Here is a 249,973-nt window from a genome sequence, read left to right as displayed (position 1 = left end):
TGAAGGGTCTTTCATCTCTACAGTTGTTTCAAATTCCCACCAATGTCTTCCTAAAATTTGGTGTCTCAGTTCTATTTAACCACGACAGTCAGATTAGTATTTTTTTAAATAAAGGAACAATTACTTCAAAGACATAGAACAAATTTACAAACATTTTTCCAAACCCTCAGAATTTATCTGTATTTCTGTATTCCATCATTATCTCTGGAGAATTGAGGAGGATTACATTCACAGTTTGACCCAGTTTCTATGTAGCATTAATTCCATCAAGTTTAAGACCAAAAGTGCCCCCAGGAATTGCATCCCTAAACACTGGCATCTCAGAGGTTCCTTGCCGAACTGACTAAAATATCCAACCTGGAACTGGTAAATTCAAATCTCCATGCATTAATCATTGAGACCAGGTACTCTATTCCCTGCACCTACAACTAAAAACAAAACAAGACAAAACACCAAGTTTATTTTTTGGAGCCTCAGAGCCTAAAGAGAAGGAAAGGGGACTCTTGGGTACTTTCCCCCAAATATCTGCATGGTGCCCTTGTTTTAAGGGAATGAGTCCTTCACCATAGACTCTGCCTGAAAGAGCAAACAACTGTTACTGAACCAGGTAAATTTAAAGACAGAAACAGCTGCACCTTCTCAGTCAATGGCCCAAGTCTATTCTCACATATTAGACTAGTGTGGAATGTCCATGCAAAGGCCAGTTCTCCTAGAGATCTCTGGTATCTTCCAGGTGGGTACCTCTATTTTAGGTAGTCTAGACATACACTAGACTCCCACTACAAAACATATTTACCATGGTAGCCTCAAAGTTGTTGCACTTCACTGTTTTACTTTCTGACGCTCCTTCCAGTCATTTTATTCATGAGATAGAAGAGGTAGGTGGTAGGTGATAGAAAAGAGGAAATATTGTGGGAGGGGTTAGTCAGATGCAAAATGTGGTGGGGGGAGGGGAATAGAATGGAGGAAAATACAGTATGCATGGAAAAAATATTGAAACCAGTTTCTCCGATAAAGACCTCATTTCTCAAACATAGAGAACTGAATCAAATTTATAAAAAATAAGAGCCATTCCCTAAATGATCAAAACATAAGAATTGTTTGCAGATGAGGTTATCAATGGTGTCTTAAATTATTTTTTAAAAAAATGTTCTAACTCACTATTGACATGAGAAATATAAGTTGGAACATTCCTGAAGTACCTTAAAACTCATGGATTGGTTAATAGGACAGAAAGAGAAAATTATAAGTGTTTGAGAGAATGTAAGAAAAATGAGATTAATGTACTATTGGAGGAGCTGTGAAAGGATTCAACAGTTTTGTAGAGCAATTTGGAACTATGCCCAAAAGCCTATGTTTTAACCTAGCAAAGTCATTATCAGGTCTAGATTCCAGAAAAGATGAAAAAGAGCAAAGAAAAGGACACACACACACACACACACACATGCATACATGCATACATACATACATTCATATATGAATATTTGTAGCTGCTCCCTTGCTCCCTTCTGGAGGCAAGGAACTGGAAATTGAGGGAATGCCCATCAGTTGGGGAAAGACTGAACAAATTGTGATATATGATTAAGATGAAATGCTTTTTTTTATAAGAAATGATGAACAGGATGCTCTCAGTAAAAAATGTGCATGAGCAGATGCAATGGGAAATGTTCTATGCACAAAGTAACAGCAATGTTGCAGTATGATCAGCTGTGAATGATTTACCTTTACTGAGCAATAAATTGACCCAAAGTACTGTGAAGGATTTTTTGTTAAAAAATATTATCAATCCCAAGGATAGAGATAATGATGTCTGAATATAGATTGAAGCATATTTTTTTACTTTATTTTTCTTGAGGGTTTTTTTTTTTTGGCAGGGGGGAGAGTTTACTTTTATAACATAACTATTGTGGCAATATTTTTCATAATTACACAGTTTTTACCTATATCAAATTACTTGCTTTCTCAATGTGGGGGGATTAGCGTGGGAGGAAGGGAAAGAATTCAGAATTCAAGTTTTTAAAAGTGAATGTTGAAACTTGTTTTTTCTAACCGGGGAAAAATAAAATGCCAGATTTTTCCAAAAAAAAAAAAAAGAAACATATTTAAATGAAACAAGACCACAAATTGACCATGTCTAGACATGTATATCTCATTCTATATCTGTAGTCCATATTCTCTCTTTCAAGATGGTGAAAGTTTGTTCCATCATTCATTGTCTGGGGCCATATAGTTGCTCATTGCATTTCTTTTTCTTCACACTTAGTCATCATATAAACTGTTTTCCTAATTTTGCTCAACATCAGTTTATACATATCTTCTCAGATTTCTCTGAATTCACCCTTTCGTTTACCATTCCCCAATTGATGGGGGCATAATTTTTAATTCCAATTCTTTGTGAGATCAAAAAAGTGTTTCTAGGAATATTTTTGGAAAGATTAGTCCTCTCAATCTTGTTTCATCTCTTTGGAATATATAGGTAGTGTAAATCCTATGGTGATTTGATTGAATATGGCATTGAATAAAGTAAATTATTTTACTTAATGATTTCATTATTATCATTATATCGGCATTATCTGTGAGCAATTAATTTAGATCTGCCTTTCTTTATGGAAGGAATGTTTTGTAGTCATAGTCATATAATTCCTCTATAACAATACTAGAATTTAGATAATGGCACTTTAAAGTTTGCAAAGGACTTTACATATATTATCTTATTTGATGCAACAATCATGTGGGTTACAAAGCTCCCAAATATTTTATATATCTTAATAGTTATTTTGAGTATAATTTATTATTCAGCCTTTTACTTCTGGATTTTGTTTATAATTACAGAAAGGTTAATGATTTGTGTGGGCTCCTTTTATGTCCTGATACTTTATTGAAGTGCTTAATGGTTTAAATTAATTTTAGTAGAATCTTCAGGGTTCTCTAAATAGACTATCATACCATCTGCCAAAAGATTTTTTTTGTCTATGCTTATTTCTTTGATTTCTTTTTCTTGTTTTATTGCTATAGATAACATTTCTAGCATTCTATAAAAATGGTGATATTAGATAATCTTGCTTTCTCCCTTACTTTATTAGAGAGACTAGCAGTTCTCTATTACATATTTTCACTATTTCTTCATTTCAGATATACATTATTCATTATATTATGGAAAGGTCCATATATTTTCACTATTTCTTCATTTTATATTAAGTAAAGGTGCTTTTATATTTTTAAAAAAGAAAAAACCTGAAGATATTTTTTAAAAATGGGTATTGCATATTGTCAAGCAATATTTGATACCATTTTTATAGCTTTTGTAGTTAATATGGGTTAGTTAGGTGGTTTCAGGGTATATAGTAAATTAGAATTTGAATTTGAATTAGAAAAACCTTAGTTCAAATTTGTTCTCTATCCCTGACAGTTGTGTGAACCTTGGCAAATCACTTAACCCTATTTCCCTCAATTTTCTCAGCTGTAAAATGAACTGGAGAAGGGAGTGACAAACCACTCTGGTATCTTTGGCTAGAAAAACATGGAGAGTCAGACTTGTTTGAAATGATGCAACTACAACAATTATGTTCCATAGTTTTCCTAATCATATTTTGATTATTTTTTCTTTAAGTACTTCAGTGATACAACACTGCCTGCATATATATATTGTGTTGAAATTGTTTCATTGCCTATGTACCTTTAAACATAGCATAATCTGCCTGCTTATCTCTTTTAATCATGTCTATTTTTATATTAACATAACTGAGATCAGAATTGTTTCACTAGTTTTTTCTATTCACTTCTCTTCCTATTTTGACTGCTTATAAATATAAGTGGTTGCTTTTTTATAACACTTCATTTAAATTGTGTCAATTTTTAATGTTTCAAGTATATTTTGTAATCAACATATTCTGTATTTTTGCTTTTTATTGGTGATTTCATTCATTCCATTCATATTCATGCTCTAAATTCTATATTTCACTACATCATCTTTTTCTTTCTCTGCCCATATCCCAAAGACATTAAAAAGAATATAGTCATGAAAGAAGATTGTGAATATTAGTAATCTGTAATTAAAGAGTTCTCCTTCAACTTCATCTGCCCTTTATATCTTCCTTTCATCCAGACCCTGTACAATGGATCATATATTTCTCTTTCTTTCCTTTAAAATCTACCCTCCTAGAAATCAAAGCTAGTTATTCATATTGCTCTAAATCATTACTAATAAGAGAAATGAAAATTAAAGCATCCCTTCAAGCATCCCTTCACTCCCTTCAAATTGGCCAATATGACCAGAAAGAATAATGATCAATGTTGGAGGGGATGTGGGAAATCTGGGACACTAATGCTTTGTTGGTGGGGCTGTGAACTCATCCAACCTTTCTGGAGAGAAATTTGGAATTATGCCCAAAGGGCAATAATAATGTGCATACCCTTTGATCCAACAATCCCACAACTGGTTCTGTATCCTGAAGAGATTATGAAAAAGGGTTAAAAACCCCACATGTACAGAAATATTTATGGCAGCTCTATTTGTAGTGGTAAAAAAATTGGAAATGAATTGAGGAATGGCTGAACAAATTATGGTATATGTATGTCTTGAAACACTATGGTTCTGTCAGAAACCAGGAGGGATGGGATTTCAGAGAAACATGTAAAAGCTTGCATGAATTGATTCTGAGTGAGATGAGCAGCACCAAAACAATATTATACACCCTCACAACAACATGGGGTGATGATCAACCTTGATGGACTTACTCATTCCATCAGTGCAATAATCAGGGACAATTTTAGGGATCTGTGATGGAGGATACCATCTGTATCCAGAGAAAGACTGTGGAGTTTAAATGAAGACAAAGATCATTATCTTCAATTTTTAAAAAAGTCATCTTATGTATTACATAATTTTGCTATGTCTAATATTTTCTTCCTTCCTTAAGGATATTTTTTTTCTTTCAACACATTCAATTTTGATATATATGCATATCATGGAAACTAATGTAAAGGCTATCAGACTGCCTTCTGTCTGGGAAGGAGGGAGGGAAAAGAAGGAGGGGGAAATTATAAAATTCAAAACTTTGCCAAAAAAGATTGGTAGAAACTATTTATAGAATTGGAAAATAAATAAAATATTTATATTAAAAATAAAATAAATTAGTCTATCCTCCTATATGGAAGGGTTTTTTTTTGGTGTTTATTCCCTCCTTAACTCTATCCCCACCCCCACCCCCCACCCCCGGCTTAAACCCTTCATTCTTCTTTGCCTGTATTCTCTTGTTTCATTGTTAATTTTATTACATTCAATGCTTTACTACACAAAAGTGTGTGTCAGTGTGTGTTTTTGTGTGAGTGTATATATGTGTGTTATATAACTCTCCTACATCTGATTCAGAAGAAAAGTGAGCTTTTTTTTTTGAGTGCCTGTTTTCCCTAACCTCTTCATCCATGGTTGTATATTCATATTCTGGTACACACCAAGTTTGTGAAACAGTAGTTTCTACCCTATTCTTCCTCATTTCTTTCCTAGGTTATTCCTTGTTACTCCCCTATCTTTTCTCTCATGATTCCATCAAATGGAATTAAAAACACTTTACAGACTCTGTTTGCCATCTGTATGCCATGAAAACAGTAGGATTCTGAAGGGACATTTTTTTTCTTCCCCATCTATGAGAATATACTTTATTTAGTCCCATTAACTTGTTCAAATAAATTCACTTTTGTGAGCTTCTCTTGACTCCTGCATTTTACTTCAAAGTTTCTACTCAGTCTATTTTTTTTAAAATTAGGGTTGCTTTATAGTCCTTTATTCCATTAAATGTTCATTATCACCCTCAACTTAATTTTTCCTGGACAAGGTAAAACCTTTCACCTTTAGATTTTTTGGAATATTGTATTCCAAAATTTATCTCCTTCAGAGTAGTTGCTATTAGGTTTCACATGGCACTGGTTGTGGTTCCTTGTTAGGTAATTGAATGCTTGCATACTTTTTAATTTTAACTGGAAGCTATAGATCTCACCTATGGCATTGCTGGGAGTTTTTACTTGGAATTTCTTGCAGGAGGTAACTAGGGGATTCTTTTTTTATTTTTTTTTTCATTTTTTGCAAGGCAATGGAGTTAAGTGACTTGCCCATGGCCACACAGCTAGGTAATTATTAAGTATCTGAGGTTGGATTTGAACCCAGCTACTCCTGACTCCAGTGCCGGTGGGTGCTCTATCCACTTCATCACCTAGCTGCCCCTAGGGGATTCTTTTTACTTGTCACTTTGCACTCCAGTCCTAATAAATGTCAACAACTTTCACTTATGATTTCTTTTAATATAGTATTTGAGCTTTTGCATTGTTTTTGGTTGCAATTTTCAACCATCTTTTTTTTTCAAAAACTATTTTTTTTTCCTAGAGCATCCAATCTTTTCGCTCTTCTGGGCCATTTTGTCCAACAAAAATTTGTCAAGGAACACATATAAAATGTAATATTTATTGATATTTATTCAATGTTATTTATAAATAAATATTACATTTTATATGTGACTTTGACAACTTTTCTTGGGCAATGCAGTCCAGAGAGCTAAAAAGTTGGACACCCCATGTTTTATTCTATTTATAGTTGCCTCATGAAGACATTTGTTCCAGTATGATTTTTAGAGTCCACTATTTGAGAAAACTTTTCCACTCTATTTTGCTATTCCCCTTCATATTTTTTCCTAGAGAGTTCTTATTTCACTTTGAATTCTATTTTTATTTATTTCTTCTTTTCTTCTAGGAATTCTGGCCATCCTTTGTCAAACTAACTTTTTTTGCTGAGCTTGCTTATAATTTTTCTGGAGTTATGCTCCTCTCCTCGATTTATCTCCTGTGCATCTCTTAATGTAAAAGTATTTCATAATATTGGTATCTTCTTTTTTATTTTTTACTTACTTTTCAGCCTAAGGTCCTCATTTTGGTTTTTATGTAAAGGTTATCTCTTCTATATGCATGAATGGGATGGTCAAGCCCTCTTTGATCATGACCTTAATTTTTTGGCCTCCAGTCATTGACTTTCATCTCTCTTGTTGTGTCTATGCTTGGAATTTGGATAGGTTTCAGTGTCTCCAAGTGTTTTTTGGTCTTTGCCTTCCACTTCCCCTACACCCGTTACTTTGATCTTCCAGTCTTTCCAGAATGCCCCTGGTAAAGGGCTATTGGAACTACTGGTCCCCTTAAGACATTCCCAGTAAGAGTTCTGTAGCTGTCTTCCATTCCTCTCGGATAATCCCAATTATTGTGCTACCATGGACTTATATATATATAACCCTGTATAAAGGGGTTTATTGCTGATCTTGGATTTCTTAATGATTGTATGATTTGGTACCCTTTTGGATTCTTCTTGGAGATATTGTTGGACAGATGGGTTCTTCTATGACCTTCCATAAAATATGGAAAACCCTCTATTAAAAAAAATTGAAGTAAATGGAACAACAGGGTCAAAGCAGCAACCAACTACAAGTATTAATTATTAATTTTGTTTCCCTATCTCCATTTAATTGTATTATTTTGTTGAAAGACACTGTGTCTTCTTCCTGACTTGTTGGCTTTTTCTTTTGATCTTATTATATATATTGACATTTAGTAAATAGGAATTAGTAAAACAATACATACTGATTGCTTGGCTGGGCTATGTTTTTGTTTTAAGAAATGTGATACTATTCAAATAGTGATGTTTTCCTATATTAACTTGTTCTTCTAATTGCACCCCAGGGGTAATTCTTGGTATTTGTTTAACCCATCTCCTACAAAACAGAGAATGAAGCTTTTGTTATGCTACAAATACTTTAAATGTTTGTAATGTTCTGTGAAAAAGTCTAAGTAATATGTTGAATAAGCAATGGATGGTCAAATCCTGCTATATCCTTGTACACTAGTAGTAGTAATAATAACAACTTTAAAACAAAATATTTTTTAAGTCCAGGCTGATGACTCAATTCTTTTGAATGATATTTTATGTAGGAAAATTCCATTAGTACAAAAGAATTTGGATAGTACCTTAGAGGTTACTATTGTAGGATTTTATCTATATTTTCAAAGAAATAGGATGATATATGTAGTTTTTTCAAAATAATTAATAAAACAAAAATATTACTGAATATTGCATTATTACTTGAATATTGCATTATTTTCGTATCTCTGAATACATATTATTATTATTATTATTATTATTTTATTGTTATTATCATAATTCTGAGGCAGTTAGGCAACCTATGTGCCCAAAATGTTAGTGATTCCTTCAGCATGATGTGAATACTTATAGAACAAACCCTATAGCAACCTATATCTTCAAACTCAAAGATTAAAAGGATCAAAGGAGTAAAGAAAGGGAATGGAGGAATTTGGTTCTTCTTTCCACATGAGTATCAACCTAGTATTTCTCTATTGTTATGCATTCTTTTTGGATATTAAGTTAAACCTAGGATCAGGAAGGAATGAGTTCTGATCCTCCCTTTTGAGTGTCCCCATCTATATGACCTTGGGCAAGTCACTTAATATAGTTGAGTCTCAGTCTCTTCATCTGTGAGAAAAGGATAACATTAACTATAGTACTTACCCTCAAAAGGTTGTTGTCAAGTTCAAGACAACCTCTTTAGTTGAATTGAATTAATATGAGAGAATGACACTGATATAATCTATTATTACTGTGCTGACATTAGCATGCCAAAGGGAAGTTCTATTTAAAATCTATTTTTCATGTTACCCTTCTTAAAATATGTCTATTTTTGGCAGCAAAAAAGTATTATGAGAATTAAATACATGTAGTCATTTCTGAGTTGAAGCTGAGAAAAATTTTCTTCTTTTGCTACATAAGTATTTTTCCAGAAAATTCAAATATAGGTAAAACCTTCTTATACAATGCATGCCTTCTTGAAAAACTGTGTATTAATTGAATCATAGTTTAAGTTGCAATAGAAGAGTTTTCTATAAATAATTCCATGATGAATCTTTTTTAAGTGAATAATTCTTTTGAAAATGAACAATTAGTGCTGACCTGATTTTTTAATATTTTACTTAAACTGGTTATACTATTAGCTAACATAATAAATGATAATGTCAATTTAGATTTAATGATTAGTCCTTTTTAAAGTTCTAGTTATTGCAAAATGATAACAAATATAGCCAAGAATAAGTGCTTCAAAGTACTTTTGAGTGCTTCAAAAACTTTTCATTAATTTAAAAGTAGATTTTGGGATCACATTGTAGAAACTTTATCAATGAATCTATCAAAAAGCAATTTTTAAGCCCTTACTATATTCCAGGCACTGGCATACTATATTGGGAATATAAATACTAAAGTAAGACAGTACCTGTCCTTGAAAAGCTTAGATTCATTTTTTTTTTTAGTTTTTGTAAGGCAATGAGATTAGGTGGCTTGCCCAAGGCCACACAGCTAGGCAATTAAGTGTCTGAGGCCCCATTTGAACTCAGGGACTCCTGACTCCATGGCTGGTGCTCTATCCACTGCGCCACCTAGCCGCCCCTTAGATTCATTTTTTAAAGCATTTTTAATTGACATTTTATTTTATTGTTCCAATTACCTGTTTTGGTAGTTTTTCAACATTCATCCATTTGCAAATTTATAATTTATACATTTTTCTATCACTCTCCCTTTCCTCCCTCTTCCCCTTGGCAACAAACACTATAGTAAAAGTTGTACATTTACATTTCTATTTTACATATTTGCATATTAATCATTTTATATATAAGAGGAATTAGGACTAAGAGGAAAGAAAGTCATAGGATAGGAAGGAAAAACATAAGAGAAGTCTTTTTTTAAAGTGCATATAGTAAACATTCAGATTCCATGTGTTTCTTTTTTTTCCCCTCTGAATGGATGACACTGTCCATAAAAAGGTCTCTTAGGATTGCCCTTGATCTCTGACTTGCTGAGAGGACAACATCCATCATAGTTGTTCAACTCACAATGTTGTTGTTAATGTGTACAATATTCCTTTTGTTCTGCTCCCTTCACTCAGCATCAATTCATCAATTCATTTAATTCTTTCCATATTTATCTAAAGTCCAACCTCTCATGTTTTTTTTTTTTTGTTTTTTTTTTTTTTAGTTTTTGCAAGGCAATGGGGTTAAGTGGCTTGCCCAAGGCCACACAGCTAGGTACTTATTAAGTATCTGAGACCGGATTTGAACCCAGGTACTCCTGACTCCAGGGCTGGTGCTTTATCCACTGCGCCACCTAGCTGACCCTCTCTCATGGTTTCTTATAGAAAAATAGTACTTTGTAACATACATTTATCAAAACTTGTTCAGCTATTCCTCAATTGATGGGTATTCCCTCAATTTCCAATTCTTTGCTGCTACAAAAAGATCTGCTATAAATATTTTTGAATGTGGTACTTTTCTCATTTCTTGTGATTTGTTTTGGGTGGGGCCAGTATTGATTTTGCTGGGTCTAATACATCAGTATTACTGCTCTTTGCTCACCAGAATGGCTGTATCAAAAAAAGCTTAGATTCTTAACCTGGGGCAACTTTTTATCTATCATATTTATCCATGTATAAGATGCACCTTGATTTTAGTGACTGAAACTTGAAAAAAAATGTATTGCATAAAGTTATTGAACTCAAGTTTTATTCATCATGAAATTCAAGGACCTTCTGCTCATAGCTTTCAGGCATCTTTTGGTATGTGGATGCATTCTTAGTCCATTCGATTCATGAGCGAAGCACCAATTGTGTCCTTCTTTGAAATCAGTAACTTCTTTTTCATCAGCAGTTCTTCTTGTCTCATGCTGAACCATCTTTGTGGACACAGGAATTCCATTTGCCCTTTGCTCTTCAATCCATACCTTCAATTCCCTCTCTAAATCAGGCCATTTTGCCTCTCATGGTCTTCTGCAGAGGTATGTTCAATAGGGTTTCTTCTTCCTGTAGCCAGGCTGAAATTGTTCTCACAGTTGGAAGAGGACCAAACATACATTCAGCAGCACGATTTCCATTCACTTTTGCAAACTGGGTCAATTTGAACTTGAAATCAGCACTGTAAGAAAATCTTTTCTGAGCCATTTCTGGGCAGAATGTGGCAAAATGTGACCTAATATACTGGCAGCAAATGTAAAACAATGAGCACAAACTCAAGAAGTGTGAAAAGTGAGAAATGTAAGTAAAAAAATCTACAACTCCTGAATAAGACGCAACCCAAATTTTTTTGAAAAAGGGTGTGCCTTATACATGGAGAAATATGGTATGATTGTTTCCTTTTGTAACTTTACATATATATGTATATATATAATTTTATATATTTAACAGTATTATTATGAAAAAACAGTTTATAGACCACTAAACTATCAAGTGGGTCCATGGTACCAAAAAGATTAAGAATTTGTGGACTAAGGGGTTGTTCTTAGATAAACAAATACAGATTATATACCAAAGAAATATAGGACCAAGGACACTATTGAGTGTGAGAATCCCAAGGATAAGAATCTCACCTCTTAAAAGAGGTAGCACTTGAAATAAGCCTTAATGGGAGGTGTTAACTTTGAGAGACTGAGGAGAAAAAGGAGAATATTTCATAGTTGGTAAATGTTTGCAAAGGCACCCAAATTGCAAGAAGAAGCAAGTAGGGCAGCCTGGTATGTGGAGTATTATATGTACAGTGTATAAAAAAGAATAACTCATAATAGCTGTATAAAAATAATAGCTAGAGCCAGAACAAATGTTTTAAAATGTCAAATTAAAGTTTGTATTTTGTCCTCTAGGTAATAGGGAACCACTGAAGTTTCCTGAGCAGAAGAGGGACATGGTCAGAGCTGAAATAATTAGACAATTATGAGGATCAATAGTATAGGGAGACTATAATTTGCTAAGATTAAAGATTTCTTTTTCATTGTCGTTCTTCATAATTCCTCTTAAAAAAAAAGCTGGAGGGGGTGGCTAGGTGGCGCAGTGGATAGAGCACCAGCCCTGGAGTCAGGAGTACCTAAGTTTAAATCTGACCTCAGACACTTAATAATTACTCAGCTGTCTGGCCTTGGGCAACCACTTAACCCCATTGCCTTGTAAAAAACATAAAAAAAAAAAAACTGGAGAAGGGGCTGGCTAGGTGGTGCAGTGGATAGAGCCTTGTCCCTGGAGTCAGGAGTACCTGAGTTCAAATTTGGCCTCAGGCACTTAATAATTACCTAGCTGTGTGGCCTTGGGCAAGCCACTTAACCCTATTGTCTTACAAAAAAAAATAACAACAAAACCTGGAGAGCTAAAGTACCTCAAGAAAACTAAAAAATTCTTTTTTAAAAAAAGCTTATATTGAGAAACATAAAATTAGAAAGTGCAAAAGCTGCTCATAATAACCACGGTCACCAGGCAGAGGGCAGATGACCAATTGTGGTGCCTTATTCTGAAGGTCTGAGGAAGACACCCTTGTCCCCTTTTCTTTCCTTCACATGACTCCAGTTGCTTCCTCTTTCCTTGATGAAATAAAGAATCCTTTGTGGAGTTCAAAGCCTTTCAAAACCTGACTCCTTTATACCTTTCCATTCTTTTTACATCTTAATCCCTACCCCATCACCCACCCCCTAATCTGAGACCCAGTGACTGCTCTCTGCAATTTCTAGATCCAGACACTCTTATTTCAGGGCACATTCACTTCCTGTCAGCTTTCTTGGAATGTTCTCTCCTCCTCATCCATGCCTCCTGGCTTAGTTCAAGTCCTAACCTTTCTACAGCAAAACCTTTCCCTCTGTTGATTGTTTCCAGTCTTATTTGGAGATGGATGTTTGCATTTTGTCTCTCCTATTAGACTGTGCCTCCTTGAGCATCAGGGGCCGTTTTCAATCTTTCTTTTGTATTCCCAGCGTTTAGCAAAATCCGTGGCACATAGTAGGTGTTCTATAAATTGTTAATTTGCCGAGTGGTTAATCGGATTGATTGCACCGGGCAAGTCAGCCCGTTTCACCTTCTGTCTTTGCTGCCGGTGGTGTTTGTGTGTCCGGGGGGGTGAGTTCTGAGCTCCCCATGGTCCTGCTCGGAAAGGAAGAGCCAGAAGGCTGCAGCTGGACCACAGAGCGCACACACAAGCCGCCACACGCCGCGGCCCCAACTCCAAACTAAGTTCCCTCCCTCAACTGCCCTGTTAAACATCCCTTAAGCCCTCCCACTTCGGTGCGGACCAAACCATTGCCTCCTCCGGCTCAGGCGGCCATAAAAGCGACGTCGCTGCCTCTGGGAGCCGCGGCTCTGCCCGCTCGCAGGGGCCGCCCGGAGCCTCCCGTGTCTCGCCCCGCTGGCCGGGGGCGCCCCCCCCCAGTTGGGGCGCAGGGCCAAGGCGGGGGCCCGCGGGAGCGGCCAGCCGCGCTCCCCCGCCGCGGCGGGGGCCGGTGGGCAGGGCCCGGTTTGCCGAGCGCTTCTCCCCTCGGCCGGCGGAGGCTCCAGCTCCGGGGAGTTCCATTCAGGGTCTGGACTCTGGAAGCGGTTCCTGCGGCGGCCGCGGCGGCGGCGGCTCCCCGAGCACTCGCGCTTCACCGGCCGAGGCAGGAGGTGAGGCTTGGCGGGGGGACCCCGGCGGGGGGCCTGGGGATGCGCCCGGCGCCCTGCGCCTGCCCCGCCGCTCGGGGTGCGCGGGCCCCCTCCCCCCGGTCCTGGCCCTCCGCCCCGTCGTTCTCCGGCCCCGGCTCCCGGGAGCATCCGGACCCGGTCTGCCGCGGGCAGCCAGGCGGCCCCGCCGCGGGTCTCTCCCTGGGCTGCGGTGGCCCCGCGCTCCCTCTGGGCTTTGCGCCTCTAGCCCCTCTTTATTGGTTCTGCTTGGTTGAATTAGGAGGAAGGGGGAGCAGTTACTAGGTCAGGCAGCTGAAGTTTCCAGCTTGCAGTGAGGAGCGGGAGGAAACTGCTGCTTTGTGAAGGGTCTGTGTGTGTGTGTGTGTGTGTGTGTGTGTGTGTGTGTGTGTGTGTGTGTGTGTGTGATACATAACGAACCCCCAGATCTGGAAGTTGCAGCTTCAGAAGTTAATCCGAGAGCGGGGGAAGGGATCGTCATGGAGCTAGGGCTTCAGACCTACTTTCCTTGTCTGGTTCCTGCGGTTGTTCCTTAAAAGAAAAGCCAATGCTTCATGCTAAATACTTCGGGGGGGGGAACTATATCAGCGATAAGGAGCTTGCTTTGTCTTCCCACCCCTCTTTCGGGAGGTTGCTGGGACTCTGGAAGTTGTCCCCCTTCCTCCTCCCGCGATGGTCTCGAATGTCTATGCTTTCTTTGAAAGCACACACATTTGAAGAATTAAATTATCTTTGGTTCACTAGTGCCCCAGATCGCTCGGTAGAGTTCAGTAACTAGGCAATAAAACATAGCCATACTGTGGGAAGAAGCCCCCGATGTTTGCTGCCCGAGCTTTGGGTTTCTGTCCTGTTATTGTTATTATTACAGACGTGGATAGTGCGAAAGAATGGGGACGCCGTCCACCCACCCCTCCCTTTTCCCCCTCCCCTTTTAAGCGGCTTTAGGGGGAAGGAAGAGATCTTTGGAGTGTCCTTTAATTCCTTAGTTAAGTGGAGAAAAAACACCTGGTACAAGGGAGCATCTGAGTACTGTGCTGTTTAACCCCTTCAGTTTGTTACCCAGATTGAGTAAGTGGCTCCTTTTCTAATTCTGCCTGTGATGTAGGCATGCTCTGGGTTTTTCCTTGGGGCCAAACTTATGTCCTTTAAAATCTGGCACACATCTGTCACAACATTACATGAGACTCTAACTCTTTCAATGGTTGACTTTGAAAGGGCTACTGACTAGTCTCTTTTCAAAAGGGACTTTGACATTAAGATTAAAGAATCTTCAATTCTAAAGATATTTCCTTGATTCCCCTCTGTTGATATCAAAGATATTTTAAGGGGTTTTTTTTCTATTCAATTCTTTTTTTCTTCACTTTTATGATTCTGTTCATTGTGTTTAACATCTGATATCACAACCTGTGGTCAGCCAAATATATTAAACAGTATTAATTTTATTACCAAGTTTTATCTAATTAACAGCTAGATTTCTGCATTGATGCTATCTCAGTATTTTATTGTAGCTGATAAATGGCTTGAATCAAACATGATACACCAGGATGAAATTAGAAGTAAAAATGGTTTTGATAGGAGTAATTTTTTTAATTTCTTGGTAATCAATGAATATTGAATAAACTTTAGCTGGTAAAATATATTTTGAGCTATTTGGAAATTTGTTATTTGTGCCAAACCCATTTAGCTGTGCCCCCAAATACATTTGTGGTCTAACTCTACATCAAAATTAATGATACTTGGGGTTTCTTTTTTTTTTAGACCCAAGTATTGATTTGTAAATTTTTACTGCCTGGCAAAGCTGGATCAACTGCCCATATCTAAAGGTATATTATTGTAGCAGTACACTGCCCTGGTTACTAAGTGCAGCATCCTGGGAGAGTTAATAGACAAAGCCTTCCTAGGCACCTAGCAGTATAAAGGATCCTAGAAAGTGTAAAGAATCTAGCTAGAGTGTATTTCTCCTTTGGTGAGTTGCATTATGGTTTATAAGATTAAACTGATCTCAGAACTTTTTTCTTATGTCAGTTGATATCAGTAGACCAGTGAAAAAGAATTTAATACTATAAGACTATTACTTGACTTACCTAAAGTGTTACACCATATGTAAGAGAATAAAAAGTAAAGCCATAGTATCTTTATTCTACCCTTTATATTTAAATTGATAGAATGAAGTAACTGTCTAGTAATTATATGGGTAGTGAAGAAGTCTTTCCTTCTAATATTCTTGATTAAAGAAAAACTTTACTAGTTTTGTCTCAGTTTCCAATTTAAATTTTTTTCAAAATAGTGATTTTTTTTAACTTTTAGAATCATTTTCCACTCTTGAAAAGTACATCTTTAATAACTTAATAGCAAAGAAAAGTACATTATTGGATCTTGGAAACAAAGACAGAACAGTGGCTGTAGATGGTGCTGTGTGGAGTTTCAGATTGGGCCAAGTTTATTGGAAAAATTGGATTTCACAATTTGTGGTGGGAAGAACATTGAATTGATCACTTCACTTCTTTCAATACTTCCCTTATTAGTGATCAGAGTGCATTAGACTAGTTGGTTTACCTTGCCTCAATAATAATGATAAAAATAATAGTAATAGCTATTAATTATATAGCACCTCCCATGTGTCAGGCACTATGCTAAGTAATTGACCATTATAATTTCATTTTGATCCTTACAGTAACCCTGGGAGCTAGGGGCTATCATCATCCCTGTTTTCTCAGATGAGGAAACTAAGGCAAAGAGAGCTTAAGTTACTTGCCCAGAGTCACACAGCTAGTACTTGATTAAGGCTAATTTGAACTCAGGTTTTCATGGCTCCAGTTCCAGGGGCTCAAGCCACTGTACTATCTAGCTGCCTTAACTCAATTTCCAAAGATGTAGTGAGCAAACAGCATGGAATCTTCTATTAATCTATCATGCTTTTGGACTTTGCGCTAGGCCAAGTTTTCACTGGAAAAACCAAGGTGTTAGACAAATGTTTCATGTGATTATCAAGTATAATTAAATGAAAGGACTCTTCTCTCTTTTTTTTCCCTTAATACAGTAGAGCATTTATTTGTGAAACCCAAATAAAAGAAACCTTCAATCAATTTGAATTGTCTTTGCTACTTTTAGGGGAAAGAGAGAAATAGCAGGAAAACAAATTCTTAATGGGAATGTAAATTTAAAATAAACCCTCAATTTTCAGAGTTCAACCTGAGGTTAGTATACAATCAGCCCATTTCCCCCCCTATTCTCTCTCATTCTTTCTTTTTTGTTGTTGTTTTTTTTAGGTTTTTGCAAGGCAAATGGGGTTAAGCGGCTTGCCCAAGGCCACATAGCTAGGTAATTATTAAATGTCTGAGATCGGATTTGAACCCAGGTCTCCTGACTCCAGGGCCGGTGCTTTATCTACTACACCACCTAGCTGCCCCTCATTCTTTCTTTAGCTAAAGTGCTATACATGGTGAATGAATATGAATATATAATCGATTGAAATAAAGCAATTCAAGTTTCTTTAAGAAATGTTTATATTTCTAATTAATCTGTAAGGCAGCTAGATGGTGAAATGAATAGAATGTTGGCCTGAAGTCAAGAAGACCTGAATTCAAATAGCTCTCACACTTAGCTGTGTGACCCTGGGCAAGTCACTTAACACTGTTTGCCTCAGTTTCCTCATCTGTAAAAATGAGCTGGAGTAGGAAATGACAATCCACTCCAGTGTCTTTGCCAAGAAAACCCAAATGGGGTCATTGAAAGTTGGACATGATTGAAACGCCTTGGCAACGACAAAATCAATTTGTAGGTATATTTTGGCATATGCAGTAATACTAAAAATTTAATGGATATTTTAAGAATGGAGTTCTATCAAAAGAAAAATTTCCTGATAAAGTCTTACTTAATCAGAAAACTTTCCTAAGTAAAAGAACTTACATATTCCAAACAATTTGGTTAACTATGATTTTTGCTCTACTCTTATCTTTCTTTGATTCTGGAGACAAGGTTATTCTCTTTGTAGTGACTTGGATTGAAGTTGTTGCAGATCATTTGAACCCTAAAGATTCTGAGAGGGGAACAATTGAAATGCTATTGAATTTCTAAGGAAATCATTTAATCCATAAGAATTAATATTGCCCTTTTTGTTACTGTTTTGTCTTTTTCTTTTACTATTAAGAACTTTTACTATTAAGGCCTCTAAAGATTCTTCCAGTTTTTAAATATATGATCTTATGAATTCTGTGTAGAAAAATAAAAGCATGACTATCTAGAATCATCAATTATTTGAGTTAGAGAAAGTCTTATCCTTTTCTTTGGGGGGGGGAGGAATCCCTTGATTTTCTTTGTATAAAATGATACCTTTAACTGTAATCATCTTTCCATTTTACAGAAAACTTTCCTTGTGCATTCATTATCATAACTGTGTAACTTATAGGACCAAATTAGTGTTAAAAGTGTGGTGAAATTTTTGAATATCACAAATAGTTTGAAGCAAAATTTTATAAAAAATTGAGAGATCATTTTGGACTTTTTTTCAAATAAGATTATAATTCTTTTATCAGGAAACCTTAATATTAATCCCTTAAAAGTGCCAGGAATGAATCAAAAATTTGATGAAGTGGACTTTTAAGGATTATTAACCCTAGTTTAGAGAAAGATAATTCCAAATTCAATAATATCCTTTTCCAGTCAACATTTAGACCACATGGAGGAGATTCTGAAATACTATTTTGCCCTCTTCAGTGATTTTCTTCCTTGAGATAGGAAATTAACTGAGGTTAAAACATGAATGATTTCTTTCTAGCACCTTACATTTTCTTCCTTCTGATTATGAGAAGGATCTAAAAAACAGTTGATTTAGCAACCCAGGTTGTTAATCTGATCATTTTTTTTTTAATCTGTAAAAAGCACTTGGGTGATTGTTGTTGTAAGGGAAAAAAAAATGTTTTGGTTTTGTTAGGAAAATCACACAAGAATTAAAAATTTTCAAGACATGATCTTTTTCTATTGATAAGTTTCAATAAGTAAAACAAATTACTTCCTTTTTTCTAGCCTGTTTGGTGGTAAAATAAGGAACATGTGGACAATTAAACAATTTGAAGCTGACATCAAGCTGTGATTCTAAAATTGTAAATACTTTAGAGGAAAGTTCAAAGGTGACTACCTTAGCCAGAGGAAATGATAAGTTATTTAGGCCGACAGCTTTTTGGAAGAATTAGTAAGAATCTCTCAGTATGTTTTATGCATCAAGCAAAGATCAATGGATTTCAAAATTGGGCTATTCCAGATAAGGCTTTAAAAATTACACAGGCATATGGGAACTCTTTAAAGAGGTTATGTAGTAATGCAGACCATTTTGTTTCAGATATCATACAAAAATTTATGTTTCATATGTTTTATAGTTTTTTTTTCAGGAAAAATTATAGTATGCCTCAAGATCTATTATTCTTGGTGACAGGTTTACTAAGTTGATTGGAGGTTATTTAAAGAGGGTGATGATCAAAAAACAAACAGTTCATCTTATCTTTTTGTTGTGATTTTACTTATCCAATAATAATTAGATCAAAAATTCAATTTAGTCAAATCATCTTGTCAAAAAAAGAAAAGGAATTAGACAAACCAAAAAGAGTCTACTGAATTTACTTTAAAAATGTTTTTGGGAAAAAAAATGTCTAAACATAGTATCACACATCCAGATTCATTGTTCTAGAAGGTACTTCAAAGACCATCTGATAACAGCAACTTCATTTTAGAGGAAACTGAAGTTCTAAAAGAATAATTAATTTGCTCAAAGTTGTCTATATAATAAGTTGAAGTGTTATAACTAAAATCTAAGACCTCTGACTTCGAGCTCTTCCTCTTCATTTTACCACATCATTTTCCCATGCCACATACTGTTTTCTCTAGTACAGCTCCCCACATAGACATTTTGGTATGCCCCTAACTGCATGGTACCACTCTTCCCAAACCATACTTGTTGTTTTTGGTCTTCCTATAGCTGAAGGAGCTCAAGTAATGCTTTCTTAATCCATATTCCATTTTTCTTCTGTGATTATAAGGAAGGCGGGTGCTTAGGGAAGGAAGGCACTGTGTTAGTCCTCACAGTTGGCAAGCAGATGGTTAAGCAGGCTGCTCTGATTCTTACTCTGCTCTTTGAGATTTTACAACATCCCTAAGGGTACCAGGAAAATAATGGAGAAGGCCAGTGGCCAGAGGCAGAGCTGAGTTTCTTCAACTTAAGGGTCAAACAGAACAAAAACAGATTGGAGCTATCAGTGTTTGTAAACAAAGTTCATTTACCTTAGGTCTGACAGACAAGATGCAGATTGCATAGCATTTACTATTAAGAAAATTATGGAATAATGGGAAATTACAGTTTCTTTAGGATATTATAACTTTCCTGTTGTTTTGATCATATATTTCAGGTAGCTTTTCCATGTTTTATGTTTCATTTTATCTTGAGCCTATTTTATGGATATAGATATCCACTTTTCCTCTGCCCAAGAGGGTGGAGACTATATCTTCTACCACTTAGCCTAGAATCGTTCATTTTTAAAAGATACCTAAATGGATCTATGATCTCAATCAATGTTGCTATTCTCCCCACAGGTATAGATTGAAATCCCTCCAGGTTTTCTGGGCATATGCCCCCTTGTATTTACTTTAGTGTACTGAATACCCTAACAGTACTGTAGAAGCTGTCTATCTGTTATATCTTAGGCTTGCCACGTGACCAGCTACTTTCTTTTCTAAGGATATATAACTTCTAGTTTCTTTTATAACAAAAATGTCAATATGAATAGAATTTTTGAGTATTTCCAGAAGTGTCAGCCTGTGGGCTGTTGGGGAAAAAAGGATCATATACAGATTGGATTCCCAGCAGTTAAATTAGTATTTATAGAAAGCTTCCAAAGTATGAAGTTCTTAACATTCTTTGCCTAAGTTTCTCCTACTCTACCACTCTGCAAAAGAAGGGAACAATATAAGATTTAGGGTTATTTTGTATTTTTTTTCCAGTTTCATGGTCACCAATTCAAATATTTTAATATATATGAAAATATTTATTGCATATGAAACAGGCCAGTTGAATGTATCTTAAGCAATTTCAATTTTGTTGGCAAGATTCAAAACATCTTAGTTTGAAGCAGGTGGGATATAGGTTTCTTTTTCTTAGTTCTGAGCAATATGTTGACCTTGATCTCATCAGTGTCATTCAGTTTCTCTGCAGTCCTTCGATGTTTATTGACTTTGCTATGCACATGGATATCAGGATGACGTCTTCAGTCTTTTTCATCACAGACTCAGTTGTAAGGAAAAACAATGATGGCATAAGTGATCAAACTTGTTCTTCCTAAGGATGCTTTCCTTAAGCATCTTGAGCTGCAATTGGATTTTGTTTGTGCTTTTTTCTTACATATACCCTTCAACAAAATTCTCTTGGTCTTTGATTTGGTTTTTTTTTTTTTTTAAATGTTCCCTTTGCTGCCTTTGGTGGCATCTTGGGGATGGACCTTCAAAGTTTTGTCAACTTTAGATGGCGAATCTAGTGGTCAACCTTGGAATGATAGATTTCTCTATTCTTAAAATAGTCTAGTTCCTGGACAGTAGAGTAAAATGTCCAGTTTGCTATCTGGACTAACTTGGAATATTTTTAAAACCATGAAATCACCTCTGGACATTTATGAAGGTTGCAATAGGGCATTTGTAGAGGTCACATAGTAAGGGTTTAATAAATTTTGCTTGTCTGAATTGAATGAATTAATGTTTGTTTGAACTGAATTAACAGTGTGAGACACTGTTGTTTGGAATTGCTCAGTCATAACTAACTTGATAACGAATACTTTGGACTATATAAACAAGGCTCTAAATGCAACTAATGATTTTAAGCTTTGTGCACCCCAGATGATAAAGGCAATATGTTCTGCCAAATGTTGGCCTGGATATAGGACATTGTTGGCAGCCCAACAGAACTTCACTGCTGGATGAAGCCTGACTGGGCAGAGCACTGGAAATTATTTTGGGATCTGTCTTTCTCTTTAATTTGTACTGAATTGTATTTTCTGATACCTTCTTAATATATTATATATATTAGCTATATGCCATTTATCTCCTAGAGTCCTTATGAGGAACCCAAAAGATAAAAATTGTAAAGTGCTTAGAATAGTGCCTGACCCAGAGTAGGTACTATATAAATAATAGTTATCCTTATCTTCACCATCCTCATCATCATCACTATATGATCATAGGCAAATTACTACTTGTAACAACATACTAGTGGATCTGCCCTCCCGAAGTCTCTTCATTCCAATTCATTTTGAATGACCCCCAGCCAGAATGTTGAAGTCTGATTTTCCTGATTCCAAGACCAAATCACTGTCTCTTAAACTAGGCTGCTTCTCAAGCAACAATGTAATTGATGGATAAAGATAAATACAAATAACCATACAGAAACAGAAATGTGTTTACTATCCTCCCTTGATATCCATAATCTCTTGGTACAATCAGTGAAATAGGAGATAGTAGGAGGGCATGATATCAAGGAGTGTCATGACAATTTATTTGGGAAATGATGAATTAGGCATACTTTGATATGACAAAAATGCTAATTTTGGTGTCAAAGAATCTGACTTCATGTCCTGACTTTTTTATTTGTCCCCATGTGACCTTGGGCAAATTGCAACCTTTCTAGACCTCTGCTTCCTCATCTGTAAAGTGAGGGAATGCATTTGATCATCTACAATATCTCTTCCAGCTCCAAATCTAGAATGTTTTGAATCTATAATGTTTTACATCAAACTTTTCTGTTACTTGAGGATATTTGATTCTTTTGATCTTCACCCTACAGATCATTAGAATGTTCATGATTGGAATGCTTATTAGACTGTTCAATGATTGGAATGCTGAAATTATTAAGTATGAGACATGTTTTTCTTTCCATCAAGATCTCTTCTTATTCAGTGACTATATGCAGAGAGAAGAAATGATTTCCAGTGACTATATGCAGAGAGAAGAAATGATTTTTTGTTGTTAATATGAGATCACAGTTTCTCTTTGCTGCCTTTTGGCCTAGGAAAGTAGATTGTAAGAAGGCATGAGACACTGACTAGAGAAATTAACCCTTTTTAGCATCAAATATTGGCACTTTTTGAGTGTATGTTCCAGATAATTTAATGAGTTAACCTCTGTATTCTTTGTATAATAGCTTTAAAGTGTCTATTAAAGGAAGTCACAGTTATAATTTATAATTATAACTATTATTTGAAGAAAAGTTAGAATCTAAGAGGTACTATAGTTCAAACTACAAACTACAAACTACAACAAAGAATTCAGACACACTTCATTTAATTGTGCTTTGTAAATATTGCATTTCTTTTCTCTCTCTCTTTAATAAATTGAAGATTTATGGCAAGTCCAACATCATAAGATGTTGAAAAGTCTATATAACAGTTTGGTAATTCTCAAAGTATTTTCGACTTTAAGCTATTATCATATCTGTTATGGTTATCTGTGATCTTTGATGTTACTTTGGTAGTTGTTTGTGGGTACCATGAACCACACATGTATGAGACAGCAAACTTAAAAAACAAACGTTATGTATGTTCTGACTACTCCACTTACCAATCATTCCATGTCTCCCTCTCCTCAAGTTCCCTGTTCCTTGTGATAAAACACTATTGAAATTAGGCCAGCTACTAATCCTGCAATGATCTTTAAGTGTTCAAATGAAAGGAAGAGTCATTCTATGAAGTTGTCCTATTTTAACTAATTGCCACAGGTAGCCCAACCTTTACCCCATCACCATACTGATCAGTCAGGAGCCATCAACCCCTCAAACAGTAAAAAGATTAAGACTCACTGAAGGCTCAGTTAGCATTTTCTAGCAATAAATTATTTTTTAAATTAAGATATGTACATTTTGTTTAACATATGATTGCACACTTAATAGACCATAGTACAGTGTAAACATAACACATATACTCTGGAAGACTAAAAATTTTAAGTGAATTGATTTATTGTGATACTTGCTTTTTTGTTGTGGTCTGGACTGGAACTGGCAGCATGCGTTTGGTTGGCTGGTACTTAATTGGTGTTGTATCAATCAGTCAATCAATAAGCACTTATTAAGCACCTATCAGATGTTTGGCACTCTGCTAAATATAGGCTTATTTGAGACATTTATATTCATTTTAATTAATTTTACTTTGAAAATATGAATTAAGTGGAAAATAATGTAAATATATCAAGTAATTTGTATGTTTAGTTAAGGCTCATTGTATTCAGTATCAGTAAATAACTGCATTTTCTCAGTTAGAAATTATTTTAAGTATGCATTTCTGTTAAATCAGTGGCTACTTAGAGAAGATGATGCCTTGTAGCTATATATTGTACCTTTTTCCTTTTTGAACTCACCTGACCTGAAGCAAACAGCCTAGGCTAATAATCGCTTCTTGATATTTATTTCCAAATGATTTTTTTCAAAGTTATTGTAATGTTTAGAATATTGAAAGCAAAGCCTCGGTTCAAAACTGATAATGTGATGAGAAGACTGTCATTTCCTACACTGCTATCAGACCCTGTGGATTAAAGATAAAACAGCTCAAAAAGTTTTTAAGGTTCCATAATCTCAACAGTCTTTCACTATTTTGTGGCCATCCTTTTATTTGTCCCTAAATGACTATCACACTTCCCATAGTATCTATTCTAAAACTTCTCTTCTCAAACATCCTACAACCTTCCTAATTCTCAGCAGAGGGCTATTGCTTGATTTGTTGAGGAAAAAGAGGGTATACCTCAGAATTGGTATCATTCATTATTCTTTATTCCATTCCCTGACAAAGAGGTAGCCCTTCTTGTCATTCTAGGACCCATTTCCTGGAGATTGTCCCTTGGTAACACCTTTTCTTTGACATTAAAAACATCTTCTCATTCTTAAAGAATCTTCATTTGACTCTATTGTGCATCCAGTTAAACTATTGTCCAATATCACTTCTCGATCATCTCTAATGCCTAATGACTTGTCAAGTCTTATTGATTTTACCCTTATGATTTATGTTTGCTTGTCACTTTCCCTCCATCCACATGGCCACCACCTTAATTCTCACCCTCATTACCGCTTGGCTGCAATATTAAAACAGCTTCCTAATTGATTGTCTGATTGTCTTTCTCTGCTCCAATCAATCTTCTACAAAGTTATCACAATTTTTCTATAATACAAATCTGACTATGTCATTTCCTGACTCAAGCTTCAGTGCTTCCATATTGCTTTCATGATAGAATTCAAATACCTGGGCTTGTATATTCTTCATACTCCTTCTCTGGCTTACTTTTCCATGCTAATTTTACATAATAGCACTTTAGAGGTATTCTGCATTCCATCCAAACTGGTCCAACTGCTGTTCCCTGAACTCAGCATTCCATTTCCTTTCACCTTGTCTTTTCAAAGATTGCCCCCCCCCAATTCCTGGAATGTTTGCAGCCCTCACTTACCTCAATTTACTAAATCCCTAGCCTCATTCAAAGTTCATCTCTTGGGCCAACTCTCAGGAGCAGTCTCCTTCCTCAAATTATACATTTATTTACCTCTAAATGTTATTTCCCCTAGTGGAATTTTGGCATCTTGAAGGTAGAGACCTTTTTTCATTTTTGTCCTTGTATCACTAGTGTCTAGCACATTCCAAAACAATCAGATCCCAAAGGTATTTAAATAATTGAATACTTTTAGGATCTGATTGTGTTGGAATCCTGCCCATGATACTTAGTAACTGCATTACTTTGGCCAGATTGCTTAATCTGGGACTTTGTTTCCTAATCTGTTAAAATGGGAATACCAATAGCAATAGAACCTAACTGGCAGGTTGACTGAAAGTATCAAATGAGATACAGCCCTTGATAAACTTAAAGCATTATATAAATGTCAGTTGTTATTATTAGTGCCTTTTCTTCTTATAAACTGTACCTCCCTGAAAAGAAAAAAAAAAACTTAAAGCACTAGATTGTTGTTATTGCCTTTTGCCCTCATGCTCTTTCAGGGAATGACTGTTCTGTGTTCCTGATTGCTTTGCTGATTATGACATTTTGAAGTGCTGTGAATTTTCAGAACATTAAACATGCCTATAATTGAAAGTAGTCATCTGTAAGAGGCAGTCATTAATTCATTCATCATACATTTATATAGCATCTACTTTATGCCAGATGCTGTTCTAAGTTCTAAGGATACAAGAAAAGGGAAAATACAGTCCCTGCCCTCAAAGAGTTTACCATCTTATCCAAACCAATACATATATGAATCCTTCTCCTCAAGAAGTTTGCATTTAATGGGGAAAGAGAAGCTAGAAAGGGACAGAGTCCATTTGGGGTAGAATGGTTTGGAAATGTCTAGGAAATGATGTGGAGGCTTGGATTCCCTATTATTTTGGTGAAAGGGGGAATGAAGAAGTTGAAGGTGATGGCAAGAGGGTAGGCTCTAAAAACTGGAAAGTTGGGCTTTATATGTCCAACTGGACTCTAAAGAGGGGAGAAAAGTGCAGTAAGTATGGTTGAGGCCATCTCTAATGGACTGTTTAGACAGCCTTTGTTATAAACCATTGAATAATTCTGGCAGGAAACTTCCTCTTGAAGTCAACCAGACTGAGCTGGAATGTCTTCCCAGAACAGCTTACTTTTCCTATTGGGTTACTGCTACCATGAGTGAGTGATTTGGTCTTTTCTGCCTAGAAAAATCTGTCTTGGATTTTGTGTCTTCTGATATGAACTGTGATGAACAGCCCACCACAGTCCTGACTTCACTTTCCTCCTGACACTGCTGCCACGTGTCTCTCTGCATGCTCCCCCACCCCACCTCTGTGAACAAAAGGATTAGGACCACATGCCTACAAGTCAACTCTCTAGTTGTCCAGTGGTCCCAACTGCATCCCTCTTTTGCGTATATTAACAGGCTGCTGATGGTGTAAGTGTATCATGAACACTAAACTGTACTGATTGTTCTCTGAAATGACATTTACTGTGTGTAGATGTGGCCTCTAAGTGCTGTCTCCATTGTGCACATTCTCTGTGTAGCTTGTTAACATGAAGGATATACGGCTCAGTATTTTCTATTTGAGATCAGTGGCGCAATGTTAATGTAACAGAGAATGCCTATTAAAGGGAGAAAAAAGAGGCTTTGCTAGCTTTTGTTTTGCTAGATGGTGGGATTTTCAGTGTCATTTTCCCTATTTTTTCTCTTGCCCCCTTTTTTTTTGGTTAATAAAATGATAAAAGTTTCTTTGTTTTCTTGCATTTGTTATGTAAAATCATAAAAGTCCTTTGGGAAAAACTGTTCTTTGTCAGAAAGAGGCTTAATTCCAAAGCTTCAAACAGCAACCTCTTAACAGACAAGACAACTTTTATCTCTGCTAATAGATTTTTAAAATAGATAATTTGTCACCTTATAGTCTCATGAAAGAAAACTGAGAATCATGAAAAGCTTACTGGCACAGGAATGATTTATTCCTGCACCACCTAAGGTAAGACTAACACCTAGTTTAATCTCATTAAAAAGAAATGATGCCTCAATATTGACCAGCATTTTTTTAAGGCAGTAAGAGAGTGGTGTATTATAGATAGAGTTTGAATTCCGTTTTCAGATGCCAACAGGGAATTTGTTGAGCAACTCCCAAGTATACCACATAAGATAATGAACTCAAGTGAAAAGAGAAATTGCTCCATTTTTTTTTTTTTGGAGCTAAGTCCTTTTTACTAATATTAGATCTGTCTAAGGCCAATAGAGACTGTTAACCCATGAACTACCCAATTCATTAGATAGTGAACTTCTTGATGGCAGAGACTTTTCTTTTGCCTCTTTATTTTTATCTCTAGTTTTTTGCCTGGCATATAGTAGGAACTTAATAAATGCTGTTGACTAACTAATCTCAAAAAAATGAAAATATAAAAGTCAGTTAGTGTTGGCTGGTCTATTTCCAATGCTCCGAGGTTCAAGTTTCCCTTTCCCTTACTGCCTCATTGAATCAATGTTCCAAAATGTTAGTTAGTAGGAAATTCAGATATCTTTTAGATCATTCTTGCCTTTCTAACTTTCCTTGAGGTAGTATTTGTTCCTCTAACCTCTCCTTGAAGATCTCGAGAAAAGGGGAATCTCCTTCCTTAGAAGTCATCTGTGCTGGTTGGGTTATCTTGAATCATTAGGAAGTTTACCCTTTTTGAAGTCTAAATTTACTTCTCTGTATCTTCTACCCATTGATTTCTGAGTCCAAAAAATAAAAAAAGTCTAATTCTTTTGTCATGAGACAATTCTTAAAATATTATCAGAGAAAAGCTATTGGGTTTCCCTGCCCCCTACCCCAAGTCTTCTTTTATATAGGTTAAATATGCCCACATCTCCACCAATATTATCATTGCCTGCCTTCCATTCCTCCCATACTACTCTTAGTTCTGGATGCTATTCCTTTATTAATGTAGCTTAAAAATGTATTAAAATGACTTTCTAGTGTTGCATATCTATGTTGTGTAATTCTGTATTCAACAAATCCTACCATGGGGATGGGAGGGATTGGGTAGAAGAATATATTTCAATCCCCCAATATTGTTTTCTTTTCAAATAGCTAAATACTGAGCAATGTGGATTAGTATGTATTTATCTAATTTGGGCCTAGTACAACAATGATAACATCCCATTTGTATTGTACTTTAAGGTTTATAAAGCTCTTATCACTAACACATAGCCCAGAGACAGATTTTGACTCATTACATTGTACAAATACCATTAAATTATGATATAATCAGCCTTCCAGACAAATTTTAAAAGTTTTCTTGGAACCTTTATTACTCCTTCTAACCAATAGCTTTGTACTAGTGTATTTGATTTCATGGATTACCAGTGAACTGATTATATAGTATCAATGCTTTGCATTTTTGTGGACATCTCATAGTTGATTATTTTTTTACCTAATTTCTCGTTTTTTCTGGGATTCTTCATTTTCTAAGTTCTAGAATTACAAATTTTTGCCAGAACACCGACTATCTTATTTAAATGAATTAAATAAAGGTCAACTTGGATTGATAGTAAACAGGACTAACAGGAATTATATAGGTTTTCTTGATTTTTTTCATAAATTCATAGATTCATGCAATCTCAAGACTGGAAGGAACCCTAGAGATCATCTTTGCCAGCATTTTACCTTTGGTATGTCACCTCCTCCGTTACATCCAATAAGTGATCATTCAGCCTGTTTGAAAACTTTAATTCCTCTCAAGGCAGCTTTTTGATGGGTTTTTCCACTGTATTCATTGTTACAAAGTTGTTGTTTCTTTCTTTTATTTGAGCCAAAGTCTCTATTATTGAACATGCCAGGCTATTACTGTCATGAACTTTGACTGGTTTGTAAGTTGAGTGTTCATCATATTCCTGATATTGGCAAGTCTTAAAGGTTTCCATGATATTAAAACTCAAAATAGTGTGTTTGTGTTTGTGTGTGTGTGTGTGTGTGTGTGTGTGTATGTGTATGTAGAGAGAGAGAAAGAAATGAGACATATTGATATACAAATACATATTATTATGATAGATGTGTATTTTTATTGTTTGTGATAAAGGCAACAACAATTGCTTTTTTAAGAGGTTCATCAGCTTTAAATAGCTAAGTCTGTAATACCTAGTAGAATATAGTATAATAATTGACTCTTATGTAATACTTTAATGTTTACAAGCACTTTATGTAAAAAATAATTTTATCCTCATGCCCACCCTATGAGGTAGATACCATAGTACCCCAGCTATCTTGCCCACCCTTGAGATTCTACCTCCCTGGAACCTGCTTTTTTAATTGGTGAGTTCCTGAGTAGGATTGTTGCTCCAGGCATGATTACTTAACTCCTGGCTTAACTCACCCTCCAGACTGCCCCACCTCTTCACCAGAAGCATAATTCTCACTTCTCCCTGCTTCCATTTTCTAACTTTCCTTTATCAGTCATCTTGCCCATTAGAATATATAAGGTCCTTGACTGTACAGACTATATCTAGTGTTTAGCAAATGTCTGGCACCTTGATGATGATGTTTGTCTGTTGATCTCAAAGAAAACCATGGCATTGGGGAGGTGTCATGATAAGCACATGAATTGGATTTGAGTGAGGGGGTGCTATGCTAAGTCACTAGCTTCACTTTCTCCTTCAGACCCATCTGTGTCCAATAACTGATATGAATCAGAACAACTGGAGGTGGTTCTGGAATATTAATAGAGAAAGCAATTATTAAATGTTTTCAATCTAAAGTTAAGTGAATTGTTTATGATGATATGTATGCATATATACATACATGTGTATATATACATATACACATATATGCATATATGTGTGTGTGTGTGTGTATATATATATATATATATATATATATATATAGTTAATAAAGTACAAAATGGGGATTTGACTTCAGTGTCTTTTAACTCCAAAATCATGGTTCATACTGTTTGATAACCTACTGTATGTAGCAATGTAAGCCTATATGAATCTTCATTTTCATCTTCCTATTTAGCTCTGGGTCTAACTCACTGTCCATTAAAATAAATATGTCTAAGATATATTCTGATGGATAAGTTTTATAAGCTTCCTGTTTAATTGCCTGTCAGAGTATAAACAATAAACATTCTTCATCTGTTGGGTTTTTTTTTTTATTTTTTCTGTGTGAATGTTTATTCTGAACTTTTTTTTTGAGATATTATGATTTTTTTATTAGAGGATGTACTAAGATGTTTTTGGGACATGATACAATCAGCACAGTGTCATCTGAAAACACCAACATCTGGAGAGCCTCACCATTTTTATGTAATTGAATTCTCTTGTATCTCCTATCAATGGTAAACACCTTTGAACCTCTAATACTATGCCATCCTTGATATTTATTATTGGGGCAGTGTCTTTGAACAAAGTTATTACTGTTACATACTTTAAGGGGTTTTTTTATATGTTTGACATATACACACAGGACACAGACATCATCAAGTAATAAATTTAGTGAGCTCTTGTATTCTTTACATCTTTCTGGACAATTTTGTAATTGTTGAAAAATGGTCTCCTGTGGAATTTTATATTTGAAAGTCTGTTTCCTTCTCATAACCCTCATCAAGAATGTTCCTAGATGTAAATGTTAGATTATTCATGCTTATAAGCATTTTTTATATAGATGGAAAAGTAGAATTAGGAGACTATTAATTATTGATATGTTTTCAGTCAACTTGTTGGTGATAAGGTGCAAGAGACTAAGATCACTTTTGAAAAAATATGAAATTCCAAGCTTCTCTCTGAAAGAAAGGCCCATTTCCCTCAAGTGAAAGTATCATTATAATTATGCTATGTAGTTTCATGTTCTGAAACTATGGTCTCTTTAAAAAAATGAAACTGAATGGTATCCAAAGGGCCATTGAGAAACCGAATAAGCTGCTGCACATTTCATTTCAAATACTGGAAGAGAAAGAGGATACCCAAGGTTGAGTTTACATAGTCCATGGGTATCCTGAGGATATCCAGAGAGTGGAAGGTACTTGGCATATTAGGTGAACTCTCTGTGGCAAAATTATAGGAAGAAAAGGACAAGAATACAGTAGATAAACGGGCCCCAGGATGAGCAGGAAGGAACATCTGCAATGTTGGAGAGACTACATAGATGCAATCATAGACAATTTGAATATGAATGATGCAGTTTGGGAAGGGGTCCAATTTAAAATTAGGTCACAGATTCTCTCTCTCTCTCTCTCTCTCTCTCTCTCCCTCCCTCCCTCCCTCTCCCCCTCCCTCTCCCCTCTCTCCCCTCTCTCCCCCCTCTCCCTCACTCTCTCCCACCTCTCTCTCCTATTCTCCCCTTCCCTTCCCCTTTCCCCTTCCTCTTTTTCTCTGTGCCACTTTCTTTTTCATTCTGTCTTAAAGATTTTTCAAAGTGGTATTTGTCTCAATTATATGGAGATTTCTAGTTTATTTCTTTTTACATATTTCATTTTTATCTCTTCACTTTGCAGTGAGGTAGAGTATAAAGGGTACAGGTCTTGGAGTTAGGTTGGATTTGTTTTAGAATCTTAGCTTCCTTATTGTTTTTTGAGACCTTGACCAAATCACTTCAGATGTCAATTTTCTCTTGCTCAAAATGACAAGGTTTATAGATAGGTCAGAAGGCTGAAAATGAACCAATGTACTTTTTTCAATAAAAAAATAGATTGTAGAATATAGAGTTAGAGCATATTTTATAGACCACCAATTCTAACCTGCCTGTGTTATAGAAAAGGGACTTTAGGTTCAAAGGTTCAGTGATTTGCTCAAGGTCAAACAGCTAGTAAAAATTCAAAACAATGTCCTCCAACTTCACATGCAGTTTGCCTTTTCCTACACCATAGCATACAGTTCAAGGAGATACAAAATATTTAAAATGGATCATTAATTATTGCATTATGAGCATTTATAAAATAAAGTGGTGATCTATAGGAGCTAGTATGGGTTCACAAAGAATATTCCATACTAAGGTTCCTTTTTTATGATAACTTACTAGATAAGTAGGTAAAATTTTATGCTTATGTCATATTCCTATCTTATTTCAACAAAACATTTTTAGGCTATTCTAAACTAGATAAAAAATGTTACTAACATGCTATAATTATAGGGATTTATAGCTGGTTAAGTCAATCCAACATTAATCAATTAATACATTGCATAATATATTAATATTAGCTTGGAGGATACTTCTTGCTGTTATGTTCTTTTGAGTTCTATACTTTCAATTCAGCTCTTTTTTGTTTTGGTTTTTTGGTTGTGTTTTAATTGTTTCATGAATAAGTCATTGATGGCATATGAGAATAATATGAAACAGATGACAGACCTGACATATAGATTACAGAATCAGTTACTAATAGATCTTGATAAGCTGGGTTTTTTTTTGGGGGGGTTGGGAGATGAGACAATTGAAGTTGTGCCTTGCCTGTGTTCATATATCTAGCAAGTGTCAAGCATCTGAGGTCAAATCTGAACTCAGGACCAGTGTTCTATCCTCTGTGTCACCTAACTGTAATATGAAATTTAAGAACAATAATTAAGAAGTTCAGTCCAAATGGGTTCAGAAAATCAAGTCCAAAAATACTGTTCTGGGAAACTATAGATAAAGAGTATTCCATATGAAAAAATATTGCTAGCTTTTGCTTGACTGTCTAGTAATGTGCTTTAGTTTCCTTGGATTATATTAATATAGTATACTGATCAAGGAAGTTGTCATGCTGTACTTGGCAATGATCAACTTATATCTGGAGTACTGTTTTAAGAAGAACATTGATATCCTGGAATAAAACCAGAATGACACTTGACATGAGGAATTGTTGAAGGAACTGGAATGGAATAGACTGAAGAAGAGAAAATTTCGATTGAAGAAAGGGAGAAGTAAGAGGATGAAAGTTCTTACATTTATTTAAAAGGTTTTCATAGGAAAAACTTTTATTTGCTGTGTAGCTTCAGATCATGGGTAGTCTTTACCAGGCAGTAGATGGTATCAGAGGGTCTTGACTCTATCTAAAGAATAACCTAACAATTAGAACTGACTAATAATGAAAGTATTACTTTTTAAGTATTGAGTTCCCTATCATCTATAGAATTCAAGCAAAGATGGAACTTGTCTTGCTTCAATCTACTATATAACCTTAATATATGTAATAGGAATTTGTGATCTAAAGAAATATGTGGGGGCAGAACCAAGAGGGTGAAAGGATCGAGTGTTAGGCACTCTCTGATAAAACTTATAAACTAAGGATTCTAACTAAACTTTCGAGAGACAGAACCCACAAAGGGACCCAGTGAGGCAGTTCTCCTACTCAAGGTAACTTGGAAAAGAGCAGAAAGGCTCTGCTCCCCGGGGTTGCAGGGCCAGCCACCAGAGGGGTGGCCCACCAGAGCAAAAAGAACTTCAGCCTCCCGGAGGCAGCTCAGGGTGCTGGGAGCCTTGGCTCACAGCAGTGGCGGAGTCTCCTGAGCTATACCCCGGGGAGCACCGGGCACAAAGTGAGGGAACAGCAGAGGGACCTCTGCCAGAGCCAGCAAGAGCACATGGAGCCCAACCCTCAGGGCACACAGCAAGCAGTGGTCTTTAGGCAGCCCAGATCCTGGAACAGAAGCAGGCGGAGCCAGTAAGCAGGAGCCCCCAGGGCATGAGCCCATTGAGCTGAGGGAGGGGAGTGAAGAGAGACTGCAGAGCTCTGTCCTCTGCCCTTGGAACAGGACTCTGGGGCTCTGACCACATTCAGATCCTGATTGTAGTCTAGGACCCCCATAGAACAGCAGGGCCCCTTCCACCTCAGCCCCATGGCAGAGGTGGGGCACATATGGTCATTCACAGACCAGGAGGGAGGACAGAGCCTCACACACTGAGACCCTTGTGGGAGTATCCCAAAAGCTCAGGAAGCACCCCCAAACCAGGCTCAGGCTGGGAAAATGAGCAAGCAGAGAAACAAGAGGAACACCATTGAGAAATATTTTGCAAATGAGCCCAAGAAGTATCAAACACTCAGTCTGAAGATGAGCAAGCACAAGCTCCTGCATCTAAAGACTCCAAGAAAAACAGAAATTGGGATCAGGCTATGACAGAGCTCAGAAAAGACTTTGAAAATCAAATGAGGGAGTTAGAAGAAAAACTGGGAAAAGAAAGGAGAGAGATGCAGGAAAAACATGAAAATGAAATCAGCAGCTTAGTCAAGGAAATTCAAAAAAAATGCTGAAGAAAATGCTAACAACCAGTTTAGGTCAAATGGATAAAACAGTTCAAAAAGTTATTGAGGAGAAGAATGCTTTAAAAAGCAAAATTGGCCAGATGGAAAAAGAGATAAGAAAACTCTCTGAGGAGAACAAATCCTTCAGACAAAGAATAGAATTCAGGGAGATTGATGAATTTACCAGAAATCAGGAATCAATACTTCAAAACCAAAAAAATGAAAAATTAGAAGAAAATATGAAATATCTCATTGAAAAAACAACAGATATGGAAAACAAGTTTAGGAAAGATAATTTAAAAATTATTGGAATACCTGAAAGTCATGATCAGGAAAAGAGCCTTGTCATTATTTTCAAAGAATTACTACAGGAAAATTGCCCTGATATTCTGGAAGCAGAGGGCAAACTAGAAATGGAGAGAATCCACCGATCCCCCCGAGAAAGAGATCCCAAAAAATCAACCCTTAGGAATATTATAGCCAAGTTCCAGAGCTCCCAAGTCAAAGAGAAAATATTACAAGCAGCCAGAAGGACACAGGTCAAATACCATGGACCTGCAGCCAGGATCACACAGGACTTAGCAGCAACTACATTGGAAGCTCGTAGGGCTTGGAATACAATATACCAGAAGGCAAAAGAGCTTAGAATGCAGCCGAGAATGAACTACCCAGAAAGGCTGAATGTCCTCTTCCAGGGAAAAAGAAGGACTTTCAATGAACCAGGGGAATTTAAAATGTTTCTTTTGGAATGGCCAGAGCTGAACAGAAGGTTTGATCTTCAATACAAGGACTCAGGTGAAGCATAGAGAGTAGAGGAGAAGGGGAAAATATGAGGGACTTAATGATGATGAACCGCATGTATTCCTGCATAGAAAAATGGCACTGATAATATTCATATGAACCTTCTCAGTTAATAGAGCAGGTAGAGGGAGCTTTTATAGTTGAAGCACAGGAGAAAGCTGAATTCAAAGATAAAATATGGTGCAAAAATGGAGTCAAAAGAAAAAAGGAGAAATGTAATGGGAGAAAGTAAAAGGAGAGGGGGAATAGGCCAAGATATTTCATATAATAAGATTTTTCTTTATTACAATGAGCTATTGCAATGATATGGAAGGGGGAGGCAAGGGGGAATGAGGGAACCTTTGCTCTCAGAGGTGGCTAGGAGAGGAAACAGCAAATATACTCAATGGGGTATAGACATCTGGAGTAAGAAGGAGGGGGGAGCAGGGGGAAGGAGTGGGGATGTGAATAAAGGAGGAGAGGATGGACCATGCGGGGAGAGTGGTCAGATATAACACATTTTCTTTTTTACTTCTTGCAAGGGGCTGGGATTGGAAGGCCTGTCCAGGACCATAGGGCCAGGTGGATGCTAGGCCTAAGGGGTAGTATGGGGGCTCAGGGCCTCTTGGCCCCAGGACCAGGAATCTGTTTGCTGTGCCACTCAGCTACCCTACAGCCGAGTCAGAGTGAAAGGAGAGAGAAAATATAGTACATGGTAGTGGAGAAATAAGAAAGGAGGGAGTTGCAATTAGCAATGGCAACGTTGGAAAAAATATGGAAGTAACTTTTGTGATGGAATTACCATAAAGAATGTGAGCTACCCATGACAGAGTTGTTGGTGTTGGAACAAAGACCGAAGCATATTTTTTTATTATTATTATTATTTTGGGGAGGGTGCAGGGTAAATGTGGCTGGGTGGCCTGCCTGGAGATGAATAGCAGGGAGAACGTTGGTTGTCTGAGGCCAGATTTGGACCCGGGTGCTCCTGGCTCAAGGGCCAATGCTCTGTCCACCACCCAGCCACCCCTACTATTATTACTATTTTATTTTGGGTCTTTTTTTTCTTCTTTTTGGTTTTTGCAGGACAGTGGGGATCGGGTGGCTTGCATGTCACATGGCTGGGTGATTGTTGGGTCTATGGGGCTGGATATGGGCTCCGGTGCTCTTGGCTCCAGGGTTGGTGCTTTGTCCATTGCGCCACCTGGCCATACCTATAATTATTACTATTATTTTTTTAATTTTAATTTTTTTCTCTCCCCTTTACTTTATCGCTCAAGCAAGTCTATTTATGGGGGGAGGGGGTATTTTGTTTACTACTAAACAAGAATATTTTATTAATGTAAAAAAAAACCATTTGTATGAATAGGAAAGGTACAACCTTACAGGACAATTGATATTCAAGTACAGTCGCATTCTTTCTCTCTGTGAATCGATAATGTATCATACATCTTAGTATTCCAAGTTGGCTTCTAATCACAGATGATGAAGTAAAGATTTGGTTGACCCCAAATATTAAGTATAAAAAAAAAGAAATATATGATTGAAAAGAATGTGTGTTAAGATTGAGGAATAATTGACAGAAGATCTATGTTCCATGGGTATCATCTTAATGTCAAAAGAAAATAAGAAAGGCACCTAACATTTTGATGGGACCCCTGAAGAATTTAAGGGGAAGGCATAGTAACAGAATGAGCATGCATGGTGGGGTGGGGAGATGTTGTATTATTGGAAGGAGCATTTTCACAAAGGCCAACTTGAATATTTGAAGGAAGAAGATAAACAAACATTTATTAAGGGCTTATAAGCAAAAAAAAAAAAGACAGTGTCTGTGCTCAAGAAGTTTACAATCCAATAGCACATAAAAGGGGATAAGAAATAAAGGCATTCAGCTTGGAGACTTGGTGTTGAAGTCCAAAAATCAAGATCAGAGGCAAGGGGGGACTAAAGGCTCCTTCACACAATGGAGGTTCCAGGAGGAACTCACCAGGGACAAGAGGGTTTGTCCTGGTGAAAGGATATTCCAGAGAAGGATGCAGGAATGGTTGGATATTCGAACCCAAAGAGTACTCAAAGGGAAGAAATTCCAAGATGAAATAGCAACTCTAGAAGTCAAGATTAGAGCTGGGAAGGAAAGTTCATATTAAATATGTCCACATTGTTCATCATTTTGTTGGTTTATATTTTGAAAATAAAATAATCTTTGGGGGTGCTGGTAGATTATTGCCACTGCCTCAGTTTAACTAAATGACCTCCTAAGTTTCCTTCTTCCGGCAGCAAGGTCACTGAGTAGATAGAGCACTGACCTGGGAGTCAGGAGGACTTGAGTGCAAATGTGACCTGAGAGACTTATTAGCTATGTGACTTTGGACAAGTCAACTTAATCCTGTTGTCTCAGTTTACACATCAATAAAATAGAGAAGGGAATATCAAACTAATTTAGTATCTTTGTCAAGAAAACCCCAAATAGGATCATGAAGAATCAGAAACTACTGAAACCACTCAATCAAAAAAAGTTTCCTTCTTAAATGAGAATGCTGTAATTTCATTATGTGGCAAATAGTTTTCCACTATTGTCACTGAAATCTCCTCCTTTGTGAACCAGATCTAAGACTTCATTGGCATGGGAACACCCCCTTCAGTACAGATGTTCATCTGTTCTGAGTACTTTATGATCAGTTTTCTGAGGTCATTGAGTATTTAACTTACCTAGGGTCACACAGCAAATTTGTATTAGGGATAGAACTTTTGAAACCAGGTCTTGCCAAATCTGAGGACTACTTTTTATCCACTCTCCTTCATTTCTAACATTAAATATCTTTTTTTCTCCCTATTGTGAAACCAGTTCCCTGTACCTTAGAAACTCTGAGGCTTTGTTTCATGGAAGACTTAACAACCTATTCAGGGCAATTTCTTAGGGACAAAGGGTTTGAAAATAAGGTCAACTCCCTTCAGCAGGGGAACAGCCTGATAAAAGCTTGCTAGCAAAGTGCCAAATACAAGCAGGAGGATTTCTTCTTCTTTTTTTTATCTTCAACACTACAGCATTTGTTACAATATATTAAATATGTTTGGGAGGGAGGAGGATGGATCTATCTTAAGTAAATTTATTTTCCAGAAATTAACTTTTACAAACTGAAGTGATTTTCAGACTGGAAAAAATAATGTATTGGATTCTTTCTAGTGAATTATGTTAATTTGAGGAAAAAGTTGGACTTGGAGTCAGGAGAACAGAATTTGAATTCCATTTTTGACATTTATTAATAAGCTAGCTCATTGTGATTCACTTAACCTCTCTGAAACACAGTTTTCTCCTCAAGAAAATGGTGATGATAACTCTCACTTCACAAAGCTGTTGTTGAGAAATGTATTCAGTAAGCTTGAAAGCTCTATTTGAAGTGAGTTGTTACAGTGTAGGTATTGTGACTATTTAGCCTTAATACTTGAGGTGTACCTATCTAGGTCCTCTTTCATGACCACAATCTCTCTATGACTTAGATGATGTTTGAGAATTATGCCGACTGAAAAATTCACAGCTCTCCAGTCAACCTGGTATTTCTCTTACCTTCGCTAGAATGGTCCTTGGACAAAACATAGTCAAGTTACCAAGTTACCAAGTCTAGCTTGAGAGAGGACCTTCCAGAACTTTTTGCTTACCAGGAATAGCCTTTTTGGAACTCAGTTAGCCTTTATAACATTGTTTGTCTTTTTTTTTTTGGACAAGTTAGGCAGATTCATTGGAAAGGGCAACTCTCAGGAAGTACCCAAACCAACTTAGAGGTCAAATGGATCATTGTACAAGTGGGACAGTGGTGGAGTCATCACATTTTTATTGTGACTATCATGTGCTAAGAGATGGGATACAAAGAAAAGCAGAACCCTAACCATAGGGAACTGAGTGGGAGGGGCAACACACACACACACACACACACACACACACACACACACACAGAAACACAAAGAAACACAATAAATTGGAGATAGCCCAAAAGAAAGACATTATGATTAAAGTTGCTTACTTTAATGATGGGGGGAGAGACTTCTAGACATAAGGGACAGCTTCTGGACATGTAATATTGTGTGTGCAAAAAAACCAGCAAGAAAGCCAGTGTCATAATATCAATGACTACTAAGAGGGAGAAAGACGAGAGTAGTCTAGAAAGGTAGGAAGGGATCTGGGTTTAAAGAGCTTTTAGATAGAACACTGGCCCTGGAGTCAGGAGTACCTGAGTTAAAATCCAGCCTCAGACACTTTCTAATTACCTAGTTGTGTGGTCTTGGGCAAGCCACTTAACCCCATTGCCTTGCAAAAAATAAATAAATAAAAACCTTAAAAAAAAAAAAGAATGAAAGAAGATGACTGGTGATGCCCCCACATGCAGTGGGAGAAATTGACCTTTAAGCAAAGTCTTTCCCAGATCTCAGTTTGTTTGATGCAACCAAGTTGAAGTTGAAGAAGTTCATTAAATATATGGTGAGAGGGATACCAGGGTTGACTACCCAAATCCCTGAAGCTGATGGCTAGGTTTTGGATGAGTTTGGTGTAAAAGTCAGTGAGAAAGCTGGGAGAGTAATTAGATGGTGAGATAAGGATATAAATGGGAAGAGGATGGCATCAAAGATTTTTCTATAACTAAAAGAAGAAATGGTCATGCATTATAGGATCTTGGTACCAGGAGAATCCTTAGAGATAATTAAAATTTCTTCATTTTTACAGAGGAGGAAATTAGATGCTCAGCTCAGGATCACAATGCTCATAAGTGGTAGAATTGATATTTGAGTCCAATTAATTATTTTCTAAATTCAGTGTTGTGAGTGGTCTGAAAATGGCATGGAATGGTAGAAGCATCCCACTTCCTGAACCTGACTATCTGAGTGGGAATAGGAATTGCTTTCAATGGAAAGTCTTGCAAGGAATAGCATCAGGAGGAAGGAAGTTAAAATGAGTTAGTTGTTCAGTGGAATTTAGAAGAAAAGTTTGAGAATTTACAGGAATTTGTTAAACATCACTTAGAGTCTAAAGGGCAGAGTAGAATGGACAAGAATGAAAGCCAAACCCAGGGTAGAATGAACTTGAGGGAGAATAGGAATGACCTCAATAGGGATGAAATTTTCAGAGATAGTAATGAATGTGCAATAGTATAATGGGAAATAGACTGGAGAAGCATTTTAAATTTGGTGCATAACCTGAATTTTCAGAACTGTATAGACTTTGTTTAATTGAGAGTGACAGGATTTTGAAAAGAAGAACTGGGTTCAACTTTTGCCTTTGGTCCATATTAGTTGTGGGATTGTAGAAACCAGTTCTCCAACAAATTTTCAGAAATTACAAATTACAGATGAATTAATGATCTGTGTTGGTGAAGTGAATTTCTACACTATAACTACTCCCTATTCCTACAATTACATGTTCAGACCTGCCCATCTCTTCCTCCTTTTTCTCTCCTTCCCCCCATTAAAACAATAGAGAAATGGATATTTAATACTACATGGGAATTATATTACCTTAATTAAGGTGGGGAAAATGCCAGTTAATTATTAAGAGCCTTTGTTAACCTTTTACTTTAAGCCTTGAAAAGATGTGGGGTATTTTATTTATTTAAGATTTAGTTTCTTAAAAACATGGTTTCATTTGCACTATTTACTTTTGTTTTTTTTTTTTTTTTTTTAGGAATCTTAGGTTATCCTCAGTCTTTAATTCCAGCAGTGTTATTGAATTCTCAAGTAGCTTTGCTCTTTTTTGTTGCCAAGACACACAAAATTTATATTATAAAAGGTAAACATTTTAAATTGAAGAAAACAGATGTGATTACTATTATCATGATTGAATTTGGAAGAAGATAATGAAAATAATAATTTCTAAAACCAATTCAGTCTTAGATCACAAACTAAATAATAACTGTTAAGTGAATTGATCACAACTCTAATGAAAAGATAGGAGGAAGGGGTTAGTGAAATCTAGTAAAATCTGCAAGTGATGGGGCAGCTAGGTGGTGCAGTGGATACAGCACAGGCCCTGGAGTCAGGCGTACCTAAGTTCAAATCTGGCCTCAGACACATAATAATTACCCAGCTGTGTGGCCTTGGTCAAGCCACTTAACACCATTTGCCTTGCAAAAAATAAAAAATAAAAAAATCTACAAGTGAATCTATTAAAATCCATTTTTCTAGAAGGAAATGTTAGTATTTTTATGGGACATTGAACTTGTATTATATATAAAGTTGTTTTATTTAAGGACCAATAAAACTCATATGGAAATTTAAGCTTCTTAAAAATCCTTGAATTCTTGTGTTTTGTTTTTTCTCTTAAGGGTAGAGATTTAATCTCATTTTAGGTGAGCAAGACTAGAGAGAACTAGGATACATATTCTTTGTGTCCTTTTAAAAGAAATATCTGAAGTTTGTGTCACTTGATCTTAAATATTATCCTGCGAAGTCAATATTGTAGGTATTATTCCTGTTATATAGATTTGGAAACTGAGGTTCAGATTCACAGGGGCTAAGTGACTTGTAACTAATAAGTGTGAAAGCTGGAAACTGAACCCAAGTCTCTTCTCCTTCATAGTTCAGTACTGTTTACATTTCACCTATGCTTCCTCATGTAGTGATTTGAGGGTGATGACTTTAAGAAGAAACCTGGCCTCCCACTGAAGATACATTTTTGTCACCTTCTCCAATACTAGCAACTCTTCTCAAACTTTCATATTAGAATTTCTTACCTCCTTCCACTTCATACCCCCAATCACACCTCAGAGAAGTCCCCATCATTCTTAATTCCCTTCTAGATATCACTCAATAACCTTTCCTTCTTTGAAGTTTAAACAATTTGATTATATCCCTTGTCTGGATCCCTCTAGCTGCCATTTTCCAACCTTCAGGTCACATTCCAACCTTCCTTAATGATTTCAGCACCTGATTAAATTCCTTACCCTTTATTCCAACCCCTGTCATTCTCCTAGTTAACTTTAATATTTACATTGATAATCCTCCAAGTTCCTCAACCCCCCCCCACCTCCAGACCCCTCCCAACTCCTATGATTTTCTATTACTTTAGCCCAGCTTCCTGCAGGGGATGTCATACTTAGACTTAGTTGCACTGAGAAATTTCCCTCTATGCTCATTCTCTTGTCCTGTCAGCTCTCCCACACTTTCTCAGACTTTGAAACTTCCCCTTCATTCTTTGGTGTGCCTTCAATACTAGTTGTCCTAGTAAATCACTAAGATTTATTCAATCCTTGTCCTGTTTTGCCTTATTACCCCCTCCCTTTCTTCTTTACTTAGCTATTTGGAGAAAGCCTAGATTATCTTCTCAGTTTGAGAGAAAGGATAAGTGTTTCTCAGTTTATTGTGGATAATTAATATCAGTTGATTTGTTAGAATGTATGATAGTTAAATTGAACAAACCTTTATCTCCTACTTGCTTTGAATTGTCCATTCTCCTGTGCCTTTAGAGAAATACAGAACTATAAAGAAATGGTTCTTATGTTCAAGATACTTACAATGATATATTGTTATGTTTTAGTCATGTCCAATTTTTCATGACCCCCCCCCCCATTTATAGCTGTCTTGGTAAAGATATTTGCCATTTCCTTCTCCAGCTCATTTTACAGATAAGGAAACTGAGGCAAATAGTTAAATGGCTTTCTCAGGATCTTACAGCTAGTATCTGAGACTGAATTAGCTAAAAATAAACATTATATCATACAGAATATAATTGCCTAAGGAGAAAATAATGAGTTGAAATTCCATAGATATGTAGGTGGGTAGTGGGCTATCTCTCATCAGTATCAGTCTGCCCAAACTGTCCCTCTTTGCTTCCATAAATATCAGCAGATAGAAAGAATACATATACAAATGGTTAAGCCAGAAGAACTGTTATTTAAATATATACATATAGCAGCATTCTCTGATTTTTTTTGTACTGTGAAATATTTCCAGTAAATCTTGTTTTTAAACTCTTACTGAGCTTATTGTGTGTGTGTGTGTGTGTGTACACTCTGTGAGTTTGAAAATATTAATTGAAAATAATTAATTGATTAATTGTGTTTAGCTTAAGCTGAGAGATGTTTTTTAAAGCTTATATTTTATCTTTTTTGTAGAGAAGCCATGAACCATTAAAATTTTCAGAGATTTTAGTTGTTTAATCAAGATCTTATCATCATCTTAAAGATGTAGAGTGATTTCAAACTCAAAATTGAGGGCTACTAAACTGAACTGACTTAGAAAACCACATATTAACATTGTCTGTGTTTTGTTAGAATTTTGTTAAATATTTCCTGTTTACTTTTATTCTGGTTCAGGATCTCTGGAATATCAAGGACCACATGTTGACTGTTTGAGACCTTTAAACTAGTACTTTCTGGGGTTGGAGGTATTGAGTCATTTAAGCCAGTATGGTTTCATTATTTTGTTTACAATATATGTTGTCAGTTTCTTGAAGGTTACCCTGGTTTAATATTAAAAACATTGTTTTTATATTAAGTTTAAGGAAGGAAAGGGGGTATTTTTTTAAAATAAAAAGTACAAGTCATATCACCTTCCAGTGTTTAGGAAATCAAGTACAGTAAGGCTGAAATTACCTCCTCTTAAAAGGAAATTTAATAACTCTGAGAGATCAAATTCTGACTTAGAAAAAACTTTTAGAAGATATAGTTGATGGAGGAACAACTCTAGGGAGTCTTTGAGCTCTCATTATAAATGGATTTTACATATTTTAAAATGACTTGTGACCATCAATTGTGGGAGAAAAAAGAACAAGTCATTGTTTTAAAGAAAGCTAGTGTCACTAGTGACAATTACAAGAACGTTTAACTTTGTTTAAATAACTTTTTAAATACCATGCCCATGGGTGGCTAGGTGGTGCCTGAGTTCTACTCTGGCCTCAGACACTTACCTAGCTGTGTGGCCTTGGGCAAGCCACTTAACCCCATTGCCTTGCAAAAAATCTACCACCCCCCATAAATACCATGCCCATTCAAATCCTTCACAATAACATCTTCTGTGAAAGAAAAAAATTATTATTTCTTTTTTTTTGTGCTCACTGCTTACTCATTCTATAAGTGCTTGACTTTCAGGGGGCACCATTGGTGGAGGGATTGTGAAAGTGATGAAGACAAAAGAAATCAAAGACATGGTTCTTTCAAATAGGGAGTTTCCAAATCTAGAGACACAGTTTAAGAAATGAACAATAAATTCTAACTACTCTAGTATAGTCTGGCTAGAACTTGCTATGTTTAATATTCTCAAAGATTGAAAGGGGAAAAAAAGGGGGAATCTGCAATCTATGTTGTCTTAGCTTTATCTGATATGATTGACAGGGAGTTTCTCCACTGATGAAGGCCAAGAAATATAATAGAAAAGACTCTAAAAGTAAAAAGTAGATAGGAGTGGAGGTGTATGTTCAGAATCTTTAGTATTGTAAACCTCTTGCTTTTAGGAACAGTGAAATATAAATTAAGAATATAGATTCACCAGGGCATTAGTAATGAAAAACATCTGACTACTTTTTTTCCCTTTGCTTTGAAAGCTAAGATATTATATGAAATGAATCATAAGAAGGGTCCACAGATTTGCAGTATATTTTGTGACCATCCTGCTAAAACATTTTTCTGTTAAGCATGAAAAATGAATCTTGTGGATGTTTATTGTTGTAAATTCAGTATGTCTTTCTGTTTATCAGAGAAATGAAAATCCTTTTTTAGGGGGGATTAAACACTTGTCTGGAGAATTCACTTGAAATGAAGTCTAGAGACCCTTTTACCCTCAGAAAAGATGGTTCTATGATCTTAGTGGTTGATGGGTAATTGACTAGGGTTTTCTTGAGAAATTGGAAGAGTGAAAAGAGGCTATTTTAATTTGGTTTGCAATGTGCATACTCATCTTTCAAATGGTTTAAACAATACATTCTTTCAAATGGTTTAATCTCTCAGTTTTTTGTGGTGACTTCTCTTGGGAGAGATCAATCTTGGTGATCAATCTCTCCTTTCTTGTTTGGTACTAAGAAATACCTGAAGTGATAAGGGCAGAAAACTGTCAGTTTACAATGGATGTACCAAATAGAGCATAGCGAAGCAATATGCCAGGTTTTTACTTTTCTTGGCATTATGTCATAAAGTTATATGATTTCTGTTTTTAGTTTTCTTTTTAATTAATTTTTAAATTAAATTAAACTTTAATTTATAGTTTTGTTATATTTCATTTCATTACATTTTAAGTTCCAAATTTCTCCTCCCTTCCTGAATTAGAGGTCAGCATTTGACACAGATTTGTGGATATATGTGTTTATGTATATTTATAAAACCATATTGTGTATGCTGGCACACTTGACACTTGCTAGCTGTATGACCTTGGGAAAGTCACTTAACCCTTTTTGCCTCACATTCAGGACCAATTCTAGTCATCCTGATTCATATCTGACCAATAGCATAGCATTCCCTCACTCAAATACAATTCATGTGTTTGGCATGTCATCACCTTCCCTGGTGTCATGGTCTTCTTTGAGAATGAGGACATATCATTTTGCATACCTCCTTTCATCAGGTTTTTTTTTTCCCTTTAGTTTGTTCAGCATTTTCCTTCACAGGTCCTTTGTAGTTGATCTGAATATTGATAATACTCAGAATAGCTTATTTCATCACAATTAAATCTCCTAACAAAATTGCTGTTACTGTATACAATGTTTTCTTAGCTCTCATTTCACTCTTCCATATTTAATGCAGGTCTTTCTGTTTTTCTAAAATCAACCTGCTCAACATTTCTTATAGCACTGCAGTATTCCCTCCCAATAATAAACTACAACTTGTTTTTCCATCCCCCAACTGATAAGCATGCCCTAAATTTCCAGTTCTTTGCTACCAGAGAGGTCCTATAAATATTTTAAAACATACAAGTTCTTTTCCTTTTTTCCCTTGATCACATTAGGAAAGACTTAATAGTGGTACTGCTGAGTTAAAGAGTATCCACGATTTTATAACTTTATAAGTTGGGCATAGTTCCAGATTGGTCAAAAAATGGTTGGATCATTTCACAGTTCTACTATCAAGGTATTATTGTCCCGGTTTTTTTTCCATATTTCCTCCAACATTTGTCATTTTTCCCTTTATCATTTTCCATTTAAAAAAAAAATTCTTTGATGTCCATTTACTTTCTCCCCCTTAAATTAACCACAAGAATAAGAAGTTAAAAATGAATGTAATTATTTTCATGGCCCAGGACCAATTGATTTTGGTGACTTCCCTATGCCAGTTTTTTTGTAAAGAAGGATTTTCCATAAAGTAATAATAATAGAGCATTTAGCATGTAAAAATTTTAGGTAATTATAAAACTCATATGTTTTCTGTAAAAGTTTTTGCTGATTTAAACTAGAAAAATATATTCTCTCTTATGGATTCTGTTTTTTTTTTCCTTCAGTCACATTCTACCTCAGACAAAGAACTTCATTTATTTAGAGAAGCAGATTGTTGAAGGGAAATCTTTTACTAAATACAATGTAGACTTAAGGCATCTTTGTATTCTTTCTTAAGATAACCTTTCTCAAGAAAGACAGCCTCACTAGCCCTTTCTCTCAAATAACAGTCTTGGCAAATTTGCTATTATATTTTAGAAACCATTTTTGATTGTTTTATTCATGGAAACAAGAGGCATTAGACAGTCTATTTCTGAGCAATGGCTTTATTATCAAATTTTATGCTTTTTTTTAACCTTTACAATCTTTCTAAATTTGTCTTGTATAGGTAACTGATAAGTCATTTTATTCTTCTTTGTTTATTTAATAATCATTAACCTCTAACAATTATTTTAGAAGTTCTTCCTGAGTCCTTGCTTTTTTTAGAGCTTTGCTTTAAAGCTTTTTAATCTAGGTAAATCTTCAGCTGGTTCCTTGAAATGTAAATATATTTGCAGAACATAATGTTTCTCTAACAGCATAATTTATGACTCTCTTATAGATTCATAATTCAATCAATAAGCACTTATTAAGTGACTACTGTGTTCTAGCTATGATGCTGATATGTTGGAGATGCAAAAAAAAAATTCCCTGACCTCAAGGAGCTTACCTTGAGGAGAAGTTCACAAGGAAGACAACATACAAACATATACACACATATGTACAGGAATAGGAATAGGAATAGGAAATAATAAACAGTGGAAATTAGAATTAAGAAGGGTGGGGAAAAGCTTCTAGTAAAAAATGGGATTTTAATTAAGATTTTAAGGAAGCCCGAAAGTCATTCCAAAAGGGGAGCATTCTAAATATGGAAGACAGCTACAGAAAATGGATGGAGCTGAGAGATGGAGTATCTTGTTTGTGGAACAGTCAGAAGGTCTGTGTCACTGGATCTAAGAGTATATGATGGGATTTAGAGGTGAGAAGCCTTAAAAAGTAGGAGGAAACTAGTTTATGAAGGGTGCCAAACAGAGCATTTTGCATTTGCTGCTGGAAGGCAATAATGTCATTGGAGTTTAGGGGATGGGAGAAGCAGTAAGTATGTGACATGACCAGACTTATGCTTTAGTAAAATCACTTTATAACTGAATAGAGGATGAATTGAAGTGGGGAGAGACTTTTGAGGCAAGTAGACTTCCAGCAGCTATAGCAGTCATTGAGGTGTGAGGTGATTAGGGCTTGCTCTGGAGTGTTGGCCATATCAGGGGAAAGAAGGGTATGTATTGTAGATATGCCCTTGCCTTTATAAAATAATACTAATAACCCACATTTAAATGGCACTCTAAGATCCACAAAGTGCTTTCTGGACAACAATCCTGTGAGTTAAGGAGGTCTAAAAATTATTATTCCCCTTTTTAAAAATGAAAGCACAATTCAGAGAATAATTGTCTTGGCCATCCATGGTTGCACAGCTAGTGAATTCAAAACTTTTGTCTCAAATTCTAGTATTCTTTCTACTATAATACAATGTCATTGTTCAGTTTTTTATCAGTGACTTGATAAAGCTAATGTATCTAATACCTATTGAGGTAACTTATGACATAGTGGGTAGACTTAATTCAAATCCTATCTGAGACCCTTACTGTCTGGGTGATCCTGTCCAATTCACTTCTTTGTTTGTCTCAGTTTTCTCATCTCTAAAATGGGGATAATAATAGCACTTGAACTAAAGAGTTGTTGTGAGGATTAAATAAGATAATATTTGTAAAAAAGCTCTTAGGACAGTGACTGGAAATTAGTAGGTAATATATAAAGTTTATTCCCTCATGCCCTGGGCAAAGCAAGAGGCTAAATGATTTTGAAAATCCTTTCCAGCTCTAAATTGTGTGCTTCTTTGACAGTGTGACAATTTAGAATCACTGCCTTTCATTCACTCTATTCAAAAATTTTACTGTGTTTTCATAGTGCTCATTTTTTGTTTAAATCTTGGAAATAACTTTTCATTGAAAAGTAGCTTAGGAGAAATATTATTTAATATAGCTAAGAGATGAGAACCACTAAATGGAAGCTGTACAGCTCTGCTTTGCAGATAAACATGCCATACATGTTGGTTTTCAGGTCAGAACAGAGACAAAGATAATAGAATATTCTTTTTAAATATTGAGTTCTTTCTTCAGTTTGGTATCAGTCAGTACTGATATTAATCAATCATTATTGCTTTGATCTAGTGAGTGAACTAACTCTAGTTCTAGCAAACTTTGGTAAATGCATCTTCTCTCATGCTTTGACATATGTCTTTCTTTTTTGAAGTAAAAAAAAATCAAACAATTTATTTTTTAATCAAACCACTAGGAAAATAGGACATAGCCTTGAAACACTGAACAGGAAGGCTATGATAATTGCATTCAGTAAAAAGTTGGTATAAAAAGGACAAGATCTTTGTCAACACAATGCCTGGTACTAACATGTTGCTCAAAGTTTTAACCAACAGTGACAACTTAATAATTGGTGCTAGCTGCCTCCTGTACTCTCTGGGGTATTAAAAAAGCTCTTGTAACTTGCTCAGACCCTTTCCTGTCCTAAGAGCGTTCTCACAACAAATTGTTTCTGTTGAAGAGGGCAAATCATCAGGTTCAGGGTCAGGAATCACCCTTTTTCTGTTTTGGGGAAAACTTTCCCTTAAACTAGTCATCTGTCATTCTATTAAGCAAAGAAGCTTAAAATTGCTCTGCAAACATAGGCTTTTCAGCTTTAACTCAAAATTGTTTCACATTAGTCTCAAAAAACACTTTAAAGTGTTACCCTTGCAGTATCTTTCAGAAGGGCAAGAAAACATAACCTCAGTAGCAGTCCTAGAGACAACAAAGTAAAGGAACCAAAAGTTCACAAGCCAGGTGGTAAGTTTCCCTTTTATCCTCTTGTTTGGTGTCCCAATTGAAAGCTGGTATGAGCACTATCTTATTCAAAAGATAGATCAGCACTCTACCCAAGCAACCCTCTCCCCACACTTCCCTCTGAATACTGAGTTCTTATATTGGGGAGAAAAGCACAACTGAGTTTCTCTTTCCCAATCACTTATAAACTCATGGCTGTTGCTTATGATCTATGGGAAATGGTTCCATCAGGTGACTATGAAGTTGACACCAAACAGTGAACTCGGGGATTTATGTCAGATGGAAGGTAGGTTGGGGAGAACTACTAATACCTAAAAACCCAAAGGATTATTCCAGCTTCTAAGAATGAACACCTCTGAACCAGCTGAAAGCCATTAAGGACTCCAACCAACAGAATAGGGATCATCTTCGCTGAAGGGATGGACTTGGGCACTTATTAGCCTCCACACTACCTCCAGTTCAAATCTAAGCACCAGTTTCTTCCATTTCTTCACCTATGGGCTAAAACACATAATGGACCCAAACAATACACAGGCAGATGCAAAATTCCCAAAATTCAATTTATTCATTCATAAATTTTCTCAGATTAAAATTTCCATCCATTTTTACATGTAGACCCATTCTCCCATCCCAGATGAACAATGAAAATGACTATTTTGTAATAGATGCTAGAGAATCCTTCATCTTCTTGGTCATAGTGGAGATGAGGTGCATGTGGTCATCAACACATTTGGTCACATAGGACTCTAGCTGCCTCTTCACCTGCTGCTCCTTGCTCCCAGCATCCATCAAGTCTTTGGCTTTGTCATTGCAGTGCATGGTACATCGAGCCAGACAGTCCTGGAATTTCTCCAGTTCACTGGTCACAAGGGCCTAGGGAGCGTGGCAGTGCTCAATGCACTGATGAACCTGCTGCATAGAGGCCTGGGTATCTTCACAGCAGCTAGTGCTGCACCGGAACATGGTACCCTGCATCTTGTGGATATTGTCCCGTTCCAGCCCCTTCACCATGGTGTCCACTGCCTCCTACACCTGCAGCTGCTGCAACTCCGCCATGGTGCCCCTGGCCCACAGCCCCGCAGCCCCGCGCCCGGCCCCGATATATGTCCTTTTGCAAGACCCTAAGTCCATCCCTCTGTGGCTTTCCATCTGTTCTGCATTTGCATCCTGGTACAAGTATTGTTTCCATGTATTAGAATATGAACATCTGTAAAGCAGGTACTCTCTTACTTTTCTGTATGTCCTTAGTACTTAGCATAATACTTTACATATAAATTACTAAATGTATTTATACATGTTGATCACCCTTTCTCATCATAGCCTAATGTTTATCCTCTTAGCATCATATTTTAGAAATTTGCCAGAAATCTATCAAAACAATTATCTTGTGGGTTTGAAATATTTACCTTCTTTCCAGTTTTTAAAACTGGTGGGTTTATCATCATCATCATCATCATTATTATATAATGTGATATAGTATGATTTCTGGTATAATAGCAATAGCAAGGTAAATATGCTGTATTTAGGTTGACTGAAGAAACTATTTCTAATTCTGTATTTATGACTGTGTGGGAGGGTAGGAGTGACAGGGATTAGTTGTCCTCAGTTGGGAAAAGAAAAAAGCAAAATCAGAAATAGTTCTTTTTTTACCATTATACTTTATTATCTTCTCATCCTTGATAATTGGAGATCCTAACATCAAACTGTCCTTAGTAACTAAAGATGCCCTTTTTCTTTAGCATTGATTGAAAGTTACAGGCTCTTACCTTTCTTGTTATATGCCATTAAAAGGCTTCACATCCATGTCTTGTATGTCTTCTTTTGAAATCTTAGTTGATCCAAGAAAGTAACATCTAGTTCAGGGAACATAAGTTTTTAAATATACCTCCCTACATTAGTAATCTGAATCACTTGCAAATGTTACCAGAATTTTGTTCTTCAAATTCACCACTTCTCCTTTCATGTCTTAGCCCAGGGGATCTTACCTCACTTATCTCTAAACTCTTTGAAATCTATTTTTGTAAAGTGGAGTGATGCACATTCATGAACCTGGGAGGAGAGGCTCAGAGTATTTGGATGCAGATCAAAAGAAGGAGAAACAAGGTGGGAGTGTTCTGGTATTGCCTATCACATTGATTGTGAATTCTAAAATGGTGTGGTCACTGCCTCCCAAAGTTCCTGTCATTTTTTCCTTTACCAACCTTTATACTTTTTGGTGCTTCTTCTACCTTATAAAAGTTTAAATTATCTTCAAGATAAGTCAGGAATTTCTCTGTTGCTTTCCTTTGTATAGAAAGAGAAATTCAGCAGATGTTCAAATAGGCAGAATCTCCCAACAAAACCTTATTCTATATGGGCATGGTTCACATATTTATGATCCCCTACTCCTGGAGAGGCTGAGGCTGAAAGTTTTCTTAATTTGTTCTGAGCAGTGGTAGTTAGGGCTAAAGCTAATTGGATGTTCATACTAAGTCTGTCAACAATAGGCTGTCAGGAGCAGAGGACTACCAGACAACCTAAGAAGGAGCGAATGAAATAAGTATTAGTTTCCAAACTGATCGGAAATAATGTTGCCAGTGGGTGGCCACTATACTTTCACCTTTGGCAAGGTATTGAGATCCAGTCTCATGAAAAACAAAAACAAAACAATCTGCCTTTTTGTTCCTTATATGGACTTTGTCCATTTGTCTCAGCTGACTTTGAACCCTATAGTAAATTACCACCTATCATTGTTTTCCCCAAATACTTCCCATCTTCCTTCTCCTTCCCTCTCAGATTAATGTGTTTCTAAACTGCTGAATATCTTTTTAATATTCTCTGTATGAGAATGTACATTTACATAGCCTTTGAATCTTAAAAATCAAGTTCTTAATTATTTATGTGAATTTAAAGGATTCAATTAATTTTTTTAGGATATTTTCACTTTGATCAAGCAATATTACAAAGAGATAGCAAATTTTGTGGTTGGTAGGATAACTTCATCCTGATCATAATACTATATTATGGCTTTCGTATTTTTATATTTCTAGTCCTTGCAAGTAAAAAGTTATTTTAATAGATTAAGTAGATAAAAGAAGTGAGAGAAATAGAATGATAATATATTTTTTAAAAGCTTGCCAGGAAAATCTAAGTACAAAGTAAATGCAGGATTCTGATTTTTGGATTATCTTAAAAGGCCAACATAACTTAAAATACCGTGAACAATTTTTCAAGAAAGCATTTTTGCCTAAGTTTATTAAATCACATTTATTGATTTAAATACCTGTGTAGTCTTCAGCAATTATCTCAGCAGGCAAATTATCCCAGCTTGGAATTTATGTTTCTATTTTAATCAAGTATTATTAGTTTGGACTTTATGGTCCTCTCATCTCAGGCCAAGTTTGGTGAAGAAAGAGTAGGTTGTTTTGAAAGTTTTAAATGCAAGAGTGGAAAGTATCAATTCTAGTTCATATTTAAATAGAACAATTCCAAATTCCTGTTCTGAAGTATTGTATAATCTAGATTAAGATTTGTAACCCTATTTTATTAATAACATTTAAGATTTTGTTTACGACTCATAGACACAAAAACAATTGAGGAAAATGTTGGAGAAATTGTCACCAAAAGTAATGAACTGGTTCTTAGCCATCATCTTCTAAAGTCCCAACGGTTTTCTTAAAGCATTTTACCATTGACTATTCTTATAACAATGTAAAATACATTGCAAATCCCCTATGACAAATATCCATTTTAGTCAGAACATTTTTCTTCCACTGCCTGCCACCTCCTACTTCCAAGTAAACAAAGATGCAGTTATCTCGATTTATGGTATTAGGGTTTAAAACAGATGCTTGAGTAGAAGATTGTTCATTTTACCATTTATAGTATTTTTGCTTTTTATTGCCAGATGTCCAGATGACATTTATGTTCAGCTTTTATCCAAGAGCTTTACACTCTTTCCTCCCCCAATTCCCCCCACCAGTGGTACAGTAGGTACTAAGAATCTGGGGGGAGTCTGAGCTTTGGGTTTTTTTTTTTTTACTAATTTTTGTTACTGAACTAGAACAATCCTAACAAATTTAAGCCTCCTAGATAGAATATTTCACATTGCCCCTCCAGTTCTTTCCCTTTATTCCTATGTAACCTTTGGCAAGTAAACAAACCTCTCTGGGTCTTTCAGGTTTTAAATTAAGGGTTTTTACCAGATGAGCTCTTGAATTCTTTGCATCTTTAAATCTGTTATCCAGTGATCTCCTTTTGGGGATATTTTGCACATGTGGAATTGAAAGAAGACCTTGAAAGAGCTAGGTAAATTGAAGTGACTATTATGAAATGTTTTTTCTTCACACTTTGGAACATACACAAAAAAGTTTTTGAATTATGTCATAGGAATTTATTTTACATTTGTCCTGATTCCTTATCCTATTATCCAATTATAACCCAGCATGATGCATTGATACTGCTGTCTGTGGTATTTATATTCTATCAGAGTTTGTTCAGTAGTTGATTTCAGCAACCCTGAAGAGACCATAGACAGAAAGTGAAGAAGATAAGTATTTGAAACCCTCCAAAGAGATTTTTCTGAAGGCAGTGGAAGATAACCCATTTAGTGAAGTTTAGTATTTGGCTGCTATTTCAGTATTTCCTTGTAAAGCAACACAATATGTTCTTGCCCTACCCTCATTATATTAGGAAAGGTTTTCAGTCTTACAAATTTCAAACAAAAGCTGGTTTGTTTTTTATTAAGGATTTTGCTTTTTAATTATTAAGGTAAAAGTTGAACTAGATGACTTTACAAGTTTCCTTACAGTTCTTTAAGAATCTATGAATTTTTGCCTATAGAACAAAACATCTCCCAATGAACACTGTTAGCTTGTTAGTAATTTTTCCTGAACTCCCTTTATATTGGTTATTATTTAGGTGTGTGTCTATATATGCATGTATATATATATATATATATATATGTATATACATGTATGTATGTATGTATTTGGTAGTTTATTGATGTTTATAAAATTAGGAAGTTAGACAAGGTCTTTTCATTGTCTGTACCACTGGTTATAAAAGTTGATCTCTTAAGATCCTTTAATATTTTGTGGAATCTATAATGGATTCACATAGGACATGGAAACTAATTAGTTTGTGTTTTTCACTATTTTGTTGTTAGATATTAAATTGATTTTTTAAAATGAAATTCATGCATTTAATGATGATCATAGTCCAAAACATACTCCTTTTTTCCATTAGATTCCACATGAAGTTTAACTCAGGATGACATCATACCTCAACTTAAATTAGTTCTTCCTAGGAGGGCCTCAGCTACCCCTGAGAAAAGTGGTGGTCAGGTGTTATTGCTGATGGAGAGGTTTTCTTGTCATTGCTACTGCTTCTTTGGCAGGGCTGATTCTGTAACTAGATGTTGGTTCTTCAATCTTTCCTTCTTAGGAAGTCATAGTCTTTCAATAGATTCGCTTTACATGGTAGTCCTGCATTGGTAGTATTTTATATATTCAAAAATTGAGAAGTGATCCATCAGTTTCCCAGACTGTTAAAGGAATTTGTCACATAAAAAAATGGCAACAAGCTTGTCATATCACAATCACCATTTGCCTGAGTTCACCAAACTAAGTGCCCTAGAGACATGTCAAATTCAGCACTTCCAAAACTAAAGTCATTTATCTTTTTCTCTAAATTCTTCCTTCTTCTATTCTTCCCCATTTTTGTCATAGGAATTATCACACTTCTAGTTTTTGCCACTAAAGTGCAAACTATATGGGGCAGCTTGAATTTTTTCCACAACTTTCAATAAAATTGGCTAGATTTATGTCTCCACGTTTTTTTCTTTATTTGTTTTACCTTTTTGGTTTTAGGTTTGGAAAAAATATTTAGGGATCGAAAATTCTGCTTTACTTTTACTCATCTATATTTGTCTGTTTTTTTTTTTTTAGGTTTTTGCAAGGCAAATGGGGTTAAGTGGCTTGCCCAAGGCCACACAGCTAGGTAATTATTAAGTGTCTGAGACTGAATTTGAACTCAAGTCCTCCTGATCCAGGGCTGGTGCTCTAACCACTGTACCACCTAGCTACCCCTAAGTCATAACTCTTAATGAATGAGTCAAGGACCTCACTATTTAGTATTTACTCATTAAAAATAAAACTCCTTGTTGGTGTAGTTCTCCATTAAAATGTCAGAAGAATAATGGACTTCTGCAGTATAGTTGTCAAAGCTGCTTAATAACTCGTCTTTCATTACTATCATTCTTTAACAACCATGTATTTATCCTGCATATAAACACATATGCCTTGAGTTCTATAGATACATGTCTCCCCAGATAGAATATAAGATTCTTGAGAGTAGGTATTGTTTTAGTTTTTGTATTTATATCCCCAATGCCTAACATAATATCAGCATACATAGTAGGCATTTAATAAATGTTTGTTGATTGATGGGTTTAACCTGTCAGTAAGCAGTAGTCTTGGAGTTTCTAATAATATAATGATGTGTTTCTTACTAATCACATTTTAATATAAGTATGGTTTCCATAATATATAATTTTTATCAAATATAAGCAAATATGTGTTTAGACAAATGAGAAGCAACAGGATGTAATGGGTAGAAAGCCAGCATTGAAATCAGGAAGCCCTGGCTTCAAGTATTGTTAATGCCATTTTCTCTTTGTGATTTCTTTTACCAATGAAATCATATGGTTAGTCCCCCCCCCAACAAAAAATATTGTAAGCTATTTAGATACTAGGAAAAATGAAAATATCTTGGAATCTGTATAATTATATGTAATGAGAAAATATACTTGAAGTTATAAATGCTGAGGTTTTTATATTTATCAGATATCTTTAAAACATTAGTCCTGTCAAATTAGTTCCATTGATAATATGTTTGAAATGTTTATTCCAGTTTCAATGACATTATTAATGCCTGCCAGATCTAAGAGCTAGCATTGAATTCAGTGCTTTCAGATTTATAAGGTACTTTACAGGGAGTCAGAGCCAAGCAATTGGCACCTCTGACTACCCAGGTTTGGGTCACACATCCAAGGTGGACTGCAAGGGACCTTGAACTGAGGGGCAGTGCTCCAGAGTGAGGAGGAATTGTGGGTTCTAGGCTATATACTGAGCAAAGAGGAAGTTCAGAATCAAGCAGTGTGACTTGATGATTCTCGGTTCAGCTTGGGGCCTTATCAGAGACCTGGAGCAATAACCAGGACAAGAATCCTAAACTGAAGGGAAGCCTAGAATTTGTCACTTTGAACCAGTGATATTTTCCACTGGACTGATAAGTGACTGAGTTCAGTAGATGTCTATTGAAATACATATGCCTATTGTTCAGTTTAAACCCAGGAAATTTTTGAGATCAGGAGGACAGAAGTCAGACTTGATTCTGGATCAGTCCACTTTGGAAGCTCTGAAAGTCTGTATGTTTCCAACCTAAGTTGTCCTTGAGATCTTGGAATTTCAAAATATTGAGTATTCCAAGAAAGCAGTAAAGAGACTAACCCTAAATCTTCCTTCCAAAAGTGTTCAGAACCTAACCTTTATATCAAGAACAAAATTATGAAGTAGGCTGGATGAACGATCAAACAAAAAAAGAATCCTATCATAAAAAGTTATTATGGTGATAAGGTACTCAAGACATAAATCTACAATCAAAGAATGATTCCAAAATATCTAGAAGCAAAACCTCAAAAGAAAAACACAACTGGGGCACAAATTAAACTAAAATTTTCAGAAGTGATGAAGCAAGAGTTAAAAAAATTAAAACTGTTTTTATGAATAAAATAAATGGGTAAAGAAATGAAAGCTATAGAAGAAACAATTGGGGGGAAGAAAAACAACTAGCCACCAGAGGGTCAAACTTTTTCTCAAACAACAAACTCCCTGAAAATTATAATATGCAAATAGCAAATAGAAACTAATGATTACTTGGGCAGACTTTCTCTGTGTCTTTCTGTGTCTCTGTCTCTCTGCATATATGTGTGTGTGTGTGTGTATGTGTGTATGTTGTGTACATATATATATATATATATACACACATACATATCTATCTATCTCTCTCTCTCTCTCTCTCTCCATATATGTATATATATATATATATATGGAGAGAGAGAGAGAGAGAGAGAGAGAGAGAGAGAGAGAGAGAGAGAGAGAAGGGAAAAAATTAAGATATTTCTTTGCAGAAATGAGTTACCTGGGAAACAAATTGAGAAGAAAAAAATTAAGAATTCATGAAAGCCATGACCAAAAAAAAAAAAAGAGCCTAGATGTAGTTTGAGGAATTATAAAACTTACCCAACGTCTCCTAGAACCAAAGTGCAAAGTGGGAATATAAAAAAATCTGGCATTCACTCCAAGAAAGAACCTCTCCTGAATGAAAACTCCCAGGAACTTATAGTCAAAATCCAGAGATTCCAGATAAAAAAAAAAAAAAACAAACAAAAAAGCCCCCAAAACTAGAAAGATCCAAGTACTGAGGACCAACCCAGTCAGGATCATAAACAGTTTAGCCGCCCCTACTATAAAGTAGCTGAGAGCTTGGAATATAATTTGCCAGAAGGTAAAAGATATAGAATTACAGTCAAGAATAACTTACTCAACAATGCTAAATGTAATCAAACTGATGGAAAAATGAATCTTTAATGAAATAAGGAACTTCTGTGGATTCTTGATGAAAAGACCAGAGAACTTTTGAAGTTTTGAAAAACTTTTTGAACTCGGGAGTCAGGAGAAACATTAAAAAAGTGAGCAAATAATCATAAGGAACTAAACAAGACAATTTACATTTCAATGCAGGGAAATGATGCGTATGTTCCCCTGACTCTTATTATCAGGGTCATGGAGTTTGATGAGACAGAAGCACTAGACTAGACTGACGTGTTATAATCTTAAAAGAATAATGGTAAGGGAAAGGACAAGGAATACTCTGGGAGAAATAAAAAGGGAGAAGAAGGTTAAAGGAAATTATATCTTATAATTATGTTGTACATGTTAAAGTCTATTTCAACAAGAAGAAAGAAGTTAGGAGGGGAAAAGTATTGCCATTTGAATCTCATTAATCTGAATTGGTCAAAGGCAGAAAGAACACACATGCATGAAATTGAGTACAGAAATACTTCAACAGGGAAATAGGAGGAAAAGGGAAGAAGGAAGAAAGGGAAATTAGAGCAAAAGTGAATTAAGTGAAGGATTAGTTCCAAAAAAAATTTTAATTAAGGATGTATAAAAATATTTAATTTTTATTTTTTGAAACTAAATAAATAGAAACTGAAGAAATGCTTATCATTTGGCTAAACAATAGCTGAATAAATCTGGTATCTGATAGTGATGGAAAACTTGTGCTCCAAGAAATGATGAAGGCAAGAGTTTCAAAGAAAGCTTGAAATCACTCCTATGAACTGATGTAAAGTGAAGTGAGCAGAACAAGGAGAAAGATTTATGAATGACAACCAATATTATAAAAGTAACTTTGAAATATTTAGGAACTTTGGTGTGATAACAAAGGAAAATTGATGAAACTTGCTAGCGCATCTTCTGGTAAAAAGGCAACAAAACCTTTAATTGACCTGGATGGTGCAGACATTGTTTTCTTTGACTATTCCTGTTGTAAGGAGGCGGGGTGGGGTTGGGTTTTTTTTTTTTTCATTTCTTTTACCATCTACTTGAGGTCCAATGCTTCAGAAGTAACTAGGTGGCTGAATGGATCACATAGTCATAAAGACCTCACTATTTGTATGACCCTGCGCAAGTCATTTAATCTCTATCTGCCTTAGTTTCCTCAACTGTAATATGAAGATAGTAATAAATAACACCCATTTCACAGGATTTTTTTTTTAAGGCTCAAATGATCTTTACATCCTTACACTGTTAGCACAGTGTCTGACATATAGTATATATTTAATAAATGACTGCTCCTTCCCCTTTTCATTAGGGGAGGAAAAATGAAGGAGAAAATTTGGATTTTTTTGCAGATAAAAAAAACTTATTTAAGCAAAAAAAAAATATGCAGAGAGCAAAAATAAGGCTGTCAAGAACCACAGAAAAGCAGGGCAACTTTGAAATATACAACTATTACATGTTAAATGTACCATATATTTTCTTTCTTTTTTTTTTTTTTTTTAGTTTTTTTTTTTTTTTTGCAAGGCAATGGGGTTAAGTGGCTTGCCTAAGGCCACACAGCTAAGTAATTATTAAGTGTCTGTGGCCGGATTTGAATTCAGGTACTCCTGACTCCAGAACCGGTGCTCTATCCACTGTGCCACCTAGCTGCCCCTTGTACCATACATTTTAAAACAAAATCTAGCTTTATAATAGACATTTAAAAATCTCATGTACAATCAATTCCATTTCTGTTCTGTGAATAAAGAAATCTTCATTTTATTTGGTATTAAATTCAGAATAAAATTTAAAAACAAAAAAAATGCTTTACAAATGTAATCTCAATTCATTCTCACAGCAACACTGTAAGGTAAATTCTTTTTTATTCCAATGTAAAAATGAAGAAATTGAAGTGGTCAGATGTTCTTACTTGCTCTATGCTAGTTAAGTGTAGAGGCTAGATTTAAACTCTTGTCTTCTTTTCAAGATTTTCTATCCACTGAAACTACCTACCTACCTCAAAAGTAATATTTGAATTTCCCATAATTAAGTTTATAATGTGCCAAAAAGAATGATTTAGTCATTTTTATGTACTTTTTGTAATTGAGCATAATTTTGCTTAATCTGGCAAGCTATTGTCTTTTATAGTAGATGTCTAAATCAAATATTGATTTATAAATATGTTAACTGTCCTTTATTGTTTTAGATATTAGCTTCTAGGCAGTCTTTAGTTTTAACATAAATTTATCAAGTTTACCTATATCCATATGTTACATAATTAGTAATTTTAAGAGATTTCCACTAAAACTGTGGTTTTATCTATAGTATAATGCTATTAACCAAGGATTAGAGAAATTAAATGAAAATGAGAGTTAGGGTAAGTCATAGAAAAAATCCATGTGGCCTATTTTTGTTTGTTTAAAACAGAGGATTTGTAGGTGTTATAATATTTTTCAGAGTGATTACTTGTATTTATGCATTTTCTAAGGAAAACTGCAAGTCATATTGGGCCTTGAGAATAAGTATAAATTATATAAAAATCAGGCTTTAGGTTTTAAATGTTTACCATTTTTTCCTTATGTTTGCTTTTAGTTTATGGTTTCTTCTTGAGATCAAACAAATATACATATCAAGCCTGGACATTTCTAAATTATTGCACCAGGAATAAATTCACAGAGTTCAGGTAGCACTGTACAGTATCCAATCGGCAAGTGTTTTAGTGATGTCCTAGTGTGACCTTTGATTTGCACACTCTCTTTTTTGACTAATTAGCTTTCAGTATTGATCTAAACTGAGCTTAGAGCAGCAAAACACTTTTTAAGCAAGAGGTTAGTTTTTTTTAAATATGGAATCATTGTGTCTGGTTTAGTAGTTCTTTAACCCCTCTCAAGAATTTGGATTTCTTCTTTTAAAAGTATTGTACAATGAATTCTTGTAATTATTAAAATCATTAAACTCTTCATTAAGGATAAGGAGTTACTTATCTAAGTTATTTTAAAATCTAACTGTATTTTTCTTTAACAAAAAAATCTACCTGCCTCTTTTGCAGACCTTCGTCAAGACCTGTTCTTTGAAATTATGTTATGATTTATAAGATGCTTACTAACATGCATTTTTATACTTTGGGAAAATATTTAAGTCAGTGAACATCTATTAAAGGTCTATAGTCTTGCAAGATACTGTGCTACACTGTGAAGTTAGAGAGACACTAATAGGGCTGGCTAGGTGGCAACAGTGCATAGAGCACCTACCCTGGAGTCAGGAGTACCTGAGTTCAAATCCAACCTCAGACACTTACTAATTACCTAGCTGTGTGGCCTTGGGCAAGCCACTTAACCCCATTTGCCTTACAAAATCCTAAAAAAAAAAAGACACTAATCCTCATCAGAATTATAATAATAATGAGTTAGCTAGCATTTATATAGCACCTTCCAGCACTATTCTAAACACTTTAGAATTATTTCATTTGATTATCACAACAACACAAAAAAGGTAGGTGCTGTTATTATCTCCATGAGGAAACTGAGGGAAACAGGTTAACTGACTTGCTTATGGTCACACAGTTGGTAAATGTCTGAAACTAAATTTGAACTTAGGTCTTCCTGATTTCAGTCTTGAATTCTCTGTCTACTGTGCCACCTAACTGCCTTTAAATTAGACCTTGCCCTCAAGATGATTACATTCTTTTGGGAGAATGCAGTAAATACAAAGACAAGTAAATTTAGAATCATTTAAGAAGGAGAGAGCAGTAATAACTCAAGGAAACACTTAAGAGTTGACTTCTGAATTGAGTATTGAATTAAGCTAAGAATTTTTGTATTTTTTGGTAGACATTTTTTACTTTGTCAGATACACTTTTCTTAATAAACTTTTTCTAGATTTCTCCCTGTATCTTTCCTCCTACTCCAAACAATCCTTTAAATCTGCAGGTTAATAATAAAAATAGACATATAGGTCTTTATAGTTTATAGTACTTGACATAGATTTTCCCCTCTTGTTTCCCATTTGTTTATCCCTCATTCTCTTCTCCTTTGCTCCAGTCTCTGAGGAGCACATTTTTTTCTTATCGAGGTTAGCCCCTGAACTTGTGCCCTTGATACATTACTTACTGTCTCCTCTGGGAGCTTACCCTTTGAATCATCCCCTCTCTTTCTAATCTTTCATCTTTCTTATCTTTCACTGGCTTCTTTCTTGCTCTTTATAAACATATTCGGGTCCCCCCATTCTTCAAAACCTTTGCTTGATCAGCCAGTTCCTCAAACTATCAACTTGAATTCTCTCTTTCACTTAGTGTCTGTACTTTCCCATATCTACTTGCTTTTTAACCCCATGTAGTTTTGTCTCAACCACGTATGCCTCCAACTAATATGTTAGCCAGAACTCTGGAGGCTCTGGAAGATGGGAGCTGAATCTTGCCTTAACTGTGTAGGCTTAGGCAAGTCAATTAAACACTTTGAACCTTTGTTTTTTCAACTGTAAAATGAGATAGTTGATCTAAATCTCTAAAGTGTCTTTTGGTTATAAATATAAGAACTCATATTTGCCAAATCCACTGTCCTCATCCTTATCCTTCTTGACTATTTCAATCATGAACAGCCCCTCTTCCTGGATGCTCCTCCCTTGATCCTAGGTTTTTGTGTCAATACTCTCTCCTGGTTCTCCTGCATTTTAATTCCTTCTTAGTTTCCTTTGCTGTATTCAGGGATTTGTCCTAGACTCTCTTTTTTATGTTTTTGCCTGCTTCGGCTCCCTCAACTGAATTATCTTGAAGCAGATGATTTTCAATCCACTCATCTAGTACATATCACAGCTACTAATCACACATGTCCAGCTACATGGTCCATAGGCATCCCAAATTCAGCATTTTCAAAAATAACTCATTTTCTGACATCTGAAAATTATCCATATCCCCAACTTCCCTGTTTCTGCCACTGATACTACCATCCTTTTAGACACTCTGGATTGCAGAGTCAATCTCCCTTATCTCTTTTATCTAATGATTTGCTTAGTCTTATTAATTACTGAATTTTATCAATTCCGCCTCAGTCTTCTCTCTTATATGGCCACCACCCTCGTTCAGGCTCCCATTACTTCCTAAATTAATGAATTAGTCTTTTAGTTTTGAATCTCTCCCCATGTTTATTTTTTCCTCCTTACAGTTGCCAAATTGATATTCTTCGAAGCACAAATTTGATCACATCATTCCCCTCCCTAGAAACTTCAGTGACTCATACTTACCTCCAGGAAAAAAATACAGGCTGCCTATAGTCTGCCAGTTAAACATTTATGAAGATCCAAAAGACAGTCCATATCCTCAAGGGACTTAAAATTTAATAGGAGACCACTATATATGTATATGTATATGTATATATATATATATATATATATACACAAAAAAAAAAGTATATACAGGATAAATAGCAAAAAATTTAAGAAAGGGGAGGCACACTAGGGTTCAGAGATTAGGAAAGCCTTCTTTTAAAAGATGTGATTTTAGTCAAAACTTAAAGGAAGCCAGGGAATACAGCAGGTGGGCATGAGGTGGAAGAACATTCTGGACATGAGGAACAGCCAAAGAAAATACCCAGAGTCAAGAGTATCTTGTTCATGGAACAGCAAGGAGATTAATGTCCCTGAATCAAAGAAAAGGTGATGAGGAATAAGGTGTATAAAGATTGGAAAGGTAGGAGGGGGATTAGATTATAAAAGGCTTTGATGCCAAACAGAGGATTTTGTATTTGATCCTGAAGGGAACAGAAAGCCACTAGAGTTTATTGAGGAGGAAGGGGCTGTGATTGAGTCTTCACTGTAGTTTCTGAATGGAGGATGGATTGGAGTGATGAAAGACTCGAGACAAGCAGACTCTCTGATTAACTATTAGGATCTCCGCTAGGATGGTGGAGGAGGAAAGGAGGCATTCAAGAAAGGTTGTAAAGGTGAAATCAACAGACCTTGACCATAGATGAGATGGAAAAGTGAGAGAGGAAGAGGAGAGGAGAGAGAGATAGCCCTTTAAAATATGACTCCAGCCTATCTTTCTAGACTTTCATTCTCCCCTTCACATACTCTACATTTCAGTAAAACTAGGCATCTTGATATTCCCCAAATACATTCGATATCCCATTTCTATGACTTAACAGTGGCCCTCCCCCATGCCTGTAATTCACTCTTTCCTATCTCAACCTCTTGGAATCCCTGGCTTCCCTCAAGACTCAGCTAGAGGGCTACCTCTTACATCAGCCCTTTCTATATGCAATCCTCCCTTTTATCTCTTATCATTCCTAAATTTCTGTGTGTGTGTGTGTGTGTGTGTGTGTGTGTGTGTGTGTGTGTGTATTTACAAGTCACTTAACCACTCATTTTATAAGATGTGGATAACAACAAAGCTTTTATATCACTCTTGGGAGAATCATCTGAGGTGGTATAGAAAGGCACTTTGCAAACCTTATGTGCTATATAAATTTCAGCCTATTAATTGTCATTATTATAAATATAAAAAATTATGAATTCATTTTTATTAAGTCACATTTATTTCTTGCTATTTTCTTATTTCCTTGTCTCTCTCCTATTCTTTCTTTTGTGATCATAGATCTGAAATGGGAAGAACATCAGGTAGTTCATCCCCCCCTTTTTTTTAATAGATGAAGAAATAGAACAAGAGAAGTTTAATGGATGACTGAAATCTCACACAGGAATTATAGTCCCATATGTGGGTCAGCTCTGGTAACAACATGAGAAAGCAATTTAGCAAAACCTGCCAAAACATCAGTTGTTTCTTGTGTTATATAAAATATTTCACAACCATAGTCTTTTACCTTTGTAATGAAGAAAGGAAGGGTTCATTTTCTCAACCTTTCAGGTACCAAATTTGGTCATTAAAATTACACAGGATGGGGCAGGTAACCTGTAAGAAAAAGGAAATAAAAATGAATTAAATACATACTTAATGTATTTTATTAGATGGTTTGAAATAATATTGCATTTAATCTTGATAATAACACTGTGATATGTATTTTTATTATTGTTATTTGACTGTTGAGAAAACTGAAGCAAATATATGTTAAGTGACTTGCCTATTCAGAGTCAAGGAGTATGGGAGAGCAGATTTGAATTCGGGCCTTCTTTATTCCAGATCTGGCTCTCAATTTGTTGTATTACCATCTGCCTCTCTCAACCTTTCAGTATTTAGTTTCAATTGACTGTTCTTTTTCTTTACAATGATATTTAGTGCATTTTTTTTGCTTGTTCTGTCCATTTCATTTTGCATCTGTTCATTTTATTTTTTAAAGTTCTGCATGGATTTTAATGACTTAATCACGTACTTGTTTTTCTTTAGAGTGAATACCTCTTTAGAGGGCACAGACTTGCATCTTTGGCTTTTTTAATCTCAGTACCTGGAAAAAAGATTTGTTCATCTGGTTTTCTAGAATGAAATTTCATTTCATCTTTATGGCATGTGTGACTAAGAATAAGGGCTGTATCTATGATTGCATTGATTTAGGGAATTCCCAAGTGAAGACATTCTTTATACAATTGAAGGTCTCAAAAGAGTTGTCCAAAGGATATGGAAGTTAAGTGCCCAGGGTCATGGTCCCATAAGCAGTATGTGTCAGATGCAGGATCTGAATTCATTTCTTCCTGATTTCAAGACCAGTTTCCTAATAATTATGACACAGGGTATTAACATATGTATCATTATTTTATACACAAGGAAAGGGAGGGTTTGGAGGATCTGAGAGATTTGCACATTATATCATATCTGAAATTCCAATTTATTTCTTCTTGACTCCAAGTCAGTACATTAGCCCTTGTAATCTGCCTGTCTGTTTCTTTGACAAAGACACCTTTCTTTTCAGAAGTATCTGGTAGCTTAGTGGAGAGAGTAATGGGTCTAAGAGTCAGGAAGATCTGGGTTCAAATACAGCCTCAGGTACTTCAAATTTATATGATCCTGGGAAAGTTACTTAACCTCTGATTGTCTGACAGAAGGATTCACCAGAGAAGAAAATGTTAAACTACTCCAACATCTTTACCAAAGAAAGACCATGAACGATTATGATCTATGAGGTCACAAAGAGTTGGACACAATTGTACAATAATCCCACTCTTACATATTTTGAAGTAGTTCTTCACACTGTATTGCTCATTGATCTTTACTATTTGGCACATAATTGATTAGTCCAGTCCCTCCAGTTCTTAATAGACTGTGAGCTATTTGGAAGTAGAGATTGCCTTTTTTTTACCTTTCTTTGAACTTAGCACATACATGACATTTAATAAATAAATGCTCATTGATTGATCCTAATGGAATTCTTATTTGTCATCTTTGATCCTCTTTATTATCACTTTGATTGTTCTTTAAGAATCTATCATTCTAACACAAAACTTTACAAAAATGTTGAAAACTTTATTTGAATGTAGTTGGAAAAATAAACTAAATTTTTTTAAAAGTATTCTTTTTGTTCTTCTTTAAAATAAAACTTCTTAATTTTTAAAATTTTGCACACAGTACACATTTGTAAATTTGCTCATTATCAAATATTTTTCTGACTTAAATACCAAGCTAGCAAGAATCCAAGAACAATATTAACTCCAATATTCATGATTTTTGAATTTTAATGAGTATGTACTATATTACATTCCCTTTTTATCTTTTTAGTGTTGGCTCTTTGTAATAGCCTACTGTCCTTGGCACTGTTCTCTGACTTGTTTTGTGAGTTAGTTAGAACTGGATAATACAGGAAGTTTTTCCCCCCCTTTCCCTTTGTTGTTCAGACCTTGCTATCTTGATTCTTCTTCTCTCCCTCCACCCACTGCAATTACCATTTCATTTCAGAGACTACTTTTCTCTCTTTGGAGTCTGTCAACTGACAGATTGGCATCACTATACAGTGACACAAGCTGGAGACTGTCTGGATTGGCAATGCAGCTTGTAGTGGACACAATGAATTCAAGATTGTTCTGACCCAGCAGCTAGGCCCATTTTTTGTTTTTCTTAATTTAGTTTTGCATGTGTTGAAAAAGGATCTCCTCTTTCTCAGTAATTTTATGATTTAATCCATGGTTTATGGCTTAATACATGAATGTATATAAAGATTCATTTAAAAATTGAGTTTAATACATTTAGAACTTTAAAAAGGCAATGAAAAGTTTGGGCTTCTGTATTCTTAATAAGTTAACATTGTGGCATTGTCTCTCTTCCATTCCCTCCTCTTGCTCTAATTATTTACTCCCAAATTCTATGTCCCTCAGAACTTACCTATTGAGCATTATGGAATACTGGAAAGGAAGTGGATTTGGAGTTAAAGGTTCTGTGTTCAAGGCCAGACTGTTACTTGTTATTTCACCTCCATGTACCACACTCTCTTATCTGTAAAATTATGGGGTGAAGTAGATGATCTGTAAAGGCTCTTCTTTTTTCAATCAATCATACACTAAGCATTTGCTGTTTACTATTTCCCTGACTCTACTATATATATACACATGTATTTGAAAGTATATACCCTTGTAAATGCAGTAGAATAGAGGGATGGCAATTAAAGGTAAATTCCTAGTGAGCCTCTTTATGTTAATTGTGTATTTAATGTTGATGTGTTCTATAATTTCTCTAGAGTTGCCTCATTTACCCTATTTTTTCCTGTCTTTACTGGATTATAAATCTCTTAAAAGTTTTTTTTTGTATGACTCTATTCCCATACCTTTCATTAAACAATAGCAGTATTCATTGAAATTAAACTTAACAAATATTCATTAAGTACCTTCTGTGAGTAGGTTACTGTCAGTTAGTCAGTAAACATTTATTAAGTGATAGTCAGTGTGCTGTAGATACAAATAAATATTAAAAAAAATAAAAACCCACAGTGCTGTCCAGAAGCTTGCGATCTAAAGAGAAAAAACCCCATCAAAGTTGGAAAAGGTTGAGGGAAGGAAGGAAATGTGAGGGAAGGAAGAACATGATGGAAAAGTCCAAAAATTTGCAGGCAGGTGAGAAATGTAGAGATTACTGACCTGGGAGCCCTCTTAAATGGAGGTTTTGGGATAAGCTCAAATGAGTTTCTGGAGCAGAGGATACTAAAGAGATGTGAGTACCAGAGCTGATGTGTTCTTATGGTATGATGATGATGTTTCTGGGAGCATGATGGAGAGGAAATCAAGAATCTGCTGTGGTAGAGCTTTGAAAAGTGGTCTGTAAATCAAATCCTCTTTAAAATGCTAACGGAGTTTGGGATAGAGTCCAATTTTTGTTTAAAAAAATTCCTTTAACAAATTTAAGAATATCCCTCTAAATAGTTCTTTAAAGTAGACATTTTCTTATGTCAGTTTTGATTAAAATGGAGCACACCTGAACTGTGCTTTGTGTTCTTGATTTAATGAGGCAGCAGAAGAGAGTACCAAGTATAATGAAAGAAGAAACATTTAAATTGCCCTACTTTGTAGGCTCTTCTAGGTTTTGTCCAATTAAATTATCAAGAATTTATTAAGAATCTTTACTCTGTGTTTACTTTGTATATGTTTGGGGGTAGGGAGAAAAATAAATGATCAATGAATGTAGAAAGGGCAGATCCTGTGGATAGAACTAGAAGGGATATTAGAGACCTCTTATTAGTCCATGGGTTATCTATGTCTATATCCATATATATTTCTATATCTATATATCTATCTCATGTCACTAGTTACTTCACCCCCAAATTGTCTTCAGACCATTTTTCAGTACAGTGTACATCTAATGATTCAGTCAATTTTGAAACCACCTCATTTGTATACTGTCTTATTCATAACCTTCCACCTTATTCAATTTTTGTCAAAAGCTTTACTGAAATCCAGATGTACTATGCCTTTCCTCTTGAGCTATCAGTCCATTTACCTTATATAAAAAGAGAATCAGGTTGGTTTTAATGACATTCTAAGTAAAGCTATACTGATGCTTAGTAATCACAGCTTCCCTTTCATTGACGATTTTTGAGTTGAGGGTTAGTAGGAGAGGGTTTAGAAGAAAGGAGAGGTGAAGGTGGGAAGAACAGATAGAAATTAATAAAATGACTTGGATAAGAACTTGGTGAAAGCCTAAACTGACAAATTGGCACTATTAGTAGAGTTATTTAGAATCAATAGGAACTAGAAACTGATTGGCTATGCAGTTCATCTCTGATACAAGCATTGAGAATCATAGGCACTAAAAGGTAAGGCATCAAATCAGAAACATTATAGGGAGGTATTGAGGCTAGTTGTGAGGGTAGGGTTATGGATAGGAATAGTTAATCAATTAACTTCTTGGTTTGGTCAGTGGTACTAAGAACAGATGCAAAATTGTTCAAAGAAAATGTGCTAATTTTCTTGTTTATTTAAATTCTTCAAGTTTCTCCTGTCATCAGCATTTATTTTTAATGTGTATTTTGCCTCTTCTGACTGGGAAATTTAGAGAAACCTCATTTATAAAATGATTAGATATAGATATATTTCATACCATATTCACACACATGTAGAACTTAAAAGTGTTCTTTTATGTTGTCTTTATTTTCCACCATTCTACTTTCAGGAACTTCCTGTTTATACACCTCTGTTGGTATAGAAAGTTAATGGTAAAATAAATGAAAACTACTATTGCATAAATACTCTCTCGCAGGAGAATAAATCATTGCAAAGTTATAAATTGCTGGGGTAGACTACACTAAGGTTACCTTGTGAGTAAGCATTGAATAGAATAATTTATTCCAACAAGAAATTGAACCCAGATCCTTTCTTCTAAAGGTCAGTGAAGTCTTATTTTTTCTAGTACTGCCTCCTTTTATACCCCTGTAAGTATCCTATTATAAGATTATGCCTTTCTTGTTCAATAAATATTGATGATTATTTTCTAGTTGGTGTCAGACATTTAAAATATTATTTCATTGATGCTTTTTTTATTTTTATACCACAGTAATTTCTAAATATATTCCTTTTCTTTTTTAGAAAGATTTTATTTTTGAGTTTTTACAATTTTTCCCCACATTCTTTCTTCCCTCCCCCCAGAATTGTTTCCATGGTATACATTGATCTCAGTGGAATGTGATGAGAGAAATCATATCCTTAAGGAAGTATGAGATAGCAAATAAAGTATGAGAAAGCAAAATTACATAATAAGGGTTTTTTTTCTAAATTGAAAGTAGTAGTCTTTGGTCTTTGTTCAAAGCCCACAATTCTTTCTCTGAATATAGATGGAATTCTCCTTCGAAGATACCCCCAAATTGTCCCTGGTTGTTGCACTGATTGAATGAACAAGTCCATCAAGGTTGATCATCACCCCCCATGTTGCTGTTAAGGTGTATAATGTTTTTCTGGTTCTGCTCATCTCACTCAGCATCAGTTCATACAAATCCTTCCAGGCTTCCCTGAATTCCCATCCCTCCTGGTTTCTAATATAACAATAGTGTTCCATGACAAACATATACCACAGTTGGTTAAGCCATTCCCCAATTGAAAGACATTCACTTAATTTCCAATTCTTTGACACCACAAACAGGGACACTATGAATATTTTTGTACAAGTGATATTTTTACCCTTTTTTTTGTAATCTCTTCAGGGTATAGACCCAGTAGTGGTATTGTTGGATCAAAGGGTATGCACATTTTTGTTATCCTTTGGGCATAATTCCTAATTGCTCTCCAGAAAGGTTGGATGAGTTCACAGGTCCACCAACAATGTATTATTGTCCCAGATTTCCCACATCCCTTCCAACACTGATCATTTTTCTTTTTGGTCATATTGGCCAGTCTGAGAGTTATGAGGTGTATGCTTTAATTTGCATTTCTCTAATGATGATTTGGAGCAGTTTTTCATCTGACTATGGATTGCTTTGATTTCCTCAGCTGTACATTGCTTTTATATATCCTTTGACCATTTGTCAATAGGGAAATGGCTTTTTTTTTTGAAGATTTGACTCAGTTCTCTATATATTTTAGAAATGAGTCCTTTGTCAGAAATACTAGTTGTAAAAATTGTTTCCCAATTTACAACATTTCTTTTGATCTTGGCTACAATGGTTTTGTCTGTGCAAAAACTTTGTAATTTAATGTAATCCAAATTGTCTAGTTTGTTTTTAATGATGTTCTCCATCTCTTCCTTGGTCATAAACTGCTTCCCTTTCCATAGATCTGACAGGAAAACTACTCCTTGATCTTCTAGTTTGCTTATAATATTGTTTTTTATGACTAACTCCTATACCCATTTTGATCTTATCTTGGTATAGAGTGTGAAATGTTGGTCAAATATAAGTTTCTTCCATACTAACTTCTAATTTTCCCAACAGCTTTTATTGGAGAGAGAGTTTTTATCCCAATAGCTGAACTCTTTGGGTATATCAAACAGCAGATTACTATAATCATTTCCTGCTATTGCACCTAGTCTATTCCACTGATCCATGACTCTATTCCTTAGCAAATGCTGGACAATTTTGATGACTGATGTTTTATAATATAATTTTAGATCTGGTAAGGCTAAGCCACCTTCTTTTGTACTTTTTTTTATTGAATCCTTGGAAATTCTTGACTTTTTATTTCTCTATGTGAAATTTACTAACAACTTTTCCTAACTCATTAAATAATTGTTTGGAATTTTGATTGGTAGGGCACTAAGCAAGTAGTTCAGTTCTGGTAGCATTGTCATTTTTATTATATTAGCTTGACCTATGCATGAACAGTTGATGTTTGGCCAGTTATTTAAATATGATTTTATTTGTGTAAGAAGTGTTTTGTAATTGGTCTCAAAAAGTTTTTGAGTCTACCTTGGCAGGTAGACATTTTGTCTGAAGTTACTTTGAATAAGTTTTCTCTTTCTAGCTCTTTCTGCTGTATCTTGCTAGTCATATATAGAAATGCTGAGGATTTATGAGGGTTTATTTTATATTCTTATACTTTGTTAAAGTCGCTAATTATTTTTAGTAGTTTTTTTTAGATGATTTTTTGAGATTCTCTAGGTATACCATCATGTGATCTGCAAAGAGTGAGAGTTCTGTCTCTTCCTTCCCAATTCTAATTTCTTCAATTTCTTTTTCTTATCTTATTGCTGAAGGTAACATTTCTGATACAATATTGAATAGTCGTGATGATAATAGGCATCCTTGCTTCACCCCTGATCCTATCGGGAATGCTTCTAGCCTATCCCCATTTCATATTATGCTTGTTGATGGTTTCAGGTAGATACTGCTTATTATTCTGAGGAACAGTCCATTTATCCCTACACTCTCTAGTGTTTTTAGTACAAATGGGTGCTGTATATTGTCAAAAGCTTTTTTCAGCATCTAATGATATGATCATATGATTTCTTATAGGTTATGTTATTGATATAATTAATTATACTAGCAGTTTTCTAATATTGAACCAACCCTACATTCCTGGGATAAATTCTACTTGATCATAAAGTATTATCCTAAAGATAACTTGTTGGAATTGGTTTGCTAAGATTTTATTTAAGATTTTTACATCTTTATTCATCAGGAAGATAGGTCTATTATTTTCTTTCTCTGTTTTAACTCTTCCTGTTTTAGGTATCAGCACAATATTGGCGTTATAGAAAGAGTTAGGCAGAGTTCTGTCTTCACCTATTTTTTCCAAAGACTTTCTATAGGGGCAGCTAGGTGGTGCAGTGGATAGAGCACTTGCCCTGGAGTCAGGAGTACCTGAGTTCAAATCCGACCTCAGACACTTAATAATTAAGCCACTTAACCCCATTGCCTTGCAAAACCCCAATCCAAAAAAAAAATACCCAACAAAAAATGTGTTTATATAGAATTTGAACCAATTGTTCCTTAAGTGTTTGAGAGAATTGACTTGTGAATCCATCTGGTCCTGGATTTTTTTTCTTAGGGAGTTCAGTAATGGCTTGTCTTTTTCTAAGATAGGGTTGTTTAGGTATTTAATTTCCTCTTCATTTAACCTGAGCAACTTATATTTTTATAAATGTTCATCCACTTCACTTAGATTGTCAAATTTATTGGCATAGAGTTGGGCAAAATAATTCAAAATTACTACTTTAATTTACTTCTCATTGGTGGGGAGTTTACCTTTTTTCATTTTATGATACTAGCAATTTGGTTTTCTTCTTTTTTTAAAAAAAAATCAAATTGACCAGGGGCAGCTAGGTGGTGCAGTGGATAGAGCACTTGCCCTGGAGTCAGGAGTACCTGAGTTCAAATCTGGCCTCAGACACGTAATAATTACCTAGCTATGTGTCCTTGGGCAAGCCATTTAACCCCATTGCCTTGGAAAAAAAACTAAAAAAAAAATAAAATTGACCAGAAGTTTATCAATTTTATTGTTTTTTTTTTCATAAAATCAGCTCTTGGTTTTATTTATTAATTCAATAGTTTTTTTTTTGGTTTTCAATTTTACTAATTTCTCATTTAATTTTTAGAATTTCTAATTTGATATTTAACTGAGAGTTTTTAATTTCTTTCTCTGATTTTTGTAGTTGTATATTTAGTTCATTGATTTCTTCTTTCTCTAATTAATTCATGTAAGCATTTAAAGATATAATATATCCTCTGACAGCCGCATTGAGTGTTTCCCATAGGTTTTGGTATGTAGTTTCATTATTGTCATTATCTGGGATAAAACAATTCTTTCTATAATAATTTGTTGCTTGATACTCTCATTCTTTGAAATGAGGTTATTTAGTTTCCAATTAGTTCTGGGTCTATATCTCCCTGGCCCAGTATTGCATGTGATTTTTATTGCATTATGATCTGAGAAAGATGTATTCACTATTTCTGCTCTTCTGTAATCGATTATTGGTTTTTATGCCCTAGTACATGGTCAATCTTTGTGTAAGTGCCAGGTACTACAGAAAAAAATGTATTCCTTTCTATCCCCATTCAGTTTCCTCCATAAGTCTATCATATCGAGTTTTCTAACAGTTTATTTACCTCCTTAACTTCCTTCTTGTTCATTTTATGATTAGATTTATCTAAATTTGAGAACAGGAGGTTGAGGTCTCCCACTAGTAGAGTTTTGCTGTCTATGTCTTCTTGTAATTCTTTCAACTTCTCCTCTAAGAATCTGGATGCTATATCATTGGGTGCATACATATTTAGTATTGAAATTTCTTTATTGTCTATGGTACCTTTTAAGGGAATATAGTGTCCTTCCTTATCTCTTTTAAAGCTATCTATTTTTGCAGCTGCTTTGTCTGAGATAAGGATTGCTACCCCTGCTTTTTTCTCTTCAGCTGAACCAAAATATATTTTGCTCCAATCTTTTACCTTTACTCTATATGTATCTCTCTGTTTCAAATGAGTTTCTTGTAAGCAGCATATTGTAGGATTCTGGTTTTTAATCCATTCTGCTATTTGCTTACATTTTAAGGGAGAGTTCATCCCATTCATATTCAGTTATAATTACTAACTCTATATTGCCCTTCATGCTATCTTCCTTCTGTTTGTATTTTCCTCCTTTTTCCCCCTTTATCCATATTCCCCATTGTTTTGTTTATCAATGCCACCACCTTCAGTGTGTTTGCCCTCTTATATCAACCCCCCCTCCCCTTTCTTTCTCCTTTCCCTTTTCCCCTTCTTCCCTTTCTTCTGTTAGTTCCCCTTTCCTCCCCCTCATTGTCTCCATTCCCCTCTTGGCTTTTCCCCTTTTAGTGCTTGAAAAGTAAGGTAAGTTTCTTAACTGAGTGTGTCTAAGTTAACTTTAAGCCAAGTCTGGTGAGATGAAGATACAGGTGGTTCTCATCTCCTCCCTTCTTCCCCTCAATTACAGTAGGTCTCTTTTACCTCTTGATGTAATGAGATTTACCCCATTCAGTCTCTTCTGTCCTCCCATTTCCTTACTATCCCCCTTTTAAATGAGGTATTGTTTTTAAATCATTCTGAGTCACAGAAAAGCTTTGAGTGTCCATCACATTTGACTAAGTATATTATCACTAATAGAGTTTTAATTCTCAAGAGTTATGAGACTCTTTCTCCCAAGTCAGTATATAGCCAGTTTCATCTTATTGGATAACAGTTTATTTCTTCATCCCCCCACCCCTTTTTTTTTACCTTTTCCTTTATCTCTTGACCTTCCTGTTTGATGTCCAAATTTTCTATTTAGCTATGGTCTTTTCATCATGAAATTCTGGAAGTCTCTGATTTCATTAGATGTCCATCTTTTCCCCTGGAAGAGAAGGCTCAGCTTTGCTAGGTAGTGGATTCTTGGTTACATTCTAAGCTCCCTTGCTCTTTGGAATATCTCATTCCAAGCCCTTTGATCCTTTATTGTTGCTGCAGCCAGGTCCTGTAAGGCTCCTTGGTATTTAATTTTTTTTTTCTTTCTGGTTGTTTGCAGGATTTTTTCTTTTATCTGATAGTTTTGGTGTTTCCTTGGTGTTTTCATTTTAGGATCTCTTTCAGGAGGGGATTGATGTATTCTTTCAGTAACTCTTTTGCTTTCTGGTTCCATGATATCAGGGGACTTTTCCATCACTAAGCACTGTAATATTAAGTCCAAGTTTGTTTTTTTTTATTTTCGGGAATGCCTATAATTCTCACATTTTCCCTTCTTGATTTGTTCTTGAGGTCAGTGGTTTTGCTGATAAGGTATTTTACATTTTCTTTCCTTTTTTCTCAATCTTTTGGTTTTGTTTTAACATAATTTTGTTGTCTCATGAAGTCATTAGTTTCCACCAATTCCAATCTTTTTTTTTAAGAGAAGATTTTTTCTTCAATTATCTTTTTGAAACTCCTTTTCCAGTTGGTCAGTTCTATTTTTGAAGGAGTTTTCCATTTGCCCAAGTATAGTTTTGTGAGAATCGTTTTCTTTTTGTATTTGCCCAATTCAGAATTTGAGAGAATCATTTTATTTTTGCCTTTGCCCAATTGAAGATCTGAGAGAGTTATTCTCATTTTATATATGTCCAATTTTATTTTCCAAGGTCTTGTTTTCTTGTTGCAAGATGTTAATTTTCTCTTGCAATGTGTTATTTTTCTCTTGAGTTTTTCCCAATTTTTCCAGTTGATTTTTATCTCCTTCCTGATTTCTTCAAGGAAGCCTTTCTGGGATGGAGACCAATTCATATTCCCCTCAGTGCTAGATCTCTCTCTGGTTTAGAATCTTTTTCTCTCAGTATTTCTCCATGGATCTCCCTTTTTTCTATGGCCATTCTTCATCTTTCTAGGATCTTGTGTTGGAGCAATCTGGCTCTCAGAATTTTCCTTTTGAAGATCCTAGAGGCTTTGTTTACTTGGCTTTAGTAGTTCCAAGGGCGAACCAGTAGGGAGCACTGGTTGCTTTCTCTGGAGTGTTTGGGGTCCTCAGAAGCAGGGTCTGAGTTGACCTTGAACACTAGGCTGGGCCCTGGGGGAGGGAGTTAATCTCATTCAGTTGAGTGAACTCTGTTGACCATGACTCCACCTGAAGGGGTGGTGGGGTGGTTTGTTGTTTATTGTTTGTTCCTGGCAAAGAGCTCCACTGAAAGTATGGGCCCAGCTGGTTGTTCTCCAGGCCTGCTCTGAAACTCTGTGCTAGAACTCACCCTACCATAGCTTCTCTCCCGCAGCCAAAGACTCTACAGCTAAAGTTGGATCTTGGATCTGCCACTCACCCAAGTCTCTATGGCTGAGGCCCTGTGAATTCCCCCAGCTGCCCCCCCCCCCCCCGCCAGCTGACCCTCCACTCTCATCTCCCAGTCCATCTATGATGCCCTGCAACAGACCTTTCTTGGTAGGTGTTCTTCTCCCAGCTTTTCTTTCTGGGTTTTGACAATCAAATTTCTGTTAAGCGGTTTCTTTCATGTTATTTCTGAGGGGAAAGAGGAGCACTTAACACAGATCCTGTCCACCATCTTGGCCAGAAATCTCTAACTGTACATATCCCTTTTCTACCCCTTATACTGCTTGAGCCCAGACATTTTATAATAATATCTGAAGTTTGCGGCAGCTAGGTGGTATAGTGGCACTGGCCCTGGAGTCAGGAGTACCTGAGTTCAAATCCAGTCTCAGACACTTAATAATTACCTAGATGTGTGGCCTTGGGCAAGCCACCTTTGCTTGCAAAAACTAAAAAAAATAATATTAATATCTGAAGGTATCTTTCTATACTTTAGTGTGTTTATCTATATTTGTGTACACATACTTTTACAACTTTCTTAATTTATTGATCGTGAGATTGCCAAATAATTCTTAGAATATTTAAAAGTCTTTTATATCTGTATTCTTTTCTTTCATTTTTTATCTACTCTCTAGCTTCAACTTTTTTTTTATGCCTCCTTAAATCTTTATTTTAAGATTAAACATTTAACCCTTTCCTAAACTGGAGATTTACCTAGCCATTTTTCTGCTGAATATTTTTATTGTGCTGCAGGAAAAATAATGTATTCTTGATACCATTCAGTCAATAGATGATCCACTTGGGGGGGCGGTGGAAGTGGGTTAGAACATGGGGCAGTGGATAGACTGCCAGATCTGGAGTCAGGAAGACCTGAGCTCAAATCTATGTGTGTTACCTTGGGCAAATCATTTAACATCTCTTTGCTTCAATTTCCTATTCTGCCAAATGGGAATAATGCCCCCCCCTTCTCAAGGTAACTGTGAAAATCAAATGAGATAACAACTATAAGCATTTAGTACAGTGTCTTTAATAAAGTAAATATTATTGTTATTATATCAAACAAGGTTTGAAGTAATGGTTTCAGATCCATGCTCTGTGACTTTGTATGTCAGCTAGATATTTCACCTGCACTCAAGTTTATTTTGACTAAAATTAAACTCATGTTTCTCCCAAATGTCCTTTCTCCTCTTGTATTCCCAATTTCTTTTAATGCCATTACAATTTTTCTAGTAACACAGGCTTGAACTTTGGAGTACCCTCTCTTCTTCCTTCTCCCTTTGAATCCCATTGAATCTCACTGACACCAATCCAGTTCAAGCTATCCTTGTATTTTCCCTAAAGTACTGCATTAGTTCACTATCCCTAATCTCATTCTAGTCCATCCTATATATTATTGGCATATCATCTTCCTGTTGCCCAAGTGGACTCATATTATTCATCTGGTCAAAAACACTCAAGGACTTTGTCTTTCCAATAAGATTAAACCAACTTATTTAGACATTCAAGGTTGTTGATTCTCTGGCTCCAATCTTATTCCATTACTTATCCAAACCAGATAGTTTTTCATAATCTAATCACATCCTGTCCTTTCTTGTTTTTATAGATTTGAATCCCTGTATTTGGAATAATTTGGAGAGGGGGGAGTCAAGTGACATTGAACAGAGGGCTGGGTCTGGAATAAGGAAAAATGTGTTCAAATCTGCTTCAGACACTGTGTAATCACTTAATCTCTGTTTACCTCATTTTCTCAGCTGTAAAATTGGAATAATACTTTCCTCCTATGGTTGTTGTGGTAATAAAATGAAATCATATTTGGGGGAAAAAAAACAGCATAGTGCCTAAGTAAATAGAAGATACCTCCTTCCCATTTGATCTTTTACTTGGGCCTTCTCCCCAAAACTATCATGCATCTTGCATAGTATCTTATTCATGTCTCAATCAATAGATATTTATTGAATTGAATTCTCATTAGTCCAACATATTAATTATACCAAAATGGGAGAGGTTTGGGGTTTAAGTTGAATACCTCTTTATAGTCATAATGGTTCCATTTTCTTCATTGGGCATCTGTTCCTTTAAAAACTCTCTTTGACTACTTGGTATAATAAAAGAAGAATAAGACTTATTAAGACCTACACTTTAAAGGCATCATCCTAGATAATAGGTAGGTCTAGAACTTTAAGGGACCTCAGAGAATATAGTCTACCTCCCCCATTTTAGATTAATTAGAAAACTGGAACCCAGGGAGGTTGTCACTTGCTTAAGGTCATATTACGAAGTGATGGTGCTGGGAGTTGACCTTGGGTCCTCAGACTCCAAAGGTAATGTTCTTCCTAATGTACCATGATGACATGCAACCATATATGTGTAATCATCTACACACATTGACAAAATGCACTTATGTATAATTTAATATTTTAGTTGTCGACTGAAATTTCTCTCTTTTCTCCCACAAGCAAGCTACAAGCTTTAGGAACGAAGGGATCAGTTCTTATTTAAAATTTCTCTCTGCCCTGTTATTTCACACAGTGTTAAAGAAAGTGCTTTTATAAGTTGAATGAATGGAATAAACTGAAATTGCTGCTGTTATGCTCTAAATGGTAGAGGTAAATTGGAAGTTTGAACATTATCCTGATTATGAATCTGGATAAGTCTCTTCCCTAACTATACTAACACACTGCTGATACCACTGCTTTTCCCTTCTCTTACTCCTATTCTCTTTCCTGCCCACTCACAGGAAACTCAGTAATTAAGTGATGAATCTGGTGACATTCCATTTCCTATGCCTAGACTTTAGGCTGACCCCTCCTTTCCTTCTGCCTCTAAGAACCCCAGATTTCTTTTAAAGCTCTTCTAAATGTGAACCTCCCTCTTCAGATCTTTCATTATTCCTTTCCCTGAACCACTGTCCTCCCCACAGTAGTTAGCTATAGTAATGATAACAATTGTTCGATCATGTCTAACTCTTCTTGGGATTCTCTTGGCCAAGATACTAGAGTGGTTTGTTATTTCCTTCTCTAGCTTATTTTACAGATGAGAATACTAAGGTAAGCATAGTTAAGTGACTTGCTCAGGGTCAGTAAGTCAGTAAGAGGAGTCTTCCCTACTCCAGACCTGGTAGTTTATCCACTGTGTCACCTAGCTGCCCTACAATAGCTAGCATTTATGTAGCAATTTATATTGTATTTGCTGTGGCATCAAGACAACCGAAGATAGTCGATAGAGCAATGAATTTGGAATTATGGAGAACTGAATTGGAACTGCATTTCAGAAACATTATTAGTTTTGGGACCCTAGCACAAAATACTTAATCTCTGTCAGTCAAAGTTTCCCCATCTGCAAAATAGGCACAATCACCAGTATTTCCCTCCTAGGGTTGTTGTGAGGTACACATGAGATGATTTCATATAAATCACTTTTAAAAATCTCAAGCACTATACAAGATGTTTAAAAATTCTTAAAAAATTTTAAGTTATTAAAGCTTAGCACTATACTAAGACTTTTGGAATCCCCTGTTGAAATATTTGTTACTATTATTTGTTACGTTGGAAATGAAATAGTTTGGTGCAGTGGATAGAATTGTCCTTGAAAAACTCTAACAAAGTAGTTTTCAGTGTTCACGAGATTAAAATTTTTCTTAACACTAAAATTTTATCTATTAAAATATCCTTCCCTTTTTCAGATATATATATATATATATATATATATACACACACACATACACACATCAGGCCTAGTTCCTATCCCTCACTTTGTATGTAATTTGTATTTACTTATACTACCCATATATATTGTTTCCCCTAATAGAATGTGACTTCCAATGGGTAGGGTCTGTTTCATTTTTGTTTTATAATCCCAAGGCCCCAAACAAAGTAGTTCCTCTCCCATTTTTGAAATATTGGGTTAGGTAATGAGAAATTTGAGGTTCAGATAGTTTTTAAGAAACTGATAATTAAGGATATAATGGCAGGGGGGAGACCAGGACTTTTCCTATAGATATCTAGAGATAAAAATGACACTAGTGGTGATAATAGCCTGCATTTATACAATGCTTTTAACATTACAAAGCATATTTCACAGATGAATGAAATGAGGCTTAGAAAGATTAAGTGACCACTAGCTACTTAAGGACCCATAGCTGGTAAATGTCAAAGCTGAGATTTAAACACCAAGTTTCCTTACTCCAAGTTCAGCATTTGTGCAGAACCTCCAAGCACCTCCAAGTTAGCATTGTGCAAGGTTGATTTTAGGTTTTTTTTCCTAATTCAGATTGGACAATACCTTCTTGTAACCCATTCTGAAAGATTGATACATCTCTGGTTTGTCCAGATCTTTAAAATACAAACTTTCAGTTCATATAATGCAATCTCTCTGACCTGTCTTCTGGGAAAGGGGCTGTTGAAAAGCATAATAAGGAAAGGGTCAGAGACACATCCTTGGACACTCTTGGTTTTATCCAGCCCCACATTGTATGTGGTACAGATTTTCCCTTGTGTGCCCAGGATTTTGCTACATTGTCATATTTTAAGCTTTTCTAGTTTAGGAATGGGTGTTACTGAAAGTTGAATTAAAATGACCAGTAATAGTAATTAAATATTCTCTGCTCATTATTTATAAATCAAGAGAACATTGCCTTCTGTATAGGGAACAATTTGTACATGCTGTTCGATTATTCTCGATTTCTTCCTGTAGAAAAAGAATGAAGAAAACTAAAATTCACAATAACTCACAAGCTGCAACCTTTTTGATACTTCCACAAGCAATCCAGGACTTTTTAAAGGTAAAGTACCATATATTTACTGTGCTTCTTCTAGTTGTAATAGGCGCTATGGGAGGAGGAGGGCTGGTCCACAATCCTCATACTGTCTCCCCCCCCCCCCCCATTCCAACTTAAATCATGGCCTCCAAGTCTGAGGCCTAACTTTCAGATAGTGGGAGTCCAGTGTCCATGGCAACTGAGATGAAGGCCAAGCAGCAGCTTGAGTCACTATTTGTTATAGAATTCATATATTTCCTAATCATTTAACAATTTAAAAATTATGCTACCATTTTTATTAGGTTCCTGTCTTTGTTATATAGCATTGATAAAGTTTTTGAATATTAAGCTACTAACCCTGTTTTCTCCATAAGTCCTGTGGTTTTTATCTTGAGATTCTTCAAGGCAAAGTGCTTTTGGGGAAGGAATATGTTTAGTTTCTGCAGAACTGACTGTACGGTCATTAAAAAGTTTTTGCTTTCTTTGCTCTCTAAAAACTTCAATCTATGACAAAACCAGTTTTGCCTTTAAAAAAAATCTTCTGTGTTAAAACTAGGATCCAAGAATAAATGAAAAGACATCATCAGATAGCATTCCAAGGACTGTGTTTATTCTGATCTTTAGATATAGCACTTCAAATTCTGTGGATGAAACTGGACCCCTTAGTTTGTCATGTCTTCACAGCATGACATTTATAGTTCCCTAAAATATGCTTCTCTCTCTGGGCCAAGTACCTTGGACCTTGCTTGAACCCAAGAGAATGAAATCTTCTTTTCAGGTAAGAGAATAGGGTTCTAGAGATAAACTGATATTTTAAAATTAAATCAAAAGTACACAGGCTTTATGAAGGCAACACTCATAAATATTTCAAGCATTGTTTTCTCTCAGATTTAATGTCAGTTGTTCAGTAGAGTTGTTCTGAGCAGTGGACATGCACCTTTGGCAGAGAGGGGACAGGTCTCCAGTACCACCATAGGCAATCAGAACGGGACAGGCAATCTGAAAAGTCCTGGCACTGTTATTCAAAATGTTTGATTCAGCTCATATTCGTTAAGAAAGTTCTGTGTGAAAGGGATTGGAGATAACAAGTAATGATGAAAATAAAAAGAAAATTATCCCTTAATAGGGCATTATTGTAATATATTGTGTATCATAATAATGAAAGCACATTAGAAAATTATAAAATATAAAATTTTCAATTAATTTAAAGTGAGGCAACTGAGTGAATTGAGCACTGAATTTTGAGTCAGGAAGACTTGAGTTCAAATTCTGCCTCAGGTTTTTTGACAACTCACTTAATTGAGCTCAGTCTCAGTTTACTTATTTGTAAAATAGAGGAATTGCATTTGATGGCCTCTATGGTTCATTCTAATTGTATAGTCCTTTGAAATAGTTTGAAGTCCTAAAGATAGTGTGACTGAATTTTAACAATACCAGACTGAAAATCATTTTTTTTCCTTCTCTTGAACCTAGAACAAATTGTTTATGTTTTTAGGCATTAGATTTTCCAGTTGAAAAATCGGGTAAGTGATCCCTATTGCCTATTTGTTTATTTGTATAAAGAAGGGAAAATCATGCTAGCATTTTTCTCCCTTAATTACCAGTGTCACTTCCTACATTCCTGATTACTTTTCTCTCCTCATCCCTATACCCAGTCACTACCACTCCCTCCTATCCCTCAGTATTTTTCAGATCCCCAAAATTCCCTATATATCTATATCTATCGATAAATATATTTATGTGTGTGTGTGTGTGTGTGTGTGTGTATGTGTGTTTCCCACAGTAGAATGCAAGCTCCTTAAGTTTAGGAACTGCTTCTTTTGGGGGGGAGTGACTTCAGTGCCTGTTATGTCCTTATTGTTTGCTAATATTTGTTGTTTGATTAAGTTAGCACTGTCTTGCAGGGAGAATAAGAAAGATGTAGTGGATAGAATGCTGCACTTGAATTTGCTGAATAGGAAGACCTAGGTTCAAATTCTACTACTGGATATTTATTAGCTACATGTTCCCTATCAAGTCACTTAACTTCTCTGAGTCTGAGTTTCTTCAACTATAAATAAGGGGTTTGGGGGCTTAATGGTTTCTAATTCCCCAGCTCTAAATCTAAGATTCCATGAGAACTTCCAATAGTCATAAGAACTTTAATGTAACATTTGTTCCTGTTTAATCCTCAACTAAGTATTAATTACAGAAAATTGAATAGAGGTGTTCTTTGCTTTTAATGAATTTGTTATTTAAAATTGCACAAATTTAAATCTATGTAAATTTGTACCATGGCCTTAAGCCTATGAACTAGTGAATGTCCTTAAATATGTCACAGAATAATATAAATTATGGTTGACAGGCCATTACCAAAATATACATGGAATAACTTTTTCTTTTTTTCATTTAAAAAAATTCACTTTTTTTCCAATTACATGTTATATAGTTTTAAATACTCGTTATTTTTGTAAGATTTTGAGTTTGACATTTTTCTACCTTTCTTCCTTCCCTACTCCCTCCTCTTGACAATGAACAATCTGATATAGGTTAAACATGTACAATTATGTTAAGCATTTTTCATATTAGTCCCACTGTGAAAAAAGAATCTGAGCAAGAGAGGAAAAACCATAAGAAAAGAGTATAAAACATTTTAAAATGTCTGCATTCAGACTTCATAGTTCTTTCTCTAGATGTAGAGGGTACTTTGCAATGCAAGTCTTTTAGAATTATCTTTGATCATTGAACTGCTAAGAATTGATCATCATAAAATATTACTGTTAATGTACACAAGGTTGTCCTAGTTCTTCTCATGTCACTCAGCATTAGTTTTTGTAAATCTTTCCAGGTTTTTCTAAAATCTGCCTGCTTGTGATTTCTTAAGGAACAACAGTATTCTATTCCATTCATATATCACAATGTGTTGAGCCATTTTATGATTACAATATTCTGTAAAAATAGTTTAGGAGCCCCCAGTGCTGGATATGGGAAAGAACTACTTCTTACAAACCTAAAATCTTACATAATAGTTAGTTCTGGGCACTTTCCTTGGGGCATCATTTTCAAACTTTGTTCTTCTATCATAGTGAACCATTCTATGTGAATATGGCCTCTCTGAGAACATTTTTATGTCATTACTTTTCTTTCTTTAATGTTACATGTGAAATTATATTACACAATAAAGCCATATCAGTCATTCACATTCTCTTATACCGCTGATTGCAAGAGTTTAAATTATTTTATCCATGTGGTTACTCCTTCCCCTGGCACAGATTGCAATCTTGCTTGAGTCTTACCGGGATAAGAAACCTGGGTGAAAAAAAATCCTTCCCAAATAAATTAGCCAATGTGGAACCTTAGATGTCTTAATTGCTTTAATTTACAGATGAGGATACTAAGATTAATGGAGATGAAGTGAGTTACACAAGATTACAAATGTGGGCATCAGAGTATTTATTTGAACCCAGATCCTCTGACTATAGTGCTAGTATTCTTTTCACTGAACCTGAAAATCTCCTACCATGGGGTTCATCTGGTTCAACCCCTCATTTTATAGATGAGGAAACTGAAGTTTAGAGAGTTACAGCAACTTCCTTAAGATCAAAGACATTAAGTAGTCAGCAGCCTTTCTGATAGATAGTTATGATTTAGCTTCATACTCATTTCTCTTTCCACTCTTATCATATTATTGAAACTTTTCCCCCAAGTTCTATTCATGGCCTCCTTTCTTTTTCCTCTATACTAGCTCACTTGTTGATCTTAGCCCGATATGTTCAGTTATTATATATATATGGAAATGATTCCTGGATATGTTTATCCAGCCAAAATCTCTCTTCCATACTCCAATATTGTGTCACCAACTTCTTGATGGACATCTTGAACTGAATATCTCATAAATATCTCAGACTCCAAATATCTCCAAAACAGAATCTTTTATATTTCCTGTCAAGCCCTCCTATTTTTCTACTTTTCTTATTACTATTGAAATCATTATCTTCCTCCCAATCATCTAGGCTCACAACCTAGGAATCATTCTTGACTCATCATGTGTACTTAACAGAACTTCCTCCTCCAAATTTAATCAGATGCCAAGTGTTCTTCTTTTTTTTAACTTAACATCTCTCATATACATCTCCTTTTCTCCTCTTTCCTGGATGCCTCCCTAGAGAAGACCCTTAATCACCTCTTACACCTAATCTCCTTGCTTCAGGTCTTTTTTTTGGGGGGGGTTGTAAGGCAATGTGGTTAAGTGACTTGCCCAAGGTCACACAGTTAGGTAATTATCAAGTGTCTGAGGATGGATTTGAACTCAGGTCCTCCTGACTCCAGGGATGCTGTGCCACCTAGCTACACCACCTCATCTTTTCCCACCCTAGTCTAACCTCCTTAGCTGCTAAAGGGATATTCTTAAGTTATACCCAATCATGTTACCCTCTTCCTCTACTAAATAAAATTCTGGTGACTCCCTATTGCTTTAGAATAAGATGTAGTATTCTTTTTATAGTTTTTAAAGCTTTTCACTATTCAACATGACTGGATCAGATGATATGTGTTGTTGATACTGAATTGGATAGTTCTGGTGAGTTGTTAATACTGAATTGGATAGTTCTGGTGAGTAAATTAGTGAACCTAAACAAAAGAATATAAGATTGAAGTAATAGCCATCATTCCTGGACTCTACCCATCCTTTTCCTTTTTTAATATATGAGGAAACTAATCAATTGAGTGAGATAAGGGGTTATTTAGGAAGATCAAGGACTGCTTGGTCTTTCAGGTCCCTTCCAGTTTTGATCTGATAGCTATATATGTAAATTGGGTCTTTGAAAAGGGAAGGAAAAAAGTAAAAAAAAAATCAGTTAAATAGTTCAAGTTTGAATGCCAATCTGTAGAAAAGGTTGGTGGTGGGATAATAGACATTATGGTCATTGGTCTTAAAATATCCAATGTCGAGCAAGTCAGCCTTCAACATCTATTATTTTAAGTTACTGTATGAAAATCAAGTTACAGAAATTAATGCAGCATCATGGTAAATTCCTTTCCTGGACTTTCTCTTACATCTATAGTTCCATTGTAAAATAAAACAATAAAAAAGAGTTATCAATAATATTATAAAAGTCAGCATCAAGAATAGGTGACAGCTTCTAGGAAAAATGTATTGTGTAAGGATGCATGAGATGAATAACAGTAGCATTTATTATAGCACTCTAAGATTTATACTCTAAGATATACTATCTGTCTATATAATCTCATAAAAACCATAAATAGTGTTTTTATTTTCCCTTTGTAATAGTTAAGAAAAGTGAGGCAAACAGAGGTTGTCTATTAATTGTCTACTAATAAGAATCTTAGAATTTGAACTTAGTTCTAATTGATTCCTAGGTGTTACCCTCTCCTAGCTGTCTATGTGTTCTACTTTTGACTTTGCTATGTAATCACTATTTGGTTTTCTACTGAGTGGGAAAGTTTGCCTGAATGAATTCTTCTTTAAAAGTTTTAAATTTACATTAATTTTGTTTCAATACATTAATTTTCTTGTATATTTCTTTTCTTACAATATTCAGAGAATCATTTCCTATAACTAAGAAAAAAGGGGAGGGGAAACTATTCAGTAAAATTAACTCATCAACTGAATCTGTTAGTATATGTAATATTGCAAATCCAGAATGCCTCACTTCTGTCAAGAAGGGAGAGAAGTTATTTTCTCATTTCTCAGGGCCCAAACTTGGCCAGTATGACTAAATAGCATTCTCTCTTTCATTCTTTATATCTTTCCTTCTTTCTTTCCTTTTTTCCTTCCTTTTCTTCTTTCCATCTTTCCTCTTTCCATTTACATTGTTATTATATTTCACATTCTTGCATAAAATCATGTCCTCCCAAACTTCTCTGAATTCTTCATGTCTTAGCATGTAATAATATTCCATTAATTCATATACCACAATTTAGTGATTTATTCCCTAATCTACTTTGTTTCCAACTGACATCTTTTTCTCTAGTTCTTTGCTGTGATGAATAGTACTGATATAAGTAATTTGAGACATACAAAGAAAATAACTTTAAAATGACTCTTTTTTAAGAATTCTTCCCCTATGTGTGTTTATGTGTACAGAGAGAGAGAGAGAGAGAGAGAGAGAGAGAGAGAGAGAGAGAGAGAGAGAGAATGAATGATGGAATTGCTTTTACCCTTTATTTATGGGCTGCTTTTAGGAATTCTTTTTTTAATTTTTTTTTATTTTCATCCTTTTGTACATGCATATTTCCAAGTACAAAATTTCCCTCTACCCTTCCTTCCCACCCCTTCTCCCCTCAGTAGGAAAATTCAGGTTGGCATTTTACATACATATTTTGTTAAACATATTTACAAATTGATAATTTTTGTCATGAGGAATTAGGATTAAGGGAAAGAAATACAGAAGAGATACTTTTTAGAAAGTGTTCATCAGATTAGGTAGGGTGTTTTTTTTTTCCTATGTGTTTTGTTTTGATTTCTTCCTCTGGTTGGGGATAGTATAGACCATTTTAATACAGTTATCCTGGCTCTCTGGACTGTCAAGAGGAGTTGCTTTCATCAAGTTTGTCCATATCATAATGTTGTTGATGTGTACCTTGTTCTCTTGACTCTACTCCCTTCACTCAGCATCAGATCCCATAAGTCATTCCATGCTTCTCTAATATATGATTTCTTATAGAACAATATTATTCCTTAGTATTCATGTACCATAACTTGTTTAGCCATTCCCCAATTGATGGGCATCCTGTCAATTTCCAATTCTTTGCTAATACAAAAAGAGCTGCTATGAATATTTTGGAACATGTAGGACTTTTCCCATTTTTTTTACAGTTTCTTCTGGATATAGTCCTAGAATTGGAATTGCTAGGCCAAAGTGTATGAACAGTTTTATTGCTCTTTGGACATAGTTCCATATTGCTCTCCAGAAAGGTTGAATCTGTTCACAACTCCACCAGCAATGCATCAGTGTCCCAATCCACCTACATTCTCTCCAACATTGATCATCTTCCCTTTTTCTCATCTGGGCTGATCTAATAGGTGTGAGATGATGGGAAATCTTATAGTGGTAGATAGGATAGGTTTCAGGATATGTTAAAAGAGTAAATTTGAAACCAACAATAAGTTAAATAATGAAGAATTTTCATTTTAATATGAATGTAATTTTAATTAAAAAATCATTTGGTTTTCATGGTTAAAATTATCCAACTAGAAGCACATTAGATAAAATGATTGTCAAATATATAGATTTTTACATATTTTACTAATGATATGAGACTTGTGTTCCTTACTACTGTTACTGCAGCATTTGCTTTAAATGGGATAAATAAAAAAAAATTTGTTTATTAATTGTTTCCACTGATATTTGTGGCTTCCTATGATATTCTACTCACAGCTTGCAAATATCATGATTTTATCTTTGTTTTAATTGCTGTGCTACTCACAAGTTCATTATTATCCTGGAGCCTCTATCCCCAAAGGGAGTTCTGGCTTTTACTTCCTATTTCTTCTACAGTGTGACTGAAGAGTTTTAGAAATAAAAAAAAAACCAAAACAAAACACAGAAATCATCTGTAAGCCTTGGAACTGCAAAGTGGACACATCTGTTTTTGCATAAGTATAAATTGCTGCCTTCCAAATATTAAACATAGAATTCTTGCCACATAGTTGAATAAAGTTTTCCATCCTTGAAATCCTACTTGAAATGAAAACAAAACTGTATAGTTCCTTTACCATGGAAGGGGAAAACATTTAATTTATCTTCTACCACTAACCAAAACATGATGCAATGCTATTGCAACAGATTGAAGTTCATTTTTCTTTATAGAAATTCCAAGCTAACAGTGGCATTATAGAAGTTGCTTGAAATTTTCTATTGTAAACAGCTGCACAATAACATAAGAGAGCACCTCTTTTTTTGGTTTGTCCTTTACCAGGGAGTTGCATTAGAAGCTTTTATTCAATACTTGATTTCTACATTAAATTATTTATCTTCTTTTTCAAACTAAATTGATTGAGGTTATTTGAAAATATAAACAGATCATTTTAGAAGTCTTCGTGAGTATTTCAGTTGAAGTGTGAAAATGAGGAACCAAAGATCATGAAAAATAATTTTTGCACAGTAGAGAGACATCATTGGAGCTAATACTTCATCTGTGTTTGAAGGGAATTAAAGAACCATTTGCCTCATTCTCATTTTAAGTTTTGACTATATTTCCTCAGATGTAAATGCTATTTTGGGAAAAGCTCTGGACTAGAAATCAGATAATGCCTGGCTCACAGGACTACCTCCCTTTAGTAGCTAAACTGGGTTACTATCAGTTTTCTCATCTTTGAAATGGGGGTGATAATACTTCTAAAACCTGATTTTACATGTATAACTATATCAAATTGCTTACTGATTTAGAAAGAGAAGAGGTAGAGAGGGAGAAACATTTGGAACACAAAATTTTGTAAAATGAATGCTAAACATGTATTTAAATATAATTGATAAAAATATTATCAAACTTAAAAAAGACACCTAAAAACATACCTCTTGAAGTTTTAGTGATGATTAAAGGAGATAATATATTAGAAGTGCTCTGTAAGCCTTAATACTGCATACATTTCAGTTACTGTTATTAATTACTAACTGACCATTATAATTTCTTCCTTCTTCCATTTAAATCTTTAACTTAAAAATACATATACACACATACTCACAAAATTATGTTCCTTGAGGAACTATTGTCAGGTTCAGTGATTATTTTTGAACCAACATTTTACTTTTTCCTGCTTTCAAAGATCTTGGAAGAAACCAATGCTCACTTGGACCAAAATCAAACAAATAGGAAAGATGTCTGGAGTTCTCATTCACATTATTTTATAATGAGTATGATAGTCATTTTAAACTATTTTACTTTGTAATTTAGGGTGGAATTTTCTTAGTTATTATGGGTCTCATCTTGAAGTCCTTCAATGCTCTGTGATTTGTTGGAAATTTTTTCAGCATTATTGACAGAAAGGAACATTTTGAGGTCCTTGGCATCAATAGAAAACTCCTTTTTTTTTTTTATCATTTGAACCCTTTGCTTGCCATTCTTCATGAAATTGGTTTTCACCTTTAACAGTCCTAGAGTTCTGTTTTCTGTTTTGTTTGAATTCAATCCTCAGAGAAGATGGAGCTGATTAAGTAGACTTGAGAATCAACAACAGAGACATAATTGAATCTAAGAAGTTACCTCAAAAGCAAAAGTTTGGAATTATGGAAGATGAGTTACAAAATCCTTTGTTTTAGCTATTATTGCATATAAATCTTAATTATATCAAAGGTAGAACAAAAGGACCAATAAATGCATATCAAGAAATTCACAGCATTGGCATCTTTTATGGTAGCAAAAAAATAAGAAATAAAACCTATTAAAATCATGGCAGTGCTTATCATATAATATGATTGTGCACCAAGAAATCATGAATATGAAAAATTTATAAAAATATAGAAGATATATGTGCAATCATAGAGTAAAATAAGCAGAAATGAGAAAGCAACATTTAAAATAAACATCTTATTGTTGCTCACATGTTTCAATTGTACCCAACTCTTTGTGTCCCCATTTCTGATGGTTTTGTTGGCACAGATACTGGAATGGGTTTCCATTTCCTTCTCCAGTTGATTTTACAAGTGAGGAAACTGAGGCAAACTGGTCCAAGTGACTTGTCTAGGGTCACATAGCTAATAAGTGACTGAAGTCAGATTTGAATTCATGAAAATGAGTCTTTCTAATTCCAAGCCCAGTTTTCAGTGTACCACACCACAGTTTAAAAAAGATCACTAAAAGATTCTGTTAGTACCTTAGCAGTAGATCATGAAATCTATTTCTCCCATCATGGTAGCAAGATTAGTTTTTACTAGCACTATTATATACATTGTCAAATGTGTCATCATATTGAATATTTTTGCTTAATTATTTTTCCTGTGATATCCAGATATCCATAAAATATTTAAAGGCTTCCATAAAACATTTAAAATAAAATTTAATTGTATTCCATATCTTATTTTTAACTTTTTTCTTTTTTTCTTTGATATTATTTCATTCTTGGTTCTAATTCTAGCAACCTATTGGTATGCCTATATGATAATGATTCTCATACGAATTTAATTTAGTAAACCTTTAGTGTCTACTCTTGTGCAAAGAACTATGCTGAATTGAGTAACCAATTCTTTCCTCTTGAAGGGATAATATTAATATCTTAAAATACCTTATATTATTTTGTTTGAAATGTCCATATTTAATAGGAATAAGGCTTCTGTTTATTTTATAAGTCTTTGTCAGCTCTCATTTCTTAATCATGAACCATATTTTTATTCTTTTACTAGCCTCCCCTATGGCTACCCTTTACATTAAACTCTCAAACACTAAAATATGTTGCTTTAATTTGGATAGTCTTGCCCATTTTTCATAGAATTATTTACCCTTTCATCCTCTGTAGCAGATGGCACTTAAGCTGTATTTATTTTCATGGTATTTTTATAAAAACTCATCAAAAATGCTTCAATGTGAAATAACCAAGTATCCTGGTTAATAATGTTTCATTTTTGTCTTTGAATGCTTGATTAAACCAGCCAACCCACACCATGGAGAACTATCTTCACCCTTGTATTTTCCAGTTTCATTTAGAGTGAGGATGTCAATTTTTATGTGATTCAGTTCCATCAGTAGCATATGATGTCTTGGGCATTAGTCAAGACCCTCATATTTAAAGTACCAAGAGCCAAGTTAATGTTTAATAGACTGATTAAAAATGATATGATTACTTATGTTTTCTCCCACATTTTTCTGCCACTCAATAATTGTAGAAGTGAAAGTGAGTTACAAAGGATTGAGGGCCAATTTGTATTTTTTTTTCTTTCTTCCAACTGTTGCCATGACTAAAGAATTCATCACCTAGTAATTAGCACTAATGACCCTACCTAGTATTACGCTTAGTAATGACCCTGTCCATCCTTAACCAAGGCTGATCTTTGACTAGTAGACTGTGTTTTCAGGTTTAACTTGTACTTCAAAACCTAGCACTTCAAAAACTGATTAACATTAATCTACTCTTGGGAATCTATAGTCACCTCTGTGCCATTATATGGTATCTAAGTAGAACTACTAAGATAGTATTTAATTGAATTAGTGAGGTAGTGTCCTAGATAGAGCCCTACACTTGGAGTCAGGAAAATCTGAATTCAAATTTTACCTCATATAGTACCATTTGTGACCTTGGGCAAGTCTTCTAACCTATCTCAGCCTCAGTTTTCTCATCTACAAAATGGGCATGATAATAATAGCACCTACCTCATAGGATTTTTGGGAATCAAATGAGATAATATATGCAAAGCATTTGTAAACCTTAAGGTACTATTTGCATATATTATCAGTCATGCTAGTATTTTTATTTCAGCAGACAATTAAGAATTTACTGGAATGATCTACAACTGATCCAAGAGTTGACTCTGACTCTCTCTCTCTCTCTCTCTCTCTCTCTCTCTCTCTCTCTCTCTCTCTATATATATATATATATATATATATATATATATATATATATATACATATACACACACATATAGCTACAACCATGGAACAAATAAACACATCTTCAACCTCAGGAAGATTGCTTGATTGCTGATCAGATGATCTCTGTGTGACGCCACCCTTGGGCATTTTGGCTACATTGATGGCTTTCTTGAGAATTGTCTTTTGTACTAGATGCCTCTTATCCCAGAATCTTGATATAGTATCATTGTCCTTGGCTCTGGCTTTACTAGGGAAAGGGTTCCTGGCTAACATGCAGTTTTGGGGTAGAAAAAGTAACTTATTGTTTCTTATTGAATTTCTTGAATGTTAAGTCCAGTGTGAACTTCATTTTTTTCTGCTAGAATAAGTATCTGAGAGCTGAATGATCCAGGAAATTTATTCAGGTAGCCATCTTTACTAGAAATAGATTTTCTGACCCATTCTAGTTTATTTTTTTTCCCTCTCAGTCAGTGGATCAGTAATCACTTACTGTGTTCCAAGCTCTAGGCCAAATACTAAGGATAAAAAGAAAGACCAAGAAAGGGATAAAAAAGAACACAAACTCAAAACAGTATTTCTACCCTCAAGCTCACATTCTCATGTAGGAGACAACATGCAAACAACTAAATACATATAGGGTATAAGCAGTATAAATGGGAAGTAATCTGAGGAGGGGAGGCAAATAGAAAAATGTTGTTTAAAAAAAAGATTTTTTGCTGAGTGTTTTGGGAAGTCAGAAATTGGAAATAAAATAGAATAGCATTTCATGTGGAGGGCCAGCCAGTGAAATGCCATAGTGCTGTTGATAGAATATCTTGAGCAAAAACAAGACCGGTATTACTGGATCACATTGGAGGGGTAATCAAGTAAAAGACAATAGGAAGGGTCTGGTTGGAAGGGCTTTAAGAAAAACAAGTAGAGGATTTTAAATTTGATCCTTGAAGTAATTGGGAGCTACCAGAGCTCATGGAGCAGATGGGGTGACATGGTCAAACCTGCGCTTTAGAAAAATCACCTTGGCAACTGAGAAGACCGAGGATTAGCATGGAGAAAGACTGATGAGAAAGCTTAAGCAGTAGTTCTGCTGCTGATCTAGGATGGTAGTTGAGTGAATTGGAAGAAGGGGGACATAGAGCAGAGATATTGTGAATACAGAAATACCATTTGATAATAGATTCAGTATGTAGGGTGACAGTGAGTAGTTGAGGATGACACCAAGTTGTTGTGGTCTTGGATAACTAGCCATACAGTGGCACATCCAAGAATAATAGGGAAGGTCAGAATGCCAGAGGTTTGGGGAGAAAAGAAAATTAATTCCATTTTTGACAATTCAGTTGAGTTTGAGATGACTTTGGGTTAGCCATTTAGAAACATCCAAAAAGCAAATGGTAATGCACCACAGTAGTTCAGGACAGTTACTAGAACTGGAGGGATGGTTCTGGGAATCATCTTCAAAAAGTTGATATTTGAACCTATGAAATCAAATGAGAGCTAATTTGAATAGGTATACCATTTGTTATTATTGTTATTGTTTTATTTTATTTACTCCTTTTTCTTATTGGAAAGATTGCATTTTATTTTATATTTAAGAATCCATGCTCCTCATGCAAACATGAAAAATGAAGGTATATATTCTGGCATTTCACCCTCTGTATTGACATTTTTTAAAACAGAATATGACATTTTCTACTGCCCTTCTGAAATGAAAGGCATCTACTGTGTTCTTAAGTGATTTTTGAAAAGATATCTTTTGGACCTATTGAGATGCTGGCCAAATGAAAGACTCTAAAAGTAGAGCATTGCATCTGGCTATTGTCAAACCAAACATAAGCCATGCTCATGTTTCTAGATTTATCAGCATTAACACCTGTTATTGCAAGTGAGGATAAACACTGTCACATCTCAGGTTTGGGGACAGAAACTTCACAAGGGGAATTTTCTTACATTTCAGCAATATACAATGGACTATTTATATAGTTCTGTCTTATTAAAAAGCATCAGTATGCTAGTGATTTTATTCTGATTTTATTTGGATTTATGAATCTTACAGTTTGAGCTACAATTTAGAGGCTGAAATAATCTTTATTTTGAACCTCTCAATCTAAGCTTCTAAATTACAGGGAATCAGAGAAGGAAGGAAATAAGCATTTCTCTATCATGTTCTTGAAACCTTGCAAACATAATCTCATTTTATCCTCATAACAATCCTGGCAAGTAGGTACTCTTATTATTCTCATTTTACAGTTGAAGAAACTAGGGCAAACAGAGGTTAAGTGTCCTGCAGAGGGTCATATAGCTAAGAAGAATGTCTGAGACTAAATCTGAACTCATGTCTCCTTGACTACAGGCTCAGTGTTCTATCCACTGTGCTACTAAACTAATCTGTATGGGAAGAGCTTCCTCATTTGAGAGCTATTTGTCTACCCATGATATCATGTGCTCAGCACCAATTCTATATTATTAAATGTTATTTACTTATAGTTTTTAAAAGATGGTCTAAGGTAGATTAATAGCAATTTTCTTGTAGTTATTTTTTACTTGACACATATGTGTGTATATATATATATATGTATATACATATACATATACATATATAAATGTATTTGTATAAATTTCCATGGGTTATCCATGGTTCTTAGTTTGTTTAGAAAAGTTTAGAAAAGAGAAGTATAAATTAAGGTTAACTATCAGCAAATTCCAAAAAGTGTCTTTCCAATTTTTCAGTTTTAATAGAACTTTCTGGAAATTAAAATAACAACTAATTCCATTACAAATATTAATGTAGATTCTTGAAACCTAAATAATTTTTATTTTATTTTCATCTAGGAGAGAAATTCTGAAGTGAATGATATAATAAGATTTATATAATATTGAATACCTATGGATAAGAGAATGAAAATGAGGAAAATGGCAATATAGTTTTTCTGAGGTTTGTAGCAGAAGATTTCTTATTTTTTGCCCTTTTGACAAGTAATCAAATTTATTATTCTAGAGCTGTGAGCAAAGTGCTTTATGGATTTTTAAAGTACTATGATAGATTGTGGCATTATTATTATTATTGTTGTTGTTATTATAGTAAATATTAATTTGTTATCCACTTCCCCACTGACTTCTTGTTTTACATTACTAATATTAGTTTTAATAATCCCCCTACATTTTCTTTGACATTTTAATAGATAGTTGTATGGTATCTTTAAATAATCTAGGATCCACAGCTAGGTGAATAGAGCAGCTATCTTTCAAACCCCGGATTTAACTATATATATATATGTATACGTTGCAGGCTTAAGGTAGACCAGAATGCTTAAAAATGAAGCATAATAATTGGGATGGAGGGATAGAAATACAGTGCCTTTATTTCCTGTCTTGGGCTTAGAAAGAAAAGTAACAGAGGAGTTTTGTTAAGTGCTGCAAAATCTAATTACAGTTTGATTTAAAGCCACATTTATACAATGGCTGAAGGGTGAGTTCACTTCCATGAAAACAAACCCAGCTCCTTGTTATGTCCTGGGAACCTTAGACCAACTATCTACCAGAGGAGAGCAGCCATCGCCCTCTGCCGGCCCTGAGCTTCACTACATTTAAATTTCCACTGAAGAGGGAAAGATCAAACAAGCCCCCAGAGACCAGATGGTACTTGATGTATAGAACCATTTCCAAAGAGAAAAATAAAATCAACTGAATCAGCCAAGTGGGAGTGAGCAGGGAGAACTGATAATGGACATCATTGTGTTGCAAGAGAAAGCAGCCGTTAGTTTGACTGATACCTAGTGAGTTGGTAGTATTTCTGCAATTTTGTTTTTGTTCATTGTCATTTTGTCCTATGAATGAGACTCCCACCAGATTAAGCACCATGGAGGAGCAAGAACTGGTTGGCACCCTTGCTTCTCTCTTGGAGTATGGAGGCAGAGCAATTAAGCCTCATCTTCCTTGTATTTTTTTCTAATTGCAGAGCATCAGCTCTGGGTCTTGAGTCAAGAAGACCTTAGTTCAAATCCAGTCTCAGACATTTTTACTGTCTGTGTGATCCTTGGCAAGTTATTTAATCTCTAGCTTCTTCAGTTTCCTCATCTGTAAAATGGGCTATTGTGAGGATTAAATGAGATAATAATCTAATAATGCCTGTCACTTAGTAAATATATGTTATTGTTGCTATTGTTATGAAAGATAGCATGGGCCCTAGCCCTTCTAGTTTTGAAGCTTCTTTCACAGCTGAAAACCAAGCATAAGGAACACAACTGTCCACCAAAGTAAATTTTAAATAAATTTCCCCTTACTCAGCAACAACAATAATAAAAATAATGGAATTTATATAATGCTTAAAATTTACAAAATGCTTTATAAATATTATCTCATTTTCAACTTTTACAACCTTGGGTCATAGGTAATGTTACCATCCTCATAATCACAATGCAAAAAGCTGAATAAATTTCAGGAAACCTTGAGCAACAGCCAATCAACCAAAAACCATTTATTAAGTGCCCAATGTGTCAGACAATGAGCTAAGTTCTAGAGATACAAAAAGAGGCAAAAACACAGCTTCTACCCTCAAGGAGCTCACAGTCTAATAGGGGAGAGAGCATGCAAACAAATATATAGAAAGCAAAATATATTCAGGATTAAATAGAAATAATTAATAGAGGAAAGGCCCTAATGAATTACCATTTTTCTCCCCACTCCTTTTACTTCATCAACAAATACATACCATTTTGCATGTTCTTCTTATTGAAGATCCACATACAGTATTTTGCTGCTTTGCTAGAACCCATATTTTCTTCCTCTTCTTGCCTCCTTTCCCCCCCATCGTCATCCTAAAATTTAGTCTTCTCATCCATGCTCTTAGGTTTGAAAATTCTTTTCCTTATATGGATAGATTATCAGCAATTGATTTCTGAAAAGTCACTTATGATTTGGAAAGGCAAAAATAAGAAGGAAAATCATCTATACTGATGAAAAATGCTTGAAATAAAATTTGTAGTAATTTTCCAAGGTAATGACTTAGAGCTTGTATGCTTGATAGTAAAGTACAGACATTAACTTATATTATCTTAAAGCAAAGCTTGAACTAATTCATAGCTACATAGCTAGCATTAATGATTTATATATTTAAAGTTTATAAAGGACTTTATATATATTATCTCATTTAATCCTATGAACTGTGTAAGGCAAATGCTATTCTTACACCAATTTTACACATAAGGAAATTAAAACTAAGGTAGAATATGACTTGCTGATTCAAGTCCTACATAATACTCATTGCTATTGTGGGTTTGGTAAGCTTAGATGGACTATCTTTGGCCCATCCGAAAGCAATGCTAAAATTTTAATTATTTAAAATATCACAGTCAACCAAACATTATTTAGTTAAATTTTTCACTCCCATATTTTAAGAGGGAAAGAAAGGCGTTTTTACACTGGAATGTCAGCAGCAGTTTGCCCTGACTAATAAAACATACAAGTCATTTAACATCTCAACTTCATTTTTCTTATCTGTAAAATGAGGGTATTGGACTAAACGATGGCAAAGGCAAATTGTCTGATCAAAGTAAGCCATTTTCACTCCCACTTCTGAAAGAAGTTGATTGCATAATATGAAGTGATCATTCTTGACTTCATCCTCACAGTAGGCAAGATGATTTCCCCATAACAAAAGGCAGAGCCCTAGGGCAAGTGGGTGGCACAGTGGATAGATAGAAGACTTATTCTGGGTCAAGAGGACCAGACTTCAAATCCAGCCACAGGCACTTACTAACTGCATAATCCTGCACAAGTCACACTTAACCCCAGTTGCCTCATTTTTTTTTAAGATGCATAGTCTATATGAATGAGGAATATTTTAAGCTATAGTAAAATGGAGGAGCTCTATGGAGGCAAATTGCATCAGACATAATGATCTTTCACTAACCTTCTGATAGATAACCTCCTGATCTACAGACCTTCCTGATTTGAAATCCCTCCATTCCTGGCAGTTTCCTCCCAGGTTCTTCTTGTTGGATGTGACTTCCTGCTTTCTTTTATTTATTCTTATGTTTTAGATCCTCCTATATTTCCCTACCAGAGTTGTTTTTTTTTTAAGATCTACTCTGATGTTAACCTCAATCATTTGCATGTATAGGGAAGATTTGGATCGATTGCAATTCTTTTGAAAATGTCCTCAGGGTTTTAGTGGATTACAAATTCACTATATCAGCTGTGTGTTTTGGCAGTCAAAGATGTCTTAGCCTGCATCCAAAAAAGTCTGACATCCAGAATAAGGGAAATGAGATTTTTTGATGTCTTTGGCTTAACATTTTAAGGGCAGTGACAAATTGGAGCATATTTGTGGAGGATTACAATTTATATGTTCATAGATTTAGAGCTAGAATGAACTTTAGAATCTATTTCCTCTGACCCTCTCCATCTTACAGTTAAGAATTTGGGGCAACTGTTGATTTAATGGAAAGAGCACTTTACCTAGATTCAGGAAGACCTCCATTAAATTAGCCGTGTGACCTTGGACAAGTCACTTAGCCTCTGGTTGCCCCAGGTTGCTGCACTATAAAATGTGGATAATATCAGCAACTACTTCTCAGGGTTGTTGTGAAGATCAAATGAAATATTTGTTTAAAAAACTATAAGTGCCTGGTTATATAAATGCTTATTTTCTTCTTAGGGAGGTTAAATGACTGGTGAGGGGGCCCTTGGTAAGGCATGGCAAATGAGAATAGTTTAAAGGAACTAGAGGTTATATATCCTGGAGAAGAGGTTAAGGGAAATGTCTTTAGGAAGTTGTCCTTTTTGAAAATGGAGGATAAACAACAATAGTACATTATAGTATGGAAGAGGCATTAGATTTATTCTGCCTCAGAGGCCAAGAACTAGGAACAAAATGTGAAAGATGCATTCAATTGGAATTCATTTCCAACTGGGCAAAAGTGGAATGGGAAGTCTTGGTGGGAGAAAATAGCATTCCCATTGCTAGAGTTTTTTCAAGAGGCAGGCAGATGATTGCCTCTCAGAGAAATTATAACGGGGTGGCACTACTTAGATTTGGGTGACCTCTGAAGTTACTTCCATGGGAGAGATTCTGAGACTCAAAGGTTCTACCTGGAGAAAAATTATGCTCTGAGCTTCTTCTGTCATCATAGCATTTGATCTTGGGGTAGACTATTGTCTTTTTATATTTGTTCTTATATAATAGGCAATACAGGCACATACATATTATTCTTATCTTAGTGAATGAGTGAATGAATTTTTTTATTTAAATACAAAATATCACTATCCTATAAATGGATTAGAAATTTAAAATTGTTTAAATGTTACATTTAGGTCATGAACTTGCTAAGTTTCACAGGACTAGGACATTATCATTATTAACCTTTTGTGGAATTCACTTTGAAGAATTGTTTTGTAAACAAGTCACCTAGCTCCTCAATAACCTGGACCCCAGTCTACCACTATGAATTGCAGATTAGTTGCATTAGGGTGATGTTTCCTATGCCAATAAAATTATAGGTTCAGTCCCCCTTCTTTTCCTCTCCCTACAAAAAACTCTTGCCATTCTGTAAAGTACATAATTATTAGGACAATTGAAACATGCTTTGTTACTTGTACTCATTGATCATATGATAACTTTATTTTAAAAGCATTTTAATTGTCATAAAAGAAAAAGAAATACTTTTATCTACCCTAAAATATCTAGGCAAATACCAATTTAGAATTTCATTGAATTATCTATCCTGTTAATTTGTTATCCTTTAAAAAATAATTTGACAGTGTTCTCCCACTTCTTTTACTATATCAAATCTCAATTAAAGCTAAGAACTAGGTCCTTTATTTTTATCTGGCATATAATACACCCCTACATGCTTGTGGATTGATTAAAGAAGTATTATTTCAGTTCAATCCAACAAGAATTAAGCACCTGTTAAGTGTTGTCAAAGAGGAAAAAGATGCTACCATACTCTGCCCTGAAACAGTTTTTTATTTTATTTTATCTATCTATCTATCTATCTATCTATCTATTTATTTATTTATTTTTGGGTTTTTTGCAAGGCAAATGGGGTTAAGTGGCTTGCCCAAGGCCACACAGCTAGGTAATTATTAAGTGTCTGAGACCAGATTTGAACCCAGGTACACCTGACTCCAAGGCCGGTGCCTTATCCACTACGCCACCTAGCCGTCCCATGAAAAAGTTTTTTATTAATTCAACATAGGCATGTTTAGAAGAACCATGTCCAAAATGACATAGTTACTCCATATTCTTTCATATCTCACTACTCCAGGATAATTTGAATCATATTTGTTGGACTCTTAAAAAAAAAAGAAAAGCTTTATCTTGAGTTGAATATTTCATAATAGTCACTTAATGTTCAACTCATGACCTTTCCTGACCATTTCTCTCAGAGATCAAGAAGAAATTATTATCTACTGAAACAAGGGTCACTTCTGGAAAAAAGAGGCAGGCCACTTTCTGCAGGTAAATCACAGGCCAGTCACTTCTGGAGAGTGAGAGAGGCCATGTTCTTTCTCAGTCCAGGGATATTTTTCTTCTAAATTTTGATTTCCAAGGGGGCATGGCTAGGTGGTACAGTGGATAGAGCACTGGCCCTGGAGTCAGGAGTCTGTGAGTTCAAATCTGGCCTCAGAAACTTAATAATTACCTAGATGTGTGGCCTTGGGTAAGCCACTTAACCCCATTGCCTTGCAAAAACCTAAAAGAAATAATAAATAAATTTTGATTTCCAACCTTAATCTAAGTTTGTTACTTTTTTACACTTAACATATCATATTACATATGGTAGTTTATCATTCTCAGATATTTAAATGAATATGTGATCTCAGGGATTCATGAATTTTCCTCCAACAGCAGTATATTTGCTCATACTGGGAGTATGAGTCCATTTTCTCCTCTCTCTCTCTCTCTCCATATATATATATATATATATATATATATATATATATATATATATATAATATACACATATACTCTCATATTTTCTAGAAGCACCTGGGTGTGCACAGTTGATAAAGTACACAGCCTCTGGTCACGAAGGCTTCAATTCAAATCCAGCCTCAGACATTAGCTGTGTGACTCTATAGAAGTCACTTAGCTTCAGATAGACTCAGTTTCTTCAATAATTAAATGGGGTTGATTACAGAACTTATCTGAAAGAGTTGCTATAAGGATCAAATGAAATAACATTTGTACATCATTTAGCACTACATTTTATAAATGCTTATTCCTTAACCCACTCCCTACCAAGGCTGCCTACTCTATAGTCCTATTCCCCCTTATTTCCCCATCTCTTCTAATATCCCTACAAATATGCCCCCATCATTTAAAAAAGGGAATAAAAGGAAACAAACAAAAGGTATTCTCATTTGATCCTGCTCTTCCACTAGCCATTATCTTATATCTCTTGCCCCTTAGGAATAAATCTGCTCTCTGTATCTCTTCTACTCACTCTCTTCTGAAGTCTACTATCTACCTTTCAACTTCATCTTTCAATTGAAATTACCTTCTCCAGAGGTACCAGAGATTTTTTTTACTTGCCAGATCTAATAACCTTTTTCAACATTCACTCTTCCTGCCCTTTCTTCATCATTTGTTTCTCTTAATCACCTCCTTAATTCACTTTCCTATGGCTTCATGACATTGTTCTTTCCTGATTCTCCTCCTACCTGTCAAAGAAACACTCATCAAAGGAGCATCATCCTCTCAATCATCCAGACTCCCAGTCACCAAGACTTATAATTTAGGTGACATCCTTGATAAGTATAATCAAGACTTTTTGATTGACTGGATTCTTCACCAGTCTTTTTTGTTCTCCTTTATGGTTTCTTTATCCATTTCATTCCCATTAGCAATGGATGTTTCTCAGAGCCTTTTCATGGGCCTTTTGTTTTTTTGCTCCAGACTATCCCACATAATGTCCTCATCAACCTCCATGGGTTCCATATCATATGCATACAGATGACTTCTTAGATGTATTACAGACAACCATAGTCTCTCAGCCAAATTATATAGTACCAAATAACTAGTTGCTTTCTATAAGTTCTATAGGCATCTCAATCTTATCATATTCTCATTATCTTTCTCCCCAAAACCTTTCCTCTTCAAACTTCCCTATCCTTCTGAGAGTACCACCATCTTCCTTTATTTATAGATTCTCTATCTCAATGTCAACAACTTCCTCAGTATTTTATTCTTTGCCAGATCTTGTCATTTCCATCTTCACAACATGTCTAATATATTTACTTCTCTCACTCTCATTCAGACCCTAATCACTGCTCATCTCGACAGCAGCCTTCTAACTATTCTTCTCACCTCAAGACTCTTCCCCACTTTAGTTCATCTTCCACTAAATTTCTGTGTTGATTTTTTATAAATTGTAAGTGTCAGTCTATGCCTGTTCTTGCTAAATGAATTCCAATGGCTCCTATTTATCATTGTCAGGAACTCAGTGAATATTTATTAAATGCTTACTGTTTACTAAGTACTGCTTATTAAATAGGGAGATAAAGAAAAACAAATAATGCTGACGAGGAAACTAGTGAATATAGACTGGTACTGTGAGCCAGAAAGGCTCACAAATGATTGATACATCCTTTCTAAGAACAAAGGCTGAATTGATTTGGTCATAATTCCAGAACCAGAAAGGATAGGGTGCAAGGGAAAAATAGGATACAACTGCTACATCTGGTGAGATTGCTAAGGAATAGAGAGCAATGTGAAATATGTCTAGAATTTTCCAGGAATAATGAATCAGATGGTACAGTGACGATTAGAATATTGGGAATACAAGGCAGATGTTCTGAAAATGAAATCCAGTGGAGAAACTTAAATATTATAAGCAAAAATATTATAGTCTGATGTTTTTAAAGTTATTGATAAGAAAGATGAACAGTTATACATATAGGATGAAAGGGAAGGAGTCCTAGAGAAGGGAATCAGTTGTTAAATTGTTAGGTTAGGATAGACCACAATGAGAATGAAAGAGATGGGAAGGACTAAGGATTATAAATATTATCTCATTAGATCCTCATAAAAATCCTGCCAGATAGGTGTTATTATCCCCATTTTACAGTTGAGGAAACCAAGGTAGTGACTATTTAGAGTCACCCATCTAGTATGATGCTGAATTGGAATTTAGGTCTTCCTAACTAGGATCTCAATTCTCTATCCACTGTGCCACCTAATTGAAGAGAAGTTAAGAAATAGGAGAGATTATCCAGAAGCAGAATAAACCAGCCTTGAAAATTTATTGAATGAGGCTGAAGGGTAGGGAGAGTTGGGAGAATAGTGAATTTTGTTGTTATTGTTGTTTTGTGAGATTCAAAATTATGTTCCAAATGGAAGATGTGATGTTGTTATATTTATAATTGATGAAGGTATGAAAGTTTCAGTATTTCTTCTCCACAACAAAAACCATGTTACTAAAAAGTTTTCTATCCTCAGTGGAACAAGGAACTAAGACTCTGAAAACAAATATATCGGAAGAGTTTTAAGATATAAAATAAATTTCCATCTTTTATCAACAGTTTTATTTGAATTTAACATTTTCTTTTTATGAACCTGTGATTTCATTGGTTTAAGGAACTCTTAGTGAGCAGCATCTACTAGTCCCATTGATAGTATATCTGCTTAGAGAGTTGTCTGGGACACTAAGAGGTTGGATGTCTTGCTCTTGGTCATACAGTCAGCCTAGTTAATAGACAGACCTTGAATCCAGATCTTCTGATTCTTAGGCTGGCTTTCTCATCCATTAAGCCCCTCTGCCTCTCCATAACCATTTTCCTCCAACAAAGTAATACAGTTGCAGGATCAGTGTTGTAAATGAATCACAGTTGATTGTCCTTAAAAACGGTCTCAAGAATGTTCTAGAAGTCTCTTTGTTAATATTTGAAGATCATTTTTGTAGATGTTTACTTTTTATAGGGCATTTTCCCACTCTAAATAAAAGCTGAATGATAACAAACATTTTCTCTTGGGGAAAATTCCTGATTTCACTTTGATCTTATGCATTAGGTTTTTTTAATCATTTCTTTTTAAAAATTATTTTATTTATTTTTCCAACTACTTGTAATGATATGATACTTTTCAACAATCAAATCTTTTGCAGGACTTTGAATTTTTCTTCTTCCATCCCTTCCCTTCCCTCTCTCCCTGAAAGAAAGATTGTCATATAACCTATATGTGCTTAACTGTAATAAACATAGATCTATATTAATTATGTTGTGAAAGAAGCTTCAAACAGAAATTGAAAAACTATTAGAGGAAAAAATATAATACCTAAGAAACTTTTAAAAATAACTGATCTGTATTTAAACTCCACAGTTCCTTTTCTGGATATGGATGGTATTTTCCATCAATAGTCTTTTAAAATTGTCTTTGATTATTGTGCAGTTGAAACGAACAAGTTCATCACAGTTATCATCACCGAGTGTTGCTGTTAGTGTGTACAATGTTCTTCTGATTCTGGTCACTTCATTCTGCTTTAGTTCATGCAAATTTTTCAAGGCTGTTCTGAAATCCTGTCCCTCATAATTTCATATATAACAATAGTGTTCTATCATATTCATATACCACAGTTTAAGTCATTCTCCAATTGATGAGCATCTCCTCAATTTCCAATTCTTTGCCACTATGAAAAAAGCTACTATAAATATTTTTGTACACATGGGTTTTTTAATTTTTTCCTGATCTCTTTGGGATACAGACCTAGTAGTGGTATTGCTGGATCAGAGGGTATGTTGTATATTGGTATTAAAGTATTAAAGTCGAAAGGGAATTTGAAGAACATTAATTCACCTTGATGAATCTTCCTGAGTCATTTCACTGTGTTATTTAAATCTCAGATGTCAGAGCTGAATGGTTGGTTGGTTGTGCTTCATTCTGAAAGATGACCAAAATGATATCACTATGTTCGAGTCATGTTACAGTGTGACCAACTGTGACTGATCATACCAATATAAGCTCAGATTGCTCTAGCAAAGGTCAGGCACAAAGAGTCCACATAAACCTTTGTGATAGATTCTCTAAATTTATCCATTTTGCAATAATTTTGTGCAACTACAATTCTACTTTGCTTGTAAGAGCACAGTACCTTGTTTGATGAGGGCATACCATGCTGAGTGGTCCTGTGCTAATGTCTCCTATGTCACACAATCAGTTCCCAAGTTCTTAGGTGTAAATGGCTCTTATGATCTCTGCCGTGTCAATTCTTTCATTTGGTTAATGATATTTTAATTCCATTGCAGATAAGCTTACTCTTCTTTTTCTCCTCCTCCTCAGGGAATAGGGAGGGGATTGTAGTCAAGTGACTTGTCCAGAGCTGCATGTAAGTGAATTCAGATCTTCCTTACTCCAGGTTCAGTGCACTATCCACTGTACTGAGCTGTTGCCAAACAGACTTCTTAATGAAGATTTAAATTCCTTTTATAAGGGACAGAACATGATGTGCGTTTTGTTTTTGTTGTTTTTTTTTCCCTAAAATTTAAATCTAACCCACACACCTTTTGTGGGTTGGATATTATGGAAGGCTTTTAAATTAATGTCACTGAAATATTCTGTAATAGGAGTAAATGACACTAAGTAGCATTAGTGAAAAAAGTACTCACTACCCAACCCTTGGTAGTCTAGGGGGTGGGAGCATGCATTGTATACCTGACATCTTGATTACATCCTTACATTTTGGATCATTAAAGAAGCTTTTTAAAAGGTTTAATCTGTTTCCCTGAGAAGTAAAGAGTAGTTGTCAAAACTGTTGCTATGACCAAGAAAGTTCTCTATACCAGACTATATTTTGTGAATTTTGAAGTGTCTGAAGCTGAAGTTGCTAAATTGGAATGATAGAGAGTTTGTCTTATTTTCTTGAGGGACTTTCTTAGTGGAGAGAAAGTTTGGCTTAAAATAAGAAAGACCTGGATTTAAATCCTGCTTTTGATACTTAGAGGCTTTAGAAACTATGGAACTAAGTATGGATCCTTGACTATCTTTGATGCTCAGTTTCCTTTCTGTAAAATGGGAATGATACCTAAAATATTGATCTCACAAGATTGATATGAGTTTCTAATGAATTTATGTATATGTGCTTTGCAAACTTTAAAATTGCAGAAACCTAATTTTTAGCAATTTTATTAGCAATGGATAAATTTTCTTTTTCGGGAGAAATTAGATTTTTGGAGCAAAGAATTACATAGGAAATCTCTAGATTTTTCCAGCAACTGATTTAAGATGTCTATTTTTCATTCATAGTTTTCAGGCTTATTGAACCCAAATATGAGAGAGTCAAGGAACTGGTAAGTGAGCCATGGAGATACTGATATATTAGCTAGCATGGAAAGAAGATCCTTTTTTTTTTTTTTGTGAGGCAATGGTGTTAACTGACTTGCCCAAGGTCACGTAGTAAATATCAAATGTCCTGAGGCTGGATTTGAATTCAGGTCCTTCTGACTCTAGTGTTAGTCCATGAAACCACCCAACTACCCCCAACTACCCCTAGAAAGTGCTTTTTAACTAGGACTGTTTTTAGAAATTTCCTTTTTGTGTACTTTGGATTATCCAAGGTTTCTTTCTTGTTCTCATATAGTTTTTATTTTCCTACTATGCTGTATACCAAGTGCTACTTCTTCCATTTTTAGGAAAATAAAAGCAAGTAAACTAAAGCAAAACAAAACTTTTAAGTGATGCAGTGTATCTCTTATATTCTCCCTCTCTCTCTCTCTCTCTCTCTCTCTCTCTCTCTCTCTCTCTCTCTCTCTCTCATTCATCTGAGATCACATTTGAATTCTGCTGCTTTTGACTCCAGGCCCAATATTCTAACCACCTACCACCTAGCTGCTCCAATAGAGCTCATTTCTCAAAAACATTATTTAATTGGATCTCACTCATTTTAATTGGATCTCTCTCACTTTTTATTTACAATTAATTTGCCTTTTGAATTTATTAAATATTATCTTCTTTCTAATCTTTACTTATATGTGCTTTCATTAATTTCTCCATTATCATCCTTTGATTCCATGTTTATAAAATGAAAAAAATGATGTCAAATTCATCTTCATTGAAATAGCTTTTTAAGTCATGTTTCCTGTTAAACCTTCTGATTAAAAAAAAAAAATCTGTTCTAAATATTTTACTTGCAGCTAATTGTATTTCTTGGAAATAGGTGCCTAACTGAGAGTCTACTGATCCTCACCTGCTCCTTATGGCCCTTTAGTAAGGCACTAACTTTGTTCTGAAGATGCATTGGCCAACCAATTCTTGTTTCAACATGAAAGTGCTTTCTCTTGAAGATTTGGATTTATTTATTTTATTTTTGTTAGCCAAAAGGCAGTTAGGTTGCACAATGGAGAAAATAATATTTTTACAGCCAGAAAGACTTATTTAGTATTCAGATACCTAGTATCTGGCCTTAGGAAAGACATTAGCTATTGCCTGCCTCAGTTTCCTCATCTGAAAATGAAGGTAATAGTACTTACAACTTGGAATGAAAACCAGACATTTTTCAGGTATTTAAAATTAAGTTCTTTGATGAAGATTTAAGTTCTAATTTCTGAAGTGCTAAAATTAAGATTTTTGGCTAATTTAAAAAAATTATTTAGTATTGCTTTTGTTTTTACTAAGTTTGTAGGACTGTAAATTAATGACATCTCTAAGACTCCAAATTAACTAATGAAAACTCCAAACACATTCCTCCACATATGTATAAAATCTTCCAAAACTCCTCAGGAATAAAAAGATCTAATTTAAAAATAAACTTTCAATTGAAAATAAGTCAATTATGCTATTTGATGGCAAAAAAGGACAAAGGACTGTTTAAAACTATAGTAATAACTTATAATTAATGAACAGTAATTAACTGAAACATTTCTAGTATTCCAGTTGGGAAAACAGATGCAAGTAGTCTCATATCTGGATTTCATATTAATGTAAATATGTCATATAATTGTTATAAATATATTTTGTACGTATAAGTATAAATATATTATAAAATATTTCCCCTATCTTGATCTATGTCTAATCTTAATCTTAATTCAAAGGCCAAATTATATAGCACATTAGATAGGAATTTTGAAAATTTTATGCTGCTTCTAACATATATATTTATAAATATGTCCCTACATTATGGTTACTGAGCCTCTGCCTCCATACTCCTAGTGATGAACTTGCTACTTTCCAAAACTCTCCATTCTAGTTTTGGACCACTGTGTTACACATTGATCTAAGCATCTAGCTTCCTGAAATTTCTAGCCATTCCTTCGGCTGCTCTTAAATACTACTAATAGACCTCCAAGGATATAAGATCTCTAGCATTTTCTTTTTTTCCCTCCAGTCCTTCATCAAGTCTTTTCTCAGGGCTATCCTCAGTTCATTCACCTGATCTTCATACTGTATAAGTTTATGAATCTTCTTAACATCTTGGTTGCTCTCCTGTGGTTTCTCTCTGGCTAGTCACTGACCTGTATAAAATGTGATGCTCAGTATTCCAAATGTATTAAAACTAATGGAGTACACAGGAGAACAATTTCTCCTCTTGTGTATAGATACTATAATTTTCTTAATCAGTCATAACTAACTTTGGGCTTTGACAAGGAAGACAAAGGGAATAGTGTAATATATGGGTCTTAGAAAACTTGCCTAGCATATGATCATAAGAGGGAGGAAGCATATTGCAATATACCCCAAAATTGGTATGCTACTGAGAATTAGCCAAAATAAGGATGTGGATGCTAGGGCACCTGTAGCCAAGGTAAAGGTACTATGAAAAGGCTGTTGTCATCAAGGGTGGGACCAGTTGGAGAAGATATCATCAAGAGTGAAGCTGCTGGAAACAGGAGGAGAAAGCATGTTATCTCTACCTTTTAACCTTTTGTTCCCTAGTGAAAGAACCTACTTGCCCCTACCCTAGTTATAGGTTTTGCTATTAATACCACAGCATGCTTCTTTCTGTTTTGTTGATTTTTTTTACCACCTGGATACATAATTTTCCATTTATCTCTGTAAAATTTCATCATATTAGATTTACCCCATTGTTCTACATCCCTTTTTGGACTCTGAATTCTCTCCTCCAGTCTACTATTTCTTTTTCATTTTTGTGCCATCTTTTCTCATCTGCAAAATTGATAAGCCTATCAGCTATAGTTTTCATCTAAGTTATTGCTTAACATTTTAATCATGCTTAGATGAAACAATTTCTTCTTTTAGCATCTTTTAGATACAAAGATTGTAAACAAAGTTTTATCTCTTTGTTCTAATTCTATCTCCCTCTGTTAGAGACAGAGCAGTAACAAAGTTTTGTGATAAAGTTCTTCCACAGTTTTTTTTGGTTTCAAAATTCTTTTTCTTCTTGGTCTTGATCTTTTACTTATTCTACCAGGTGATACATCTTGTGTTCACTATTGCCCCATCAGTATGGAGAAGTACAAGATTGAGTATGTGAAACATGTTAAGTCTAGGTAGTTTCATCTCTAATTAAGAATAGAAAGAATTATGCTCAGCATGGCATCCCCAGACCATGAAAACAAAAGTCCTTGGTGACTCCCAGTCCAACATGGTTAATCCCAAACTAGATGATGGGTTTTCTAGGCATAGTTCAAATATGTATAGATAAGCAGACACTTGTGAAATTTGCCTAAATAAACCAAATTATATGAATAAGGCTAGCTGATTGTCAGAAGAACATATCTCCCAATGTGTGAGAGAAAAACTTTTTTAAATTCAGTTAACACTTCCAGATTTACATAGAGTGTTTATGTTAAATATCTATGAAAGGTTATTTAGCTTTGCAGTGAAAAAACTTTGTTCTTTGAATAAAATTGAGATTCCTTGGAGGACAAATGAATCAAAAAGATTCTTTTCTAAAGACAGCAATGTGTGCATTTCTAAATTGTATCCCTGAGAGGTTGAATTAAGCCAATTATTTTAAGGAATGATTTACTTGGAGTGGCTAGGTGGTGCAGTGGATAGAGCGTCGGCCCTGGAGTCAGGAGTACCTGAGTTCAAATGTGGTCTCAGACACTTAATAATTACCTAGCTGTGTGATCTTGGACAAGCCACTTAACCCCATTGCCTTGCAAAAAAACACCCTAAAAAAAGTAATAATTTACTTGATATGAAGGATTCATTACACTTTTAAAAGTGAAATGAAGTAAACCATTTTCTTCACAAATCTTTGCATCAAAATCTCAAATTATTTGTACAGTCATTTGGTTAATAAAGTAATATATTCTTCTTGTTACATGATCTTTCTTTTCCATTTCACTATTAATCTTAATCTTTATGCTCAACCCCCAAGCTCTCCTCTTGAGATCTAGTCCAGAACTCATCCAGGAAGGAGGGTAGAGTGTGGTTATCTGTCTTGCCTTGCTATTTCTTTAACCCCTACTTCCTATAACCCATCAAGGGTGATGGGCAGTTTATATAACTTGAAATGGATATGTGAAAGACTACCAGATCCTGACATCTTCCCTGCCACTGTGATTTTCTAGGCCTTACTATTTGGACTGACTCTGTACCATTTGGACCCTTGCTACCTGCTATCTGACCTACTGGTACACTCTAAAGATCATTGAGTTTTGTCATCTGTCCCCCTACTGAATCCTTTGACTTTCTGTGACTTTCTATCTGTAGTCCTGCTCTTTTCTTTTACTCATTGCCCCCCCCCCCCCCCCCCCCGCAAAAGGTATGGATTTGTTGACAGTGGGCTTTGTCTGTTTTCTTTTTCTACTTTTCTCCTCAGTGCTGGGCCTAGTATGTGATACAAAATAAGCTCCTAATAAATTTCTTTTCATTTTATCCAGAAGGATGAAATTATAGATTATTTTCATATAGAATTATTATTATATATCAGATAAGAAATAAATCAGTATATTTCATTGTAGAGAAGTGCATTTAGAGTCATTAGACCTAGATTAGAGTTCCAACTCTATCTTCCTGACTGTATTACCCTGCCCCCACTCATAGGAAAAGAATAAAACTATTTGCCCTATTCCTCACAGGGTCCTTGTGAGGAAAATAGAAAAAAAAATCTTTGCAAATTATAAATGTAAGATATAAGAATAGACCAAGTTAGAATAGAAATAAACTTGAACTGAAGAATTCATTATACCCACAAGGAAATTCCAGTATATAGAAATTTAAATTCCTCAGAAAGAATCCTCTAGTTCTTTCTTCTAAATTTCTTTTGACATGGGAGCAAATATATTGGTATTATCACTTGTTTCCAATAGTTGAGCAGTCCTCCTCATTTTCCAATTATATATTTATGAGAAGCTATCTTTTATGATACCTCCTTTTGTGTTTTGTTAATACACTACAACCTATTCTCATTATACACATATCCACTGTTGTTGGATTATCTACAATTTTCAGACTTCAGAGGTAATGTTACCTGATTCAGATAATGCCAAATTACCCAGAAAAAAAAAATCCTGGTATTGAATTTTTGACTTAGGAACATATTGGAATCATTGAAAATGCTGTTCAGTTTCTGAAATGCAGTGAAATTTATTCTCCTTATTATTCAGTTCTAGACTTTGATCATTATCCATTGATGATATCTCTTTAAGATGTATGTATAGATGGATTAATTCAGTAACCTCTCCAACTACTTGTTGTACAATGTACAATAAACATTTTTCATCCAGTTGGTTTTTTTCTATGTTAATTGTTAAGCGAAACTTAAATTTCATTAAAGAAGCTAGGAGTTGCTACACTCAGATCATGTTATCAACTAATATATGCATTTGGAAAAGGAATACCATTAATATTCAGTCTCTTTCCCTTTTTCTAACCTGCCATAGTCACAAAAAAATGGCATACTGGTTTTTGATTTGTTTTAAGCCTTTATTTTTTTCCTCTAGTCATATTTAAATCCTTGAATGCAGGGACTATTTTTTTTAAATTTCTAGTGTTTACCACAGTGCCTGGCACTTAATAAATGTGTTTAATAAATTCTTATTGAATTGAATTGATAATAAAATCAATGAAAAAATTATCTGTTATGTGAATGAATGCTGCATGATCTTTATATATACCTGAGTGAGGTATCTTTATTAAAGATCTTATTTTCTCATAAAATATTTTAAAATGACCATTATTATAGAGTTAGATATTCCCTTTACTCTGTTTCAGCCATTTAGTTTTCTATCAATTGCGAATCCTTTTTTGCAAAACTGATAATATAGTAGATCTTGCTAGACTTTTGTAGATAAGAAAAAGTTAGCGTATGGGTTGATAATTTTAGAAATGATTTAATTTTTAGAATTTAGAAATAATTTAATGTTTTCTCTAGCCTCACTCACCTTGATATTCCCCCCCCATTTACCTCTTTCAGAAATCTTAAAAATTAAACTATCAGTAGTTTCAAAACTATGGAATTTCTAGCATAGATTTTTTTTTCCCCCTATGTATTTTTGGTCTGTTCCAGCTGCACTTTACAGATTGCTTTTCTGCATTACTAGTTCTACTTCTCCAAGTAAAAGATGTCAGAGTCTAAATGTAATAACCCCAATGTGATTAATAATGGAATAGTTTGTAAGATAAATGCTGATAGATTTGTAATATTTTTGAGTGCTTCTTTGCTTCTGGTTTCCTTCTTGGGTGGATTTTTAAAAAATGGTTTGGCATAATTAATTGCACCTTGCACCAGCCTTTTTCAATCCTTCTTTTTGATTTTTTTTAATCAGGTGAAAATATCAATATCTACTATCTTCTGCTGTTGTGCCATATAAATAAATATTATATTGCATATTATGCATATTAAATATATATATATATTATATACTAATCATCCCTTTGTCTTCTGTCTGTCTCTTGGTACAGTAATCAAGTATTTGTAAATTGAGGCAATTTTGGAGCTCTTTTGGTATCTTTTTATGATCTTTCTTTAACATTCTAAGGATTAATTCTACGTTGATGTATTTCCTAGTGATCCTTTTCAGGATCACTACAGTGTGCCTCCCTATATAAAATCTGAGCTTCTTGAAAGGCAGGGAGAGTTACATTTGTCTTTGAACCCTTCCTTCCTGTGCCTAGTATATAATAGGCACTTAATAAATGTTTGATGAGTGTTCCTTCAGTCTCTTGCTCCCCAGGTATAATTTGGATTAAATGAGGCTTTTAGAGACAATCTCAAAATTGTCTTTAAAGACAGGATTTACTTTATTCTGACTAGGATTGCTTGGTGACCCTAACAAGGGATGAGAATAGATGAAAGAATGTAACAGCTAATTGCTTAGTACACAGTGGGTTGATATTGTTGCCATTATTAGTCATTTGTTGTACCCCATTAAGTACTGTGCTAGAGGCTATAAATTGAACTAAGCAAATATAGTCTTTGCCCTGTGGAACTTAGTCTTCAAACTGATGAATTATTTATACTTGCATCAATAAATAAAAAATAAAAATAACTAAATTGCACATTTGCATGGTTTTTAGTTTGTTCTCTCATTCATCAAGCATTTAGTGAATTACTGTGTTGTCTAGGTCACTGAACTGGGCACTATATGGGTGATAAAGGAAGTGAAAGATAAGCTCCCTACTCAGGGAACTTACAGTACAGAAAGAGATAGAAGAAATAAATAATAAATAGTAATTCTTCAAACTGTGCTGGATGTCAGTGTGTGAAATGTTATCTGTATTGTTTGGGAAGGGGGGGGAAGGGGAGAGGGAGGGAGGGAGGGAGAGAGAGAGAGAGAGAGAGAGAATGAATATTAAAACAGCAGAAGATGGTGAGATTATGTTCACTGAAGGAATTTTTATGGTTAGACTCATTTACCTGCTATTTGAATCACTTGTTGATCTCTCTTATTCCTCCTATAATATCTTTTTTTTGTTTCATTTTGGTTTTGTGATTTCATCTTTGTAAAGCAACTTTCTCTGTTGAAACTCCCTCTACTGATAGAGATCTCTTATAAATTAAATCTTTTGAACTTAGAATTCATTTCCTAACTAAAACAGTGTAGTTCAGTTTTGAAGCTGCCTCTAAAAGCTTTATTTAACCCAAAATATACCTGAACAGGGGACTTTGGGAACAATCATCAACAATTTATTGTGTCTATTAAATGCCAAACACTGTGTTAGGAAATGAGAATTCAAAGACAAAAAAAGGGAATTGCCCCTGCTTTCAAGAAGCTTGCATTCTACAAGGGGAGGCAATATTAAATCTATAAGTATATATGAAATATGTTCAAAATATGTGCAAAATAATTTATGGTCTGGGTGGTAGCAGTGATGCAAAGTTCATGGTTCATAGAACTTATATTCTTTTATCTGAAATTCCTAACTTGGAGTTCATAAACTTGGTAGTTTTTAATATAATTTAATAACCTCATTTCAATTAATTATTTTATTTTGTAAGCCTATATATTTCATTCTATGCATTTAAAAACTTTATGTAAGGTGAGTTTTTCATAGGCTTCACTAAATTGCCAAAAGGATGAGTGGCCAAAAAAGATTAAGAATCCTGCTCTTTGTTATGGCTAATTATATAGGAAAACTTTATATTTATTTATAAACATATATTTATAGATAATTTTATATTTATATAAGAAAAATAATTCTAAGTTCTAAACAAAGCACTGATTTTGGAGATAAAGCACTTGGGTTCAAATGTTGCCTTCATTACTTATTACCTCAGTTATCTTGTGTGAACACCTTATTACCTTATTGCCAAATATACACATTGAAGTGTTTGCTGATTTGGATGCAAAGAGAATGAATTAGAGAAAATTATGTTTGTCCTTAATTTTCAAAGAAGACCATGATATCAGAAATGTGATATCATGACAAGCATGAATTGGATTTGAGTGAGGGGATGGTGTGCTAAGTCACCAGCCTCATTTTTTCTTCTTCAGAGATATCTGGGTCCAGTGGCCAGATATGAGTCAGGTTAACTGGAGACAGTCCTGGATGTGGGGCAATCAGGGTTTAGTGACTTGCCCATACAGCTAACAAGTGGTAAGTGTCTGAGGTCAGATTCAGTATCCTGTCCTCCTGAATCTAAGGCCAGTAATCTATCCATTATGCCACCTAGCTTTCCCTTAGAGAGAATTAAATGGAATGGAAAGAGAAACAGCAGTTAAAGTCCTCCAGGACCTTATAGGCAAAATTTTAGGATGGACTTTTAGTTTAAATTATAAGGCATTTGAGGTCATTTACAACTAGAGACTTGTGATCCTATGATTAGTTGATAAAAGTTAAAGGAGAACTATAGGAACCTAAAGAGTATGAGGACAGAGTGGATGGAGGCAGAGACAGATAAAAGCATGGTGAGAGTATTTATTTTTAAACAAAAGTTGATAATCTTGGCAGGTTTAAAGATTTGGTCTAAGCACAGACTGCTCTTTTGGAAAGTTGCTTCAGAGTTATTCATGGAATATAAACTTGACATATTTGTCAAGGTAGCTTTTATGATATCTTTACAAGTTGGCATTTTTTTAACTGAATGGAAAAATGTTTTCAACATGAATGCCTAGAAGTTTTACTAATCTATATTCTGGCAGCCTTGATTTGGTTGTGCCTTAGGCCAAAATTACTGAAGCCAATCCCTCTTGGAATTTCTCCTTCTGATGACTGCTCTTTGAAAATTTTCATAGATGATTGATCCATAGTAACAGAATAGTAATTTTCTTTTATAGATTTGTCTCAATTATATGTTCTAGTTTGGTTGCCTGAATTTTTAGACATTTTTATTCTTGAATTTATAGCTGTATGGTTTATGTTTTTTCACAAAATTCAGAGGCCATGTTTTCCCTGTCATTGATTTTTCCAGAATAGCTTTAATGTACAAAAGATTGAAGGGAGGGGTGAAATGCAGCAAAGTCAGCATTTTCTTCATTATTAGAGTCTATAACTCTAGTCATAAAAGAAGGAAAACTAAGAATTTTTTTTACTTTCCTCATTCCCTCATTTCATATCTAGTCAGTTACCAACTCTGTTGATTGTTCCTCCATGACATTTCTTATATAATCTCCTCTTTAGTTTGTCTACTTGGCTTTAGTCTCTCCTCTCCAGTTCATCCATCACACGGATGTCAAAGTGATTTTTCCAAAATATGTTCAGTAAACACCAAGTAGAATCAAGTACAAAATTCTATATTTGACTTTTGCTACCTTTCAAAAGCTGAATCCAGCTTCTCTAGGATTATCAGTTATTAGTCCCTATTGCTCTGACCCACTCACAATGACCTTTTTGCCATTTCTACCAATCATTTCTTGTCTCTGAATGTTTGTGTTGTCCCCCATTTTTGGAATGCATACTTGCTTCATCTTTGTCTTTGAGAATTCCTATTTTCTTCCAAGTTTTTACTCAAGAAACCTTTTCTGCATGAAGTTTCTTTTGATTCCTCCAGCAACTCGTATCTCCTTCCTCACGTCCCCAAAAGGGGAAAATTACTTTGTATATATTTTGAATATATTTATAGGTTCTTATTGTCTCTCCCTATGGAATATAAACTTCTTGAGAGTTAGGACTCTGATTGGATTTATATCCTTACTTAGTGGTATTTCATGGCACATAATAAGGGTTTAATAAATGCTCCTTAGTTTGATGATAGATTATTCTATAGAACAAATAATGCCCCTTTGAACATGAAAGCTCTAAGTTTAGTAAGAAAAGTAAAAAAAAAAAGTTCTAGTGCTTAGAAATTCTAATTTTATGTGACCAAGACTTAAAAGGAATAACAAATTGATTGGTATTGTCAATGAAAAAGTGGTGTGGAATAAGAAATGTTAATTTTATAGGTGACTTTTGATAATCAAGAAAAAAGTACAATTATACTTGGTAATCTTAGTTTAAGATATTTCTTACTTGCCCCAGGTACTCTGATCTCAGATCATTAATTTGGTAGGCTTGGGGGGGTACATGTAGAATATAGTAAAAATAATTGGATATTTTTTATAATAAAAGAATTGTTTTTAAAATAATTTACTTTAAAATTTTTCATTAATTAAAAAAAAACTTTCTGGGAAGGCTAGGTGGCATAGTGGATAGAGCACTGACCCTGGAGTCAGGAGTACCCAAGTTCAAATCCAGCCTCAGATACTTAATAATTACCATGTTGTATGGCCGGGCAAGCCACTTAACCCCATTGCCTTGCAAAAAACCTAAAGAAAAAAACTTTCTGTCATCAGTTAATCAATTAAGTAATACAAAGAAAGAGTCCAATATTGGAATATTGTGTAATTGCTCTATCGAATGAAAAAAGTGCTTTGATTTTATCTTAACTCCTAATATATTTTTGTTAGCTTATGTTTGTTAGACAAATGTTTTGTTACAGAATTGTACAAGCAGAATCACTCTTGTTGTAGTAGAAAAAGTATCATACTTTCATAGAATAGATGCTTAATAAATAGTGATAGAAGGAATTATATTTAAGACTGAAAAGACCTGGAGTTTGAGTTATTTGTAGTTATTTCACTTCCCTATATCTCAATTTCATCATCATCTATAAGATGAATTGGATGATCTCCAAGGGCCTACCCATCTAAAACTGTCTGAAATAATATAAAAGTCCATGATTTAAGTTTCAGAAATGTTTACAACTTTTCCAATGTGACAGAAATTTACTTGGCATTCAAACAATATAGAAAGAAGATTGATTTGTTGTTGTACAAGTGAGCATCAAATTGCTAATTGAGGTAAATCAATCCTGAATATAATTTTATTGTGTTAATAATTAAAGGTATACAACATGCATTTTATATTTGAGCTTCAACACTAGAATAAATTAAATTTGTACAAGCTGGTGTTGAATTGCATGTGATTTAGTCACTTTGTTTTTTTGGGTTGGAATGAAAAACACCTTTTAAAGCACTTATAGATTGTAAGGTGAGACAGCCACACAAATGACAAAATCATGATTGTTTTGTCTGTGAGGTTTAATTTATTAAAATTTAATTTGCTCATGTGCTTTGCTCCAATAGCACTGTGCTAGCAAATGGCTATAATTAGATTACCAGGCTGCTAAGCAGTGGTGACAGTATCTGAGCCTCAGAGAGCATGTGCTAGATTCTACATGTGCCTTTTTCCCATTGGCTGTTGACATTACTGCTTGCCAGTTTGATAGGTTTCCACAGTAATCTTTATGCTGCATTAGAGACATAGATACAGAGGTACTGTACTGTGTTCTTGCAACGGTAGAGGTGCTTAGCTTGTAGCATAAAAGAAAGAGAAAGCCACTGATGGAAGAAAGGCATTGGTCTTTGTTGTAAAACATCACTAGTGAACGGCTGCTAGCAGCAAGCAGGGTCAGTGGAGGAGTTTCAGTTCATGGTAATTACTTTCAGTCTTTATCGATGCCATAAAGCACAGCCGTGCATGAAATGAATACTGTTAATCATGTCATCTGTTTAATTTGATCTTGCTTTTGTTAATAGCATTTGTAGTACAGCTTCTGATATTAAACATGTTCTCCCAGAAAAAATTAATTGGGAAAATTTTAAGTATGTTCATGTGGGAGCATTGTTTTTAGATGGATTCTAGGGTGCATGTGCATGTGAGGAATTCTTATTGGTCCTCTTTTGTTTTGGTAATCCTAGTAATTTCATGGATTCAGATATCATTGCTTCTTCGTGTCCATCCCTGGTTGCTTCTGTTTATATTGAGATAAAATTACTCTGAATAATGAGGGGTAAGATGGAATTTTGTGAAATGTATTCTAATAAGACATAGGACAGTAATTATCCTGAGACAGAAGAACGGGAAGTAATGTGCTGTTGTTATGTTTTCAGAGATGCTCTCAGCCTTCATTTTGGATGGGTTTCTTTGTTTCACCTGTCTGTATTTTCCATTAAGAGATTGTTTTGAAAAAAAAAAATAAGTAGTAAGTTATTGCATATGCCAGACTAGGGGAGAAAAGCTTCATTGTGTATATTATTTCCAAGAGTCAAATTTTGACTCGTGGGCTTGTTTTGGTATGGACAAGCATTGCCTTTAGAGTTTGAATGAGAGAATAGGAAGGTGGGGTTCCTAACACTCACTTTGAATAATGTTTCAAACATTTTCTGTATCGGTTTATTTAAATGTGCTATTATATTGCAATTCTTGTTTTTAGCTTACATTTTTAAATGGCCTTAACTCTTAAGATTAGAAATGACTTATTTATAGGCAATATATTTGATATGCAATATTGAAGGGAATAGAAAATTGATAAAATGTACATTTTTCTGAAGCTATAACTAGGTGTTTGCCAGTTTTATATAAAAATAGATTACAGCTCCAGCTGGCTGTCACAACTTAAAATTGATGCCCTTGTCTTTATCAGACTGTGGAGTCCACAGAAACTTGTGTATTGAGTCACCAGTCATTCAGCTGGCTGTCTGCCACCATGCGTCTGGTAACGGTGAAAAGCTTTGCTGAAATTCAGAAGGTGTAAGGAATTATTTTTTTTCCTTTTTTTTTTGCAGAGACAAACTAGTTTAGCAGGCCATCTTTCTAAATAATTGTTTATTAATTAACTGAATTTGTTTTAAACATATATACTTTCTGAAATGGTATATCTTTTGCTATATTTAAAAACTCCATGCTAACATTCTCTGTGTTGCTTTCCTTCCCCAAACATTCATTTTCTTTGAAGTCCATATCTATGTCCAATGGATTATCCATGGGCTTTGGTTTTTTCCATAAATAACTTATTTGCGAAAAAGATATTAGAAAGAATTATTAATAAGTTTCACTGAAAATTGCTATAATTAAACATTTTATATGACCTTAAATACGTATTATTTTATTTGTTTCAATGTGCCAGGTGCAAGCAGTGTAAAAATAAGAATTATAATTCTGATAATGACACCTGGTTAACATTTTAGCATAATTGATTAAAAGGCTGTGATTTGCTGTGATTTAACAAGATTACATGGCTGCATCAATGATGGCAACAGGAATTCTGATGATAGTTGCTGCCCTGTGTTTGTATATTTTTTTGTGTCTTTTGTTCTTTTCATGAAATTCTTTACTCCTTTATACTTGACTGGCAAACTTTCTATGTATCAACAGTTTGGAATGGATAGTGATGATGAGAACAGTACGTAGGCACCTCAGTCATCTTTTTCTATTTTCTTTGTATACTAAATTCTCTATTAAATCATTCAGCTCTCTTACTTACTATCAAAAGTAATCTGATTTAAAAGAAAATTGTCAATAATTTCCCTACCTGTTGAACAATATCAAATGTAAGCTTAAAACATACAGAATACTTATGCAAAAGAAAATTGCTTTTGAAAGCATATTGATATTGAACTCTGTATGATTGAGATTCCTAAATCAGTACTAATTAATATGGAAATTCTCATGCATTTTATTTAGGGTATTTTTCTATGTCATAAAGTTTTTATCATTTAAAACTGTAAAATTAAGTTCATGGTGGGGTGATTTAGTAGTATAATGCACAGAACTACCTTTAAAACTAAGTAGCCTCACTTAAAGGAACATAATTCTACTGAATGGTCACTGGTAAAATGCTATCTGTAAAGGTAACAAAGATGCACATTTTGGTTACTCTTACCTGAAAAAGGATTAGAATGTAATGTATGCAATATATATTTTTTCTTTATTGAAATCTTTTTTTGCATTCAATAAAAGTGCTATAGAAAATAAATGTATTGTACACAGTGAATCGTTCATGCTTCATGTTATTCATACAAGATAAAACTGTATTTGTAAAACGAAAACATTTCAAGCAAATATGACAAAATTAGTGGGCATTTGAATAAAAACTAAAATGTATATTAAACTTAAAAAAGATGAGATCAAATAATAAACAGTATGATTGAGTTTATTCCCAATAGTCATTGAATAACTAGTGAATAACTGACATTAATGTCAATTCATAACAGTTTAGAGACAGAGACAGAGCAAGTACTCTCAGGGATCTGTCCGTGGTCCTGGGCTATTCAGAATTTTTAATAGTGACAGGTGAAAGATAGATGATTAAAAAGCTTGGAAGAGAACTAACATGTGAAATAAATAAAGTCAAAATGCAAAAAAGTCTTGATAGGCTATTGTCATTAGCTAAATAATATGAAGGTTAATTATTTATAAATTTAAAGTACTATACTTGATTTAATATCAACTATGTGAGCATTTGAACAAGTTGGGGGGTTGGAGATACGATGGATAGAAGTTCATTTGAAAAAGAGAAGATTGAAGTAGTTAACTGTGAGCTCAAAACAGTGGTATGGCAGCTTTAAAAGCTAATGTCATCTAATAACTATTTTTTTTAAAAAAGTAGACCTCTGTTCAAATCCAGTCTAAACCACTTACTAGCTGCATGACCTTGGGCAATTCATTTAAATTATGTATTAATTTCTATAATTATAAAATGGAAATAATTTTTAAAAGGTTGTTGTGAGATATTTGTAAAAACCCTTTTCAAGACAACTAGATTGTACACTGAATACAATATCAACCCCTGAAGTCAGGAAGATCTGAGTTCAAAGGCAGCCTCAGAAAGGAAATTTAGCTTGTGTGACTGGGCAAGTCACAACTCAGATAAGTATTATATAAATGATAACTTATTATTTTTGCTCTTACTGTTTTTCTTCTTGTTGATTTCAGCTCCTCTACAACTCTAATATTTATCCATTTTACTCTGCTTGTGCAACCTTTATCCTAAATAAGGTCTTCATCACCTTTCAACTGACCAACTATAATAACCTTTTAATTGATCTTCCTAGATCTACTCTCTCACTTCTCAAATATATCTTCCTTCTGTATTGCTTCCAAATCTCAAGTCCTGAAATTCTAAATGTGACTCTGTCACTTCTGCTCTAGAAGCTTCATTAGCTCCCCACTGCTTTTAATGGATAAACTTCTGGAATTCCTCATTTGGTATTTAAAGACCTTCACCATCTGGCTTTATCCTTCCATTCTGATTACTCATTTCTCCCCTTTATGTGGGCTATAACTACCGCAAGACTGGCCTACTCACTGTTCCCTGTAAATAACATTTCTTCTCTTTGCGTCTCTTTGGGGCTTTGCATAGGCTGACTCTAATGCCTGGAATGCTCTCCCTTCTTTCCACTAGTTCTTAGAATCTTTGTTTCATTCACAGTAAGCTTTCATAGTTCAAGTGCCATCTTCAAGGGAATTTTCAGGAATCCTACAGTGCCTCGACTTGCCTTTCCCATAATTGTATGTCTGTCTGCTTCTGTCTCTCTCTCTCTGTTTCTCTCTCTCTCTCTCTCTCTCTTTCTCTCATACACACATAAAATAATAATAATAATAATAATAGTAATAATTATAATATATTAATTTCTAAATGTGTTGTATCTTTCCAGGAAAATATAAATTCCTTTAAGAGTTTAAGATTGTAAGTCTCATTTTGATATAGGCCTCCATCTCAAATGCTTATATGATGTCTATATGCAGTAGGTGCTTAATAAATGCTTTTCAATTGATTTGTGTTCTTGCTCCATTGATTTTGGTCCTAGAAAATCTTGAAAATTGTATGTTTTCTTATATACAATAATATCTGATTTTTATATAATATTTTTAGATTTACAAAGTTCTTTACATATTTTTGCTCAAAACCCACCTCATGAGTTAAAAGTGCTCCAACTATTATCTCCATTTTACAGATAAAGAAACAGAAGTTTTGCAAAGTTAAAGTTGTTCCAGGTAGGATGTCAGCCCTGGGATCTATTGACTCCAGTGTTCAGTAGCCTATCTCTGATTTCCTACATTTCTCTGTATAAAGCAAATGTTGTTCATGCAAATCCTTCCCAGAACACAATGAATAAGGATAATTTCAGCACTGTTAGAGTGAAATTGAAAAGATGGCAGTACATGGAAAATGGAGATATTTTCATTATCCATCAGTTGAAATGAATCTCTGACAAAGGGAACGCAAAGCATTTTTTAAAATATTGATTGCATTGAAGATGTTTCCTTGTATACTTAATCTTTTTGAAACTACTCAAATTTCCTGAATTAACATTTAAATTATGGTTCTTTTTTTTATTTTTTTATGTCCTGTTTTATAGCATCTCATTAAAGGTCTAATAAGACTTGGGAAATCAGTAGGAAGATTCTAACAATACAACTAAACTTTGATTAAGATAGTCTGTTTTGGTAGCTATTAATTGAATTTAGACATATTTTAAATTTTCAGATTTAAAGTAGCAATTAATTTTAGAACTAATACATCAGTTGGCTTGGCATGTGCTAACACTGAAAGATCTTATTAAAAAATAGAGAATTGTACAGAATTGTTTTATTATGGGATATGAACTATCAGTGTCTGTGGTATATTATAATCAAATAATGCAAAGAAATTAGTATAATTCCTCACTTTTGATATGATTCAGACTAGATGCTCATACCAAGACCAAATATACATATAATGATTTAATGTACATAACAATGCATATGAAATCATTTATATGTATATTGTCTATACAAATTTGTCTCCAATCGGGGGGGGGGGTAGAAAAAAGACATTTACATGAAAACTTTATTATATATTTAAAAGTAATAGCAAATTGTACATATTAGATTTGCACATTGCAGTTATCTTTTTTATTATAATATGCTTTAGAAATGCATTATTTCATAAATTAAAAGTAAAATAAACTTAAATATATACATATAAATATAATTACATAGGAGTTCTCAGACCCCAGATAAGAATTCCTGAAACTGATACCTTTATTTTACTGATAAGCAAATTGAGACTCAAAATGGTTATGACTTGTCAAAGACCATATAATTTTAACAAGTAACAGAAGTCAGCATTAGAATTTAGTTCTTTAAAAGTCATTAGTGCTGTTTCCATTTCATGCCTATCAATCTCTAAGGTAAATGCAACTAAATACATTTTCTAAAGCAAGGATCTGAACTGGTTCTTTAACTGCTAAGAACAGCATCAACTTCAAGAACAAAAAACAAATCATTATGATTCCCTTTTGTCACTAGGATATAATATAGGAACTCATGAAGGTGTTGTAGTCTTGTTCTTTCTAATCTTTTCCACTTTATGTCACTCTTCTTCAGACACTGCATTCCTTTCAAACTTTTCCACAAACTCTTTCTGATTCTTGACATTACATTTCTTCTTACAGAGTTTACCTTAGGGCATTATGCTATTGGATTACTAAGAGTTTAATGACTTGCTGAAGGTCACACCTCTAGAATGTAAGAAAGATGATTGTGAACTCCAGTTCTCCTGGATTACTCAACCCATTGAATGCACTCAGTCTATCAAATTTTCTTGTATTCATTTGTATGTGTCATATCCTCCCTTGAAGGCAGGCATTGTTTCATTTATGTCATATGCAGGACCTAGCTTGGTCAGTACTTTGCCCATAGTAGTAAACATTTGTCTAATTTAATGAAATATTTTGTATATATTTAATACAAATTTGATTTATTAAGTATAAAAGGTTAATCTTACTTTCCTGCCAAACTTAATTATATGATCTAATAATTTTATATCTGTCAATGAGATGTACTTCTTTCCCCCTTATTTTTTTTATGTGAAGAAGCTCAAAAGAGGTTAAATTTGACTTTGCAAAAGGAAGAAATATTTATGTATGTATTCTGCTCCTTGAACATTGTACCTGAGTTTAGCAATAATAATAATCATGATTATTACAAATAACCTTTAAGGTTTGCAAAATGCTTTATGGTTTGTAAAGTTTTTTTTTTTTCTTGCAACAACCCTGAAGGTAGTTGCTATTATTATTCCTGTTTCATAGATGAGAAGTTGAGGCATACATGGGGTTATATGACTTAGTGTGTAAGGCTGGATTTGAACTAATTCCAGATTCTAGATTCTAGTTACTTTAATATAGACTTGCAAATTTTGTTCTATTCATGTCTCTACCTCTCTCTCCCTCTTCCCTTAATTGAACTGCCTTTTACTCTAAAATGTATTTCATTGAACAATAAAGGATAGTAATAATTATTAGAAGATGCCAGGGTTTATTTTTCTTTTTAAAAGTAGCCAAGGGTATCCTAGTCATTAAGAGAGTTATACTGTCTAGTAAACACTACAATAGCTCCATAATAAGCCATTACTGTTTGTTGATGCTTTCATTAAGATAGCATTGTGCTGTCACATGGATGGGAGATCATAGTAATGAACCCAGACTTATCAGTTAATTGTGGGTCAGTTACAAAGATAGGCACCTGAACTAGCATTTTTGAATTGTGATGTACAAGATAACTACTTTGAAAATACCTAGGCTCCTTTTCTCTGTTAGAGAAGGATATATTTAGATGCTTATCTATTCTAACTGAATGAAGTAAAATCAACTACTGATAAAGTATGGAAAAGTATTGTTTTGTTGTTTTCTACTTCTGTTTAGTTTTTAATATCTGGGGGAAAATATATTACTCATAACCAGTGGCCACCTTTAGCATTATTGTTAATATGTAAAAAACCATTCTTCCAGTACATATCTCACATTTAGCCTCCTGCTCCACTCCTACCCCCTTTAAAAAGCTTAATCAGCTTGTTCAATTCCATTTAACAAGATCAAGATTGGGGCAGCTCGGTGGCACAGTGGATGGGGCACCGGCCCTGGAGTCGGTGGAGGGGGTGCCTAGATTCAAATCCGGTCTCAGACGCTGAATGGTTGCCTAGCTGTGTGGCCTTGGGCAAGCCACTTGGTCCTGTTTGCCTTGCAAAAACCTAAAAAAAAAAAGATCAAGATTGAAAGGTTCTCCTTCCAACCCACCCCCACCACCATTGGTAATCCAGAACAGAATTCTCTTCTACTTTTTAACCACTAAACATGTTATATTTTCTTTCTCTTTCTATCATTGATTCACATGTTTGTTTGTATCTTTGGTCCAATTCTTTTTTATTATATTACATTTCATTCTGAACATACGTATATATATATTTGTATGTATATATCTTCTTCCTTAATTGCCCAGTGAGTTATCACTTATAAAAAAAGAATTAAAAAAAATCAAAGTTTGGTGGGAAAAGAAGCAGGTCAGCATAATTAACCAGCTTATTAGCTAAGTTGAATGTATATATATAATGTTTCACACCAATATTTTTCCCATTTAAGGAGGGGAAGGTGATACATTTTCTCATCTCTTTTCCTGAGTCTATCTTGGTCATTATTTTTAAATAGCATTCAGTTTTGAAATGTTTTTTATTTTGATTTTTTCCATTTACATTATTGTAGACATTATCTTCCCCATCCCTTGTACTGTGTATTTCACACTAATTCTTAAAAATCTTGTTTTCCATGCCTTCTTACCTCATCCTGTCTTTGCCAACCAAAACACATAGGCCTGCTTAAATGCTTCAATGAGTGGATTCACCAGCTCTTCTCCTTTTTTTGAGTCAGATGACCATTGGGCCCTATCTATCTTGCCTACCTCTCCCTTTTAAGGTCCTTCAGATTTATCATCTCTCTTGCCTCTTTCCCCATGAACCCTCCTAACACTATCATAGGACTTATTGATGTTATCTAAGGATCAGTGAGCCTTGCTATCTGACCCATTGTTGAGCAATCATTCAGATTTGGGGGTCTTTACATGTGTCCTTGAACTGAATTTTCTTTTATGTATTGTTTCCCCCTCTTAGAGAGTGTGAATTCTTTGAGAAAGGGGACTACCTGTTATTGTTTTCTTTTTTTTTAATTGTCATCTTTTTGGTTCTTTTCTTTTTTTGACCTTAGTACTTAGCACTGTATTTGGTACTTGGTAAACACTTACAGAATGATTCCCTGAATTCTATATATTTGGTCTCTTATGTTACTGAATTTCCAAGTACTACAATTTAGTTTATTTTTTTTAGTTGAAGGACATTTACTTTGTTTCCAATTCTCTGTTACTATACACATGCTGTTCTACATATTGTAGTGTTTGTGGAAGCTTTCTTTTCATCATGGATCTCCTTGTAGTCTAGTCCTAACAGTAAAACCTCTGTGTCAATGAATCTGGACATTTTAGTCACTTTCAGAATGATTGGATTAATTCCTAACTTCAACAGTGAAAATGTACATCTGGGATTTTGTTTAGGTTTGGGTTTTTTATTTGTTTGCATGGTTTTATGTTGTTACTTATGCTTTTAGCCTCCCTCCATTATTAACTAGTCACATCATTTCTACTCTTTGCCAATTTTCTGAGCCTGAGGTGAAACTTTAGATTTGTTTTGATTTGAATTTCACTTATGAATGATTGGTAACAAACTTCCAGATGACTGTTTATTGTTTGCAGTTCTTTTGAGAATTGTTTGTTTGTGTCTTTTAACCATTTATTTAATGCTTAATAGTTTTAGTTTAACATATTCAATCGATATTTTATTAACAGGTTTTTATTAGGCTTCTACTATGTGCCAGATTCTAAGTTAAGCTTTGTGGATACAAAGACAAGTTAAATGGCTTGCACTCTCAAAAAGTTTACATTGCAAAAGGAGAGACTACATGTGTATATACAGGATATTTAAAATGTATACTTATAAGTCCTTGATGAATAGAAGAGAGTTTGGATACAAGTAGCTGGGGGGGATTGTATGAGATTTGTATAGAAAATCACTAAGACTTTAATATTAGTAATAATAGCTAGCAGTTAAAAAGCACTTTTAATAATAGCTAGCAACTATAGAGCACTTAAGATTTGAAAAGTGCTTTACAAATATTCTATCTTTACAATATTTAAGGAAACTGAGACAGAAGCTATATAAGTGTCTGAAACTGGATTTGAGCTCAGAGTTTCATAATTTCAGATCCAGCACTTTTTCTGCTATACCACCAGTTGTATCCTTTTTTGAAGGAAATTGGGGATTCTCACAAGTGACAAGAGAATGCATTCCAAGACTGGGAGATATCTACTTTAAAAATCCCAGAAAGTAAAATGTCATGTGTTGGAAACTGCTAGTAGAACAGTTTGACTGAAACAGTAAGGTGCATGAAGACAGAGTAAAAGAAATAGACCTGAATTGATGTGGACCTCTATGCCTATCCATGTATCAGTATATATCATTTGTTCCTTTCTCTGTACTAAGCAGAACAGCCCTGGGATGACCCTGCCTCATCCCACTTGTCCTTGATGAACTTTCCCTCTTATCACTTAGCAACTACTTCTAATTTTTTCTGTTTTAACCTTCAGTCTCTTATCTTTCACATTAACAGTTAAAGATATAAAGTTTATATAATATGACCTCTCCCTCAGGGAGCTTATGATCTGAGAGGAATCTTGGCTTAAATACAAAGAACCAAATTGAATTTTAAGAACACACATAGGTAGATGTAGATATTAGTATTACTAAGTTGTATATATTTGCATTAAATTGTTGTATTATATATATATATATATATATATATATATATATATAATGCAAGTGTTATTTGTATGATATTATTGTCAGATAGTTGGTTTCCCCTGCATTTTAGGGTGTGTGTTTTTATTGAGTCATTTTTACCAGTTTGGAAAAGGTCTAAAATGTCAGGCATTTCACATTGACTTTTCTCATTAAATTCAGCAAAAAAAAAAATTATTAAGTATCTACTAGCTACAAGGTGCTGTTCTAGTTGCTTAGGGATACTAGAGAAAAGTGAAGGGATCTGTGACTATTAACAAAAGTATATATAGTGAAGGGAGTGAAAGCCCTCCTCCATTGGTTAGCCCACCAATGGAGTCCATTTCTAAAGGTGTGACACTGATGTGTTAGAATGAATCTGGAGAAGGGTAATCAGGATAGTGAAGGAAATTTAGGCAATGTCACGTGTGGTTTGGCTAAAGGAATTGGCTATGTTCAGCCTTGGGAAAACTTACAGAGAGCATGGTAGTCTTCAAATTCTCTGTTACTTTAGTGGGCCTGTGATCTCATCTTTGTGGGAGAGTACAATAGTACCATAGTATTGGCATTTCATCCAGGCCTTCTCATCTCTTGTTTCAGAGCGCACTGGGTTTGCTGCCTCCTTCTACACCTTCTAACATTGGAATGAATGAGCTATATCCATATGTTATCCTTTCATTTTGCTACATGACCATCCAGTCTACTTTTCTATTAATGTATTTAATCATCTTTTATAACCCTTACGGGTAATTTTTCATCAATCATCTTAGTGAAGAGAGATAAGACTTGCTTGACTCCAAATGGCAGAATTAGGGCCCATTGGTAAAAAATTGACTGCTGAAGCATGAGAATGGAAAGTTAAACAATAAAGAAGAAAAATTACTGACAAATTGTTATTTTTCTGACAAATTTTTTAAATATTAGTTTATTTTGCCAAATATTTATATACTTTATTTAATGAAAAGTAGTAACTTTTTGTTTCTTTGTTTCAGGTACAGTACTCAAGAGCATATTTCAAAGAGAAGAACTTCCATTTATATCTGGCTGCCATTCACCTTTTCATTGCAGGTAATTCGTGTTGTATATTTATTTTAAGATTTTTCTCTCTTTCTTTAAACAAAAAATATTGTTTTTTTTACAACCCTGGCATTGTTAATACTTAAAAATAATAGAGTGCGAATTCCTTGAGAGAGGGGACTACATGTTATTATTTTCTTTTCTTTTGTTTTTTAATTGTCAGCTTTTAGGTTCCTTTCTTTTTTTGATCTTAGTACTTAGCACAGTATTTGGTACTTGGTACTAAATCATGTTTCCCTTTTATATTTAAACAATATACATCCTTCTCCCCTTCCTTAAATGATCTGGTTATTGTTGGTAATGTTCATCATTTTAGTGTGCATATTTCTTGTATCTCTTTCTAGACTTTTACAGCTGTCAAGTTATAAAATCTCAGCGTTTAAGGAGAATCCTTTTCTTAAAATGTATAAATCAGTAAAATACTGCCACTTATTTTGTGTGTATGTATGTTATAGGTATCTATTATATATATTATATATGTGTGTGTTAAAAGCTCAAATACTCATGCTTGTCTCAACCAGTTATAAATTTGTAGGAGAGATGAAATTTATAATTAAGGAATAATAAGGCATATTATGCTGTTGTGAAGCTATGCCATGTAGATAGTGTAATAAGAGTTTTTGTGAGCTGCATTTGTCAGGGAAGCCTTCATAAAACATGTGGTACTTGAACAAGAACTTAAGGGATTCAGATAGACTGAGAGGAGAGAGAGAATTGTTTTCTAGGTAGGATGAAATTCTTGAACAATAGTTCCCTCTCTTTTACTCCACATGCTTTGTGTGTTTGTGTGTGTGTGTGTGTGTGTGTGTGTGTGTGTGTGTTTCCCTGAGGTTGAACCATTGTTCAAGGATTTCATCCTACCTAGAATATGAATTTTCCCAAGCTTTAGGTCAAAATGTGATTGAGCTACATCAAGATAATGCAGAAGGCAAAAAATTGCCATTTCACAACTGAATCCTGTTTGTACCTAGAGTGGGAAGAGTGATCGGGACTATGGTCCAGAGGCCATATATCTGTGATTTCTGCAGCTCAGCTATTACCTTTTGTGGGCGTTTTAACTCACTGTCATATAACCAAAAGATGTTAGGCTGTGTTGTTGGTAGCTTTAGAGGAGGATATGGGGAAAAAAGTGCTTTGCTCAGATCCAATTCCTTGTTCCCAGCCACTTGTCAGTTGCAATTGACTACAGAATATTCAATTTGAATGGCAGCCTTCCTCAAAATTTTACTGAGCCCTGCTTTAGTATACTTTCATACCATGCCTGTATTTAATGTGTATATACTTTGTATATATTTGCATTATATTTTTGTATTATTATTAATGTCAGTATCATTTGCTTATATTGCTGTCAGATTGTTGGCTTCCCTTGCTTAGTGATTTTACAATCTGCAACTTAGCACACTCACTGTCCAGCATATGGTAAGAATTGAAAAAATGTTTATTGAGTGACTATGGACTTACTATACTTAAGCATCATATAAGAAATAAAAATGTAGGGGCAGCTGGGTGGTGCAGTAGATAGAACATCGGCCCTGGAGTCAAAATGACCTGAGTTCAAATATGACCTCAGACACTTAATAATTATCTAGCTGTGTGACCTTAGGCAAGTCACTTAACCCCTATGCCTTGCAAAAAACAAAACAAAAAGAAAAAAGATAACAAAAATGTACTAAAGAAGCAAGTGGAAAAACTATCCCCATACAGTTAGGCTCAAAAGAATTCCTCTCATCTTAAGTTGTCCTGGGCTGCATTGAAGGTAGACAGACTAAAAATAGATTACCCAAGACTCATGAATTGATTTAGAGGGAAGTGAGTACAACCAGGAAACAATTTATGCAATGATAGCAACACTGTAAAAATAAATAATTTTGAAAGGCTAAAACTTTGATCAATGCAATGACCAACCCTGATACCAAGGGCTCAATGACAAAGCATGCTTTCAAGTCCTGAGAAAGAGATGATAGAGTGACAGTACAGGAGACCTTTTTTGGACATGATCAATGTAACAGTTTGTTTTGTTTGAATATACAAATGTATTACAAAGGTCTCTCTTTTTCTCTCTTCCTATCCCCAAATAATGATCAGAGAAAGGGAGAAAATTGGAAAAATAAATTGAATAAATTGAAAAAATAAAATTTAATTTAAAAAATAGATTTCCAGGGCAGCTAGGTGGCATAGTGGATAGAGCATCAGCTCTAGGTGGCATAGTGGATAGAGCATCAGCTCTGGAGTCAGGAGGACCTAAGTCCAAATCCTTAATACTTTACTTAGCTTTATGACCTTAAGCAAGTCACTTAACCCAATTGCCTTGCAAAACAACAACAAAAAATTTAAACAAAATAAAATTAAATTAAAAAACCAGAATTTCCAGAATTTGCTAACTATAGATGAAAAATATATATCATGAAAGAAAGTAAAATTCATGGATATGATTTCTCATTTAAGTGCTAGATTAGAAAATCGGCTGATAATTATGTCACATTCATAAAACCACCTGCCTCCCTCATTTCCTCCATGTCTGATGGTAGGCTTACGTGTAAAATGGGGAGAATAGTACCTGTAGTATCTCACAGACTTGTTGTGATGGTCATATGATATAATATATTTAAAGAGTCTTGGGCAACTGAAAGAGCCATGTAAATCCATTTATAAATATAAATGTAAATATAATTTATAAATAAATTACCTTTAGAGCTTAAAAAGAGACTGACTCCTATCTGTGCATTTTTAGAGACTGTTCCCCATGCCTGGAATTCTCATCCCTCTCTTCACCTCCTGCTTTTATTGAGTTTCTTCAGATATGACTTTCTTTCTTGTCTCTGTTAAAATCCTTTCTCTGGGAAATACTTCCTGGTTCCCCTTCATTTAGTGCCTTTGCCTCTGTAGATTATCTCCAACTTATCCTGTACATCTTTTATAACTGATTCTAGAGTTATTCTTTGCACTGAACCACACTCCTTCCTTCTTATTATCCTTATTATTGAATAGATTTCTGTCATTACAGTAATTCAATTTAATTTTTTCCTTCCTCTTGAAGGTATGTCTGATAGCAATGATTTGTGTTTTGCTTACATAGTACTATGATCTACACAGTCAGTGATTAAAAATATAAAGATTTGAATGTGTTTTTTTAGCAAAATTTTAACGACCTTCTGTTTACAATTGACATTGAATCTGAGTATTTTTTCACTTGATATAGACTGCTTTTGAAAAGACCTAAGCATTTATAGCATTATATGTTTTGTGTGTGTGTGTGTATACATACAAAAGGGATAACAATAGAAGAAATTTTAACAGAATAAAGTAATCCACAATGAATCTAGAATTGAGTACCACCTCTATAGCACAGAAGTGTTGAGTAATTGGAAAACTACTTGGTACCTTGCACACATTTTTGCCCTCATATTTAAGATGGAAATAAGAATGTTGTGTATGTAATCTCAAAAGGATACTATGAAAATTCATGAGGTTTGTTTCTCCCAGTGTTTCTTTTAACTTTTCTTAGTCAATTAGACATTTTAGGAACATGTATTACCTCCTTTAAGGCTGTTAGTATACATACCACTTAGTATATCATAACTTTGCTACTTCCATAGGTGTCTAAATTATTTTCTGATACTGCCGAGAATAGAATCCAGTAAGGGTATATACACACACAGATACATAATAAATACACAGATGTGTATGTGTGTGATGTATCCATCTGTGTATATATATATATATATATGTACAAACACATAACTGGTGTTAAGTGTTATATATGGTTAATATTCTTTCTATTAGATAGCCGATGATTTAGTGGATTGAACATTAGGTCTAGAGACAAGAAGACCCAAGTTCAAATCTTTTCTCATATCATTTGTAAGTTTTTTCACTCACTGGGTTTTCTTGGCAAAGATATTGGTATAGTTTGTCATTTTCTTTCCTAAGTCATTTTATATGAAAAAATGGAAACAAAGAATGTCAAGCCACTTGTCCAGGGTGACACAGCTAGTGTGTGAGGTCAGATTTGAACTCAGGAAGATGAGTCTGACTGACTTCAGGCCTAGCACTCTGTCCACAGCTACCTAGCTTTCCCTTGTCTCTCACACATAATTATTTATTAACTATAGACAACTACTTAATTAGGATACATCTACCAAAACTTAGGTGAGTTGAGATCTACTTTGGTGGAGGAAGTTCTCCACATTGATTGAATTTAAGTTCAAATTTCCTTTACTTTTCAAGAGGGCTGTGTGACCCTATCTATATAAATACCTAATACCTAATTGTCCTAGACAGCTATCTGAGGTGCTTGCAGAAAAGGTGCCCATCTCCATTAGTAAAGGGATTCTTTTCATTCAAAGTTTCCTTCACCAGTGAATCACACGTTGAGGGGGAGAGAAAAAAAGAGCTATTCCTAATATGCTTCTTATTTTTAGAAGCATCTGAAAGGACATTTCTGAATTAAAACTAACTTGAAGAACCTGAAAAACAAAATGACATCTTTAATGAAATTGTATCTATTGCTTTTGTATCTGGCTGTAAAAAATGCCTACCTTTCCTGTATATGCAATTATATAGGTCATCTTTTAAAGATATTATTGGTATGAACATCCTTCTTTTTTATATTCTTCATTCATTCATTCAGTAAATTTAAAGGTTTTCTTTAAGCATTTTATTCATTTGTAAGCTTAGTCAAACTCTAAATAGGTACAGTATTTTTTCTTTTGAGAAACTCAGGGACAGATTTAATATTTTATGTAGTATGTGCTAGTTCCCTAGGAAACTTCCAGGAAAGAACAGCATTTGTAGATTTTCTTGTGTTTAAATGGTTTTGGCCAAAAATAAATTGTGGTTTCCCTGGGATACTTTTTTTTTTCTATATCTTACTTTGCTTGAAGCTGGTCCTTCCCTCTCTCAGGGTCCCTTAATGACTGCCAAAGGCCATCTGTACCCCAAGTAATATGGCTGTGACTCATCTACCTCTCCCTCCTAGCAGCTGGGACTTGCTTCTTCCCTAATCAGCTGTTTGGCAGGGGAGTGATTCAAAGCTGAGTCTCCATCAGGTACAGGCTCCCCCACAGTGCTCACAGTTGGCTCTGACTAGGGGAGTTCCCTGAAAGAAAGGAAAGTTGGCCATTCTAATGAGAGATTCCTGCTGAGCCAGGCATTTTTCTCTGTTTGTTTTTATAGAAAAGGGAGAAAATTCTGGTGGGGCAGGTTTGGGGGTAGGAAACAAAAATTTTAGGGGCTTTGTTCTCTAGCTAAAAAAGACACATTTTTAAAATTTCTATCAGAATAGATGGCAATTAGAGAATAAAGACAATGAATACTCACAAAAACTACTCAGAGCAAAACACTGTTAAAAACTTATTATTGAGTGGAATGAGGTCAATATTGATTATATTTATCCACCATTTTTAAATTACTAAATTCACCAATGTTACTTAGCACACTTAAAGTGGTTTTTATTAATAGCTTCAAAAGATATTTCTATAATCCATGGTTTTGGGGAAAGCAAATGAAAAAAATTGAAATCTATCAATAACTTTTTAATCATTGATTTTAGTTATTTCAATCTTCTAAATAATTTCATGTAAGTAATAGGAGCAGAATTGGAATGGAATGTGGGTAGTGAAAGAAAAGAAGCAGTGAATGGGAAAGGTGACATTCCAGCAATTTTGGACATGTGGGTTGTAAGGGGAGATTATTAGCTTGGTGAGATATCAGACCCAACAGATGGGAGCTATAATGCAATTCAATTAGACCTTCCAAGGAGACAAGTCAAAAGAAATAGTTAAATAACCAAGGAGAGCAATTAGATGAGCAAGAAAAATAAGAGAAGTAGAAGAGAAACAAGAGATGAAAATATAGATCCAAAACCCATAAAGGAGATTAATATTTTAAATTGTATTAATAATCTACAGTTTTTGACCCAGGCTGTTATCATACAGATTTGAATACCTGGGTAAATTTAGACCAGCACAAATGATAATCCATCACAGTAGACTCGTCAATCTAAACCTTACAAATAAAGTGGAAAAGAATCCTGGGAAATGTTTACTGTTATTATGTTCTATTTTTTTTTTGTATGATTCTTCTCAAGGATGCCCTGTGAAACCTAAAACTCTAAACTAGACCACTTCTGATCCTTTAGAAAATTCATGAAATTAATGGGTCTTGTGCCTCTTTTCTTTTCACTCTCACTGAAAGCTTATCTAATTTTGTATAGTTAGCTACTCTTTCTGCAGATAACCTCTAAATCTTTCTCTGCTAGCTTTCATTGAATCCCTTGTCTTCAAAATGTCCTTAAAATAGTTCAACAACTTAACTTAACCTCATCCCTCTTTATTAATAAGGTATTATTTCTCAACTTTATCAGTGTCAATCACGATATCTTTCTGGCTTTCTCATCTCTAAGTAAAAGTTATCTTTTACTTCTTCTTTGTTCTCAGTCTTTCTTTACTCCTTTTTCCCTAATTTCCAGTCATTTATTTAATTATGCAAATTTTTCCTGTTCATTGTCTCTCAGATTGCACATTTCTTCTCCATTTCCACAATCACTATCCATATTGCTCAGTCCCTGACTTAGCTCAGTGGCTTATAAAGTGGTCCACTTGCCTCTAGTTCATCTAGCTTTCAAACTAGTGTATCTCAAGCACAATTTTTATATAAAATTCTGTCTAAAAAGTCAAGCAATCAAGGCCTTTCATTATACATTCTGATCATTTTATGAGTCATCATATTATTCAACTATTGAGTGTATTTTCCATTTCACACCATCCTTCCTACTGTCCTCTGTATGGGTATTGTTCATTTCCACCCCTGGATCTTAATGATGCTGTTCTTGTGTGTAAAGTTCTGTCAATGTTCATTACTTGCTTTAAGACTAAGTTTGAAACTCCATTGCTGAAATAAAACAAAACTTTTTTTCTGATAATTCCCTTGTTATGTTTCCTTTCTAATTGTCAGTATGCCCTGAAATAACTAATTAGGTGGTTCAGTGGAAAGAGTATGAGACCTGGAGGCTGGAAGATCTAAGATCAAATTTGGGCTTAGACACTTACTAGCTGTGTGACCCTGGACAAGTAATTGCCTCAATTTCCTCATCTGTAAAATTATTATTATATATAATATATTGCCATGAGATCAAATGAGAAATACTTATTAAGAATTTCATAAATCTTAAAGTACTATAGAAATGCTAATTCTTACTGTAGTTGTTACCTATCTATTGGTGAATGACAATATGCTTTGCCTCCCCATATGGATTGTAAGTACCTTTTAGGGCAAGGATTGTGTTGTTCTCTTTTTCATTTCTTCATTATTTATAGAATTGTGAAATACTCAAATTTTTAGCAATGCTTATTGAAAAGGAAGAATTGTATTGTTATGTAATCCAGGAATCTCTTTATCCTGACATATATTCTATAAGGAAATGTTCTGTTCTGGGGAATATGAAAACAAATGATCACAATCATAATATACTTAGTGTCAGCACAGTTGTATGAACTGAGCATACTTTACCTGAAAAGAAGTGAAATTATTATACCAAAAAGGGTAACTTACTATGCAAGTAAGTTTTAAGTAAGTTTTAGTTTATTGAATTGTAAGTCATTGTTAAATCCTGGTACTTTAGCAAAAAGACATGTGGATAGACAAGTAGAAAACCAAATCAAAAAATTCAGCATGAAGACTGAAATGCTGGCAATGAGACATTATTTAGCCTTAGATAAAACCAAGATTCTAGTGAACAAACTTTGACAAGACTATGATTCTTTACTTGGATCCACCATAAACATCATGTTCATGTATGTCCTTTTTAAAGCAGTTTCAGTATGCAGGCATACTTGATAACTGTAACATCTTATAAAAATGCATCATTGAGGTACTAGAATAGGTAGATTTACCAACAGAGAGGTCATACTTACTGTAATACAGCCACTCCCCCCCCCCAGTAAGAGGAATGAAGTATGGACAAAAAACTAACTACCTAAGCAGCTAGCATATAATGCCCTGATATAGTATGAATGCAAGAAGGTTGGGCAGGATGTCAGGTAGTCGAGGTTTGGACCTCTTGGGAACAGAAATATACCAAATAAAATCATTTGTGCTGTACCAAGATATGAATGTCATCTTTGAGAGAAAATATTAGGTAGATGACTGAATATAACCCATAAGAAAGAGGAAGTAAGTTAATCACTCAACATTAATATACTGAGTATCTGCTACATATATGGAAGAGACAATTGAAATGAATGAATTTCATTTTTTTCTTTTAAATGCTAAAACTTAGAAGTTATGCAAATTTCCCGACACTTTTGATGTCAGATCAAGGTGCAAAGGGAAAAATTAAATTGAGCTGACTCTGAAAAAACTCATGTTCTATTTTATAAATCCCAGTAAGCAATAACTATAACTGTAAACCAAAAGGATTGTGTTTTTGAAGATGAAGTATGGAATGGGCAAATGGTTACTCAGGCTTTCAGTGAACACTAATATATATATATATATATATATATATATATATATATATATATATATATATATATATGGAAAATATCACTTTAGGAAGCAGAAGCCTCTTTAGATTTGAAATCAATGACATTGGTGTTGAGAGCTAGTATGGTTGTTTCAATGAAAAGTAGGTAAGAGTATAGAATTTATGAAAGTAAAAATAGTCACAAAAGGATAAGCAGAATTATATTAAGGAAAAATTGAATTGGATCCTTTATATTCTGTGAAAATAAATATGGCAGTTTAATAGTACTTAGGGAATTATATCTCAATCTAATAAAGCTCTTTTATTTCCTAAATATGAATTTAAAGAGTAATTCTTTTAAGAAAAGATTATTCATTTCAACAAATTATTCTTCTACTCTAAATTTTGAGCTTCCATGCCACCTTTTTAAACTAAGATAAGACTTGCTCCTTTCAAAAAGGTAGTGAATTTATATACAGTTTTTCAGGTACATATCTGTTTTTTTTAAAAAATAGATGTTTGTTCAATGAAATTGAAGTGCCCTTTTTTAATACACACACACACATATAAAACAAAAAGTTATTATATTGTGGAACTGAAATGGAAACAATGCCCTCTCTAGATTGACAGTTTATCTAAATTTGTTTGCTTCAATTAATAAATCAAATATTCAGGTCAGTCAGTGGCAGAGACCAACCCTAAAAGTGTTTGTTTTTCTCTTGAAATGATTTTTTTTTGAGTGAAAGAAATGCTTTTCAAGTTTCATCTTCAATTGCATCCACTTGTTTCAGAATTTCCCGATTCTCAATCATTTCAAAGCTCAGAAATAATTGAAATGAATGAATTTCATTTTTTTCCTTTTAAATGCTAAAACTTAGAAGTTATGCAAATTTCCAGACACTTTTGATGTCAGATCATCTCTACTTTTTTGTTGTTGTTGAGTCATTTCAGTCATGTCTGACTCTTCTTGATCCTATCTGGGGTTTTCTTGGCAAAGATACTAGAATGGTTTGTCATTTTCTTTTCTAGCTCATTTTGTATATGAGGAGACAGAAACAACAGAATTAAATTATTTAACCAGATCACAGAATAGGTCAATAGATGAGGAAGGATTTGAACTCATGAGGCTGAGTTTTCCTGATTCCAAATCCAGTACTTTATCCATTGTACCATCTAGCTGTCCCCTTATCTAGGAGTTATTTATCCAACATGTCTCTTTATTTTCCATGATTCAGTACATCTTAATTTAGTACCTTGTTGTACATGATGTTCTTGTTGTCTTCACAAGAACATCTGCACAGGTGAAATTCTGGATTTCAGTACAGTGAAACTTCATTATTTGAGATTATACTTATTCATAGTTTGTGAGTATTTGGCCATAAAGTCAGAAGCATGTTCTTCGTATGTATGAGTATGTGTGCTGTGCAAGAAGCTGGGGTTGGAGACTAGGTAGATAATGAGTCAGATAGCTTTACTAATGCTTACACAATAGAACTATTTACTCTGATAAAAGATCAACAGATTTTTCAAACATGACTTTATACTGTAATGAATTTTCAATGTTAATTAAGCACTTAAAAGAGTATCTAAAGCCATCAAGCTTGTCCCAATACTGTTACTAATGTGCTTTTGCATAGTTTTTTTTAATAATTATAATTTTCCTTCTCTGATTGACCTTTCCCCCTTGTCCATTTCCCTGGTAATCCCATTTCTCCCCTATAAACTCCCACCTTAGTCTCCAATTAAGCTAAATTATCAGAGCTTTTGTGTTCTCTCATTAATGTGAATCTTTTCAAGGAACATCGGCTTGAGCTCACTAGAGAATACCTGAACCACTGCTGAGGTAATTTAAAATGGCATTCAATTTCTGAGTAATCCAGCTTTTATTCAGTCAAGGGTAGTCAAGCCCCTATTTCTTCCAGTAGGACATAAACATAAATTTTCCAAGAGTTGTTTATACTACAGTATTGTGATAAAGAGTGTCAGCATCATTACTGAGCCTCACAGAGTGGTCCCTATTAAAAGAGTTGGAAATTGAGTCATTATCCCAGCTTTCCCTTCAGCACACTGCATCCTGTGCTTAATTCCACTAGAAGTATTCTTTTAATGTAACATGTCAGCATAAAGGATCAAGAAAGCACCACTTGCTTCATCCTCTTTATTACTCCCTTAGATTTACTTGTATTTTAACATTCTGTGTGCTGTTTTTTAAGAACAATTCAATATTTCCTTCAGGTAATGATTCCTTCTGAGGAACTGGTAACTTTTTTTGACCAAATGTAGGTATACTTATTCAGTTTTGTCTGAGTTCTTTTCAAAGCTGTGTGAGCTAAGCTCTGTTCCTGTTAAGCAACAGATCAGAGATAAGCAGTTCACATGTAAAGGTGGTTGGGACAGTGCTGTTTTTATTTTATTCCCCCATTTTGATTCCCTGTGTAAAAATACTACATTTCTGACCCTGGAAATCTAAGTATCTTGCTAATGTGGAATTTTGACTACCTGTGCTTGAAATGTGTTTTCAAGCAAAGATCCTTTTGCCCTCCTATGGGCAAATCCTTAGACCAAAGATCAGTGTTTTCAAATGTGTAGGTTGACTGGTAAATCTAAATTCTATGAGATATATGGAGAAAGTTGATTAGCATGCAAGTTCAGTCCTTTTAGGAAGAATTATTACTGATAGTTTGTCTCCAAAGGAGGAGGCAATGCTATATTCTCAGGCAAAACAAAATATTCTCAGGACTAAAAGTTTTCCACTGTGAGCCAAGAAGACTCACAATGGCTCATTTCTAAATTGAAATAATCAGACCTGTAAAAATAAAAATATTTTGCAAAGTATTTTGTAAACTCTGGATGAAAAACTGATATGTATCATATTAAATAAACATTAAGATGCTATGTCTCCTGTTGATAGATTTATTTTTTAAGACTATTGAATCCTAGTTTTGACAAGGACCCTTGTACTTCTTAAACTAATAAGTTGCCCCTTTAATAGCAATTACCGTAATAGATAAGTAGGTAAAGAATAAGAATCTTGTGATGTTTCTCAGAGGAGACATATTCCTGACTTAAATGGTTGTATAATAATACTATTATACTATTTGAGGAGCTGCCACACTTTGTTTTAAGATGAGTTTTGATAATGGTGATGCATTTCCAAACTGTATTTGCCTTTACTTGTGCAAGTCCCATCAAAAATGTATTTTTGTTTTGCTTTTAGAGAAATAGTAAAGTCATTAAGGGTCAGTTTTGGTAGATTGCTGAAATCTTTGGGAGAATTTGAGACTTAGCAACCATTCATTAGGAACCATAATATATAGTGAATTTTCTGGCTATTGAAGGAGATACAAATCATGGTCCCTCCAAGTGATAGGTAGCAAATGTTCCATCTCTAATAGTAAAGATCCTGATATTGAGGCATAAATGTGCTCACAAAACTTGAAAAATTTGATCATTTGCTTTGCAAATTCATTTTTCTTCACAAAATTATATGTTCTGGGATTCCTTTAGGAAGGATCACTTAAATTATGTTTAAGAAACCTATAGAGGTTGAAGATGTACAGGTCTAGGAGCCGGGATAGCTAGATTTCAAATGAGGCTGTGCTTATTATTAACTAAGTCCTGATCAAAATAAAAAACAAAGGCATGAGATGGCAAAGTGGATTGAGTTTCTGGACTCAGAATTGAGAAGACCTGAGTTCATACTGGCCTCAGATGGTTACTAGCCAGTGAGTCACTTAACTTTTATATGCTTCAGATTACTCACCTGTAAAGAGAGGGAATTAGATACAGTGACCTCCAAGATGTGATCTCTTTTTAAGACTATACTATGAATTTCAGTATAGAGTTTATGAGTACAGTTCTCAAAGATGATTCTCAAAGTGATTCCCTTGAAACCATTACCAACAGAAACCAACTTAGAACAAGGTGAATATCACTGAAGATAATAGTGAAAAACAGATTTTTTTTAAAAAAAATTAAAATTTGCATATTTTCATTATCCCATATGAAGTGTATATGAGAGGCAAAATGAAGATAGCATAGGTAGAGAACCAGTCAAGAGATAGGAAGATAGTGGCTCAACAGCATTCAACAGTTATCAAGGATAATCCATAAGGCATATTAAGAACTAAGTATACAAAAGAACATTTCCATGTAGAACTTTCTATCCTTTGAACTTGAGCTTCCATTGAATGCAGAGTTCCATTCCCCTTTACTACAACAAGATTTCTATTTTGGCAGTCTTGAATAGCTTGTCAAAATGAAATGATTTATATATATGGGTTGTTATATTTTACGGGATCCTGTAGATAAGAATATTTTTTAACAAACCAAATTATATTTTCTCACTTTCTAAACTTCAGAGAGGTTTATGGCACAATATTGATTGAATGCACTAGAATTTTTTTATGGCGGTTACTAGAAAACTGAACAACAGTTCAAAATTATGCCTTCATCCTTGATGCAGTAATGTCCTTGGAGTGGGAAAGAAGGGTGAAGGAGTTATGAGTGCTATGGCAAGGTGAAATAATATTTTTTCCAAAAGCCATCAAGATCTTTTTTCCTCCTTTAGCACTACCTTTTTTTTTAATCAGAGGGCTTACAAGGTGATGCCAGTATGCATCAACTTTGTTCCCTTATAAATCTGATCCCTTATAAATTTGTGACACTTTACCTTGTTTGAAGACTTTTAAATTTACATGTATATAAATATTGCTTTTGACAAGATAAGGGAACAGGACTTGAATATTCTTTCAGGTAACTGGTGAAAAGTCTGCAGTAAAATTCTCAAGTTTTATTAAAGATGGCAATCAGATGAGCTAACTATGGACGTAGGGCAGATAGAGATTAAAATTATTTATCTATTTCAAATGATGGATTTTCCTTTAAATAAAAAAAAAGAATATTCATTCCTAACAATAGAACACCTGATGCTCCTATATACAGTATACCAATGAATTGAAGATTCTGAAAAGATTAGGATTTGTAGATAATTCCTTTTGATAAACCTGCTGATTTTGAACTGGAGCCTTCCCATTCTGAGCAAAGTCATATCATAAATTCCTATTATGCAGATATTTGATCTACAATATAAATCTATTTTTAGAATACATTGCTATTTGAAATGAATTATATTATACAGTTTGAACATTTAAAACAGTGTATTAGCTGGCCATTATTTAGTTGGGAAATTATTTCCCTTTTAGTGCCTTGGTTTGACAGCTGTTATTTTTCTAGTAGAAAACTTAGTAACAGAAACTTAGTAGAAAACTTAGTAACAGAATGATTTGTGTTATTCTATATGTATATTTTCCTTTTTTTAAAAACCTCTTATTAAGACTCAGATGCCAACTCTTTGAGATTGGTTTTTTTCTGCTCCCGTAATTTGTATTAATCACAATATAAGATAAATAGATTTAGAACTGGAAGGGACTTTGAAGGAAATCTACTCCAAATCCCCCTCTCATGATCATTTTACACATGAGGTATCTGAGTTCCAAAGAGAATAAGCAATTTATCCAAGGTCCTTCAGAGAGTAAATGACAGAGATAGGACTCAAAGCTGGATCCTCTAATTTCAGATCTCTTGTTCTTTCCAGTATATCACACTGCCTGATATGATAATAACAATTAAAATTGTTTAGAAGGAAACTGATTTCCCTATTTTGAGGATTGCATATGTACTATAAGAAGTTTATTATAATTTTAGAACTCTAATAGAGTAAACTCAGCTGTTAACACACATGGATATTTTTTAATTCTTATGAAGATTACAGCAAAGTTTTATTGTTAATTATTATTAGAATGAAGAAAAATTTACCAAATTGTAGGAAAGTGGTTAATTATCCAAGGAAGATGAAGATTATGGTAACAATCTAAGAAATTTATAGGCAGTTGAGTGAAGTTCTTTCACGAAAAATGTTTTTCCATAAGGACTATAAATTATGCATGCTGTTGAATAAAATCAATCTCTAGCAAGCACAATTACTTGTTAATAATAAAGTTTCTTTGTGTTATGAAATATTTCAGATTTTGATTTTAATTTAGGGAATTCAAATTATTGAGATATAAAAAATTAATATTTTATTTGAGAAGTACCTTGGGAGGTAGAATAAGAACTAACTAAACTTGGAGTTAGAAGACTCAAATTTTGATTCTTATACTTGTTCTTCATATGATCCTGAATTAGTAAGACATTTAGTCTTTCTAAGTTCTAGTGTTCTCATTTGGTAAATGAGTAAAAATAAAAGAGTCAGGAAGACTTGAGTTTAAATCATATGTTTACTAGCTGTGTGACTCAGGCTAAATTATTTGATCTCTGGCTGCCTCAATTTACTTCTCTGTAAAAATGGGAATTGTCATAGTACCTATCTTTCAGGATTAGTGTGAGAATCAAAATAAGCTAATATTTGTAAAGTGCTTTGTAAAACCTAAAGTGCTTTACAAATGTTATTGTAATTATATAGGATTTTCATTATTATTATATGATATATGTTTCACATTGGTTAGATTATATACTTTAGTTCTTAGCTTCATTTCTTAGTTACAGACCTCACTTGGCTCATAATAATAATAATAATAATAATAATAATAATAATAATAATAATAATAATAAAACCCACATTATCTTGACAGGTTTTTTTAAGGTTTTGGTTTTTTTTTTTTTTTTTTAGCAAGGCAGTGGAGTTAAGTGGCTTGCCCAAGGCCACACAACTAGGTAATCATTGAGTGTCTGAGGCCAGATTTCAACTCAGGTACTCCTGACTCCAGGGCTGGTGCTCTATCCACTGCACCACCTAGCCTCCCCCATCTTAACATTTTTTTAATGTTCCATTAAAAACCTTAGAGTCTTATTTTGTCACAGAAGAAAATTAATTTGTATATTTTTCCACAAGACTCATTATAGTATGAAGTCTAATTTAAAATGAAATAATTAGCTTTCCTGCAATATTTGTCATAGTCTGAATGTTGCTAGTAAGCAGATAAGAACTGTTGATTTTACTGATGTCTTAGGAGTCTTAGTTCCTTACCTAAGACTGTTTAGTGAATATTGCATTCTTAGTTCACCAAAGAGTCCCCTAATGGTTGGAAAGTTAATGAAGCTTTAAAAAAATGTTCCTTCTAATACAACTAGGGAAGTAATTCTCATATTTACAGACCTGTCTGTGGCTTAAAACAATAAGACTTATCCTTTTCAAATTCTTAAAAGAAACCCATTCATATTTTTCATATGTGCTATCATGACAGTATAGATTTGGCTCAAGTATTTTTGTTACTTTCCCAAAGACTCCCACTGGCTCCTTAACAAGTCTATGAATTTCAAGCCTCATTTGTCAAATGAGGGGTTTTATAGTAGATGACCTAAAATCCCTTACATCTATAATCCACCTAATGTCTACTCATTTTGCTGGTGAAGAACTTAAGCCTAGAGTACCTGTGATTTGCTCATCAATCAATGAATCAAAAATTCATTAATAAGCCTTTATCAAGCAATTACTCTTTGTCAGTATTGGACTAGGGATAAAAAGCCAAAAGCAAAACAGTCTCTGACTACAAGGAGCTTGTTTTCTGAGAAGACAACCTCTATATAAATATGCATATTATATATGATATAATATTTGAGTGTTTATTAATTATATATACATATATATTATATGTATGTTATAAGCAGCCCCAGGGATCAAGAAAAGATTCATGTAAAATGTTGCATTGAAGCTGAATCCTAAAGAAATTCCAGGAGATATGAGAGAAGAGTGAGTAGACAGTGGGTGCAAAGGCATCAAGATGGAAAATCAACTGTCTGGTGTAAGGAAGAAATGTTAGGCAACAGAGACAAGATTCTAACCTAGGCTTCCAGGTCCCAGTACACTTCAGTACTCTTTACACTTCATTATGGTTCTAAAGTTTTGGGTTTTTTTGCAAACATCTCCAGTTACAGTTTAAACTCCAACACTTAGCATAATAAAAAGCTTATCCACATGGCCATTATTTCAGTTTTAAAATACAATTCATCCAAGCATTTAAGTGTCTGCTTTTTTTTTTACAAAGCAGTCATTTCACTGACTTTGTTGAAGAAGATCATTTATTTAAGAGCCTCTCCTCTCCAAGTTTTGTCTCACATTTTTCAGCCAAGGATTCCAGATTGCCATATTATATTCACATTTGGTCCAACTCTTGAAATGGAATTAAGGTAAAATCTGTGGATGACTTACTTTAACAAAATGTCACTACTAAAACAGACATAGCATATAAGTGTGAGAATAGGGCTGGGGGAAAAAAAAGATGAGTCCCAGAGAACCCAGAAAACTTCAGAAAATAAATAAATAACTGTATAATTATCATTCTCTGGGACAAATGCAGCTGCCATACCAAAAAGAATATTTGAAAGTCATTTGTAATAATGCACAATATACACTGAATTGAGTTATAAGGGAAGATTCTATAAAATCAAAACCTAACGTAGAGCATTTTTTTAACCTATTGCCTGGTCACTGGGTTAGTGGAAAAGTGTGAAATGCTTTCACTCATTAATTCAATCTGTTACATGGAAACATACTTACTAGTTTAGAAACCCTTCAGGCTACTTCCAAGAACATTATCTCTATATTAGTATATAAAACAAAACATCAAGACTCAAAATATCAATAACTTTTAAATGGTTAAAGCAATTATAAGAAATCAGAAATATAAAGATTGAGAGATGGGATGGGGACAGCTAGGTGGTGTAGTGAATAGAGCATTGGACCTGAAGTCAGGAAGACCTGAGCTCAAATCCAGCCTCAAAACTTAATAATTGCTTACCTGTGTGACCTTTGGCAAGTCACTTAACTCCATTGCCTTAAAGAAATAAAATTTTTTAAAAGATTGGGGGAGGGGAGAGCTTCATTTTAAAAAAACATGATTCCGATCACAAGAGGTAGATGAATTGCCCATTATAAACTGGGACCAGGTTCTCCTCAAATTTTTGTTTGATAAGAAATTGCCCTTGATATAAGATTACTTCTCTTGGGAATGTGGTTTTTATTTGAGAATACTTTACTCTTCATATGCACCTTCTTTTGTCTTGAAAAAATTTATTACTTGTGGCACTCTACATAATTTAACTAGTCCTCAAGCATTTTTCAATACTCAAAATAGAAGCAACTCTTTCTTTACTGCTTAGTGCACCCTCTCCCAAAGAAAATAGAACTTTGTATATATATTGTACTTCCAGCATCCTCACCTTCTTAATTTTTAATGTCTAACTCTCCTGTTAAGAATACATTAGTTAGGGGGCAACTAGGTGACTCAGTGGATAGAGCAAAAGCCCCGGAGTCAGGAGTACCTGAGTTCAAATCCGGCCTTAGACACTTAATAATTACCTAACTGTGTGGCCTTGGGCAAGCCACTTAAGCCCATTGCCTTGCAAAGAACTTTTAAAAAAAAGAATACATTAGTTGTCTCCAAATTCACCAGTTCTCTAATTGTAAACTTTGAATTTCTTCTTCTATCTTTGTTTTTAGCCATGGTTCTCTTCCTGTTCTAATGGGCAACTTGTGGCACAGTACATAAGTAGGCTTGACCTGGAGTCAGGAAGAGGAGTTCAAATCTAACCTTAGAGACTTATTAACTGTGTGTTCTCTGTTTACCTTAGTTTCCTAACCTATAAAAAAGATAATAATAGTGCCTATCTTGCAGGGTAAGGATAAAAATGAGATCATATTTCTTTTTTTTTTGTTTGTTTGTTTTTTTTTTTTAGATTTTTGCAAGGCAATGGGGTTAAGTGGCTTGCCCAAGGCCACACGGCTAGGTAATTATTAAGTGTCTTAGACCGGATTTGAACCCAGGTACTTCTGACTCCGGGGCCGGTGCTTTATCCACTGTGCCACCTAGCCACCCCGAGATCATATTTCTAAGGGGAAAAAAATGCTTCTTACAGTGACCAACAATAGTAAACTTTATTATATAAATGCATATTTCCTTCCTACTATCTACCTTTTTCATATTTGTAAAAATTTGACATTTTTTCCTTCTACTAACTTAACCTCTTATGTATTTTTCCATGATATCTCATTCATCTAGAGCATGTTGTCAATCTCCTTGACTTTTTTTTTAAAAACATACATTATTTTACTTTGTATTCATGTATTTCTTTCACGCAGATTGTGTCTAAACTCCTAGTAAACAAAGAATATATCTTCCCAATGCTGAAATTTGTACCATGCTAAGTATTTGATAAGCCATTAGTAAAGAACAAGAGAGCTCTTGAAGTTTATTTAGTCATGTTTTCTTGACTTTGGAAATGTTATTAATGAATTTGATATCATTTCGTTACTTCTAATTATTCTTGTTCCTTTAAACTCTCCAAAAATACAGGAATTGGGGAGTTTTCAGAGCTATTCTAATCTATATAGTTATGCAAATCATGACCAGGACATTAATCTAATAGGTGCCTAAGTGCTCCTGTTTAATCATTAATTTAAGGATGTTTCTGGGAATTGACATTAAGCTCACTGGCTTTAGTTTGAGAATCACCTCTCCTCTCCTATGAAAACTGGGACCTTTCTAGTCCTCTTACACTCCTAATTTTCATGCTATTTTCAAGATCTTTAGTAGTGGATCCAAATTCTATTTGTAATCTCTGAGTTCATCTTGATCAGGTAACTTGGTTAGTTAAGTAGGACCAACGGTATTGAAATTTTAAAGCTGATGGGATTGCTCATAATGTCTATCTAATTAGAACACCTTATTTTCAGATGAGGCAATGGAGTTTTAAAGAAGAGACTAACTAATAATTAGCAGAATTGAGATTCAAACTGAAGCCTTCAGATTCCAGATCCAAGGGTCTTTCTGATACAAAATACAAAATACCATCTTATCACCATTTTCTTACCCATCTTTCTTACTCATCTTTCAATTTTTTAATCACTTATATTCTCAGCATTTTGTATGAAAAGTAACATTCCCAGATAGAGAAAACAAGCAAAATAGATTTTGAGTCATTTTTCCTCTGTTATTTATTTATTTACATTTGATATTGTCCATTACAAAAGCAGTAATCCTAGGGGCAGCTAGGTAGTACAGTGGATAGAGCACTGGCTATGGAGTCAGGAGTACCTGAGTTCAAATCCAGCCTCAGACATTTAATAATTAACCTAGCTGTGTGACCTTGGACAAGTTACTTAATCCCATTGCCTTGCAAAAACTAAAAAAAAAAGCAGTAATCCTGTATCTTCTTAGGTCTTCCTCTTTCCCCCAGCAACTTAGCATTTTTAAGACTCTTTTGCTGTCCTTAATCATTTTTGTATGCTTCTCTCATGTCAGACTTTAGTTTTCTTAACATTATTCTTAATGAATCTTGCCATTCTTCTATACTGGTCCATTTACCTTCCCCTACTTTAATCATTCAGTCAATCAACAAGAATGTATTTATTGTCACTACCATATTTCCCCATGTATAAGATATATCCTCTTTCCAAAAATTTGGGGTATAAAAACTGGGAGCATCTTTTACAGTAGTTGCAGATTTTTTACTTAACATTTCCCACTTTTTTGCTCATTTTTTGCACTCATTGTTTCACATTTGTTACTGGTATATTAGGATACATTTTGCCACATTCTACTCAGAAATGGCTCAGGAAAGATTTTTGTACAGTGCTGAATTCAAATTAAAGTGATCCATTTTGCAAAAGTGAATGGAAATCATCTGACTGCTGATTATCAGTTTGGTCTTCCTCCATCTGAGAAAAAATCTGAGACTGGCTATGGGAAGAAGAAATCCTACTGAAAATGGCAAGGCAGAACGACATGAGAGGCAAGTCAGTTATATGACTTGATTTAGAGAGGGAATTGAAGATATGGATTAAAGAGCAAAGGGCCATTGGAATTCCTATGTTCACAAAGATGGTTCAGCAGGAGGCAAGAAGAATTGTTCATGAAAAAGAAGTGACTGATTTCAAAGGAGGACACCATTGGTGCTTCAAGTTCATGAAACGTTATGGACTAAGCATGTGTCCACACACCAGACTTGTCCAGGGAGTGCTTATGATCAACCATAGACCAGAGCACAGTCAGAGCCTCTCCTGAGACAGTTATTCATCTAAACACAGATGAGGCTAACGGATGGGAGCTTTGACAGTGATGGGGAGTTGTATGAATTTTATCATGAGTAAAACTTGTGTTCAATAACTTCATGTAATACATTTTTTTTCAAATTTCATGCCCCAAAATTGAGGTGTGTCTTATATATGGGGAAATATGGTTATGTCCTCATCACTGTGTTGAGAATGCAGTTGAAAAACTTAAATTGTCCCTGCTCTCAGGTAGATTATATTATATCTAGTTGCTTATTTTCAACCTGTACCTTTAAAATCAGAGCTCATTGAAGGATTTTTTCTATAGCCCCATTGGGATCATATTAATATGTTCCCCCTTTCATTTTTTATTTTGGGTTTGCTTCTTTATTAATAAGTTTTTTATTGATTTTTTTAATCTAACTTTCCCTTAGTATATCTTCTCCTATATCTATCAGAGAGCCATTGCAAATTACAAAAAGCAGAAGAAGAAAAAAAGAAGCAAAATTGATCAATACATAAAAAAATCTGAAAATACGTGCAACATTTTTAAAGTTCGCATCTCTACAGAGTAGAGCTAGGAGAGCTGTTTTCTTCTTTCAGATTGTTTCTTCTTTAGAATTCTACAACATTCACTTTTGAATTTTTTTGTATAGCTTTTCTTTATGTTTACATTGCTGTAGCCATTATTTATATTCCTTGCTTAGCTCTGCTAACTTAACCCTGCATCAGTTCATGTAGTTCTTTTCATGTGTCTGTATTCATTCATCATTTCTTACAACCCAGGAATATTTCATTCCATTAGGTACCACAATTTATTTACTTCCTCTTCCTATCAATGAGCATCTTTTTTTCCCCTCAATCTTTATCATAAAAAGTACTTCTATAATTAATTTTTTGATGAACATGGGAACTTTTTTCTTATCTTAGTGAAAGAATTTCTTGGTTACTTTGTCATTTTATTTGCATAATTCCAAATTCCCTTCCAGAATGAATGTACTGATTCACAACTGCAGCAACAATGAAAGCTTATCTTCTCACAACCCCTAAAACACTAACCATTCCCATCTTTTGTTATCTTTCCTATTTTGCAACATATGAAGTAAAACCTCAGAATTGTATTGATTTACGTTCTTCTTATCATTTGTTTTTTGGAGCATTCTTTCATGTGGTTCTCCATTTCTTTCTAATCAAGATAATTTTGACTATGTAATTAAAATTTCATCTCGAAAGTCACTCTTCTTGAGCCACTTTCCCTTTTAGAGTTTCAGACCATAAGATTATGTATGTCTTTTTTCCCCTGAACTTTTTGAAATTTATTTTCCTAAAGCTTTAGATGCATATCATACACCATGTTCATCATTCCCTGCTTTGGCTGTCAGGAAATCTTATTGTTCATGCACCTGGGTTTTCTGTTTGTTATTAATAGAAGTCTATGAATCTCATTTTAAAATATATTAATTGTCTCTGAACTCACTACCAAAATTTGTTGTTATTGTCAGATGGCAATGAAATGTCTAAATGTCTCTTAACTTTTTCATCAATTGGTATTTCAGATTCAAAATTGGGTATTTGTTTTCTTTTTAAATACATCAGTGATCATAATGAATTTATAATTCTCAATTAACAATGGTTAACATTAAGAGACATATTTATTCTGGTTTTGATAAAATGACTCCTCAAAACTAGCATTTTTACATAGATCAAGAATTAAAAGCTCTGTATGACTGTATTCTATAATGTAATAAAGTCCTAATTCATTGAAAGAAACTTAGGAAGGCATCAATAGAGTCAAGGAGAAAGAATCATCTTCTGTTCTCCCACCCATTTCTTACCTATTTTTATCTCAGTTGATTTGGGTGTCCTGTGGCATCCAGTTTGCCCTGTAGTGTATTTAGTGTGGTAATGTGGTGTAGTGGAAAGACTTGGAGTCAGAAAATCCAAGTTCAAATTCTACATTTAGTATTTACAGATTTTGAGAACTTGGTTCTCCAAGATTTTAACATTACTATGCCTTTGGTTATAATTATTTGAAATGAGATACAGCCTGTCCTATTTTTTTCTTTTTTGTTTATTTAGTATTTTATTTTTCCCTGGTTACATGTTTTAACATTCATTTTTAGAACTTTGAGTTCAAAATTCTCTCCCTTCTTCCCACCCTACTCCCCCTCATTGAAAAAGCAAGGAATTTGATATAGGTTAAAAATCTGTAGTCATGCAAAACATTTCCATAATAGTCATGTTGTGAAAGAAAACATGGACCCCCCCCAAAAAAAAAGAAACTAAGAAAAACAAAGTTTACCTCCCTCAATCTATATAACTTCTTCTAATGCAAAAGATCTGAACTCAGGCTTAGAAACCTGAGTCTAGACTTTGACACTTATTTAACCAAGTGAGGCAACATAGTAATAGAATCCTTATCTGTATATGTAGTCAGGTACTCTAGGTTCAAATCTCAATTCTGCTCCTCATGACCCCAGTTTTATCAGATCTAGATGATTTCTTTTGTCCCTATTTGATTATGAGTTCTTTGAAGACAAGGACTATCTTTAATATTTTTTTTTTAGTATTCTCAGCATTTAATACAGTGTGTAACACTGTGTTACTACTTTAATTTGTCCTTCATTTTTTAAAAAGACCACAACATCAGGAAGGTGATGTTATGACAAGTACATTAATTGAACTTGAATGAGAGGGGGTGCTATGCTAAGTCACCAACTTCACTTTCTCCCCCAGAACCATCTGGGTCCAGTGGCCAAATATGAATCAGGATGACTGGAGACAGCCCTTCATGAAAGGCAGTTAGGGTTAAGTGACTTGCCCAAGCTCATGAAGCCAGTAAGTAGCAAGTATTTGAGACTGGATTTGAACTCCTGTCCTCCTGAATCCAGAACCAGTACTCTATGCACTGCGCCACCTAGCTGCCCATGGATACTTTAGTTAACAAACATAAGAAAAAATAGATTAGTAAGAAAAATAGATTAGTAATTAGTATATAACTTAGTATAGTTATAACTATAATATAGTTAGTATATAACATACACACACAAACACAACAGCACACATTATCAAACACAAAAACAAACTCTGAAAAAGGAACAAGTCAATTATGCATAAAAACAAGTTCTGAAAATCAAGTGGGAACTTAACTGTCTTTCTCATTCTAATTCTATGGCACTAAATTCATTAATATGGATAAAGCCATTTTTTTTATCTCTAAAATGGAGAAAATAATCTTACTCAGGTAGTTTTAAAGAATCAGATAATGGTTTGTATATTAATCATTATGAAGAGAAGGGAGTTTAGAGAATATTTAATCTAACCCATTCATTCTACAGATCAGGAATAAAGATCTGAAATAGTTCAGAGATTTGTATGTGCTCATAGAGCTCCATGTAAAATGTTTCATAATGAATGTATAAATATGAATTATTTTGTTCATTTAATTTCTAAGTTATCACCACTGTTTACATAATTTAGCATTAATATTATTTAAGTCTAATTGGATATTGGTAAATTAGCAATAAAATGGGGACTCATTTAAAAGTTTAATCAACTAGTGGACTATAACATAGTTGTGATTATGTTAATGAATTTTGCAAGTATCTCTGTAGTAATGTTTGCAAGCATTTCCATATGACTAATATTATTTGCAGAAATAAACTGATATCAGATGTATTCAAGACATTCTTTTTTCTCCCACAATAACATATTTCAATAATTAAGTATGTTGTCAGATTTTTTTCTACTATTTACTGGAATAACTGTTTTTGGTCAGTCATTGTTTTTTTAAGAGGTAATAAAAAGGTCAAGGTCAAGTGTTGTTCTTTTTTCCTGCAGCAAAACATGAGAGGATTCATAATATAAAACAATAAATTTAAATTTCAAGACAGCTTATATCATAAATATCACATATTGTGTTCAGAATTGTCCATCTTTGCTTCCTTGTAGATTTTCTTCTCTTCCCCCTCTATGCCCTGTTTACTACCTTGCTCTTCCATTCCTTAATAAACTGCCCTTCTAAGAATCCCATTATTACACATCCTCCCTTCTCATTGATCTACACACCCTTCTATATACCCTCTTATCTTGTTTCCTTACCCTCTAACTAATTACTTTCCTTATCCCCTTCTCTTTTTTCTTTCTAAATTTAGTTGGCTTTTATAACCTTATATACACGTATATATGTACTGTTCCCTCTTTAACTTATTCTCAATGAGCATAAGTTTCCAGAACTACCAGCTCTCCTTCCCTATCTAATTCTTCTGTATCGGTTCAACCTCATTTGTATAAAAAGGCAACTCTTTTTTTTCATATATTTTCCTAGACTATTTTACTTTTATATTCCCTCATTCTCAGCTCTACTCCCATCTTTCCTTTTAACAACTCAATTACTAATAACAATCTTGAACATTTGAATTGCATTTCCATGTACAGTGGAAACTTATCGAGTCCCTGGTAATTAGTCATTACAATTTACTTATATTTCTTTTGGCCCTTGTATGTCAAATTTTCTATTAAGTTCAGAAATTTTTGCAATATAATCTGAAAGTGTGGCAATTGGTTGAATGTTCAAGGTTTTTTTTCCCAGAATTATGCTTAATTTTCAGCCCTTAATTTTAGCCACAAGCCCAGTTTTTTTGCTCTTTGTTACATTGCTTTCCAATACCTGCAGTATTTTAAAGTAGCTACTGATGGGTCTTATTAAATCTATTTATGGATCCACCATATTTAAATTTTTTTTCCCTTTTGCTCTTAATATTTTTCTCCTTAATCTGGGGATTTTGAAATTTCAGGCAATGATAAGTGATTTTTCCCCCCTATTTCTACTTTCTCCCCTTGTTCTAGAACTTCAGAACAATTTTCTTTAATTATTTTTTGTATTACTGTAATAAGGTTCTCTTTTTTGGTGATAGCTTTCAGGTAGTCGAATTATTCTTATTTTTTTATCTTCTTGACCAGTTCTCCAAATCTGTTGTTTTTCTTGTGAGGTGTTTCATCTTCAATTATATTTTTTCATTTTTTATATTTTTCTTTAATATTTCTTCATCTCTTAAAACTTCATTGACTTCCTCTTGCTCAAGTTTGATTTTCAAAAAGTCATTTCCTTTCTTAAGATTCTGAATCTCATTTTTCAGCTAGTTAGCTTTTCTTTCATAATTTTCTTGTTTTTCTTGGATTGTTCTTAGTTTTATTTTTAGTTTTTTCCTCAGTCTTTCTTATCTAATTTTAAAATCTTTTTTGAGTTTTCCATGAATTCTTTTTTTGAGCAGGTAGCCATTCTTTGGGGAAGGAGAGGCTTTTCTTTTTATTTTTGCTTCAGCATTCTCTCTGAAGACAAACTTCAATATTCTCTATTCCTATAGTAATTATCTATGGTTGGGTTCTTTCTCTTTAGCCTGATCACTTAAAAAAAATTAGTAGCTTTTTCTTACATTCACCTTTAGACCTGGAGTGTAGGGGAATGGTGTCTCAGGAACTTTGTCCTGGACCCAACTATGCAATGCTTTTCTGCTTCAAGTTGCAGTTGGGATCTGTCAGTACACTATGTTTGAAATGATCTTATCCCCTGAGAATTCTTCAGTGATTATAACCTTTGGTTTCCCCCTCTGGCCTGGAACCAAGACCAAGTTCTCCTCTATGTGTCCACAAGAAACAGTGACCTAGCACCACTGCTTCTCCTCTCCCCTCGTGTATGCTGGATCCTTCTTTCCCAGGACTATATCTGACCTGAACAGCTGGACTTGGAGTTCTTATTAGCAGTTCCTTCTCTTCCCCAACTAAAATGCCTGACTCTCTATACTATTTTAGAAGTGAAAATTCCTGCAGCTGAGGTGGAGGCTACCTCTCAACTTGGCTGCCCATGGACTGTGTTTTGTTGTTACAGGGGGTGGTATTTGCACTCCACTTAGCCAGCAGAACCTCAGGTCTGGTATCTTTCTTCATATCTTTTCCAATTGTCCTAGGAGGAACACTGGATCTTCTCTGGTTGCCCCAGAAGGAACACTGTTCTTCCACAACTTTTGTTTGGTTTTTGCCATTCTACTTTCACTCTTTCAAGATGTTGGGGTTTTTTTCACTTGTTAGTAGAGGAAAACTGGAGAGCTTGGATTTTCTGACATCTTCCTCCATCTTCCCAGAATCACCCTTCATTGTTCATTGTAAGACCAAGCAGAAGTAAAATAGAGAAACTATTGATTTGCATTGGGAGGATAGAAAAATCTTTATGGTGTGGCAGAGAAGCATCAGACTTGTAGTGGGAGGATTTGAATTTTAATGTAATTACTCGTATGAACCTGAGTCACATAACATTTAGTGTTTCATTTTCTTCATTTTTAAGATGAGATTGGGTCAAGTGACTACTAAGTTTTCTTTCAGGCTTGTGTATGATTTTGGCCCTTATTTTATGTGTAGGTTTTGTGATTCACATGTCAAAGCAAAAAATATCTTTGTTCTAAGATCTTTGTCTTTCTATACCTTTGGATGAAGCATTAAATGAGTTATCATCTAGAAAACAAAATCAGATTTAAACTGAATTTTCTCATAGTGCCAATTAGAATATGTAACAATGACCAGATAAACTACGGTAAACTTTTTAATCTTGTTTTGCAATATCTCATTATAGCAATTTCCAGTATAAAAATGCTATTTATCTTACTACTGCAAGTGTCCAGTCCACCTTAGCAAAACTAGAAGCATAAAACTAAATTCTTAAGATGCTGGTTTTTCCACATTTCTTATCTTTGTTGAGCAAAATCATATTGGGTACAAAGGTCATAGAATTGACTAAGCCATAACAAATGTTAAATATATTTTTATAATAACTGATCACTTAGTGTCCCTAGTTCTCAGACTTATAATAATTTTGGTAATAAATATCAAATATATACTAACTTCATCTCTATTATTTTTATGATTATTTTCTCCTTTCAAGAAATTACAAAAATAGATAAAAGAATTACAATCTCAGAATCTTCAGAGTTAGAGAGAATTTCCCTAAACTTCTTCAGATGATGAAATCTGTGTAAAAAATGATAGCTCTTTCAGTATCCCTGATAGGTATTATTTTCCTAAAATTTATTATTATCTTCTCATAGTTAATTGGCAGGACTTGAAACAAACAGAAATTTTTGGCTAAGAGCATAGTGTCAGTGCTGGTTGTAGGATTGAATTGGTATAATTTGCTCCAGTTGCTTGCACACTGTTGGTAATATCTGAGGATATATGTACTATTATATTTTATCTAGAATCATAAAATCTAACAGATAGACAATGCCTTAGAACTAGAATGGAACCCAGTGTTCTGAGTTTCAGTATAATGTTCTTTCTACTCTGCCAAACAGCCTTCCCAAACCAATTGAGTCAGTGATGAAGATAACACTGCTTGTTAACAGCAGAGTCAAATCTTGACTTCCTGATTCTCAAATCTTTTTTTAAGATTACTACTCCCCATGATTTAGATTTTGTGCTTTATCATCTCATCTCTTTTAAAATCTTTTTTAGAAGTTCAAGTGAATTTTGTGTAAGAACCTCCAAGGCAATTTGAGAGAGATATAAACAACTGCTATTTATAATTTTAAAAAGTCCTAACATCTTTCTTGTCCCAAAGAAAAAGCAGGTCTTTTTTTATTACCATTGCCATCCTTAAATATTTATGACCCTGGATTTTTAAATGACACCAGGAGCAATCAGAACAAAATGGCATCATATCAAGCACCATTTTGAAATGTTTCTTAAATGACTTAGTTCATTGATTTATCCAACCATAAAAATGCCATTTGTCAGTGGAGAAACCAAAAGCCTATTGCCTCCTGGGGATATATATATTTCATTTCAATTCAATCTTCTGACTTCCCTTTACTCTCTTCCTACCACTGACACAGCATGTCAGGTTTACAATTTCCTAGACTAGAAATTTGTTAGGGGGAAGGGGGAAAATACCTTTTCCACTTTTTTTTTCCTTTGGCCTTAACTCTGTTCCTCAAATGAATAACTTTAAGCCAGGCAAGCTGAGTTCTACAGTCAAAGTCAGGCTATCCTGAGTTTTAGATGTTAATCATTTTTTCTGATTCATATTTAAAGACTGGTAGTTCATTCTCTTCTGTGTATTTTCTTGATATCTTTCACCATTCCTACTTCTGCAAGTCCCTTGCTTCCCAAATGTTCTCTGAATGCACTTCATTGCTAAATATTTTCCTTTATCACTAGACCATGTCAGATGAATCACATTTATTTCATTTATTCAAAAGTATCCGCTAGAGAAAGTCTTACTATGCTTCTATTCAGTTCCAATTTCCTCCAGGCATTGCAAGTAGATCTCACTGTAGGCATGTAAGGAAATGCGAAATTTGACTCTGAGCCTAAAAGAAATGAACACAGAAGAATTCTGAACTTCGTGCTTAGTGGAGCTACAACAGAATAGTAATGATGATTCTAATTATATTGATAATGCCTCTTTCCTTGAGTTTATTCTGCAATTAATATTGACTTAAAATTGAATTAATATAGTAATTTAATGTCAAATCATTTGTAGTGGTCATTTAAATTTACTACCACAAAGGGGAGTAGGGGGATTAGAAAGAGTTGCAGAAGAGAAGAGGTAGATAGACCCCAACATATAGTCATAATTCCTTTGTATGAAGTTGTGAATATTCCTGTGGTTTCTTAATGACTATGTTGACTAATCAAATTTTCTAACTGCAAGATTTTTTTTAAATTTTTCTTTTAATATTGTGTGTCAAGTTGTGAAATAACTAGAGGTATTATGCTTTTAATGAAAATTTTTTGCATTCTAAAAAGACTTCTGTGCTTTAAAAAATTACTTTCTGATATTTCCTACTAAGCACAACTTAACCAAATTCTTGCTCTTTATATTTTATTTGTCAAGAGGAGAATCTGATGGTTTCATTCAACTTAGCAGGTGCTCCCATGTAGAAAGAACCATGAGGATAAGAGAATGCTTTGGAATTTGATGTGGTGAAAACAAAAAAAAAGTTTTCATTTATAATTTTGATAATAAAGAAAATATTACTAGGATAACACCTCCCCCCCCCTCTTCTGATGGACATGATCGTATAAAACAGAACTAAATAAAGAAAAAGAAAATGCACCTGTCAATCTCTGGGCTGGACCTTTGCTTTCTCATTGGTTTGGGGAAATTTCCCCCTCTTGGTTCTGATCAGCAATTGTTCTGCAACTCAAATGTATAGCTTTTTCCTGAAAGTTAAATTTTAGGAACACAAAAGAAGAAAAAACTACTATCTTTTGGGACAGCCTGTTCTATTTTTAGATAATTCTGGATTGATGGAGGGTTTGTTTTTAAAAACTTTACTTGAAATCTCTGCTTCTGTATCTTCCATGCATGGCTTCTTATTCTGTCCTTATTGGTCAGGGAGAAAAGCCCTGATCCTTTTTCAACATATTTAAAAGACTGTCCCTTTTAATACTGAACAACTAATAAGTCTGCCATGTTAACTTTAACTAATGCTCATGTAGTCTCAGCTCTCCTTCAAAGCAAGGCAAAGGGGTTAAGTGACAAGGCCACACAATTAGGTAATTATTAAGTCTCTGAGGCCAGATTTGAACTCAGGTACTCCTGACTCCAGGGCCAGTGCTCTATCCATTGCACCACCTAGCCACCGCCATCTAGTTCATTTCTAACCTTGTCTCTTGTGTCTGTCTGTCTGTCTGTCTGTCTCTCTCTCTCTCCCAGTTCCATTTAGTTTGTCAGCATCTTTCCTAAAATATATTTTCCAAAACTAAATGAAGCATTATTGTCTGAGGATTTGCTAGTTCCCTGAGAAGAACTCAAGACTCTGACCCAAGGGTGCAGGTATAAAAAGAAAACACAGATCTATTTAAAAATCACTACAACTCAAAAGAAAGAAAGTGAGTGGTTAAGAGTTCCTTAAAGATCACATGGTTTTGGACCTCAAGAGTAAAGGCAATGATCATTGAAGTATTCTCTTAATTTATCTCCTAGTTAATCTCACTAAATCTTCCCACTGTTCACTCAGTCAAACTGAGACCTGGGAAAGACCTTAGCTTTAAAAAGCCAAGATCTCTCTCTACATTCAGGACCATCTCCAGTCATCCTGATCTATATCTTGCTCCCTGGAGCCAGATACTCCAAAGGAGAAAGTAAGGCTGGTGACTTTGCACAGCCTTCCTTCAGTTAAATCCAATTCACTTGCATGCCATATTATCTCCCTGATGTCCTGGTTCACTTTCTGAAGGAAGGTCAAACATCAATTTCTTTATCAAAGGTTTCTAACCTGGGGTACAACTTTAAAAATGAATGTTTTGATGACTTTCAATATAATAATATTTATTTGTAATGAACTATGTTTCAATATAATTGGCTTCTTTTATGGGTTGCATGAAACTTGCAAAAGGTTAACCTATATCCTAGTCAGAAAAAAAAACAAATTCCAAAGTAATAAATTAAAGTAATTTCTATTCAAAATTACAAATGAAGTTTGAGTGTAGCTAGATCATTAGAGTAACTCAGGTCTTTTGGAAATAAATTATATTTTTCAAATGAACCAGAAACGTTGTGTCTGTTGTTGTTGTCATTTCAGTCATATTTGATTCTTCATGATCCTATTTAGAGTTTTCTTAGCAAACTCTACTGAAGTTGAGTGCTATTTCCTTCTCCAGCTGAGTTTTTACAGGGGAAGAAACTGAGGTGAGCAGGGTTAAGTGACTTGCCCAGGTTCACACAGCTACTAAGGGACCTGAGGTCAGAACTGAATTCAAATCCTATTGACTTCAAATCCAGCATTATATCAATTGCACCATCTCACTGCCTATTTCTGTGTCTTTACTAAGATAGTACTAAAATTTCAATGGACCAATTAGTCCCAAATCATAATTCTTGATGAATAATGATCATACCCTTTAAATGTTTCCTCCTACATTTGTAGAGCCTAGTTAGGTCTCATGGAGGAAATAGTATTTCAACTGAGCTTTGAAGGAAGAGGAGACAGATAAGCAAGAGATAAGGAGGAAGCACATCCCAGACTTGGGAGGAGGTGGAGAAGAGAGTGGGACAGTCAGGGAAAGGAATGAGGAATGAGATCAAAAATAGTTGGGTGCCCATCTTGGCTGAAATAAGCCAAGGAATATGATCTAAGATTGAAATGTTAAATAAATTTTTTAAATTAAAAGTTAAATTGAGTCAGATTGAGGAGAATTTTAAATATCTAAGTAGTGTATATTACTATTCTGTAGTAAATTATATTTAAGATGTTATTATTTTGTGGGAAAATGGGAAGGAAAACCATTCTTAAGCATTCCTATAGTTTCTACTATGGGATAAGTACAACAATCCTGAGAAGGTTCTATTAATATCCCCATCTTACTGTTGAGACAAGTTAAGTAACTGTATCAGAATTACAAAGCTAATTAAATGTCTTAAGGCTGATTTGAACCCAAATAGTTCTGGACAATAAGGGTGTGTGTGGGTGGGAGTGTGTGTGCACTTTTATTTAGTATCTGTGTGAAGGACAAAAGATTATCTAGGAGGCTGATCAACAGATTAGATAAAAAATGATTAGGTCTTGAATTAAGATGGTAGCAGTGTGAATACCCAAGAGGATGGATTTGAAGGAGGAAAGTAAAGATACAATAAATTGGACTTAGCAGATGATTGGAAAGAAGGGGAGCCCAATGTGGATCTGAAGTTGTAAGTCTGGGTTTCTGGCAAAGATGGTGGCACCTGAAACCAAAATAAAGATATCTTGATGTGAAATAGGTTTAGAGAGCTAGATAGTGGTGTTGAGTTCTGATTCTAGTGAGAAACAGAAGCAGAGTTAATTAGCAGGTAGTTGGCACTACGAAACTGGAATTCAAGAGAGAGTTTCAATATGTTGATATGATATAGCTATATAGCTATGGTAGTTATTATAGAAATGAAAACAGATACCAGAAGGGCTCTATGAGCTTACTGAAGAAAGTATCTAACCAGAAGTAATGGAAACAATATAGAGAATTTCTTGAGACTCTGTTTCTATGATATATTAAGAAGTGGGGGGAATGAGGAAAGAATGTCTCTAATGCATTGCATAGCTCCTTCAAGGAGAATTTCAAGGAGAAAATGATAAAAAATTCAGTGGGATGAAAAGTTGTAAATAAAATACAATCTGCATTAGTGGAGAGATTGTCTACCTGAAAAAAACCACAAATCTTTCTATCTATAAAGTTTTTTTTTCTGTTTTCAATTGAATGTTGTGACCAAAACTCAGTATTTAAATACATCAACTATACCAATGCAGAACTCTTGATTTGCATTATAACTTGACTCTACCTTAGTAAAATATATTTTAGAAAAAAAATTAATTGATAGTATTGCAAACTGAAACCACATTCTGGTTGTCAGGTAAAGAATTCAAAGTCGGGGCAGCTAGGTTGTGCAGTGGATAGAGCACCAGCCCTGGAATCAGGAGGATCTGTGTTCAAATGTGACCTCAGAACTTAATAATTACCTAGCTGTGTGGCCTTGGGCAAGCCACTTAACCTCATTGCCTTGCAAAAACTAAAAAAAAAAAAAAATCAAAGTTAATCATGAGCCCGGTTGAAGAAGGTTGTTCTTGGGGTGAGGAAGCTACAAGACTAGGAAAAAGAGCATTCCTTATAAATAATATGATAAAGAAGTAACAGTCCTTAAGGAATGTGAAGTTATAAAGAAAAGGGTTCATAGAATGGTCAAGTTTTGTTTTATTTTGTTTTTCCAGAACTAACTCCAGCAGTTTCTTTGACTACAAAGTTCCTAATAAATGAATCAAGCCTTTACCCCCTTTATGTCAATCTGTAAATTTACAGTGTTTTTTTATATTTAGCCACTATAATAAATGCTTTTTTTAAAAAAAAATTAGGAGTTGAAAATAAGAATTATTGAAAATCAATCAGTAAGCATTTAGTGTCTACCATGTTACAGGCACTTTGGAGATAAAAAGAAAAAAGAAATGTCCCCTTGCTTAAATAATTTGCAGTTGCTCTGGGGAGACAACAGGTACACATCTAAGTATGTATGAAAACATGCAATAATAACTATGAGACAACTTGTGAAGGGAAGGCATTACTAGCAGCTTAAGTAGGTGAGTGGGGGAACAGAAAAAAGGTCATACTTGAAGCTGTATTTAGAAGAAGGCTGGAAATTTTAAGAAGTCAAGATGCGACAAAAGACAGTGCATTTCAGACATTTGGGTCAACTAGGACAAAGGTAGAGAGATGGATGATGGAATGTTATATGGGAGAGACTTTAAGCAGCTCAGTAAGTCTGGACCATAGAAGGCTTAATAATTTGGATTGCTAAACTGAGATCAGGCCATGATTTTCTTTAAATGCCAAACAGAAGACTTATTTTTGATGCTAGAAGTAAGGGGGAACCACTGAGGAATATTAAGCAGATGAGTGACATCATCACATTTGTACTTTAAGCAGCTGTGTGATAAACTTCTTTAGAGGCACCCCTTTTCCATTCGTCTAGCCAAATGAGAAAGATATCCTTTTCAAATTAAATGATTCTTTTTTTTTACCAATTCTTTCATTCTATAGTCATACAGTACCAAAGGAGAGTCTTTTGAGTTAACATCATAAGATTGTAATAGTGATATATGTGTGTGTGTGTGTATACATGTTTGTGTGTGTATTTATAATTTCAGTCTATGTAATTCCATCATGCTCAATTTGCACATTTTTTTAGAATGTGGGAAAATTAGGCACAAAACTGTCATATTTACTTCTGTACTTAAAATAATTTTGTGGTTTCTCCCTCTTCCTACTCTCTTTTCCTTGTCGTAATTTGTAAAACAAATATATCACCACTATTTAGGTTAGGCAAAAATAACACCTTAGTTACTGTAGGAATGAGTCAAATAACTCTTTGCTTTCTTTGTGAAATAAATCAGGGTGTAAATTATATAAAACTTAAAAAAAGTTTACCTTGGAAACAAATCCAAGAAAATGTTGTTTCTCCTTAAAAAAATTTTGTGAAAAATTGCTTTTGAAAATATAATTTAGACCAAAATATACCTTTTTCTCATGATATTCTCACTTGAACAGAGAGAAAAGGAAAAGGAAACTGAGAACACCTAGTATCTGGTTGCTGCTATCCCTTGTAACTATCCTTATTATTGTAGTTCCACTTACTAAAAAAGAAAAATCATTTCTAACATATAGTATTCAGTAACAAATCTATTTGAAATATTGATGACCTACCCCCTTTTGCTGTAAGTAATCTCTTATTGCTAAAAAAAGGAGATTTTGCTTTGTAAATGATAAAATGGTCATCTGCACAGAGAAAAAAGTTAATATTGGATAAAATTAGAATGGGTTACTCAATATGTAAATTTTATTTTCATCTCCTGAGTTTGTGTCTTCAACCCCTGTGATTCCAGAAAAGGAAGGATCTGGCAGCAACTATAACCCACAATTCATTTCTAACATATCCTTTTAGAATTGGAGGATACTTTATGGTACTTATAACCTTGCACTCCAGAGGAGATAGGAAGGAAACATGGGTGGTAAAGAAGAATGATAGTGAAACAAGAATATTTGGGGTAGAAGAATGAGGGTTAACTAGGTTTCCTTAGAGTAACAAGTATTCATTTTAGTCACTTCTTAGTCCTATCTGATCCTTCTTGATCCTTTTGTAATTTTCTGGGTAAATATACTGAAATGGCTTATCATTTTCTTCTCCAGCTCATTTTATAGATAAGGAAACAGGCAAACAAGGTGAAGTAACTTGCCATGGTCACACAACTATTAAGTTTCTGAGGTAGGATTTGAACTCAAGAGGTAGGATTTGAACTCAAGAGGAAGAGTCTTCCTGACTCCAGACCCAGCACTCCATCTACTATACCATATAGTAACCCCCTCCCCCAAGCAAGTATTCAACCTTGTTTTTAAATTAAACCTGTTTAGTCTTCCCAAAACTAACAAAATGGTTTGCTTAGAGAATCATCTTATAATTTTAAAGATTTCTTTAAAAAATAAAGATCTTAAAAGTAGAGCTAGGCAGGACTAAGAAGTGATCTCATTCAGATCTTTCATTATAAAAATGAAGAAACTGAAGCCCCAGAGCTCAAGTCAACTTGTCCAAGATCCCCACAACAAATAACAGAAACAAGATTTGAATACCAGTTTTGGCACTTCTTCATGGCTCCCATAAAGCTATCATCATTTTTTTCCTCTTCTTTTTAAATATCAGGAGACAGAGCCACAGAGGTAGTCATTTACTGTAATATTCACATTGCAGAGCCTGTTCTAATGCCCTGATTTCTCTTTCTTTTTTTTTTTAGGTTATTGCAAGTTAAACAGGGGTTAAGTGGCTTGCCCAACGCCACACAACTAGGTAATTATTAAGTGTCTTAGACCAGATTTGAACCCAGGTACCCCTGATTCCAGGACTGGTGCTTTATCCACTAGGCAACCTAGCCGCCCCTGCCCTGATCTCTTGAACCCTATTCTTTTGCTTTCTGTATGGCAGAGTTTGCTACTTTACTCTGTGAACTTAGACAACTCACTTAACTTCTTTAACCCTTTGTGTTCCCTTACCTATGAAAGGAAGGAAGAGAGGATATTTACTTTGTATGTATCATGTAATTGTTTTTCTTCTTAAAACTATGACACCATCTTCCAGACCTTGCTAATAATTCCTGATTCAGAGGGGAAAGGTGACATAGAAGATAAAGAGCAAGTGGGAAATTATATTAAGGAAATGCCTTCTTAAAAATAATTTTCTCAATTATAGGTGAGGATATATTAAGTAAATAAGGTAATTATAAAGAATTTTACGTAGAGAATCTTTTTTCAAATGATGGGCCATTTTGTTTGAGTCTTTCTTGTATCATATTATTGCCAAACAACATTTAAGCTTTTTTTTTAAACTGAAGAGAGGAATATTTATTCATTCTACTCAGAATTTAAAATTCTATTGTTTTCATTTAGAAAATGATCTCAGGGGTTGGCTAGGTGGATAAAGCACCTGCCCTGGAGTCAGGAGTACCTGGGTTCAAATCTGGTCTCAGACACTTGGTAATTACCTAGCTGTGTGGCCTTGGGCAAGCCACTTAACCCCATTTGCCTTGCAAAAACCTAAAAAAAAAAAAAAAAATCTTAACAAATGCATGTCCTATATGGCAAAAGAACTCCTCTGAAACAAATTTCAATAAAACTTTCATTCTTTTGCAAATATCTTTGTGAATTCAAGATGCCAAAAGAGCAATTTGACCAAATGAAAGATGTTTTATTAATAGCGTAAATATTTTCTTTCACCTTTACCACAAATTCAATAGCTCTTTCTTGACCCAGACCCTCAAAAATCATTTCTTATAGTTGTAATCATGGTTAAATCTTGATGAACTTTTAAAATTTAGAAGTCAAATTGACAGTATGTGGTTTTTAATTGTTGTTTTTATGGAGTTGGGCCTCAGCCTCTAGCTTCTTAATGAAAAGGATTTACTTGGTGTGGAAACACATTTGTAGGGAAATATTATATATACCTCTTAGAGAGTTGCCTGAGACATAAGAAGTGGTCACCCAGTTGGTGTATATCAGATGCAGGATTTGTATTTGCAGAATGATCAGATTTAAAGTTGGAAGAAACCTCAATGATCTTGCTAAACCCATATCTGAGGAAGAACCCTCCTAACATTGCAATATATTCAAAAATGATTAAAAGTGGGCGCTGCTCAAAGATCTCCAATGAGGGGGGATTTAGTAGTAGCCATTACAGTCCATTCCACTTACAATGATTAATAATTATCAGGAAATTTTATCTTGTCTCTTCTATGCATTGTTCCTAGTTTAGCCCTTTGGGACAAACAAAAGAAGATTATTTTTTCCCCCAAATAAATGTCTCCTCCAGACTAACTATACCAGTCCCTTCAAACATATCTTTAATGTTCAAAGTCTTTCATTTTCCTATCTTGGTTAACCTCTGGCTACTCTCCCATTTATAAATGTCCTTCCTAAACTGTGGCATCCAGAACTGGAAGCAAGACTCCAGCCATAACCTGACCAGGAAAGTATACAACTAAGACTTAAGTTTCTACAGTTCTTATTTATCTAGGATTTCATTTCCATATTGGCTTTTTTTTTATTAATTCCATCATCCCTTCCATTTTGTCAAGGAATACTAAAGAAAAATAAAAATAGCAGTCCTGCCTTCTCTTTGATTTCTGTCACTGTATCATCCTTCTGGGACAGTGATTCTGTCCTTCTCTTGATCCTCCTTTTTCCCTCTAAAATATACATAAAATGCATTATATTTAGCTTTCTACTATGCCCTCATCTCTTTCTGAAATTGAACACCTTTGACAGTGGTCTTATAGTATCAAGAAGCTTGATGTATTTCCTGTTTTCCTCTTTGTTTTCTCTTTTCTTTATCTGCTCTGAGTTTCATGTTAAACCCACATCAGCTTCCATTTTCTTACTTCTAGAACTGGTTTCTCCCTGGGTCCAGAGTATTTTGTTCTTGAGTGTTTCCCATCCTTCTTAAAGGTAACTTTGCTGTATAATTTTAATCTATGTTTTTCTCCCAACCATTTATTGAACTCTGTGAAATCCACCTCCCCCATTCTGAAATTTAGAGCACATCAACCTATTTCCAGATATATACTCCTTTGTCACAAATGTTAGATAAAAGTGAGTGCACCCCTCACAGTTCCTACTATATCCACTTCAGAAATGAGTTTCTCCCTGTTAATGAAAACTGGATGCAGAATAGAATTTTCTTTTATTGATTCCACTGAAAGATAGAAAAATCACCAAAGCAAGTCAAATAGTTTTTGGCAGCTCTGTTTTATCAGAGAGCTCTCAAAACTATCTAGATAAGTAAAATTTTCTATTACTTTTGCTTCTATACAAAGCTTTTGATTTATTTACTTATTTTATTATGTGGTCTATAGTATACCATAATGGCAGAATTGCCTCTTCCTTAGATTGTTATGCAAATTCTCTCCACTATTTGTTCCCCTGGATTTCCTTATGTAGTATATGTTGTGCTTTCCTCTTGTAAATAATGCTATCCTACTCCTTTTACTTCTCTGTTAGTTTTGATCACGTAGGTGACACAGTGATCATTGGTGATATGTTACAGCCTACCCTGCAGGTTCCTCAATTATCCTTTGGTTAACCTTCAAATTTAATTTTGTTTTGAGCATGTGAGTTTCCAAAAAGACTTATGAGCAACAGCTGCCATTCAGTCTTCCAATTAAACCCCAATCATTTCTCATGTTCCTGCTAGGCAGAAATTTAGGTGGTCAGTAGGTAGAGCACCAGGTCTGGAGTTAAGAAGACTCATTGAGTTCAAATCTGGCCTCCAACACTTCTTAGCTGTGTGTGACCCTGGGCAAGTCACTTAACTTTGTCTCAATTTCCTCATATGTAACATGAATTGGAGAAGGAAATGGGAAACCACTCCAGTATATATGCCAAGAAAACCCCAAAAGGAATTATGGAGTGTCAGACAACATTGAAAAATGCAAAATAGTAACAAATATACCAGATACTGTGGATATAGAACAAAGAACAAAAGATTCCTACTTAAAGGAAATTTGCTTTCTATTGAATACAGATTCTCATATTAAATCTAAAGAGAGAGTATTTTTTGAGTGTTTTCTAAGTAATTTCAATCTCTCCATGATAAAACTAGTTGATTTTTTGCAAGTTCACAGTATGTTTTTCTTTTTAATGAAGTATTGTCTATGTGTAAGTATATATGTGTGTATGTGTATATATATATATATATAGATAGATAGATAGATAGATAGATGGAGATAGATAGATATAGATACATATATATATCCATATAAAAAGGTAGTAGTCTAGTTTATTGATTGTCATCCTAAATGAAACTCTGACAAACCATATTCAGTTTCTCCTTCCCTGAAAAGGAAAGGGATGATAAGAAGGTGAATGTTTTGATGGAAAAAAAAAATTATTGCTGAAATTGAACCCTAAACTCTTGTAACAATAAAGCTCTCAGGGCAGCTAGGTGGCGTAATGGATAAAGCACCGGCCTTGGAGTCAGGAGTACCTGGGTTCAAATCCGGTCTCAGACACTTAATAATAACCTAGCTGTGTGGCCTTGGGCAAGCCACTTAACCCTGTTTGCCTTGCAAAAAATCTAAAAAAAAAAAAAAACCAATAAAGCTCTCTTCCTCAATGTGACTGACTATATGCAGAAACAAATTTCAGGAATAAAGCGATAAAAAAGATTAATCTTGCAATAGCATGGAATTGGGAGAAGAGGGAGATCTATCATTTTCAGTGATCTAGGGGATAATAGAGCTTTTTTACTACAATCAGACATAAGATTCTAGGGAGAGGCCTAGAATATAATGGATCATTAGAATCTCCATATTCATTCACTTAAGGTATCCATTTAAAAATTTTATAAATCTCAAGATGTAGATTAGCATAGCATCTTTTATCTTTAAAGCATCTTTATTTTGGGATATAAGCCTTTTAAAAAATTAGGTACTAATAAATGTTTATTAATCAATCTGCCCTCTTCTGTGTACCCAGGATCCAAAAGGGCACATGACCACATTAAACCTCCTCCTCACTTCCAAGTATCTAAAGAACAGTAGCTAACAGAAGTAGAGTTGCAAAATGATATAAAATTAACATGAAATACATGAATTCATTCTCTGCTTTGAAATTTTCATCAGTAGGATTCTTTTAACATTTGCCTTGTATTGGGGTATCCTTCTGTACTTTGAATTATCTGCCAATATTCACATTGGAGGTCTTCATGCTTAATTCACTTCCTAGTACTGGAAGAATGCATTAACTGTATTGATGAAATACTTTGTTCTATTATTTAGTAGGATTTGTCTGTAATGTAGCAAATGAAATGTTAGCAACCTTTTATGGCACTTGTTTTTAGATAAGGAATTTTCAGAGTGTGAGATAGGTGAGGGAAATTTCTGGGAAACAGGGCACATGTCAGCATATTTCTGCTGTCTGCCATGGACTGTCATGTAAATTGCAACCCACTGTAAGTCTTCTACTAACAAAGATGAGGTAGAATCAGATGAGGAAACACAGATCCTGAAAATGGCACGGTGCCCAGAACCCTTGAATGAGGCCTGGATGGGATGTCATCTAGGAGGAAAAGAGCAAAGAAGTCACAGAATTGTCAGAGTGGCAGCTTGAACAACAGTCTTCCTCCATCTTTCCTGATTTGGGGCTCAAAGGGATTATCTCCCTTATATTTTTCTATGCATTTATTTTGCATTTGTGCTGCTTGGGAACAATAATCCACAAATAACCATTGAGGTAGGTGATAATGATACTTCCATACTTATTTGATGAAAATCAAGCAGTAGTAAAATAATTTGTTCCAGAACAGAGAGTAGTATAAACCTATAATTAGGAACTAAAGAGAGAATATGAGTATAAATAGAAAAAAATGTCTTTAAAGCATCTTCATTTTAGAAAATATGCCTTTTAAAAATTATTCCAGAGACCCCAAAATGAACAGGCTTAAGATAAAACATTGTTATGATGTTAAAAATATAATCACAATTTTCAGAGTGCCTCGGATTTTGTAAGAAATTCCAATTGAAGTTCATATTTTAAAGTATCTAAAGATCTCAGTTTTGCTGTTTTGCTCTCTATGAGATGTTGGCTTAGTCACCTCATCTCTAAAGGCCTCAGTTTATCATCTGTAAATAAGAATATTGAGCTACATTTCCAAAATCCATTCCTGCTCAGTGTTCCAAATTGTAAAATTAAAATTTGATTTATTTGTAGACAAAGGTAGTTTAATAATTTAAAATAGATTTATTTTCATTTGATAGAACTCCCATAATTATAATCTAAAATCACTCTCTATTTTAGTCCCATCATTATAATCTAAAGTCATACTCTGTTTTAGGTCATGAAAAATTTAGATTTCTGAAGTCTAGATTAATTATTTCAGAACCCAACTTGCAATTTATTACTGCTTAAACATGGTACTCATGATTTTGACTGAAATTTAACAGGGCATGTGAAATCTGGTTAAAAAAGATGAAAAAAATTATTGTCCATTTTTAAATAAAAGTTATAACAGAAAGTTGATTACATATTTGATAGCTAAAATGCCATTTGAACAATAACTATAAAATTGTGCCAAACACTTTTAAAGTAAGAGCATATCCAGATAAAAGGTTATCACTATAAATAGAAACAAAGAACATTTTTATAGGTATAGACTTTATTTTGCAGTAGAGAGCATATAAATTTCATAGCGTTAGGATCGTATTGACACTTTATTATTCAGAAGAGGGTATCATTTCTGCTTTTTTTCCTCTATAAAAATTATTTTATTAGTCATTACAACTTGACTGTAGCAATTGCTTCTAGGATGTAATTTACAAATTTTGGACTTTTGAGCAATGAAGGAAATATAATGCTTATAACTAATTCCTCTCCATACCCAATTCTGTGTTTTACATAGTATTTTCTTATGACTACACACACACATACACACACACACACACACACACACACACACACACACACACATACACGCATTTCTCATTCCTCCAGAATATACAGCCCTGAATCTGAAAAGAAAGGAAAAAGGACTTTAAATACTGGAATTATCTATCACATTGTCCTATTATATGGTCTTATTTAGTTCTTCACTAAAAACCTTGCTGTCATATATTCAATAGTCAATAAACCACAGGCTTTTTTATTATATGTTTTCCTAATTAGCAGCAACAAACTGGAAACTCATTGGGATAGGATTCTATGAGATATGGGCACAATGAAACCTCATAAAGAGGGAGAGCACAGGTCACCAAAAAAGCAGACATGGATGATTACTTCAAACTATTAAAAATTGATATTCATAATAATGAACTTCACTAATTCAAGAGAAAGTTAAATTGTCCTTAGTATTCTGTTTAGAAGGCAGGAAATATCATAAATGGTTCTGATCATCAAAACTTATCATTTACCAGGCTTCAGTTATCTTGAAAAATCACATCCCCTGCAACCCTTCCCTCAAAAAAAAAAAATCACTTACAGAGATTCCACAATTCCTGATAATACCAGATGATCCAGGTGTTGTGGAATCTCAGTTGTGGAGTATAATTCAATTCAACGAACATTTATTAAGTACTTATGTTCAAATACTGGTAACAAAAACAATCTATTTGGAAAATGAATTTTAGAACAATATAAAACCACCTTAAAAACTTTAATTAGTGTCTCTGTTGGCAGACATTTCTTCATTAATTTTTTGCTGGTAGTAACTAATTTAATTTTATATAAAAACTTTGGAAATGACACAAGATGTTTTGTCTACCTCTGCAAGGTTAGGTTCTTAAGACTTGGATACTCACATTTAATGCTTCTTGCATTGATTTGTAGTCTTTGTTGTAAAATGCATTATGCCAAAATCTTTTTTGGCAGTGATGCTATGTATTTGGAAAAATTTCCAAGGTCCCACTGTATAGCTATATCCTTTTTTATACTCTTTAGGAATAGTATATTTGACCTATCCCCAACCTATTTCAGCATAGTACTAATTACAATTCAAAGTCAGGAACTACTTTTTAAATCTAATGTTGCCAAACACATTGCTAATAGAAAATATCATTCTAGGGTTGTAACCATCAGGGTAACACTTCACTCAGATATAAAACAGAGAAACTGCTCTCACTCAGCCTGGTAGTAATGATCAAACATTTATTGAGTTCCTACAGAATACAGACTTCTTTATTGTGTGCCATGATTTATTTTATCTTCATGCCAATAATTACTTCATAATCGGAAATTCAGTAAAGAATACAAAGAGAGGAAACTATCAATTGAGGAACTGTAAAACAGCAATATTTCAAACATCTTAAAGTGGGACTGAGGGAGTGCAAGTTACTTCATCACCTCCTGACTATTCCTATTTCCTTGCTCTCTTATCTAGAATTTTAAGTCTTACTCTTTTTCATCATTAATGAAAATTGTGACCCTTAAGAAGACATGGATATACTAAGACTAATATTTATTGACTGAATTCTTTTTTTAGTTTATTGGTATAATATTAAGCATAATCAAAAGTCATGCCAAATTTAAGATGGACAACCTCCGTGACTTCCATTGTCACCATGGTGCAGAAGGTTTTATTCATTGAAACACAATGTTGGTCAGTCTTCGTCATCAAACATTATTGAAGCCATTAGGTATAAATTAAACATATACATTTGTGGATCTTCATTTAAATATAGATATGAATCCATTATACAACAATTTGTCCCAAGAATTAAATTCTAAATACTATAAAATATTTTACCAAAAAAAATCTACATTATATTGTATGAATAATTGTAGTTTTAGGCATTTCCTGAAATCATTTTTTTAAACATTAAATTTCTTCATCCCACATGCTTTTGGTGATCAACTCTTCCCCCTCCCAACCCCCAACAAGTTAAACAGTCATTAAAAATCTTTAAGAAGTTAAAGGTCCAGGATATTACATTAGCTTTAGATGTAATGAAACCAAGGCACACATCATTCTTTAGGGAGAGGATCAGGAAGGAGCCTCTCAATGGAGTTATGCTTTGAGAGAAAGATAGCATGCCAGTGTACCTAGTTCATAGGATTATAACTTTTAGAGTTCTTGTGGTCCAGTTCCCTAATTTTGCAATGGTGAAACATCTATGCAGATGGGGTAACCAATTAATCAGCAAGAATTTATTGAATAACTTCTATTGTCAGGCACTGTTAACTGAGTGACCAAACATAACATGGGTAATCATACCTAGCAATGAGTCCAAAGCAATATTTGAAGCTGATGTGTTTATGACTAGTTTCCTAACTATAGGTGCACATGATTACCCTAAATTTCCAGATTTTTCTAATCAGGAATTGTCCCCTTTAAAGAGAATTTTTTTAAAAAAATTGAATATAGCAAAATTTTAATAAATCACAGATTTCTAATTTTCTCTGAATCTATGATTCATCCAGAGTATAACATTTATGCAAAGGCATTTTGTGGCCCACCCACTTATCTTCCCCCAGCTTTTTAAAGGCTACTTTAATTGTTCAACTTCTTTACTTCCATTCCTGGGATTAGAAAATTGAATTCCCTGTGAATGCAAATCAAACATACCAAGAAACCCTAGGAGTATAAACCAAGTTTCTACAGGAGAAAACTAGCCTCATTTATGTGTAAATGATTAAATCAGATCAAAGACTTCTGTAGCACAACCAGGATCTAGTATCTGACACCTTAACATGCCCCATGCTAGTAACAATACAACATGAAACTTTTACCCTGTCTCTGAACCCTAACCCCATTAGATTCCTGGTCTCCAATTGTCCATACTATATAGTCATTCCTTTATTATATAGTATATGCAATGAATATCTCAGGATCCATTTATTCATGTAGTTCATGCTTTCTTTGTAAAAGATTACATGTCTGTAACTTACAAAAATACACAAGAGCTGTGATTTCCTCAGTAGAAGGAACATCTGGTGTGGGTTCTCCCTTAAGCAACACAGATCACAACTTTCTATGAATATATAGCACCATAGAATTAGAACTGGAAGAAATGTTGGATAACATCTAGTCCAATCCCTTTTATTTTATAGATAAGGAAACTAAGTCCTAAATAGGTTAGTGATTTTTTTTTCCCCCAAGAAGTAAGTATAAGAGTCAGCATAGCTAGGTGGAACAGTAGATAGAGCATTAACCTTGGAGTCAGAAGTACAGAAGTTTGAATCCAGCCTCAAACATTTATTAGCTGTGTACCTTGGGCAAGTCACTTAATTCTGGTTGTCTTGCATCTGGGGCCATGTCCAGTCATCCTGATTCAAATCTGGCCCCTTGGACCCAGATGGCTCTGGAAGAGAAAGTAAGGCTGGTGACTCCCTCTCACCCTCTCACTCAAATCCAATTTATGTGTTTGTCATGGCATCACTTCCCAATGTCATGGTCTTCTTAGAGAAGGAAGGACAAACAATCATCAGAGTCAGGCCACGGTATTGTAGTCATTTAAGATATATAAAAATTAAATAATTTATCCAGTACCATATAAACTAGCAAGTGTCTGAGGTAAGATGTAAGCTTTGGTCCTTCTCACTTCAAGTCCAACATTTTCTAAATTATATCAAGAAATTTCTAAATTATCTCAATAAAAAATATATTTATTCAGTTATGTACAAATCTATTCCACCATTCAGCTATGGAAATTCCTAAAGCCTAATTGATGTTACATTTTATATATTATTTGAATCTTTTTTGGGGGGGTTTACAAGGCAATGGGGTTAAGTGTCTTACCCAAGGTCACACAGCTAGATAATTATTAAGTGTCTGATGTCAGATTTGAATTCAGGTCCTCCTGACTCCAGGGCTCTATCCACTGTGCCATCTAGCTGCCCATTATTATTTGAATCTTATTGCCACCTTAAAAATTATCCTTCCATATATGAACCTTAATAACTAACCCTTCTCTGTAATATGTGGAAGAATTAAAGGAAGCATTGAGCACAAAAGTTTCAATGTGCCTACCTCAAGAAAAGGCCATATCAGATTAATTTTTCCTTATCTGGCAAGTTTACCAGCCTGATTGGACAAGGCAATGCTGCAACTATCAGTCAAGCACTTGACAAAATTTCTCATGCCTTCTATGTGAATAAAATAGAGAGATATAATTAAGTGAATTTGTTAGTTTGAATGATCAGATCCCCCCAAAAGGAGTTATTTCTGGTTTGATGTCAACCTGGAATGTCTCCAGGGAAATTCTCCAAGCATTTATGCTGGACCTTATGCTACTTTAATATTGTAATTAATGACTTGGATGGAGGAATACATGAATACTTATCAAATTTATAAATAACAGGAAGTTAGAAAGTTTAATTAACTGACATATAATAACAGGATGATAACATCAACATTCAAAGAATGCTTGACAGGCCAGAACATTGAGCAAATTCTCCTAAGATGAAATTTAATGGAGGAAATAAAGTCTTTTGTGTGTGTGTGTGTGTGTGTGTGTGTGTGTACACACAAATGTTATATAAGATAGGAGATAAGTGGGGTTGAGAAAGATAAGAAATAAAAAACAAAAGATAAAGAGAGAAAGATCTATATCTATATCTACAGCAAGCAGTATATTAGTCAGTGTGATATGGCAACTTCAAAACTAAAATAATTGTGACTGCATTAAGAGAGTCATAACATGCAGGATTAAAGAGAGGATAAAAAATTATTTTCTCTGCCTGGGTCAAAGCACTTCCAGAACATTGTGTTCATTTTTGAGACTATATTATAAAAAAAGACATTGATTGTTCAAGAGTGTATTAAAAGAGGACAACTATGAAGGTGAAGAATCTACAATTCATTCTATTTAAGACTTGTTGGAATGAATGTGCCTAATAGTTAAAATGGAGAAGAGACTTAGGGGAAACAACAATAACATTTTTAAGGGTTGTCTGATGAAACCAGGGCTTGGACTAATTCTACTTGGAACCAAAATGTATAATTAAGAACAATGGGAAGGAGTGACATTGACAAATTTGGCCTTAATGTAAGGAAACTATTCCCATCCTCCAAAATGTAAGGAAACAATTACCATCCAAAAATAGTATAGATTACCTTGAAACTCATAAGTTCTCCACCAGTGGAGGTCTTCAGACAAAAGCTGGATAACTTCCTGTTTTGTACATCAAGAAGAAACTTTTTGGCCAGATAATAGAGTAAATGGCTTTCATGGTACCTTCAAACCTCAAGTTTATGTCATACTGTGAAATCATCATATGATTAACTAAACTCCTTTAGTTGGACATTTTTCATAGCAAATTACTGTTGTATAACAGTCCAAAATATATGGTGTGTGTTTGTGTGTATGTGTGTGTATATGTATAAAGGTAGGGGGGTGGGGAGGTAGAAGATGGTAGAATATATGTGGCAATATTTATTTTTGCTTTTAGATATTGAAGAAAGTTTTGTTCATGTTTCTCAGTTAATTATTTTTGCTTTGCTTGAGACTGGGTCTCCCTGTCACCCAGGCTAGAAGTTCAGAAGTCATCCACAAAGACCTAATCTCAGCACTTTTCAGCATGAAAATTTTAACCCCATTTTTCTGGCCTAGATCAATTAATCTATCTTTAGACAGTCGTGTCTGTCTGTTCCTTGGGCTCACCCTGTTGGTACCTGACTTTTTGATTTCAGCCTTACCTATGAGATCTTGGAACTTCTCAACTCAAGCAACCCACCAACCTTAGTCTCCTTCAAGCAAAGATTCCCAGGGTGTACCACCACCATGCCAGCCTAAGTGTTAATGGTGGGTGTTGTCGTTTTGTTCATTTTTTAAGACAGGTTATGGCTTCCTAAACATTCCATTATAACCAATATGTATATCATCCAAGCAAGAGGCAAAAGTGAAAACTATTAGATGAAAAGCATTTCAGTCTATCCTCTGGTTCATCTTTGGGGGAGAAAGAAACAAAAGCATAATCTTTATCATTATCATCTTGAGTTCACTTTTTCAGGAGTCCTTGAGCAGGTAGAATGTGTTCATTGAGCAAAAGTTCTAACTCAGAGAGATGCGTCAGAGGATTGGCACACTGCCCAGAATTTGTTTCTAACCTCAGTAATAGGCCCTTTGGTTTTTTCATCAGCCCTGCAAGATCATCAGGGAAATTAGTATTATTCCTAAGAGCAAAGATCCTACTTTTCTTGGACAATCCAATTCCTTATTTCTGTTGCCCATTAGTAACAATATGGTTCCTGGAGCCCTTATCTTCCAAGAGTAACTCTGTAACCTACACGAGTTGAAATTAGGGGAACCAGATTTTCTGAATAGTTAATTGGCTTCTTATTGAGCACAAGACATTTGCTACCTAATGCAACAACTTAGTTCATTTTTAAACTGTAAATTCTAGAAGTGAAGAAGAAATCGGTATATAAAACACATGGAATTATAAATGGAGAACCTTTGCATGCATTTTATCCATGAAGTTCATTTAAAACTTCTTTTTAAACTCTTTATTTTCCTACAGGACTTGAAGGATACAAAGTAAATAGAATTATAGTTTTGGGGGGTTTTCCTATGTCCCCAATAAGATGACTTACAAATAAGATCTTTTGTTTTGGTGTGCTTGTTTTATAGCATTTGGGGACCACTCTGATTAGAATCTCTTAAAGGAGAAAGGAGAAAAAATCAATAGCAGATAAAGCAATTAGAAACAAGCAAAATAAATACCTAGAACCTCAGTGAAGCAAATGAACTGGCCCATATCAAAAGCAATAGAATTCTTCTAGTTGGTAATAACTGGATATAGATTTGAGAATAAAATGGAATTGATTCTCTAAACCTACTCCCAATGGTATGATAAGAATAAGCACCAACTCCCAGGAACGGAACCAAAGAGGACAGAGATATAGAAGGGACAAAGTTCTTTCTTCCCTGGTAGTGAGCCTTAGATTTCACTCTCTATACTTTTCTAAGTCTTGTCCCTCACAAATAAGAACCTCAGTGTTTAAAGTTCCTGAGCAAATACAAGACAAATGAGACCTGAAAATTTGCTCCGAATTTTGGGCAATTCACTGATCAGGGATAGTGGAAAAAAAGAAAAATTTTCAGTGTATGAGAACAACATCATGAATATTCTGACTCAATAGTTCAGAGGATTTATATTTTTGGAAGCTTTTAGAACATCATTTGGGGTAGATTTCTGTTCCATTTTAGAGAGTTTTTTAATATGGAAAAGATTAATACATTTTCTTTATATTCTTTAGTTATTCCCAAATAAAGTCTTTTGTTATACTAAAAATATTAAATATAGGTGTTACTTATCTATTTGCCTCAGTTTCCCAGTTGTAAAATGGGCGTAATAATAATAGCACCTAACTGACAGGGTTGTTGTGAGGATTAAATGAGATAACAGTTTAGCATAGTGACTGGTCCATAGTAAGCATTATATAAATGCTTATTCCTTTCTTTAATGTAAATAAAAACTACTCATTAGAAGCAACTATACAATATGCTGAAAACTAATGGATATTGAAAAACTGATTTAGTAGGAATTCTATGTGCAGATCTTTGAATAAATAGTAAAACTACAAAAATATTATGAATTTTAACTTTTTTCTAAATTTCTGCTTAGCTATTATCAATATCTAACTTGATAAGATTGCTTATTGTCACCATACCAAGCCATTTAATTCAGTATTTTCCTTCTCTATTTCCCCATCTCTTTAATTACTATGTATTCGAATACAATTTCTTTGCCCCTTTGATAACTGAGTACACACTATCATTATGGAGAAACCAATAGTAGCCAGACAGGACGGTGACAGGTTGATACCACCAAAAACAAATACTCCTTTAAAAGTTAGTTGACTGGGGCAACTAGGTGGTGCAGTAGATAGAGCACTGGCCCTGAAGTCAGGAGTACCTGAGTTCAAATATGACCTCAGACACTTAATAATTACCTATCAGTGTGGCCTTGGGCAAGCCACTTAACTCCATTTGCCTTGCAAAATCCTAAAAAAAAAAAAAGTTAGTTAACTAGCCATTTCTATTGTTATACATTTAGGGAAGTCAATGGGAAATTGCATTTATTTCAAAGTGATCTGATTCCCAATATTCAGTTTGACATTATTATCATGGCAGTGAAACTAAATCTCCAAGTCTTGGTTTTATGTGATTGTCAGAAACATCTGAAACATTAATATGTAAGTAGTGTATGAGATCCTGTAAATAATATTATTCAACTTTTCATGATCCCGTTTGGGGTTTTTCTTGGCAAAGAAAACTGAGGCAAAAAAACCTGAGGAAACTGAGGCAAACAGAGTTAAGTGATATGGCTAGTTATGGCTATGTAAGTTTAGTAGGCCAGATTTGAACTTCTCAATTCCTGACCCAATACTCTATCCACTAAATTACCTAGCACCCATAAAAATGTACTACTTGACAGAGTATTGTAATCAGCCAGTGAGCATTTATTAAACAATATTAAACAATATCCTGGAATTATGAAGAAAAAATGAAATAATCCCCTATCTGCAAGGAATTTGCAGGTAGAAAACTGTAAATGGTCTTTCAATGTGAAACCCAAATTGAAGGCCACCTAGACTTTCTGTAGCACTTGAGAATTAGGAGGTTTAAAACCAAATTACTGAATTTCGGAATTGAGAAATAAAATGGCATACATTAGGCCAGGTTAGGATTGTAAGAGAGGACAAGTCTAAAAGCCTTAAGCCCAAATTTCTTAGGTTCAGTGATTACTGGAAAGATTCTATCCACTAGGCATAACATATTTGATTAAAAACTACTTGGGGAGGGAGGAGTAAGATAGAAGATAAAATGAATATATTTAAAGCAGTCAAAGAAATTATATTTGTATGTAAATATTTTATGACACCCTAAAAATAGTGTAACATACTGCTTCTCACTGACAAGATTCTGCTGTAGGAAAATAGAAAATAATTAAATGGTATATTTAAACTCTGCCTTCTTTTTGATTTTTCTAATCTTGCTTTTATTGCTTAGCTTATCCTCTAAACTATAAAACATGGAAAGATGCTTTCATAGAACTTTAAGTCCTAAAAAGGATAGGCGTGTACTCCCTACCACTTTCAAGTACCACCTACCAAGAATCAATCCAGAGAGCTTTACAAAGTGCTTTAAGCAGTTCAACAGGTGAATATTTTTCCTTTAATTTTGTACCAAATCAGGGCTCTTGCTGTGGTAACTACTTGGATCCTATCCCAGAAGTGGCAGCATTTCATTTGTAGATAAGGATAAGTGCTTTAGTGCTAAAAAGAGGGCAAGAGCAATATTTTTGAAATTTTATATGTTATATAAAAGCTATATGATTAAGTATCTGGCATTTCAAGACTATCCCTTCAGGATATGTTAAATTTACCAAGTAAGATAATAGAATTGGCTGAAAACTGCACTCCAAGGTCTGGAGACTATCAGAATATAAGTGGATATATATGAGAATGATTTCTATAAAATTCTACCAAATGAGGATTTTTGGATATACATTTAAAATAAAAGATTCTATTTAAGTATATATAAACTCAAATGCTTGATTTTGATTTCATTCATGTTTTTGTAACAAGCTTGATTCTGAATTAAGTTTGATTTGTGGAATTAAGATTAAAATTAATAAGACAATGGAAGGACCACTAGTTTTCAAGTTCAAATACCTCTTCTGACATTTGCGGCCTGTGTGACTTTATAAGTCATTGAACCTCTCTTGATCTCATTTTCCTAATATATTTTTTTAAAAAGGAGGATGGACTAGATCTCTGATTCTGTTTAGTTGTAAATCTATGATATAATCATTTAAAAGCTTTTCATTTGCTATGTAAGGGCATACAATGGTAGAATCTTATGGTTGAACTTCCATAATTCTACTACTACCTCACAGTGTTGTTCTAGCTACCTTCTTCCTTTCACTTTTGGACTTTAAGAATATCTGAGGCATGTCCTGATTCTAGTGCTTTGTTCATCTAGCTGCCCCTTCACTTGATGTGAAGAAAATAGAACTATCAACAAATGAAACAGACTGCCTCTTAAGGTAGTGAATTCCCCCTCACTAAAATTCTCTCTGCAAAGAATAGACTACCTATTATTGACTATGTTGTTTACCTGGGATCCATGACCTTGTTTTTATTTTTAAAATTGTATTTTAATGAAGCTGATTTCCTTTTAATTCTATGAAGTTTACAAAGTACTTTCTGATATTCTCCATATTTCCCAAAAAAGAATCTTTTTGTAGCAAAAAACATCTTTTTTTTAAATTGTATTTATTTTTTTCTGAACTTAAATAAAACAAGCATTTCCAGGTATTCTGAGGGATAGAAGTGAGAGCATTTCAGGTTTTGGTCACAGCCAGTGCAATAGAGTGACCATTGGAGATGGAGTGAGTATAAAGAATAGCAAGTTTAGTTAGAGCCACTAGAGTGGTTGGAGGGGAGTAATATATCAGAATAATAGAAAGGGACCAAGTTGTGAAGGGTTTTGATTATCAAATAGATGAATTTATATTTGATCCTAGAGTTAATAATCATTGAAATGTGTTGAGTAGAGGGGTAACATAATCAGATTTATACTTTAGGGAAAAGCCCATTGGCAGCTGTATAGAGGATAAATCAGATGCTTAAGTTACGGAGAACAATTGGAAAGTTACTGCAGTATTCCAAGAGAGAGTAAATGAGACGAGTGGAAGTGTGACCACAAGAACAACTATTTATATATCAAATTTCTAAAATTATCTCATTTCATCCAGGAAATTGCCCTGAGAGATAGATGCTATTCTTATCCCCATTTTATAGGTGAGGAAACTGAGGTTGAGAGTGATTAAGTAATGTGATTATGGTCATACAACTAGGAAATATCTGGATTCAAACTCAGATCTTCCTTCCCCCCACCCCAGGTTCAACATTCTGTTTGATATACCACCTGAGTAGTAGGCTATACATATTAGAAATTTTGTAAATTAGAAATGAAAAGATTTGACAACAGGTTGGAATAAATGTCAGTAAGGAATCAAAGATGATACTGGAGATAGCAATCTGCATTACAGGAAGGAGTGGTGGATTTGGCGGGGGGATATAATGAGACATGTTTGAAACATGTTAAGTTTGAATTAGCCTCAAGGTAGCTAATGTTTTGACACATAGTAAGCACTTAAATGCTTTTCATTGAGTTATTCATTAAACATTTGTTCAATTGAATTGATCCTAATGAAGTAAATATAGGAATTATTTTACTTAAAACGAATTACTTGAGTTTCAGACATTTTTAAGGTTTTCAGCATCCACCCAAGGAGTCTCTGTCTTACTGTTTTGATGCCATTTTACTGTTAACTGCAATGTTTTACTGAAGCCTCAAAATTGATTGCACCTAAAAATGACCTCTCTTATGTTGAATTAAAATACCATATGTATTTTTGTTTTGTTTTTCTCTGAGCTACCTGAATGATGAACCAGATGCCAGAAATTTGATCATATTGATCATATGGTTGTACTACCTGATCTATAAGTTACTTCCAGCTTTACTATTCTGTGATTCTGTGTTTCAAAAATATGCTTTCTTTAAATAGTGTTAAGAATAACCTGCTACCACAGTTACAAAAAGGTTGGAATAGGTCTATTGGTTTCTTAGCATACACATTTAAATCATAACTACCATATACATATGTGTGTAACTGTCTTCAAATAGTCTATTCCATTATTATTGTTTTGTTTATAATCATCAGTCTGGTAGTTTTCCCATACCTTTCATTCCTTGTAGTATTGCCCTTCTAAAAATACTACAACCTAGCTTCATCTGAATGAAGAGAACAGTCATTAATGTCTTATCCCAATTCTTACTGATAGACTACAGCCCTGAAGTCGTAAGGATCTGAGTTCAAATCCAACCTCAGGCACTTGGCATATACTAGCTGTGTGACCTTGGGCAAATCCCTGAATCCTAATTGTCTGACATCCTGGGCCATCTCTAGTCATCCTAATTCATATCTGGCCTGATTTAGACTGGACCCAGATGGCTCAGAAGGAAAAAGTGAAACTGGAGATACAGCACAGCAACCCCTCACTCAAATCTAATTCACATGATTATGATGGCATCACCTTCCTGATGTCATTGTCTTCCATGAGAATGAAAGACAAACCACAGGTTTAAAAAATATGTGCCCTATCTCCAATTTTAGTAGGGGTTTTGGGGAGCTTGTTTTTCTTTTCGGTTTTTTTTTTTTGATGGCATGTGATAGCATTGGGAAAGTTGCCTTTGTCTGATTTCTATTGTACATTTCAAAATCTGCACTTCTTCATTTGATAAATTAGTGTAACAGCATAGATGCTGTTAATTTTGCCAATCAAATTAAGAATGTTTGGAGTATAATAGACATTTAAGAATTAAAATGAATGTGTTAGTACTGATGAATTGATAATATGGCACTGCAGTGCCTCTAAATTTAAACCTGAATTCTTTTAAGTAGTTATTGAAGATGGTAAGAATAATTATAGTTTACTTTTATGTAGCACTTAGCTATGTGTCAGCCACTACCAAATACTTTATAATTATTATCATTTGATTCTCACAACAACCCTGAAAAGTAGTTAGAATGATCTCTATTTGGCAGATGAGGAAACAGGCAAACAGGTTAAGTGACTTGCCCAAGGTCACTCAGGTAATAAGTGTCTGAAGCCAGATCAGATATTCCTGACTTGTGTGTTCTGTCTACTGTGCTACCTACCTGTCTCTAAGAAAGACTATATTGCAAAAATGCTTCATTGTCCTCATAACTATGTAGTAGAAGAGTACATATAGATTGGAAGTAGTATTTTTGATATAACCATAGTTTTTTAAATTGCTACTGGTCTTTATACCAACTTTCATTTTAAATATCATTTTTAAATTTCTTCAGGTTGTCTCATTTTAAGAATGGGAAGCATGTGGTGGAGAAACCCTAATTGTTCAATATGCATTTTTATTTATATTTTAATTACTCCTGTCTTTAGCCTGGTATGTTATATCAGAGATCATCTTGCTGTTTAAAGGTTTTCTTCTTTAGTTTGCTGTCTGATTTTGTAGTATATTAAAGACCTCAAGCTCAATTTAAACTCAGCTAAACTCACTCAGCTATCAGAGCATTTTCAGAGATACAATGCATTTATTACATAGCTGTTTACTTGATTAAAATGACAGAGGAGGAATACTATCCAAATAATTTCAGGAAATCAGCTACCAAATTTGGTTTCAGTACTGCCTTACACTGTCATTCATGATCCTGGCTCATTAAATTACCCTCTTTATCTTTTGATACCTGCATATTTGAAATTTTGTAGCCAGCATTCTCTAGCTTTCTTGGGCTGACACTGCATACACACCAAAAAAATTAAATTAAATTAAAAGGAGAAGGAAGAGGGATTGCAGAGAGAAGGAGATATGGGGGGGGGGGGATGAAAGATAATTCAACACTGTCTATGCCCTCTAACCTAGTTACAGAATTGAGGGTGGGGTGGGGTGAACTGTCTTTACCTCAATAATCTTTGGGCATATATTTCTGGTTTACAGATATCAGAACCTTTCTTAGCCTAGGCTTATCCAATAAAAGATTGCACAATTCTTTTTTTTAATGTTATCTGTTTAAGTATATAGAAAGATACCTTGTTAAAATAGAAGATTGAAGTCATAAGCTCCCTACTCAATGTAAAATTGAGCTTTAATTGAATTCATGGGGTAAGAAATTAACATAATGTATGTTATCCTATTCTGGGTCCAGAATTAAATATTTGGAGGATATTGAGGTGAATTATGTTTAGAAAGTGGTTTAATTATTTAAGTATATACAACAAAGACCTATATTTTTATTTTAACATTTTTCTTGTGGTATTACATTGTTGTAAATCATATAGTACTAAAGTCACCAAAAGCTTAAAATTGTGGGTCACTCAAAGAACGGTGAAAAATTTAGTCAGCAGCAGCATCTTCCTGAATTCAAATCCAGCCTCAAGCACTTATTAGCTGTGTATCCCTAAGCAAGTCACTTTACCCTGATTCTCTCAGTTTCCCCATCTGTAAAATGAGCTGGAGAAGGAAATGGCAAATCAATTTAATATCTTTGCAAGAAAAACCCTAAATATCATGATTGAACAACAGCAAAAAGAGTGAGCAAGGATTAAATAATAGATACTTTATTTGTTCAATGGGACTTTATATAATGTCAAGAGGTCTAGACTTGAACTCTCAAGATATTAAGTATAATGATCACAAAGTTTAGATGGATTGCAGTCTGTATGTTTCAAAGGAATGCTTCAATGAGTTGACAGATTTATTAACATGTGCCCCACCACTGGTCCTGATAATTGATTTAAAGCTATATTTCCAAAATAGGATAACAGTATTATTCAGCAATACACACCTTACTATATTTTTCTCAGATTTCAACACTTTTCCATTCAGTTGTTGTTGTTTTAATCTAGAGGGTAGAGTAGCCATGGTGGAGAGATATTGTTTAGTCATCTCAATTGTGGCTGATACCTTGTGATCTTATATGGCAAAAATAATAGAAAGATTTGCCATTGCTCTTTGGTTCATTTTACAGATGAGTAAACTGAGGCAAACATGGATTTAAGCACCATGAAGCTGTCCTTATAGTGGAAAGATAAATATATGTTTATCTGAGTATGTATAAATATATATATATATGTGTGTGTGTGTGTGTGTGTGTGTGTGTGTATATATTTATATGTATATGTGTTTATTTTATGGTGGCAAGATAGATATTTCTACACAGATTTATAACCAAATTACTAAACAAATCTGTAGGTTTAGGCAAAAATCTGGGCTCTAAACATGAGCAAAATCAGATAATTCTGTAATGGCCCATAAATACAATTTAATAAACATTTATTTAGTAGCAGCTACATGCCATAGTGGATAGAAAACAAGAGTTCAAATCTGGTCTCAGATACTTAATAGCTTGTGATCCTAGTCAAGTTAGATAATCTCTGGTTGCCTCAGTTTTCTCATCTGCAGAAGTGAGAATAAGATCTACCTTCTAGGGTTATTGTGAGGAATAAATGAAATAATAATTATAAAACTCTTGGAACATAGAATGTGGTATATAAAAGTTAATATTATTTTTGATAATGATGATAAAGATGATGATATGTCTACTGTTTGGTGTCCATTAGTGATGGGAGGGAAATTATAAGTCTAGATATGACACTGCACCATTTCCCTTAAGGAACTTTCCATTACACCAGAAGATAAGAATCACCTTAAATTACTGTTATATATGTGTTTTGTGTATTATGTGATGAATGCATGTGTTTTTGCAAAAGGAAATTCAGTGTAAATTCTGGGATGAAGATTATTCCTGAACTAGGAGATCCAGGGAAGCTTTGTGAAGCCATTGACCTGTGACTAGGACTTTATATGATGGGTAGGCATTTAGGTGAAGAAGGAAAAGGAGAGCAATCCTGTTTTGTAATAAGCTCAGTTTGTATTTGGTGAGAGAAGGAAGTTATCCTGTTTGACTGGAATGCAAAAGAGTGTGAAAATGGGAGATAAAATCTTAGAAGACTGGGTGGAACCTGTTTGGGGGAGTCTTGAAAGCTAGGCAGTGGAGTATGAACTCTATTCACTAAACAATGAGGAAAAAAATGGAAATTGAGGGGGTATGAGAGAGCTATAACCAAATGTAGACTTGAGTCTAGAAAATGAATATTAAGCCCTGAAGTTTAGAACAAATTAAGAAGCATAGGAATGTTTTTGTAACCAGTGTTAAAGCAGAATCCAAGATTAAGGGTGTCAGGGCTGGCAGAGATGGATTTATATATTCCATATAGCCTTAGACAATTGTTAATGTTTCATATTCATGAATGACTAGCCTGCAGTAGGAGCAGAGGTGGCAAGTTCCATAGAGCATTCTGGAAAGCATGAAATGCCTCTTAGACTGCCATGATGTTTCTTGCTATAAGCCAGTCAATGGTCACTGTAACTTCAATGATAGAGAGGTAAAGGTCAGAAAGCTGCCACTTTCATTTTTGACTATGCAATATAGAATGTATTTTCATGTGTAAAAAAGTTCTGTAATTGGTGTTTGGGTTTCCAGGCAAACCCACAAAAGTACATTTAAACCCAGAGTCCATAGATAGCAGGACTATTAGTATGCTAGTTGAAGTATCTATTCCTTGTTAATAGTTGACATTGGGAGAGTGTTTTCTGTGGTACATGGTGAGAATGGAAGGAAGGTAGTTCAGTTAATTGTCTATAATGCTTCCTTTGCCCCAAACTGTGAAGGGATTATGGTACCTTAGGGAAGAGAGAATCCGCAGATTATATAGCTTTGATAATAGTAGGTCATCTAGCTCAACTCTTTAATTTTTACAGAAGAGAACTAAATATATGAGAGGGAAAATTGTTTGCCAAGGTCTTCTAGGTAGTAAATGGAAAAGCTGAATTTGAACCATAAATTCTCTAAATTCTCTAAATTCAACATTCCTTCTTTAAAACCATGTAAATTCCTTCAAGTTCTGAGTGCACTACGTTTTGGCCTTTTTAGCCTTTCCAGTATTTTTGTGAGTTGGAAGTTCATAAGTTGGATAGTATTTATATGCTATATTGGCTACTGTTATTTCCAATTGACCTTTTTTTGCAGTATATTTTAAATAATCACTTTCTACAATACTACTGTGATTATCATAGTTCATAGTTCAACTATATTGTGGCCTAGGTAGGTTTTTATGACCTGACTTGGGAGTCAAAAAATGAGTTATAGTATTCTTTCAAGGGAAAAAAAGTGATATTTTAAAAAAAAAATTATATACTTTTTACACAAAACTTGAATCCATATAACTTATACATCCATCTAGCTTTGTTAGGGGAATTGTAAATGTATACCTAATATAGCCAGTAGATAGGTTAGGAATACAGGAAAAGGGACAGAGTATTTTTTTTTATTTGTCCTGTATTGAAACAGACATTGAAAAATATAGGTTAGAGAAAGTGCTAGTGAGATCAAATCTTGGACTTTATAAATAAGTGGGTCTTTTGATAAATTCTGTTTTACAATTAGAGTTCTAAGTTCTAGTGTATAGTTGATGTTAACAAAAACTGGGCAATAAAAAAACAGAAGTAGAAGAACAGATCCAAGGACTATACTAGAAAAAAAAAACTTTTCAAAGCAAATGTGGTATAGTATAGAGTACTTTAAATTTAGAATCAGAATAAAGCTCTGACAGTTGCCATCTGCCTGACCCTAAAAAAAACCACTTAACTTCTCTGACCCTTGGCTTCTCCATCCATAGAAGTAGCCTGCCTAGTCCTTCATTTTCATGAAGATTCAATTATAGTTTCTGGTTCTCATTGAAGGAATAATGGCAATATTCAGTAGTCAATTTTCATTGTCCATTTAAAAATGCTGAGTATATTTCTTCTTTTGTGGGTTATTTCTTTTTTCTTCCCATTGGTCAGGGAAATTGATATAGAAATTATGGGCCATTATTCTTCAAAGGAGATAGGACAAGTGGGTTACTTCATACTTTCTCATAATGTTTGAAGAAGCATCAGGCAATGAGGGAAAAAAGTGAATGTTAAATAGTTCTTTGTCAAATACCTTAAGATATCATTATTGAAAAGTAATTTTATCAGAGAGGCAGGCAATTTTCAGGCAAAGCCTAAATTTCACAGGACTATCAATAACAGTCTATTATCAAGAGTTGGTAAGTTGAAGTAATTTCATATTTTAAGTTGTGATATCAGTTTAAATATTTGTCCAGAGGCATATTCAGGGGGAAAAAAACAGAAAAGATCAGACTCCTTGAATTTCTTGATATACTTCATATAATTGAGTGATATAGGGGAGGTTTCATAAGTAAATTAGTTTAAAAGTTAAAAAAAAAAACTTGTCTGCCTTTAAGATCATTAACCAAAAAACAAAGAGCCAATATCTTCTCTAGAAGTCAATGAAAAAAAAAAGAATGCTATGAAAGAGTTCGATTTACTCTCAGCTAATAGAGGGAAAAATTGATAGAACTGAATATATGAGAGGGGGACATTCCAATACAAAATGGTAACTGGCACTTTCCTTCTCTGCTAAGATAATGGCACCCTGCCTTTCCTTCATGGATCCTAGGCAAGGTTTGAATAATTTAATTGATTTATTATCAGTTATAATTGTTGGCTAATTCTGAGTGTTTTTTGGACAAAGAAATGATCTCAAGGGACAGTTTTGTGGCATAGTTGTATAGAGCACTGGCCCTGGAGTCAGGAGGACCTGAGTTCAAATCCTCAAACAATAATTACCTAGTTGTGTGACTCTGGGCAAGTCACTTATCCCAATTGCCTTGCCAAAAAAAAAAAAAAGACAAATTATCTTAAATATAAAGGAAATTGCACGTATATCTACCAAGTCAAATTCAACTTTTTTATGCATGTTAGTGACAGGAAATTGAACTCAGACTTAACACAAATGGTTTTTAATGAACAGTCATTGTGTCTGGTTCATCAGGTGACACATACACAAACACATACACACACATAGAGACAAAGACAGAAAGAGATGAGTTGGCTGTCTGATAAAGCTAAACTTTTTAGGTTATGTGTATTTTGAAGTTGCCTTACATTAACTTTCCAGATTCAGGAGTTTGAATTTTATTAACTTACCCAGAGGATCCAGCTCTATGGAAATTGATGCATACTAACTGAACTCTTAAGAAGGCAAATTTATAAGACAGATTTCAATTGATTATTTTACTGTTGGGATATAGCTGGCAAAAATATCATATTTGCTAGAAGAGGGGGGAAATTGGATTGGAGGAGTGTTCTGGCTTGGCTTCAAGGGGTACACAAAGAGGAGGAAAAATATCAGAAAAACCAAAAGGAACCCTAACCTAACAAGAGTTTGGAGATGCAAGGATGTGCTAAAGAAGGACAAGTCAAGGACAATGGAGTAAGACTATATTTTCATGGATCATTTCTATAATTTTCATGCTGGCAAAGCAGCCCAGTTTTAATGGAGGCTCTACCCATTGGGAATGGAGCTAAATGCATTATGTCTTTACAAAGAAGATAAAAAATTAATCAAAAGGAACACAGATGAGTCATGGTTGGCCACCAGGCCCCCTAACATAAGTCATGATTATCCTTTTTTCCTAACATAGTGAAGAGCCCAGGGCCCACTTAATGTAATTTATGTGAGAACAAATATCTACTGGACACATGAAGGCATGTTTCCTGGGGCAAAAAGTTAAAAACTATAGGTTGATCTTTCTTACCTACCAGTGATTCTTTAAATAATTTAATTTAATTCAGAAGGAAAGATGATTTGGGGAACTGTGTTTAGAAAGAAGTTGTCAGAGAAAAGAATTTGAATTTCTAGACCTGGAGTTAAAATCACAACTAAGGAAATCCATAAAGGCCTTTTGAAGGAGATTACATTCAAACATTGCCTTCTACATAAGAACTTTCCAAATCATTCTCCCAACTGTTAGTATCCTCTATCCATAAACTCCTACATATTGCTTTTGAATTTATTCTGGGTATATTTATATTTTTATGTTGTCCTTCTCCCTCACCTCCTAGAATATTAGCTTTCTGAGAGCAGGAATTGTTTCATATCTGTCTTTATATCATGAGACATAGTAGGCTTTTAAGTGCTTGTTGATCAAGTCTGACAGAAGTTAAGGATTTAGAGGTAGTAATCTATTCCAAGCATGAAAAACAGCCTGTGAAAATGCAGAGACAGGAAATGGAAAGTCACATATGGAGAATAGTAAATAAGACGGTTGAGATAGTGTGTATCGTGTGAAAGAGGGAGTAAAATATAATCATAGATTGACATCAGCCTGGAAGCATAAGTTGGCATTAGATGTGAGCAACATTTAAGTGCCAAATGGGAATTATTTTTTCTTTTTCCTAGAGTCAATAGGGAACTTCTGAAGCTTCTTGAAAAAAAAGTAATATACTTTAAAGCCATCAGTTTGGCAGCTATGTGGAATTGGGTTGAAGAAGGGATGCCATGAGGCTAGAGGATAATTAGGGAGCTATTGCAGTATACCAGCCAACTGGTGATGAAGGCCTAAATTAGAGCAGTTGAAGTGTGAGCAGAAAAAATATAAGAAGATGTAGAGAGACAGGATTGATAATATGTGGTAATTGTTTCAATATAGGAAATGGATGAGATTCAAGAGTCAATGTTGATTAGGTCACAAGCCTGGGCAAGCTCAGAAAAGAGATGAGGGATAGATATGTAGAATTTGGAATTATCATTGAAATGATAGTTGAATCCATGGAGCTGAATTCATACTTCAAGCTAATATAGAGAACAAGAGAGAGCACTGACAAGTGTTGAGTATTTGAATAATTTTTTTTTAAAAATATCAATAGGTAAGTTTTCCACCACTGATTATCATTAAGGAAATCCAGGAAAACCAGCTTGTTGAACAAAATCACATCTGGACTTCCAGATTAGTGCTCCTCTTTCCCCTCAAAAATAGCATGAGAGAAACAGAAATTCTATCAACAAACCCAGAAAGAGAAGCTAAGAGAAGAACACCTACCAAGAAGGTCTGTCTCACTGGACTGTGGGTGAACCAGGAGACAAGAGCATTGCATCATCGAGGGGACAGCAGCTGGGAAAGACAAGAGGGCCAACCTCATCCATAGAGACTTTGGTGAGTGGCAAGTGAGAGATCCAAATTGAGCTGCAGAGTCTGTGGCAGGGGGAGAGGAGCTACAGGAGGGTGAGTTCCAGCACAGAGTCTCAGAGCCTGCCTGGAGAACAACCAACTGGGCCACGGACCTGAGCTCCATACTTTCAGCAGAGCCCTTTGCCCAGAACAAACAATAAACAACCCCCCTCAAGGTAGCAAAGTTCACTCTACAGAAAGAGATTAACCCCCTCCCCCAGGACCCAGCCCAGTGTTCAAGGTGAACTCAGACCCTGCTGCTCAGAACCTCAAACACTCCAGAGAAAGCAGTGCCCCCTACTGGCTGGCCCTTGGAATTACCAAGCCAAATGAACAAAGCCTCTAGGATCTTCAAAAGCAAACCTCTGAGAGCCAGCTCCCCCCACCAAAAAAGATGAAAAAAGGCCAGAGAAAAGAGGGGGGCCCATGAAGGAATACTTAGAAGAGATAGATTCTAACCCAGAGAGTTCTAGCACTAATGAGGAGAATATGAATTGGTCTCCAGCCCAGAAAGACTTCCTTGAAGAAATCAGGAAGGAGTTTAAAAATCAGCTGGATAAACCGGGAAAAGAAACTCAAGAGAAAATTAACATGTTGCAAGAAAAATTATCATCTCTCAACAAGAAAACAAATCCTTGTAAAATACAATTGGACAAATACAAAATTAGAATAACTCAGATCTTCAATTGGGAAAATGCAAAAAGAAAATTATTCTTTCAAAAATAAACTTGGACAAATAGAAAACTCTTTTAAAAATAGAATTGACTAACTAGAAAAGGTGTTGCAAAAGATAAATGAAGAAAAATCTTCTCTAAATGGAATTGGCAAAAACTAATGACTTCATGAGACAACAAGACTGGGTTAAACAAAACCAAAAGATTGAAAAAATAGAAGAAAATGTAAAATACCTCATTAGCAAAAACACTGACCTAAAGAACAGATCAAGATGGGAGAACCTGAGAATTATCGGCCTTTCTGAAAACATTGAAGGGAGAAAAAAATAACATAGACTTAATATTACAGGTTTTAGTGATGGAAAATTGCCCTGATATCATGGAACCATGGGACAAAATAGTTATTGAAAGAATACATTGAACCCCTCCAGAAAGAGATCCTTAAATGAAAATACCAAGGAATGTTGTAGCCAAATTCCAGAACTATTAGATAAAAGAAAAAAATTCTACAAGGAGTCAGAAAGAAAAAAAAAATTAAATACCAAGGAGCCACAGTAAGGATTGTGCAGGACCTGGCCACAGCAACATTAAGGGATTGAAGGGCCTGGAATGAGATATTCTGAAGATGAAGGGAGCTTGGAATGCAGCCAAGAACCCACTACCCAGCAAAGTTGAGTCTTCTCTTCCAGGGAAAAAGATGAACATTTAATGATGAAAAGACCAGAGCTAAATAGAAAAGTTGGACTTCAAACAGGAGACTCAAAAGACCCATGAAAAGGTTAAAAAAAACTACTATCCAATAAGATGAAAGTGGCTATATACCCATTTGGGAGAGTCTCATAACTCTTGAGAACTATAACTCTATTAGAGAGAATATACATAGCCAGAAGTTATGGACACTCATAACTTTTCTGTGACTCAAAATAATTTAAAAGCAATACCTTCTTAAAAAGGGGGACAGTAAGGAGATGGAATGATGGAGGAGACTGGGGTAAATCTCATTACATCACGAGATACAAAAGACCTATTGTAATTGAGGGGAAGAAGGGAGGAGGTGGGAACCACCTGAATCTTCATCTCATCAGACTTGGCTTAAAGTTAACTTAGACACACTTAGTTAAGAAACTTATCTTATCTTTCAAGCATTAAAAGGGGAAAGGTGAGGGGGAGATGGGGAGGGGGATAAAAAGAGGAACTAACAGAAGGAAGGGAAGAAGGGGAAAAGGGAAAGAAAGGGGAGGGGGTTGATATAAGAGGGCAAACACATTGAACATGGAAGTATTCAGAAACAAAACACTGGGGAATATGGATAAAGGGGGGGAAGGAAAATACAAACACAAGGATGATAGCATGGAGGGCAATAAAGAGTTAGTAATTATAACTTTGAATGTGAATGGAATGAACTCTCCCTTAAAACTTAAGAGAATAACAGACTGGAATAAATAAAAACAGACTCCTACAATATGCTGCTTACAAGAAACTCACTTGAAGCAGAGAGAGATACATATAGAGTAAAGATAAAAGATTGGAGCAAAATATATTTTGCTTCAGCTGAAGTGAAAAAATCAGGGAGTAGTAATCCTTATCTCAGACAAAGCAGCTGCAAAAATAGCATTAAAAGAAATAAGGAAGGAAACTATATCCTCCTAAAAGGTACCATAGACAATAAAATAATTGCAGTACTAAATATGTATGCACCCAATGGGACAGCATCCAAATTATTAGAGAAGTTGAAAGAGCAACAGGAAGACATAGATGGCAGAACTCTACTTTTGGGAGAACTCGGCCTCCCACTCTCAGATTTAGATAAATCTAATCATAAAATAAAGAAGAAGGAAGTTAAGGTGGTAAAAAGATTGTTAGAAAAGCTAGATATGATAGACCTATGGAGGAAATTAAATGGGGTTAGAAAGGAATATACTTTTTCTCTCTGCACTACATGACACTTACAAAAAAATTGACCATATACTAGACATAAAAACCAAATGATCCATTGAAGAAAGGTAGAAGTAGTGAATACATCTTTCTCAGATCATAATATAATAAAAATCATATGCAATACTAGGCCAGGGAGATATAGACCCAGAACTAACTGGAAACTAAATAACCTCATTTTAAAGAATGAGTGAATCAAGCAACAAGTTACAGAAAGAATTATTTCATCCTAGATAATGACAATAATGAAACAACATTCCAAAACCTATGCTCAAGGTGGCGGTCAGGGGATATATTGTATCTTTAAATGCTTACATGTATAAATTAGAGAAAAAAGAAATCAATGAACCAAATATGTAACTAAAAAATTAGAGAAAGAACAAATTAAAAGCATCCAATTAAATACTAAATTAGAAATTCTAAAAATTAAAGGATAAATTAATGAAATCAAAAGCAATAAAAATATTGAACTAATAAATATAACCAAGAGCTGTTTTATGAAAAAAAAAACAATAAAATTGATAAACCTCTGTTCAATTTTTTAAAGAAAAGAAGGAAGAAAACCAAATTGCGAGTATCATAATTGAAAAGGGTGAACTCACCACCAATGAGGATGGAATTAAAGTAATAATTCAGAATTGTTTTGACCAACTCTATGCCAGTAAATTTGACAATCTAAGTGAAATGGATGAATATTTACAAAAATATAAGTTGCTCCTATTAAATGAAGAGGAAATTAAAAACCTAAATAGCCCTATCTCCCCAAAAAAAAAAAAAGAAATTCAACAAGCCATTATTGAGCTCCCTAAGAAAAAATCTCCAGGGCCAGATGTACTCACAAGTGAATTGTATCAAGCATTTAAGGAAAAAAATTGTTCCAATTCTATATAAACTCTTTGGAAAACTATGTGAAGATGGGACTCTGCCTAACTCTTTCTATGACACCAATATGGTGCTGATACCTACAACATGAAGAGTTAAAACAGAGAAAGAAAATTATAGACCTATCTTTCTGATGAATATAGAGGCAAAAATCTTAAATAAAATCTTAGCAAAACAACTATAACAAGTTATCACTAGGATAATACATTATGATCAAGTAGGATTTATTCCAGGAATGCAAGGTTGGTTCAATATTAGGAAAACTGTTAGTATAATTATATCAAAAACATAACTATCAGAAATCATATGATAATATCAATAGATGCAGAAAAAGCTTTTGACAAAATACAGCACCCATTCCTAATAAAAAAAAAAACACTAGAGAGTATAGGAACAAATGGTTTGTTCCTTAGAATAATAAGCAGTATCTATCTGAAACCATCAACAAGTATTATATGCAACAGGGATAGACTTGAGGCATTCCTAATAAGATCAGGAATGAAACAAGGATACCCATTATCACCACTACTATTCAATATCATATTAGAAATGTTAGCTTCAGCAATTAGAGAAGAAAAAGAAATTGAAGGAATTAGAATAGAGAAGGAAGAGACAAAACTCTCACTCTTTGCAGATGACATGATGGTATACTTAGAGAATCCCAAGAAGTCATCTAAAAACTAGTAAAAATAATTAGCAACTTTAGCAAAGTAGCAGGATATTTTAAAAAATCCTCATAAATCCTCAACATTTCTATGTATCACTAGCAAGATACAGCAGAAAGAGCTAGAAAGAGAAATCCCATTCAAAATAATCTCAGACAAAATAAAATACCTCGGTGTCTACCTGCCAAGACAGACTCAAAAATTTTTGGAAAACAATTACAAAACACTTCTCACACAAATAAAATCAGATTTAAATACCTGGGCAAACATCAACTGTTCATGGATAGGACAAGCTAATATAATAAAAATAACAATTCTCCTGAAACTAAACTATTTGCTTGGTGCCCTACCAATCAAAATTCCAAAAAAATTACTTTAATGAGTTAGAAAAAGTTGTAAGTAAATTTATATTAAGAGATAGAGAACATCATTCAAAACAAACTAGATAATTTTGACTACATTAAATCAAAAAGCTTTTGCACAGACAAAACCACTGTAATCAAGATCAAAAGAAATGCGGGAAACAATTTTTGCAACTAGTATTTCTGACAAAGGACTCATTTCTAAAGTATACAAAGAACTGAGCCAAATTTTCAAAAAAAAAAGCCATTCCCAATTGACAAATGGTCAAAGGCTATGCAAAGGCAATCTACAACTGAGATAATCAAAGCAATCCATAGTTATATGTAAGATTGCTCCAAATCATTATTTATTAGAGAAATGCAAATTAAAGCATCTCTGAGATACCACCTCACACCTCTCAGACCAGCCAATATGAGGAGAAAGGACAATGATCAATGTTGGAAGAGATTTGGGGAATCTGGTTGGTGGAGCTGTGAACTCATCCAACCTTTCTGGAGAGCAATTTGGGATTATGCTGAAAGGGCAACAAAAATGTGCATACCCTTTGATGCAGCATACCATATTACTGAGTCTATACCCTGAAGAGATTATGAAAAAGGGTAAAAAGATCACTTGTAAAAAAATATTTATAGCAGCCCTATTTGTGGTGGAAAAACATTGGAAATTAAGTGAATGTCCTTCAGTTAGGGAATGGCTTAACAAACTGTGGTATATGTATATCATAGAACACTATTGTTCTATTGGAAACCAGGAGGGATGGGAATTCAAGGAAGTCTGGAAGGATTTGCTGAATGAGATGAGCAGAACCAGACAAACATTGTACACCCTAACAGCAACATGGGGGTTATGATCAACCTTGATGGACTTGCTCATTCCATCATTGCAGCAACCAAGGGCAATTTTGGGCTATCTGCAATGGAGAATATTATCTGTATCCAGAGAAAGAATAATGTACTTTGAACAAAGTCCTTACCTTCAAATTAGGGGGAAAATTATCTTATTGTGTAATTTTACTCTCTCATGTTTTATTTTTCTTCCTTAAGGATATGATTTCTCTGTCATCACATTCAACTGAGATCAATGTATAATATGGAACTAATGTAAAGGTTAACAGAGTGCCTTCTGTGGTGGGTGGGGGAAGGAAAGCAAGAATGGGGGGAATTGTAAAACTCAAAATAAATAAAATATTTCTTTAAAAAATCATGTATGACAATTTATACAACAGTCTAAATCCATAACCCCCTTTCCCACTTCTGTGATGGGAAGTATGAAGTATATTTCATCATATGTACTCCAGGACCTAGATTAATCATTGAAACTAACCTGAGTTTATTTCCATTTGTTACTATAGTCACTGCATATATTGTCCTCCTGTATTTTACCTCAGTTTATCCAAGTACTAGACAATTTATGAGATCCCATTCAACTCTGAGGTTCTATGATTTTAAGAAAGATAACTGGTATTACCCATATGTATAGAATATTCTTTCTTAATTGGTAGGCCTTTGCAGTAATACTGAATTATAGATCAAAAGGCTTAGCAATCAGATAATTAACATCAAAGGTATAAGAGATAGATATTCCAAAGTTATGGCAACCTGATGACATGTCCTCTTCCAAACTAGGAATATTTTGGTTTAGATAATTAGAATCAGTATCCTCTGTTTTTACAGAGATAGAAGTACACCAACAATGCATTTCTATTTGTTGTCTCCTATCTAATCTCCATGTAGACCACCACCTTCTCTTGTTGAGGTGTGTTAAAATTAATTAAATCACATCTTCTCTTGTACTGGTTATATTCCAGTCAGTTTGATGGGTTTTGAGAGATTGGAGAAGCACTTTCATCACATAGGCAACATACTTACAAACCACCACTCGGAATAAGTTACTTCTGAAGTTCAATAATCACATCTGTTTTATGTTGATTCTTTTAATTCAGTTTCAGTTCATGACATTTTCTGACCTTGTCCTGCAATTCCAACTGGGATGCACAGCCCCTCATGCACTAAGTAAAGGGTTGACCTCAGCTAACATGACATTGCTTTATTAGTGCCAATCTAATAATAGAGACTTCTAAATGTGCTGGCACCATCTTAAGCACAAGAAGCTAAAAGGATATTCAGTAGCATTCCATACATACTTATGAAAATGCGCTAGTAAAAAAGTGAAAGATGATTTGACCATGGATAATTCATGTGTCAAAATCTTAAAGTTAGAACATAACATTGAGTTTTAGTCTAAATCTCTTACCCAGTGAAGGCTATATAGACTATTGGAATGCTATAGCTAAAAGCTTTAAGATGGCATACCACAGCTTAATTTAGTCTACATTACCTTTGACAGATGATTAGCCAGCTTCTACTTAAATATCTATAGTTACAATGAGTTTGCCTCTTGTTTAGATTGCCCATTCTATTATTTTAACGACTCCTGGAGTTAAAGTTTTTTAATGATGTTGTTTTATTGAATATTTTAGTTTATTTTTCAATTACATGCAAAGATAGTTAACATTCATCTTTTTTGTAAGTTTTTGAGTTCCCATATTTGTCTATCTGCCTCCCTTCCCTCCATCCTCCCCATGATAGCGAGTAATCTGATAAAGTTATACATATACAGTAATGTTTAACGTATTTTCATATGAAAGAAGGATTAGAATTAAAGGGGAAAATCTATGAGAAAAAGAAAAAGTGAAAATAATGTGCTTTGATCTCCACAATTTTTCCTCTGGATGTAGATGGCAAGACTTTAGAATTATCTTTGATCACTGAACTATTGAAAGGAGCTAAGTCGGGGCAGCTAGGTGGCACAGTGGATAGAGTACCAGCTCTGGAGTCAGGAGGACCTGAGGTCAATTCTGGCCTCAGACATTTAATAATTACCTAGCTGTGTGACCTTGGGTAAGTCACTTAACCCCATTGCCTTGCAAAAACAAAACAAAAAAGAAAAGAAAGAAATGAAAGGAACTGAGTTCATCATTGTTGATCATCACATAGTGTTGCTGTTAATATGTACAGGGTTCTCCTGGGTCTGTCCATTTCACTCAGCATCAGGTCATGCAAGTCTTCCCAGACTTTTCTTTCAGAGATTTCTTTATTAAGTCTCCTTGTCTCTTTTATTTTTCTTGGTTCTTTCTTGGGGAGTGGGGGGGGGGAACAAAAAAAAGGAGCCTCTCCTTCCACATGTAAAGATATATCCCATCCCTTACTCCAAGTTTTCTCTTCTCCAGGTAGCATATAAAGTTCCTTCCACTGTTCACTTGATGTGTTTTCTAGATTTTTCACTACCCAGATTATTATCTTTATATATGCTCCAGTTTTAAGTGTCTATTATAAATTATGGATCAGTAATAGAAGACAATACTCTACTTGGGATCTGTCTGGCACCCCAAGCAGCTATGGTATATTGGAATAGTCACAAACTTTGTAATCAGACAAACTGAGGTGAAGTCTCAATTCCACTACTTAGCTTCACCAAACTGAGCCTGAGAGATTCCTTGTATTACCCACCTAATGGTATAGAAGGCAATGTTCTGTGTAAATATTAAAATGCTACAGAAATGAATGGTTGTTAATAATTATTTTAATAGTAACAAGTAATGCATTAATAATAGATTGATAAAATTTAAAGTAGTAATTACATAATAGATTAAAAAAAAAACTTACTCCAGCTATCTGGATGCATTGTTATAGTCATCAATATCCCCAGTTTGTTTTTTCATCTACATTATTAAATTCATATCTCTTCTGTCTTTCATTTATGGAGCATATTTTTTCTTATATGTAGAAAATTAAATTTATCCTTATTAAATTTTAATCTTGTTTTGACCCTTTGATATAGTCTCACTCTTTTAAAATCTTGTCAAACAGGATGATACTTATCCATCAAAGATTTGTATTATCTATCGATTTGATGAGCCTGATTTTTATGTCTTCATGCATGTGACTGAGAAAAATGTTGAAGACAGGACCAAGTGCAGGATTTTGCACTATCCCTTAGAGATAATATTAATTCCTTACCTATGCTCTTTGGGTACATTCTGATTGTTTTTGCATTTTCCTGTGTACATTTTTCTAACTTGTCAAGATTATAATGAAAGTTTATTAAATGCCTTATTAGATTCAGGATAGATATCATATTACATGCGATCAAGATATAACTATGATACTACCCTTATCTTTGAGCCTAGTAACCTCATTAGAAAGGAAATGAGATATTAAAGTTTTGTATGTTTAGTTTTGGTCATGGCTCATTCTTAGGAAATCCTAGATTCCTCTTAATGATCATTACTTCTTTTCTGCATCCACAGGACATTTAAGAATTTTTCCAGAGTTGCATAAAATTGTTTACCATCAAAATTTATCCTTTCTTCTTTTTGAATAGCCTGTACTATTTCCCAATTCTTTGACTTTTTCCTCTATTATTGTGATTTCCTAGAGTTTACATAAAATATTTTTTTCTTGAGTTAGTGAAAACTGGACCTTGAGATTTACACTCATTAAGAAATGAATCTTTCATATATTTTGGACTTCAAAATTCATCCTCTTCCTTGATAAAGTCTAAGGGAACTGTCAGTTAAATAGGTTTACCTTTTCTTTGCTAATATTGAGAATGCCTCAGAATCTTCATTGCCATTACTCCAATAAAAGCTGAAAGATTTTTAACAATAGATTTTTGCAAAAAATTATGATAATTGTGGTTCAGTTTCCATTTCTCATTTTTACTATGGATAGTTTATTTGTCCAAGATCTGGTTTAAGCTCTTGTAGTTTTCTAAATATCTTCTCCTATATGTTAGCCTTTTTCCTAATTTCCTACCTGAAATCTAGATCAGAATAAATTGTAAATTAGTTATTAGTCTGGTATAACTTATTCTTTAATCATTATTTATCCTAGTTATTAGTTCTTCCTTTTGCAAGTGCTTACAAACTATAACTTTAATTATATGCTCCAGAATTTTACCAGGACTCACTGTTCTCAACTTATTGGTCAGAGAATGAACCTTTATTCCTTTTCTTGGAACCAGATTTTTGCCCATTTCCTACCTATCCTATGGTACCTCTTTGATTTTCCACTATTTATTTAGCAAGCATATTCCCAAGTTCCTTCAGATCACAGGATTTGGAATGAGAAGGCCCCTGTGGCCTTGAACAAGCTGTTCAGTTTCTCAGAGAATATATTCCTTTATCAGTAAAATGGGAATCCTGTCTCATAAGTTTCATGTAAGCATTAAGCAAATTACATAAAATAGTACAAATGTAAGTTATTTTTATTATTTCCATGATATGTAACTCATTAAAACTAAATAAACTCACCAGAACAGTTACATCAAGTGTTGTTAACTTTTTTAATGACGTGAAGTCTGGTAAAGCAAATAGCCTCCTCAGAATATTTTTTAATACTTAAAGGAAATGTTAGATTTTAGAAGTCAGTTAATGAAAATAATGTAATTTCTTATATTATTTCTTTCCCAATCCTGAAACTAAACTCAATGCTCTCTTGCAATTGTCGTACTTATCTTGTTTTTTTAAATCTCTGTTAATTATTTTTTTTTTGTTTTTATCGTTTCCTATCTGGATTTCATTCCCCTGTATAAAACTAAAATAATCAGAATCAAGTAAAGCTTGGAATAGATTTTTCCTTCTTTCTATTCTCCAGTAAAATCTTCATCTCCATTCAAAGTAAGGGTTCCCATCCTTTTCTTTTTTCACCATGACAACCCTCTCCCCTACACACACACACTCAACCCCAAAAAAACCTTTTATTGGCTTTAGTGTTTTTCACAAGCCTCATCTCATATTGGATTTTAGCTTTTCCTGGCGCTGTCTGTGCCCCCTTCTTTGTCTTTTCTTGTTTATGTATACCTTCTTCCATCTTTTGTATATGTCCTTTAAAAGTGCCTAATATATCTCAACAGAAAAGTGCTTAAAAGGTATGAATAGGATTTCTTTTGAAGGAAATACAATCATCAACAATCACATAGAGGAAAAAGTTCAAAATCTTTTATCTAAGAAATGCAAATTGGTGAGATTATAAGATGCCACTTAACCATCAAAATGGCAAAGATAATAAATATAACTTATTTTAATAATAAAAATTAAAATGATATAAACTAAAATTCTTTGTGGTCATGCTTGTGTAAAATGAACTTTCTATTATCTTGCTGATAGATTGATGTATTGTTTTAATGTTTTAGGTTATATTATAGAATTATACAATGTGTATTACTTTAGATCTAATAGATACAAACTAGAGGAGAATCTCAAGAAAGTTGATAGAAAACAGTCGTTGCTCTATAAAAAAAATTTCCCAGGACTGTAATTTTTAATAGTTCTAAATTAGATATCCAAAATTATAGGATTATTGAAGAAATTATAGTATTTTAATATAATATTATCGTGCCATTAAAAATGATTATTGAAGAATCAAAGAAATAAGGGAATCATAGGGAAGAAAACAAAATCAGAAGGATAATATATACAATGACTGTAACTGTAATTATAATGATGAAAAGCAACCAATATATGTTATACATAGAAAATAAGGTCAGAATAAATTACAAAATATGCATGTGATGATCTAACATATATCTATCATAAAACTAGTTTGCAAAGGTTTTACATACATATTTTCATTTTAAGATCCACTCACAATGATCTATGAAGTAAATTCTAAAAGTATTGAATTGTCCCTGATTTAAGATGTGCTAAAACTTCATAGAGTTTAAATTTCCTGTCCATGATTGGAGGCATGGTAGTAATGTGTATAGCAAGGCTACAAGCTTATTACCTTGTCCAAAAGAAGGTTCACATTGCTCAGTTCCTCATTGTTGCAGAGAAAGACAAAACACCTTCACATTAGGCTTTTTCACACTATATTACTGGGTATAGATGCTGCCATCCCTCAACCTCCCTTATCTAAAAATAAATTCCTTGTGAATGATTAAGTCCTCCAGTTGCTACCACCTGCAGGTGACATTGCTGGTTGCATCAACCCATTGCAGACCGACCATCCTGGAAGACATCTTGTACAACACAAGAGTTTGGCCTGAACTGCAGGAAAATTCTATAGGTGAAGATCGTTATCAGTTGCTCAATATCAGTCACCCAGTTGGTGGCATGAATTTGGTTGGAAAACCTATGGAGCCTTTCTACTAATATGTACAACTTAGATAAACAGACCAGAAGAGGGTAATGGGCTGGACTGCATTTGGGAAATCTCAAAGTTCTTTTAATAATACTACCTCAAGCTTCCCTCCTTCCCCCAAGGATCTTTTTAAAAACAGAAACATTCTGGTATAGTTAATATAGCAGGATCTTAACATTTCACCCAGGATGGAAGTGCAGTAACCACTCTCGGACCTGATCCTACTACTAATTTGCATTTCTTAGGTGTGTTTGCCTCTCCTTGGGCAATTCATTCATTCATTCATTTGTTCATTTTAGGTCTTTGCAAAGCAATGGTTAAGTGGCCTGACCAAGGCCACACAGCTAGGTAATTATTAAGTGTCTGAGACCGAATTTGAATCCAGGTACTCCTGACTCCGGGGCCAGTGCTTTATCCACTGTGCCATCTAGCAGCCCCTCCTTGGGCAATTTATTGATATTAATCTTAGTGAAGAAGCTCAGTTGTTTTAACCTCTCCAGTAGCAGGGATTATAGATGGGTGCCACCCAGTTTGTCTATGATTTTTTAAAAGTTTCTGCCTAAAAAAGTAAATGAGTATTATCTGTGAACTTTGAAAAAACTTTGCTACGCTAACCTCTAGAATATATCTAATTGTGTCCAATATTCTTTGACTATTAAAAAGTCTAGGGTTGGGGCGACTAGGTGGCACAGTGGACAGAGCATTGGTCCTAGAGTCAGGAGTACCTGAGTTCAAATTCGGCCTCAGACACTTAATAATTACCTAGCTGTGTGGCCTTGGGCAGGCCACTTAAGCCCATTGCCTTGCAAAAAGTAAAAAAAAAAAAAAGTCTGGGGTAACATGGCTAATTTCTCCTGAGATTCCTGTGCCACTTTAAGCAGGTATTCTTTCTTGTTGGTCTGAATTGAAACTATTGCATCAAATTCCTTTTGTTTCTTCTTCTACCTGCTACCAAATAAAATGACTAACAAGACCAGCTCAGGATTTATCGGATCTTCTACTTTCAACAGAATGAGTTTGCAGCAGATGTTGAACCCCAGGTAGTTACCGTATCTTGGCTCTTTGCCAAATCTGAAATATGTGTATAGAAACACTATCTGTATCTTCCATCTGAAGAGGAGGTTAATAGTATAGTCCCATATTAATATGTCTGTTTCCTTCTCTTTTTATGTTTACTTTTGGCTGTGCTCCCCCAGACTTATATATTTACATATGGGAGTTTGCTTTGTTAATATACTGAGTTACCCTTCACTTTTTTTCTTCCTGAGTCCTTTTTCTTGATCAACAGACACATACATACATGTATATATGCATATATGCATATATATATATATATATATACATACTTCCTTTGCTCTCTTCTAAGTCCCCATTAAGTCTTAACTGTTATTGAAGAGACCTTTTTACTTCCTTGTACAAAATTTCAAGTTTATCCTTAGATTATCTGTAGTATTATATGTATAACTGAGACTAAAAATATTGTTTTGTAGACTCATTCCTAATGCCCTCTCCTGAGTATTACTGTAAATTCTGTTTTCTTCCTCATAATGCTCCTTTCAGAAATATATAAACTTTAATATGGTCAATGCTTTACCAAAATATGATTTTTTAGTATTGAATATCTGGTTCTCTAATGATATTAAAGAGTTCATTCACCCCAATATCAATTAGCATGCCATTTTTATTCTCTGGTACCTTCAGATCCTTTAAGCACTATTTCATATTTTTGCCTGATTTGGTAATGACTAAATTATTATTATTTTCTGTTACTCAGAAGGCATTTAATTTCCTTCTCAGGATAGAAAAATTATTTTCCATTAAGCAGTATTTAATAAATCTCCTGGAACCCTTAGGAGATCTCACAAGACAAACAACTTATGAGTAGAACTGCTAAAAAAATTGCCATATACTGAATTTACTTCATTTCCCCATCTCAAATTAATCTTCCTTCCTCCACCCTTTCATTTTGACTAAAACTTTTCCCTTCACTCTTATCATCCTATTTTTTACTTCTTCTTTAAAGAGAAGTAACTACTGATTGGTTAAAGTTTTTCAAGCAGAATGATCTTTGCCAGAAGAGATGGTTGCCACAGGATAGCCAGAGCGAGGAAAATTAGTCATCACCCAGTGTTTCATCCCATCCCATCTGCCTTCCACCTTATTTTCCCCTATATCTCTTCCTCCCTATTAGTACCCCTACAAGTATAGTAATGGTTCTGACTTGCTTTTTTCCTTGACCAAAGATGTTGAGCCCTAAACCTAAAACTTGAAACAAGGATATAGTCTATGTAAACACTACCTTTTCAGAAAACTTCAAATCAGTGTTATTGGGAATATGAATGCTGGACCTGGGGTTAGAAATCCCAAACTACAGTTTTAGAGCTAAAAGGAATTTTAGAAGTCAATGAATCCTATATTTTCATTTTCCTGAAAAGGAAAATGTAGCTCAGAAATATTTAGTGACTTGCTCAGGGTCACACAATGAATAAAAGTTCCTGGGGCTGGATTTAATCTCAAGTCTTCATGACCCCAGGTGCAGCATTCTCTCCACTGCATCACCTAGCTCCCTCATAACTAAGCTTTCCCATAAAAATAAGGTTATTGTTTCCATCTTAAACATCTGCAGGCTTTTTGAACTAAGATTTTTTTCCCCTTTTCATTCAGTACTTATCCTAAAACCCAGTCCAAATGTTCTCAGTGGAAAGGACATCCTCTGTTTGCCTTTTCAGAATACATTCCAGGAAAGTACTGGTTGTTCTAATAGCCACTTGTGTGCTTGCTTAGAGCAATCCAAGAGATGCAAAAAGAATCCTTAGTGTCGACAGGCAAAGGAACTAAACAAGTATCAGTTACACTCCATAGTAATCCTATTGGTTCAGCACTAAAATTCAATCTTTTATTGATTTCTTCTTTCTGTTCTCTGTTCTTCTTTAAGCACAATGTGATTTTGATGCATTAGAAAAATAGCAAATAAGCAGTTCCTGGATATTTCTATACTATTCACCAAAGAGAAAAAGTTATATATAATATCAAATATTTCAAATGGATAAAAATTATGTTCCAAACTTTACAAGTTCTATATCTGTTCCTTCAGTGAAAGTTAGCAACCTAAGGAAGATCAATGTAATAAAAATCTTGTGTCAAACTTTACATTGCATGCCAATAAAGACATATAGTTTATTTTTTTTTTCATTAGAGTCATCCTTGTTGTCAGGGTACAGCTAAGTCTTAAAATAACCATGATAAGAAATGGCAGGGATAATTCAGAGAAAGGAAATCAAGATAATAGAGTAATTTTTAACTTGTTACTGCTTTTGTCACCATATTTTTAAGTTTCCAACAAGTGGTGTGGTTTCCTGATCTGACTTGTGTTTTCTCTTATTTCCCATTCCACTGGTCTGGTAGAGGGGCTAGTGACCAAAGAAATGTCCAAAAGGATATTTAAAGGACAAAAAAAAGAATGAAGGTTGTCTACTAATTGTGTGACCTTAGTATTTGTCATATATATTTATTAACAAGTGACATTAAGTTGCTGACTCTGAATTCCCCCCCAGAAAGATATCTTTCCCCCCCCAAAATATAAACATATTATTTTCCTTATAACACATTCATCCATCTAGAGCACCTTTCCTTCTTTGGTTCTAAATCCAGTTATTAGAAACTTTAAAATATTTTTTAAAGAATTTCTGTATTGTATATTTAAGATTATATTATAAGGAGTATAGTATGTAGGCATTCTAGCATGTACTTCATTTGCCCATAGAGCTAAGAATTTCAGGCATAGTTATATAAACATGAGACTTAATCACCAGAGGGAGTGGTGTACTGCAACAGTATTCCTAGTCAAAATATTCCTAACTTTTAGAATCATAACTACTTTTCTTTTTAAGTAGTTTCCCAGGGAAGACAGTTGAAGCTAAGAGAAAGGGAGGTCTAGCAAAAAAACTTCTTGAGAAGAAAGAAAATTATAGGAATATCCTAGAGTAGAACATAACAATGTTTAATTTTATCTCTTGAGCATGATGAATTAGGTTAATGAGATGTATCCTAAAAAAAATTTATTTGAATATTACAGTGATCAGTAAGTTCATTGGTGGGGGTGATCCCTCTAAAATAAAGCATAGTCTTCTCTATAACCTAGCAGATATTCGCGTTCCATTTATGTGGCCAAAAAAAAAATCATCCCAGGGAGGCTAGGTGGTGCAGTGGATAGAGCACTGCCCCTGGAGTCAGGAGTACCTGAGTTCAAATCTGGCCTCAGACACTTAATAATTACCTAGCTGTGTGGCCTTGGGCAAGCCACTTAAGCCCATTGCCTTGCAAAAAACAAAAAAGTCATCCCTCTGTGGCCAGCTTGATGATAAGCCTGTCTTAATTAAATTAGACTATTTCTAAGAGAAAAGATTTCGAAATAAAAAGGCTTTCTAATTTGGTAGGACCTACCAGAACTTGTAGTCTGTTAGAATAGCCTTGGAAAACCTACAATTTCCATCTCTTCCTTTTTTAAATGAGGAATTTATATAAGTTGCAATTCTGACTTTCATAGCACATGAGAGACCTTATGTGACCCTGTTGAAGAATTTAAGCATACTTGGAAATGCAGTTGAATGATATACAATGAACAAGAGAGATAAATATTCGAGAAATAAGATCAAGTATGTTGTAAGAATTTCCATAATGATTTCAGTTGATGGTTTAAATCAAGGGTTTTGCTTTTTGTATAGAAAAATTATTCTAGGGTCAGCTAGGTGGTGCTGTGAATAGAGCACCAGCTATGAAGTCAGGAGGACCCACATTCAAACCTATCCTCAAGATGTGTGACCCTGAGCAAGTCACTTAACCCTAATTGCCTTTTAAAAAGGGCAAGAAGAAAAGTTATTATAGAATATGATCAAAAATTTGGCAAAATTTGTTGGTAAAGAATTATCATTGAGGTAACTAGATGATTTGTGTGTGTGTGTGTGTGTGTGTGTGTGTGTGTGTGGCAATCAGGTTCACATAGTTAATTAGTGTTAAAAATCTGATACCAGATTGAATTCCCTTTGAACCTAGAGTCAGGAAGACCTCAGTTCAAATTTAGCCTCAAATACTTACTTAGCTTTGTGACCCTAATTAAGTTACTTAACTTTTAAATTTCCCAGTTTCCTCATGTGTAAAATGGGAATAATACTAGTACTTAGTTCCAAGGGTTGTTATGAAGGTAAAATGAGATATTTCTAGAAATCTTTACAAATCTTAAAGTGCTATCTAAATTATTATCATCATCATCATAACTTTGAAAGGAACAACTAAGAGTTGCAGTGGATAAAGCACTGGGCTTGGAATCAGGAAGACTCATCTTCATGAGTTAAAAATCTAGCCTTAAATATTTACTAGCTGTGTGACCACTTTTGCCTCACTTACTTATCTGTAAAATGCAACTGGAGAAGGAAATGGCAAACTCTATAAATTTTGCTATGAGAACCCCAAGTGAGATCACAGAGAGTTGAACCTGACTGAAATGACACAACAACAATGAAAAATATTTTTCAAAATAGAAAATGAATTTTAAGGATACCTTTACAATTGTTAAATCCCACTAATAAAATATGCTTAAATAATATATTAAGCAAAAATTATCTAATAAAATTAATGACAAATCAGTTAATGAGGTAGATATAAGCTCCCATGAGAATGAAAGGTACATTTCTCAAATGATATTTGTCTTAAGAATCTTTAGCCTTTTATTATGTATTCACATTATAGTAAGACCAGCTTGAAGAAAAAGCTGACAAAATATCTCAGATCTGGGACAAGAATATCAATCTGCCTGGGAGCAATGACCTTTTTTTTATGTTTGTCCAGATATGGTCATTCTTTGAATTTTCATTAAGAATTCTAACAGTTCTGCTTCTTAATTATATATAGTAGTTTTCATTAAGAAGCTTATTGTTTTTCCTCTAATACTTCCAAATGGTATTTGGCTCAGACTACATTGCAGTTTTTATTTCTGTAATTATAGGTTAAAAGGAAGCTATTTGGCGATTTCTGTCAGTTTTATGACCCACTGTCATTTGAAAATGGCAGTGCATTTCCACATTATGTCTGGGGAAGAAAGTTGAATCATTCAAAGCAAAATGTAATTTTTCTGAATTTTCATCTCATTTTCAGTGTTTAAAGGAGAAACATCTTCATGTAAATTTTCCCCAAACTTTGAACAAAAAAAAAAAACACTTGAACAAAATGCTTGTGAAGAAAGGAAAGAAAAGAAAGACAGAGATAGTCTCATAGAATGATATGAGGAGGGAGAATGGTAGAAAAATATAAAGATTCAGTTAAAATAAAGATTTATTAAATTCCTGTTATTTTCAGTTACCTGTTTTCAGATTTGATTTTGCTTTTTTATATAGAATATCTCTATTTTAGTTCAGCTCACCCTTTAATCTATGAAGGCATGTATTTACCATGAAATTGAAAGCAGGTATGATACAAAGTGGGGTCATGTGAAGGTGACTTTTCAGTCAAAATAGACCAACATTACCTTTTACTTTTATATGAATTGGCATTCACACTGCCATTTGACAGTAACAGAATAATTAAAATATAGAGGATCTGTGTGGTTTAAAACAACAAGCTCTGGAGTTATGAGGTTTGAATTCTGATCCCACTTTGCTACCAATTTCCTTTGTGACTTGGAACCTGAAACAAACCACTTCATGTCTCGGCCTCAATTTCCTCATCTCTAAAATGAGAGAATTGAGCTAAATTATTCCTAATGTGCCTTCTAGTTCTAAATCGATGATTCTCTGGTCACACATTATGGAAACTATAAAACCAATTGCGAATGCATTTGATTGTTGAAATACCAGGACATTAGCTTGATATACCCATATCAGATATCTAAGATTGAGTGAATGCTTTATATCAAGGGTCATCAGCATGACTAATGAGAGACTAATGGAACAAGCACACAAGTAAGAGTCAAGAGGAAGTAGTCCTGATATAGACAAGTAGGTAGTTTATCTTTGGAGACCAAGACAATCATCAATCAATTATCAGGAAACCTGAAAGGTCCTTCATCTGAGAATTAATCATAGGGGTAGTCTGGGAGAAGTAAATTCAGCTAATCAATAAACAGGTGACAGATCATCGGCTATTATATGGTCAGTAAAACTCTTAAGTATGTGAAGGTTAAATTTATTCAGTCACTGAACACTCATTTTGCTTCTCTTGTATGCAGAAACTAATAAGTAAGGGGAAATACAAAATTTAGGTAGAATTCAGTCCTAGCTTTTCCACAACCCTCTTCTTCCTATCTTATAGTTCAAGATAGGCTTTCTTCACAATCTTTCTTCAGAATCAGTTCTCATCTTTTAAGAACTTAACATATCCTCCATGTCTGAAAGACTCTCCCTTTTCCTCTGCCTCTCTGATTCCTTAATTCTCTTCAAGGCTTAACTCAAGGGCCACATGTCATACCACCACCACCACCAAGAATATAACTTCTCTGGACCAGATACTATATTGTTTTAGTCATAACTCTAGGGCTTAGTATATAAGAGGCACTTAATAAATGGTTATTAAATAGGAGTGACTTGAGAATGAAGTAGAAAAGAAGATCCCCACCTCTATGATCATAGTCTTGATACCTTAAGGGAGCATAAGGCCCTTCTCATTGGGTCTTATGGGGACAGACACCAGGCCCAGCTGTGCAGAGTCATATAGGTATTTGTTCTTTTCTTTCAAAAGAGGAAATAGAGGGACTGAGGCACAGGAGAATCAATGGAGACCTTTCCAAAACCAATAGTAATATTGATATGATGAGAGAGAGGCAAATAAGTCTTTATTAAACTCCTATATATGCCAAGAGCTTTAAGGTTCTCATTCAGTCTTTACAACTGTATGAGATAGAATATCCCCATTTTAGGGATGAAGAAACTGAAGCACACAGTTGTTAAGTGACTCATCAAGACACAAAGCTAGTGACTGAGGTTAGTTTGAAGTCAGATGTTTTTGATTGCAGACCTGGTACTCTATCCACTGAGTCACCTCCAGCTTATTAAGCCTTACTGTTTTAGAGTAGCACCTGAAAAGGCGAAGAGGGATGAGCTTGGTAGCAAGGAAGATGGAAGTATGAAGCACAGTGTGTAAGCATTTACACCTACTGACTCACCAGTTATGAGAGCATCTCACTCATGTCTCTGGAGGGTTTTGAATTTCAGAAAACTTGTCATCAACTGTTGCTGATGAACACATCCCTCTTCTTCCCACCCACTATGTCCCAAAGTGACCCACTTGCTTGATTCCCTTTCTTCAGAATCAGTTTTCATCCTTTAAGAACTTAAATGAGGGAACAATAATTTTGATAACAATAATGTTGATAATAATCTAGCATTTATATCAGATTTTCAGGATTGCAATGTCCTTTACAAGTGTTACCTCAATTGAGCTTCATGACTTGTGAGGTAGGTGCTATTTGTTTTACACCTGAGGAAACTGAGGCAAAGAGTTGTCCATGGTCATGAAGCTAGTAATTGTGTGAGATAGGATTTGAACTCAGTCTTTCTGACTCCCAAGTCCAGAGCTCTATCTGCTGCACTGCCTAGCTGCAGAGATGTCAGATATCACAATATGATGTCTGATATAGATGGTTAGATGGGATGTGAAGCTTGATCTGAAGCAATATGGATAGAGCAGGCCATGTGCTTCTGCACCATCTGGCTGTCCTCAAGACAGCATAAATCGAGGACAGTAGTTCCCAAGCTGAGTGTTTAGTAGAACCAAATTTAAAGACATACAAGAGGTTTAAATGCCCTTTGGATAATAATATCAACCTATCAGATTCAAAGAGAACACAGTAGGAGGGGAAGGACATTATTTTACTTGTGACTTCAAATTGAATTGCCAATAAGAAGGTTAGGGAGGTCAGGAAGGAGAAGTTTCAGTTGTCAGAATAGTAGATGACTGCAGCATGGATGAAGGATTTTTGCCATGGAGATGAGAAAAAAGAAGATACTTATCATTTAGTAATTGAAAAAAAAAAGTTAAGGTCATGAAAAGGATGGTGGCTTTGACTTACTGTTTCCAGTTGATTGGCCTTGTGACTTTTTAACTTCTTTTCAATTTACAGGGTGTGAATTTAAATCCATTCCCATTTTAGCTTATGGTTCATTGTCTCTTCCATTTTTTTTCTTGACTTTTGCATTTCTTGCAAGTTATTCTTCAACTGCAAATGGAATTTACAAGTTACTCTTGTTGATTGTGTGCCAGCAGTAAGAGCATCAAGTTTTTAAAATGTAAGGGGAAGATATAGAGGATAGAAGAAACCTTGTGTTAATTAGAATAGATAAGTGAAAATTTCCCAAAAGGGATGAAATTTACTTTATTTGGCCAGTAAATTTTAAGTATGCTTTGCTTTGAAATGCAAAATTATCCTTCTTGCGATAACCAGACTATTATTAACAATTTGTCAGAAATTCCTTGGCTGGAAGTTTTATTCAATGTCATATTAACTTTCTTTTTAAATAGTCCTAAGTATAAAAGTTCACTACTAAGGAAATTGAAAGCTGTATCTAAGCATGCATATGCAAAAATGACATGAAGAACAGTTCTCTAATGTGTGTGATAAGTTATGTTATTTGAAAATACAGAGAAAGTAGAATTGATTTCCATTAATGCTGTTGAATATAATTCTTAATACCCTCAGTAAAATAAGTTACCCTAGTTTGATCAAACTAATTAGATATGAACTTTCATAATTATCAGGTTATTTCATTGATGTTAAGGAAATATAATTCAAATGATCCAGCATCATTAATAGAAAGGATGTTAATTCCAAAATAGGCATCATTTAAGCTGGTAGAAAATAGATATGGGATTAAATGAAAATTGGAAGGTTTCATTAAGGGTTGAAAGAACCAGAAAATAAACTATTTCCAATTGTCAGAGGTCTGTGATATCATTACAGCATAGCTAATGACATACATACATCACTGATAAAATGAAGAAAGTATTGGGTCACATAGCCTTACACTATCACTTTAGTGCAAAAGAAGGTATTTCTAATTTTGGTTTCTCAATTTGCATCACATATTTTAAATAGAGTTGTAGAAGGAGAAATGTACATATTTGGACCAGCTGAGTGTGACCAAAGAACTTCTGTAAGGATAGTCAAGGAGAAAAGTTTGGAAGACAAATTGGGAGAATTCTTGAATGCTAGGCTAAGAAATTAGGATTTTATCCTGTGGGAGAAAAAGACTTCCCTATAGAAAAAAAAATGACTTGCAGTACAGCTCTCAAGCAAGATTCATCAGAGTGAAGGTACCTTTTAACAAGGAGAGTTTGAACAGGTTTCTAATGTAATAGCTCAAATATAGGTTGAAGGTTGAAATTAAAAGGAATGGCCTTTAAGAAAGTTTGACAATTGTGGAGTTGCTGTGAAAGTTAAAGATGTACTGTTGATGGAGATGTGAATTGGCTCAGTCACTCTGGATCAGAAAAATTTTGAACCAGAAGATACTTTAGAAATCATCTAATATTGTACACCCTAATAGCAACTGGGTGATAATCAACCTTAATGGACTTGCTCATTCCTTCATTGCAACAATCAGGGACAATTTTGGGCTATCTGCAATGGAGAATACCATCTGTATCCAGAGAAAGAATTGTGGAGTTTGAACAAAGACCAAAGATTATTATTACCTTCAATTTAGAAAATAAACATTATCTTATTATGTAAAAAAAAAAAAGTTTGAGAGGAAAATAAAAGAGGAATGTCTGCACCTGAAGTTGTAATAAAAATGACTGTATATAATGTTAATGGAAGATTTTGTATGTAGAATTGGAAGGAGGAATGGATAATCCATGGTTTTGAGAGAAGCAAATACCATTTACAAAGGTAAGAACAGTATAGAAGCAACATGGTATAGACAGAGTACTAGACTTGCATTAGGAAGAACTTTTCTATTCCCAGGGATTCATCTGCTCAATCATGGTAGGTTGATTTACACATAACCAGAGATGCTCCATTCTTACTAGTTCACAAAACCTTCATGCATTGATGTATTTCAGATAGTAAAAATTTATTTTTGTATTAATTTTCTAACTTTTTCATTAATAAATTATGCTACATATTTGTAAAGATAGAACTGTTCTTTAGATTCCTGAAAGTTCTAGATCAGTGTCATTGTTAACAAAGTAAATAACACCCCAGGGAAATTGGGTTCTGAACACAACCTCAATTTGTATGCAATTCATGGACAGCATCTCTTTTGTTTCCATTACTATACTTACAACTAGCCCCCAAATAAACAGAGTCTCCAATGAGAATGAGTGCAGTTTTAAGCTTTAGTAACTTCAGGAGTCTGCTAGAAAGCATTTAAAAGTACTTCCTTAATTTTGTGAATTCAAATAATATACATTTATTAAAAAAATTTTAACAATCTGCAACATTTAGCTTTGTGCATGTCTCATACTGTTGGATCAACTATCGGATCATTACAGAATATCCTCTTGCTTGGGGCGGCTAGGTGGTGCAGTGGATGAAGCACTGGCCTTGGAGTCAGGAGTACCTGAGTTCAAATCCAGCCCTCAGACACTTACTAATTACCTAGCTGTGTGGCCTTGGGCAAGCCACTTGACCCCATTTCCTTTGCCAAAAAAAAAAAACCCTAAAAAAAAAAGAATATCCTCTTGCTTAACTTAGTCACCTAATTTATTTCTGTAAGACATTTTCTTTTGGGGTCATCTTGAAACTCATGTTCGCATCAAATCCACAATCTTTGGATGGTAAAATGACTAAGATTACACGTGTGATACTTTCCATCATGAAACAGCATTTGATGACAGTTCATACAAAATTCAGCTAGAGAAATATGTAGCATATTATGATGGCTAGGTTGAATCTTAATAAGAAAAATGAGTATTTTTACATTTCTAATAGTCAGACTTTCAAATGTGTTCTTTTGTAACTTTGTAGCATTTATATTTCTGAAGTTCCAAGACTTTCTTGACACTATTAGCTGTTTAATAAATATTTCTTCTCTCTCTCTCTCTCTCTCTCTGGCTTTTTGCAAGGCAGATGGAGTTAAGTGACTTGCCTAAGGTCATACAGCTAGGTAATTATTAAGTTTCTGAAGCTGGATTTAAACTGAAGTCCTCCTGACTTCAAGGCTGGTGCTTTATCTACTGGGCCACCTAGCTGCCCAATAAATGTTTCTTGATTAACTGGTTGCTTAGTCAATTTGCTATAACCAACACCCATCCCCATCATGCAGGGAGCTATCTTTTTTGTCTAAAATCTTATCCATCCCTTGGGGGTCATCTTAATAATGAAAACTTTCCTCTAAACACCAGAATATGGAATTCTTATTCATCTCTAAGCTCCAGAGGCTCATTCATTTGGCACCAATATATGACTGTCTCATGTTAGCTTTTTTATGTCTCTGTCTTTTATCTCCCTGTATTGATTATAAATTCTTTCAGACCTCCTGAGTGTGTACCCTATACTTCTTTGTAATCCTAAAAAGTATCTAATGGCTTCTCTCTATTAGATATTCAATAAACATTGGCTGGTATTTTTGATAGGTTATACCCCTAAGTTGTAGAATGAAACTTTCTTGTACTTTTATTTGGGGGTAATTCAAATGTTTGTTTTTAAATATTCAACTGATAACTTTGAGGACTATCTTTGCTTAAATTATGAAGACATTAAATCTGCTTGTCTAAATTGGAACAGCCAGGAATATAGACAGATGGGATTGGCTTCTAGCCAAGTAAGACTATTATGCCAGAAATTAATAAGCAAATAAAAAATAACTGTTTGACTTTGGATAAATTCATTAAGCTTTCTGCATTCCTTTTATTCATCTAGAAAACAAGACAGCTACACTCATGCTCTTTAATGTCCCTTGAATCCCCCAAATTCTATGAAATTACCTCAAAATGAAATAATTACCCCAATTATATAAATAAGATTTATACTTGTATTTTGACATCAGTCATACTAAAAATTTGGGTAGCCAGTCAATAGAGAATTTTTATTGGACTGACAATTCATATTGCTCTTTCACTTTGATCTGAGACTGTCCTACAGTTGGTGTCCTACAGGCAGTAGTATTGCCTTTACACTAGAATCTCAGCATTGATCAGAACCTAAATGGTGGCTACCAATAAATAATGGATGTATTAAATATCTACAGTGTGCCAGCATTATGCTAAGTGAAATGAAACTAGAGAGTACCTGCCCTCAAGGATCTTATACTCTAATAGGTAGAAATAACATATAAGTAGAAATAACATATGAGTGGAAACTGGGGAGATAGAATGGTAATGTTTCTGGGGATGTCCCAGAAGTATGATGGAGACCCAAAACTGATAAAGAGGAGGTCAAAACTAGTTTCTCAAAGACCAGGGGGTTGCTCCAGGGATGGAGTCCATTCTCAGATGATAAGTAGAGATGATATCTTTAAGATAGTGGAGTTTAGTGAAGAAGACATGCCTGCAGTAGAAACTATCCAATTTAACTCAGACCTGAGGAAAAATATTGTCAGGTATTCAAATTTCTCTTGAAGACCTACAGTAATAGGAAATTAGTAGTTCTATCTACTTCTAGAGGGAGAACACTATACTTTTCGATTGTTTGGAAGTTTATTTTGTTTTATTTTAGTTTTATTTGCCTTCCTGCCATCAGTCCTTCCTCTGGAGCCAAGTAGAATTCCTAAATTCAATAAACATTTAGATAGCCTGTACAAAACCTAGACAGTGGTAGGCTGTAGAGATATGAAAATTAAAATGCCACAACTCAGGGGACATCTAATCCAATCCAAACATCCAGTCTTTGCTTGAATACTCCTGGTGAGGTAACCACTCTCTCCTGATCCAGTTTTAAATAGTTTGAATAGCTAGGAAAGATTTTCCTTACTTCAAGCCTTAATCTACCTCTCTGCAATGCCCATGGCTTCTAGTTCTTCCATATATGTGTTGTATCTCCTCAGTATAATATAAGCACCTTGAAGACTTAGGAATTCTTTCTTTTTTCTTTAATTATACCCAGGACCTGACATTGTACCAGATGTAGTAAATATTTTAATTGTGTGACTAAATTGTGAGGCGTTAAGCAAACCAGCATTGAGGGATTCTCCTCTAGGTGATTCCATAATCATTTGATATCTTTTCTGTCTCATTCTTCTCATCTGTTCTCTTATGCCTCTTTACCAAATTCACTCTAATCCAGAGAAAGGGAGCAACTTTAATAGCAAAACAAGGCAAGAAAAACTATCTTTGTCTGTAACAGCAGAATTCCATTCTCTTTCTGGATATGTTATCCATATATCATTCCTGCAAACTACATAAGTGATAAATGATAATCCTGAAAGGAGAGGAATTTGAGAAATGAGTATTCCTACAATACAATATTGTTATAAAGTTGAAGGCTATATTATTCCTTACTTTGTAATTAAAATATTAGTTCATACTCTGGGTGTTCTGATTTGAACAATAAAATAATCAGAACGGGAGAAGAAAAAATAAAATAATGATGACAGGCCTTTTTTTGAGGTTTTTATTTTTTAAATATAGTTCACAACAGTCCTCCTCAAGTGCCTCCTTTATAGCATACAGTTAACTCTAGAATCTAGATTTTATTTGGAGGATAAATTCTGGCAGATTGAACCAGTGTTGCAAGGCTTCTAGTTTAGTACTCCAACTTTTTGTGTCTTTCTGTGTCCAAGTTTATGCCTTCTTTTATAGTACAATATATAAGTAAAGATAGTCTTCTACTCTTCCAGTAGCCCATCGTTGTCATTTTCCCAAGAAAAGTTGGAATCTCTTCATGTTCATGACATTTTAACACTGGGGACAGATTTTCCAGATGAAACTAAAGCACACTGCAATGACTTTGTGGCATAGTCTCTGGAGAATTTCTTTTTACCTTCTAAGTTTCATTGCAAAGCAGTTCCAACAAACAACATTCTTAATGAGAAGAGGTTTCTTTTTAAACAGAATTGAAATGTCAATGTGGAATTGCAAATTCAGGGGAAATCATTTATGCAGAAGTTGCCTTGGGGCTCCTTAGACCCTGAATAGGAAAATGTTTTTAGTATGGCAGGCCTCTGAGCAGATTACTGAAATTGTGTTGAGTTTATCATCAAAGCAAAATTGATGGTTTGTATTTAGAGAATGTATTTCACAAGACTTCAAGGAGAGAAATCAGTTGTTTCTAATTTTATTATTAACATGTACTTTATTTCTTTCTATGGGAATGGAGCATATTTATGTGACTATCACTGTATTTATTTGAGTAAGTAAACAGTTGCTTGACATTTTGTTTCAATGCCTCAATCTTCTAAATTTTAGTTTTCCTAATTATAACCCTGCATGAAGGTGATGGCAATCAACTTTCTTAGGAAAATAAGATGTACTGATTCTATGTCTTGAGAAAAATGTAAGATCAAAGTAACCCAGGTCTAGAAAACCTAGTGAGGGGTTTGGGAGAAGGGAGGGAGGGTGTGGGTTTGCTAATTTTTTTCTTTTTTCCCTTTTTTTGGCCAAAGCAACTGTGTTTTTTTTTTCACTGAAAATAAAAATGAGAAATGAAGAGGCAACACAGAAAACAATGAAAATTAGGAAGACCATTAACCAATTGCTTCAGAATGCAGATTCTTTTTCATGTGTTCCTCAACTACAGTATTAGATATTAAAATCATCCAGCTGAGAAAGATAGATTTCAGGTCATCGTGTATTAATTTGAATATTGACATGTCTTTCATAGCAATATCAGATTTATTCAAGAAGCTATATACTACTTCCATAAGTAGATACTGTTCCACATTACTCAAGTTTTAAACCGTATAAACTATATAAAAGGCTTCCTAAGAAGCATACATGTTTGATATTTTAAGATTTTGATATTGGCAATGTAGGAGTTTGGGGAATTTTAGTAAATTACAAAATTTATCAGGCAAACAATAAACCTTTCTTTAACCGTTACTATGTTCCTGGCAAAAAGAAAGAGGATCCCTGCCATCAGGACTTACATTCTAATGAGATAAGATGATGCTGTGACAAAAAAGAGAAGAAGGAAAGTATATGAAAGTACCCACTCAGGGACTACAAGACAAAAGTCATAGAGACAGAAGTTCAGCTGGGAGAGGAATGATGCATGGCCAGCCTAGCCTCACCCCCAAATGGAGCCCCCAAAGCAACTCACAAATAGGAGGAGGGAGCCCTCATGGAAGAGGGAAGTTCCAACGTGAAAAGTACCCAGGTGTTGAGGGAAGTACCAAAGTAGTAAAATCTCACTCTATTAATAAGGAAGATTTGATTCATATAATTGCAATTGTTCCAAGTACGAAAGTGTTTCTCCTTATATTTGATGTTTAAATCTGTCTAGATTTCTTGTCCAAACAATAAAGAAACGTGTGTATAATTTGATGGACTAAACTCTTAAGAATATTCAGTATAGTCTTGCTTTACAAAGAGAAAGATTGATTTCATATTAGGCAGATGGAGTCTGGACAGGCAATTTCACTGAAAATCTAGAAACTCCACAGAAGTATAGGTATGTTCTTACTGATAAGTTTCTTGAGGGCAGAAACAATAATTTTGCCTTTGTACTCCCAAAATTTAGCTTCCATGCCTGGGAAATAGTAGAAATTTAATAAATATTCCTAATTTCATCTGTTTTGGGAACTTCCTAGGTAAAATTTGTGCCCACCAATATATCTTACCAATTTCTATAATTAGATTTTTGCTTTAGTCACTGAAAATTTAAAGTGATTACCAATGTGGTACCAATGTGTACCAAAGACAAAATTTGAATCCAGATCTTCCAGACTCCAAGACCAATCTCTGTCCTAAATAGATACCATGCTGCCACTCATGGGTATGTTAGAGTGCCTACTATGTGACAGGCACAGTGATACTACTATTTCTATTTTTTACTACTAATTTGCTATTTTTTTACTACTACTACCATTAAGTGCTTACTAAGTGACAGGGATTCAAAAAAAGACAAAAGATAGTCTTTGCCTTCAAGGAGCTCACAAGTTATTGTGAAGCAACAAGCAAACAAATATGTACAAACAAGCTCTATTTATCATAAATAAAGGGAAAAATAAAAGGGAAGCACTAGAATTCAGAGGGGTTCCTCAGAAGATGAGATTTTTGCTAGAGAAAGCCAGGAACCAGAGCATTCCAGGGTTGGGAGACAGCCAGAGAAAATACCCAGAGCTAAGATAAAATGTCTTAGATTGGATGTGTGTGGATAACAAAGAGATGCTTTAAAGTGCTCTATCTTTCCCTCCCCTCTCAACCCCTGGCCCATTTTTTCAGCTTTTGAGAGAGGCTTGAAAAGGAAATGATTACTTCCTATGTGATTCAGAAATTGGTAGTGATCAGTGAGTAGGGATCATTTTTTTCACTGAAAAAGAATGGATTTTACAGACAATCAAAAGTACAATCCAGACCAAATTAATATTTCTCTCAGTACCAAAGTAGTAAAATCTCACTCTATTAATAAGGAAGATTTGATTCATATAATTGCAATTGTTCCAAGTACGAAAGTGTTTCTCCTTATATTTGATGTTTAAATCTGTCTAGATTTCTTGTCCAAACAATAGAGAAACGTGTGTATAATTTGATGGACATTTAAGTGGCATTTAAGAAATTTTGAGATAAGATACAGCTCTTAGCATTTGGACCGCTCCTAGCAATGGCCACGTTTCTACACAGAGCCGTTGTTCAGCAGAGCCTAGAGGAGGCTTCTTCTCATTTCTGCAGGAAACAGTTGGAATAGTTGCTTAGTTTTGACTGAACTGGTTTTTCCTTCAGCCTGTCTATGCAGAATTGATTAAATCAGATGCTGGCTCAGATGCATCCATTAATCCTAAGTTTTGTTTATCATTTAACTGATGCATACTATCCAAAGGTGTGATGATAGGAATGCTTCTGATGAAACTGCCTGCCTTGACTGCTCTGCCTGGGGCTGTCATTCAGCCAGTGACTAAAGGAGTCTACAGAGTTTCTCTGTTGCTATAGCTATGATGTCATACACCAATCCTAACCTGTGGTTGGTTACTTTGTTTTTTCAGATTCCTGCTTGTTGTTGAGCACAAAGACCGGAGAAGAAAGACTCCCCCATCCTTCAGGGAGAAGAAAGGAATCAGCAGAGCAGATTTAAACGGACTTGTGTCTGGTGGCCCTTCTCACAAGCCTGCCTTTAAAGGACAGAGAAACATAGTAGCGTTTAATGAACTCTGTGAGATGAGGCGCTGCTAACACTCAGATTCCAAAGATTCATCCACTATTCCTTGTGCTTAATGTATATGTTTCTACAAAGTCCGTTCAGAAGAGCCCAGAAGAGAATCCAAAACGGCTGCAGGGGAAAGACCACCCAACATGCCTACAGAGACACTTCAGACAGGTAGCATGGTGAAACCCGTAAGTCCCGCCGTTACCTTCACCTCGGCGGTCCCGCTCCGCATCTTGAACAAAGGACCAGACTATTTTCGCAGGCAAGCAGAGCCTAATCCCAAAAGACTTAGTGCAGTGGAAAGATTAGAAGCTGATAAGGCAAAGTATGTTAAGAGCCAGGAGGTCATCAATGCCAAACAGGAGCCTGTGAAGCCTGCTGTGCTCGCAAAGCCACCTGTCTGTCCTGCTGCCAAGCGTGCTTTGGGCAGCCCTACCCTGAAAGTGTTTAGCAACAATGCAAAGACTGAAAGTGGTGTGCAAAGGGAGAATTTAAAACTTGAGATACTGAAAAACATTATCAATAGTTCGGAAGGCTCCAGCTCAGGTTCAGGTCACAAACACAGTGCCAGAAACTGGCCACCACACAGGTCGGATTCATCAGAACTAAACCGACACTCCTTTGCAGAATCCCTCAAGGTTTACCCCACCCAAGGCCGTGGCAGCCCCCAGGAGAGCAACTCAAACGTGAGCAGGAGGCTCCTGGAACACTCAGCAGAGTCCTTCCTGCATGTTTCCCATAGCTCGTCGGACATTCGGAAAGTGTCGAGCGTGAAACCCCTAAAAGCAATACCATGCAGTAGTTCAGCCCCGCCGCTGCCTCCCAAGCCCAAGGTTGCTGCCATTGCCACAATGAAATCTCCCGATATCGACACAGTTGAGTCCGGTTGTGGTGTCAGCCGGAGACCCTCCCTGCAGCGCTCCAAATCAGACTTAAGTGACAGATACTTTCGTGTGGATGCAGATGTGGAGAGATTCTTTAACTACTGTGGCTTGGATCCCGAAGAGCTTGAAAACCTGGGGATGGAAAACTTTGCAAGGGCCAACTCCGATATAATATCCCTCAACTTTCGCAGTGCAAGCATGATTAGCTCAGACTGTGAACAGTCTCAGGACAGCAACAGCGACCTTAGAAATGACGACAGTGCCAATGACCGCGTGCCATATGGCATTTCTGCAATTGAGAGAAATGCCCGAATCATCAAGTGGTTGTATAGCATCAAGCAAGCGAGAGAGTCACAGAAAGTATCCCATGTGTGAGAGAAGCCCCATTGTAAGATGAGGAAGGACCGTGTCTTTGTCTGTGAATAGTCAGTTGTGAAGGGTTGTGAAGTCTACTTGAAGTTTCGTAAACTTCTCCAATCTCTTTTGTGTTGCCTGTTGTGCAATATTTTCAAGTTGCATGCCTGTCAACATGTGAACTGACCTGGCTTCCACTTGAACAATAACCGCAGAGCCTGGCAGAGCAAACACGTTATCTGCCAAAAGTTTAAGACCGGAATCTAGTTAGGGTTTCATTCTAATCAGAACTGTTTACATGAAAATGGCATAATGACTTCTTCAATATTTACGTAGTTGTTGTGTTTTTATAGCCCACCTTTATGTGTCTTAATTAAAATTTTTCCATCTACATTATTGGTTTTTGAGTTGGAAATGGAATCTTTTTTAAAGTAATTATCTTTTTAATAATGCCCTCTTAGCCTACAAGTGAAAGAGTAAGAATGGGGTGGGAGGGAGAGAAGTGGATTTCATCTCAAAAAAGATGCATTTGGCCTGAGCAAGATTGAAGGGATCTAAGTTTCTGGAGAATAGAATGGAAAATAAGACACATCAGTTTCTGCCTGAAATTTTCATTCCACATCCTGAAGCTGTAGTCTAGAGGCACAAAGCATTTGACTTTTCTTTGAAGAGAAATAATTTAGCAAACTTTGAATTTGAGTAAGTATAAATACCTCTGGGTCATTATGTAGTCTGATCCCAAGGGAAAATGAGCCTTTTCACTGACAGGTGAACCAAGTTGGGAGGTGATGGTTAGAAGGATTTTTATTGTAGGGGAGTGGATGGTTGGAGCAATGTTTTGTTGATCATTCAGAGATTCCCAGTCTTAAACTTTTGACAGGAATGGCTGGACCATAAAGCTGATACTAAATGCCTTCTTTTTCTCCCTTAAAAAAAATTATCAAATACATATTTCCATCTTTTCTTTTATTTTTCTTTCTTGAGGGGAAGGGTGGGCTTGTGGGGTTAGACCTATTTGAAGAGTTCATGAACAAAAAATGGAAACACACAGCCATATTAGCATAAAGCCTCCTATTCAAAAGTAAAGACATTCATTAACTGAACTATATCTGAAAAGGCGTGATTATGTTGTCTTGCATATGTTATATCTCAGGCTGTGAACGTCCGTTACAGCTCTAGGAAACTGTAGAAACACAACAGTATGTAGATTTTTTTTTTCTTTTGCCTTCTCCTTATGGTCGTTTAGTGCAACACATTGACCTGTTACTTCCCCATCCTCAATTCCCTGTTAAGACAATCTATGTCTTCCCAATGATTTAATGAACTGTCATTCAGCAGACAGTTGTGGTGTGGTAGCAAAAAATGTTGAAAGTTCAGTGGCCTGCTTCATTATTATCATATTCATGCTTTGAAGTACATCGCATCCCTACCTTTAAACTTCATCAGCTAATAAGAAACTTTTTTATGGTGTAAATGCTGTAAGACTTTGTACATACTTCAGTTGTTATGAAATCTTAAAAAAAAGTGTTATGCTAATAAATTGCTCCTGGTGCAGCCATTCTTGGTAGCGTTTTCTCTTTATCCTTTCACCTCCCACCCCCACAACATCTCTAGGAGCCATACTTATTGGATTAAACTCTGCTGTAGTGAATTGCCACCAAATTCCTATTATCCTGAACAACAGTGCTTTTAATTGTAGCTATAGCAACATCTTTCTGCGGATCTAGAAGAGTTTCATCCAGCCTCCCAAAATAGCTTCCTACTTCTTTGCTTATTTCACACTTACCTGACAGGATTGGGTTTTTTTCTTGTCTTGAGCCTCTATTTCTGTCATCTCTTGCAAGTCTTTCACATGACTCCTCAGTAGTAAATATTTATATGTTTTTACAGGGAAGGCATTCTTTCAAAGTAGCTAGCCTTTTATTTGAAGAAATCTAACACTGTTAACACTGAAATTATCTGCAGTTTTCACATTTCCATTTTAGAAGAGATTTCAGTTCTCTTAGGTGTTATTCTTTCCACTGACATTGGCCACAACCACTCCTTAGTTGGGAGGATATAGGGCAGTATATAAGGAAATTTATTTGTTGTATAGGTATTAAAAAAAAGAATATAGTGCTGTAAGTGCTCTGTTTCAAATGGAATCCTCATCTCTATACTCTGACTCACAAAAAAAGGATATTAATGATCCAAGATTTAAAGCTAGAAAGGAATTTAAAGACTTCCTAGTCCAAAGAAAAATGAAGACCAGAGAGGGCATGACTTGCCCAGTGTTCAAGGCAGGTTTTTGAATCCTGAAAATCGAGTTCTCTTTCTATTATAACAATTTGATGAACCTAATTGGAAAAGTAAATATTGTGGTGTAGATCCACTTGTATCTGTGAGGTTTTGCCTTTTATTGAGACTTTTTCAGGAGCCAACAGAGAAAATACAGGATTTCCAAGTATCATTACTTATAAATCTATGGTTCCTTTCATTCTCCACCATTCTAAAATTGGGGAAAGGGGAATGAAAATAATGTCTGAATCTCCATATTCAATTTAAACTTTTATGTTTTTTTCTATTGTGAGTTCTAGTTGAATCTTAAAGGACTGATAAAAGGGCTTTATAAAAATTTATAACATCATAGGAACATCAATTTAAACCTGGAAGGGACCATAGAGGCTGTCTAGTCCCCTCATTTTATAGATAAAGAAACAAGCAAGGGGCAGCTAGGTGGCACAGTGGATAGAGCACTGGCCCTGGAGTCAGGAGTACCTGAGTTCAATCCAGCTTCAGACAATTACCTAGCTGTGTGGCCTTAGGCAAGCCACTTAACTCCACTGCCTTGCAAAAAACTTTAAAAAAAGTACAATTATTTTTTAAATTTTTTTCCTCTGTTAACCCAGATCAAGTTTTAATTAACTTTTTAACCTATTCAAAGAGTAACAGATCTCTAATAGAATGCAACTAAATAAGAATAATATTAGCTGACCCCTTGCAGAGTACTTTACAGACATTATCTTATACAATCTTTAAAAAATCTATGAGGTATATACTACAGATTATATTATTCCCATTTTACCAGTGAAGTTGAGAGAGGTCAAAAAAATTGTTCAATTACAGGGTAAGAGTCTAAGGCAGAATTCAAACATATTCCTGATTGTAAGGCAAATCTTTGGCAAGTTTTACCAATACAACACACTGCCTCCAAGGAAGTAGTGCTGAAGCCATAAGTATTTGTAATGCCCTTTTTCTCAAAAGTAGCTTGTTGGCATGGTGGATAGAGGGCTGGGCCTAGAGTCAGGAAGACCTAAATTCAGATTAAGATACTTTCTTGCTATATCTCCTTAGGTAAATCATTTAATCTCTGTCAATCTCAGGGTTCTTCATCTGTAAAATAGATATCATAATAATACCTGCCCTCCAGAGTTGTTATGAGGATCAAATGAGATGTTTGCAAAGCATTTAGTATAGCACCTAGTTCATAATAGGCAATAAACAAATGCTTATTTTCTCCTTCAAAAATACTCAAACAAGTTGTACTCAGAACAAATCTCTGGAAGGTCATTGAAATCAATATGTTCAAATGGGAACCTTTCAGAGAGGCTCATCCTGATTTTTTCCTAGTTCTTGATGGACTTTTGATAGTCTATTCATAGAAGTATTATATATTTGAAATGCCTATCATTAGATTCTCAGACTGATAAAAAATAATTTGGAAACCATTTTTGAAAACAAATGCATTAATTAACCCTAAGCAAACAATTTCAGTTACAGTTGTGAATTTTTCAAGACTTGAATCAGTTCAGTTTGACCAACATTTAAATGCCTATTAGCTTTACAAAGAAAAATGGGTAATAATCCCTGTTTCTATGGACTTGTATCCTACTTGAGGGAATTTATGAATTTCTAGAATTACTTTTAAATAGCATAAATGGTAATTGTTAATGATTTTTCCCCTAAGTATTAAAGAGCAAAATCTATGCTTTCATTGGTCCCTCTAATAATGCAGATCAGTAATTCCTCTATAACGTCACCTTATACAGCTGCCTAGGGCAAAATATTAAATATGAAATATGAAATGACTTGTCCAAAGTCATTCAGATAGATAGCATGTATTAGTGACTGAAGCTAAATCCAAGTTTTTCCAACCTCCAAGGTTATCTGCTGTGCCACATTTTCCCCTATCCTTTATAGGATAGTGTTATTAAAAATTCAGGACAAAGATTTCCATTAGTTTATAGCAAGTGTGATGGTGTTGTCATGGCCTTATTGAGAATGACTATATTTCCAACCACCCACAAATCCCAGTAGAACCATTTGCATCAACATCTGACAGTCCAGTACCTAATGGCACTCTCAACACAGAGACAGTCTCCAAGCATTTGTTTGTTTTTGATGGAGAGGTTCTTTGAGTAGTTTCTAAAAGTCCTACCTGCTGCCTGTCATTTCAATTTTCCAAGCAACGGTCAAATGCCATCTTGAATATCTGCATGAACAATGAATAGCAGCCAATGGGAAACCAAGTATTTCAGTTAATTTCCAGATAATAATCTTCTTAGTAAATAAAGTGGCACATGCTTAGAGCTGCTCCATTATGATCAATCCATCCCACTGAGTTCAAAGAGATTAGGCCACTGAGTAGGCTGTAATTAAATAACGTATCTCATCTCATCTATCAAGGACATTTCAAGGATAACGTTGTGAAGGCAAATATGTTTGGCAGAAATTCAAAAATCAGGATGCATTTTGACAAATCATCCAATCAGGATCATTTCATCATATTTCACTGCACTGTTTTTTTTTTCCTTCCATAAAGGGCATGCATATTTGGTGGAAGTATACTCATTCAGTAAGAAACAAAGTGCTTAATGGAACACAGGGGAGAGAGAACTGAGTCAGCTTCGTTTACTTACATGATGATCCCATGATTGCTTTGAAAATAGACTATTTCCCTTTGAAATAAAATATTTGCATGAAATTGTTAATTCAGCAAATACTTAGACTGCTACTAAATGCTGCTGCCTTATAGTTTTCCTTATTTCATGACTCACTGCTATACATCTTGCCCAAATATTAATTTGAAGTCAGAATAACAGCTGATTGAGGTCCATTAGCAAAAATATCTTCAAGTTACAAAGTTCAAAAGATCTTCAGGGGGCATCTAGTTCAGCCCAGACATGAAGGAAGTGCCCACTCTAATGTATTTGATAAGTGGTCATCTTCTGTTTGAAGTCCTCCAGGGAGGGGGAGACTCACCACTCCTCAATGTAATCCATTCCTCTCATAATTGAATTAAGTTTTTCCTGCCATCAAATGCAATTCGCATCTTCCACCCATTGATTGATCTGTACTCTGGGTCTAAGCAGAACATATGAAATCTTTACTCCAGTCCTCAACATCTTTGAAGACAAGTAACATTCCCCTTCCCTTCTCCCACCCCTAAAATCTTTTCTCTAGGGTAACCATCCACAGTTACTTCAAGTGATAATAATCTTAGCTATGGCTGTGGACAGTAAACAAAGCCAAAAATTGAAAAACATGGGACTGTTACTGCACTTTAATTAAATCTATTGCAAAACTTCTTTTTAATACTAATATTCCTAATGATGGTATATGGCTTGGGATCATGGAGCACCAAAATCTCAGTAGCATAGAACTTGCAACTGAGGCAAAATGCAATAAAAAAGTTAATAATAAAAGTAATGGCTAACATTTAAATTTCTTTGTGCCAGACACTGTAATGATCACTTTGCCATTATCTCAGTCCTTAAAACAACCCTGGAAGATTTATATTATTATTATCATTCCTATTTGACAGATTAGGAAACTGTGACAGAGATTTAAGTGACTTACCCAGTATCACACAGCTAGTAACTATCTGATGTTGGATTTGAACTCAGGTCTTCCTGACTCCAGGCCCAACACTCCATTCACTGTACCATCAGTTGGCCCATGGTGTTTGTGAGTAGACACTACATTATATCTCCAACAATGGTTTGTTTGATTTTCCTGTTAATTATGTTGTAAAAGAAGAATCAAATCAAAATCAAGAAAAAATTAGAAAGAAAGAAAAAATATAGTACATAAGTCAGTTTTTTAAAATCGAAGATAGTAAGCTTTGGTCTGTGTTTAAACTCCACACATTCTTATCTGGATATTAATGGTGTTTTCCATGGCAAGTCTTTTAGAATTGTCTTTGATTATTGTGCTGCTGAGATGAACAAATCCATCATAATTGATTATTACCCAATGTTGCTGTTACTGTGTACAACATTCTGGTTCTGCTCAGTTCACTCAGCATTAGTTCATGTATGTCTTTCCAGTATTTTCCCTTCCTTCATGATTTCCTAGAAAACAATGGTGTTCTATCACATTCATTTACCACAATGTTTCAGTCACTCCCCAATTAATGGGCTTCCCCTCAATTCACAAATTCTTTGTCACTACGAAAAGCATTTTTGTACATATAGGGTTTTTTTTAACTCTTTATGATCTCTTGGGGAAACAGACCTAATAGCGGAAGGTTAAGGTCTAATGGCTTGGACAAAGGTTATGCACAGTTTTATAGACGTTTAAGGTATAGTTCCAAATTGCCCTCCAGAAAGGTTGGATCAGTTCACAATCCACCAATAATGCATGTGTCCCAATTTTCCCACATCCCTTCCAACATTGATCATTTTCCTTTTTAGTCATATTATCCAATCTGATAGGTGTGAGGTAGTACTTCAGAGTTCCAACAATAGTTTGTACTTGATAAACAGACAACCACATCAATCCTAGTTCACTCTAGTGCTACCACTCTACCTTCATAGTTTCTGTTCTGCCATAGTTTTTCAACTATATGACACAAAACAAACCACCTCAAAGGAACAGGTGCTTCTATGATATTCTCATTTCACAAATGCTTGATTTGAGACTGTAAATTAAGGGGGTGCTTAAAGGAAGGATAACTGAGATATATCCTTGATCTCTAGAAACTATTCTTCCCCGATTTCCAAAATGAAGAACATGGGTCTAAATTTTTAAGCTAAATTTCATATAATGTGGGGAGAAAAAAAATTCCAATTCTTCCCATTACCCATTTCAGACCAAAGATTTAGCAGTAATAACTAATATTTATATGGCACTTTAAGGTTTTCCAAAGTGCTTTACAAATTTTATTTCCTTTTACCCTCACAATAAACTTGAGGAATAAATACTAGTTTTATCCCTATTTTACAGCAGAAGGAATTTTGTCATACAGACAGAAGTAAAGTGACTCCCCTAGAATGAGTTTCTAAGTGTCTGAGGCTGAATTTGAACTCATCTTCTTAACTCCACTTCCAACCTTCCAACTGCTGTACTACCCAGCTAATTCTAGATGTCTATTCAACATCATTCCACATGTCCTATATGATAAAATTTGAGGGTTGATTAGACTTGTAAGTCTAAGTCTGTATTTTGTCCTTCCATTTGGAAGTTATAAATGCCAAAATACACTAAACCCTTAGGTGAAAAACATTAATGGTAATATCCTATAAATTTAGCCTGTGGGGGCAGCTAGGTGGCACAGTGGATAGAGCACCGGCCCTGGAGTCAGGAGTACCTGAGTTCAAATATGACCTCGGACACTTAATAATTACCTAGCTGTGTGGCCTTGGACAAGCCACTTAACCACATTTGCCTTGCATAATCCTAAAATAAAAATAGCCTGTGGACAATTTATCTTACATCAAATTTTGCCAAAGGATTATTTTTTAGAGGATCTCAATCCTAAGTAATGGAGCAGATAAGAAAGATATTCTTCAAGGGAAACCAATGTACTATTTTCATGTTCCAATTGAAAATCCAGACTTACAAAATGAGATCTGCTTTCAGCCAAGTATAGATTAAATTGTAAAAAACTTTGGTTCCTATCTGTGTTCATTTTAGTCTGTCCTAATATCATTTGGAAAGTGTACAAATTATTGTCCCAGCAAAGGAATACTATGGATGTGTTGGACAGACAAACCTAAAACTTCTACTCTTTTGACCTAGAAAGGCGTATAAATGACAATTTGCTTTTCAAATTACTGCTATAGTTGACTAATCATGTCAATCCTCTGTGGGATGGTAAAGGAATATTTATATGGGTTCTGAGTTAAAAAGGGAGGGTGAAGAGAAAAGGTTAACTATTTAATCAAAGTACCGTGTTCTTTACATGTCCAATAAAAAGTGAAAGTAGATGGATAGCTGTAACTTTTTGAAACGGTCATATAGGATTAAAGTCAAAGAATGTCTTAATTTATATAAATAAGAATCAGATTTTTAAACTTTAATTAACAATGGGGCAATGTTATTATATGACTCCTCTGATCTATATCTTTTTTCCTCCATCTAGTAGTATAATTGAAGACATGCCATATATCCAAAAAGGCATAATGTAAAACCAGACCTTAAACTGAGAAAGAATTAGGAAGGTTAAGGTCTAATGGCTTGGGGCAGCTAAGGGGCACCGTGGATAAAGCACCAGCCCTGGAGTCAGTAGTACCTGGGTTCAAATCCGGTCTCAGACACTTAATAATTACCTAGCCATGTGGCCTTGGGCAAGCCACTTAACCCCTTTGCCTTGCAAAAAAACCTAAAAAAAAATCTAATGGCTTCTAGGATATTTATTATCTCTTTTTCTTCTTTGTCTGTTCTGTCTAAATCATGGGGTTTCAAACATTTGTTTAGCTTGCCTTCATCAGTACAAAATTGAGATTCTGTCCCCAAATATAAATATTTGCATATTTTAAAATTGTATACATTAAGTACTACAATAAAAATTATGCATATTACACAAAACAAAAAAAGAGACTTTTTCATATGAGATAATGATGAAATAGCATACATTGCAATAGCTAATAGGAAGTAACTAAAGATTCTTGAGTATGGGAGTGGCATAGTCAGCCCTGATCTTCAATAAAATCACTTTGGCAGTTTTAAAAGGATGAACTAAAAGGGAGAAACTTGGGACATAAAAATTATAAATAGTTCTTAAAGTTTGAGCAAGAGATAAAAAGAAAAATTATAAGATTTGTCATCCAGTTGACTATGGTGGGGTGGGGAGAAGCAGAGAAATGATGAAGAAAGTAAAGTTGAAAATAACACTAATCTTGAGTGAAGGGAAAGATGATGATTCCTTCAACAATAACAAAGAAGTTTTAAAGAGGAAAGATCTTGTAATGAAATTCAGAATAAAGTTTACAATCCATCCATTCCTGTTCCTTCTGAATTTCTTACTCTATTCCACCCAAAATGAATGGGAGGGGGATAGATGGCCTGTGACTAGTTGGTATGCTGAGCTGTAGCAGTATATTCTTCCAGTGATACCTACTCTGGTCCTATAGCTTTCTGAATGATTTAAAGTATAGTCGCTCTATGTAGACAAAGTTCGGAATAGAAGGAAGGAAGTTTGGAGCTACAAAGAGGAGGAAAAGGATAGAAAAGAACATGGATAAGTTCAGGTATGATTGTGTTGGAAACAAACCCTATGATTGGCTATTGTGAGGAGGATAAGAATGCATCCCATCTTCCCGTGGTTTCTGAGATCAGGCCTGATCCTACTACTTTGGAAAGTTGACTGCTGATTTCTTAGGATGTTAATAAAGTTTGCTTAGAGACTAATTTATTTCCTCTTTAAAATAAAAATATATACTTTTTAAAAAAATCTAATATCACTAATAAGAACTACAAAATCATCCCTACAAGATGGAGGGAAGGGAACTCCATTAATTTTTAAAATATGGCAACATCTAATACTTTCAGGTCACTGAAAGGTATAGTTATTGGTTTGATTATCAGCTTTGAAGCTCTTGGGATTCCTTAATTAAAGTCCATTACCCCAAAATGTTAGATGAAAATTAGATGCCAATGAACACAGAATTAGTGATAGGTGAATGGGAGGACAAGTATAAAACTAGGTAAGATATGGTTTTAGAGCTGTAAGGGAGTTTAAAGAACATGTAATCCAACCTTCTCATTTTACAGATGAGGAAACTAAGGCCCAGAGAGGTTAAATGATGTGCCCAAGGACACACATGTCTCTTGACTCTGAATCTAGTACTCATTTCGCAAAACTTGGTGACATGCAAAAAAATGGAGTGGGACCAGAAGGGAGACTAACATTTCATTGTCTAAAATGATTTTCAAACTGTTTTCCTCATCAGGAAAATACTGCAAGCCAGAGTGCTTAGCGCAGGACAGGTGGCAAATAAACCAAGTACTCATGAGCTGTTTATTTCTCTCAGGAGGTAGGAGCTCAGATAACAACAACTTGAACCAAATGAATATGCTTTTTTAAATTTAAAAATGTACTAAAAATCATTAAATTAATTTAATTAAAATTATTTTTTAATTTGAAAAATTTTCACTGGTAAGAAATGAACTAAATAACTAAAACATACTTTGATAAATTTTTATACCATATGATGTGCCAGTTTGTCAAAGCTAGAAGCCAACTCTTTTCTCCTTTCAGAAAAGCAGAGGAAGAATCGGCTAAATTATGCCCTTCAGAATGTTCACAATGCTTTTTATTCCTGTTTCAATGACCCTTGCTCTGACTTACCAGTATTTTCAATGTGAAAATGGAAGTAAATTATTTTTCCCCAATCTGATGATCTTTTATATGACAAGGAAAACTGGAGTTTATTTTGTCTTGTTTTGTTTTTAGCTAGCATTATCTAGTTCTTGAGTTTCGAACATACTTTGCCAACATTATTTCATTCTGTCCTCACAAGAACTCTGGGAGGAAAGTGTTGCTTTTTCCCTTTTATGGATGAGGAAACAGGCTGAAAGAGATTAAGTGACCTGACCAGGGTAACCATAAATATGTGAAGCAGGGTGTCAGTTCTCTTCCTGACTCCACCTTCAGTGCTCTATCCATGGCACCACCTATCTCCAGTTTGTAGACTAGGATAATTGAGGTTTAAGAGAAGAATCCTTTTGAGCCCAATGATGAGGTCAAGACTAAGAAGGATGGTTGCATGCTAGTTGGATTGTAGGCAGCTGTGTAACAAAGCAAAAACAGATGGCACAAATGAAACTAGTAAGGCATGGTGGAGAATGCAGTATCAATAGAGAAGTCTTGGTGAGGGAGGGAGTAGTTTATCAGGTAGAAAGGGCATCAATCTTTTCAGTCAACAAGTATTTATTGCCTCCAATCCATGCCCTGAACTAGATGCTATGGATTCAGATCCAAAAATGAAAAGCTCCTTTCCTTCAGTCTTTGCATTCTGCTATGGAGATAACATGTGCTCAAATAAACGTAGGTTATATGCAAAAATATGGTGGAGTCAAAAAGAGGTTACTAATCTGGGGAATTTGGAGAATCTCCTGAAAAAGACATCTGAGTTAAACCTTGAAGCCTGGGTTTCAAGATAAAAGAGTGAGGAGAGAGAAGAGAAGAGAAGAGAAGAGAAGAGAGAGAGAGAGAGAGAGAGAGAGAGAGAGAGAGAGAGAGAGAGAGAGAGAGAGAGAGAGCATTCCAGGCATTTGCGATAGCCTCAGCAAAGATGGAGGTAGGAGAAAGAGGATTGAGTATAGAAACAGCAAGCAAACCAATTAAGCTGAAACACAGTGCATAGACTGGAGCTAGATAATAAAGGATTTTAAATTCTGAACATATGAGTTTGTATTTTAATGTAAAAGTGTTGGGGAATCACTGAGGTTTCTTGATCAGAGGAATATCATGGTCAGATCTGCATGGAAATCTGGTGAAATCAGAAAACAAAAACCAAAATCACAAACAGAAATCAAGTCAGTCTGAATTGGTTGGCAAAACGTGGAGAGATCACCAAGGAGACATTCTTTTGCTGTCAAAAGATCTTTAGGACACAGTAGATATCCAGGAACACATGAATAGATGTGAAGTTCAAGAATACAGGTAGAATTAAAGTTCACTTAAAGCCAAAGTCCAAACTGGTCAGGAGGAGAGGTGGTGAGTAGAAGTAAAGGGATCATTCATCATGAACTCTCAACCAGGAACCTAGGAACATGTTCTGAGTCTGTCACATGCAGTCTACAAAGCAATATGCTAAAATGTTTACAAGGATCCACAAGCTTATTTGCCTCCCCCGCTTCTTGGTGTGGGAAGGGTTAAGCACATGTGTGCTACTTCTCAGTGAGACAGAACCCCACAAAGTCACAGGACTGGAAACTGCAGAGTATCCATTGGAGAATACTTTTCAGGTACTTAATGGACTCTATGACAACCAGAAAATAATGCATATTCATTTACATAGGATTATTTTAACATAGAAACATTTTACATAGGATGATCATTAACAATGAGGATGCACATGTTTTATCTGGGTGGATGAATGACAGATCAAGTTTGAACATGTGTTCTCTAATTCCCATACCTATTCTCACTCTACACTGATTGCCCAGAAATGAAGAAACTGCAGGCTTAAAGCAACATCATTCCCATAAAATGGAATATTTCATCTCACCTTATGGTACTTTTTCACTTGGTGAAGAGTGAAAGCTTTTTGAGGACAGAGATTTTGTTCTTGGTACAAAGCACTTTATACAGTAGATGCTTTAAAATGATTGTTGATTTGAATTAGGTATGATGAGATAATAGCACACTGGTATTGAAACAGGCCATTTTTCTCTTTTTTTGGTTCTCTGGGGTATAGGTCTAATACTAGTATAGCTGCTTCAAAAGACACAACAATTTAGTAACTTTGGGGGCATAACTAAATTGCTTTTCAGAATGACTAGACTAGTTCATAGCTCCATGAATTCACAGTGCAGCAATGTTCTGTTTTCTCACAGTCTTTTGGTAATGGCTAAGGACTGGAAACTAACAGGGAGCCCATCAATTAGCGAACAACTGGACAAATAATGGGTATATGAATGTAATACAAAACTCTTATAGTATAATATAAAACAAAAGGACCTTGGAAGATGTGCATAAACTGATGCAAGGTGAAATGAGAATACCAGAACAATTCATGCCTTAACATTAATATAGTAAAAACAAACAACTTTGAAACCCTTAAGAATTCTTATCAAATCAAAGACCAATTAGGACCCCTGTCCAAAGTGATGAACCAAATAGGCAGAATGAAACTTTTTTTTTAGCTATGACCAATGTGGGAATTTGTTTGCTTGATTATACATGTTTGTTAAAAAAAAGTGGAAAGTGGAAAGGAAAAAATGCTTGTTAAATGAAAAAAATAAATCTTTAAAAATTCAATTTAAAAATTAAAAAGAAGTCAGTATCTCTGATAACAATCTCCAAAAAGAGAAAAGAAAAAAAGAAAAGAAAGTGAAAACATCTACTGTTAGTGGTGTTCACAAAAATTACTCTACTAAATTGTTCACACAATTTGCCTTGAAAACAAAGCAGCTCTGAAACGAGACTGTCTTTTTCAGTCTGGTAATGTGCATAATACTAACTTCTCAACTAATACCATTCAATATGTTAAACTCTGGGACTTTCATTAATCAGGAATGGACATGCATGAATGTACCATCACACCCAAGTGAGCAGTGTGACAGCAGCTAATAAATTGTAACACATGAAAGTTCAACTAATAGGAGGAAGCATGGGAGGCATAACTTTTTGTACTACTTCCTGAAATTCTTAGGTCAAGGCATACTGTTTTTATAGATGTGAATTAGTATGAGTTTTTCAGTTAGTTTCTAAGCAAGTTCCCCCTCAACACAGAACCTCCTAATATCTTTCTGTAGTGGAAAAACTCAAAGAATAAGAACTAGAAATTTGAATTCTTGCCCTAACATTAGGTCTGTGACCACTGAGCAAGTCATTTAATTCTACTATCTTAAAAATCTGAAAAAGAAGTATAAAATGTGTTCCTATCTATAATCATTCCTACATAGAGTATAAAGGAATCTTAGATGTCATCTAGCTCAACCCCTTCATTTTAGGATAGCTAGGTGGCACAGTGGATAGAGTATTAGGTCTGGGATCTGAAGGATCAGACTTCAAATGTGACTTCAGGAACTTAGTAACTGTGTAAGCCTAAGTAAGACACAAACTCTGCCTCAATTTATTCTTCTGTAAAATGGGAATAATAATAGCACTTTATCTCCCAGGGTTGTTGTGAGGATCCAATGATGAAATGATTGAAAAGTGCTTAGCATAGTCTGAAACATACTAAGCTCTATATCAATATAAACCTATTATTAATAATAATAAGCATTATTTTCAAACATATGAAGAAAATTAATTCCAAATAGATTAAATGACTTGTCCACAAAGGGTTTAATGGATAGCATTTGGCAAAGTCAATATTTAAATTCAAGAGTTATAAACCCAAAGATATATTGGCATAATAGCCAGCATTAGAATCAGTAGGACTTCCCTTTAACAGGTGGATAATACCTGACCAAAAACAAGTCTCATAACTTCTTGATGCATGTAGACAGTTCACTTTGGAGTTATTGATTTATACCAATGATAAGAATTTCCATAGTAATGTTATATCCTAATGAAATCACTGCACCAAACTAAAATTATTCTTAATAATAACCTCTTTGTAGTGGGGAGAGTGAGGGGAGAAGGAAAGAGAAAAAGAAAAAAAGAAATTTATATGATTAGTATAAATTTAAAAGGAATACTATGTTGTACCTAATAGATTTGCAGGTTCATCTTTTTATTATTATACTGTTATGTGATCATCTTTTTATTATTATATTGTTATGAAAATCCTTGTTTTATTTCGTAAATTAAAAATAAGTAAAATTTTAAAAAATAATCATCTCTTTCATGGAAAGAAAATCAGATAAGTTATTTATGGAAATTTTACTGAGTTCCTGGCAAAAAATCCAGAAGAGTCCAGTTTGAATCCTGCTTCAGATTTTTATTAGCAGTGTTACCTTGGGCTATCATTTAACCTCTCTTATCCTCTGATTCTTCATCTGTAAATTAAGAGAAATGGCTCCTAACTCACAAATTTGTTGTCTGAATCAATTAAAAATTACATATATATATATATATATATATATATATATATATATATATATATATATATAACAAAGTTCATTCACCATCATTCTCTTTTCAACTGTTTTAATCTCATTTTTCCATGTCAAGTGTTTTGACAGTCCACCTACTGAATTTTCTTTTCTCTGTTAGCAGAACATAAAGTTTAAGATAAAACTCAGTAACTTCACTGATGAGTCCTTATTTCATTCAAGGAGTTCTTCATTTTTGGAGCTGAGTGTTACTTCTCATCCAATGTAGAAGTGCCCTTGTAGAAGGCTGAGGAGTATGTGTACTAATGTCTCTGACTGTGTAGAACTTGGTCTTGACAAAGTTTGATATGGTTTATCCATGTTATGAGTTTCTCAGAGAGTATCAACTTACAAGCATCTGGCAAAAAATTCACTCATTTCCCTTAGGGGGGGGAAAAAACCTTTCCTCTGACTTTAAGTATTCACATCCATCTGCTGATTTTGCTTTTGTTTAAAGAATTTCTGAATAGAGGACTTCCAGGCCTTTCAGGGTCCCATGGTTTTTGTTTTTAGTTTTTTAATTCACCACCTGATGCCTTTTAAATCCCGTTTAACTGGCAAAGTGGATTTCTATGCTTACTGCATTGAAATTAGAGGGGTGTGCATATGTCTACAAGCTGGGGGGGGTAGGTAAACAGAAGCTTTACAGGCTGAATTTCTAGAGAAATTTATTTTAGACATGTAGGTCAAATTACAATATGGCACTTTTTCAAATTAAAGTTCTCCAACATTCAGGCAGGTTTGAAATGCTAAACACAGTCAGATAGCAAGGATTGATCTTGGGCTAGTAATGAAAGCATTTTAAAAACATGAGTTTTACTTGAACATTTATTTACTCCTAACTCACATTTTATTACTTTTCTTCCTAATCGAGTTACCTATTTCCTATTGGCACACTCAGATAAGGAATGAAGAAATACCAAAATCTTGTCTACTGAAGAGAAGAAACTATTTGGTATTAGGTTCCTGTTTGGCTCACATCTCCTTTCTATGTAGCAGGAAGAATGATTGGCTACAGAAGGCACAAAATCATTTCATCATAAATAGAAAATCATTGAGTTTAACTGACCTTTTTTACAGATAAATAAACTGAGTCACAGACCAGTTAAGTAACTTACCCAGACTCATACATATCGTAAAAGTTTAAGGCAGAACTTGAAAGCAAGATTCCATGTCTAGGACCCTCTCCAGTAACCTATATTGCCTTTTGACCCAAAGATTTTCTAGGCATCTCAGTGTAACAAGAGAGAAGGAAAATGAATGGCCCATAACTGTAAAAGTATAGTTAGCTCTGAGTTATACAAATAGGTAAACTAGTGGTAATTTGAGAATTTCCCACAAAAAAACAAAAAAAAACTTCCTATAAGATTATTATTAAGAGGTTAGGAGAGAAGGTTCCTTCCCATTCCTGGAATATACTCACAAACCTTCACACCTCTTAAAATTCCCAGTGGTTTTCAAAGTGCAGCTCACACACCATCTCCCACATAAGGGCTTTCCTAATTCTTCTAGCTACTAGTACTTTCTCCATGTCCATGTTTACCTTGAATTGATTTCATATGTATTTTGTACACATTTATATAAATGTATACATATATATCTTCTCTGTTAGAATATTAGCTTTATTTTTTTTGTATCCTCAGCATATGGTAGGCATTTAATAAATGCTGGTCAGTTGGATCATTTATTAGTTGAGAATGACCAATGATACCTCCAACAAGAATGACAAATAAAAGCACAAAGAAATATAGAAAGACATGTGAAGGGATACAAAGTGATAGAAAGAAGAAATAGGACAACAAATATGGTGACTATAATGAAATAATAATAATAATGATGAAATCTGATAATTGCACAGAATGAAAAGCTTGGATGGGAACACAAAAATTAGTATTAGTGTTTTAAGTTTTTAATATATGCACATATATGATTAAGATATAAATAGTTCAAAGTTTATTATGTTATGATTTTTATTTAATTCGGTTGAACTAATTAAGGTTAATTTCTTTAAGGGAAGCCTGGGGGACAGGAGAGGAAAGGACACAGAATCAGCTGTAACACTTAAAATGTGATGAGCAAAGACTGTTTCTAGCCAACAAACAGTTGGAGCAGGGGCACAGGCATGAATGATTCCCTGGTTCTTCCAGGATCATACCCAGATGGTCTGCTCAATAGAAGAAGCAGCAGAGACAGCTTTGCTGTTCTCCACATCCAGGAAGAATATTAAATTGACTTTCTATACTGGAATCTTCCAGCTGTCACCTAAAAAGCTGCAGAGATTAGAATCTGCTCAAGCTGACAAAGGAATTTGTGGAAATATGAATACACAAGTGTCTCCTGAACCCATCCAACCTTAATTTCTTTCCCTTGCAAATTCTTTGCCCAGTCCCTGGAAGTCCTTCTGCCTTTTCCTTCCTCAAGAAGTTAAGCAATAAGACTGTCATAGATAATGTGAATTAGTTATCAGGATATTTTTCCTACCTCTAGTCAATGTTAACTACAATGCATTTATGATTGTGACACCAATTTTCTGAAGTTCATGATGTCACAGGGATAGGTCAGTGATGACCAATTGGGTGCCTCTCTTTAAAGCACCAGTTGAACCAAGTTAGAGAAAAACTCATCTCAGGAAAGTGGTTGCCAGGTGAAAAACATGTTTAGCCATGGCAGCTCAGAATTTGTGCAGGGAGTTTCCACATGGATGAAATCATTGGACTGTGAAAAATGTATTGTTTCTCTGGAATGACCCTGAAGTCTTGAGAATCAACAGGGAAGGAAAAGATTATATATCTCAGTATTGGCCATAATCCCAGCAGAGACTCCCTCAGGAACTTTGAGGAGTTGTATTTTGTTTACCCTATTTCCACCAGCTGGGATTCTCTTTCTCCCATTTCTGTCTATCCAAATCCTACTCACCCTTCAAAATCAAGCTCAGAGCCCATCTCTCCTGGAGAGTTTTCCCTGATTCTATACTCCTAAAGTGTCTCCCTCTGTGAACTATGAAAACAATCAACATCTGGAGCAATTTTATTTTTTGACAATTAACAGTGTATTACCTTCTGTTATCCCCTTCAGTGTTGTCTTGAGCCTATTGCATTCATATTTTAATGTTATTTAACTTTTATAAATTTTTATGTATTAGTTTTTCAAGTAGATTTAAACTCCTTGAAGGCAGAGATCATGAAGATATTAATGAAAGGAATAAAAAACATTTTATCAAGTACTTTCTACATGCAAAGCACTGTGCTAAAGTCAAGGGATATAAATATAATTAAACAATCAAAAACATTTATTAAGCCCTATTTTATTCCAGACATTGTCTGGAGAATACAAGAAAATAATAGAGTCTCTGTTCTCTAGGATCTTTTATTTGAATGGGAAGGCAAAACAAATAGATAGATAGAGATATAGCTCAATCGATCAATCGATAGATAGATATAGATATAGATAAAGTTTGATACAGAGTAGATACAAAATAAACTTAGAACTGGAGTTCTTATCCTTTTGTGATTTTTGTGATTTGTTCCTTTGGCAGTCTGCTGAAATCTATACAACACTTCTTGAAATAATATTTTTAAGTGCTTGAAATAGAAGTACATGAGATTACAAAGGAAACCAACCATATTGAAATAAAGTTATCGAAAATATTGAAAACAAATAAATAAGCTTGTGTTCCCAGTTAACAGTCTTTGATTTGGAGGGAAGGCACTAGCAGCTGAAGATACTGGAAAAGTCTTTCTGTCAAAGGTGGTATTTGAAGTGAATAAGGATTCTGAGAGGTGGGCTGGAGAAGGGAATGAATGTCTTCCAGAAATGGGGGATAGCCAATGCAAAGATACAGAAGTAGAGATAATGCATCACATCTGGAAAACAACAGGTAGGCCAATGTGGCTGGATTCGCATATATAGGGAGGAAAGTACTGTCTAAGAATTCCAGGGATATAGGAAGGGTACAGATGATGAAGAGTTAGGCCCCAAAAGTTCAATTTGATTTGTTTGGCTATGTTTCCCCATCTCTAAAGTGAATTTAGACCCAATGATTTCCAAATTACATCCCAATTCTAAGACTATTAATTTTTTTCCTTCTATTCCAAGATTTCAAATCATATAAAATAAGGGTCTCACCTCATAGAAGTAATTTTAATTAGTTAATATTTGAATTAAAATTCTCCTAAAGGGTCAATAATTAAGATAATATATCAATTACAATTCTTGAATAGGAGAATGAGCTGGTGGAATTGTGAGGATTTGCTCTGCCACTAAATCCATCTTTGTTGATACAAGCATTCTCCCAGTGACTCTATGTTATAGACGAATATAAATCACAGCAAAGATCTCCAAATGATCAAAGTCCCACATGTCCCAAATTTGATGCTTAGTGGGTATAAGTAGACTCTAGAATATTATCAATGGCTTTCCAATGAGCAACAGAATAAGAGGAGCCCTCATTTAGAGTTGATAAATATCTTAGAATTATCTAATCCAACACCCTTTCTTTACATATCAGAAACATGATGCCTAGGGGAAGAAAGGTGACCTGGGATGATCACACAGGTATTAAGGAGTCCCAAGGTTCTGTAGTTTCAAATATAAGGCTCTTTCTGCTACTTATTGAGGCCATAAGTCCTCAGAGATATGTATAATCAGAAGAGACAACTAGATGGCTTAGTGAATACTCCATCAGGCCTGGAGTCAAGAAGCCTTAGTTCAAATCTGAACTCAGTTCCTCAATCACTATGTGACCCGGAGCAAGATGTTTAAACCTCTATTTGCCTTAATCTGTTGGTGAAGGAAATGGCAAACCATTCCAGTATCTTTGCTAATGAAACCCCAGAGATCATGCCTGAAAACAATAGAAAAAATAATGGGTCAGTCCTGTGTTGAGAATAAAGGATAACAAATGGATAGACCTACAGAAAGGGCTCAAGTACATTGGGTTAGAGAAATGGGAGGACTTGAATAAGATCTTCACCAGTAGAAATACTCTTAATGACAAGAGCAAATAATTCTCAAAGTATAAATAATGTTCAATTTGGCAGCTATAGTATCTATAGTAGCTATTTTATTCAAATCTCATACAGAGTGGAGTTTAGGGCCTCAGTCATCTAGACTGTCTACACAGAGGTCAAGATGAAAGGGAGAGGAGAACATAAGTAATAAAAATAATTCTAGCACTGTCTTAATTTTGCACTTAATATTAATCTGGGAAGCTATTTTCTAAGGAAGTATTTTGTTGTTGCTGTTTTCCACTATGCAATTAATCTGGTCAAATGTTTGCTTTGTTTGATTTGACATTAAGATTAAAGTAGCTTTTGAATGGACATTGGGTCTGTAAAATGTGGGAATTTGAACACATGTGCACTCAATATTGCTTTAAGTTACCAAACGTTGAATTAGTTTCACATGCAGGGCCTTCTTGTTGTGAATGAAGGGCTCTGCATGCAGGACGATACCAGCCACAGCAAATGAGTGTTCCATTGTTACTGAATCCTTTGGGGGCTTGAGGGGAAAGGAAAAATTAATTAATTGGATTTTCCCAATAAGAAAAATATGAAGTTCTATAAGTTCTTTTGTCCTGCTTTCAACTTCAATTGATTTTGAAATAACAGTTCCTATTTAAACACATCCAACATCTGTTCTTAATAGAGATTGGTAGAAGAGAATGCAGATTAAATTGGAATCCAACTAATCAAAACCCTCATTTTTATTTTTCAGGCCTCCACTATTAGGAGCAAAGATTTCAGGGATCAGAACATAAACTGAGACCAGGGTCTTTGTTAAAAAAAGCAAAATCATTTCCTGGGAGATGGCCTGGGGTTGGTTTTGATTCACCCCACAAATAACATTTATAAAACATTTTATAATTTTGAAGCACTTGGTATGTATATTCCGATTTGATTCTCATACCAGCCCTCTAAGTTCTAAAAGTATTACTATCCCATTTCACAGATAAGAAAACTGAGATGAAGTGTTATTACAAAGGTCAAACAGTGATGGATTCACAAAAGGCTTGAGAAAATATACCTCTTTGTTCAAAGGTGGGAGATTATTAATGAGGACTATAACAGATGTGGTTGATAGATTGGCTGGTTTTACTGGATTGACTTTCCCCCCCTCTTTCTTTTGCAATATTTCTATAAGCTAGCTAAGGAGTTTTTTCACCTTTCAGTTGGACTATTGATAATTCTAAATGGTCTCCCTGCTTAAGTCTATGCCTTCTCCAATCCACACAGCTATCACAAGCACATTGACCATGCCACAGCCCTGCTCAGTAAAGTCAAGTACAAACTCTTTTGTTTAGAATTTAAAGCAAAGCCCATCATAGCCTAGCTCCAACCAACCTTTCCATTCTTAAACCTTATATTACTCCCTTCCTGCATTCTACAATTCAACCCAATTGGCCTGAATGTTGTGCAGAGGTTGGCTCCCATGGCTGGAATGAATTCAATCCTCACCTCTGTCTGTTTGACTATAATTTTTACAAAGTTTAGCTAAGGCACATCTCTCTACATAAAGCTTTTATTGATTCCCATTCCAGGGTGTGTGCATGCATGCATACATACATGTGTATTGTGTGTTTGCATACACATATATTTGTATGTATCCATATATTGATTATATATTTATTGATTTTAGATAATCATAATGATTATATTATAATATATACATATTCATGCCTATATATGTACATGTATATACACATATACACAAATTGTACATACTTATATACATATATTTTGACTTTCCCTATGGAATGCATATGCATTGAAAGGAGGGATTGCTTCCTTTTGTGTCTGCATGTATTCAGCACCCTACTATTTAGAATGGCATAACTGCCTAATATATTTTTCCTCATTGATTTATTGAATGGATAGCATACTGTGGAGCAAATAAGGGATATATTTGAAAATGACTGTGCTTTTTTATAAAAATGAAAGGGATTTTCTTTAAATAAGGACATCCATCTAGGAATTTTATTTGTTTTCCTAAATATTTCCCAATCATCTTTTCATCTGATTCAGATGCACTTGAGAATTTGGGGAGTTTTGCCAATCACAAGGAGCCAGGACCAGGTGTTTGAGATCTCTGCTCTGTATAACCAGCTACACTTTGTACACCTACAATCCTTTGCAATGTTAATAATGTTCAAAATGGAAATGCAGCCATATTGCAAGAGCTTTAGTCATCAAATTCAATTAATTCAATACAGAAAGCAAAATTTATTAAACATCTGTTGCATGTAGAATGCCTATGCTAGATAAAAGAGGAAATCAAAATTTTAGTTAAGACATAGTTAATTCCTTGCTTTCAGGCAGCTTCTGTATCACAATACTGAAATATGGATATTTTATCATAGACTTTCAAAATGAATGAAACACAAAAATAAATATTCTGTATATATAATATACAGACCGAGGGTACCCTTAGCTAACTCATGGTCAGGGTACCTGAGCAAATGGTTACTTCAAGTGCAAAGTTTCATGTGGGTCTGCTTAAAATCATAGTCCATAATCACCTCCCCTATAAGTTTAACTTTTATAGTCAACCCAAGGACACAATTACTTCAAAGCAAAAATAATTACTGAAAAGACATATTGAGAAAGGTGGTAACAAACCATTTCCTCCATAAACCTGGGGACCATTCTCCCACAAATATATATTTTTAATTGGAAGAGCTCATACATTTAGAGAACCCCAGGAAAGAGGCACAAGAATGGAAGGATTACTCACATCTCTGATAGTTCAAGGTCTCATTGATGGATCTCTTTTGCTTCCTTTGGGCCAGTTCCCTCGTGGTCTTGGAGTCTGCCAGATGCTATTTGGCTAAGCTCTTTACCATCTCTAGCTTCTGGCTTATCTGAAATTATTACCTGTCTTTTCTTAGAGTAGCAGCTGGAGCTACCAGGCTTTCTTACCTTAAAATCCAGAGATGTTTTCCAGATTTTTTTTAGGTTTTTGCTAGACAATAGGGTTAAGTGACTTGCCCAAGGCCACACAGCTAGGTAATTATTTAGTGTTTGAAGTAGGATTTGAACTCAGGTGCTCCTAACTCCAGGGCTGCTGCTCTAATCACTGTGCCACCTAGCTGCCCCAGATGTTTTTAAAGACAGAAACTCATACTTAGGGATCATCAAAATGCTTTCCTGGAATGCCTATTTTATTCTTAGTTTCTTGACTTCTCTCCTATCCTTTTCTTTAAAGAAGGGGACTTCATCACTTGCTACATGGCTACTTTTTAGACTCCTCATCATTTCCAGAAACTCATCTTTCTGCAAATAATATATCACTTCTGAAACTAACAACTCAGTAACCCCTGACCCTGGAGCTCCTCCCTCCTGAGTACAGAAGGTGTGGGTAAATATAGGAGAACTCCTTCCAGATCCTCCATTTAAGGAGGGGGTCCAGGACAGCAATCTCATAATTTTCTACCTGGTTGCAGGACTTCATTATTTCTGCCACCGGGTACCATCCAAGTCAGCTTCTCTTTGTGTACGTTCCCTTTGGGCTGTGAGCTCCATCTTTTACCTTACTTGTCTCCATTGCTTAGCACACTGACTGTCACATAGTAAGTTCTAAATAAAAGTTTATTGATTGATCTGATTTCTCATCTCCATGGCAAGAGATTCTCAAGTCCAGGTGCCAAGTATTTTAGAATAAAAAGCGGGGTCCTACAAGCTACTTAAGTATTTGGGGGGGATATTCCTGTGAGGAGCCACATGCAAGCTTAAAATGAATATTTCAAATACCTCCTAATTTTTTAGTACCTGAATACTAGACTTAAATCAGGTAAAAACTGTTTGCCCTATAATTATTAAACAACTCAGATTTGGGATCCTCAGACTCTGCAGCTCAAAAGTGGCTTCTATTCTTCCCCATAGATAAGTGAATGGGGGAAAAGACAGAGTCATTGTCTTTGCTATCAATTCAGCTAATATCCTGCACCAAAGCCTCGGAAGGGCTTTGGGGCACTTCCTTGCACTGATTTGATATCTGCCAATACAATTCAAGGCAAAACCTTTTTTATGCAAAATGCTTAGGATATAAAGATAAAAAACAATAACAAACATATATTCCCTGCTCTCAAGGAGCTTACCTTCTACTGGAGGAACACAATATTTATGAAAATAAAACATTTATTAAATACTTGGTGTATGAAAAGCACAAAATCAAAAAAGCAAGACAATCTCGACTCTCAATGGGCTTACATTTTAAAAGGGGAAGCATAACGGGCATTTATGTAAGGGGTGGATTAGTCTGGAAAGTAGGTTGAACTGGGAGTGAAATGAGAATGGCTAGAACATCTCTTTAAATGACAAAAATTTACCAAACTGGAGAACAGGCTCAAGAATAAATGCTAGGTGGTGCAGTGGATAGAGCACCGGCCCTGGAGTCAGGTAGTACCTGAGTTCAAATTCGGCCTCAGACACTTAATAATTACCTAGCTGTGTGGTTTTGGGAAAGCCACTTAATCCCACTGCCTTGCAAAAACCTAAAAAAAAAAAAAAAAGAATAAATGCATCTGGAGGGGGTCAAGGCTACTGTATGGCAGCACAATTGGGGAATCAAGGTGAGTTGAGAAGATACATAAATTTAGTCTAGAATAAAGAAGGCTGAGGGAGAAAACACTTACTGTAGGGATCAGGAGAGGTGCATCTTCCACCACAAAACTGCTAGGATGTCTCATCAGAGAATGGGGAAGTTCTTGAAGCCCAGATCCATGGAAGTCCTACCAATAGACTCCATGCTTGTTGTCCATTTAACCATTAACCCAGTCCATTTATATTTGGAAAAGCACACCATCAGAAGGTGAACGTCCAACTTATGTATTTGAGGACCTCAGTAATTCATGAACCAGAAACAAGTGACTGAAATCAATATCAATTAAAGGTATCTCCCAAACCAATTAAAATCATAGATCCTTGCTGGATTGAAGCATTTGTGGATAATACAATACAGGAGTGTATTTGTTCTGTGTGTAGTTATCCTATGGATATCATTGTGAGGTTTTTTTGAAGGAGGAAAATTAGCAACTTATGAATTTATATTAGAGTTATGATATACATGTTTATTACTGTGTCTAAATATTATTTTTAAAGAATGCTTATCTCACTTCCACCATGAGCCCTTGCAGATAAAAATAGATGTTACATAAGACTACAATAAAAACTGTACTGGAACTTGTGGCAGCCGCAAACCTCTTTCACCCTGTTAGTGCTTTCTCCATCAGTTTTTTACCAGTGTTATCACTGTAAAATGAGCAGCAAGAGATCCTATCCATCCACAAGAAATACAATGTACTTACTGTATTCTAAAAATTTTAATTTTTTTTATTTTAAAAATAACTTCAAGCAATGAATGTGCTATGGGCAAGTGTATCTTTGAGACGAAGTTAGCTTAAATCAGTTTGGTTAAAAAACATGTTCCATCATTTATTTTCTGGGGTATACAACTAGAAATAGAATAAAATGTGTTTGCCTAGGCCCAACCAAAAAACTCCAGGTATAAGGTTTAGTATAAGTAGTACTCACTAATGTGTCCACAGGAACATTGATAGATAAGTATATGAAAGGAAATGAGAGAGAATAGATTCAACTTTACATGGAAATAGATCGCTGAGACCATGGCTTTTGTTTTCATTAATTTTTTCAATAAAAAATTTTAATTTCTCTCTCCAAACCAAATTTTGTTTTTGTTGTTATTGTTTTAAACCAGAAATTTGCCACAAGTTGACCAATGAATCAAGCTTATTAAATCTTTGAGAAGAGCCAGAGAACAGAAAAAAGATGGCAGCAATCAGTGAAGGTTCCCAAATGCCCAACATATGTTTATGTCAGACTGCTATTTCTCTGTTTCTATGTGAATACTTCAATGCTTTATCCCATGGAGACATCGTTGATTATCTAAGATTGCTCCATGTAGCTACCCTAGGGAGAATACCAGAACTCTCATAAGAAACTATTTACATAACTGTCTAATAGAATGCAAGAGATAAATGATGGACATGATGAATAAAGCAATTTCATTTTCTTGTCTATCATTTTTGCTTTATTGACTATGAGGAATGTACACATTTATAAAAAAGTCTAAGCCCTTTTATTCTCAAAATAACATTAACTTTATTCATATTATTCTCTATTTCTATAATGTCCTCTTTCTCTCTCTCTCTCACCTTCTGGA

At 34.6% G+C, this 249,973-nt stretch overlaps 2 protein-coding genes, 1 long non-coding RNA gene and 1 pseudogene across 3 annotated transcripts; 3 read left to right on the top strand and 1 right to left on the bottom strand.

Annotated features, from left to right (window-relative positions):
• The first annotated feature begins 12,340 nt into the window (after positions 1–12,340).
• Positions 12,341–222,606, top strand: LOC141499209 (uncharacterized). Its single transcript, XM_074202060.1, has 4 exons — positions 12,341–12,353; positions 13,078–13,502; positions 129,928–130,003; positions 222,424–222,606. The coding sequence occupies exons 1-4, from the start codon at positions 12,341–12,343 to the stop codon at positions 222,510–222,512; spliced, it is 603 nt and encodes a 200-aa protein (XP_074058161.1). The 3' UTR covers positions 222,513–222,606.
• LOC141503388 (protein FAM136A pseudogene) lies at positions 49,849–50,318 on the bottom strand (annotated as a pseudogene).
• On the top strand, positions 73,163–101,582 carry LOC141503389 (uncharacterized). The gene is made up of 3 exons (XR_012472829.1): positions 73,163–81,191; positions 81,792–82,690; positions 95,517–101,582. It is a non-coding gene; the product is annotated as an uncharacterized LOC141503389 (long non-coding RNA).
• Positions 222,607–222,617: 11 nt separating the features above from the next.
• Positions 222,618–225,380, top strand: FAM110B (family with sequence similarity 110 member B). The gene has a single exon (XM_074208617.1). The coding sequence runs from the start codon at positions 222,731–222,733 to the stop codon at positions 223,841–223,843; it is 1,113 nt and encodes a 370-aa protein (XP_074064718.1). The 5' UTR covers positions 222,618–222,730; the 3' UTR covers positions 223,844–225,380.
• The last annotated feature ends 24,593 nt before the right edge of the window (positions 225,381–249,973 follow it).

This window comes from Macrotis lagotis, chromosome X (genome assembly GCF_037893015.1).
Source record: "Macrotis lagotis isolate mMagLag1 chromosome X, bilby.v1.9.chrom.fasta, whole genome shotgun sequence".
Lineage (NCBI taxonomy): Eukaryota > Metazoa > Chordata > Mammalia > Peramelemorphia > Peramelidae > Macrotis > Macrotis lagotis.
Note: the sequence above shows the minus strand (reverse complement) of the source record. Positions and strands in the feature narration are given on the sequence as shown.

Bases quoted from the DNA above. Each gene is read 5' to 3' on its own strand.
- LOC141499209 (XM_074202060.1), top strand. The intron at 13,503-129,927 runs GTGAGGCTTGGC...TCTTTGTTTCAG, and splicing joins TTCACCGGCCGAGGCAGGAG to GTACAGTACTCAAGAGCATA. The intron at 130,004-222,423 runs GTAATTCGTGTT...TTGTTTTTTCAG, and splicing joins CATTCACCTTTTCATTGCAG to ATTCCTGCTTGTTGTTGAGC.
- FAM110B (XM_074208617.1), top strand. From the start codon at position 222,731: ATGCCTACAGAGACACTTCAGACAGGTAGCATGGTGAAACCCGTAAGT.